The 283,791-nt window shown below is 42.0% G+C and overlaps 5 protein-coding genes and 1 long non-coding RNA gene across 7 annotated transcripts; 1 reads left to right on the top strand and 5 right to left on the bottom strand.

Moving 5' to 3' along the window:
• Positions 1-64,893: 64,893 nt before the first annotated feature.
• On the bottom strand, positions 64,894-113,027 carry LOC149997584 (myosin-13). The gene is made up of 38 exons (XM_090257489.1): positions 112,764-113,027; positions 112,522-112,678; positions 110,931-110,958; positions 110,730-110,844; positions 109,643-109,735; positions 105,704-105,767; positions 105,494-105,592; positions 105,286-105,389; positions 104,394-104,532; positions 101,662-101,780; positions 100,792-100,941; positions 100,505-100,675; positions 99,427-99,736; positions 97,473-97,546; positions 97,290-97,377; positions 92,609-92,726; positions 91,101-91,224; positions 89,883-90,019; positions 88,074-88,329; positions 86,401-86,643; positions 84,609-84,785; positions 83,553-83,698; positions 83,356-83,446; positions 81,750-82,139; positions 79,566-79,692; positions 79,359-79,477; positions 76,840-77,036; positions 76,301-76,484; positions 75,751-75,916; positions 74,850-74,974; positions 73,766-74,074; positions 73,479-73,682; positions 71,565-71,690; positions 71,121-71,291; positions 67,110-67,214; positions 66,930-67,025; positions 65,372-65,506; positions 64,894-64,971 (listed from the first exon to the last, which is right to left on the bottom strand). Exons 1-38 carry the CDS (start codon positions 113,025-113,027, stop codon positions 64,957-64,959), a joined length of 5,736 nt encoding a protein of 1,911 aa, XP_090113615.1. The 3' UTR covers positions 64,894-64,956.
• A 23,271-nt stretch (positions 113,028-136,298) lies between these two features.
• MYH8 (myosin heavy chain 8) lies at positions 136,299-165,852 on the bottom strand. 2 transcript variants are annotated; one of them, XM_090290941.1, is made up of 39 exons: positions 165,821-165,852; positions 164,130-164,363; positions 163,336-163,479; positions 163,094-163,250; positions 160,481-160,508; positions 160,267-160,381; positions 160,084-160,176; positions 159,905-159,968; positions 159,141-159,239; positions 158,945-159,048; positions 158,667-158,805; positions 157,374-157,492; positions 157,109-157,258; positions 155,512-155,682; positions 153,357-153,666; positions 153,174-153,241; positions 151,510-151,597; positions 151,309-151,426; positions 150,816-150,939; positions 150,577-150,713; positions 148,856-149,111; positions 146,662-146,904; positions 146,397-146,573; positions 146,170-146,315; positions 145,996-146,086; positions 145,520-145,909; positions 144,978-145,104; positions 143,854-143,972; positions 143,530-143,726; positions 142,244-142,427; positions 141,996-142,161; positions 141,775-141,899; positions 140,580-140,888; positions 139,727-139,930; positions 138,626-138,751; positions 138,366-138,536; positions 138,075-138,179; positions 137,583-137,678; positions 136,299-136,580 (listed from the first exon to the last, which is right to left on the bottom strand). In XM_090290941.1, exons 2-39 carry the CDS (start codon positions 164,331-164,333, stop codon positions 136,428-136,430), a joined length of 5,817 nt encoding a protein of 1,938 aa, XP_090147067.1. In that variant the 5' UTR covers positions 164,334-164,363; positions 165,821-165,852; the 3' UTR covers positions 136,299-136,427. The 2 variants fall into 2 exon arrangements, with proteins under 2 accessions (XP_090147067.1, XP_090147068.1); XM_090290942.1 differs by having other exon boundaries at positions 164,130-164,359; positions 165,821-165,850.
• A 19,964-nt stretch (positions 165,853-185,816) lies between these two features.
• On the bottom strand, positions 185,817-212,117 carry MYH4 (myosin heavy chain 4). The gene is made up of 39 exons (XM_090291963.1): positions 212,067-212,117; positions 209,394-209,641; positions 209,157-209,300; positions 208,636-208,792; positions 207,892-207,919; positions 207,669-207,786; positions 207,158-207,250; positions 206,959-207,022; positions 206,739-206,837; positions 206,526-206,629; positions 204,635-204,773; positions 203,917-204,035; positions 203,667-203,816; positions 201,518-201,688; positions 199,641-199,950; positions 198,176-198,252; positions 197,537-197,624; positions 197,337-197,454; positions 196,891-197,014; positions 196,660-196,796; positions 196,269-196,524; positions 195,360-195,602; positions 194,873-195,049; positions 194,505-194,650; positions 194,155-194,245; positions 193,681-194,070; positions 193,111-193,237; positions 192,520-192,638; positions 192,196-192,392; positions 190,808-190,991; positions 190,560-190,725; positions 190,334-190,458; positions 189,738-190,046; positions 188,943-189,146; positions 187,485-187,610; positions 187,228-187,398; positions 187,038-187,142; positions 186,840-186,935; positions 185,817-186,089 (listed from the first exon to the last, which is right to left on the bottom strand). Exons 2-39 carry the CDS (start codon positions 209,595-209,597, stop codon positions 185,937-185,939), a joined length of 5,829 nt encoding a protein of 1,942 aa, XP_090148089.1. The 5' UTR covers positions 209,598-209,641; positions 212,067-212,117; the 3' UTR covers positions 185,817-185,936.
• A 705-nt stretch (positions 212,118-212,822) lies between these two features.
• On the top strand, positions 212,823-242,443 carry LOC149997581 (uncharacterized). The gene is made up of 2 exons (XR_016514137.1): positions 212,823-213,129; positions 241,621-242,443. It is a non-coding gene; the product is annotated as an uncharacterized LOC149997581 (long non-coding RNA).
• On the bottom strand, positions 221,250-246,893 carry LOC149997580 (myosin-1). The gene is made up of 40 exons (XM_090291964.1): positions 246,869-246,893; positions 246,590-246,620; positions 244,761-245,004; positions 244,518-244,661; positions 244,250-244,406; positions 243,139-243,166; positions 242,259-242,373; positions 242,075-242,167; positions 241,879-241,942; positions 241,122-241,220; positions 240,926-241,029; positions 240,634-240,772; positions 240,298-240,416; positions 240,059-240,208; positions 238,032-238,202; positions 237,626-237,935; positions 237,455-237,531; positions 235,910-235,997; positions 235,710-235,827; positions 235,306-235,429; positions 235,081-235,217; positions 234,728-234,983; positions 232,438-232,680; positions 232,173-232,349; positions 231,227-231,372; positions 231,057-231,147; positions 230,583-230,972; positions 229,673-229,799; positions 227,990-228,108; positions 227,674-227,870; positions 226,217-226,400; positions 225,790-225,955; positions 225,576-225,700; positions 224,876-225,184; positions 224,588-224,791; positions 224,155-224,280; positions 223,895-224,065; positions 223,524-223,628; positions 223,306-223,401; positions 221,250-221,511 (listed from the first exon to the last, which is right to left on the bottom strand). Exons 3-40 carry the CDS (start codon positions 244,962-244,964, stop codon positions 221,359-221,361), a joined length of 5,826 nt encoding a protein of 1,941 aa, XP_090148090.1. The 5' UTR covers positions 244,965-245,004; positions 246,590-246,620; positions 246,869-246,893; the 3' UTR covers positions 221,250-221,358.
• Positions 246,894-249,463: 2,570 nt separating this feature from the next.
• On the bottom strand, positions 249,464-272,117 carry LOC149997579 (myosin-2). The gene is made up of 38 exons (XM_090291965.1): positions 271,899-272,117; positions 271,668-271,811; positions 270,182-270,338; positions 269,036-269,063; positions 268,820-268,934; positions 268,636-268,728; positions 268,440-268,503; positions 267,683-267,781; positions 267,487-267,590; positions 267,195-267,333; positions 266,859-266,977; positions 266,623-266,772; positions 265,346-265,516; positions 264,940-265,249; positions 264,242-264,312; positions 263,298-263,385; positions 263,086-263,203; positions 261,892-262,015; positions 261,667-261,803; positions 259,983-260,238; positions 257,823-258,065; positions 257,558-257,734; positions 257,333-257,478; positions 257,159-257,249; positions 256,686-257,075; positions 255,923-256,049; positions 255,129-255,247; positions 254,790-254,986; positions 253,907-254,090; positions 253,663-253,828; positions 253,436-253,560; positions 252,963-253,271; positions 252,675-252,878; positions 252,032-252,157; positions 251,775-251,945; positions 251,591-251,695; positions 251,376-251,471; positions 249,464-249,701 (listed from the first exon to the last, which is right to left on the bottom strand). The coding sequence occupies exons 1-38, from the start codon at positions 272,100-272,102 to the stop codon at positions 249,549-249,551; spliced, it is 5,820 nt and encodes a 1,939-aa protein (XP_090148091.1). The 5' UTR covers positions 272,103-272,117; the 3' UTR covers positions 249,464-249,548.
• Positions 272,118-283,791: the final 11,674 nt, after the last annotated feature.

Below are 283,791 nucleotides of genomic sequence, written 5' to 3'. Positions count from 1 at the left end.
ATTTAGGCTCTACACTCCCTGTTCCAAACCTCAGTTCCCACTTTGTAGCTATGTGCCCTTGGGCAATTCACGTAACCTGTCTGAGCCACATGTTCTTCATCATTAGAAGAAAATAATAGCTATACTTGTATCATAAAGTTATTAAGAGGATTAAATGAGTAAAAACGTAAACTATTTAGAACAATGCCAGGCACATTACGTACTCAAGTATTAGCAATTATTATTATCTATCTAGTCCAATGGTCCTGGTTATTTACCATCTAACATTTGTTTTTGAACTAAGATTTCCAGTGCAATGATAGGAGTGGAATGCCAAAAATGTTAAAGGAACACACACTGGGTTTCTGTTTTCTGGCAAGATCTTGAAGGAAAGATGAGTTTCTCCTTTATCTATTTCCCCCTTTGCCATCCTCCTCCATGATCTATCACTACAATATAATGTAAGTTCTGAATGTAGTAATTTATTAAATGTTAAGATAATTTATGTTCATTTTAGAAAATTCAAAAACATGGTAAGAAACAAGGGAAGTAGAAGTAACCAATAATTTTGCCATTCAGAGTATTTTAACATTTTGGTATTTTTTAATTTATGCATATGTGCATACATAATTTGGTAAGATAGTACCAATAATTTTAGCACCTGGAAAGTTTACCCACTACATCTCAGGTGTCCAAAACAAATGTGCTTTTTGTTATCGTTTACTACTGTGAAGCTCCTGTTCTTGATACACAGCAAGTATGGTGTCGGTGGGAATGCTTGTCTTGTTTAAAATGATCTTGCTCATCTCAGCATTCAGCCTTTTTCCCCTTTCAGGATTTCCTGTTGCCTCTTTCATTAGAGACTGACAGTGTAGGAGGATTCTTACACTAACTGCGCTGGGAGGAAAGTTCTTTGGGCTTCGTGTGGCATCTCCCTGCTAGTCCTCCTGTGGGTCTGGTCTGGTTCTTACTTGCCCTGTGCTGATGTCTCCCAAGGCATTCTTGTGGGCTTTGCGCTTGCTGCTGAAAAATTCTGATATGTTTAAAAGATGTAAGTGAAAATACAGCTATCACTTATTCTGTTTTTTACTTCTTCGAGCCCTGGCCAGGTTGCTCAGTGGAGCATCGTCCTGTACCCCAAAAGTGTGCGGGTTCAGTTCTTGTCACGGCACATACCTAGGTTGCAGGTTTGATTCCCAGTTGGGGCATGTATGGGGAGACAAGTGATCTATGATTCTCTCTCACATCGATGTTTCTCTCTCTCTCCTTTCTCTCCCTCTAAAATCAATAAACATATCCTTGGTTGGGAATTTTTTTAAAAGTTGACTTCTTTGATGACTAAGTCTTATTTTACTGATTAGACTCCTAGTAACTCAGGGGAGGAATAACATGTTTGTTTTAAACTTCCATCTATCCTTCTTAAAACTTAACGTTGGGTCTTATAAAAAGTAGGCATTCAATACCTTCTGAATTCATTTTGCGTAGATTGTCTGGACCCCTACTCGTATTCCAGTTTTCCATATTGCCAAGTTACTCTATAAACACATGTGTTAGAACATCCAGATTAGACTGTCAACTCCTAAGAGCAGCCTTTAGTCTCTCCTTCTTAGCTTTCTCTCGACACTGTGCTTTTGACAACTATGTGCTGACAGATGTTTCTTTCCTACCCAATGCGGCCTTATGTGCCCTTCCGTCATCAGGTTCTGGATGGCAGAGACATGGAAGGGTTTCAGTTTCTTAAAAAGTTGCCCCTAAATCTGCCATATGACCCAGCAATTCCTTCCCAGGTATCTACCTAAGACAAATGAAAACAAATGGCTACACAAAAACGTGCAGTGAATATTCACAGCAGCCCTATTTATAAGGGCCAAAAAGTAGAAACACTCCAAATGTCCATCCATTGATGAATGCACAGACAAGATGTTGTATACCTATGCAATGGAATGTTCACTCGGCCATGAAAAGGAACGGAGTACTGGCACATACTTCAACACGGATGAACTTCAAAGACGTTACACTAAGTGAAAGAAGCCAGACACAAAAGCCTACTGACTGTATGACTGTATTCATATGAAATGGCCAGAAAAGGCAAATCTATAAGAGACAGAAAATAAATTAGCAATTGCCTGGGGCTAGAGTTGGTAACAAAGTGTACATAAATGGGCATAAGCTTTCTTTTGGGCGCCATGACAATGTTCTAAAATTGGATTGTGGTGATGGTTGCACAACTCAGGAAATCATTAAATTGTACACTTAAAACAAGTAAAATTTTGGTATGTAAATTATACTTCAGTTAAGCTGTTAACATAAACTAAAAAGTAAACAAAAGTATATAAAGGCCTCATTCATTCCACAAGAAGGCATTTTCCCCTACCATGGATGCTAATTCATTCTGCAACAACCTGAAGAGTTATTAAGCACATGCTATAACATGGACAATGCGCTGGGCCTGGAGAGAAAGAGATGACAGCGGCAGCATATATGAAGAACTTCTGTAGCTCCGTAAGAAAAAGCTGGATAGCACAACAGAGAAGGGGCAAAAGACTTGAACAGGCGTTTCCTGAAGGAAGATCTCCAAATGGCCAATAAATTAAAAGATTAACTTCATTAATCATCAAGAAAAGCAATCAAAATCACAAGGAGGTAGCAATGTAGACTCACCAGATGGATGGCTCTGATGCATCTGGAGCTCTCGCACTGCCGGGGCGGGGGGCGCCCATTGGTTGAGAAACGTGCAATTTAGCACCGCTGAGCATAGCATCCTCTATGACTCATCAGTTCCCCTCCGAGCTGTAGCCCGTCTGAGGTGTGTTCACACGTTCACTGAAGCACATAGCCATGTTCACAGCAGCACTGTTCAGAATAGCCCAAAACCAAAAACAGCCCAAAGCCCATCAGTGAGAGAGCGGATAGAGCATGGCAATTACACAGTGCAGAATGCTTCACTTCGAGCATGAACAAGCTATTGCTGCATGTAAGTGAGTCCTGCATCTGTAATGTTGAGCAAAAGAAGCCAAGCGTGAAAGGACACAGGCAGCATGGTTCCATTTACATGAAATTCCCACAAGTCAGGAAGCAGGGGATTGTGGGGAAGGGTAGTGAGGGCAGAGTGGGGTTTCTGGGCTGCTGGTAATCCTGATCTCGGTGCTGGTTACACTGGACCGTTCTCTGAGCCGTCGACTTATGTGTATACTATTCTGTATGGATATTATATTTTAATATTTTTACACAAATAATATGGTCCCTGACCTCAAAGAACATATAATCTAGATTCTAGAGATGTTCCCTAAGCTTTTTCGACTGTGTACCTCTATCAGTAAAAGTCCCAAATATATGTATTTCTATTGTTTATCAATTAAATGCATGAACCATGAAACTAGTAAGTATCTTATAATATGCAAAATTTAAATTTTAAAGGGATTCTATTAAAACATATTATACACAAATAGAAACTTGCACATTTCTTTTCTTGCTATAGTGGACATTTTGTGCCCTTCTTGGGAATCGGTGACGTTGAGAGTCAGCTTCAAGACCACAGTGGGAAGGAAAAGAAAGTTATTGTGCTGAAAATAAGCATTTTGGAATCGTAACTTTGGAGAGGATAAATGGATCCATTTCTCCCCCTGGAGTCTTGGAGAAACCTGGCCTTGCCTCACCAGGAAGGGGAAGCACAAGGGCCCTTGGTCCTTCCCCTCCCAACTCTCCCTGGAGTCTGAACCTGAGGTCCAGCTGCACAAAGGCCCTAAAATGGAAAAGCGTGTGAGAATCACCTGAGAAGCATGTGGGCAATGATGCCTATTCCTGGTCTCGCCTCCACAGGTTCTGACTGAGTGGAACTGAGATGGGACCCAGGAATGTGTGTTTGTAACAAAACCCCTAGGCTCTTCTGCTGGAGTCCTCAGATTGTATGTTTTCAGAAATTAATTGTGCTGTCAGAGGACATTGTATTTTTTAAATTATTTTCTAAGATTTTATTTATTTATTTTTAGAGAGAGGGGAAGGGAGGGAAAAAGAGAGGGAGAGAAACAGCCATGTATGGTTGCCTGTAGCACCCCCCCCCCCCCCAGCTGAGGACTTGGCCCACAGTCGAGGCATGTGCCCTGACTGGGAATTGAACAGGCGACCCTTTGATTCGCAGGCTGGTACTCAATCCACTGAGCCACACCAGCCAGGGCAAGGATACTGTATCTTATAAGGGAGTGGGGTTTGCATATGCATCCTCTTTGGTCCAGCACAGCACCATTTAAAAAGATGGCACGCAGACAGTGGGAGGCAGAGCCCGCAAGAGGTAAATGAGAGGAGGAAAAGCTGTGGGGAGTGGGACAGACAGAATGTAGAAGAAGAAAAAGGGAATGGGATAAAAGAGAGAGGGGCTGGGGCCAGAGAGCAGAGAGGGAGGAGGGAGGAGAAAGGCAAGCCCCTTTTCCTCCCAGCGGATCCCCGCCCCACATGCACTGCCCAGGCCCAGGATACCCAAGCCCAACCCTCCAGCCCTGCCTCCCAGGGGAAAGCAAGAGGTTTCCTTTGCAAGAGGAGCATGGAGGGGGGGGAAGGAAAGGGGAGGAGGGAAGAAAAGGGAGGCCTCACAGAAATGAAGTGAGTTGTGGGACCAAAAACAACATTTAGAAACCAGATTCCCTCTTTTCATTGGTCTTGCTGTGTGGATGGCCAAAGGAGGTTTTGCCTCTTCCCCGGGAGTCCCCAGCGGCAGCAGAGAAGTATGGAAATGAGGTTGCCCTTTGGGAGTAAATAATAAAATATCCACCTAGGAGCCAAGCAGAGATATGCAAAGTCACATTAAAGAGAAAGCAAGTCTCCAGAGCTGGGACCCATCTCCACCTGGATGGCTGGCCATGTTACCACATCTAAAACATGCACGAATCCACCCGCAGTGGGCTGGGCTCTCTGGAAGCTTAGAAATTAAGTTTAAGGGGTCTATGGGAACTGCTGCTCCTCCTGGGCTCTGTTAGCATTAAGGTTCACACACTCACTCACATGCACGTGCATATGCACGTACGCACACACACATACACACACACATGCGCGCACACACATGACTGCCTTTTGATTAGTATCCTGCTTCTCTTGCCCCAAAGACAAGCCAGGCCCTAATATCTCTCCTCAACAATGTGGCTGAAGCTGGCGTTTTCATTTGTCGGTGGTGTTCCTGTTACCAGGGTGTGAAAACAGTTCTCCAGGGTCCACTCAAAGTAGCTGAGGTTGACCCAAGTCCCTGGGGGCTCTCGAGCTTTGGGAACGTGCACCCGGATGAGCTGGCTGCCAGTCGCTGGATTTCTCATGGGCTGGGGGCAGGCCAAGGAAACTGTCAGGGATGGCACGTTGCTCGCTCAGAACAAAACCTCAGCACACGTCTCCATTCTTTTAAAGACTAAAAATAAATTCAGAATTAATCACAACAGAAAAGGAACAGTCTCTTCAATGATCATAATTAGCTCTCCGTTTATTAATGAAGACTCAAATTATTGGGCTCATTCAAGTCCCCACGTTCTTGCTTACCAATTACATGCCTAGGACAAGTGGCTTTGCCTCTCTACACCTCCATCTCTCCATCAGCAGAACAGGATCCGTGACACCCTTTCCACAAGACCATGGAAGGGATCACAGGAGCCCATCTGGGAGTGCTCCTGGTTGAGGGTCCATCTCCATCCAGTATGGGCAGGGCTGGGTTCAGACCAGGAGAGAACTCACTCTGGGCATTGAGAAGCCAGAGCATGGACTGTGGAAATTTCCAGGCCTGGTATCTATCACAAAGGAGGTGGAAGTAATGATTATTTACTCTCCAGACTAATACAAATTCCTTCCAGAGCCTCCCATAACAACTTCAGAGCACACGTGAGGAAGTTGAGCACAGACAGGTTACATTCCTCCTGACCTACCCAGCAGGACTGGACCTACCCAGCAGGATTGCCCTGTGGGACAAACGGGACAAGTGAGGCTTCCCTTCCTGTCCTCCTCAGGAGGTCAGAGCCCCAGAAGCAGGAGCTACTCTGTGTGGCCCTGGGGGGCAGCCTGGAGACTGGGCCCTGGCCAAGCCCTCGCAACAGGGGTCCTCCTGGGTACCCAGAGTTGGCGATCGCAGCACAGGAACATCTAGACACTTCAGGAATCCAGAAGTCAGGAAAAGAACTTCTGAACAAGCCAAGCAAGAAATGTATACCAAGTTGTTCATTGTTGAAGTTGCCCAACTTATAATGAAGGTTTATTATACTAGTCTGTCAACACTTTAAATAGGTTTTGTCAAAATAAATAAACAGAGCCACTTTATTTAATTAATTATTTATTTATTTTAAGCCTCACCCAAGGATATGTTTTTATTGATTTTGATACAGGATAGTAAGAAGCTAGGAAAACTCTTTGGCAAGTGGAACAGGAAAGCTGAGACAGAGAAACAGAGACAGAGAGCTGAACACAATGGCCGATGCAGGTGGCCAGGGGCAGATGGTCACTGGGGCGAAAGTCCCCAGTGCCCAGGGTAACCTCTTCTCCATGGGCCTCTCCTCCATGGAGCAAACATCTGGGATAGAACATCTAGGGCTTGGTTGTGTTTCAGCTCCAGGCCCCAAAAAGCAGCAAAACCAGGTGGGCAATGGCAGAACCAACTGCAATGACTAAAGACCCCCTGCCCTGTCACTGACCAATCAGTGGAGACCATGGCCCTGAAAGGGCACACCTGGAGGACTGATGAATATGCACTGAGACCTCCCCTAAGAGTCCCACCTGTAAGAGAGAGACAAAAGCCTCCAGACAAAGGACCAGCATGCATTCTCCCTCTGGGGGGCAGCCCACACCACCCCCAATTCTTTCCCCACAGGCATGTCTCTTCTAAACTTTAAGGCAGTGGGCAGCTGGCAGCTTGTCCAGGCTGATCCCCTGAACCTGTCCCCAAGGTCCCCTTTTTACTGACTACCAAGTGAGCTCAGACAGCCCAGCCTGGATCCTCCTGTTGCTTCTTCTATGCTAAGACCTTTCTTGACAACCCAGGTATGTGCCCTGACCCGGGATCAAACCTGCAAATTTTTGGTGCATGTAATAACACTCTGACCCACTGAAACACATGGCCAGGGCTAAGTGAAGCCATAGCTGTGGTCTCAGAGGAGCTGCCTTGCATGTCTTAAACCTCAAACCTTTGGGAGGTTAAAACAGGGTAAGATAACCTTTGGACTGGCTCTAAAGCAACATTGTGCCCCAAAGAACTGTTTGTGGCCATAACAAGAAGTTAGATATCATGCCTACTGGACTGAAAATTGAAAACATTCCTTAGAACATTATTTCAGCTTCTGCCTAAATAGCTGTTCTTTGGTCTCCAATAAATGTCACCTCTCACTTTGAAAGGCCTTTTATTTTTAACAGTTTGAAATTCCCCATAAAAAAGGAAGTATATGCACCTGAATCAACTCTGTATACCTAACTCTTACGAGAGTCTTCAGACTCTGTTAGAACCTATTCACTCACATTTTTCAAAGAATTCTAAAACACTAATTTTTCTGATGACGTTTTTCAATTCATGGTTTATAGAACAAGGTGGTTTGACGGCAGGAGGAAGTACCAGATGACAATCTGACACTGGGTTTGTGAAGAGGGGAGGAGGGATCATGGAGATTCACTACAAAAGACTCAAGAAAGTCCAAAGTATCTTAGCCCAGAGCCATTGGCACACATTAAGAGCCCCTAAGATATTGCTAATGAACTGTCGCTAACATACAGAGTAGCAGTACAGACAGTGGAGACAGAGTTGAGGAAGTAGATTCAGACTAAGCTTAAAGAACCGGTGACGCGGATGCTAGTTTGGACTCTGTGTTTCCTAGGGAGAGCCTCTGGTTCCCCATCTGTGCAACAGGGACACAGCTGTTTGCTCTACAATCTCAAAGGCCCGTCAGAAAAGCCAAAGTAGGCAATGCATTGAAAGGCGGCTTGTAAACTAAAAACATCCTCAAACATGAGGTCCTACAAGTATGGCAATGACCCTGAGTCCTTCCATTTGAAAAGTCAAGGCACTGGGTAACACTTTTTAGAATGATTTTTGTGTGAGTCCATTCTGGCTGCCGTAACAGAATACTATAGACTGGATGGCTTAGAAACAGAAATTTATTTCTCACAGTTCTGGAGGCTAAGGTTCAAGATCAAGATGTTAGCAGGTTTGGTGTCTGGTGAGGACCTGCTTCCAGGTTCCTAGATGTCTGCCTTCTCTCTCTGTCTTCACGTGTCAGAAGGGACATGTTGTGAGCTCTCTGGGGTCGCTTTTATAAGGGTACTAATCCCATTCATGAGGGCTCCACCTTCACGACCTAATCACCTCCCAAAGGCCACACCTCCTGATACTTTCACAGAGGATAGTAAGTTTGAACATATAAATTGTGGGGGACACATTCAGTCTTTGGCAATCTTCATCCACAGTATTTAAACTACTTCAAGTTACTGCAAGTGTTTGCAAGTAAAAACAACAGTTTTCATTAGTGGGCAAATTCATTTCTGTGGAACAACTCACTTCCTAAAAAAAATTGAATGAAGTGACTCTTATCATTAGTCACTCAGGGGAAAAGACCCGGGAATGGAAAGGGCGGGTCGGGGGGTCACCCGTTCTTGATAAATCTTAACATCGTTTCATTCATTACAATGAGCTCATATTACATCTGTAATCTAAATCTTAAAAAGATTAATGAACAAAATTAGATACTCATAATAAGCAAGGGAATAATGAACACAGAGTTTGTACCTGTGGCCCTTCACCAGGTTAGGGAGGGGATCTAGACACTTTAGCCCATGGTGAGCTCCGCCTTCCGCCAATGTCCTTTTCACGGCTCTCCTTATAGGGATGGTACATGCTCACCTCCTGATCTGGGAATTCGGTGATGAAGCTCTGAGCACAAGGCTGTACCTGCTGAGGTGGGGAATCCGGGTCTATACAGGTCATAGGATGAGATCAAGAATTAACGTCAGGAACATAACTTTAGCAAGTGCTATAATTGCATGTATATCACATGCAGTTATTCCTGCAGGGCTACTTACGACCTTGAATTCTGACCTCCAGCCCCCCTGCAATCTCCACCTTGGTGACAATCTTACAGAAGTTTCTTAAAACAAGTGTCTCCTCTGAGATAGTATTAGACTTAAACCAACAAAAATAACAATGCCATATCCTTTTTCATTTATACAACAACAACTTTAACTTCATAGTTTCAGTGTAATATCCTCCACCCAGACCTACCCCCAAGAGATAAGGTGAGGCCTGTGGAAGCCTCCAGTCCATGTCTTTCCAGCCACATTTCTTACTGGCCTTTTGTTATGCTGGATTTGTGATATGCAATGCCAGCAGCTCATCACACTCATTGGGGCTGTGACAAACTCAGATACCTGGGACCAACTCAGGAGACTTGGGTGGAGGAGTTGGGGAGTGTGCATTTTTAAGTTGCCCAGGGGTTTCTTAGGCTCATCCTTGGCTGAGATCCTTGACATAGTGCAGTGCTTTACACCCTGTGTTACACACCAGAAGCACCCAGAGATTTAAAAAATCCTGACGGCCAGGTTGTACTCCATACGCCTGAAATCAGAATGTCTGGGAATGGGACTCAGGCAGCAGCATTTTTTAAAGATTTCCAAGTGATGCCCATGTGCAGTCAAGTTCGGGGCCACTGACATGGTGAACGATGGAGGCTGCTGGCTCGCGTTTCCAGAGGTACCTGTAGGTGCCACCTGCAGCCCATAACTGACATCACCGGGGAGCAGAAATAGTGCAGGAACAGTGAAGATCTGCCCACGTGGGTGACTTTTGTCAGGCCCTGGGTCAAGCTGACCTGTTCTCACATAGTGCTAAACTCGCTGACTCTGTCCACCTGTCCACCTGTCTCTGGAGAGGGGACACCTGCTAGGTCTCGCTGCCTCAGCCTCTTCCGTTTCCTGGGCAGCCTCGCCTCTCTATGCCCACTCTGAGAGGGACACACACTCAGGAGCAGCTTCCCCTGCCTGGGATGCAGCCCAGGACCCACCAGGGAGTGTGTTGCCATGACGATGGTGGCGCACTGTCCCCAGCCCCCTCTGCCACTGCAAAAGGCCCCCGTGAAAAATCAGAATTCAGAATTCGCAGAGCTTTTCAAACTGCTTGGACTTCTCAGCAGGAAGGGGATGTGGGAGATGTTTCTCCCTCTGTGCTTTGGGAAGATGGAGCAAAGGAGAGGACGGCAGCCTCAAACGAAAACCAAAACGTCCCAGTCTGTTGGAATGCATAAATAAATCTACGTTCTCACAGGAAGGGTTATCAGGCACGACTGTTGCCCTGAGGTGCGTCGCGAGGAAAATGACAGGACGTAGGAAGGAAAAAGAACCATTTCTTCAGGTGGAGGAGGAAGGCAGGAGCAGAGAGAACGGAGAGGAAGTGTGGGGGCAGCAACCAAGGGCGATTCTTAGGGAGAAAACTGCAACTGGAAAAAGAGGATGAGGCTGAAGCGCTGCATGGGGCAGGGGGTGGGGAGCCTGTTACGGAAATGGGGGTTCAGCCAGGAGGAAGCGGTGGATCCGGGAAAGGGAGACTGATGAAGAGTGGGCTCGTTACCTATTGTTGTGGAACAGATTACTGCAACATGAAGTGGCTGAAAGCCGTAAATATCTATTACTACTGCTTCTGTGGGTCAGGAATTCGAGCCGCCGCGCGGGGTGCTTCTGGCTGGGAGTCTCTCCTGAGGTGCAGTCCAGGTGTAGGCCGGGGCTGCGTCACCTGAACGGCTGGGCGGGGCCTCGAGGAGCCACTTCCAAGACGCCACCGTCACGCGGCTGGTGAGCTAGTGGCAGCTGCGGGCAGGCGGCCTCAGCTCCTCAACATGGGGAGTGTCCTCCTGACGTGGCAGCTGGCTTCCCAGGAGACTGTAAGACTGAGCTGCAGCATCTTGTATGGCATTAGCTTTAGAAGTTATTCATCTTATTTCCATATCTTACTGGTTAAACAGTCAGCCCTACGCAGCGGGGCTGGGACGGACTATAAAAATGTGAGTTCAAGGTCATTGGAGGCCATCTTGGAGGCTGGCATCACAAGAAAATCCTTTCCGAGTCATGGGATTGCTACTGTGGTTGTGCAAGTTAATACTTGCAGAGGAGACCCAGCAGATGGGGCAGGTGGGGACTGCCGCCCAGGCCGATCTCTGATAGTCTGGCCGTGACCCAGCCGGCGCAAGTGCGCACACCTGTTTGTAACATGCCTCTCCAGGAGAGGTTCATGCACTGTTCCCACAAAGGTGCAGCTTGTGCCTCAGCCTCGGTTTATCAGGATATTTTTATTTTTAAATTTTTTATTTTTATTTTTTAATTTTTTTTTTTTTTTTTTTTTTTTAGTAGGCAGTGGGTTTATTGAGGGGAAAAGGGGAAAGAGGATGGTGGGGAGAGGCAACTCCAGGGCCAACTCGAGGGCCCATAGGAGCAGAGGGAATGGGGCGCTAGAGCACGGGGACTCTCGGTCCTCCTCGTGGGCCCGCAAGAGTGCCCTAACGGGATATTTTTAAATGTAAGTAATAGAAAATCCAACTTAAAAAAATATTAAAATCTCATGTAAATAAAGAGGGGCAGAAGTGTGAAGCTTTAGGCATGGCTTACTCCAGTGTTTCAAACCACGTTGTGACTTCTGTATCTTCTTAACTCCGCTTTCTTTCGATGTGATGTAACTCTGTGTCAGCTTGACTCTCAGAGAGCTCTCTCATGACTGCTGCACCCAGCAGCTCCAGTTGTACTGACTCAGGTTCAGCCCTGGTATGGAGATTCCTTCTGCCAGCACTTGGAATAAAAATTCTGATTTTGTTTCTCTTTGACTTGCTTCCTTAAACATTCACTGTTGCCCAAGGCGATGGGAAATGCTGATTGGCTTAGTCTGCCATAGATGGCCACCTGTAGAAATGAAGGGGGGCTTCTCAGCTCCACCCAACAATGTCAAAGAAGTTTTCCCGAAGGACAGTCCTGGACACTGGTGCAGAAGAAGGAAGAGTACTGCTGGGAAAGTAAAAATCACAACACATGCTGATTCTGGAGGGAGAGTGTTCTTCCCGGAGCCTGGGGTTGATGCTGGCAATCAGCAGACAGGCCAGGTCGGTGCTGAAGCTCAGAGATACAGGAGGGCACCTGCGACCGCTGACTCAGGTGAGGTTAGAGGTTTTGGTTTTCTCCCGACTTGGCAGGTGGAGCTTCTGATCCTAGGCTCGTTATCTAAGCTATACTCCTTTTGGAATTAAAAAGCGTATTTTTTTTTTAATCAAATTACTTTCCTCCACAGTAGGAGCAATGTATAAACTAAAAGAGAGAATCTATTCATTTATCAGTTTTTTTCATCAAATAGGTTTAAAGCACTAGCCGTGTGCCATAATACCATGTGATGAACCACAATGAAAACACGGGCCGCGTGCCTCATGGTGAAAACATTGCTAAAGAAATGGGGAAATACGAGCGCAAATCCAGGACTGGCTGCTTTTAGGACTTAACTGTCAGTACCCATTGCTTGCCAATGTCTATGGCCGGGCTTGAGCAGGGCTACCCGGACTCCTTTCGGGCCTTGAAACCTCCCTGGCTGCACTCATTCTGACAGTTCCAACTTTGGGCATGAAAGTTTGCTGCTTTGCCCATTCCCCTTTACACGTCACCGGAGACCTGTTAGTAATCGTTATATTCTTTGCCAGTTGGGGGTCTTAACAATTCTACTACCTTACCATCGCTCAGCATCAAAAATCCTTGCGCAGCAATTCCTACTTTACCCTCTGTCCTGCATCCCTTCGTCCTGAGGCAGAGGAGAGAGAGAGAAACACAGAGGCCTACGATTCTGGATCAGGCTGCGAAACCAAGACTTCTATTTGCTAGGTTCTGCCCCCTGACCCAGCTTCCTGCTCGAGCTCTCTATGGGTCCCTCCTTCCCTTTTAAGGGTTCTTATCTTGTGTGCTTGTAACTCTACCAGGATGATTGAAGATTCTGCTAAATTCTGCATTTTAAAATCTGGCTCTGTGAAAATTTGCAGAAGAAATGGCTTCTATTTTTAAAGGGGCTGATTCTTTCTTTTTTTTTTCTGATAATTTCCAAGTGAAATTTGAACTTCACAGAGCAGTTTTGAAAGCCCAGCTGCACCACGGATTCTTCCTAAGCTGTGCAGAGCTGGGTTGGTGTTTCTCAAAGTGAGGGCCACTTCCACTGGGGTCAGGTGGTTCATTGGCTAATTGTAGGGGACACAGGGATTAGCATTTAAAATAGTAGATAGCTATGCTAGCTCAGAAGTGATTTACGGGAAAATATCAGTGAGCAGTTGTGGCATTGGCATGCAGGGTTGGCAAAAGTCAGGAAGGAGACTCAACTCGTTTCCTGTGACTGCCATCACAGAAGAAAACACACCTTTATTCTCCTACAGGTGTGATCAGAAGTCCGAAATCGGTTTCCCCGGCTGAAATCAGCGCTGGCTGGCCTCTCCCAGGTCCTCTGGGGCTCTCCGGACGCCCTGGCTACAGCCAAACCACTCACCCTCCGCAGCTCTGGTCACGTGACTTCCTCTCCGCGTGTACTGCAGTCTCCCCCTCCTCCCTTTTATAAGGACACGCGTGAGGGCATTTAGGGCCCACCAGGATACTCTCCTCATCTCAAGATTCTTCATTTGATCACTTTTATTTTTTTGGCCAAATAAGGTAACGTAGTCACAAGGACCAGGGGATTAGGATGTGGATATCTTTGTGGATATCATCTTTGGGGGTGTAGGGGTGCTATTTATTATTCAGCCTATCCCAGCAGCACAAGAAGTTTGGGGAGCACAGAGCCAGTTAGGAATGCCCAGGGGTATCCCCATGCTGTTGTGAATGGATTCCGCTCCCACCTCCCAATCACTGAAGACACTGAGGAGTGTGAGGCACAGGGGGGACAGCTGTCTCCAGGCTCCTGCTGCCTGTGAAGAGGGAACACATGTGGGAGTAACACCAAAGCCATTTATTTATTCACCATAACCTCAGTTTTTTTTGGGGGGGTGCATGTTTATTGATGAAAGAGAGAAAGGGAGAGAGAAAGGGAGAGAGAGAGGAAAACATTGATCAGGTGCCTCCCACATGCACCCAACTGGGAATTGAACCTGCAGCCTAGGTATGTGCCCTGACAGGGAGTCAAAGCTGCAGCCTTTCTGTTTGCGGGATGATGCCTAACCCACTGAGCCACCCCAGCCAGGGCCATCACCTGAGATACTTGAATATGGTTTGACTCATTGGTGTATAAGTTGGCAATAAACAGCCACCTTAGAAAACATGATTGATTTTAAATTTCACAGGTTCCAATGAGCATTGCTTTACTCCATACAGATCACTACCTTGGGGCCCCATCTCAGATTTGCACTGTATTTATTTAAATTGCTTTTGAAATGTTAATCACCAAATGTTAATAAACAAAGTAATTATTTCTGATTTTCAAATGGGTCCCATTTATTAAAGGGAACTGATATTTTTCATGGGTTCATGAGATCTATAAGCAGGCTAACGGGCTTTTATGAAATTACTGAAGACATTTTCTTATTGCATAATCAGTAAATTAGAAATGGATTATCGCGTTTCAGGGAAAGGTGCTGTAACAACTTCTTGCTCACTCTGATTAGTGCATTCACAGCCAGTGCTTGCTCTTGGGAGCTTCTCTGGAAGGAGGGTTTATCAACTGAACTCATGTGATTCAGCGAGTTGCGTTAAAGTGTGCCAGTGAGGCGAGTGGGGGAAAGGGGCTATATTCACACCAGCTTGATCAGACCAGGCCTGCGCCCCACCCCCGTGCCCACCACCCGCCTCCGCACTTCTGCTCTGGCCTGTAGTTGCCCAGATCCCAGTGGCACCAGCAAGCGACGTCTCCTTTGGCCCAGCAAACAAGAGCAGAGCAGAGGGGCCGGGAGGCTCTGGGAGAGGCATGTCAGTCTGCAGCTGGTGAGAAGAGGAAGCCAGAGGAGTATTTAGCCCTTTCTCCATGCAAAGAAAGCCCTTAGAACCTTGGCAAGGAAGGTTGTTCAATGTGCCCCCAAAGGTGTGACCTGACAACCTTTCTTTGACACTGTTCTTCTTAGGGATCACTAGGGTGAATAAGAAATGTCACATATTCACAATAATGGACCCATATTATTTGCACACTTGGGTCCTGCTTCCTACTGATCCTCATTCAAATCCCCCGTAGGGTCTTTTCTCCAAGTAGGTTCCTCTTAAAATAAAAGATGCATGTATTGTTAGAGAAGACAGGAGGACTTCATTCCTTCAACGAGGTCTTTAAAATAATTTTTATTGGTTGATTTTATTGTTCCACTTATTTATGCATTCATTGGTTGATTCTTATATGTACCCTGACCAGGGATCAAACCTGCAACCTTGGCATATAGAGATGATGCTCTAACCAACTGAGCTACCCGGCCAGAGCTGCAATGAGGTCTTTAGTCAAACACAGACAGCACCAAGCTCCTCAAGGAAAGAAGACGAAGTCCTACAAAGGCTGAGCTCACAGGTTTCAGAGAGACAAAGTTCCAATCAGAGCTGGTTTTAGTCACAGGACCTTTCATGACTGACCAATAGAAGCAATAAAGTAACGTGCCAACATATAAAAATTTTTTAAAAAGCTGAAACATGACTCTAAAGGGCCCTCTGGTCTAGCAAGTCTGATTCTTTTTTGATTCAATTATGCATTCCTTGTGGATGGAGCCATGCGGTGGACAGACAGTGGGCTCTGGCATTAGACAACCCTGGTTTGAGGAAAATTCCACCACTAACAGCTGTGTGGCCTTGGGTTTGTCACTTCTCTGTCTCTCGTTCCAGAGACTTTTTTGGTTCATGGGCTGACAATCAAGTGAGCAACACCAGCCAGGGCTTTTTTTTTTTTTTTTTTTTTTTTTTTTTTTTGAGGAGGAGGAGGAGGAGGAGGAGGCTAAGAACATGGTCTTATTTACATTTGACTAGATGGTTCTGGCTGCTGTGTGGACTGATGGAGACAGCAGGGGGTCCCAGTAGGAGACAATTGTTATAATTCAGGTAGAAATGAGGGTACCCTGGACTAGGGTGATGTTAGTCAAGGAGATTGGAAGTGGTTGGTACCACAGAGAATTGAAGTCCCCCGACTGTGTACAGAGGTATCTTCCCTCCCCCATTCCTCCCCATCCCACCCCCGCCCCCGAGGCAGAAGGTGCCCGGTGGCAGCCCCATCAGCTGCAGCCTGAGCTGTTCTCCACTGGAACCGATGAGTTCCCCTCAACTCTCCGCAGAGGGGTAGCCCCACCCCCATTCTTCATGGGCAGCCCAGGAGGTCACGCAGCAGGACCCAGAAGAATGCCAGCTCCGGTCACAGTGTCACTGACGCATCAACAACCACCCAGCCCTACTGAGGATCCAGGCTCTCTCGGGTCTCTGGATTTCCTATATGCTGTTCTCTTTCCTTAGAAGGCTCCTCTCTTCCCTCCACCTGGCCGCCAGCTTAGGCCTCTCTCTCTCCAGAGAGCTCCCTTGACCCAGAGGCCTTTGCTGGGGCTGCGATCCCCAGTCAGCAGGCAGCTCCAAACCCACCTTACGCGGGATGGGCCTGGGGCACAGACTGGGGGGAGGCACTACTCTCAGGGTCTTGCAAGCTCAGGGGCAGCTCGGGGGCGCCGCCCCAATTCTGCGCACTAGGCTCCTCCCTCACCTCACCGCAGTGCAGCCCTGGCCACGGGTGCGACAGGTGGAAACGCTGAGCGAGGGGGGCTCTGCCTGGCCCTTCATGTCCCTGAATCCCCTGCCAGAAGGTGTCAGTGAGAGGCACTGGCTTGAGATTTGGAAGAGAGAACAGAAGCAGAAGCCATCATTACCCAGTGTCACTGGTCTCCTCACACAGGGACATTGCTCGTCCCCACGTTACCTTCCAGAGCTCGCCCTCGGCCACTTGGGTGAGACCATCAGCTGTGACCCCCACACTTGGGCACTTCCTGCAGTGACCTTCCTGACCCTCCCCGTGCTTCTATTCCCCTCCCGTAAACCTTTTGGTCCCCTAAATACCTAGAGCGGCTTCCACCTTTGAGGCCGACCCCTGGCTGGCACACTGCCCCAGACCCCAGGAGGAAGACCCTAACAAGCGGCAGCCCTCCAGCCCTCCAGCCCCCAGCCCTGCGTGTTCCATCCTCCACAGCCACGGCCGCCCCACCCCCCTTCCTTCACAGCTGCCACCTGGCACCTGGCTCTTCTCTCCCTCCTCGAGCAGTTTCCTCAGCAGGCCTTCTCTGGCCACACCTGCCCTGAAACGTGAGCCACACTCTGCCCACGCTTTTTCCCTTCACAGCTTATCCCGCCATATTTCTCTGGTTGTTCAGTAACCGCTGACTTCTTCCCGTGGGTGGTAAGATCCACGAGGGCAGGCATTCTGGCCTACGCTGGTGTCCTGTGCCTCAGCCAGTGCCCGGCGCTAGTGTGCTCAGAGCAGTTTGCAACATGGCTGGAGAGCAGACACTGGACAAATAGTTTGTTGCATGGAATGGCATGAAGCAGGCAGCGTCCATCGAGCCCTTGCGGTAACGTCAGCGCAGTGACAGACCTGCCCAAGAGGCCGAAAATAATCGGCCAGGAGGTACGAAGGGCCAGGTACTGTGAAAGCACTCGCCCCAGTGTGGCCATCAGGTTCTCTCCCATCCCAGGAGCGACACTCCCTTCATCAAAGGTGGCCTTGTGTCCCCTTCTCCTGAACTTGGGACTTGTGTCTGCTTTGACCAATGGGGGACAGCAGAAAGGGGATAACAAACCATGCAGCTGCCACTGGATGGAGAACTCGCTTCTGAAGCTTTCGGACAGAAGCAGCGCCACTGCCCGCAGGCCACCCTGGTGTGGGCATGGCCCCGGCCCAGGCACGGAGAGGCAGGCCCTGGAAGCCAGAGGCGCAGCCAGCCCCGGCGGCCCCGGCCACTGCCTGGTTGCCCTTGCAGGAGACCGAGGCCAGCGCTGTCCAGTGGAAACCTTCCCAGGTTCCTGGCCATGGAAACAATGAGAGATAATAAAATGACAATTTTTATTTTAAGCCTCTGAATTTTGGAGTGATTGGTAATAGAGCAAGAGATCACTAGAATAGCTTTTGCATTCAAGAGACTTAAAATCAAGTTGAACGGCCAAGAAAGGAGGGAACTTAACCAAGTTTATTAGACAGTGCCAATTGTCTTGGGGTAACAAAGGCCCAAACCGCAATGGCCCATCTTCCCTCTCCCCTCCATTCCTATATCTGCTCCCTTCCTCTGCCCATGATCTTGATCAGTCCTCCAAATCCTAGATTCCCATGCTATGTCTGCAATTCTCTGCAGGGCTGACACCTTCTCAAGCTCTCCATCTGCTCGAGGCCTAAATTCACAAGCTACCTGGCTTCCCCAACCTCACTTTGGATGGACTTCACAGAGCAAAGTCAGGGGTGTTTAGACTACAGATCCCTGGTCCTGGCTCCTGGTCCTTGGTAACAGTTATCACATACATTTTCCAACAAGAGACACATCCGTATAATTAGACCAAAGATGTGGCAGACTCAGGCACATGCAGAGAGGGCAGGGCTGGGAGAAGGGCACTATTCATCAAAACCTCATCATACATTCAAGTGGAAGGACTGGAAAGATACAAAATGTGGACACGTCCCATACCCAGCAGCTGGACCTCGTACTGAAATCCTGGAATCACTGCAGCTCAGCCCAACATCTGGGAAAGAATAAAATATAATAAAGATTCAAAAAGAACAGATGCTGGGCAATTACCAATTGAAGTGGGGACTGGGAATATCAATTCTCTGGGAACCTAAAGACAGAAATATACACCGGCACAGGGGTCTTAGGCTGTGAATTTCATCTAGCTCTCGCCCCCATTCCTTTTCATGATGGGTAATATTGAGTCAGCAAATGCACTTCCTAAGCAATGCACATAATTACGTTCAGGTTGACGTAACCTGAGATAGGATTGCTAAATTTTTACTTATTCAACATTGACAATGGACTAAAATGTCCGAAATGGCTTTGGTGCTTACAAATAGCACCAAAGAATGTTGGGAAGGATGCTGGATTTAGATTTGGGAGACCTGGGTTTAAGTTCTGACTCTTCCATTTGTTAATGGTGTCAAATTGGCATCATTTAACCTTCCAACTCGTAAAGAAATCTGTACAGAGAGGTAAAACCTGCCTCACAGAGTTTTTATGAGGGTTGAATTAGGTTAACATACCTTCAAAACTCCTGCCACATTGCTTTCAGTTCTTTCCACCTGTGAAATTGGAACAATACGCTGTCACGGGGCTATGTTATGTTGTAAGGTTTCCTTAGCTCATGGTATTACTTAAGACACTTTTAAGATGTATAAGCTACTTTTTAAACAGAAAGTTAGACATATAGTTGCTTTAAAATGAAAGGTATTGAATGTCCTAGTTAAAGAGAAGGCACGTGGAAGGTCGTTTCAGGGTAAGCTCAATGATATCAGCGATCAGTGGGATTAAGACATTGAGTCTAAGTCTCTGTAATTCACGTGACCCTCCCCTCACGGTGGCAAGATGACTGCTTCAGTTCCAGGCGTCACATCTTTACACCAGAGCACCCAGAGCATGAAAAGAGAAGTTGACCTATCTCTCTTATCAATGAAGAAATGTTTCTTAGGACATCTCACAAATTTCCCTTTACATCTCATTGGCCAGAACTGGCCTGTGGCTATCTCTTGTTGGATGGGAGTCTGGGGAAATGAATTTCTAGCATTTCTAATTATGGGAAACAAGGAAGGAGAGGGGAAAGAATGACTTTGGGATGGGCAACACAGTGGGCCTGCCACTGTGCTGTATGTGAGAGCGTTTACCATGATAGGACCGTGGAGGCAACACTTATGGAGGGTTTACTGTTTGCTAGGCATCATTTTAAGTGTTTTACATGTGATCACCTCATTCTACTCTCTCAATAACCCGATGAGGAGGTACTACTATTATTATCCTCATTTTATCCTGTGAAAATTGAGGCACAGAGAAGTTAATATACTTGTCCAAGGCTACACAACCAGGGGATGTTGGGACCAAGATACGTGATCGAAGTCACAGCCAGTTGAGTCTTCACACGAGGGCGAAGGTGGATGCTCAGTTCACCTCCAAGATCTTGCTGCTTGTCCTGCTTCTCACCATGAGTCCAAGTGGGTTTGAGTTGTCATGTAGTCGTTCAAATATCTACCTATATTTATCTCTCTGTCTTAGTGATGAACATGTTCATGAAGCTTTACCATAAAATAATGAGGTCTTTTAAATTTTCTAGAATTTATATGTTCAAATTGTGGTAGCCGTTGGGGAGGGAGGACTCTTGGTCAGACTCACTGGGACTGTGAGGTCAGTCACCCAGACTCATCCTGGGATTGATGTGCACCCACTACTTTACACGGGGCTGAGAACTTATCTCAACTGGGGTTTAGGTCTGCCCAGGAGAATCTTGTGGATTAGGTGGGCAGGCCACCAGAAGCAAGACCCTCAGCACAGACTACGGGCCCTGGGGAGAGAACGTGCGGCTGGCATGGGGAGCTGGGCTCAGCCACAAGGCCTGAAAGCTCTGGCTGCAGCATGGTGGCTCCTCCCTGAGGGAGAAGGTCAGAGCCAGTGGGGTGGCCCCTGGCAGGGGGAGGGGGTGCTGAGTACAGACTGAGCCTCCCGGAGCCTGGGAGAGAGCTGAAGGCAACCACCCACTGCGGACACAGGCCTTATTTTTACTTCCTTTTCTGTGTCCGGCCTGTGTTGGCTCAGTCCCGTCCACTGTGGGCATACTGACAAATAAAACGGAATTAAGCCCAGCATGCTAATTCCTACGATGGGGAAAGTGCAGGGTGCCAAGAGCACCCCAGGAGGAGCAGGTCGCTAACTGGACTTCTGGAAGCCTTAATAGCTTTTTCCTAACCTATCGTCCCGCTTTCAAATGCTTCTGTGGTCTTGTTCTTCGCTCCAGCACTCCACCCTGCATGGGGCGGCCCGATCTGTCACCCTGACACACTGTTTTCTCAACATACTTTTCATTATCACCCCTTCCCCACCCCAAGAAATTTTAATGTACTTTTACTATCATGTATATCTGTTTATATATTGTACATGTATCTGTGCTTTATACATAAAAAGGATAAGATTTTTTTACTTCCAAGACCCAGTCTTTGCCCTTTTATTGGCAAATTTGCCCCTAGTTGCAAATGTATTCCCTGAAAGAATAAGCCCATTTCCACTGATGGCAATACAGTTGCCCTTGGCTCTCCATCATTCCCCGTGAGCAGTTAGCAGTCTCCTGTAACCTGGTACCAGCAAGTGAAGGCACAGAGGACAGGCGCTCCTGGGTAAGACTGCATGTACTGCTCATAACAATTAATCTGAAATTTAGTGACTTAAGACATACATTATCTTTTAGTTTCTGTGGGTCAGCAATCCCAGTGAGGCTTAGCTGGGTCCTCTGCCTCTAGGTGTCCCCTGGGCTTCAAGCAAAATGTTGGCCAGGGCTGAGGCCATGTCACGTTCAGCTGGGGGAGGATCTGCTTCCAAGCTCATTCACTGATCATTGGCAAGATTCTGGTCTTTATAGGCTATTGCTCAAGGACCTTAGTTCCTCGATGGCTGCTCTTTAGAGGCCCCCTCTCAGTTTCTTGTCATATGGGCCTTTCCATAGGACATCTTTTAACATGGGAGTTTTCTTCATAATTGTGTGTGTGAGGGTGTGTGTGGGTGAGGGGGGGTGGAGCGAGGGAGAGAGAGAGAGAAAGAGAGGAAAGGGGAGGGAGAGGAAGAAGGCAAGAGGGAGAGAGTGTGTGAGCAAGACAGAAGTCACTGTCTCTTGTGACCTGTCTCTGGAGCGCTGTCCTACCACTTCTCAGTGTTCTATTCCTTAGGAGTCACTGCGTGGGTACCAGGGACAGGGTCTTTAGGAGCCATTTCAGAAACTGCCTACTGAAGTGGGAAAGCTGAAATCAGAGAACATACAGGTTACAAAGTCAGGTCATGAGTGGTCGAGGTAAAGCGAATGGTCAACAATCAGGCAGGCAACAGGGGACCTGTGACGAAGGCAAAGCCATGGAGGGTGCGTCAGCATCAGGCATCTGCAGAAATCAGAATCCCAAGCCAGTTATAAGGTCAAGTCTGGAAGGAGGCCTGGACCATGGGGTTCTCCCCTGGCCAAGCAGCCCAGGCAGCAGAAATGACTCAGGGCAGCAGGCAGTTTCTAAAACTCGATATAACTGTCTCAGTCAGGAAGCGTCTTGTACACCGCCTCCCTGACAGACTGACCCCAGGCCTGTGGGTATAGGGCCTGAAAGCGGGAGCTGTGACCCTCTGCATGAAGGAGGGAAATCGGGCAGCCTAGGAGCACAGCTCAGAACAGATGGGGAAGCAGCTCAGGGAAGGTGCAGGAACCGGACAGGTGGGCTTCGCGTCCTAGCCCACCCCAGCCCTGAGTGGTAGTGGGACCTCAAGTAATTCACACCTAAATTTTCTCTTCTCTAAGATAATACTTAACTCACAGGCAGGCTGAGAAGAAACAAGATACTAAATGCCTTTAGTACAGTGCTTGTTGCAGAGTAAATATTCCATACATGGTCATTACTATTTATTATTATTATTATATAAAGTAATACATTTAGAAAGGAAAATGAATTCATTTCTTGAAATCAAGACAACACAACAAAAAGAGCCTAATCTTCTCTGGCTGAGAAGATGTCAATTCGAGATCTAACCTGATTTTGTATTTACTAATAAAACGTGGTATGTAGGGTGGGAACTACAGTTGTTGAATGGCTATTTCATGCCACAGACATTGAGCTCAGTGCCTTATAAATATACTTTTATGTTGCCCTTTCAACCCATGTATAAGATGAGTTACTATCCCCATTTCACAGATAAAGCAACAAAGACCCAGAAAGGCTGAGTGTGCTGCTGAAGGCCAGGCAGTTCACAAGAGTCAGGACTGGGGATTGAACCCCGGCCCCATGGGCCTTGAGCCCAGGGTTCCTAAAGACTATTGATCCCAGTTTATAGTAAAGATCTGGTTGGGTGAAGATGTTAAGCAGAGCCCACCTAGCTTACTCAAGGGACAGGGGGAGCTGATGGTTGAGTCCATTGTAGAGGACATGAGCAGAAGAGGTGATGAGTCAGGCGCCTCCCTAAAGCAGAGGAATGATGCTTTACACCCATGAGCTTCTGTGGAAGGAAGAAGGTTGCTTTTTAGGGAATCAGAGTCTGAATCCAGGAGAGCAGAGAACCATGTTCAACCTCAGTAGTAGGCATCTCTTCTTTATCATTGGGGTTTCCCCTGGGAAGGAATACCCCCCCCTTTCAATCCATCCTCACCTTTAAACAGACTTAAACTTACACATGGTCTCCAGAAGGCTTCTGGGCTTTCCAAGTGGTTTTTGTTAAGGATAAAAAAGTACTCTAGTACTGTTTTTCAGAAACCACAGCTCCATCAAAACACCTCTATGGATGATTAAGCACCAAAGGTCAATGTCGATTGTGGACCCAGCATTTGAGGTTCTTAGCTGCAGAAAAGTTTAAGCAGAAAAAGATTTACTACAGGGTATTACCACATGCCCAGGAAGGCTGGAGAACCCAGTGTGGATGTCACACAGCCAGGACAACGCAGCCAGATAACCAAACCATAGGACTTTTCTGATTTTAAATTCTGTATTAGAAAATGTCTAGAATCTGCATCAAAATAACATGGGGGTGGGGGAAGAGCAAATGGGAATGCAGATAAAAAGGACTGGCCTCACGTTAATAATCGGTGAACGTGGAACAGGTAAATGCAAGTTCTTTTTACTAGTCTGTCTATTTTAAAAACAGCTTTATTGGGGTATAATTTACATACCATTCAATTTGCCCACTTAAACAGTACAATCTAATGATTTTTAAAAAATACTTTACAGAACTGGGTCACCATCGCCACAGTCTAAATTTATAAACGTTTTAATCAACACCTAAAGAAATCCTCTATTCCATTAGCAGTCACTCCTCTTTCTGTCTCTTCCCAGCACCTGGCAACCAGTGATCTCCATTCTGTCTCCATAGATTTGCTTATTCCGGACATTTCATATAAATGGAATCATACAGTATGTGGTCTTTCATGACTGGCTTCTTTCCACTTAATATGTTTTCTAGATTTATCTGTGTTGTATCATGTATTAGTACTTCATTCTTTTTTGTTGTTGAATAATATTCCATTATATGTACATATGTATCACAGTTTGTTTATCCATTTATCTATTGATGGGAACTTGGGTTGCTTCTACCTTTTGGCTATTGTGAATGCTTCTGTGAACATTGATATAAAAGTATCTATTTAAGCATCTGCTTTCAGTTCTACTGGATATACACCTAAGAGTGGAATTGTTGGATCATATGGCAATTCTATGTTTAACTTCTTGAGGAACTGCCAAACTGATTCCCACAGCAGCTGCACCATTTTACATCCCCACCAAGGGTTCCAATTTTTCTACATCCTTGCCAACACTCGTTATTTTTGATTCTAGCCATCCTAGTGGGTGTGAAGTGGTACCTTATTGTGGTTATGATTGGCATTTCCCTGATGGCTAATGACGTTGAGTATCTTTTCATGTACTTATTGGCCATTTGTATATCTTCTTTGGGGAAATGTCTATTCAAATCCTTCGCACATTTTTAAATTGGGTTTTTAAAAAAATATTTTTAATTGGCCCTGGCCATGTAGCTCAGTTGGTTAGAGAATCATCCCCATATGCTCAGGTTGTGGGTTCGATTCTTGGTCAGGGCACATTCAAGAATCAACCAATGAGTGCACAAATAAGTGGAACAACAAATTGCTATATCTTTCCCCTTTATTCCTCTTCCCTTCTTTCTCTAAAAACCAATAAAATAAAAAAATTTTAATTAAAAGTAATAAAAATACTTTCAATTGAGTTGCAATACTTCTTTATATATTTTGGTATAAGTCCTTTAACAGGAAAATGATTTGTAAATATTTCCCCCCATTCTGTATTTTTTTTCACTTTCTTGAGGGTATTGTTTGAAGCACAAAACAATTAATTTTGATGAAGTCCAATTTATTTTTTTCTATTAGTTATGCTTTTTGTGTGATATCAAGGAACCAGCATCCTACTATCTATATCAGCATTCCTTATGTGATCTCCATTCTCAAGGTTGCCTCATGATCACAAGTCATCGCTGGAACACTGGCCAACACCTCTGCATTCTGAGAAGAATAGAAAAAAGGTAAAAAGGGAGTCATCCCTTTTTAAGTAACTTTCCTTGAACCCAATTTAAAATAACTTGGGGTTACAACTCACTGGCTACCTCCATGGTGGAGAGGCTGAGCACAGTAACATTCTTGTCAATGAAAGAACCGTGACAGTAAGCTAAGAGCGTAGGCGTGGATAGCTAGTAGCCGAAGCATCCGGCTGTGGGGGAGAATGGCAATTGCCCGTCGAAGACTCATTCTTTAGTATCCTTAGTGGCAGCTAGTTTTGTGGGATCACAAGCTCAGTATTGCTAGAGCTTCCAAGTTTTAGAAGCTCAAATTCTACATTTTATATGTACCCTCCAGACTTTTCAATGCTAGCAACCAACCAATAAAAATATTTAACCTTGCCGGGGCCAAACACAATAAGTCTGTGGCCTGTATCCCAAGAGGCTGCTGCTTGTTGGTAATCTCTGCTTTCAGGTGAACATCAGAGCCCTTTAAACACCTGAAAGGCATGGGAGGGAAGTTACAATCCCTCTGTGTGGCTCAGAGCCCACGGGTGGAAGTCACGAGGAAGGAGGTTTGGGCTCAACTTGAGGAAGAACTCCATCCGCAGAGCTGTCGAAAACAGAAGGAGCTGCTCGGGGAGGTAGGAAGTTTCCTGTCACTGGAGGTGTGTGAGCAGATGCTGGAGAGCTGTTTGGCAATGACTTCTAAGGTCTCCCCAACCCCAGGAGTCTCCGAGGCTGTAAGAAAATTGCCATGCTGACGTCTGCTGCTGAGATGATTTGCTGAAAGGAGACCCGTAGGAGGTGAGAAGAAGGCAAAACGCTGTGCGTCTGGATTGTTAGGGAGCCAGCAGCCCACCAGCTGCTGTGGCCCCCATCCCCGAATGACAAAGCAATGGGAAATGGGATCTGCCCTCGCCGTCTAGATGAACTCAATTAAATTTAGCCTGTAGGGACAACAAAGATTTACTTCCTAAATATTCACAAGCATGATTTGATTTATCTCTACTCATAGCATAAGAGTATATAACAGATATGTGACTTTCCTTATGGAGTGTGATTCAAGCTATTCAATTTACTTATTCATTCATACTTACAGGGCTGGCCTCATGGGTGTGTGATGCAGGTGCACCTGCACTCAGATGGACCCCATGTTTGGTTTAATGCTCATTTGTCATCTTCTAAAAATTCTTACTTATTTTTGAAAAAGGAGTCCCTCATTTTTATTTTGTATTGGGCCCTGCAAATTAACGAGTTGGCCCTCAAACTGTATTACTCAAACTGTATTCAATGCCTAACAAGTACCAGACATTGAGGATACAGAACCATACCCAACATGCTCAGAGTCTAGCTGGGGGCAGAGAGTGGGATGAAGCTGAGCAGCTACTTTTATAACTGCTATGTAGTGTACTAAATGCCTGCAAGAAGGACAGCTAACCTAGACAGAGAGGTTAGGGGACAGAGAAGGTTATTCAATTGCTTGTTGAAATTCATCCTTCTATTATAAAAGAACTATAAGTGGGCACATAGCTGCTTAACTAGGGACTACATTTCCCAGCATCCTCAGCATTTAGCTGTGATCATGTGACTAAGTTATCACCAATAGAATGAGTGGAAACTATGGACTTCAAAATATACTAGTGTGTGTTCTCCTTTCTGCAGATGGAATCTGCACATGGTAGTGACCCAGCTTCAATCACACAGGTGAGCAGGGCCTGGAGGCTGCAGAGCAATGACTAGAGGGAACTTGAGTTTGTGAATAACCACTAGAGCAGAACTTCCCAGTCATCTGGACTGCTCATTTCAGTTGTCACATGAGCAGAAAGAAGTTATATTGCTTTAAAAAAAATACTTTATTCATTTATTTGTTTGTTTATTTATTTACTTTTAGAGAGAGGGGAAAGGAGAAAGAGAGACAGAGAAACATCACTATGTGGTTGCCTCTCACTTGTGCCCCCAACTGGGGACCTGACATGCAACCTAGTTATGTGCCCTGACTGGGAATCGAACCGGCGACACTTGGCTCACAGGCCGACGCAAGAAGGTTATATTCTTTAAGCTTCTGCATTCTTGGATGCTTTTGCCAGCCTACTCTACCCAATATAATGAGTAAATAGCCTTTGACCAAAGGGGGAAAAGACAGACTCCAAAGAACCCAGTGAGAGAGAAGATGACATTCAGGGCACTGGCAGCAGTTCAAGATGCCTGAAGTGAAGGCTGTGAGAGGCAGGGTGGTGTCTCAGTCAGCTCAGGTAGCTATAATAAAATACCTTGGGCTGGGTGGCTTAACCAGTGGGCACTTATGGCTCACAGTTCTGGGGGATGGAAAGCCTGAGATCTGGGTTCCTGGCGAGAGCTCTCTTACTGGCTTGCAGGGGGCCACAATCTCATTGGGTCCTCTCACGGCAGAGAGGATGCTCTGGTGTCACTCCCTCTTCTGACGGGGACAATAATTCCATCACAGGGGCTCGTAACCTCATTTAACCCTAATCACCTTCCAAAGGCCTACTTCCAGAAATAATCTCATTGGGAATTAGAGCTTCAACATAAAATTGGGGGGAAGGGGTTGGAGGGACACAAATATTCAGTTCTGAACAGGTGAGAGGAAGGAAGGCTGGGTCACATCTTGGGCCTTGTGTGACAGGCAAGGAGCTTGGTGTCATCTGTCAGCTATGGGGAAGCAAGCTGGGGCCTGACATGATCAGATTAGCTTTTTGGTTTGTCAGCGAAGTTGTAACCTGCACATTTTAAAATTTATGAAGTATTTCAGAAGACTAACCAGTAATACAATGAGCAATCATATATCGCCCACCTAGCCTGATAAATACATTACAAAGTCCTCGGTATTTATTCCTTTCTAGATTGCATCTTTAGCTTAGTTTTTTTATTTTTATTCTTTAAATTATTTTTGAAGGTCACTTGGATAGGGTGAGAATGGAAACAAGACTGCATTATTGAAAATCTAGTGTAGGCTCAGCCTGTGCCAGGTACTGCCGTGCACGCATATGGAAGAAACAACCACACTGGGTGGGCAAAAAAAAACACCTTTGCATTTCCAGAATGAGGTGCCCCCCTTCTGAGACCAGGGATGGCATGTTTGGAGGGACACTGTTTCTGGAGCCTGGATACAAGATGCAATGAAATATTTGCACGGAATCACCAGCCTTGTCTGCTTTGACTCATGTGCCAATAACTGGTGCAGTCCAAAGAAATCTGAGATACGTCTCTGGAAGGTTTTAAGGTGCGGAGCGGGACTTTGAAATGTTTGAAGATACAAGGGTGTTCCATAATTTCATCGGGCTAATGGCCGTGACTGTGGCAGAGAAGCGAGAAGATACTGGGAGTCAATGGCGGGTGTTGTTGATGGTGTTGAAGAGGATTTCGTTTCCTGGGCGAGAGCTCAAGAGACTAGGACAGAGACCGCCGCAACGACAGGGAAGAACGTGTTTGGCAGGAGATTTCCCAATGACATCAAAGGGCATTAAAAAGATTGTTATGGGATACGGCGTGGACAGCTGTTGTTTTTGTCTGCTCGGCATCCATTTACTGCCTGCTTTTAACAGCCTCTTTATCTTCGAAGGAAAACCAACCATCTTCTACTCGTAGTCTATGTGACCAAAGATGGTTGATAGGCTTCAGAAAGTCTATCAAAATCTCAGTGACTGATTCAGAGGTGGTGCATGACCCAACCCAATCAGGACCACTGAGAGTTGTGTCTAGGACTGTGTACAAGTGACTGGGAATTAGGTATGTTTGCTTTCTCTACTAGATTATAAACTTGGAGCTGCTGAATGCCACCCTGCTTAATGAGGCTGAGAACGAAGTCAACACAGCAACAATCTGAGCCTAACGAAGGAGAGAGAAAGATTGCCAAAAGCACTAGCACACCTGGATTTAGCATGTCTAAAAGCTAATCCTATGCCTTGGACTTTCTAGTTATGGGAACCAATATCCTTCCTCCCTCCCTCCCTCCTTCCCTGCCTTCCTCCCTTCCTTGCTATCTCTCCAGTTTAGTGTAATTTCAGTTGACTTACTACCACTGAGAGTTAAGGAGAAAATGGAAAAAAAGCCTTTGTGATACACACAGAAACAGGATAATAGAGACAGTGCCATTATCCTTGAGCAAAAATAAAGACAACTGGACCAGAACCTGATTTATGGCCTTAAATGTCTGCCTTCCAATGTAAAGAGTATAAGGAGTGGATAAGGCAAGACTTTCAAGTTACTAAAAAAGGAAAATCTAATTTCATAAGCATCACTGTCATTTGCAGGGGATTCATAACTAGAAAGTGACAACAGAAGGGTATATGTTGTCTAAAGATGTTAATCTAAAAAAAGGGGAAATTGAGTAGTGTCATCTGCCAAATAGGCCTGCTCATCAGTGGACAGTGGAGAGCTTTTTGGTCAGGAATAGTGAGGGGAATCACAGAAACAAAACCCCACTCTACCGCCAGGCCGGAGGAAGCTCCCAGAAGAGGCTTTCCTAATACATATTACAAAGGCCACGAAACTGGGTTTCCAAGGGGAATTCCACTTATCCATACATCAGCTAAAATCCTCCCATTGCTAAATTTGAGAACATCTGGTAGAGTGTTAACTTACTTTGCTAACAGTTTCTCAGGACACCGAAGTAACAATGGGAGAAGCTGTTCTTTTCTTTAAAAAAAAAAAATCACTTTCCTCCTCAAATATAAAAGGAAGACATCACTTTTGTGGAACATTGGATGATACAGTGGTGCAAGAGCAACCACTTAGAAATCTATTGCCCAGATAAAAACTGGGACTTGTTTTGCGTTCCTCATATTGGCTAAGTGTTTCATAAATAGGCTCATTTAAGCTCGGCAGCAATTTTAAGAGGTACATTCTAATATGATCCTCCTTTTATAGAGGAGGAGACTGAGGTTTAGCAAAGCTAAAAAAGAGACCCCCAAGCTAGAGTTAGTGTTACAGCTAGAATGTAAATTCAGTCACCTGGATCCTGACCGCTACATGACATTACATATTTTCTTCCATGCCTATACATTCCTCACCTTGTATATTTATCATTTTGTACCTTGTTTTTTCCCCTTCTACTTGAAATCATAATATGAGCATTTTCCCACTTCGTTAATTTCTCTATTAAAAATTGTATACACATGTAGAGACACTAATCTAAGAGATGTCCATGAACCCATCACATAGCTTCAACAACTATCAACTGATCTCCTCCATCACTCCCCACTCCATTATCTAAAGCAAATTGCAGGCACCATTCTCTCTGTAAATATTTCAGTATGCAATTTTAGTAATTCCTTAATATTATCAGCTATCCAGTCTGTGCTCACATTTTCTCAATGTGAACATTACTGGAAATGCTATTGTACATTTGGTTCTGAGGACACACAGGAAGAACTGGTGGCTGGTGTGGAAGTGTCAGAAACAGAGTGGCCCTGTCATGCTAGACTTCGCAGTAGAAAATGACAGAAGATGCCACCAAATTTAAGAAACCAAGTTTTCAAAGTTTGGTAGAAAGAAATATGTGCAACTCCATCAAAAACCGCATTGTCAAATGCGGTGGCACTAACCACGTGTGCCTGTTTACATTTAAACAAATTAAAATAAAATAAAATGTAGGAGTCATTCCCTCAGTTGCCCTGGCCACCTGTCAAGGGCTCAGTGACAAGTTCAGTGGTAGTGTGTGGTTAGTGGCTATTATATTGGTCGGTGCAGATATAGGACATTTCCATCACCACAGAAAAGTCCATACCTGGTCTAGAGCTTCTAAACAATTAAAAATACCTGCATGTATAATTGTGGAAGGTCTTGAAATAGTGCAGTGTGCGTGCATGAGGGACGACCAGCTTAACATTCAAGAAGAGGGAGGATATACATACCAGGTCTGCTTTGTTTTCCTAAAGTACTTCCTTTTCTCTGAAAAAGAAAAAACCCCATTGATGCTCAGCAGTGGAAAAACTGAAGTTAGCGCAATCTTATCTAAGTCCAGCCACTTCCAGTTTAAGAGACTTTCATTTCTAGGAAACATTCCGTCACATTCAAATGTTGTTATTTTTCATCAGAGGCTGGATCAGAGCCCTTGCCCTGGGTCTGGGAAGCAGAAGACAGCTTTGTCTGTTGGTAGCCCTTCCCCTCCTCCTGGCAGCCCCTTGTGCCCCCTCCAAGGCCCTCTGTGTGGGGAATGGAGAAGGACCTCCGCTTTCTCGGCCAGGCCAGGGCTCTCTGTCTGAGCAGCCTCTATGTCCATCACAGCGGTGCACTTGGCTGGACCCACCCAGGTAGGATTCGGCTGTGATGTCATGCTTGGTGTACAGGTGAGGGCCCAGGCAGTGTGTCTCTGTCCAAGGTCCTAGGCTGGGTGGCCCCTCAAAGGCAGGTGTCAAGCTTTCAGAGCCTCAGCTTCTCCAACCCCAGCAGGATGCTTGGCCAACTGGGATGGCTCTTCTGGGTCAGCCCACCTTCACCCAGGATGGTGGGGCCTTCCCGGGCCTCCTTCTATTAAATCCCAAAGAATAAGCCACCCTCCCATCTGTGCCCAAGTGTGTCACTTCACAGCCGCTTACACCAGCACCTGCTGGGCACCCTGTGAGCTGCAACTGCCAGCAAGTAATTCCAGGAAAGAAGGGGGTACATACCCCAGGTTCTAAAGTCCCTCTTCTACCTCACAGGCATTTCCTTGGAATCCCCCAATTTGGGAGGCAGATCAAGAGTCTCCATATGGCATGGAACGGGGGGAATGGTTAAAAATATAAGTGCAGCTACTTCATAAGGAACTCTGCTCCCCCTCGAAGATGTCCTTGTTCCCTTTTGTCCCCCTTGCCCTTTTCCTTACTCTTCCTGGTGCTGAAAGTCATAACCCAGCTTAGAAAAGTATGTTAGTTACCTATTGCTGCAGATCAAATCACCCCAGAACTTAGCAGCTAAAAATAAACTATTATTATCTCACTTTTCTGAGGTCTGGAATCAAGATGTGGCTTCACTGGGAGGTGCTGGCTGAAGGACTCCCGTGTGGTTCCAGTCAGGATCTCAGAGGGCTGCCTCTTCTGCAGACCTGCACCCAGGGTGGTGTACCCACGTGCCTGTTGGCAAGACACTTTGGTTCCTTGCTACCCGGGTCCCCCCATAGGGCTGCCCACCACATGGCAGCTGGCTCTCCCTGGAGCAACTGATCCGAAAAAGGAAGAACGTAACACATCACCTCTTCTGTCATACAATGTTGGTCTCACAGACTACCTCTTCGGAAGCATGGCAGGGGAGCTACGTGAGGGCAAGAGCACCCGGAGGCCAGGGTCCTGGGTGCTGATGGCGGCTGGCTGGTTGATGGAGGCTCTGGCTGCGAGTCACACTCTCTGTTAACTTAATCTTTTACAATTTAGTGAAGTTGTTTTCTCCATGCATGACATTTTCCGGGAAAGATCCAGGAAGTATCTTTGCTGTGATTACCCTAGTTGTAAAATTACATTTTGTTTTTATTACACAAGGAACATGTATTAATTGCAGAGAAGGAAAAATAAAAACATAGAAAAGCAACAAAGGAGATAAAAATCAACTTTTAGTTCACCATTCAAAAGTAAGGTCTGACTTTACAGAATTTTCTGGCTTTACAGAATTTTTTCTGTAGGAATGTTTATTTTTACAGAATTTTCTCTCTTTGTTCATGCCTTTAACGGTTATTTTTGAACATATATTATGTGTCAGCAATTCTACTTCTAATAATTTACTTAAGGAAACATTCAAGGTCATGAGCAAAGAGTTGGCTACCACAAATTTAACCCAACACATTATTCAATAATCTTGATGTTGTTTTACATTTGTTTGTATTTCAGACTTAGAGATCTTTTTCTTTATGGTTCCTGACTCCAGAAGTTCTTAGCCTCATCTAATATTACATAAATTAATATGTAAGTGGTAGGATTTTAAAAATTGTTTCTGCCTTTTTTGGCATTATAATCAGGAATGGTATCATTAGGGCCATTCCATGTCCTCCATAACTTCGCTTTTCTTCTTCGTTGTTTCTTTGTTTTTTTTCTCTGAATTTTGATCAATTTTCAAATTGATCCCTACACCTAAATCTTTACATTTTATTTCAAAATTATTTTAGACATTTTATTAAATAATTAAAACATATGAAATAATATTCATAACATATGGAAAAGATATAAGCAACCACCACTGGCTTAAGAACTCAAACAATCCCAGTACCTTAGAAGCTACCTTCTCCTCCCTGTTGGCCACCATCCTGAAGTTTGTGGTTCTCATTCCCTGCATTTGTTGATAGTCTTACAACAAACTATGTGCTCTCATACAATGCATTTGTCTAGTTACGCAATTTTTTCCCTTAGGTAAATGCAATTGCGTTGCATTTGCTCTTCTGTGAATTGCTTCCTCTCCCTCCCCAATATTATGTTTGTGAAATTCATTTACATTGATGGGTGTGGCTGCTATTAATTTTCACTGTGCTGTAGTATCGCATTGTGGGAATGTAACACATTGCAATCGGTCCTGGACAATGGGAAATTTCTGGATTCTCACAATTACAATGTGCTGTGAACGTTCTAGCAGATGTCATCCAGAGCACACACCCAAGGATTTCTCCAGAGCAGTTGTTCCCAGACTTGGCTGCAGATTGGAATTGCACAGGGATCTTTAAGAACTACTGATGGGTGGCTCATGCCCTCGAGATATTCTGATTTAATTGGCGCAGGGTCTGACTGGGGCATCTGGACTTTAGAAAGCGGATCATTCTAATGTTCAACAACATTTGGGACCATTGACCTAGAGCATGTGGAGTGGGAGTAGGCATGTATGCCACTGATTGTACTGGATATTGTTCAATTGTTTCCCATTAGGAATGTGCAAGAGGTCCAGCTGCTTGTTGCTTCAGATCTTCACCAATATAAGGCATTGTCTGAGTCAATTATTTTTGTAACATCAATTCTACTGCTTGTGAAGGGAGTTGTGGATCTTAATCTTCTGCTTTTGCTTTTAGTCTCCCTACACTCCTCCTTTATCACCCTTTCAGCACTCTCTTTATTTATCTCAGCTGTTGCTTTTTCTCCTGAGTCTCTTTTTTTCCTTCTGAGTTTGTCTTTTTGAAAGGCCACATCTTCTTGTACCCTACGGCAGATGCAAAAAGTTCCCTGCCCTCTTCCTGTTGATCCGGCAATGGCTGGTATCCGCGGCTTGCTCTTTCTCTAGGCCTCCCAATCACGCATCTGCTTCCCACTTCCGCCCCTGTATTTTTCATAGACTTCATGCTGGTTTTGTTCTCTTAATTTGCTCTTGAAGAAAATACAATCCGATGCTCGTCAACAGGTAGAAGGCAAATGGCCTGTGGTCTCATGGGGGCAGAGTTCTATTTCCTTGCTAGTCCGTAGCTGAACGGAGGTTTCATGAGCACAGATCCTGGTCCACTTATTAAAACAGGCTTTTGCTTAGGATTCCACTGCTCTGTGAGGTGGCAGCTTCCTCTGGCTCCAGCCCAGGCTTTGGCGAGGAGGCGGATTTAACTGATTCAGTACCAGGTCTGCCTGAATTAGTGGTGGGGAAGGAGAACATTAAAGTGTCAGTGGCCTTTTCTGAAAAACAGAGATGATGATAATTTCCGAGGATTAATTGCACAGATAAGACTTAGCATACTGCCTGACAGATGGCAAACATTTCATAAGTGGTAGCTGCCATCATTATAATTTTATTACCGTTTTATTGTTACATACTGTATGTTTGTGTGCGTATGTTGGGGACATGTACTATTATTATTATTCGCCCCACTAAAATGTAAGCTACAATGAAGGTAGAGACTTTGTCTCGTTTGTGCATTCCTTTATCTTTAACAGCTACAACGGCGCATGACACACGGTAAACACTCGAGACATATCTGCTGGGTGAATGAAGTTTTGAGAACTTGGAGAGGCTAGAGTAGGAATTGTTCATCATGTGCCATTTTGAATCAGAAGCTGGCAGTGTTATTTACAATAGCAACCAATTTGAATCAACCTACATGTCAAAGAGCAGGGGTTAATTGAGTAAATGACAGTACAGCATGTGCTGGAATGCTGCTTCCCTCTTTCTTCCTATTGCAAATCACATTGTGCAATACGTTTTGATGGGAGAAGTGTGTACTTATATTTTTGGAATGAAAAAAATGGGTTTACAGGCCTGGCTGGTATGGCTCAGTGGATGGAGTGCTGGCCTGTGAACCAAAACATCACAGGTTCGATTCCTGGTCAGGGCACATGCCTGGGTTGCGGGACAGGTCCCCAGTTGGGGGCATGTGTGAGGCAACCGATTGATGTTTCTCTCCCATATCAATGTTTCTCTCCCTCTCCTTCTCCCTCCCTCCCTATCTCTCTAAAATCAATAAATAAAATCTTTTAAAAAGAAAAAATGGATTTACAAACAGTGTATACAGTATGATCTCAAATATATAGTATGTGTAGAAAAGACCTGAAAGTAATGTAACAGAACATCGTTTTTAAAAAATAGTTTATTTTATATTGTATTTTTCCCGTTACCACTTATCCCCCACACACACCCTCTTCCATTGCCACCCACCCCTCTCCCACACAACGGAACATTCTTAGTGGTTGTCATTGGTGGGGGAATTAAAGATGGCTGTGAATTTGCTTTTTTGAGCTTCTCTCTATTTTCCAGATATGTTTATAATAAGTACATATTGTTAGTGAGACAAGAAAAAAAGTAATACTTTTTAACAGACTCGTACCCAGGATGAATTAAGTGGCAAAATCCCAGGGAGGCAGCGCAAGGGCGCAAATCTATTGTAGAAGAGTAATGCCAGGGAGGCTAAAGCTAAGAATGGTTTAGGGCTCAAAGGGAGTTTTAAAAGGCAGCCAGTGGGTCCTGGATCAGCCTGCATATTTAGCTGCAAGCAACAGAAACTGACAGGCCGATGTAAGGAGCAAGGCAATCTAGTTCATGGACACAGGGTAGCTCACAGAATTGCCAGGTGAGCTGGAGGAGCAATATCGACAGCTACTCAGAGAGGCAGCACTTCACGCCCCATCACAGAATTGGCCCAGCTTCCCCACTGACGCCCAGTGTAGTGCTACCTCTGTGGCCCCAGCACCCGAGCTCGCCCCTGGGAGCCACGATCATCACCAGAGAGGTCGCTCTACACAAAGTGTGGTCCTCAAATCAGCAGCTTCAGCATCACCTGGAAGGTGTTACAAATCCTCACGTCCGCACCCCAGTCCTACAGAATCAGGCTCTGGGGGTGGGACCCAGCCACCTGCATTTCCACAAGACTTCAAGGTGATTCTGAAGGGCATTAAGGTTTGAAAAGCACTGCTCCATAATCGCTGATGATTCTTTGCGTTTGAAGTCCCAGAGGAATGTGTCTGATCGGCAGGTCCTAGGTGATGTGTCCGCATCCTTCGGGCAGGAGAGCTGGGAAAGCGGCGTCAGCCACGAGCAGCTCTGCTCTGTGCCAGGCCTTATGGGGCTGAGGACGCTCCAGACGTAGAGAAAGGATTCAAGCACTAATCCCCTCTCGAGAGTGACCACTGTCTGCAACCTACCCCTGTGACTGTGCCACTTGATGGCCACAGGGACAGCAGCACTGCTTCATAGTTATAAGGCTCTGGGCTTTGTCAGAACCAAGAACCAATTTTCAAACTGAAAAATGTATAATGAATTCTTTAAAAATAAATTATAAGTTATATTAGGAAAGAGCTTTTGGCCAATTTAACAACTGTTTCCAGTCTCATTAAAGAACTAGAAGTCCAAAGATAATTTTTAAAACATTTAAATAAAAATGTAGAAGGCTATCTTTTTTAAAAATCACTGAGGCAGTGAAGAATTTTTAAAAATCAAATACAAAGACCATAAACTGTAATAGAAAAAAACAGTGAATTTGATTATAGTAAATGTTAGACCTTTGTTTTCAGAAAGCACCATAAATAAGGTGAAAAGACAAGCCAGGGGTTGGGAGAAGACATTTATACCCACGTAACTAACAGAAGACAATTGTCTAGATTATTTAAAACAATTTTTACCAATTATTAAGAAAGAGAAAAACAACCCCATAGAAAAATATCCTAAAATGCTTTTTTAAGTTATTCGTTGCTGCATAAAAATTACCCCAAACTTAGCAGTTTAAAACAACAAATACGTATTATATTCAGAGAGTCAGAAATTCAGGAGCATTTTAGCTGGGTGGTTCCAGCATTCTAGATGTCCCTGAGGCTGCTGTCATCTGTATTTACTTCCAAATTCACTCAGGTAGCTGCTCTCTGGAGACCTCGGTTTCTTCCTAGCTGTTGGCAGGAGGCCTCAGTTTGTTGCCACATGGACCCCTCCCTGCCCCATACGGCTGTTCACAGTGTGGCAGCTGGTTTCTCCCAGACTGAGTGATCCAGGAGAAAGAGGGTAACCAAGACAGAAGCTGCAGTGCCTTATAACCTAATCTCAGAGGTGATGATGTACCATCTCTTCTGTATGGGAGGGGCCGACATAAGGGACAAGGACCAGGAGGCAGATTACTGGGTGCCTCAGGGAAGCTGGCTGCCACAGCTAGGAATACACAGCTCATGGAAGAAGAAACCTAAAATAAGAGATGAACTTACGAAAAGATGCCCACTGTCAGAAACATCAGGGAAATGCAAATTAAAATATTGAGGAACTAGTTTATACTCCAAGGTCTGGCAACTGTTAGCCAGTCTGACCATATCAAATGTTGGCGAGAATGTGGGCAAAAGAGACCCCCGTGGCGCTGGCAGGAAGATACACTGGAACTGACTGGTAGTCTGCCTTGTAGGCCAGCGGGGTAGGATGGCGCCGAGGTTGCTCAGACCCCACGACCCAGCAAGTCCCCTACGTGACTGCCTTAGAGGAACTCTCAGGTGTGTGCACAAGGGATTCTGCTCAAGGATATTAATTGCAACGACCTCTGTGGAAATAGTCTAATTGCCATTTAACCAGGGATTTTTTTATTTTTTTGTAAATGGGAGATTATAAAGCAGCTAAAATGAATAAAGTGTATCTTTATATATCAATATGGATACACTTCAAAATACAATATTGAGGACTCTTAGGAAGATACATATATGTAATGCTACTTAAGTAAACTTTTCAAATAAAAATTAGTAATGTGCATTGTTTATCAATACATACAAGCGTACTAAAAGCACAAAAATGCAAAAAATGACATTCTCTTTCTCTGGGGGATGGGAGGAGGATGGGAGTGGGTCTTTAACTGTATTTGATACATCTTATTGCCTCAAAAAAAAAACCCCAAAAGACATCTGAGACAACTATGAAAAACTGCTAACATCTTTTCATCTTGGTAGTGGGTACATGAATGTGAGGATGACATTAATAATCTTACCCTCAGACACACCCTCAGGGCTGACCCGCCAGAACAGACATTGACTACAGTGTTGTAGTCCCAGGCTTCAGGCCAGCCATCACCTCAGCAGTGACTAGACTATGGGGGGTCCTTGAGAAGGACCATGTGAGAGGCAAACCGGCACCAGAGGGCTTAGGTAGGTGCGGAGATGATCACCTCTCAGGCTGGAGCCACACCGAGCGGGGGGCCCTGGTGCCCAGCTCTCGGCTCTGTTCTCAGCAACGTGATCTGTAATTAGAAGACCAACATGGCAGGGCCTTTAGTTAGATATGCAGGTGAGGCAGAAGCAGAATGAATGAGTAATTAATTCCATACTTGACTGAATCTCAAGGCTCGAGCTCAGACTCGACTCTCAAGAGTCAAGACTGAGTCGCTAATGTAATAATCTCAAGAGGTGGAAAACAGACACTAGAACCAATTAAGTAAAATCAAGGGAGTATAACTAAGTATTTCATTTAGCTAAAAATCAATTACTATTATTGGATGGGAGACCCTTGACTAGGTATGCTCTCATGTGAGAATTCCAGGTGTCTCAAAGGCTTCTGCCATCGGGAGTATAAATTGGCTTCCAGAGGGTAATTTGGTGATAGACAATTAAAAGCCTCACACACACACAAAAAAAAAAACCATGTCTTTTGACCCAGCAATTCAACCTGAAGTAATTATTAAGAATTCCTCATATACAGTAAGTGAAATAAATCAGACAGAGAAACATAATACTGTATGATCTCACTTATGTATGGGATCTTAGAAAGCCAAGCTCAGAAAAACAGAGAGTGGAGTGGTTGTTACCAGAGGCTCGGGGGTAGGGTGGAGGAAATGGGGAGATATTGGTCAAAGGGCACAGACTTCCAGTTATAAGATTAACGAGTTCTGGGTCTAACGTATAGCACCATGATCATAACTAATAATACTGTATTACATACCTGGAAGTTGCTAAGACAGTAGATCTTCAATGTTCTCACCATTAAAAAAAAAGAGGTAATTATGTGATGTGATGGTGGTTTTAACTAACATCATGATTGTAATCATTTTGCAAAATATAAATTTACCAAATTAACAAGTTAAACACCTTGAACTTATACAATGTTATATGTCAATTATATCTCAGTAAAGTGGAAAAAAGAGAAATATATGAATATGAATATGTAAGAATACTTACCAAAGCATTGTTTATAATAAAAAAAACTGTAAAGGCTCAATACAGGAGGTACTAGTTTAAATATAAAACATATGGGAACCCTGACTGGTGTGGCTCAGTTGATTAGGCATTGTCCTGCAAACTGAAATGTCACTGGTTTGATCCCTGGTCAGAGCACATGCCTAGGTTGCAGTTTCGGTCCCCGGTCGGGAAGCGTGCAATAGGCAACCAATTGATGCTTTTCTCTCACATCAGTGTTTCTCTCCCTCTCTTTCTCCCTCCCTTCCCCTATCTCTAGAATCAATAAAAAAGAAAAACAAATTTAAACATACATTGGAATGTTACACAACCAATAGAAGAGACAATATAATAAGCATAGAAAATAGTATGGAATATTTTACCAAAACATGTTTTAGTGATTATCGCTGGGTGGTGGGCTCTGAGAGTGTTTAAAAATTTAGTTCTTATTTACTTGTATTTTTTTTTAATTTAAAAACAGTGTTGCTTATATGATGAAGAAGCAATGACTTTAAAATTAGTTTTAGTTGATAATACATATAATCCAACAATGTAATGTTGCTGCTAAAGTGGCCATTTATATAATTAGGGAGGAGGTTGGGAAAAATAATGAGCCTGTTCTACCCTTCATGTTCCCCTGGGGAACACATTTTAAGGGTTCAGAGAACCCATGCTGACCAATGGGGAAATTATGTTCTACAAGTATTTGTTGAGACATCACAGCTATTTATCCCAGAAAACAGATGACTAAGGGAAAATATATTGTCCTCGAATGTTTGAATGTCCATCATATGGAGAACATCGGCTCAAAGTTGCACCAGAAAACAGTTGCTGTAGACATCAGTAAAGGAGAAGTTAGTTACATGGAAGAAGAGTTGAGTTCACTATATGGAAGAACTTTCTAACAACTAGGGGTTGCTACTAAGGCCATGATGAGTATGATCAGTTGGGGTTCTTTGGTTGCAAACTATAGAATCAGACTCCACTTACTGTAAGCAGGAAAAAATTACTGGAAGCTTGGTTGGGGGGGTTCTCATAGAGATAAGGCTGGGGAAGCAGGGTTGGAAAATGAAGGAAGCAGGAGATGCCTGGGATCCTAAATAGAAGGTACAAGTTAATAGGGTGCTGCTGTTGGAATAAATCATACCCACTTCCTTTTAAAGGTCTCGGCACCACTACACCCAGGATTTAAAGTTCATGGAGTGAGAGTTGGATGAGCCTGGCTTGGCCAAGGGAACGCAGAGCATCTTTAGTAACAGTCCTTCTAAAATCTCATACAATGGATAAGAGATCATTGGAGAGAGCATGAGAGCAAGAGCAGGAAAGGAAGAGAGAGAGATGCTTCCATAATAAGGGAGAATGAGTCCTAGGGACAAAAACAACCAATGCCAGTACACCATTGTGCTGGGCCAACCATCTGCTTCACCACCGAAGGTCTTTAAGCAGATGCTGAATGGCCAATGACTGATAACTACCTGCATAGGCTGCTGGCGGGGGGCGGGGGGGGGGTCCCTTCGTTGGGTTTGGATCAGGATGGGGTTGTGGACTAAATGAGTTCTGTGGTCTCTCAGTAACCCAGTCAGCCCAATAGTCTATCTCCAAGTCTTATGTAGGGTGTTTTGCAGCAGCCAGTGGCAATTTTTACCCAAGAATATTAAGGATGTACTTCTTAAAACTCCTCCGGGTCCTCTTCACCATCTGATATGGTTTCATTACCCATCAATTAAGCAAACCTTTCATGAACCCATATATCTTATTATACTCTGCCTCTTCTGGGTACTTAATTAGGTCCATCCACTTAAGAAATCAAAAAGATCATTACCATGTAAATGAGCACTTCTACTTCTTAGTCCCTCGAATTCTGCTTCTAAGCATTCACAGATGTTCCCCATCATCACATTTTGGGGTTTGGTGAACAAGCCTGCATTTGTACTCAAAACTCCTTTTGTTTTAAAAATTGAGGTCAATTAAAAAAATTGCTCTGCTGCTCCCTCCCTCCCCACCCCACCCCCCACCCCCAGGCTTGCTATCTTGTGGAATGGCCTTTCATGGGCAATAGGGGAGCAAACGGTTATGACACGGAGTGACTTCATGTTTCCTTTGCAGGGGAGAGGTTTCCTCCCACTGATCATATAGTTAGCACAAGACTTGGGTGGGTAGAACGACACTGAGAATAAGGAGCCAAACGGGGGGAAACACCAAGATGAAAATCCCACTCTGAGCCGGGCATCCCGCAAGGCACGTGTGCAGTCAGGACTCCTAGTTACAATCACAGAAAATTACTGAGGCAGATGAAAGCAGAAAAAACTTGAGGCGATTAGGTAGTCTGCAGAATTCTCAGACAGATTCGCAAATCAGACGGAGCACATAGGCCGGAACAAAATGGGGCTTTGCAGTCACAGAAAAACACACAGCATGCCATAGAGCTAGTTCGGTAAAAAAACAAAACTAAACTAAACGGAAGTCTTGTTGCCAGCACCATTCAGCTCCAGAGGCCAGACCCCAACACCAGACTCGGAGGCTGGCACCACACTTGCTCCTTACTGTCACCCCTGCCCCCACCTGACCCTCTTTCCTAGCTTCCATTCCCCTCACCACCCTCACTCCAAGCTTGGGAGTGTGAGCGTCTGCCTGGCTGGGTCTGAGTCACTGGCCAGACCGGAGCTTCACTGAACTCAGGGAGGAGGCTCGGGATTTTCTATCCCTCATTACAAGTGGACTCTTCCTCTCAGTGGGGCAGTCAACAGATACCAAAGCTCCATGTTGGCACTAGACGCCTTTCCCTAATCTAATTCTTTTTACAGTCCCATGAGCTAGGATTCCCCTCATCTCACCGTTGACTGAAAGGCACGCAGCAAGTGAGTGAACCTTAGTCTCCCTCCTTAGCTATCATACCATGATGTCCCTTATGTGCCAGGCACTAAATTTAGCCCTTGACATAACAACCCTGTGAGCTAGGCGTTATTGTACCCATTTCACAAGTAAGGCCACAGAAGTTTACTCAAGGTTCTCAGCTTCTAAGTGATGGGAAGCGGGCAGCATGACATCAGGGTCAGCCTTTCAACTGATGCCCTGTGCTGATTCCTGGGGAGCGAGCGGAGTTGGGCGAATCCTCCCTCAGGCACGCTTTCAGTCTTTGACAGGCAGGTTTTGGGAGGGCAGGCCAAGTCACTGTGCAGACGCCCATTGCAGGCAGCAAGACGCTAACCATACTGTCACCTCAGATGAAAAGCTTGGAGCATTCTCAGCTCCTAGTTTCTCCGTCGACAGAGGATGGGTTGCCAAGTCCTTCTTACATGCAAGATGTGTCTCCAAGTTTTCCTCCTCCTTCATGCCCTCAACCACATCTCTGATCCAGTTTGATTACTTTATGCCAGTAATCTTGCACTATCTTCTCAACTTGTGTCCTCGTCTTCTGTCTCCCCTGGGGCCTCTGTGCCTGCCAGCAGCCAGGGTCCTTGTGGTAGACATCATGGTCGACTCTCCAATATCATTCCACTGCAGAGGACTGCTCTAAGCCAGCCGTGGTCAATGCCCCTAGCCTCTGACAGGGCCATGTGACTCAATGAAACAGGGGAAGGGGTATCTACTGGGAGGATGCTTTAGGATTTGATTGTGTCTGAATGTATTCCTGGAACTGCCATTTTGTAACCACCCCAATAATAAAGCAATTTGAGTTTGCAGAACAGAGACATGAAAAGATTACAGGGCTCTGGGGGGATAATTATACTACGCCTGCAACCTGCCTACCTCTGAATTTCCAGCCAGGTGAGACAATAAATGTCCTCATTGTTTAAGCCAGGTTTATTTGGTTTTCTATTATTTGCAGTGGAAAGCATCATCACTACTGGTCATTTAGCTGAAATACAAATCTGATCATCTCCCTCCTCTGTGGTTTTGCATTGCCTTTGGAACCAAGTCTATATCCTTAAACAGGGCTCACAAAATCCTTAGGTTGCATCAATAATCCTGCCTCTTCTTCCCAAATACACCCTGCATTTCTCTGCTGTTTCTTCCTTAAAATAGTCTTTTCCTCTTTCTCTATCTACTGGACTTTCATTCACCTTTCAGGGTCAGCAAAAGTGACAATTCTTCTTTAAAATTATTCCTAACCCCTAGGCAGAATGAAGGAATTCCGTAAGTGTCTCTGAGCACCTTGTGTCTGTAGTATGGTGCTTTCTGCAGCCTGACACACAATCACAGGCACTTATGTGTCTGTGTCTTTGCTAAAATAAGAACTCTTTAAAGGCAGGGACAATGTTCCATCCACCTTGTAGCTCTGGTACCTTGCACGGGACCTAATCATTCTGTAAGTACTAATGAGATGTTTATTGATTATAGTCCTGTTCATTCAGACAACCTAGCCTATGGCTATTCCTTTTCTTAAAAATAAGGTAATATTATCATCAATAATAATGCCTTTAAGACTTTGCAGGTTAAGAAGCTTTTTAATATATACCATCTCAATTAATCCGCATGATATTTTTATAACACTAATATTATCCCTGCTTCACGGACTAGGAAACTATGCACCCAATCAAAGTATGTTTGTTAAGTGCCTACAATTTGCATAACATTATACAAAAGGACAGCTGTGGAGAGATGTTGCAAAGAAGTAAAAATCGTAATCTCTCTCCTCACAAAGTTTACAATTTATTTGGGGAGATCAGAAGTAATGCAGAAATTTCAATCACAAGAGGCAAAAGCACTGCAATACAACAGTAAAGAGATGTTGAAGACACTAATTTATTACATAATAAAAGGGGGATACAAAACATAGGTACCATAACAATTAAGATGGAAGATAATATTGTGTGTTTACAGTGGCGGTCCATAAAAAATCTTCCAAAAGAGAATTACACCTGGCTTCTGAGAATCTGTGGGAATTCGCAAGATGGAGAAGGAAGAAAGTCATTCCCTGAGAAGAGCAGAGGCTGAACGGTGTGAAAGTGCATCTCTGCTGGGCAAGGAAGAAGGGAGTGTGGTGAAAGCTCCAGGGACAGGAGTGGTCTCAGGTGAGTGGGTGGATGGATGGGAGGGAGGAAGGAAGGAAGGAAGGAAGGAAGGAAGGAAGGAAGGAAGGAAGAAAGGAAGGGAGGGAGGAGGGAAGGAAGGAACGAACGAAGGAAGGAAGGAAGGAAAGAAGGAAGGAAGGAAGGGAGGAGGGAAGGAAGGAAGGAAGGAAAGAAGGAAGGGAGGAAGGAAGGGAGGAAGGAAGGAAGGAAGGAAGGAAGGGAGGAAGGAAGGAAGGAAAGAAGGAAGGGAGGAAGGAAGGGAGGGTGAGTAAAGGACGGGTGGATGGTGGGTAAACAGAGGGTCTGGAAAGACAGATGGATGGGTGGGTGGGTGGGTAGATGAATGGATGGGTGAATCTGCAAGATGCAGAAGCTGGGGCTCATTTTACTGTCTCCAAACATAGCAGCAGGAGGATGAATTGTATTCCCATCACAAAGCGAGTTGGTTTAACTGGTCCAGCTGGGAGAAGGGCACTGTGGATATCCCAAATTGCTTGTGGAATGAAAGCGTTTGACTGTGGTCAGAAACACAGGGATAGGCCTGGGCTTTGGATGTAACCAGGCCAGTGTGGTCTTTTAACACTGGGTGGGTGTGCTTTCTCACAAACACATGTGCAGAGACACACCCAAAACTTGGTTTGGGGCTTTTATTTTCTTTATTCTTGTGTCGTGCCAAACTTCCGTTCCAACTGAACCGGCACTTTCCAGCTTCCCGCGGGTGGGACCCCAGAGCCCCTTAAGTTGGCATAAGTGAGGCACTTGGACCTAAAATAGCAGTGCTAGCAAGTGTTTACATAACTCGGGTAAAGGATACAATTCAGTTGATTAGGGAAAAGGATATGCCTGATGGGAACGTGGGCTTGATTTCTTAGTTCCATTCTTATTCCTGACAAAATCGTGTCCTAATTTGATGTGCTTATGTGATCAACCTGAGTTGGAAATTGCTCCCTCCTTTAGCCTTTAATCCCTAATAACTGATGAAGCCACATTATTAACATAATATCTTCGGTTTCTGCCCGCTCCACAGTATAACCCACCATTTGGGTTCCTGGTATGGAGTCTTCGGCTGCACGTCTGGACACAGGGCTTTTCCTCCTCAGACGGGCTTTCCGGCCTGGGCTTGTTCCTCAGGGGGACTTCGCTCTGGTCTGACTCACAGTGTTTGGGCTCAGACTGAAATGTGCCCCTTTTTCCTCAGTTTTCAAAAATTTCCCAGACTAGAATGGTTTGAGCAACCATCAGTCTGATGCCTTGTGGTTTCTCTGTGAAGGCTTTTCTGGCAGACACTATTGTTGGCCTACAAAAGCCATTCCTGGACTCCTTTCTCTTGTTGCCTCCAATTATGGAAGCTGAAAGTCAAATACAGAATATCTTAGTCTCCCTTGGGCTAGATGTGGCCATGTGGCCTGGTTTGGGCCAATGATAAGAAGAGGAAGTTTACCTGGGGGTTCTGGGAATTTTTTCTTCTTCTTTTTTTTTTTATTTGTAAGAGACAAGTTGAGAACTCACTGATATCGCCTCTCACTCCCTTTCCCATCTGGAGTGCAGAAGTGCCATCCAGAGCTGGGGCAGCCATCCTGGGACTAAGATGGTACAAGCATGTGGGAAAAAAGCCACCGCACAAGGACAGAAGAGCAGAACGATAAAGAGAGCCAGGGTAACACAGTTGCGCTGCCAGGCAGTGAGGCCACTTCCCCAAATGGTGTGTTGTTTAAACCTTTGTTGTGGAGTTTTCTCATAGTTGCAGCAAAACACATTTCTAACTGGTATTCCTTCTGCCAGGGCTTGGCTGAGGGAGGGTGGTGAGGAACAAGAGTGTGGGAATATAGATCTCAGAGACTGATCCTGGAAAGAACCAAGGGTGTGGGAAGCCAGAAACCTGGGGAATGGGTTGATGAAAGCGCTTCTCTGGCCATCTTCCTACTTGGGTTTTCCCTATTTTTCCTACCCCAAATACCTCTTGACTTGTTTTAATGCATTAAATCTCTTTATAAGGAATCCAATATGTTGTTGCAAAACCCCACATATACTTATATCAGCAGCAAGTTCAAGTTTAACTTCTCCTAGAGCCAAGCTCCACAACAGTATGGAGGTCTGGCTCTGTGGCCAGAGTTTTATTCCCAGGGTGCAGAACCATGCTTACCCCACAGTAGGTGCTCTTTCAACATTTTGTGACTGAGTATATTATGGAGACTTTGCCTTAAAAGGCTATTGTTAGTTTGAAAGGAAGAAGGTTTAAAACATTGAAAATGATGAGGCTTATGATCTGATCATATGGTTTGATCATAGACTTCACTCTGCTTCCTCTCTGGCCTATTTTTATAACAGCCTTAAGGTCTTTCATGTCAACATATACCTTGAAAATAGTTGAAAAGGCACCAGTTTTGGAGAACAGGCTCAGAAAAAAGGACTATTCTCTTTGACCTTCCAGCTATGGTTTTGAAAAGAGAAAATTCTACTGGGCCTTGAGAGTAGTCTAAGAAAGGGAAAGTCTGATTTAGGCTATTTTGAGAACAGAGTTCTGAATAGCACATGTAGAAGGCTTATTTTATTTTATTTTATTTTAATTGTACACTAAGTATAATGTACTTGGTCTTGAACAGTTTGGTCCTAAACTACCCTTCCAATCTTACCTCTGCCTGCCCTCCCCACACCTCAGTCACATGGCACAAGACCCTTTCCCACCTTTCTTCTGACCATCCCCTAGTCCGCCCGCAAGGCCCAACATGGCCTTTCCTGATTCCTCCTAGAAGGGATAACCACTCTGATCCCAGGGATCTTACAGCCTCTCATTCCTGCCTCTTGGACAGTGGCTTGTCCGGCTGCCTCGTGTGCTGGGATTATGTCCTTCCCATCTTTTTGCCCTTCGTACACACTGGGCTTATAGAATGACTAATGATGGTCACAGACAATGTTTGCTTAAACTCACTTCATGCCAGACGCAGTTCTAGGTGTTTTACATGTATTGACTCGTTTACTCTTCCCAATAACCTTGAGGTAGGTACACTGATAACCGCACTTCATAGTTGGGAAAATTAAGGCTGAATGTCCCACCTGGGGTTGTCTAGCTAGTGGTGGCAGGGCCAGCATTCAGAGCCTGCTCTCTTCGTCGTTCCATCGCACTTTCCCTTGTGAATGCGTTTGTGGTGGGATGTGACTTGAATTGTTAAGAATGTTCGATTGGTGAATTTAACCAATTCTGCAGATATTTACTGAGCCACTACTGTATGCTTGGTGCTGTCCTAGGTACCAGGGATAGAGTATTGAACATGACAGGAAGGGTACCTGTCCTCACGGAGTTGGCAGTCTGGTTCCAGGGAGGGGAAAGTCAACAAATAAATAACTAAATAAATGGACCTATATTCATAGAAATTGGGCAGGACTGGTGCATCAGAAAAGGACTTTCTTGGCCTGGAGAGTGAGAAGAGGATCCTACCACAGCGCGCTGCTATTAAAATACCACAGGTGAGGCAAGCTGAAGGTGGAAGAATCACAGCAGGAAATTTCACAAAAGCACGAGGCAGAGACCTGTCCTAACCATGAAAGGAAGAGCAAAAGAGGGGAGAGCAAAGCAGGAGAGAGTGACAGGGGTCTGAGGAGCTCGCACACTGGCTGCAGGGAGAGAAACGGGTGGTGAAAGAAAAGCCGTAAAACGCCATCAGGACAGAGAGAGCCAGCGGTAATGAAAGGGATCCTTACAAGTGCCTGGAAATAGGCTGGCAATGATTGTGCAGGTGAAGGCTTAAAAAGGCTTTGTTCTTCTGTCGGATAAGGAAAGGCATTGTGGTCTGCAGGAAATGAAGGAGCTCTCGCGCGTGTGAATGTGTGTTCATGCGTGTGTGTGATGGGGGGGTTGGGGAGGCAGTCTCCAACTCCCCAAATGCAGAATGATTGTCACTGTCTATTCTGTACCTGGCACCTGCCTGAGTAGAGGGGCTGGATCTGCCCCCGTGGGACATCCTTGATGAAGCGAGGCCTGGGGGAAGAAGGTTCAGAGGTCATTGTGTGCCTCACTCACAGGACATGGCTTTCTGTGAGCCATGGATCAGCACTGGGGCAGCAGGCCCTTGCCTCCCTAGTGGGGGGTGGGTATGACAGGGAGGAGCAGGGACCGACTGCAGCCTTGAGAACCTGCCCCACGGCCTCTGGGTAAGACAGAGAACTAGTGAGTGCAGGATCCCAGCTTCCCTAAGGGGGCCCCAAAGGCTGTGTGGGTCCTATGTTCTGGCTCAAGTGAAGCCTGAGGAGTAGAGAGAACACCAGCTGGGATCCTCTGCCTTCCTTGCCATCTGCTGCTATTGGAGAGGCAGTGTAATGAGGTGCCGAACAGCGTGGGCTCCAGAGTCACCCTCATGGTCACATCCAGGCCCCCTCCCTTTCTGCAGGGTGGCTTTGGGCAAATTTTAACCCCATTTCCGCATCTACAAAATGGGTACAGTAGGATCTTTCTCATGGGATTCTAGGGGAAGTGAAAAGCTTACGGGGTATGTAGAATATATGAGTAGTAGAAATAATAGTTATTATTATTGCCCTCCAGGGTTGTTTGGCAAGGAAAGGGCACACAGTCTTTGGAATACATCATTTCCCTTTGTTCCTTAGTTTCAAGGGCAGCCAAAAATTTTCAGTACAGGATGAAGTCTAAGGACAAACCTTAAAATGAAGTCTCAGACCTCTCAGCTGTCACTTCCTGCCTCCTTTGCCTAGGTCGTGGTGTGTCCCTGCGTTAATAAGTGCCGGGAGACATGCCTGGAAACAAACAAGCCCAAACTGTCACTCCTCTTTCAGGATTCTAACAGCTGAGTGACATTAGTTGAGTGATCTGTGCTACAGCCACACCCCTTGCCCCCTGCACCTCACCCAAGGTTGTAGTTTATCATGAGGAGACACTGTATAGTTTCCCAAGCCCCTGCCACTGTGACCGTGACACCCTGCCTTCTAGGCTCTGCCCAGCCAGGGCAGCCCTCCTCTTTGTCTGCTCACTGCTTAGTTTCTCCCTGGTCCTACAGTGGAGGCAGGAGCAGGGGGGTTGATTTGCATAACACTTGAAAATTATATTTTGGCACCTTTTGTTAGATGCCAGCGATCTTTGGAAGGGCGCGGATGTTAAAGAGGAAAAAACAAAAGGAATGTTCTGGTAATTCCCAGTTTGTTCCTGGCATCAGTAGGAATCCTAACGCACTAGAAGTTGCTGCACCCCCACTGCCTCCACCCTCCCTCCCACTTCCTAGCACTTCCCGAATTTTGCCAGGCTTGGGCTGATTTTAGCTCAGGACAAGCCCTGAGAGGTCCCAGTGGTTTCCTTGGGTCGGCCTCAAGAGATAACATTTGTAGAGCCGGTGAGCTCATTGGGGAGCTCAGAGTGTATCTGAATCTATCTGGGGTGTGTTGGCAGTCAGAGACCTTGAGGACTGGGGACTCCACTGTGGGCTTTGGCCTTGGCCTTATTCTCATTCATATTCCTTGGCTTTGCCTGCTGCTCTCTGAAGTGGTTAATCGGGGCAATAATAGTAGCTACTTCTTTGAAATGTTGATAGGATTGAATAAGTATATACTCGAATATCCTGGATGAGGTTGGGTTTATTCCAGGATTGATTAGAAAATCAGTGCTCTACATAAACAAATTAAAGGAGAAAGATTATATGATTAACTCAATGAGTACAAAAAACAGCTGGGGGGGGAGGTGAGGGGGTGGAGGGGTTGAGCAAAAAAGGAAAAAGGACTCGTGGACACGAGCAACAACGTGGTGATTGCTGCAGGGAGGGGGCTATAAGGGGACTAAATGGGAATGGAAAAATACAATAAAAATTGAACTTAAAAAAAACAAACAGCTAAAGTCAGGGAGATAAAAAAACAGAAAAGAGTGTTTGATAAATTTCAATATCCATTTCTCATTTTTAAGAGTGTGCCTTCTTAAACTAGGAATCAAAGGGAATTTCCATGATCTGATAAAAATTATTTACAAAAAGGTTTACCAAAACATCAGACTTAATGTTGAAAGCTTTTCCTCAGAGATTGGGTATAAGACACACATACCTACCATCCTTATCTCTACTAATGAGAGTCCTGCCTAATATAATACAGCAGGAAAAAAAGTAAAAATACAAGGACTGGAAAGGAGGAAACAAAACTGATCTTATTTATTGATTGTATACATAAAATTATCCAAGGAATCGACATAAATATTAGAATTAATGAGAGGGTTTATCAAGGTAGCAATTTTAAAAAATCTGTCCAGAAAAAGTCCAGCCATGGTCAGTATAATGAGAACGGTTTGCACGACATCATTGTAGCCTGGCAGCCGAGGCGAGCGGACTGGAACGCACCTGTGTGAGCCATGACGACTTCTCTCCACTAGGCAGTGGGGGAAGCAGACACCACGGAGTGAGCATGTGTACTGTGTGGCTGTCGCATTGAAAATGGCTGAGTCGAGCAACAAACGTGCTGTAGCTATGGGCAACTGGTGATTGGCATCTTCAGCACAATGTACCCACTCATGCATCACCCTTTGTGCAGAATCTTTTAGCGAAACATCAGACAGCCCAGGTGACTCAGTCCCTCTAGCCCAGATTTGGTGCCCTGAGGCTTCTGGCTTTCCTTAAAATAAAATCACCTTCGAAAGGGAAGAGATTTCAGACCATCAAGAGATTCAGGAAAATATGACGGGGCAGCTGATGGCGATTGGGAGAACTGTGTGAGGTTCCAAAGTGCCTACTTTGAAGGGGACTGAGGCATCATTGTCCTGTGTACCATGTTACCTGCATCTTGTATCTTCTTCAATAAATGTCTCTATTTTTCATACCGCGTGGCTGAATGCCTTCTAGACAGACCTCATATACAAAACAGACTTAGAACCAGTGCCTGGCATATATAAGCACTTAGAAAGTATTAGTTATTTTCTATAGTGTATTATTATTTATAAGGAAAGAAAGTTTCTTCTTAAAAAACACATTTTTCCCAATGCCCCATGGGTCTCTTTTGGAAGAACAAATCTTTCTACCATGTTCTTCTTCAAAAATGCCTTAGTTATTTGTGATCTTTTGCATTTCCTTACGAAATTTAGAATTAACTTAACTTCAGAGAGAGAGAGAAGGAGGGAGAGAGAAAGGTGGGAGGAAGAAAATTTAAAAGGTTGTAAAAGTTTTTAACTTGGATTGTACTGAATCTATAATCAATTTAGGAGAAATTGATACCTTCATAGTACTGAGTCTTATGATCAAAAAGCATGCTATATCTTTGTTTTAAATCTTTTAAAATAGCTTTAATGATAAAGGTCTTTCTTTTCTCTTATATATATTTTGTTTTATTTGCTGCTAGAAACTTGATTTTAATATTCAGTTTTAAGTAATGTAGTTTTAAAAATCAGTTTCTACCTGCATGATGCTGGTATACACAAACACAATTGGCTTTAGTACTTTGATTTTTAAAAACTTTAAAAAATAAACTTTTTAGTGTGGATTAATTAAACAAAAGAGCTGCAAAGATAATACAGAGGGTTCCCCTCATCCAGTTTTCCTTAATGTTAACGTCTTATATAACGGATCATCTAAAACTAAGAAATCACACTGACACATTATTAATAAATAAACTCCAGATTTTATTTGGATTTCACCAGTTCTCCCAGCTGTCTTTTTGCTGTTGTTGTTGTTCCAGGATACACTCAAGTGTAGCTCATTGTATCTATCTTTCTTATACTGTATATTGCTAGATTCTGTTTCCTAATAAAATTTTTAGGAGTTTTTCATTTATAAAATTGACCTATATATATTTTTTATATCAAAAGTTACCTTGGTCCTCATAAAATGAGCTGGGGAGGGGAGTACTTTCTTTTTTAGTTTATTTGTTTTTCTGGAAGAGTTTGGGTAGCTTTGGGATTATTTCTTCCGTACGTGTTTCACTCCCATAGCGTCTACAGCCAAGACACAAGGGGTCCTGACTCGAGTGTCTCCCTGCCATCTTTGCCGCACTATTCCTCCTCGGAGCCTCAGAGCGCCCCTCCTGGGTCACACCGACCGTGCCCGGTAACCGCGGGGCCCACCTGGCACGTCCTCTCGAGGCTCCATGATGCCGGGAGCGCGGGCCCGACGACGGGTGGTTTGCAGCAGCCTTTCCTTCCGCGGCGTGGAAAAGCAGTTCTCGTGAGCTGCGGGCTACGTGGTGGCCGGGGAGGGGCGCGTGAGGTCCTTTCCACGGGGTGGGCGGGAGACGGGCCGCAGCCCCGCCCGGTGCGGCCGCGGAATCTACGCTCACGGCAGGGTTCCCCACCCGAGCGGCGGCTGGCGGGGACGCGGCACTGCGTGCGGGTGGCAGGCGGCAGTTGTCCTGTTTCCCAGCCCCGTGGCCTGCCGCCACCGCTCTGTCCTCCCCGCCGGCTGGCCGGCACAGACAGTGTCAGCATTTTCCGTGGTGGGAAAACCTGCCCCGCCGTCTGCTGGGGAGGACAGGGTGGGACGCTGGAAGGGGGGCCGGTCGGGCACGCCCCAGGACAGGACGTGAGAGGAGGGTTCCCCTCCCCTTTTCCTGCGCTGCGCCCCAGGGGCCGCCTCCCCGCGGGCAGGCCGAGGGGCGCTGCGCAGGGGCTGGAAGGGGGTCCGCCTCCTCCCCACAGCTCTGGCCGCGGCGGGTCCCTTCAAGGCGAGTCCTGCGGGAGTGGGCCTCAGAGGTTTTGTCCCCCAGACCCCTTTACACTTTAAAAAGGTACTGAAGCCCGCAGAGGACTTTTGGCTACGTGGAGCCTGCCTACTTATACTTACTGTACCGGGAAACAGAACTGAAAATGTTTTAATATTTAATTTATTTTAAAAAATAATTAATTCACTAAAATTAACAGACGCTTTTGTGAAAATAACTGTATGCCCCCCCCCCCAAAAAAAATCATTGGGGAGAGTGGCGCTGTTCTTCAATTTTGCAAATCTCTTTAATTTCTGGCTTGATGGAAGATAGTTGATTGTGCTCTCTGCTTCTGTATTAAATCTATCGCAATAAGCTTAATTTTTTTTTTCTAAAGTACGTGAAGAAAATTTAGGCTTATATGTGGTTGGAAGAGAAGGAATATTTTAATACCTTTCCAAATAATTGTGGACATTCCTTTTTGATTGTTTACCAAAACCGGACAATTGGTAATTTCCTAAAAAATAGTTGCAATGTAAAATGTAAAATTATATCATTCAATTTTTCATACTCTGCTACATTAGAGTCCACAGGTCTGTCTTGCACTTAGAATGGACCTTTTTCTCGTGGGTGACTTTTTATCATCAGGCATTGGTCATTGGGAAAATATTGGTTCACTGAGCTATGCAGATGTTCCAAGTGTTAACACATTTTACTGTACAGTACATTATAACAATCCTGTTTATTAATATCACCATTCTCATCAGAAATGCCTTTAAGTATTGGAAAGCTATCAAGCTCACATTTTCAAAAATTCTAATTTTTCATTTGAAAGCTCAAATTTTACCATTGGGCACAAATATTATCCTTATTATTATTTTGGTCAAATATCATGCCACTTTTCCTTAAGTGATAAACACACTTCATATACTTGAAAGACATTGTGTCCCAAATACCCACAGTTTGTGAAACCCTGCCTCTGGCTAACACAGTTGTAAGTCAGTTGCACGAGTGCTTTTCTTCAAGACAATCATCATACTTCAGTTTGCCTAAGTGCTTTTGTTTTCTTTCCATTTCACCACACAGAACATTTTTAAAAATGTATTCAAGGGTTGCGGTTCAATGAATTTAATTACTCGCACTGCTTCATTAAGAATGTACTTAAGTAGAGCTGGATTTTGTGTTTTCCGAGAGTGGCTGGCAGGGAGGAATGCCATGTGGGCGAGCACAGTTTGGTGCCACTGCCTTGATTTGGGCTAAGGCACCAATAGTTTAACTCTGTCCCCTACCCTCAATGCCAGTGTCAGCACAGTGAAAAACGGAAGTGGCATCTTGGAATCGTAGTAAAAGGGGTCTTGACCTCGCAGACCCTCTGAGAGGGACTTTAAGACTTCCAGAGGTCCACGGACCACACTCTGAGAGCTGAGGCACTGTGACAGCTACTCAACTGTACCTATATGTATTTGACAATTCTGAGGGAACAATAAACCTTCAAGATGATGACAGTGGTGGCGATGATGATGATGATGATGATATCTGCCATTTTTTAAGTGCTGACTGTGTGCCTGGGCTTGTTCAATCACTTTACATGAATGGTCTCTTTTAACACCCACAACAATCCTATGGGGTGGACTTTATTATTTTCATTTCACAAATGGGAAAACAGGTCTGCTCTGCTCACTTTCCATAGAACCAGTGAGCTGGGGACCTGTGAGCTCTACCTCCTTGGTTCTCCTGACCAACCTGTTGGGGAAGGAAGGCGGCAGGATTGGTCATGGGAGAAGTGAACTGAGATGCAGTCACAACAGAGGCCTCAGTCGATTCCATGGAGGTGGGGGATAGGGGTGGGACTCTGGGGTTGCTATGGCTCTTCAGCTTTGAGCAAAGGGGTTGTCCTTTACCCTCTCTCTGCCCAGTCATTGCTTGCAGGCTGCCCTGGGTAAGGGAGTATGATTCTGGGTGAGGTAGCTTTCTTAGGTTAAGGGCAATTTATGGGGAGGGACTTAGCTGAGAGCTGTCAGCCACCAACAACTCCAAGAGTGGTAGTGATGGGGGCCTGGGTATCTGAAGGTGGGTTTGGGAAGAGCACCACAGTGCCCCCCACTATAGCATCTGAGGCCCCAGGTTGTTGGATACTTTAGTCAAGAAGCTGGCTTTCAGGGAAGAGAGTGCTTCAGCTCTGGGGAGAAAAGGTAACTAGGATGATAGATCTGTGTGTATCCAGGGAAGCCAGCTGGCTGGAGTTCACGGAAGAAGAGACTCCAATTATTAAAGGCTGGAAGGGGCTCAACACCGTCAGTCCCAAACCCCACCTCCAAACATCCTTCAGGAAACGGTGAAGGGAAGCCCCTCAGATTCCATCTTAACCACCAGGTGAAGTGGAACTGCTTTCCACTTGACCTTGGGCACGTCAGTTTCCTCATCTGTAAAATAGAAATGATAATGAAATAACTTGCCTCACAGGACTATGGGGAGGTCTAAGGGATATAGGGAGAGTTAGGGCATTTTGTAAACAGTGAAGTTCACCTGTTTCAGTGCGAGACAACGTTAGAACATCTTTCTATACATTAAGCAGGAATCTGGGTTCTGTGACTCTTACCCACTGGCCGGGACCTGTCTTCTAGTCTATAGCAGTGGTTCTCACCGTGTCATTCCAAGACCAGCATCGTCAGCATCATCTGGGGGCTGTTTGGAAATCCAGATTCTCTGGCCCCTCCCCAGAATGAGTGAATCAGAAACTCTGGGGGTGGTGCTCACAGTCTTTACTTTAACAAGCCCCCCTGGTGATTCCAGGACTCGCTAAATTTGAGGCCCGCTGATCTGGAACACAGCTCCTCAAACTATGACGAAGCATTTTTTCTTCCAATTCACGTGGACCTGCCAGGCATGACGAGCACCCACACACCAGACTCACACCACCAGACCTGCAGCGCGGAAGACGTGCCCAATTCAGTGGCATCAGTCCGCTGACCACGCATCTGGATTCACAGCAGTGCCAATTGCTTAGAAAGCTTCCAAACACTCTTCGTTTCTGTCCTTATCCCTTGGGGGACCATTAACAAACAGTTCAGAAGTGGGCACTGGTCCCTGGACCACAACATGAGTAGAATTGCTCCAGATCTTTGCATCTCAAATGTAACGTGCTCACAGATCACCTGGAGATCTTGTGACTCACAGTGTCAATGAGGGGCCTGAGATTCGACCCAGGGGATCCCGCTGCTGCTGAGCAGGCACACTGTTTCTTTTCTCCTGAGTGTCTACCTAGCTATTTGAAGCTAGTCATTGTATTCCCATTCCCAGGCTTCTTCTCAAGGCTAAACATGACCAGTTCCCTCAACTGTTCTGTAGGCAGCATGTCTCCACACCCCTCCCCCCAAGCCCAGCCTGCCCCTGTGCATACCATCCACTGCCCGCCACTTCTCACTTCACCCTCTTTCATCTCCTCCTGCCTCTTGGAGCTATTTCTTTCAGTATTTCCTGAGCTGGCTCCAGTCCCTGGGGGATTTTCAGTTCACTCAAGCTTCTGGGAAGCTCTTCAGGCTGAAGGAAGGAAATCACAGCAGAGCTGGACAGTGCCACGTGCATCTGCCCAACCTGGCCCCATGCCCGGGTGAGCCTCCTGCTCTCTCCCAGCGCCCTTCCCCAAACACTCCTGCCCTCCTGCCTGTAGTCACCTCAGTTCAACCCAGTAACCTGGACTTTCCTATCTCCATCCCCCCATCAAGCCGCCCTGGGGCATTTGAGGGGCTGTGAGGGTGTCACAGTGCAGAGGGGTTCTTCCTTGGCTAGGAAGAAGGATTTCTCTGAGCAGGCCAAGACAAAGTACTTTTATGACAAAGTTGACACGTTTGTGACACTCTTCCCCAGGATCCCCCACCCTCACCACCCCAAAGTTTCCTCCTCAATCTCTCAGGGCTTCCCAGAGTCCATCCGTCCCCCTCCCCCAAAGCCAGCCATCAGCCAGGGGCTTGTTGCAGAGTCCCTATAAGATGCACTTGCTGGGAAGCGGCAAAAGGGAGCCAGTCATACACCCTCACATCTCAGTGAGGATTCATCTATCAAATTAGTGACTAGTTCGTCCCGCCCCAAGGGCATAAAACTCAGGTGTAGATAACTTTAAAAAATTGTACAGAGCTTTACAGGGAAATGAAGACTCAAAAAGATTAGAAACTCCATTTTGTTACCTGGATCATGGGCTTGCCTGACACTTCCATGCATTTTCGCATGGCCATGATCAGGATGTATATATTAACTGAAGCATCTTTCATTTAACTTCTTTTAGTAAATACATTAATGAATATATCTCAATGTAGCCGAATGTTGTTTATACTTTTGCCTTTTGAATTATGCGTAACCCACCAAGCATACAAATCCTTCAAGTAATCCTAGACCAGCACGGTGGTTGCAAGCTCAGGCCCCAGAAATTACTGGCTGTGTGACTTTAGGCAAATTCTTAACCTCTCTGAGCCACACCTGTAAAATGAGGATAATGTCAGACCTTATAGCATAGGGGTTTTGTGAGAATTAAATGAGATAATCATGCAAAGTTTGTAAAACAGCACCTAGCACATAAGACATGCTCAGTCAATGTTAGCTGCTATTATTACAGTTATTACCATAGGGTATTCAGGCAATCTTTTATTACTAAGCATTTTTTGGTTGTTTGCAATTATTTTATTATGAAAATTCTGTTATGAACACTGATCCTTTCCAGAAACCTCTAAGAACTGCCTCGTCTATGCCTCGTCTACGATGGTAAGAGAGCGGCCCTTCATGGGGCTGTAGTTTGGTGGCGGAGAGAAGTCAGGAGATGAGTGATTACTATGATCACAGGGCCTGCAGAGGAAGCGCTGCGTGTTCGCATAGGGATGGGAGAGAACAAGCGGGGCAGGTGAGAACCAGGAACCACTCAGAAGAGCAGTTGACATTTAAATGAATTTGGAATATCTTATTTTCTTTAACCTTACCTGAAGATATTGATTTTAGAGTGAGACAAAGTGGGGGCGGTGGGGAAGACATCTCTGTGAGATACATCAGTCAGTTGCGTCCTGTACATACCCTGACTTGGGATCAAACCTGCAACCTTTTTTGGTGCACAGGATGGTGCTCCAACACAGTGAGCCACCCGGCCAGGGCTGGAGTGCCTTTGACAGGAAGGAACTGCTAAGGTTCATTATCTGTTTCCCTACTGTGTCCCCAGAGCTTAGAACTGCCCTGGCATGTCACAGGCCCTCAGTCACTCACTGTTCAGTGGTTGAGTTGCCTGCTTGCTCCCCAGAAGGAGCAATGCCTGCGTTCAGGTCCCAGCCTTGTCCCCATCTGGGATCTGGGTCCAGATGTTTTGTCCGGCCCCACCCAGACTCTCCTTCCTGACTCATGGGACAGGAAACTCCTGACTGCAGGGCAGCGCCTCTGAGCAATGGTCTCTCTCTGCTCCGGTCAGCAGTGAGAGGCCCTGCATGGAATTTGGGTCACTGTAAGTGTCAAGTAAGACACTTAGGGAGTGTTGACGGACGTGGGGTTTCTGCCGGGGCTGAGTGCCAGCTGGGCCAGCAATGAGTGAAGATAAACATCCCACACTTACCTATATCTCAGAATCTTTTATTCGCAGCGCTGTCTCTTTGGGGGGACAGAGACCAGTGAGGATAAGTACAGAGGAAAGGGAAGTGCCGCTGGCATTCCTAGGCGGCCCACTGTGGGCCGGGGGTTTACAGACAGTGCACGGACTTGACCACACGGCGACCTTGTGGGGAGGCGCGGCCAGCCCAGTTCCTAAGTGAGAGGCCGACTCAGCGAGCCCACAGTAAGCAGCCGTCCGCCCCCACCCACCCTGCTGCTTCTGGGAATAGGAAGTTGGCTTAGCAGGAGGAAGAGAAAACAGTCCTCCTAACTCTTAGTCCATGGCGTGTGGGTGGTGTTGGTCCCCCATGACTCAGACATGACCTATCAGAGCTCCAAGTGCTCCTGCCACATCCTCACCAGGGACCCCACCATCCCGGGCAGTCAGAACCGATGAGGACCAGCCCTGGAGCTCTGCTGGAGCTCCTAGGAGAGAGAAGCTCTTTTGCTTGGGCTGCTGGCCTAAGATTTTCAGACACAGGATGGAAACTGGCTGTTTTATAATTGCAAAGGGACAGGTTTCCTGGGAAGGAAGTTAATTTAGAGGAAAGCAGAGCTGAGAAGTGGAAAGAAGTCATTTGAACACCTAGATCAAACCATATATCTGTGGGTCTATTCTGTCTGGAGACTGACTAACCACCCTGAGAATTTTCATTTGGGTGAACCGATACATCGTCTCTTATGTCTAGACACTTGAAGCTGACTTTCTGCTACAGCTAAATGAGTTCCTATGACCAGGGAATAGCTGTGGAATTGGGACTTTGATGGCACTTTCCTGCCCATCCTCCCCATGTGCCAGCACTCTGCAAGGTGTAAATCCCCAGCCCTGAGCAGTCCTCTTAACTTGCTGCCTGAAATAGCCATGTAGTAGGGCTGGTGGGGGGTTGCAGGTTGGGCTTCATCCTGCATGCCCCAATATCTCCATATACAGAATTTCAGATTTGTTTAATTTGTTGTTGTTGTTCTTAATTCTCACGGGAGAATGTGCTTTCATTGATTTGAGAGAGAGAGAGAGAGAGAGAGAGAGAGAAAGAGAGAGAGAGAGGCATCAATCAGTTGCTTCCTGTATGTGCCCCAACCAGGAATTGAACCTGCAACCCAGGTACACACCCTGACTGCGAATCAAACCCACAGCTTTTTGGTGTATCGGATGATGCTCCAACCAATTGAGCCACCTGGCCAGGGCAGCAGATCTGTTTTTATTTGGATTTCATTGGTTCCACTTAGTGGCATGCTGGTAAAATGTTTAACAGGCAAACAAATAAAAAGCCCTGTTTGATAGTGTTTGCCAGTTTCTGTGGTGACTGTCTCAAGCTGCCAACATGACATCACTGAGTGCAGAGAGGGGACAACATGAGAGTGACACTCCATTGGATGGTATTTCACCATGCAGATTTATTAGCTGTAAATAACCTCGGAGCATAGATAATAATAAAATGTAAATAATTAGTCAACACCGGCAACTCCTGCGGCGCACCTGAAGCCAAGCTGTATTGACTCCGTCTTTCCCTTGGACCCTTCAGCTGTGAAGAGAGGGGGGGTCTGCTGCATGGGCAACAGCAGACCCTCCATATCACCCTGCCCAGGCTCTGTAGCTTCAGCTTCACTGGAGAGGACACTCCAGCGTCATCATAAGATGTCGATTCAACACGGGAGGAGACAGATACCGTGTCACTCCCGAGTTGGACTGCACAGCCATTCTCGGCGGTGCAGATAGACTCTTAAGAAGCTACACCATCGTCTCTCAAGACGGACGGCTGCCGACGAATTAGGCACTTACGAGTTTTGAATTTTTATTGCCTTTGTTTTTAATACACTTGATCTTCTTGTCAGTTTATATAATTTAGCTTTTAATAATGTGTGTGCATCGGTCAGTGGTTCAGGGCTCTGTCACCTTTGCTAGGCCTGAAGGTCAAGGGGACCAGTTACTGGAGATGGAGACAAAGAGGGTGGGAAAGTGGGAGGGACCCGACAGGTAATGGGACCTTCATCTGCAGGGAGGGACACGGGGAATCAACATCCCTGAGCTCTCCTCCCCTCTGCTCTCCTATCCCCGCTCCCCATTAGCTGGACCCACCCCAAAAGCCAGAGGGCAGGGAACCCCACAGTGTCAGTCATGGGCCACTGGAAGAAGGTGGAAGTGGTCTGAAGCGTCAAATGACATAGATCCAAATCTTGGGTACCTCACTGTAGATACGCTGATCCTTTGTCTCGGGCCTTTTGAAACTACTATGGGCCAACTGCCCCCAAGACACATTCCTGCCTGACCACCTCCCTCTGACAGGGACAGGGCGTTATTTGTGGAGGCGCACTGCCTTCTCTTCCAGCTGGCCGGGAGCTCCTGGGATCAGGAGAGGGAGGTCTGGGAGCAGACCCTTGGTCATGGTTCCTCCCTCACTGCCAGGGCCATTGCCGGGGGGTGGGGGGGCACTCTCTGCTGGGCCATCTGAGCCCCCCATCTCCTGCAGGGTCCTCCCCTCTGGAAACTGAGTTGCAGGAGCCCTGCCCTGGGAGCCCGGAGACCCAGTTGTCTCATCCCTACTACATCCTGAGGGGCTACCCGACCCTATCACTACTCCAAATATTCTCATCTACAAAACCAGGGGCCTGGGCCGGATGGTCATGATTTCCCAGGATACCTCCGACTAATTTCAAGACTTTAGGAACTTCACCTCTAGGTCATTTGCATAATGAAAATCCTGACTTTCCACAGCCAGGAGGTGGCAGCAAAGCTCTGCTTTGGAGGGGCCTGCAGGCCAGGGAAGGCCCCAGGGCTCCAAGTCCAGGTTTGGTGGCTAGGTTTCACTGCTGAATAATAATCTCAACATCATTATTGCTACTGTTAGTAAAACAACCACAGTGCCATCTCCAGTTTGGGCAGTACTGTATAGCAGAGGAAACCTGCATAGCCTCACTCAGGAACCTTTCAATACCATCCAGAGGACAGGAGGTGCCCAGGCTTCAGCCCCATGTAGAGGCTGAGAGACATTCTCAGACCTACCCAAGATCTCCTGGGAAGTATGACATGCCAGGACGGAAGCCTGGGCTTTGCCCTGGGCACTCTCTCTCTCACTGTGTGCAAGTCCCCTCAACTTCTCTATCCATTTCAGAGGGGCTAGGGGTACCAAACCAAAGAGCCCAAGGCCTTGAACTTGGCTTCCTGCTGCCAGCTGGAATGTGCCTGAGGATGCTGGGGAAGGACACCCAGCACAGGCATCTCACGTTCATTCCCTTCTCTGTCGTCCAGATCTCAGAAGAATTTTTTTTTTAATTCCTAATTTTACTGTTGTCAGGGAATACTTGGTGTTAGGCATGAAAGATTCTCATTTATTCATTCATTCATCTCTACATTCAATAATCGGGATTCTGATGTAGTATAAGACATTGTTATGTGCTATGTAGCATGTAGGAATGTTCTTTCTCTTCGAACTCAGAGATCAGGAGACCCCGGGCTGGGATGTTGGGGGCCAGGTAAGTGCAGAGATACTTGGGGGTGGCTCCTTCCTAGGGAGCCCCATGTGAACTGGGGAGTGCTTGAGCAGGCGGAATTCAGATCTGCTTTGGTTGGTGTGTCAGGGAGGAGTGTGGTATTTCTTTTGATGACCTCCAATTGCAAGGCATATTTACTCAAACCAGAGGAAGCTCCTTAGAGACACAGCCCCAGCTGCAGACCATTGCTGATTCGAACCTGTCACACAGGCCACCTCTGTCTTGAGGCTGTCTCTACCTCACCTCCCCATCATGGTCACAGGTCACAGGAATGCTAACTCTATGCCAGGCTCCAGACCAAGGGTGCTTCTTGAATATTCTTATTTACCTCTCAAAACAACCCTAGAAAGTACATTGTTATAGCTCATTTTACATGTGAGGAAGCTGAGACTTAAAGTCATAAAGTTAATTTGCTCCAAGTCACAAAGCTGGTGAGGGGTGGGGCAGGACTGGGACCCAGGCAGGTTTTGCCCTTCCCCCTTCCGCTGCAGCACACAACACAGGGGGCGGGGGGGGGGGGGGGGATCCCCATGGAGAGACCGCACTCTGTGGCAAGTCTGAGAAGCTGCCCTCTCATTTCCGTCCACACACTGGGCAAGCCGTGGCCTATCTGCAGCAGCGCTGGGAAACCAGGGCACTCGTGCTTCCCTGATCCCCCAACGGGCTCATTGGGAGACAAGCATGGAAGGGAAAATGGGCACATGAGCACCTGGCAGCATGCAAAGTAGTCCTGTGCATCTGAAATGGTATTGTCACTCCGACTGGGAGGGCGAAGGGGTGCGTGGCAAGAGGGCTGACCTGGTGACTGGCATCTGGACTTTGAGAATGGCCTCAATTTCCTTGCCTGCAAAATTGAGGAGAATAGAGAGGTCATTGTGAATGGACTCTTCCTTTCCTAAATTTCTACAGTGACGATAAGGATGGTGGCGGTGGGGACCATGGTGGTGACAGTGGTGACGATGGTGAAGACAGAAACGATGGTAGTGATAGTAGATAGTGATGAGGAGGAGGAGACGATAGGATGGTGGTGACAGTGATAACGGTGACGTCAGACATCTAAGGTCATCAACCTCAGAATCACTTCCTGTCACCCTCCCGCTGCCAGCCCTGCTCACTCCCAGCCCCACGGTGGGGGTGGGCTGGTGATGAAATGGGCAGGAGGACTAGAGGCCGGGGAGATGGGATGACCTGAGATGCTAGAGGAGAGTGTCCTTGTCTCATTGCCTGGGACCTAGTAAACTGGTACTTACTACCAGGTCGTGGTTTTACTGAGATACAGTTCACATACCACACAGTTTGATGGCTTTTAGCTTATTCACATGGTTATACCTCCACCACCACAGCCAATTTTAGAGCATTCTCATTGCTGCCAAAAGAAGTCCTGCACCCTTGTCGCCCAAGGGCCCCGTTTGTCCCAGTGAAGCTGTAATTTATCTCTGCCTTGCACAATAAGAAAATTGGGGCTCAGAGAGGAGACTAAGTTGTTCAGGACCACACCGTTGGTGTGTGACATCGGGATCCCATCCAGGTTTTCAGGAACCCCAGACCCAGGCTCCTGACCACACAGTTTGGCCAACGAGGCACCTCAGGTTCAGAGAAGACATGTAACCAACCCAAGGCCACACAGCTACAGCTATTAAGTGGTCAGGCTGGGACTGAAATGTCTTCTTGGCCCCTAATCCCGTCCTTATGCCATCCTGCTGCATTTCCACCCCTTCAGGGGAAGCAAACACACAGTCAGAATCAGTGGGAACGTGGGGTCTGGAAGCGAGCCCAAAGCGAGCAGTAGCTCTTTCATTGGTGCCTGGTCCCAGCCTCTGCCCTGACTTTGGGAGTCAGTGGCTCCTGGGGCTCACCTGCTGCCTTCACCTCCTGGCCCTGAGCCCTGTGAGGAGGATCCACGCAGGTAGAGAGGAGTGACCCCAGCCAGAAGGAGGAGCAAAGCCTGCAAGGCGGGGCTTACCCAGTTCTCCAAAGCATCTGCCTTCCCAGGAGTGCATGCATTTGGGAGCACCTGGTGCCTCTCAGACGTTATGGGGGCTGTGGGTGGGTCTGAGGGGTGCAGATGTGATTCTAAGAGGGATGGAGCGGGGGCCCGAGTTGCTTGACAGAAAGAGCCCTGTCTGGGGGTCTGTGACTTTTGGTTCTATTCTCCACTCTGCCCTGGACAGAGCACTATAGTCAGAGCACTTAATCAATGTGGGCCCAGTTTCCCCACCTGTAAATTTAGGGAGAAAACGGGGAACTGAATTAGAAAGAGTCATGAGTTCCTAGGAAGAACAGAATCTATTGTTATCTGAAAGGGTCTTCATTTTTAAATGCTATGGAAGCCAGTGATTTATCTGGCAGTGGGGCAAGGAGGCTCTACTTCCACATTCTCTCCTTTCTTTATATGAAGAAGAGACCAGGCAAGGATCTAAAAACCACCCCATGGAAGAGGAATAGGCTGCAATAATAAACACAGTACAGCTGAGTATCTGAGTAGTTAGGAGAATTTATTTCTCACATCTTCCTTCTGCTCTCCCGGAGGTGCCTGTGGTAACAGGCATCAGGAGGGCCTCATTCTTCCATCTTCTGTGAGAGATAAAGTAAAAAATTATACACAGGATATGAGTCAAACCGAAGGCAAGGCTGAGTATCATCTTCAAGTGGGGCAGCTGGAAAAGCTGGAACTCCACGAAAAATATTCAGGAATGGTGTTATAAAAACAAAGCTGTCAGCCCCAGGAGAAGGGACACATTCCCTGGCAAGCAGGGCCTCTTGCAACAGGGAGCACAGGGAATGGTCAGCTGTGTGGCCCCCGGTCCCTCGCTGATGTTCTCCTGTGAGCCAGGAACCATGGAGTTCTGGCTAAAGCAGTGGCATCTGTAACAACCAGCAGCAGGGAAGAGGCACCCACGGGTACCCACTGAACTCTCCCTGGCACTTCCTTGGTCCTGGCCTCAGGACTTAAAGGGAAGAAGCTGGCTCTCACCTGGCCCCCAACCTCGCGGCTCTTGGCCCGCAGCTTGTTGACCTGGGACTCGGCGATGTCCGCCCGCTCCTCGGCCTCCTCCAGCTCGTGCTGGGCCCTCCGGCACCTGGACAGCTGCGTGTTGGCCTGCTCCTCCTGAATGGAAGGCGGGGGTTGGGGGTGGGGGTAGGCTGAGGAAGCCCCTTACTCTGGCTCTGAGGCCCTCAGGCCCTGCATGCCTCTGAGAAACTGGGGAGCCAGGAGAGCTTGGGTCCTGGATTCACCAACGGCAAAGGAGAGACGGACTGCACCTGTCTCCCCGCACCCCTCCTCTATGCCATCTCTCCCACTGGAGCTCTTTGAAAGAGACCCAAGTCCAGAGTCCTCCCAAGGCACCTGGAAGTGTTAGAGGCCAATGGCCCATGTCCCTCTTGCCCTCTTCCTGCTCCCAGCATCATCTGCCTCTGGCCAGGCCATGGTGCATGTTTATTTTAGCACAAGCCAAGGGTTCCCGGCAGAGGGGGCCCTCCAGACTGGCCGGTCCTTATGCCACTATACTAATGCAATGGGCATGAAGCTCCCCTCCTGTGTGGCCAGTCCAGGTCTGCCTCCCTGATGTCAAGAAGGAACCAACCAGCCTGCTGGGCAGGGAAGAAAAAGGACAAGGAGAGAAGCCACACATTCAGTCATTTATCGAGGGCAGGGCCCTCAAAGTTGGTTCCTCAGGACACTTGTCCTGTGGGATGCTCTGTGAATAATGGAAGGTTTCCCAGGCACATGAAGGGTGGGAAATGCTACATTCCAGGATGTCTCTCCCACTTGTAAGAGTCAGTTACATATCCTACTAAATCAGAGTACGCCTTGAGTAAAGCCACCAGTTCTACTTTGTTCAGCCCAGCATTTCCCAACTTATTTTTTTTTTCTATAAAAGAAAACATCCCTCCCCCCGCCAACCCCCAGTTTCCTGTTATTAACATCCTTAGACCTAATGTCTCCAGAAGATACTTTGGGAAATGCCCGTTTCAGCCCATTCTATTTGTTCCCTGTTGGTTTTCCCTGTTTGATGAGGGGAAGATCCAAAAGGAAGGACTGGAGCTGTGAGCATCAGGGAGGGCCGGGGAAGGAAAAGGTTGTGGGGACCAGGGAGTGCAGTGAGGTGAGAAGGTGGAGGGTGTCGGGATGACCTGAACCAGGATAAGGTGTCCAAGGTGAGGTCACAGCAGCGGGGAGGGCTGGTGGGGTGGACTGAGGTGGTAAGGGAGCCAAAGTGAAGAGTGGCTGGCAGGTGGGCTAAGGTGCTCTGGGGCGGGTGGGATGGGATAGGGTGAGGTGGGCTGAGGCCGGTGAAGGGATGGAGGGGGCTAGGTCACATGGGGTGAGACAAGGGCACAGAGGAGGGAGAGAGGGGCAGGATTGTGCCACCCAGACCAGGGGAAGGAGGAGTACAAGCATCCCTGTTTTTACAGCCTGTGAAAACTTAGGCTTCAAGCTTCGTAGATTGAGGAAAGAGGAACCCCCCTCCCAACTCTGGGCCAGGGACACTGAGGCCGGCCTGGGCTCCTGAGATCCCCCCACTTACAGACTCCTCAGCCTGCCTCTTGTATGCCTTCACTTTGGCCTGCAGCTTGTCCACCAGGTCCTGGAGTCGGAGGATATTCTTGCGGTCCTCCTCAGCCTGCACACAGAGCATCGTGCCAGGGTCCCCAACCCACCACTGCTTCTGCTCAACAGAGCATCACTCAGGGCTTGGGAGCTCTACCTGGTAAGTCATTTCCTTGACTTTTCGCTCGTATCTGTGGGCCCCCTTCAGAGCTTCGGCTCCCCTCTTCTGCTCAGCATCTAGCTCATTTTCCAACTCCCTCACCTGTGGTTGGTGAAGAGAATGCAGAATTCAAGTCAGATCTCCCAGGCTTCTCTCATGGACCCATACGTCTGTCATTTTAGGGAGAACTCAAGATCCTCTAATTATTTTTGCAAAAGCGTCTCCTCTGAGGACCCAGAAACCACATTTTATTCACAAGGCCACCTCTCGTGTATGTGGTAGCTTTCTGCAAATGAGAACAAGGCACCCTCTTTAGTCAGGGACAGTCTCAGGTGCACACAGCTTGGCTACTGGGTCTGGCTTTGCAAAGATGTCCCTTCCTCTGGGGCTGTGCAGCCCGGTGAGAGCTGTGCTTCAGCCCAACTTGTCCCCACAGGTGAAAACTGCATGACTGTCAGTGGCGGCCCTGATTCCTGGTCGGGAAGGCCCGCAGGCTGTGGAGAGAACCTGAGCCAGGAGTCCGAGGCGTGCTCAAGTTCCAGGTCCAGCTGAGTGATCCGAAACAAGGCCGCTGCCCTCACTGCAGATGCGTTTTTGTATATTTAGGATGGAGATTGTGATTCCTGCCCAAGCTACCTCTAATGTGGGGATCAAATTAGTCAAGAGGTGTGGAAGTATTTTTTAAATGATAGAGCATGACACAGGTGTTAATTTCATAGCTGTTTCCATCTTTCCTGGAGTCTTGATGGCAGAGGTCAGCCATCGAGAACTCAGGTCACCAACTGTGGCCCCGACTCTATAATCCAGGGAGAGCCTAGGAGTGGGGATGGCGGCCAGCCATTGGGAATCGTGGCCGCCACAGATGGGGGCTGGCTCTGGGCTGGCAGACTCACTGAATCACCTTTGAAATCTACCAGTGGAACAGGCTAACTCTGGGATCTCTTCCAAACAAAATCTATACCCCTCAGCCCCCTACCCTGTGGGTCCTGGGAAGCTGCCTTCCATCAGGTTCTACAAAATATGATTTCTCTGGGAGTGCTCTCTAGGCCTCTGTAAGTTTATGAAATGAAGATAGCTGGGCAGTTGGTGATTGGTGGACTTTGAAGGGTCCTCCTCGTGCCAGGGGGAGCCTGGCTGAGGGCACCCTGCCAACTGGGAATCAAAGAATCCTAGAGGGTGGTCAGGGATCCAGTCCCTCCCTTGAGGGGGGATCCACAAGAAGGACAGGCCAAAGCTCATTTTAATAGAATAGTGCTGGGAATAATTAAAAATAAACATTTAAAGGTTTGTTTTTTGTTTTTGTTTTTGCTTTTGTTTTGGAATCCCTAATTTTTCTGGTGTTTACTTTGTTACTCATGCCTTGTAGATTTTAGCACACACACACACACACACAAACCCAAAAAACAAAAAACTTCCACATTTAAAGCGTGCAAGTGCTGATGACCACCTCCTCAGGAGGCTGGCATAAAGAATGACTGTATTTGGGTCTTTCCTGCTGGGAGAAGTGGTTTCCTTCTCCTTCTCCCACCGCGTCCTCCTCCTCTCCTCCCACTCTTCCATTTCCTCTCTCCTGGGACAACAGACATTCTGACAACCTCCTCTGCACAGCCCTCCTTCAAAATGGGAGCTGGTAGTGGAGCCCACTTTAAAAAACAAATTAAGTAAACCATCACAGGCCTAAGGGGAAGAAAGCAAGGGAAACATGAAACAAAGAAAACAGTCTGCAAAGAAACTATAAACAGGTACCAAATACACTCCCAGATGCAGAAGAAGCAGGACTGTCCAGTGTGGCTCATTGATGTTCCTGGTGCACTAGCCTGGAGGAAGTGCTGGGCACCCTCCGTACAGGACACAGCGAAAGAGGTACCAGAGCTGCAGGTCGCACTTAGAGGTCAGGAATCAGGGCAGGGAATGAGACCTGGGAGTAGGAGGTAGAGGGAGACTCCAGGTTTTACACAGTGAACTGCTGTCGCCTTGTTTATCAACGTGGAGGTGGGTTCACATTTTAAATTCCACTAAAATGTATAATTTTATAATTGTAACGTATCTTTTGCCCCATTGATGTGCACCTGAAACTGTGTAAAACCAGATCGTGCGCATTTAAAAATGTCATTACACACTGAGGAAAGAAATTGAAGAAGATGCAAATCTGTGGAAGCACATACTATGCTCATGGATAGGAAGACTTAACACTATTAAAATGTCCACACTACCGAAAGCAATCTATAGAGTCGATGCGATTCCTATCAAGATTCCAATGACATATTTCACAGAACTAGAACAAATATTTCAAAAATTTATATTGAACCACAAAAGGCCCTGCATCACAACAGTGATCCTGAGAAAGAAGAATAAAGTTGGAGGAATCACACGACGTAATATCAAATTATACGATCAGGCCATGGTAATCAAACCAGCATGACACTGGCATAAAAACAAATGCATAGATCAATGGGATAGAACAGAGAGCCCAGAAATAAACCCAGAGGAAGCAAGCACATACAATAAATGGTATTGGGAAAATTGGACAGATACCTGCAGAAAAATGAAACCAGACCACCTTCTTATAAATTCAAAATGGATCAAAGACTTAAATGTAAGACCTGAAACCATAAAAATCTTAGACAATAACATAGACAGCAAAATCTCAGACATTGCCCATAGCAATTTTTTAATCAGATATATCTCCCCAGGCAAGGGAAAGAAAAGAAAAAAACAAAACAAAACAAATGGGACTGCATCAAATTAAAAAGTTTTTGCACAGCAAAGGAAAACATCAACAAAATAAAAAGACGATTCACAGAATAGGAGAACATATTTGTCAATACCTCTGATAAGGGACTCATGTTCAAAATTTATAAAGTACTTATAAAATTCAACACCAAGAAAACAACACAATAAAAAAAAAAAGGGCAAAGGACCTGAACAGACACTTCTCCAAAGAGGACATACAGATGGTCAACAGATATATGAAAACATCCTCAAAGTCACTACTCATCAGAGTAATGCAAATCAAACCACAATGAGGTACCATCTCACACTTGTCAGAATGGCCATCATCATTAAATCAACAAACAACAAGCATTGGAGAGGATGTGGAGAAAGGAGAACCCTCAGGCACTGTTGGTGGGAATGCAGATTGGCGCAACCACTGTGGAAAGCAGTATGGAGATACCTCAAAAAATTAGAAATGGATCTGCCTTTTGACCCAGCGATCCCACTTCTGGGAATATATATGAAGGAACCCAAAACCCTAATTTGAAAGAATGCAAGCATCCCTATGGTCATTCCAGTGTTATTTACAATCACCAAGATATGGAAGGAGCCCAAGTGTCTATTAGTAGATGAGTAGATAAAACAACTACGGGACATTTACATAATGGAATACTACTCAGCCATGAAAAAGAAAGTTTTACCCTTTGCAATAATATGGATGGATCTGGAGAGCATTATGCTGAGTGAAATAAGCCAGTCAGAGAAAGACAAATACCATGTGATTTCACTTATATGTGGAATCTAATGAACAAAATAAACTAAGAAGCAAAATAGAGACCGACTCATAGATGGTGAGCAGGCTGACAGCTATGATGGGGGGCGGGAGGTTAGGGGGTGGAGGGATTGAGGAAAAAGGACAAAGGACTCATGGACATGGAGAACAGTGTGGTGATTGCTGTGGGGGAGGGAGTATAAGGAGACTAAATGGTATTGGGGAAAAATACAATAAAGATTAAATAAATAAAATAATAATAATAATGTTGTTACACTACAGTTATTGAGGCATAGGCATTCCAAAGTGGATCTGCATGTGTTGCGGTGTAGGGTACAGCGAAAAAGAAATGGGTTGGAATTTGGCTCACAGGGAGTTTTGCAAGGAACCCTCAAACTAAGTCTGCAGTCTACTCAGTCAGTGGCCCCTTTCCCAGCACCTAAATTTCTGGATTGTGGCTTTGCCTGAGGCAGCGGAACTGGTGTCCCTTTGACAGTGAGTCCTCTCTCAGGACACTCTACCCGGTTCTCCAGTTTCTGGATCTGCTTCTTCCCGCCCTTCAGGGCCAGCTGCTCAGCCTCATCCAGACGGTGCTGCAGGTCCTTCACCGTCTGCTCCAGGTTCTTCTTCATCCGCTCCAGGTGGGCGCTGGTGTCCTGCTCCTTCTTCAGCTCCTCAGCCATCATGGCCGCCTGGTGAAGTTCACACAAAATATCAGTGGGCCATCTGCCCATCCCTACCTGGAACGTGTGGGTGGTGCTGCTAAGGTTGATACTGTGGGTGCTGACGCACGCCTCCCTCACTGAGTGTGCAAAGCACTCCTCCCCACACTGCCTCTGATCATTCCATCTCTCCAGGAAGCCACCACTGACTGACCTTGGTCTTAAGGAGATGAACCTACTTGTCATTAGAGGCCCTAGCCTTATCTCCCAACGGCATCTCTGGAAAGGAGGAAAGGAGCTCACATCCGTGATGGCTTTCTTGGCCTTCTCCTCTGCATTTCTGGACTCCTGGATGGAGTTCTCCACCTCTGCCTGGCACTGAGCTATGTCAGCTTCCAGTTTTTTCTTGATATTTATCAGGCTTGTGTTCTACAAGAAAAATTAGGTTCCAGAGTGTAGGTTATATATATTTGGACACTTGAAACAATGGAAAGGAAGAGAGTTGTGTAGGGAAGAAAATAAATCATGATCATGTTCCATTTCTTTTTTTAAACATTAAAAAAAATTTAAAGATTATTATTATTTTTTTTTTTTATTTTATTGGAGAGAGGGGAAGGTAGGGAAAAAGAGAGGGAGAGAAACATCAATGCATAAGAGATACATCGATCGGTTGCCTCTCATAAACCACATCTGGGAACCTGGCCTGCAAGCCAGGCATGTGGCCTCCCATTTCTTATTTTCACGTGGGGATTTGCTAAACACTGTTTCATTTTTGACCAAATGTAAACTCTTCACACAGACCCCAGAATTGCACATAAAATAACTGAACAAATTATAAAAGTTGACTTTCAAATATTTGAAGAACAGATTATTAAAAAAAAAAAAAAGTGTTGGAAAAAGGAAATAATTTGTAGATGTAACTATATAAAATGAAAAATAATTCTAGTGATCAAACTGTACCATAAACAGACTTGTAAAAGTGAGGACAAACTGGAGTACATTTACAATGTAACTGAAAATTTCCTTCTTTAACGTATAAGACGCATCCAAAAGAAAAAAGGGCAAAAAGCACGAATAAGTAAGACACAACAGAAGAAATCCAAGTGGCAGAAAATATGATGATGAAAAGAAAAAAATAATGATGAAATATTTTGCCTTAGTAGTAATTAAAGGAATAAGAATTTTTAAAAAGAGGTATTTTTAGCAATAAAATTAGTAAAGCTTAAAAATTAATGGCTAGGGTCTTTCTGAGAATTTATTGGAAAGAGCTTTCATATATTTCCCCAATGGGTAATAAAAATTAGGACAACTTAAGATCAGTTTATGATATATTATAAATGTCTTTTCTGTTTGGATTGTGAAGTTTTACTTCTAGAAATTTATTTACTTCTAGGAATATTGGGAAAATAATAATAATGGATATATGTGAAAACTCATCATAGCAGTCTTTTCTTATAGTAAATTTTGGGGGGGAACAATCTAAAACATCCAATCATGAAGAATTGGTTAAATAAAAATGTTCCAATACACAACTATAATGGACTACTTTTCTGCCATTAAAAATGGTCATAGTCCTGGCTGCTGTAGCTCAGTGGACTGAGTGCCAGCCTGCGAATCAAAGGGTCGCTGGTTCAATTCCCAGTCAGGGCACATGGCCAGGTTGTGGGCCAGGTCCCCAGTTGGGGGTGTGTGAGAGGCAACCACACATTGATGTTTCCCTGTCTTCCTCCCTCCCTTCCCCTCTCTCTCTAAAAAAGAAAAAAAGAAAAAGAAAAAAAAAGTCATAGAACACAATCTAAAGGTGTAGAAATATGTTCATGACACATTGTTAAATGAAAATAAATTGCACAAAGTTTGATCATATTTTTACAAAAAATATAATATTTTTGTACATAAATAAGGGCTTAGAATGAAAGGTTTCAAAATGTTAACGATATGGTTGGTATTTTTCTTCTATTTGTTTGCTTGTATTCTCTACTTTTTATTTAAAAATTTATTTAAAAGTTTGAAAACTTTTCTAAAAATAACAAAAACAATTACTTTGAAAGACAAGCCTAACTTCCTAAGACTGGCTTCAATGCTACTTCTTCAGTGAAGCCTTCTCCAACCCTTTTATGCAATAATTCCTCCTTTGCTTCGACTGCCCCACAACATGCATGACCTTTAGCTCCAGATGGAAGGACGCGTGGCCCCCTCGTGGAGGACAGATGGACACACCTGGGAGTGCAGAAGCTGCACCCGGTCGCTGGCGTCCTGTAGCTCCTGCTCCGACAGCCTGCGGGTCCGCTCTGTCTGCTCCACAGCCACCTTCATCTCCTCCAGCTCCTCCAGCAAGAGGCCGTTCCTGCGCTCCGTGATGCCCAGCTGCTCCTTGAGGTCCTCGTTGCTCCTCAGGGTGTCATCCAGTTGCAGCTGGGAGTCCTTCAGGGGAAACCAGGGGTGAGGCCAGAGCCAGCCGGGGCAGGCTGAGGGCCCAGCCAGGCCCGCCAGCGGCCACGCCTCACCTTGAGCTGGCCCTGGACGGCGCGCAGGTGTTTCTGGGTCTCGGCCAGCTGGCGGTTGGCATGGCCCAGCTGAATCTCTATCTCATTGAGGTCTCCCTCCATCTTCTTCTTGAGCCGCAGGGCGTCGTTGCGGCTCCGGATCTCGGCGTCCAGCATGCTCTGCATGGCCTCTGCTGCCCGCTGGCTGTTTCTCTTCAGCTGCTCGATTTCTTCATCCTTCTCAGCAACCTTGCGGTCAAGCTCAGATTTTACCTGGCTCAGCTCTAGCTGGACACGCAAAATCTTGCTCTCTTCATGTTCCAAGGAGCCCTGGTAAAAGCAAAGGAGCGATTGGAAGGGCTGTGGGCAACTGAACAGGTATTTTCATCCCCATTATCAGAGAATGGGTATGATATATAATACCCATTTTACAGATGACTAGAATAATGCTACTCAGAAAGGTCAAATGATTTGCTGCCAAATGTCCCTGCTAGTAATGAAACTGGAACTAAAACTTCATTATGAACAATCGGGTCTTGAGGAAGACAGAGCATCTTTTTGAATTAGTGAACATTTTATTGAGTGTGTCAATTTTAATAAGGTTGTAAGTCAGGAGCCAATATATTCTCTAAAATGACAGGGCAGTTGCTCTCCTGTTATCCAGTGTTATGCAAATTTCCTGAGAAGCATCTCAATCACCTGCCCTGCACGGGCCACAGCTGATTGTGACATGAGGACCCTGCAGGGCACTGTTGTAACTGCAGAATTCTCAGTAGCCAGAGATGACAGTGGGCAACTCTGTGAAAACCCAGGGATTGGGAGCAGCTCTTGGATGTTTGGTGAAAGATTTCTTGCTTCCCGAGAGGAAAACACTGAGGACCTAATAAACACATTTATTTATTCTCACAAGGGGAAATATGGATGAGAGGACAGCAGGAGACAAGACAGCAGAGCACAGCTGTGTGCCCGGCGCGGCTGGATATTCTTCCCGGTGAAGCCTCAGGGCCTCCTGGCAGGAAGGGCCTCGAAGCGGGGAGCCAGTCCCCATCCGTCTTTCAGTGTCCTGCCCTCCTGAGCTTCCACGTGTCACATCCCAGACACTTGCCTCCACCTCCTCTAAGGCGGCCTGGAGGTCTGACTTTTCTCGCTCCACTTGCTTCTTGGTCTTTTCCACTTCCTGGAGATTCTTGCCAGTTTCTGCAATCTGCTCGGTCAGGTCAGAGATCTCTTCTGCAAAGGACAGGCTTGATTTAGGCATTGCAACAGGCTCTGTTCGACAGCACAGGCATTTGCCAGACAGTGTAGGGGCTGGCGATTAGTTCACAACATTTATATGGGAGAGAATACATGAGCCCTTGGGGTGAGGTGTCAGAAAACCTTGGGGGGCTTCCTCACCTGAACTAAGCAGGAAGAGGAGCAACAAGAGCAGTGGAAGGCCCTAGAATGTCACAGAGCACACAGAGTGATCCAGGGGACCAGAGAAGAGACGTGTGCAGAAAATGCATAGAATCATCGTTTCTCGGAACTTTTGGGTCTAGTGTAATTTTTAAAAATCATTACACAACAACATTTTTTCCCCTTGCTTTTAGAAAGAGAGGAAGGGAGAGAGAAAAACACCAGCTGGTTGCCTCCTGTACACGCCCGGATTGAAGAGCAGACCTACAACCCTTCGTTTATGGGACGATGCTCCAGCCAACGGAGCTGCACGGGCCAGGGCTGGTTGAATTTTGTAGGTCAGGAGTCTGAGGTCCTAAGGGACTTAGTGACATAGCCAAGGACACAAGGCCACGCAGAGAGAATCCAGGGAAATGTTCTCTAACCCACTGTGACCTCTGTTTCTGAGTGTGTGGCTTTGCTGCGACTGTGCCTTCCATTAGGAGGGTGCCGGCCTCCAGGTAAACGGAGCAGACGTGAGGGTTTTGTGGGGCAGTGGGAGGAAGGAGGAGGCATTGGGGTGGCTGGACAGAAGGGGAATATTACACACCCGTGGTGGGGAGAGCACTTACCTTGCAGATTTTTGTTCTCCCGCCTCAGCGTCTCTGACTGATCCACCACCTCCTCGTAGGCGTTCCGCATCTTGAAGATTTCAGTACTAAGTGACCTGGACTCCTTCTGAGCCGCTTCCAGCTCAGCTTGACTCTCATCCAGCTTTTGCTTCCACTCTGCCAGGACCTAGGAGAGGACAAAGGGACGTGTGAGTGACAGAAAGGGCCAGGGGACCATCAGCAACACCAAGGTTTTATTTACCCTCCCATCCTTAGGACTAGAGAAATGGAGGCCCCCATTCTAGATTAGGGACTCCCCGCTCTGAGAGCCCTCCGATGGCCTGCATCTCAGAGTAAATTGGATTAGCTTTAAGTAAATATAAAGTCCCCTTTGGAGAAACTGTCAAAAAAATAAAGAGATGCTTCAAATCCTCAAACCTGCCCAAACCTCCCCAAACTGGGACTCGGTGCTGGGACTGAGGCCTCCCAGGTGTGTGTGCATCTCACACGCGTGGGCATGGGGGGCTGTCATGTTCGTTGCCGCTACTGTCAAGTGGTGGGAGGGAGGGACCTTATCGAAGCTCCTCTGTTTCTTGTCCAGGGTGGCGCAGGCGCCGTTGGCTCGCTCCAAACCCAGCATCAGGTCGTCCACCTCTCCCTGCAGCCGCTGCTTGGTTTTCTCCAGGGAGGCGCACTTGGAGCTCACTGCCTCCGTGTTTTCCTCGGCTTCCTGGAGCCTCTGGGCCAGCTTTTTCCTAAGAGAACCAGATTTTTTTCCTCTGGCAAAGGTGGACTATTTCAGAAGTGTTATTTCAGAAGAGAAACAAGCCATCTGGAGGGACTGGAACTCGATAAGAGCCAGACCTAGAGTTTGATGAATGGAGAGGATTTAAGTTACATCTGAAGAATCCCCGTGTGCCGGGCGACAAAGCAGGTCACCGAGGACACACCAAGGGGCCATGTGGAATGGTCAGGACCCCACAGGAAGGACAGGAACACCCTATGTAAGTGCTTAAGTAAACCCCAAGGCCTGGGAAGAGAGATGCTCTGTTCCTTCACTTGTGCCTTAGGGTCTCTCTCTCTCCTACTGTACAACCTGGGAGCCCGTACTTGGCCTCCTCCAGCTCCTCCGTGCGCTGGATGGCGTCTGTCTCATACTTGGTCCTCCACTGGGCAACCTCGCTGTTGGCCTTGGACATTGCCCTCTGCAGCTCGGCCTTGGCTTCCTGCTCCTCCTCATACTGCTCCCGCAGCAGGTCACAGTCGTGGCGGGAGGACTGCAGGGCGTGGGCCAGGGCGTTCTTGGCCTGGGAATTACCATGGTGACAGATTGCAAAAATATTTAGCCCTGTTCCCAGGGAAGGCATTTTCATTTAAACCAGCATTTCCTAAGCTGAGTCACTGCCACCATGCTGCCTGCACAAACTTTGCTGTAACAGCATGTCACCTGTTTTATTTGATTTTTTTAACAGTTGACTCCTTTATTATATGTAAGTATATTTATTTTAAAGTAAACAGTTACACGACAGTAAATAGAACACCATTAACATTTGTCATAATCAGAATGTAACCATAAGAATAGATGCCATTTCCTGGCCCGGTGGCTCAGTTGGTTGGCGCGTCGTCCTGTACACCAAAAGGTTGCAGATTCGACCCCCGAATGGGGCACATATGAGAAACAACTGATCGATGTTTCTCTCCCCCCCGCCCCCACCTTTGATAAATACATCCTCAGATGAGGATAAGAAGAAAAAGAATAAATGCAACAAGAATAATGTCATCACCTTCTGCCTAGGCACTTTGCCATCGCGGCTCTGTGCCTGAGGCCTGCTCTCTGTGTCTTAATACGGAAAATGAGCAAGTGCTGAAGAGACGCCATCTCAGCTGAGACGACTTCCTTATGTCATCAGAAGAAATGAAACAAAATTGGAAAGGGGACACTTTCCTTCTCACTACGTGATGCCATGTTATGGGACGCTGTGATCATGAAAAGCCTGAACGCGTCTTTCGGTGTCCACAGCGGGCTGTTTCCCCGCAACTGTGAGCCCCACATGGTCTGTGCCGTCCCCACGGCCCGGCCCCCTCCTCCGGAACAGGGAGCACGTGCCCAGAGGCCCCCACACTCATCCCTACGTGGTCAGGAGGAAGGACAATTTAGCTCTCATCATCACAGTCACGAAGCACGTTCTGGTGCCACCAAGTGCAGTCAGTCATACACTGACATCCTTTTATTGTCTTTATTGATTGATTGCTTGATTGATTTCAGTAATAAATATGAGCATTTATTTGGCACTCGATGTCAATACAACGTCCCGGGAGTGAGAAGCAGAAAGATTTTGTCACCCAAATCCATCCATACGATACTGACCCAAGGGCAGGTAGGACTTGGCCACAAGCCCACCTGGCTCACAGAGGACCTGAACTGTCACACAGGCTGAGCGCCGTGCCGGACACCAAAACTGGGCCTGAGAAGGAAAGCTGAGCTGCTACGGTATCCTGGTTCCTGAAGCGGACCTCCTCACTGCTCGGTCAGGCTCTGGTTCTCACCGCTCCCCCGCCCACAGCTCACCGAAGACCCTTACCATGCGCACACAGAAAGATGGCAGACAAATAGAGCACTTGCTTTCTTTTAGATAGAGCTTGAGAGGATTCCAGAGGATTGCTCTCTCAGTCTTAACTGGTGCATGGAGACATCAGAATTACAATGATACACTTTTGCGGACTGCTGGATTCTCATTCTAGTGCTTGGACACACACTGACATCATTGGCTAAGCACCTACTGTATGTTCTGTTCTGCGGTGCGCTGTACCTACTGTTAACAACTACAATGGGGAACATTATTCTTGTCCTCTAGGAGTTGACGGATCAGTGGGAGACATACAGTTATAGACATAAATACCTAGACATTGACACCAAGACCATGATGACGCTGGTCATGTTTATGCAGATGTCCCAAGGGTGCCTCTTAAACCAGGCAGTCTTTAGGCAGGAGGGCACCTTAAGATTGAGTATTATAGCAGGGGACAGACAAAGTGTGACAAAGAAGAAAGACAACCTGGCTGGTGTGGCTCAGTGGATTGGGCGCCAGCCTGCGAACCAAAAGGTCACAAGTTCAATTCCCAGTCAGGGCACATGCCTGGGTTGCAGGCCTGGTCCCCAGTTGGGGGCATGTGAGAGGCAACTGATCCATGTTTCTCTCACACATTGATGTTTCTCTCCCTCTGTCTCTCTCCCTTTCCCTCTCTCTACAACTAAATAAATAAAATCTAAAAGAAGGAGGAGGAGGAGGAGAGAAAGATGAGGACATTTCAAGGGGCCATGGTGAATTGCTGGGCAATGTGAAAGAATACGCAGAGGCAGTGATGGGGAGGGTGTCCTGGGTGCAGAGGGGAGTTTATCATACCACCCCGTGGAGGACAGAGGAACCCAGAGGACGGAGTGCCCTGAAGGAGTTCCCCAGCTCTGAGGACGGAGGTCCAATGCCAAGGTCCCCTCGCCTGGAAGATCAGGCTCAAGGCAGACAGGAGAAGCTCTGCTCTGTCACTCAGCCTTGCTCCAGCCAGCTCTGTGGCTTCTCTGCTTCCCTGGTTCTGTCTGACACTGCCACACCAAGAAGAGTGGTCCTTACCTTGGTTTCCTCCTCCAGCTGCCTCTTCAGCTCATCCAGCTGCTGCGTGAGCGCCTGCTTGCTTCTAGTCAGCTGTGAAACCAGAGCCTCCTTCTCTTCCACCTGGTGGCTCAGCTCCCCTGACAAACAGAAGGGGCCCCTGTGTCGGCCCTGCTGCCCCACCTCGCCCCACTGCCCAGCCCGGCCCCAGCACCCCGCCGTCCTCACCGTGTTGGGTCTGCAGTCTTGCCTTCTGCATGTTCAGATCATGGATTAACTGTGTCTGCTGCTCATCCTTGACTTTGAGTTCATTCAGTTGGTCTTCCACAGTCCGGCACATTCTTTCCATGTTACTCTTTAAGAAAAGAAAATATGAATGGGAAAATGAGTTCCCGGTGTCCGGTATTGAACTGGACAGTGATGGTTTAGCTTCTTGTCAGGTCAGTTAACAATAAAGAGGACATAGAGGTAAGTTAAAAAAAAATCCTTTCATATTTGCTTTATTTTTGTTTGTGATTGCAGTTTTATCGCCAATAGCTGGGAACAGCAGTGTTTGGCAGATAAGCGTTAATGATTTGTAAACAAGGCTTTGAGAAGATGCCACTCAAAGGAGCCCCGGGGTCTTCTTACAGCATAAGTAGTTCTACTGCGTGTACAAAATAATGCCTTCTGGTGTGTCTGTTTGCAAGCAATACATTCAGGCGGCGGTGGGGAGCATTTCATTAAATGATACTAAAAGTTCCCTACAGTGGAGACAGCATGGAGAGACTTGCCCCCACAGCCTCTTGTCATCGTCCTGTGTTTTTGTGAAGTTTGTTTAAAAACCTTGTGTATTCTGTAGACCTCTCCCCTCCTCCCACCTCATATAACATAAAATAAATATATTGAGCCTGTATTTGTCCTTAGACTGCAAAGCATGAGAAGCCAGCCGAAGGCAGGGATACCAGATTCAAAGGAAGACCCCAAGGAGCTTAGGACATCTTTGAGAAGAGGACTACAGGCAGGAAATAATTAAATCAGGGGTCGTTGAAAACGGGATGGGGACTCCCCAAAAGAAAAATCAAAGGAATCAACAACTTAACCATTTCAGACGATATAAAGTACTTCTTCCACTGGATTTTAAAAGTGAGAACTAGAGCAGGAAGCATGATGGAGACAGGGCGGTGGGAGGGAGGTCTGGTTAAGGGCACAGTGCGGGGGGGGGTCCTGCTTGGCTTGGCTTGATAGAGGGGAGAGGGGTGGAGGGAAGGGAAACTGGGAGGGAGGGAGGGAGGGAAGGAGAGAGAGAGAGAGAGAGAGAGAGAGAGAGAGAGAGAGAGAGAGAGGACACCCAGATTCACTTCTTAGGGAAGGAAGATGACGAGGCAGGCAGAATAACGGCTGAGCTAGAGAGAGAGCGAAAGGAGTTGCAGTGAGGAAGAAACTGAAAGAATGAATGAGCTGTGTGAACCCAGACACCAAATAAAGACAGCAAGAGGCACCATGGAGGCCACCTAAATGCTCTGATCCTTATCTGCATTCTCCCACCCCACCCCCTGGACACTGGGGCAGCCCTCTGTAGGAGGTCCTTGGCCCCACACCTGTGGTCACCCCTACTAGTCCAGCCACAGCCCCAAGTACAACCTGGAGCTACCCGGCTGAGGGCACCCCGTGAATTTAGGAGCACATGGTTACTCTCAGAGGAAATCTCTGCTTTAAAGTCATACGCAGAGGCCAGTTTGCCAGGAAGCTGGCGACATTTAGGCTTCAGTGCCCTCATTGGCAGGGGCCCCCGGCTGCAGGAAGCTGAGGTCCCAGGTGGGGCAGGGAAGCCATTCGCAAGCAAGAATTTATTTCTAGGTAGGCATTTCTGACCAATGGCTTAAAGGGGTCTGAGAAGGCAGGGACCTCAGTCTCCATGGTGCCAGTCACTTGTGACTTAATTTTCTCACTCTAAATAAATATTTACATACATGTTTAATTTTGTACTCACATTTTATGTATATTTTCTTACAAAGCTCCTCCCCCTCCTGAGTTTTAAATGCTTCCGGTGCCACAAAGCCCGGATCCATCCCTGATCTCATGTGTGATTTCACACCGACTACGCTTCCCAGGGACTAAGGTTGTGGCCGAAGAAGGTGGCCACACTGAGCAAGGCCCCTTGGTGCAATCCATTCTGTAGGTTTAGTTCTAGAAAATGGCAGACGGATTGGAAGCTTTCTGGAAAACTCTGGAAGGATGATGAGGCCCTGAGTTATAGTTGGTCATTGGCTCAAGCTTGACTGATTTGAATTAGTTTGGGGAACTGGGAGCAGGCAGAGTGGGGAGAGGGATTCAGGCAAGAATCTGCAGTGAGTGTGGGTGTTGAACGACACACGCCCCCTGGGCCGGTGGATGTGGCAGCCTCACATTTGCCCGGAGCAGAGTCGGTACCTTGGACTTGGAGATGGTCTCCATGTTACTAGCGAGGTCATCGATCTCCATCTTCAGCTCACTCTTCTCCTTCTCCAGCTTCTGCTTGACCCTCTGCAGGTTGTCTATCTGCTCCCCAAGTTCAGCCATACTGTCTGCATGCTTCTTCCTCAGGGCGGCCCCTGTGGCTTCGTGCTGCAGGGTGGCCTCCTCCAGGTCCCTGCGCATTTTCTGGAACTCAGCCTCCCTCTTCTTGTTCATCTCAATCTGGACCGAAGTGGCCCCGCTGGCTTCTTCCAGCCTCTCGCTGATCTCCTCCAGTTCCCGGGCCAGATCTGCGCGCTGCTTCTCGATCTTGGCTCTGAGTGTGTGTTCTGCTTCCACCTCTTCCTCCAGCTCTTCTGTGTGGGCCTGCAAGGGTCTGTGTGTCAGAGGTGCTGTGGGGCCGCAGCCCGCTGGGGGAGGGCAGGCAGGTGAGGGGTGGAGGGCAGGCATCATCATCTAAAGGATATACCCTAAGATTAAATTAGTGAAAAAAGTTGGCAAAAATCCACATGGCCCCCAGCAGGGACATGGTCAGATCATCAGGGACAGAGTCACGCTCCAGGAGTCCGTCAGCAGCCAGCCCAGGCCTGCCACGGAGGCTCTGCAGGGCGAATCGCTGCTCAGAGGGAACAAGCTGCGGAGTAATTGTCTCAGCATGACAATATTTTTAATGCATATTTTATGTGTATATTTTATATATTATGTACACACACATACGTTAACGTTCTTATTCCTTTATATATCGTCGGCAGCCGTCCGTCTCAAGAGACGATGGTGTAGCTTCTTAAGAGTCTATCTGCACCGCCGAGAATGGCTGTGCAGTCCAACTCGGGAGTGACACAGTATCTGTCTCCTCCCGTGTTGAATCGACATCTTGTGATGACGCTGGAGTGTCCTCTCCAGTGAAGCTGAAGCTACAGAGCCTGGGCAGGGTGATATGGAGGGTCTGCTGTTGCCCATGCAGCAGACCCCCCCTCTCTTCGCAGCTGAAGGGTCCAAGGGAAAGACGGAGTCAATACAGCTTGGCTTCAGGTGCGCCGCAGGAGTTGCCGGTGTTGACTACAACGTCAAACCGCCTTAGGGACTCCGGCTCCGGATTTTCTGTCGGGGTTTACTCCCTTAGCCTTTCCCCTGAAGAGGTATGCCGCAAGGCAGCGGAGGTTTTTTGGAGTCAGAGTTTTCCTTCTCTGATCCTTTATAAACATATATGTGGGTTATATACACAACATCTCACATATTTTGGGGGGCCTTATGTGCACATAAGTCCTTGGCAAACCATCCAGAAGGATGCATGCCCAGCTGCAGTGGGGAGGGGGGGGTGACTTCTGAGAAGACCACGAGGCACTGGACTCAGAGGCAGTGATCAAAACACCCTTATCAGTAATGTTCAGCCTTATGGGCAACAGGTTAATTATGTCCGAGGAAATTAATGTACGTGTTACTTAGAAACTTAAAATATTAATTTGGAAAATTAAAGGAAAGGGCAGGCCATTCTCGCCAGCTCCAAGGGGAGGGAGAAGGAAGCAGCTACAGAAACAAGGGGACCGGCAGGGGGGCGCCGGCGGGGGCCCCACACCCGCACCTGCAGTTCTTTAATCTTCTTTTGTAACTGCAGACTGTGAACTTGTTCATCATCAATTTTGGTTTGTAGCTGACTGATTTCAAACTCCTTCCTGCAAACAGGTATATATGCAGTTAAAGGAACATGCAATACAAGCCTTTGAAAGCGGAACGCTGGCATTCATGCACAAACGCAGAGGTTGAAAATGAAATATCTACTTTTTCAGTTTCTCCTCTGCTTGCTGCCTGTCATTCTCTAGATCCATAATGGATTCCTGGGACATTTTCAGGTCTCCTTCCAGCTTCCTCTTCACTCTCTCCAAGTCGGCCCGCAGCTTCTTCTCCTGCTCCAAGCAGCACTCAAGCTGGGAAGACACAGGCGGGAAAGTTGAGCCCCTGTAGGAGAATGAGCTTGCCCTTTTAGGCAGTCCCACCACGCACATGCCCACGCTTCCATGGGCTCGCTTCGGGTGTGACGGCATGCCCCTGGCCCCAGGAGGGGGCAAGTTTCCCCCTTCCAGCAAAGGCTACCCCTGGGGGCTGGAGCCCTCAGAGGCTTTGTGGTGCCTCTCTGGGCCGATTCCCACATGGCATGTCTGGGCCAGGACTCCTAGAGAAACATGTCATGCTGTTGCCCAGACAGGAACAAATAGTTTCTGGGGTGGACACTGCTCTCGACTGTACACCGTCACCCTCCCCACCATTTACACCATGTACCTGCGGCTGCATTATGCTGACAGTTTGTGTGTGTGTGTGTGTGTGTGTGTGTGCGCACGCGCGCACATGTGGGTGTGTGGGGGAAAGGGGTGCAGGGGTGGAGCACACCAGCTGTGGCCTTAGGAAAATGAAGGTAAAGCCGCCATTGTGAGTGAAGCCTGAAGACGCTGAACCTCAAGAACAAAATGTAACATGATGGGTGGAAAATGACAGTTTTCATGGTCACAAATAGAACTCATTTTTAGCAATGCTGGAACATGATTGAAGCTTTTGGAATCTAAAAGACCTAGAAACGGATGCTAGTGATGGTGATGATGATGACAATGATGATGATATTAGCAGCTAATGATTCACTAACGCTCTCTATGGGCTGAGTTTCCATGGAAACCCTCTGAGGGGCAGCTCATTGCGCCCCCGGTTCACAGGTGGGTTTAGAGTTTAAGCGGCCCGCTCAGTGTTCCAGGTATGTGTGATCCCGGAGTCTAATGCTCAAGACCCTGTCTTTCCTGAGCTCCTGCAAGCAAGAAACATTAGCGCCCAGCAGTAAAATACGCTCACATCATCTGCTTGCTGCTCCAGCTTGCCATTTATTTTGATGAGACCATTGACCTTGTCTTCTTCAACCTGAAGATCATCCAGTGTTTGCTGATGGGCCTCCTGCAGAGACTTCTTCTCCTTGGTCAGTTTGGAAATGTTTTCTTCAAGGGCTGTCATTTCTTCAGAAAGATTCTTGACCTAGGAAAATACCAACACCAAGCGAATGTTCAAACAATTAAACCAGAAGCTTCTGGCAAAGGCTATTGATTCTTTCATTGGAGGACATTGTTAAATGTTGTCCTTTTATTGAAGGACACTGTTAAATGCAAATATGCTGCCTCTGAAAGGTCACACGTCAATCTATAGTCACCATGGCACATTCATGGGACTTTGTTTATTAGGTTGGCTGACTGGGGTTTAAAATGAGGCAGGAAGGGAAAGGAGAAGCCTGAGGGGCTCTCAAGAAAATCCAGAGTGGAAGTCCCAGGGGTCAGGACACAGGACAAGGATGCCGAACATGGAGCTCCAAAGCATTCAGTTGAACTTCTCCCCATGTACCACATTCTTCCAGATCAGAGACTGCTGATTCCTGACCCATAAGCTGAATCTGGCCACAGACATCTTTCCTTTAGACCTCATAGTAGTTTACAATTTTGGAATAAGTTATTAACTTTGAAAAACTTGAGATTTCACATAAAATTGGGATTTCTGGCTTTTTACTGAAAGTTGGGAGCTCTGGCAATGCTGGATTCCCATTCTCACCTGGGAACTGCTGGCTGGAGCTGAGTCATGGCTGCCACTCATGGAGAGGGTAAATGCTCTCCAGTTTGCCACAGTCTCCACCCCTCCTTATTGTTCCTTTCCATTACTCCCAATTGTCCACCCAACACTGACTGAGTCATCTCACACCTGGCCAGCCTGATCCTTTGTTCTACCTCATTGGCAGCCATTATGAAATGAGTCCTGTATTATGTTCTTCATTTATTTTTGTAACCTATTTAGTATTTTGTGTTCATATAATTTTAGTCTACATAATGATATCCTTCTGTGTGCTGTGTCTTTCGTTTTATTACTTTTCCTCCATTTAGCACTAGTTCTTTTCTACCCATCTTGTTGCCTTATGTGCACAAGTCTGTTGCTCTGGATGGCTGTGCATTAGTCCCTAGGGTGCATCCTCTCCCTAGGGAGTACTCACCTCTCCATTCCCCAGCATGGACCCTGATACTGCCTCCAGCCCTCCCCTGACAGGCAATGCTGCCACAAACATCCTTGCACATACCCCTGTAGCAAATAGAGGGAAAACTCCCTGCTCTATATACCAAGGACCAAAAATGCTAGGTTGAAGGCTTTGTGGGTTCCTAATTCAACTGATTCCCGATGGCTTTCTTGAACACTCATCAGTCTATACTCTACCAATGGCTCATAAGGGTCCCTGTACCCCACCTCCCTGCCGATCCTTGCCATTACATAGTTTTCTGTGCACCCCCCCCATTATCTCCCTGGCCCCTGCCACTCTTGTCTGCTCTTCCTGTGTCAAGCGGGGTGACAAACAAAGACAGATAGGACTCAAGAGCTCCTGCTTTGTGGGGGAAGTGTTGGGGATGGAAGTGTGTGGTACAGCCAGGCAGGCAGCGGGAGGGTGGAGAATAAGGCAGAGGACAGAATTGGTGGGACATAACCACCCGTCTGCTCGCCCCTGCCTCTCGCTTCCAGGCAATGTTAGGTCCATGGGGGTCCTGCCCGCCTGCCTCCTCCATGCAGAGAGGGACTGAGGATCATTCTAGGAACTGTGGGCAGTCCCTGGGTTGCCCACCTTGTTCTCTGTGGCGTGCTTCTCCTTTTCCACTTTCGTCAGGGTCAGCTCCAGGTCGTCGATATCTCTCTTGAGAGAGGAGCATTTATCTTCCAGGTTCCTCTTCTTGGCAACCAGCTCAGAATTTACTTCCTCTTCCTCTTCCAATCTCTCATTCAACTCCTTGACTTTGGCTTCCAGTTGGATCTTGCATTTGATCAGCCCTTCACACCGCTCCTCGGCGTCCATCAGGTTTTCCATTTCCTGAAAGGACCAGAGCCCTGTGCTTTCACCAGCCTCTTGATAAACCCTAGAACGAAAGGGCTGTGTGCTCCAAAAGCCCATTAACTAGGCCTGAGGACTGGGTCACACTCACACACACACGCACACACACGTGTCACCCACATACTTTCCTTTTAAACCACTAAGGGCATCAATCAGTTAATAAACACTCGCCTAAAATAATTTCAAGCAAAGGCATTCATGAAATTTGTAAAGCATCTGCAAACCTGCCAGTTTGGGACACGTGACTGTCTCACTCTTCCTACCACCGCCGGCTATAAAGTGACCCCTCTCCTCTGTGTGGTCACAAGCTAACGAATACTTTCAAAACATCACAACCCTTTTTCTTGAGCCACAGAACAGAAAATCCAAAATAGACAGGAACAAGTGATTTAATAAAAACACGTCCCAGAACGCTCTGTAATGAGTCTCTGGGACAGAGCAAGATTAGTTCTTAAACTTAATCAGGCTATAGCTTCTCACATAAGAGCATTGTAAGGACTGGACACACCTTTCAAGGTTATGAATGAAAGAGACCGGCAAGAGCAAGAGTCTGTGTTTCCTGAACATGTGCTATGTGCTAGGCATTTTACATGTGTGGACTCACGCAGTCCTCCTGGCAACCTTATGAAGTGGCTATAATTACTATGCCCACTTGACAGATAAGAATACTGAGGCCCAAGGAGGATGAGTATATTCACAAGGCCACACAGTTAACAAATGAAGCACCTTGGGCCTAAACCCAGCAGTCTGGTCCTAAAACGTGTCCTCTTGTGCACTCTGCTTGGCAGAGTGCTCCTAATAACCGCACCATGCTGACTGGGGATGTGAATGGGGAGGAGAAAATGCTTTTCACATCAGGCAAAAGGTAAAAGTACTTGTGAGTTTAAAAAAGGGCGAACGATAAATGCCTTAACTCTGTGAAATGATACAATTACACGCTCAGAGTGTTACACACTGTATATATGGCCTTGTTTCCCTTATTTCCCTGATAAAAATGCATATCTTTGAAGCATGTTTGACTATAACCGTGTTATCGGAAATCATGTATAGAAAATTACTACTTCTAACTTTGAATTATTTAATTCGTGTTCTATTTTTATTTACAAAAATCTTAAATGCCTGGTACATTCCCGACAGCTTTTATTATCGACACTTACCCACAGCAAACTAGGTCTAACGCCACTATGAAAGATGGGGAGGAGAAGTCAGGGCGAGCAGAACTCACGTGCGGACGTGTTTTCCAGTGTTCTCTGCTTCCGTGAAGCCAGGCCCAGGCCCTCCCTTCACTGGCCGTGTGGTGCTGCCATACCCTGTGTGACCACTAGGTGGCACCAATGTCCCTTGAGTAGACACCTGCTGGGGCCTCCAGGTTGCTCCTCCTTTTCTAGTCTTAAGAAGAAGGTACTTACAGATTGGACCTGCAACTGGAGGTCATTCTTTTCCTGCAGCAGGGACACCATTTTCTCCTCCAGCTCCTTCCGGCGAGCCTCAGACCTGGCCAGTTCTTCCTTGGCCTTCTCAAAGTCTTCCTTCATGGTGGCTATCTCCTTCTCTGCCTCCGCGCTCTTCAGCAGGGGCTTGATCTTGAAGAACAGATTCATCCAGGGCCAGTGCTTGACGTTCATAAAAGAGCGGATGTTGTACTGGATGCAGAAGATGGATTCCCTGTACATCCATTAGGACTGGCATTAACAAACCACAGCCGGACCCCTTTCCCTCCCCACGCACCCCATGGGCTCCAGGACCTGCACAATTCCCCTAGGGGGGAAGGCAGCACAGCCAAGCTGTGCAGATCCTACGGACTCCAGAGTAGGTTCTGCAAATGCGGGCAGAGGAAACAGCATGTGCAAAAGTTGGGAGGCAGGGAGGGCGCGGGCCATTTGTGGATCGCCCATCAGGAACTTCCGCTCTGCCTGAGCAGGCCCAAGCCTCCCAATGACCCATGCGAGGGGCATCTTTTATTCCTATTTTACTGGGTCTTTCTCCCACATTTGAAATGTTAACCCTCACCGTTTTGAAACTCCCCTCTGCCTTTGAGTTCATGACAGAACAGCTTTCCTGTTTCACAGTGTTGTGCATAAGTGGTGGTGTACACCCAGGACCTGCCTTCAGTCTGTGGGTCTCCCAGACTCCTGCTCTCATTGAATTGACCTGTTTTCCTCATTTTGACCATTGCTTACATCTCAGTGACACCAACACTGTCACCTATTTGTCATTCTCTGCAGCTCGCTATCACACAGCTCACGTGTACCTGAGGACTTACTTTACTTTCCTTTTAAACTGACCCCTGCTTTGGGATATTTTAAATTTCTGCACTGGCTTCCATTCACTTCGCCCCACTGCATGCCGGGGAGATGTTCTTGACTGACACGTTTGGTGGCCCATGTGGCAACGGCTGTGTCGGAGCCATGTAGGGTGTCGGAGCGTCTGGAAGAATGGGTTTCCACCCAAATTCCTGAAATTCCCCCACAGACCGGCCACCAATGCTGCTCTTCCTTCTACTGAAATCTGGAAGGAATACAACTTATATATTTCTTCAGCCCACCCTCTCCTCTCTTACCTGCTGACTACTGTATTTCCTGATTTAGGGCCTTATCATTTATTGCTTGGACTTCTGCCGCAGCTTGGTCTTGGCCCCTCTTGTCCTATTGGCTCTACTCTCCTTATGGCTGCCAGAGTGACCTCTCTGAGCTGCACACCGAGCCTCTCCTGTCTCCTTAACACACCTTCCATGGCTCCCTGTCAACCAGATGATCCAATGTGGGCTCATTCACGTGGGGACCTTCACTCTCTGCATCTTGTTCCTTGCTTTCGATATTGTGATCCACTTGCTGGTCTCCTTCCCAGGCCGCACTCTCTCAGGCCATGAAAAACTTATTTCAGAAAGTTCTTTCTTCTCATTGAGCCTTTCATGCCAACCCCAACCCCAGCAAGGTCGGAGACTGATCGTCCGCCGTCTCCCGTTGTCCTGAATGGAACTCTGACATTGACACTGGCCACGCACGTGTGTGCTTCTCACTAGCTACAAGCCCCTGGAAGGCGGGGCTTCTTTCTATGCCCCCAGTGCTAAGCAGAGACCCCAGCACAGAATTCCTGCTCAGGAAAGGTTGGTTAAGTGGATGAACAAGTACATTAACACCCCAAGACTAAAAGCAGAAAGTGATCATCAGCACTGGAGCAGAAAGCCAGGGTAAGGGGAAGTGGAGGGTCTATGTCACCTCCTCTCCATCATCTTCTTGAACTCCACCCGCATCAGGTACCCCCGGCACAGGGCCTGCGTGCGCGTCATCAGGGCCACCAGCTTCTCATCCCTCATCTCCTCCAACAGTCCCAGGAGCCCAGCTTTGAAAAACACCTGTATTAAAGGAGAGACAGCCCAGCTCTGTCTTCAAAGAAGACAACCTATCTCTGTCCAATCAGCCCTTGACATTCGAGCCCTGGGTGGGGATTGGCAGTCATCTGGCTCCAAGGGCTCAATGCTCAGGGGGGCTATGGGGTCCTCAGAACCCCTTCCTGTATCTTGTTTCTGAGCAGCTTCCAGACCCCACCAACCCATGTGGACAGATTCTGACAGAGCTCACGTATAGGGAGCAGCAGTGAGTCCAGGTAACCTCAGAGCTCCACTGTGCCCAGATTAGGAGAGACTCAGACTCTACCTCCCCTTCCTCCTCTCTGTCTGCCCATCTGAGATGGCTGGTGCCACCTCAGGCCCATCCACCCACTGTCCATAAAGGTGGGGCTTCCTCAGCCTGCATGATGTTCCAAAGGAGCAGGGTACACTTGTGGGCAGCAGGCTCCTCCCTGGTAGGGTGGGTGCTTCTGGTCCTAGTCTGTCCCTTTCCAAGGCATGGAGCGTTGTGGCCAGGCCAGGATCAGAAACTGGCCTTTGTCACTCAGCATCCATGTGATCGTGAGCAAGTTTCTCACCTCCTGGGAGCCTCCATCTTCTCACCACCACCACCCCCCCAACAAGCCCATGAGGTCAGTACCACCTTGGCCACCATCAGGTCATGGAGGATCAATAAGGCGTGTGCAGAGGGTGTGTCGCTGGGCTCGACGCACATGTGCTCAATAAATAGTGGCCATTTCATAAGTTATAACTCTTCTTCTCAGGTGCTCGCTGTCCCTGGGTTTCTTTCTGTTTTCTCTCTCTTGGGCTCCTTCATGTCCTTTAGCATCTTTACTCTACTCCCGCCAGGACACCAAGCTCCCATTGCTTTCCTGTGACTGGTGGGGCTCCGGCTGCCAGATAAGCCTCTAGACTCTTAAAAACCATCATGGAGATGGAGCATCTGCACCCAGTGATAGGGCTCCCTCTACCTGGGCTATGGGGTTGAGACCCCTTTCTCCCACTCAGCTAACGAGCAACCCTGGGCTGCGGTTACACCGGAGGTGGGGGGCGGGGGGGCAGGTGTCCCAGCTCTGCTTGTTCTCACCTTGGTATGACCAAACCTGAACTGCTCCCGGTCCACATCGATGGAGTTCAGAAGCTTCTCAGAAGCATTTTTACTGTCAATAAATTGCCCTTCTGGGATGGCGCTGGCATTGAGGATCCGGTACCTGAGGAGGGAGCATGGCAGGGGAGGCCGGTGAGCGAGGCCTCAGAGGAGAAGAGCTGCACCTGCTCCTCACGGCCCAGCCCAGGGGCCACAGGTAAGGCTGGAACAGGAGGAGGTGGTCATTCATACCTGGGATGGGCATGGGAGGCTGAAGGAACACAGACTGCAGAAAGCCACCGTGCCGTGGGTGACAAGAGTCTGCCAGTTGTCAGCCAGGCACATGAGAGGTTGAGGCGACACCTGACCCTCACGGGAGCCCTGCCCTCAGGGGTGCATCAGAACTCACACCTACTAGGTCCCCTCAGCAGCCTGGTGGTGTAGGCTAGGGTGGTGGTGTCAGTGGAGAGATGAAATTACCGGAATGGATTCACCCCTTAAGAAAGGTCCCATACCTGAGACCAGGCCTTCTAGAACCTTCTCTTGCTCCAGCCTTAGGAGGAAATAGAATATTGTGCAGCTGGTCTGGCAGAAGGGGAATCTAGAGATGATTCTAGACAAGCGGGCTGTGGTGGGAGGGAGAAACATAATAAAAGGGAATCCAGCCTAGTGCATGGCAGGAATTTTGTTTTCAGGGAATATATTTTTGTTTTGTTTTGTTTTTAAGATTGTATTTACTTATTTTTAGAGAGAGAGGGAGAGAAACATCGATGTGAGAGAGGGAAATTGAAAGGTTGCCTCTCGTACACACCCCAACGAGGGACTGAACTTACAGCCTAGGAATGTGCCCTGACCGAGAATTGAACTGCCAACATTTTGCTTTGCGGAATGGCACCCAACCAACTGAGCCACACCAGCCATGGCTTTTTTTTTTTTTTTTTTTTTTTTAACTTAACAGAGCCTGAAATCAACTGTGACCTGCAGGCCTCTGGAAGGTTGTCCTCCCTCTTCCACTCTGGATGAAGTCTGGACTGGTGGGCCCAGATGGTAGCTAGAAGGAGTTGGTCTAGACCAGTGGGTCTCAGCGGGCTTAGGGGCGCCATCTGTCTCTCCGAGGGACATTTGACAGTGTCTGAAGACATTTTTGATTTTCACAGCTTTTTGGTTTAATACTGGCATCTGTGGGTAGAGACTAGGGATGCTGCCCACATGCTGTAATACATAGGGCAGCCCCAGAGGAAAGGATACCTAGCCCCAAATACCTGTAGTGTAGAAGGTGCGAAACTTTGGTCTGGAGTCTCAGTCAGGCTACACGGTCTGGGCTCTGACCTTGGAGCCAAGTCAGGCCAGCTTGGCATTCACTCTGGGCAGAGGATCATCCCCCCCTCCCCCAGCCAAAGACAAAACCCTTGGACACCCTAGGGTGAGGCTTGTGAGCTCACCACACACCTTCAAGGAAGTCGGGAGGTGCCTTCAAAAGAGAGAAATGTGAAGATGAGGCTACCTACCGCTGTTTGAAGTCAGCATAGAGGATGCGGCTGGGGAACCCTTTTCTGCAAATCCGGATGCCCTCAAGGACCCCGTTACAGCGCAGTTGGTGCATGACCAAGTGGTGGTCCATCACACCTGGGGAGAGAGCATCGGGAGGCAGATCAGTGGCTTTCGCATTGTTTTCCTTGATGGTCTGGGCATGATGAGACCCTCGGACACAGCCAGACTTGAGTGGACAGGGCTGGTGCCAGCTGCGGTGCTGGCAGTGGCGGGAGCCTGCTTACAGTCTCTGTAGAAATATTCCCAGCCTCTTGGGGAGACTCCAGCATCCCATCACCACGAGAAAAAGAGCCAATGACCAAACATTGATCTTTACCTTGTTCCCAGTCCTTGACTCTGTAGCTAGGCTCCAAGGGAGGACAGAATGAGGGTGGAGTACCCTTTAGGCTTCCCATTAGAAACTTGAGATGCCCTCCTGCCTTTACTCAAGGACAAGGACATAAAATCTGTAGGCTGTGCCTTTAGCGGGAGAGGAGAAACAGAGAGAACAAGGAGGGCTGTGGTAGGGGGTGTGGGGGGTTCAGTGCAGGGCAGTCATCTGTTGACCATGGAGCACCTGCTCTGGAAAGCAAAGGGGAGCGCCAAGGCAGGGGCTCAAGGAGAGGAGACAGGGGACAAGACCCTGTGGGGAGCAACAGGATCACTCCTGGTACCCAGCCTGGGTTGGGCACAAGTCAAACGGGGACCCAGAAAGTTCTGTCTCGGGACTACGTGAGGGCTTAGAAGAGAGGTTCTATGGCTACATAATGGCTTTTTAGTGTGAGTGCCCTAAGTTTCTGGGGAGCGGCTAAAGCTGGTTTTGATTTAACCTTATGGAAACTTCTAGAATGCTCACAAGCTTCCCTGGCTGCTGTGAGGAGAAATGATTATATGTTTACACAAATTTCAAGATTCTGCTAGAGCTGCATTCCTGTCTGATCCAGAAATTTGGGGCCACATGTGGCTATTGAAATTGAGAGTCATTAAAATGAAAGATGTCATGTGACTAGTGGCTGTCTCTCTGGACAGCTCAGATGTAGAACATCTTCTTCATCCCTGCACATCCTAGTGGACGGTGATTCTCTAGAGGAAGAAGTGAGAAAGAGCAAGGAGAAAATGTACCAGAAATTCAGAGAATCTCTGATGTGCGAGAACTTTAGAAATCATCTAGTCCAACCCCCGTTATTTCTCAGATGAGGCTTCCGAGGGGTTCAGACCCCAGCTGTGCTGTTCACTAGCCATGGGAACTTGTACAGTTTATGCCACAATTTTCTCATTTGTAAAATAAGGATAATGATGGTATCCACTTCCTAAGGCTGTTGTGAGGGTTGAGGTCGTGTGTGAAGAGCTTAGAGTAGCCCCTGGCACACAGCAAGGGGCGCCGTTGGGCACTAGCTGCTGCTCTTTGCGGCGTGCCGGGCTGGGCCAAAGATGCGGTGAGGCCTCCATCTGCACGAGAGCCGGGAGCGGCCATTGTGCGGAGGACAGCTGACCCTTTTAGAGACAGAAGAAAACACAGACTATCATTTTATGTCGGGGAGACCAGACTGCCATTCTGCTTGCCAAATGTGTCCACTCAGAGGGGCCATTCTGTCAGGTAGAAGGGTGTGGGGGAGACTGAGCCCAGAGCGGTGAAGGGGCTCCCAGGGTCATCACAGAGCTGAGACTGAACTCCCGTCCCTCCCGGGCCCCCTCCTATGTGGGCATGCTCAGAATTCTCTCCCTTTGTCCCTCTCAACCCAGGCTGAGACGGTTCACAGAAGGCCCCTAAGAAAAACCCTCCTTTGCCTCTGTAGCAACATGCAAAGCTTCTACAAAGTCCCCCAAGCGATTGCCTCTCATGTTACATTTGCTGCAGGATTTTCTTCCTCTTTGTTCTCCCTCCATTATCACTCCCAGCCCTGTCCTCCGCCAGCCCTTTCAGCCTTCATAGCCAGTTGTCCTCATCATGCTTTTTATTCTCTGTATTTTATGATGCTTTGACATCTGGGGGCCTTGCTGGCTCGGGAGAGACCGCCCTTCCCAGAGCTAGACCATTCCTAGACATAGCAAATTCCTCCCCTGCGGACACATCATTCACACGCAACCCAGCCAATCCTGAGCCCATCATCCCCAGACACCACCTTATCAGGCCCTCCCGCTCAGGGCCAAGATTCCCAAGCCCTGATCCCCCAAGGGCCAGGTGCTAGACCAGTGGGCACAGCCGCTACCACTGAGGACAGCCTCTTCCACCCAGAGCTCATGGAAATTATTCAAACTAGTCAATCCTAAACCTGCTCACCCTGCCTCACCCATCCCTTCCCACGGAAACCACAGCAAAGGCTCTTGTCCATGGTTCTGCCCAACCCCCCTTGCCCCTGGACTCACGCTGGGGGTTCCCCAAGTGGCCCTACGTGGTGAGGGGCCCCTTTTCCTCTTGGGCACTATAACTATCTTTTGAATGGCAGTCATCTGCTGATCTGTTGGCCTTACAATGATCATAATAAAAGCTACATTTTGAAGCAGCAATTGGCCAACCATTGGTCACTCAAGAGCATACATTTAGCAGGACCCAGGTCTGCCACAGAGGAGGGTGGGAGGACTGGGGACTGGAGGCCTGTCCTGAGGGGCTTGTGCTCCAGCTGTGCACGTGAACCCTGGAGAACAGCTGGAGGACAGCTACAGAGCTGTCCCAAATGTGCCCCACGGCTCTTGTTCCAGCCCCAGCTCTGGGCGCCCTGGGGCGAGGCACTGAAGCTGCCCAGTCCCAGTTCCCTCTTCTAGAAAGTGAGCAGTCACCCCAGGTGCTCTCCGAAGGGCTGCCCAGGCTCCTGTGTCAGCACGTTAGTCTGTCGCCGGAAATGGGAAAGAAAACGGAGAGTGTGAGAGCAGAGCAGACGGGAAATGGCGAGGGAGGGGCAGAGAGTTCACCAAAATTTACCTTCCAAAAGAGTTTGCAACCGATGGATTATCAGAACCTCTGGGGCCCCAGAGGCACAGTGTGAACCCACAGAGTTCAGTCCGTCCTCCTGTCACCTGGTACCTGCAGGCCACGAGTCTTATAGAAGAGTCATGCCACATGTATGTTTGACTTGTACAAATACATGTTCAACAGCAATGATGGAAATCGATGTTCTTTATGACAAAACACCTCCATCCCAGCCAACGCTTTCACCTGGTGCTTCATGAAGGAAACAGCTGTGTTCCTGCACTTGAGGAGACGTTGGCTGCGCTGGGCTCCCTGCCAGGGGTGCAGCCTGCCCAGACATTGTGCATCCAGACAGTGCAGCATGTTTTTGCCTTTAACTTAGACTTTAGAATTTAACTTCCATGTAAAATAAACTCCACTAAATATGGTAGGCCAGGTAGTTTGGGGAATTAAAGTTCCTGGTTTTAAGTAATAGAAATAATAATAATTCCCATATTCTTATTATTATACATATTATTCTCATAATTATTATTCTCATAATTACTCATAATTTTTATAATAATAATAATTGACAGCCGATATCTACTGAGTGTTCACAATGCGTTCAGCCCTGTTTTAAATAGCTGACTTACACTCATTCAATGATCTCCACAATCCTCTATAGAGGGTAAAATGAGTTAATATTTACAAAGTAAGTAAACATTTTATAAGCGCTCATTAAATATATACATGAATGAATAACTAAATGAATGAATAAATGAATACAAATTTTCTGCTTGCTTTTATAGAGCAGAAAGTGAAAGTACTTGGCTCAGGGTCCCAAGGGCAGTGGTAGGTGGAGCTGGGACTTCTTTCCTCCACCCTTTAACTCCTCTGCTGCCTTGTAACGTTGCCAAAGCAGGGCATTTACCTGCGGGCCTGAAACCCACATTTGGGATAGAACAGCCTGCCTGGCGTGAGCTCCCTTGTACCCACAGCTCTATGTGACAGCTTGTGTTTCTCTTTGTGACAAGCAACACTGAAGTACAGAGCATTTGTGAATCCAGGCCAGGGCGGCGGGGAAAGGCCTACTGCACTGCACAGTGTTCCCGATATATGTGGTTTCACTTTCAGTTTCCTCATCTGCAAAATGGGGATCATTATACTTGCCTCCCAGAGAACTGTTGTCAACAGTAGGGACACTATAATCAGGGCGACTGACGTGCAGTATAGGCTTAGAAAACAGTTAGTGTTGATACTGTTCTTATTATGGAATACTTAAAATAATCATTTGCCAATTCTAGTGGTTCTTCACGTTGGGGGGAAGAGAAGCACAGGGCCCTTTTGGGACCATATGGAAGTGATGGGTTGACGCGTCTGTGTATGTACACACAATACTTCGGATGCAATCTCGTAGTAAGAGTGCTAGGTGAACTGCACAAGGCACCCAGTTGAATTTGAATTTCAGTTAAGCAGTGAACACCTTTTTAGTATAAGTATATCTCCCAGTATTGCATAAGCCATGCTTATACTAAGATGCTTTTCATTGTTTGTCTGAATTCAAATTTAATGGCATGCCTGGTGTTTTTACTTGCCGAACCTGGCACTGTTTCATAGACTACCTAGAGAGGTGACAAGGACCAGGCATCTCTCCTCAGGGAGACACGTATGTGTGTGAACACACACACACACATCAATGCATGTGCGCATGCACACACACACAAAATCTTGTGAACGTTTCAGGAGTTCTGTTCGGATGGATTCTCACTCACCGGGAGTCTTGGTTTCATTGGGAATCAGACATCGTACAAAGTGAGGGTGTGTGCTCCTTAGGTTGGTCATCAATTTGTTTAAGTTTTCCTGGGACACAAACCAGAACAAGCATGTTTACCTTAGCAAATGTTCCTTCATTGGGCAAAAGGGCAACTGAAGGCGGAAGGGGCCAGAACACGCACCCTGAACACAGCTGACACCGTCTGGAAGGAGGAGCCCTTCTTCTTCGTGCCCTTCTTGCTTCCCCCGGAGTCGCCTGAAGACAGACACAGACTGTGTCAGATGCAGCTCTGAGGACATCGCCTCTTCGCAGCCCTGGAGGTTCTGGTTTTCTTTTCTCTTCCTGTTTATTTTATTGTTTATGCTATTACAGTTGTTCCTACCCCCCCCCCCACTTTGCCCACCCCCAGCCACCCCCACCCCACCAGGTAATCCCCATACCTTGTCTGTGGCCATGGCTCATGCATATATGCTCTTTGGCTGTGGGATTTTATTTGTTTTATTTTTTAATGTGCCTCCAAACTACTTAGATTTGGGAATGTGCATCTTTATCACTGTGGGAATGGGGTAGGGTGAGATGTGGGTGACATTTAACTGGGGGAACAAATTTGATTCTCAATATCCAAGGAGAATCTTTTCCTTTAGAAATCAGACATGAAGTTCAAGCAAGTATTTGCTAATATTGAGACATTCTTCTTGATGAGAAAGTAACTAAAAGTAACAGAACTGAAGATTCTGAAGAATAGTCTATAACTCGTTTCTTTTTCTCTTTTAAAGAAAAGCTTAACTTAATTTGGAGTCAGTGACATTGGGTCTACTTTTTCCGACTGTCTCATTTTCATATTTAGTCTCTGATACATAATCAAGATTCAATCCTGTGGGAAATGTCATGCCTTGGTTTCCCCCGTACTCCTCTCCAATTCCCTCTTCTGTCCCCAGGGTCCAGCATGGCTTCATTCTTGGGAAGGGGGAAGAAAGGCAGGAAAGCCACTTCCCCAGATGCACACCCATACAGAGCCTTGTGTTTAGAGTCTTGGGTTATCGTTAAGTGAGGTTATGCAATATAGTTACAGAGAACTCTGATTATATTAAAAGAAGATGGTGTTAATTGCTCAGGTTTAAACTTATGTCCATGTTTATGTTCCACTACTCAAAGTATAGTAGACATTAATTTTTAAGAATGGTCTAATTATAGAGTGAATGATTATATTGCATATATTTTCAAAATAAAAGCATAAATCTGTCAAGTTTGTGCATTTAAGATCATCCATTATTTTTAAACCCTATTTTGATAAATCCTATATATATATATATATATATATCCTTAAAAAGTATACCAGCTTGGACAGCCACTTTGGAACAGCCTAGAAGTTCTTCAGAAAGGTTATACATAGAATTTTCACAACTCAGTGATCCCACTCCTAGGTGTATACCCAGGAGAACTGACAACACATTTACACATAGAAATTTGTATACAGATGGTTAAAGCAGCACTATTCACAATAGCCAAGAAGTGGAGACAACCCAAATGTCCACCAATTAATGAGGAGATGGACAAAATATGTAATCTACATACAATGGAATATTATTCATCTATAAAAAGAAGTGAAGTACTGCCATGTACCACAATATCAACCTTGAAAACATCAGGCTAAGTGAAAGAAGCCAGACACAAAAGACTATCCAGTGCATGATTTCATGTATGTAAAATGTCCAGAGTAGACAAGTCTATTGAGATAGAAAGTAGACTAGTCGTTGTTAGGGCTGGGCAAAGAGCGACTGAGAAGTGATGGCTGATGGGCTACAAAGGTGATGGAAGTGCTCTTGAATTAGATCATGGTGATGGTAAATGTATTAAAGCCACCAAATTGTTTAAAGGATGAATTTTATGGTGTATGAATGATATTTCAATTAAAAACTATTAGAGAATATGATATGACCTATAATGTCCACTGAGAGGTTTTGTTTAGCTTCATAGAATGCAGAGGACGAGTAGGAGAAAGGAAAATGGGCATCAGAGACAGACAGATAAAGCCAGCTCAGCCTGAAGCTTTGTTGACTACTGATTTTTTATAAGCAACGTTGGATTATGAATACTCAGAGATTTCCATGGGTTAAGAAAAAAAAGAATGTCACCTGCTTCTGCACCAGCATAGTTGGAAAAAAGGAAGGACAACAGCTTCAGTGACGACTTCTGGTACAGCCCAACCACGGTCTCATTCAGGGGGTCCTTGTTCTTGTCCAGCCAGCCGGCAATGTTGTAGTCCACGGTGCCCGCGTAGTGCACCAGCGAGAAGTGGGCCTCGGCCTTGCCTTTGACAACCTTGGGCTTCTGGAAGTTGCTGGACTTGCCCAGGTGCTGGTCATACAGCTTGTTCTTGAAGGAAGTGTCCGTGGCCTTGGGGAACATGCACTCCTCTTCCAGGATGGAGAAGATGCCCATGGGCTAGAAGGAGCATAACAGGCTGTACCTCAGTATTTAATGCTAGTGTGTTCCAATGGCTCCACTGTCTGCAGCAGCCAAAGATGACCTCTTTGGTGCCATTGCTCTGTTACTAGGAGCCCTGAACTACAAGTGCTGAGCGGGCAAGGCTCTTGCTCTGCTTGCTGCAATGATGGAACAGTGTTAGACATACAGTAGGTGCTTAATATTTGCTGAACAAAAGTACATGGAATGAAATTATGTGTATATAAATGTAGCTCACTTTTAGCAATAGGCTCACAAAAATGTGGTTATGTACATGGACATAAAGTAATGAGTAATATTTTAAACAGTCATATTCGGATTTCTTATTGGTCACTGCCTTCCAACACAACCAGTGTTCAAAACACTATGAATTCCTTTTTTACAGTTAATGTTATCTGCTGTTTTCATAGTGACATTCCAAGAGCCCCACTGCTCCACGGTCCCGCCTCCACGGGTCATTGGACAAGCCAGAAAGCTATGAAATGCCACAGTCCCGCTGGGCTCCCCATCACATTCCTGGGGATAACTGAGCCCTGGGATCTTAATCACCCATGTTGGGTGTCTGAATGGGTTCTGGGTGCTTTCCAAACACTTAGACTTTGTGTCTGAGGGGATTGACTCTCTGAGGGCTCACAGCCTGGGAGCGTGCAGTCAGGGGCAGCAGCGCATGAGCAGGAAAGAGGGCAAAGAGGTGATGATCCCAAGTAAAGAGGAGCTGTCCCTGTGGAGCAGCAGTTGCTCCTTTACCTTCTCGATGAGCTCGATGCAGGCTGCCAGGTCCATCCCGAAGTCGATGAACTCCCACTCGATGCCTTCCTTCTTGTACTCCTCCTGCTCCAGCACGAACATGTGGTGGTTGAAAAACTGCTGCAGCTTCTCATTGGTGAAGTTGATGCAGAGCTGCTCCAGGCTGTTGAACTGGGTGTTTCAAAGAAAAATGTTTGAGTGAGTCTGGAAAATTCGGTGGGGATTCAGCAAAGCAGACAGAAAGTAGAAGGGCCTTTTTAGGCCAGTTGTTCACCCAAACAACTCACATCAAAGATCTCAAAGCCAGCGATGTCCAGGACCCCGATGAAGTACTGCCTGGGCTGCTTGGTGTCCAGCTGCTGGTTGATGCGGGTGACCATCCACAGGAACATCTTCTCATAGACGGCTTTGGCCAGAGCACCCACGGCATTGATCACCTTGAGGAAGGATCACACACTCAACCCTCAAATTAGTGTTTTTATGGTTGTATTAAGGTGAGACATATTAAGTTGATGTCTTGAAGATTAAAAGCAGTTGGAAATTAACATTTCATAGAGTTCAACTTAGTATTAAATATTTCTTGAGTCTCATCATGTTTCCCATTTTCTGAGAACTATCCCATTTATAAGAATAATTTTCTAGCAACCGTGGTTATAACACATGACTCTAGCCCCTGGCCACACTTAATTGAACCAGAGGTTCATATTTGACCGAAAAAGAAGGTGGCTCCTGAGAATTTGGAATTGAGATCAGAAGACGCTGTTCTCAGTCTCAGGGTGAGGCTGGAACCAGAGAGGTATAAAGTTGGGAGCTAGGGGGTGGCCATGGGCAGGAGAGGTGGAGAAAAATTATCTGCCCAGTGAGGACATGACAGAAAAGAAGGGCAATGACATCCCCTGGAGCCCCAGAGAAGAAGCTGGAGAGAAGGCGCCTGGTTCCAGAGGGCTCTTCAGTTCTTGGCTCCAGCACCTCATGACACCCAATGGGCACCCCTGACTTGCATCCCTTCATTTACCCCTGAGGCCTAAGGATGAATTCCCCCTTCATGTTGAAGCCAGTTTCATAGGTATTTTTGATACCAGCAACCAAAACAACTTTAAGATGATGGTTAAAATATCAAAACACCCTAGTCAACTAGATTCAAGCACCTCCATTACCTGCTGGACATTTTGCCCTTTGGTGACATATTCATTTCCAACCTTCACCCTGGGGCAGCACAGGCCTTTCAGCATTTCTGCAGAATTCAGACCCATTAGGTATCCAACTTTGTCAGCCACTGGAGGAAGAGAGAAAAGGCATCACACAGGAACAGCAGCTGCTAAAGTGTCCAGTCAGGCCCTGGATCCTCGCAGAAATGTTTCCTATAACCCTCCTTGACATTTTTGTGTTCTGTTACATGCACCAGGCCTGGACTTGTCCAATGAAGCCTAAATTCCATAGTCCAGGAATCTAGGTTTTTAAAAGTTTTCCATTTGCCTTCTGGATGCAATCTTTAATGATAGGTTGATCTAGATCTACTAATATTTACATTTTACTTAAAAATACAGTGATCTAGTAATATTGGAGTCTGATAATACAACAAAATGTTAATTACCTTTCTACTTTGTTCAAGACTGTACTAATAGCTGAGAGAAGCATAAAACCTGGACCCAATCTTTAAGTGTTTGGAGATGGTCCAAAGTAGTTGACTATTGGCAACCTATAGTTCATTGGGAGTGAAGTTAACTCCAGGATGAACCTGGCTCCTGACATCACACTCATCGAGAAGGCAGAGAAATGCTGCTCCCCAGGGACAGCTCGTCCTTGGCTGACACCATCACCTCATTGTTGGTTAGGGACACACATTAATAAAAACCCAGGGCAGTATTGGCTAATACTTAATAAGAGGCCAAATGCATGCTTTCCTCCTTGCTCAAACTACCCTTTTTTACTGCTGTGTGCATTTTGGCAGACGCTAACATTATTCTTCTAGTCACCTAAAGTTGAAAGCGTGGGGTGATTATATCCTTTCTTCTCACTTATGGCATGTCTGTGCCAGGCACCAAAATCCTGCTTGTTTCACTTTAAAAATAGCTGGTGTTGCCATTGTTTCCAGGAACTGGGGAACAGGATGGTGACATGGAGCCTGGGCTGTGGAGTCAGGATGCTGGGGTTCAGATTTTGTCGGTGCTTCCTTATGCCTCAGTTTTGTCATTTGCGCATTGGGGGATGGTGAGAGCACCCCATTGGTCGGGCAGTTGTGAAGGGGCCTGGTGCAGAACGAGCACTCAATGAATGTTCACTGGGGCAGGGTCATCAGCAGCAGAACTCAGGCGTAGTTGCAGCCCCCAATTTCCCCTTTTCCAGGCTCTTCCTGGTCTTGAACACGGAGCACACGGCCCCCGGAGCTGGAAAGGGCCAGGGCCCCTGCTGCGATATATGTCAATGTGGTCTGCTCTTGCTGAGAGCCTGATACAAGTTTTTTCAAGGTCCCACACTCTCGGTGAGTCTGACTGCTTACAGATTAATTCCAGGATGTCACACATATGTCTCCTACTACTTGGAGCATCCATGGTTTCTGGTGCCCGCCATATATATTATAAACCACTTATCCTGGCACTCAATGCCTTCCCAAATGGATGCCAAAATAGTCATTTTTAAATTCTCATCTCTTATAGATCTGGTACACATACCCTTTTCTGTAGCCAAAGTGACCACTGTCTGCTCCTCAGTCGCCATCACATTCCTTCCTCTGCCCCCTTGCTCACCGCATTTCTTCTGACTAGAGGGCCCTCTCACCCTCCCCTTTCAGAGCCCTACCCATCCTTCAAAGTCCATGTCAGCACCCCATTCCCTCAGGAGGCCTTTCCTGACTACCCCAATCAGAAGTGCTTCCTGCTCTTACACTAAGTTTCTCTCCTGGTACATAGCTCATGCGCCATTGTGATAGGCAGGATTCCAAGATGGTGCCCAAGATTTGCACCCCCTGATGTATGGTCCCCATATAAGCCCCTCTCTTTGCATGTGGATGAAACCTGTGAACATGATAATAGTATATTTTTCCTGGGATGAGGTTACTAATCAGCTGACTTTGAGTAAATAACAAGAGAGATTTATCTTGGGCAAACCTAACCTAATCCGGTGGGCCTTTATGGGCAGTGATAAAGTCATACCTATATTTTTGGTCTTTAATTCAAGGCTATTGTTCCCTTCTGTCACCTGGGGTTCAATACCCACTGCTTTACACAGAGTGCAGTGTGAGAGACATGAGCCATGTGAACAGGGGCATATGGTTGATGGGTTCTGCTGCCATCAGCCCCACCCACTGCCCTCTGCTCTGTTTCCAGGCCCCTTGGAGATAAGGCAGAGGGGAATGGTGAGATCATCCATATGAGCGTCATGGGCAGGAAGATTTGTACACCGGTCCTTTGCTCAGGGTCAAGCTCAACAGATGTCAGAGTGGAAGAGAAACAGATGGGAGGATGAGACCTAGCTGCCACCTTACTAAAGGCTTCATCTTTGATCTGTCCAGGTGATTAGGAAAGTATTCTGGGTATTGATCATGACATGCACAGAGAGCAAATGAAGTTCCTTTAACCATAACCTCTCTTAAGCACCCACCTTAAAATAACAGGTAAACTGTGATGGTGAGAGACAGGGTGGATGGTGATTATTCATTTATGAGAATTACACTTTTTTTTTTTTCAAATATTCACCACTACACGATTTCTTGACTAAGTGAATAAACTAATAAACTTCCCCAGAGCATGTACAGTGAACTTTGGACAACTCAAATTCAGTTTGTACAATTTTCGAAGAGCAGCTCTTGAGATGAACACCAAGTTTATCACTCATGTGAACACAGGTGGAGAGTCAAATCCCCGTCCCCTTCCCAGGTGCAGGTGGCTACCTTCAGTGCCATCTGGCTCTGCCTGCTCCTCCCGCTGCTTCTGCTTGAACTTCATGTTCCCGTAGTGCATCACAGCGCCTGTGAGCTTATAGATCCCAACCTTCTCCTCTGAGCTGAAGCCCAGGATGTCAATGGCATTCTGGGAATTAAAAAAAGACAGCATCACAGCAGGATTCAGGGATCCAAATGCAGCTTTTCCCTAGCAAAGCCCCCACCCTTTCGTATAGCACATGACTTGCCCAAATAAGTGGATGACAGGTGGGGTATTGTTGCTTCGGAGTTAAAACTATTTCTTTAATTTAACATGTTTGTGTGGGCGGGTGAATATTATGTGAGTAACTGTTTTCTTTTATTGAATGAGAACTGATTTTAATCTTTTTCCAGTATGCATAGATTTGAGAAATATTTTTTTGGATGAGGCGCTAGGAGCCATTGTGTGTGATACAGGGAAAAAGAAGTCTTACGGACATTGTCTGAGAAATAGTGTCCAATAGCTTCAGAGCTTGTCATTGTAATCCGGGAATTCCACTATTGTTCAGAATCAAGACAGTGTGGCATCCTGGGTTGTTAGGACTGGAAGGGGAGACTGTCAGAGAGAACACCCGTATTCTCCAAATGAGAAAGAACCAACTTTGGCAGAGCCCTCTATGTATTAGCACGGAGTCAGGCACCATGCATGTGTTAGCTCATTAAGTCCCTATGAAAGCCTTGTAGGTACACAGGTTTTTCTAAATTCCCAGTTGAAGAACAGAGGTTCTAAGAAGGGTAAGTAATCTGTCCCAAGTCATATAGACAGGAAGTGATGAGACTGGGACTGGAGGCAGCACTGGGTCACTTAAAAGCTTATAGCAATAATTCTATGCTTAGATAAATAAGTAAATGCAATGCTTACATCCGTCGCCAACAGTTCTTCACTGTCATCAATGCTGGCCACCGTGACCTCTCCTTGGCTCACAAAGGGGAAGTCAAAGGGATTGGTTGTGATCAGAAGCAGGTCTGTGGAACATGAAGATCCCTTTAGCATCTTAGGCACAGCTTACTCTGGGGTGTTTTCCAATGTGACTGATTTGGAAGATGAGAACAGTATTCTAAGAACTTACCAATTAGTTCTGGTTTCTGGTTTGACATGATTTGGTAAAAAATATGATAGCTTCTCTCACTGGATAACTGAAATGTCACTCTGGATTTTTCTAAGAGATCTAAGGTAACAAAAAAAAAAAAAAAAAGAAAAAGAAAAAAAGGGATTTCTGGTTCCTGAGAGATGGCTTTGTGCCAAATACCAAAATACCAAATAGTGTATTCAGACTCACAGGTTTCAATGTCTGCCGATGCCAGTTTTCCTGAGGCTCCAAAATGAATCCGAATAAACTTCCCCTGTCGAACGGCAGGTGACAAACACTACGGTTATTTTTTTTCGATGGTATTGTGGCTGGCCTCCGCTAGGTGCTACCACAGAGGGGTGGGGAGTATAGGGTAAGGGAAGAAGTAATGCTGGAAGCATGAGGGCTACCTTTCACTCTGTTTGCCAGCCAAGACTCAGGTAGCTCCACCCAAAGTGCCCGGCCCTGTACCTATCGCTCTGGGGATCCCAAAGCCCCCCTCTCCAACTCTCTGCTTGGGACCACCTCACTTGAGCCTTCTCCTTGGATTATCCTGCTCTCCTGCACCTGGATTCTCAAACTTTTAAAAATTTACTTTTCATTACATTTATTGGGGTGACATTGATTAATAAAATTAGGTTTCTGGTGTATATTTCTACAATACACCATCTGTATATTGTACTGTGGGTTCGTCACCTCAAGTCAAGTCTCCTTCCATCACCATGTATCCCCCTTTACCCTCTGCTACCTCCCCCACCCCCTTTCCTTCTAGTAACCACCATCATCTGTGTCTGTGAGTTTTTTTTCTTAACCCATTCACTTTTTTACCCAGCCCCCACCAAACACCTCCTCTCTGACAGCAGTCAGTCTGTTCTCTGCCTCTAGGAGTCTGCTTCTGTTTTGTTTGTTTGCTTATTTTGTGATTAAATTCCACATATAAGTGAAGTCGTGTGGCATTAGTCTTTCCCTGACTGGCTTATTTCATTTACAACAATACCCTCTAGGTCCACCCATGCTGGCACGAAAGCTTTTTTAACCACTCATCTACTGATGGGCACTTGGGCTGCTTCCACATCCTTGCAATTGTAAATAATACTGCAGTGACCACAGGGGTGCATATATTCTTTTGAATTAATGTTTCAGGTTTCTTTGAATATATTCCCAGAGATGAAGTTGCTAAATCATAAGGCAGTTCCATTTTAAATTTTTTGAGGAAACTCCATACTCTTCTACAGTAGCTGTACCAGTATTTATTCCCACCAACAGTGTGCTAGGGTTCCCTTCTCTTCACATCCTCGCAGTATTTGCTGTTTGTTGATTTATTGATGATAGTTATTCTGACAGGTGTGAGGTGATATCTCATTGTGGTTTTAGTTCATATTTCTCTGATGATTAATGATGTTGAGAATCTTTTAATGTCTACTGGCCATCTGTGTGTCCTCTTTGGAGAAGTGTTTATTCAGGTCCTTTGTCTACTTTTTAATTGAATTGCTTGTTTTTTTTGGTATTGAGTTGTAGAGGTTCTTTATAAATTTTGGATATGAACCCCTTACCAGATGTATCATTGGCGAATATGTTCCCCCATTCAGGTGGTTGTCTTTTCATTTTGTTGATGGTTTCCTTTGCTGTGCAAAACTTTTTCATTTGATGTAGTCCCATTTGTTTATTTTTTTCTTTTGGAGATATATCAGAAAAAAATATTGCTATGAAAAATATCTGAGATTTCATTGCCTATGTTTTGTTCTAGGGTATTTATGTTATTGAGTTTCATATTTAAGTCTTTAATGCATTTTTAGTTTATTCTTGAGTCTGTTGTAAGAAAGTAGTTCTAGTTTCATTTTTTGCATATTATCTGCCCAACTTTCCCAAGATCATTTATTGAAAAAAAAAAACGAAAAAACAAAACTGTCTTTAGCCCATTGTATATTCTTGCCTCCTTTGTCAAATATTAATTGACCATAAAAGTGTAAGTTGATTTTTGGGCTCTCTATTTGGTTCCATTGATCTGTATGTCTGGTTTTATGCCAGTACCATGCTGCTTTGATTACTATGGCCTTATAGAATAGTTTTGATATCAGGTAGCATGATACCTCCAACTTTGTTCTCCTTTCTAAAGATTGCTGAGGCTATTTTGGGTCTTTTTGTGGTTTTATGTAAATTTTTTGGAATATTCATTCTAGTTCTGTGAAATACACCATTGGTAACTTTATAAGACTTGTACTGAATCTATAGATTGCTTTGGGTAGTATGAACATTTTAATGACGTTAATTCTTTTTACCCATGAATACAATATATGCTTCCACTTATTTGTATCTTCTTTAATTTCTTCCTTCAGTGTATTATCATTTTCTGAGTACAGGTCTTTTACATTCTACTTAAAGTTTCAAACTCTTCATAACACCTTTGATAGCCTGGCTGGACCATCTATCTGACTTCTTCTTTGGATCAGGGTGTTAATTCTGAGATTCTTTGCCTCAGTTTCCCTTACCGCTTACTATAGCCAAACCTGTCTCCTAGGATCAGGCCAGGCTCCCTAGCTCCCAAAAGACCCACTCAGAGTCTGAATTCTTTCCTTTTTGGAGAGCAAGAGGTAAAACTGTGTGTGTGTGTGTGTGTGCATATTCCTTGCTTACCTTATTTGCTTAAATAATCTCTACCACACTGTGAGTGAATTTGAGGGCAAAATGTTGCTTTCCTTGTTTACTCACAGTCTGGCATGCAGTTGGTATTCAAGGATATTCTCAATAAAACTTAAGAAGATTTAGTGAGGCCCTGGCTGGTAGCTCAGTGGTTAGAGCATCATTTTTTCTCTCTCTGTCTCTCTCTCTCTCTCTTTCTCTCTCTCTCTCTCTCTCTCTCTCTCTCTCTCTCTCTCTCTCTCTCTCTCTCTCTCTTTCTCTCTCTCTCTCTCTCTGCCCTTCCATTCTCTCAAATGAATAAATAAAGAAGAGTTAGTGAAGTGTCAGTGGAGGTATTGTCTGAATTATAAGTGTTTGGTCTTTAGTATTTTTATCTGCTTAATGGAGGATGATGGAAATTTTTGCCTGCACATGTTTACTTGGAGGGTGAGAGGTGGATGGAATAACCAGAACCAGTGTGACTTCTGGGTCAGGGCCAAGAGGAGAGGCCTATGGACAAAATGAATGGAAGTGAGACTGGGGAGTAACTGAAAGCAGTGTCTTCCACTTTAAGCTGGTGCCAGATTAGTGCAATAACTAACTTAGTCCATGCATGTTTAACACACCTCTGCTGTGTAACATATACCCAGATCCCGTACAAGGAAGAGTTTAGTTGTGCATCGGGAAGACAAACATGCAAACGGGCAAAGCACAGAGGACCAAGGGAAAGAAAGAAGGGTCAGGGCTTTCAGCCAGTTTTCAATTCATGCACCTACTTTTTCATCAAATATGATTTTATCTTGGAGAACTAGCAATAAAATGCAAGCTTGATATCATCCAGCTACTGACATGGATAAACTTTTGATGTACTTTTGCAACTATAGGCATAAATGGAGATTTTACCTTCGGGTTCTTGCTCCACTAGCCAGTGAAATTAGATAGAGGGCTGAAGTTCTGTGTTTTTCTTTTTCTTTTCTTTTTTTCTAATGTGCAAGGGAATACCTCATTGGTTGAGCTAATCCTAAGTGAAATATTGATGGATGAACAGAGCCTTCAAGATCTTGAATATCAACTTATTCCCAATTTTTGGGCTCTTACACCTTCAACAGGTTTTCCCTACTCTCAATGCCTCCTGACTTGGAGGAGTTTAGATCCACTAACTTACTTCACACTATGGTTTCTGTGGCTAATAACTCAATGGCTATTTCTCAGTGGGCTTCTGCAATTTTAAATGTTTCCATTGAGAGAAACCAATTTTAGCATAAAGGAATTGCTCTCTGCTTGTGACCTCAGGATGCTCTGAGGTGATGTTGACTAGTTAGGGAAAGCTGTTAAATCCTCCCTCTGCCATAAACAAGCCAATACTGTCTTCAACATGTTTGAGAATATCTCAGTTGGATAGGTTGATCTGATCATTTGGGGGAGAGAATAAGGCCAGGTATATTCTAGTTTATGTGACAATGTTCGTATCCAGCATTGGAAGAAAGTGCTTGGTTTTGGGGGAGAGTAGAAAATTGGACTGGGTCTTACAAATCTCGAGGAGTTGTCATTCCTCACGGTCTTGGCATTTCCAAAGGCCTCCAGCAGGGGGTTGGCCTGGATAATCTGATCCTCCAGGGTCCCCTAATAATAAAAAACAAGAAGAAAAGAGAGGACATTGAATGTCTTCTGAAGTATCCCCTTGGTGAGACTCAGAAGTGTGGATGCTCTGGGCAAGGTCCAGGGAGAGATGTCGACCAGCCCAGACTGCTGGCCAGTGAAGATGTTCAAAGTTACCCACAGTCCCATCCCACCCAAGGAGTCTACAAGGTCCCACCCCAGGGAGGGCTTTGTTTGCACAGCATCAGAGTGACTTCTGCCACACCAGACTCCAAGCTCCATCTTGATTTCTCTGGCTGCCTTTCTTCTCTGATAACGTTTCATCAAACCTTGGGTTTTTAGAATATATACCCCTATTACTGCATGCATCATGACTCATCTAATACAGACATTTGGGTTCAGAAGTACACATATAAATAGAATGTGAGCCATGAGAGGGACCCAACAGGTCATATGACAGAAACACCGATTCTCAAAAAGATGTTTAAGTAGCAAAAAATATTTCATGAGAATGATTCCTCAGAAACCCACTTATGAAAAATAGAGGTTTTACCCTCACCCCCTCCATAATTGCTTATCATCCTGGCTCTGAAGTGGTTTGAAAAATACTGTCCAGCACAGTGGTTCTCCAAGTGTGACCCCGGACCCACAGCAAGAATGGTGGGAATATGTTAGAAATGCAAAATATCAGGATTGTGAATGCGAGGTAGAAATTTCAATCAGAAATTCTGGGCCTGGGCCTCAGCCATTGGTTGTTAACAAGCGCCCTTGGTGATTCTGATGCGTGCTCCAGTTTGAGAACCGCTGGCCCAAACCACCCCTTCTCCAGAGGAGGATGTGCAGTTGCTCAGGGTCACTCGGCTGTTACTGATGGAGCTGGTGCAAGAGCCTGAGCCCACAAGGTGGAACCCCGTAAGCACTGCTGGAGCGAGACCTTGTGCTGTGCATCTGCTGAGCACAAAGCCCTGCGGGCACTTGGCACCCACCCAGCCAGCCTCCGGGTGCAGGCATTGCTCACCTGCATTTTGCCTGGCTGCTGTTGCTCCTTCTTCTTGTCCCCAGTAACTGCAATTGTTGCAAAGTACTGGATGACACGCTTGGTGTTTACTGTCTTCCCCGCACCGGATTCTCCGCTGTTGATTGAAAAGTAAGTGAAATAAAGGGGAGTGGAAGGGGTGGCACTGACTTCCAAGTCATGGTACACACACAGGATACTCACGTGATGAGAATGGACTGGTTGTCTCGATCTAGAAATGCACAGGGAAGCAAAACAAAATAAATAAGCAATAAAAACAGAGAACATCAAAACTGGGCAATGTTGGGGGTGGTTAGAGGCCAGGAGTTCTAGTCCTAGAAGTGTGATGATTTGGGCACATCTAATTTTCTTTGAGATAATTTGTGCAGATTTCCCGAATGTGCAATGTGGGGTGTGCAGTATGGACAGCATGGGGGGTGAACAGGGAACCCCACAGTGTGATGTTATCAGTGTTCACAGGAGCACTCTCTCATCTCCCTTCTTAACAAAGAAAGTAAGTGTCAGACTCAGAGGCTTAGGAGAAGCCACGTTTTCTAACTAGACTCTGTGGACACTGATGGATTGTCATTGCAGTTTTCTTTTGCCTTTACCTTCTACTTGTGAAAAGCGATGGTTTTCCATTTTGTTATGGGTTGAATTGTGTCTGTCCCCCACCACTCCAACTCATATGTTGAAGTGTAACCCCCAGGACCTCAGAATGTGGAGCTTATTTGGTAATAGGGTCATTGTAGATGTAATTAGTTAAGATTAGGTCATATGGAGTAGGTGGATGTCTAATCCAACATGACAGGTGTCCTTATACAAAGAGGAAACTTGGAGACAGATGCATACAGGGAGAACACCATGTGAACATGAAGGCAGAGATTGAGATGATGCTTCTCCAAGCCAAGGAATACCAAAGACGGCCAGCAAACCCCCAGAAGCTATAAGAGAGGCATGGAACAGATCCTCCCTCTCAGCCCTCAGAAGGAACTGACTCTGCTAACACCTGGATCTCAGACTTCCGGCCTCCAGCACTGGGAGACAATATATTTCTGTCGCTTAAGCCACCCACCAGCGGTGCTTTGTTACAGAGCCCTAGGAAACTGCTGCAGGTAGCGATACTGATCTGCCTTTTAAAGCTGATGTAGCTTTAGCCCATTTGAAGGCAAATATGAAGTATGCAGAAATAGTGGGGATTGTGAATGTGAGACAGGAGTGACTGAAGTTGGACGACATTTAGTAGATGACATTTAAGTGTCGCCAGATCCCAGATGCTTGCTTCTACTTATGTCTGTGCCAAGTCATGTCAGGTAAAAGCTGAAGAGACAGAAGTGATAGTAGGAATGATGGAGCGGTGGTATTCCCACCTCTCTATTCCTTGGGCCCTTCTGGAAAGTTAGTGAACAGAAAGAGAAGCATGAGTCTGGAGAGGAAGACAGGTGAAGGGACAGCACTGTGTGCCTTTTTCCAGCTTTATATTCCTAAGTGTCTGCTATCATAGTCTCTCTTTCACGTGTGCCCATGTTGGGGGGTGGGGGTCCCTTGGGGGTGAGAGCAGGGCGCTTCCTTGAGTTCCACATTCCCCCAGATAAGCCTGTGTTCAGTGTGGCTTCAGTCTATGCACCATGACTGGGAATGGGAGACATGGCACCCCTGGTTTTCCATCATGAAGTCATCTGAGTCTCCTAAGGTCACTTTGATCATTGAACCATTCACATAGCCGAGTCCTCTGAAGGGCTTGAATAATTAATTATAAACTATTTTTTAAATGTGGATTGAAGAAATTACTCACCAGTTAGCATGAACTGATAGGCGTTGTCCGAGATGGAGAAGATGTGGGGCGGGGCCTCCTGGCGCTTCTTGCCTCGGTAGGCCGTCACCACCTCGGGGTTGTACACCGGCAGCCACTTGTAGGGGTTGACGGTGACACAGAAGAGGCCCGAGTAGGTCTGAGAAAGTCAGAAAATGCAGCATGTGGATGTTGTTTTTACTCAGAGAGAGAAATGGAATTAACAGGCATAGAAGAGCACTCACGTAGATCATCCAGGCTGCATAACGCTCTTTGAGGTTGTACAGCACTCCAGGCTCGTGCAGATGAGTCATCATGGCCATGTCCTCGATCTTGTCAAATTTGGGAGGGTTCATGGGAAACACCTGGTCACTCTTCAGAGTGAGCGTCTGGGTATTGAGAGGAAGAACACATGATGAGTATGGGGCCGATGATTCATACCCCACTCTGCTGGTGTGGAGGAAGCAGCGTGAAACTGCTTGAGACTGACGGATAGCTTTACACACCATTTCCACGCCCAGAGATGATCCACAACTAACTGTCTTTGAGGAACCTAATTCTGGTCAAACTGTGTAACCAATTCAGGTGTGATGCCCCTAGTTAGCAGACCATTCTGTGTGCCAGGAGTGGGTTAGAGGTGTGCAGAGCGATAGAGCCTTTCAGCCCTCAAGGTCCAGGTGGGAGTCAGGATGGCCAAGACCAGGGCAGCTTGCCTCTGTTTACCCCATTTGCTGTGAGCACTTGGATGAGACAAAGGCTGGAAGGTTGGAAGGATGATTCCAATGTATTCTGTGCACCTCCACCTCGATACCTCTGCTTACATGGGTTCTTGTGTCTGACATGTCTTCATTGAAATGATGTCTAGAAAATCTCAAATTTCAGCTCAAGGGCCGTCTCTTCCATGACATTTTTCCTCTCTCCACAGTCTTTTCAAGGTTTTCACAACTATTTTTGCATCACAGGCCATGGCTGAACAACATTTTGAGACTATTACTTAAATTTCTCCACTCCGTGTTTTCTCCACCTTTCTCCCTGAGCCAAGCACACCACTGACTCTGCACCCCGTTACAAGGGAGAAGTAAACAATAGGGCCCAAGAGAGAAAGAGCCTGTAAGGTGTTCCCGCTTTTGTTTTCCAAAAGCCTAAATCATTACAAAAACACTGAGGGTCTTACTGAAAAGATAAAAGAAAGGGGATTTGTTGGTGTAGATCAAATCTCTTGAGGAAAGAAGACTCTCCCGCCACACTGCCCTGCACTAGAAAGCCATACCCAAGGGAATGTCTGTGAATCCTGAAGTTTCAGACTCTGGAACTCGTTTCTTAGCAGATCCTTCAGGGATGCAGTGAGACCCCAGAATGATTTTTTATAAGGTTCTGAAAATGTGACACAATCCTGGGGGAACCCCAAGAATGATTGAAGAAAATTTAATTTCTAAATTCACAATTTCCCAGTGAAAATAGTCTGAAATCAGAGTTTAAATGCAATATTAAAAAAAAAAAAAGGATCTGGCTACTACGTCCAAGTTTGTGACCTGGGGTTCATATTGGCCATGCATATTTTGATTTCCACACTAGATGATAAATTTTGGGAAGGCAGGTGCTAAATTTGCTTATATTTGGAAAGTGACAGATGCTGAGACCTGACGTGGTGGGTGTCCAGTAAATATTGAATTGAATGGTACACTGTAATTTTCTACACTAAACTAGGCATTGCCTCTGGAGCTTCCTCTGTAAGTCACTCTGATGCCTCGAGAGGTATATTTGGTCGGTCTACCCAGTAACAATCAGCATCAATCTCTTCCTTAAATAGCCCACACTCTTCCACCCTCACCCTCCCTTTTCTCCAAAGCAAATATCACAAAAACTCTCAAAGCCCAAGTCCTTAGAGAAGAGAAGTAGGAGCAAAGGTGTGTGTAACAGCGGTTTGCACCTGCTACTTCACTGCAGAATAGGCAAATGTCAGACTCCTGTGGGCCAGCCTGCAATTTCTAATATTCCACCCCAAAGGAAAATGAGATGCCTTTATTATCAAAGACATGTGAGATCAACACTTACCCGGTCATCGAGGGTCTTGACTATGACTTTGTCATCTTCCCTGCTCTGAATCATACCTTTCACGTATAATTCCTTATCATCCACTGCAAAGCAGGCTTTCTTAGAATCAAATGGGCGATTTTGCGCTTCAATTCTCTCCTTCTCTGGTTTCCGCAGATAGGGAGCTGCTTCTCCAAAAACGGCCATTTCTGCATCTGAGCTCATGACTGCAGGGGGCTGGGAAGGCCAGACAAGGACTGCTGAGTCTGGGGTCCGGGGCACAACTGAATCTGAAGGGTCTCACCCTGTCATTTCCATTTAAAAGTTCCTGGGATTAATCTAGGACCAAGTCTAGAGGGGTAGAGTGGGCAAGCAGGAATGAGCTGACGAGGATATTTTACCCCCAAAAAAGTTTGAGTTGTTTTCATTTCTGAGTGTTGATTCTGGGAATCTCTCTTAGTTCAGCCCAATGCCTGGAAGTCTGAACCAATTAGAGGAAGTCAAGGTGAACCCAATAAAAGAAGCCTTTCTTAATTATGCATTATGTTTGAGCCCCGTAATCTCAGTGCCATCACCAAATCTTAAAGATGTCTGAAAAGAACGATAGAAATGTTGATAATTCCTAGTAGAAATTTCAGACAGCCCAGTGAAAAGTAATGAGCTGACTTAAAACATTGCCACACTTATTTAGCTAATTACAGGTAACAAGGTGATGGGAGGCATTATGGGTTCCAAACTTTCACATGCACCAGAATTACCTGGAGGTCTTTTTAAAACATGGATTTCTAGGTTTCAACCCCAGGGTTTTTGATTCATCAGGTCTAGTGGAAGCCTGAATTTGCATTTCCAGTGAGTTCCTAGGCAGTGCTGATGCCGTTCTTCCAGGGACCACTCTCTGAGACCTGCTGGCATACAGCCTTCCTGTTGTAAGTGTGGTCCTTCAACCTGTCGCGTGAGCATCGCCCAGAAGCTTGTTAGAAATTCAGAAGCTCAGACTCACCCCAGATTACAAGATCAGAACCTACATTTTAACAAGATCTCCAGGTGATTTCCATGAAGAGCAGAGTATTGGGCCTGGTACAGTGGTCTCCAAACTTTCACTGCGTGTTGCAGCGTTAGGGTATGACAGGTGGTGTTTAAGTAGATTAATACCTGCCTTGGGACTCACCGCTTGGTGTGTGTGCATGTGTGTGTATAAGTGTCTATCCTCCCTGCCCTTCCGCTCATCCCTCCTGTCACTCTCTCCACAAAGCAAACCCCTTTCATTGGGCCTTCTCTTTACCTATTTCCCTGCTTCACAGTAAAAAAAATCTGGCTTCAAGTCAGAGTACTGAACTTGGTCAAACCACTTAACTTGTCAGGGCCCCCGTCTACTTCCACCTAAAATGAAGAAGAAAGCCTAGCATGGTCCCTGCAGGTTGTGTGGCTTCATGACTCCTTTTCCTCATCTGCATACTGGCCATCAGATGGAGTTAAGTTTAACACACACACACAGACACACACACACACACACACACAGACACACACACCTCTCCTAAGAAAAGTTCACATTCTTTAAAAAAGGCCTTTTATGTTGCCTATTAAAAGTGGGAAAATTGAACATTTCTTAGCTCTCTCCTGGATGTCACCTGCCCCCATTTGACCCTTTACAGAACAGCTCTTCATTGGTAACTGCTGTTTCCATATCTCTTGCTGCAATTCTGCAGGGTTACGTTCCTACTGAACGAGAAGCACATGCTTCTCTCTGGGTTTTATCAGACAAATTATGTTTCAGTTTTACTTTCACCCGTAGCTCTGCTGAACCATCTGTGACTTGTGGTTTTCATAATAAGGGACTAGAATTCAATATAGTGCCCACAAAGAGGTCCCTGGCCTGCTGCCTTTATGCTGGCTTAAGATTACCCCATTACTACCCAGGGGGTGAGGAAGAATTCATCCAGATTGCTTTCCCCTCCTCTGAACTGGTAATAGTGTCGTGGTTTAGGTGGGTTTTACTATAGCAGCAGTTCTCAGACTTTATGTTCTCAGAACCCCTTCACACTCTTAAAAATGAGAACACAACAGGCTTCGGTTTTTGTAGGTCTTATCTGCTGATATTTACTACATTAGAAATTAAAATGGAGAAAATTTAAAAATAGTTATTAATTCATTTAAAATTACTATATAATCTATTACATGTTAACATAAATAACATTTTAATGAAAATTAATGAGAACAGCATTGTTTTCCATTTCTGCGGCTTTCTTTAACATCTACTGTACAGAAGACAGCTAGATTTTCATGTCTGCTTCTGTATTCAGTATGTTGCTGTTTTTGTTGTTAAAGTAACTATAGATAATTGGTCTTATACAGTTATATATATATTTGAAAAAAGAAAGAGTATTTTAGGTAATTGTGGGTATTCTTCTTAGATATTATGCCAAAACTTGAAAAGTGGTAGTCTTACAATGTGGAATCTGAAACTATATCCACAATATTTTGTACTCTATTACAGTAAGATTCATTGGTCTGTATTTGAACTTTGAATGGCTCTTTTTTCCCATATAGGAATATCATAATTAGTCATTTGAAAAATATTGGTTCGCTGTAGGACTTTTCAATGTTGACATATTTCATTATAGAATATAAAACAATCATAATCATTATATCATCACGGACCTCATTAGAAAATTATTCAAGCATCAGGAAGTTGTTAAGCTAGTGGTGGCAGAGACAAGTTTTGCAAAATTCAAATTTTTGCTTGAAAGCTCAATAAATCATTAGTATCAAAAACTGTTAGTTATTGTTCTTGAAATGACAAAGCACACTTCAGTTCATTTTGAGAAAATGTCTGCTAAATATTAAAGTCTGAATAACCATAGTTTGTCCACTAGTCACTTTTTCAGGTAAAATGTGTGCTTCATAAATAAAGTGGCTATTTCATCTTGCAACTCAAACAACTGTGCGTGTGCTTCACCTCGAGACAACCAGCCAACTCTGGCTTGCAGCAGGAGTACCTATGCGAACTTCTCATTGCATTACGTAGAGCATGATAAAGATGGATTGAAATATAGAGCTGACCCTTGAACAATGAAAGGGTTATAGGTACTGACTCGCATGAGGAAAAATCCCCACGTGTAACTTTTTACTTTCCCAAAACTTAACTACTAATAGCCTATTGTTGACTGGAAGCCTTACTTATAACATACATAGTTGATTAATACATATTTTATATATTATACTCTGAAGTCCTACAATAAAGTAAAGAAAATGTTATTAAGAAAAATATAAGGAAGAGAAAATACATTATAATATTTATTTTTTTAAATCTGTGTATAAGTGGACCCATGGAGTTCAAACCGTTTTGTTCAAATTGTAATAAAATTAACAACTTTTACTGCTTGCTGCACATTTTAAATCATTTTTAAATAAAGCTAACTTTTAAACTAATTTTTTTCCAGTGCCAGTACATGGCATGAAGAATACAATGACTACTAGTTCAATTTGGTGCCATGTCTTAATTTCTAATAAAGCACCAGGCATCTACCCATCCTTGCTTTTGCATTATTAGGTCAACACAGTGAAAAATGTGATTAGTGTCTTGGTATTATTATGAGCATTGTTTTGGCCACATGTACTCAGTGCTCTCGAAGGACCCACGGGCCACACTTTGAGAACAGTTGCACTAAAGCATGAGGGGATCTTGTTAGGTTACAGGCTATAACCTTATATTATTTCACTTGACTTAGTGTTTAGCATGGTACCCAAAGTTTGGAACATTATCTGGTGACCCGTATCAAAATGATCTGCAGTTGAATCTCTGTGGTCAGGACTGGCAAATCTAAATGTTTCCCAGGGACCCCAAGCACAGCAATGTCTGGGAGTCACTGGTCTAAAGCATTATTTCCCTTTTCCAAAGCCACTCTTTTCAAAACCATGGTATGGTCCTATTGGTCATACGTAAAATAATTTTAGGCAAATATTTCATAATTTTAATAATTATGTGTTTATTTCTAAGTCTATTACCTATTTTATCTAAATCTAAGATGACATCAATTATGAGATGGACAATTTTGTGTTCTAGAAGTAAAAAATAAAAATACAACTGATTACAGTATCCGTTTCATTGATTGCAAGATGCATCTCAAGTTCAGAAATAATTTTTTCAAAATGTGAAGAAAATTAAAATAGATAAAATAGATAATATATGTTTCCCATTTAGAGGGCATGCTATATCTGTTTAATGCTATTGCTATAAGACAATGTTTTCAAACTTTAATATGCATATGCATACAACTGGGGGTCTTGCTGAAATATATTTTCTACCAGCAAGTCTGGGGTAGAGTTTAAAATTCTGAATATCTAACAAGTATGTAGCAGATGGTCCACACTTACATAGCAAGCATAGAAAGTAACTTTAAAAAGACAAGTTAGGAAACAACAAGATTCAGTGTAAATAAAAATATTAAATGAATTAATGGCACCGCTGTTAAATGGATATTGTAAAGTTTGCAGTGGCAGTATAAGAAGCCTGAAGTTGGGGAAAGACTGCAACAGCTTATGGTCAAACGATATACTTAGGCATCCCAGGAAAACTAGACTTTCCACCTGGATTTCAAGTCGCCACCAGTTTTGAGGTGGACATTCCTCTCCTTTCACCATTACTCTAACAATGACCCAGAACCCTGTATCTTTTAATTTTACTGCTTAGATGGTGCAAGAGCTGTCTCAGCAATATACTTGCAAAGATATTGTCCAGCCTGCTTGACAGCTTCAGGGACAAATTTTTCCCCCTATTTTGAGCAGGTTTCACGGGCCAAATATTCGCCCTGCTTTAAACTGAAATCTGGCTTTCTGTACCTTCAGGGTGACCGACTCTTTCCAGCTGTTGGTAACTGCAGGAAGAGTTCAAACCTACTTCCCATGAAACTCCTCTTCACCCATTGGGTGGCTGCTCTGCGTGCTCCTTCCTTTTATCTTCTCTGAGCTAAACAGCCCCAGCTCTGTCCCATCTGCTTCTTCTGGGATGAGCTTCTGAATCTTTACTATCCCGGTGAACCCACTCCTGCTAATCTGTTGAAGTGTGACCTCCAAACCTCATATCGTCTTCCACGCACGTTCGCCCTCACCTCCCCTGACCCAGGCGCAATGCTGAGGCGGCGACAGCCTTCTGGCGGCCCCAGCACACTCCTGACTCACCGCTCACTGTTCAGTAAAGCCCCTCAGTCCTCCGCGCGAGTGCGGTTGCTAAGTCAGATCTTCTCCCCGTATTTGTGCAACTGTGTCTGGGACTCAAGGGTAAAACCGTTTATTCTTGGCTGATAAACTTCACCTTGTTAGGTCTGATCCAAGTCTCTAGGTGTGACTCATGATGCCCCTGTATCCCACCCCCAGCAGGTCCCCTAATTAGCCTCTTCTCTGTGCTAAGACCTTGACCTGCTTCCAACCCTATATAGTTGTGTTTCTTCAACCACCAACTCTGCTCCTGCCTTTACAGACCTTCTAATGGAGATGGCCGCACCAGTGCACCTAATCTCCATGGCTACCTTCTGAGTGCCCACCCCCCTCACCATGTCACTCACCATGTCAGTGAGCCATGACACTGTTCTTGACTCTCATCCCTCCTCTGGGAATTTCTCAGCCACTGTATCTTGTCAACACTGGTGTGGTCATAACTCAATTATAATTTTTGTCTTAGTCTTAATTGATCTAGAATTGCCTCTAATAAACAGATTTTGTAGGAGGCAGGGTGGTGGGAGGAAAGGGTTGTTATTACCACACTAGGAATGGGTTTGATTGGATTTCTCTTCATTCTCTCAGCATTCATGTGAGTAAAGGCAGAGCTGCGTGGATTCAGGGGTGCAGACTAAGCTCGAGGAAGAGCGAAGTTAACCTGTCTGTGGAGACTGAATCTTGACCTTATGAATGTCCTATCCTGAACTACATTAACCTGGAGCTTGCATGTCAACATTCTGCCCTATATTTTATACTTATTAGTGTAATGAGCAAAGTCGGGGAATCATTTTTCTTTTGGTAAAACCTGCATATTTTTGTAATGCGCCCTCGAGAATACTGAAGTCATCAGTTTCAGCTTCTTATGAGAGCAGTATGAGTGAGAATGTGCAAAACAACACTTGCAAATTTCGAATATTGTACTCCCGATCAAGCTCAAAGTAACTCTTACCTCTTTACTTCCCCAAGTGATGATCAGTGTTCTTCAAGAACGAAGTGTCTTCTTGGGCTTTATTTCAGAATCAAAAACAAACAAAAGCAAAGAACAAATGAACTACAAAAAGTTTAAATAAATATAGAAACTGTTTGTTCCAAGTTTAGCTACATTTAAGTAGATATACAGTAGATGGTGTGGGATGGAAATAAATTTGCCATTTTTTCCTTTAGTTAAATCAGTACTCTTTAAACGCTTGATCAATTTACAACATTTGATTAATGCTTTTTAAAAAATATCTCCTGTGTGTGCAAAATAGCATGCCAGCTTCTTAAAGGGGTACAAAGTGGGGGAAAAACAGCCTCTGCCCTAGAGAAATAAAAAATGTAATGAGGGTTCAGAAAAATGCTTGAACAAGAAAGAGTAAGACAGTTCTGTAAGAGTCTAAATGAAGTGCTATGGGGACCCAGAGAGACTATACTTCTCACCCAGAGTAGGGGCCAAGAAAAGAGGAAAGGAAGGAGGGGAATGATTGAGATTGTAACCTCGATGCTCAGAGTCAACAGTTAAATTCTTTTGGCAACAGGAGAAAAGTTGTGAATTGCAGATAAATTTCTTTAAGAGGTCTAGGAAAAGCACCCTCTTAAGTACCCTAAATTCTCCTGGAGAAGATGAAGGTAAGTAGGGCACCTGAAAACTCACCTAGGACCAAGGGATCTTAGGTCTCAGAGTTTATAACCTATGTGGTAATCTCAAGGGTCCACGAGAGTCTGAAATTTTTTAAATATCAAATTTAATTCAGACAAACTTCCCATTTACTATGCCGTACTTTTTATGAAACCTGGGGAACACTGCATAGCATACCATTTAGAAGGGAGGACACATTTCAACACCCGGTTTACTGTTTTCATCACCTCCTTCCATCTCCTTCCCAAGTCTCTAATGAGTCTCCAGCTAAACCCGAAAATTCTCCCAGATTTCTCAGGAAAAAAAAAAAGAAAGAAATGATTATACATTCTATTCTGAATCCTTAGTTCAGAAGAAATGAGACTTGAAGGCACAACCTCAGTTTCCCAACACCAGTTTTGTTAGGTAACTGTTGTGATTTCTTTGGGCTGTGGTTTCCTTCTGTGAAATGAGACCAATGGACCAGAAAACTCTCCGAGATTCCTCCCAACCCTGTAAGGCTATGACAGGAAGTACTCTGGTGGAGATGAAGCCCTGGAATCAAAGCATCGCAGGTCTCCCAAAGCTGGAGTCCCTCTGAGGGGCATTACTGCAGTATCAGACGTGACCCAGCCCAAGGTCCCCAGGGCCTGCCATGCAAGAGTAGTCTGGAATAACCAGACTATGATGGATAGGGCAGATAAAAGGCTTGGGACAATGTCTTCCTGCAGTCATCTTTGAAAAAACTGGACATGGGGCAAAAACTTAACCATAAAACTTCCGACAATAGTTTAAGATAATCGCAGAAGAGACATCAGCAATTCATGTTTATTTGCTAACAGCGTGGTTTAACACCAACCTAGATAATTAGAGGGGGGATTAGGCATCATATTCAGTTTCATACTATAGGTTAAAAAAAATTTTTGTCTCCTAACTGCTTATATTCTTGTCCTTTTACTCCTTGTAAAAAATTTCTTGAGAGACAATTATCTTTCTTGCCATAACACAGGACCGACCTTGTACTTAGAAGGCCTTCAAGTAAAGGCCACTGTGTTGCCTTCCTTTCTTGACTGATAACTTGATCAGGTTTAATAACTACATGGAACAAAGCAGTGAGCACTTGTGGGCACTTACCGTAAGATGCTGCTGTCGGAGCAGTTTCAAGAGCGTGTCCCCCCAGCTCTCTTTATACTTCCGAATCTGCCAGCCCAGCGCTCCGACTTGGCTATATTTGGGGGATCACCATTTATTCCTTAGATGTAAATGCGTCGTTGCCCTGATCTTTCACTCTTGTTAAGTTACTTGGATAAATGACCAGCGGAGGCTGCATCATGCCAAGTCAGCTGCATAGGGATTTTGACGTTGGACACAGATCTTTGAGACTTAGAGAGTCCTAGGGGCTGAGTGGAACTGGGGCAGAGTGTGCTAAGAAGGTCAGTAAAGGGCAGAACCAGAAGATGGCTTGCCAAACAATGGGTGGTCAATAGCACGGACAGAAACTACACCTCACCTACGCAGCACTGATCTGGGCTATGGGATGGTGTGTGCCTCCTCTCAGAAATTTCAGAAAAATTAAAGATTGACCATTTAACACATCCAGTGTTACTGATTTAAAAATCCATTGGTGAAGAAAATCTTTCTAAAATGTGTTCCATATTATCTTGCTTATTTAATCTAGTATCTTGAGTAGAATTTAACTTTTTTTTTTTTTTTATCATCCCGGAGTCTGGGAGGTGACATAATAAAGTTGTCAAGGACATTAGTTTTCTTAGTGGGTTTTGCCCTGCACCAATTGTTCCTAGATTGCTATGAATTTTTGTGTCTACTGTTTAGTTTTTATATCTTCATCTTCATGGCCAGCCTCTCAGGTGTGATTCTTTCTGTGGTTAGTACGTTTGCCTCTAGTAGCCTGATTTTGCTTTTTCTAACCTGCTGTACACAGTGAAACAGATTATAAAGTTAAGATCAGGCTTAAGTAGGAGCCAAGAAGTTCCAAGTGATGCTCTAGAGGGTTCTAATGAAAATACATGGTCTTTTTGGTTAAACCTAAGTGATGTTTGACTATGTAGGAACAACCATACATGTAGAAGTAGACCCATTTATAGCAACACAGTCTGACATGTTTCCCTAGCCAGTCCTCCAGGGGATAGCCTCGTGTAGGTGGGGCATTTTCAAAGGACAATTTGCATTAGTCACAATTAAATGTGGGCAGAGGAGGAATGTATAGGAATAGGACTTGCACCTAGCATTTTCCAAAGTACATCTGACAAACTGCTGATGGTTAAAGATAACTGTGAAATACACGGTGCTGTGGCTGAATGAGTTTAGGAAAGTGGCAAACTCTATCCCTTGCTGTTAAGGATTCACCATAACATTAACATATTAAGTGATCTGAGAAGATACGTTTCTTTCAGTAAAGTATGAAGAACTTTGTTGTACCTGGTGATTTGATGTTGGAACAATATCTTATTCTCTGCTTTAGTAGACAAGAGGGGAGGCCAAAGGCTGGAATCTGCCTAGACGGTGTGTCTGTTTCTTTGCATTGTTTGGCACAGAAGAAAGCAGCAGAGAGATATCAGGCATAAACATTGCTGCTTTTATTTGACAGCTTTTGCACATAGCAGATACTTGGTAAACATTTGTTCAGTGAATAAATGAATCAAGAAGATTCATGCGAAATCGGTGTTCAAAGAGAACTGAGGGATAAGGCAGAAAAGAAAGGAGAGTCAGTTTCACTTAACAGTAATAGTTTACTTTTATTAAGAACTCACCACATGCCATGCTTTATCCATATTAGTTCAATGAAATTGCAAGGTAGGTGCTAATATTCTCATTTTACCGTCGATGAAATTGAGTCACTGAGAGTTTATGTAACCTGTCCAAGACCACAAAACTAGTACGTGGCAGAAGTGACAAACCCTCTGTGGTTCTAGATCCCATGCCTATAATCTTTTACTTTTGCAAGCACATCCCTTTTGAGCACCTACTTGGTGTAGGGCTCTGTGCTGAAAGTAGGGAATGGGTATATGAAACAGGATTACTGCCCCAAAGGAACCGATAATGGATTTGGCAAGAGAGCACATAGACAAGAAAAGGATAAGTCACTTTTTCAAGGTTAAACTAAGAGCCAGGATGAGTGGGATGCACAGCAGATTATATGTATGTGCATGGAATTTGAAATCCAGGAAGTACACTATGTAAAATATCAAAATTGCTCCTTCTCTTCCTCCTTCCTTCCCCCCGCCTCCTGCTAAATAAATAAATAACAGCTTTAAAAAAAAGCCCCGACTGGTGTGGCTTAGTTGGTTGAGTGTCATCCCGCCAAGCGAAAGGATGCCAGTTTGATTCCCGGTTGGGGCACATGCCTGGGTTGTGGGTTAGTCCCTGGTTGGGGTGTGTGTGAGAGGCCACCAATTGATGCTACTCTGACACATTGATGTGTCTCTCCCTTTCTTTCTCCTTCACTTCCCCTCAAAATAAATAAATAAATGAATAAATAATTAAATAAAATCTTCAAAAAAATACTATCAGAATTGTTATTAATCATAGTTATATTGCTTTGGAGGAAGAAAGTGATTTTTCCAGTTTATACAGCATGTTTGCATATTTTATTATGTTTATACAAGCCTGAGGGGTTTATACTATTTATGTTACTATTGTTCTTATTGTTCATATGGGGAAACTGAGGCCTAAGGGGGTTAAGTGAGTGGCCAAGGGACCCCACAGCTAGTAGGCAATAAAGCCAGAATTGAAATCCAGAGTTTCTGACTCCAAAGCCTTGCTTTTCCCTCTGGACTCTGCTCTCTCTTAAAGGGGGCAGACGTCACGTGGGTGAGAGATACAGGGAGGAGGTTCTGAGGCACGTGGCTTAGAAACAAGGCTTTCCAGGAGGTGTTGTCAGGAAGGTGGACTGGGCAAGCCTGAAGTGAAGGCTGGGAGGTTGTACACAGGGGAAGGCTGGATAAGTGGGCCAAGTCTGTTTGTGAGGGGCTTCCGGTGCCCAGTGCAGGAGTCAGGGCATTACTCTAAGATCATTGAGGAATCTTTGAGGTTTTTATAAAAATTTATGATAAGATACAATGGAGAATGGAGAACCTAAGGGCCCAGAACCACTTAGCAACTGTATAAAAATTCTTGGGATAAAACTTTCTAAGATGATCACTACAGGCTCTGATGACTTATGGGGCAGGCAGGCAGTTAGACAGTTAGAATTAACCCGTAGATGCTCCTATAAATTCAGATCTGTGTTAAAACTCTCCATAGCACCAGAGAGCTGGCTTCCACAGTGGTTGTGCCCAGGTGTCTCTCAGTCCACCCTGCAGACTCAAAGAGAAGAGTGTTGTGTGGACTCCAAGTTTCCTGCCTCTCTGTCTCATTTAGGCACAGCAAGAAAAGAGAACTTTTAAATCCAAGGAGGTGAAAAGACCTCTGTGAGCTGTAGCCTTATTTTTTGAGGTCCTACCCCACGTTATATCAATATATTAAAGTCCATTTAATATATATTAAAATATACTTGCATTGAGTATAAAAAATAACCATGGTGTAAGCCAAAGATGAAGAGAGCCTTGATTAAGTAGGATATAATGGGATTTAGAAGGAAAGAGAAAAGGTGTACCTGAGCGTAGGGTCCACCGGACGTGGATGACTTACTGCTGGGTTTGAGGGGGAGCAGGAAGCAGAGAACACTGCCTTTCATCCAGCTTGTATTTCAGCCTGGGAATCTAGGGGCATGGGCATGCTGAAAAAAGAAGGACAAGTTTAGAGCTAGACTATTAAGGCTGAGAGGACGGTGATGTCCACCTACCAGGGAGAGACAAAGGTTCAAAACTTAAAGCAGAGGTCAAGGCTGGAGATGTAGGTCTGTGTGTGCACGTGTATGAAGGTAACACAAACTCATTAAGGAAGTTGAGTTCTCAGAGGAAGACTGCATGTTTAGGAAGTGAAAAAGAGAAAATGAAAATACAAAGAGTGAAAAAAAAAATGTCATTCTGCAGGCAACCAAATACCTGTGTGAGATCTTATTGGAGTCAGTGGAGCCAAATAGGTTCATATTTTACTGCGGCCGTATATTAGCTCTGGCAGATCACATCGCCTCTCTCAGCAACTGTGGTGTTTTCCCTTCAACTGAAAAATGAGAAAAGTAATTGTTTCTGCCCAAGTCATGAGAATGGTGTGGGGATCCATGGAGATACTAGCTTCAACCTCCAGGTGTCACTGTCTTTGCCTGCAGTCTGTTTCCAGATGCCAAAGAGTATGTTTTAATCTGTATCAACCTTGACAAAGACCTCAGAAAATAATCCATTAGCACCGAAAATATAAGTGAGGTATATGGACTTAACTGAAGATTTTGTGGGCAAGGCATGGAAGGAGGAAATATTATATACCTTAGAGTAAAGAATGCAAAGTTTCCATCAGAAATGTCAGTTCTACAAAGTCTATTTTCCTTCACATTGATGTTGGTGATTCATTTCCTTTCTTTCCCTGTGCTAATTGTCTCACCCCTACTGGTCCTCAGTTGTTTGTATATTACAGGGAGCCATTTTGCTCTGTGGTAGACCTGCATTCCACTCATCTGGTTACGAACAAAATAAAAGTTCTCAAGTGAAGAAGACCACCTGCATCTTTAGTAAGTCTGATAACCACTTATATTTTTCTCATATATGCCCTTTATGGGGCCTCATCTTTTACCCACCACTATGCCCCACAGTCTGTAGCTCACAGCCCACATCATCATTCCATCTTTCCCAAACCTGAAAGGAGTTCTGTGAATGAAGGTTCCCCCTTTCTTGTTACAAAATCATTTGTTGACCCTAAAGTTAAGAGAACTTTATTAACAGTGTCCAAAGAATCAAGGGAGGTAATATTTTCAAGCAAGAGGATATAATGAAGAGCACTACACAGAAGAGGAAGAAAAAGAGGACCAAGAACAGGGTGCTGATTCATTAGAGACATGATCCTGACATTAATGTCAGCAGGGTGGTGGGGGTGGAAGCTCTGAAGGTAAGGAATTAAGGCGTGAGCAGGTGGTAAAGGGGAAGAGAAAGTTTTTCTGATTGTCCTAGGAACAATTTTTTCCATCAATGACTTTATAAGATGCATTAGAGGAAATGTAGATTTGGATGGTTCAAGAAAGAGAAGGCAGTAGTAGCAGAGCCAAATAGAGGACTAGGAAACAAATGTGATCAAGGCCGTTCCTCAGAGGGCTACTTGAGAAGAAAGGGCCCTTAATTGTACTGATAGCAGGATCATACCTCACCCTGCACAACTATCTAAGAGCTTATGTAACAGATGAAATTTGAAAAAGCAGCAGGAAGTTCCCTAGCCAGCAACAGAAACTTCTGGGTGAAAGTTACAGGACAGGTACATTAGTGTGAATGACACAAATTCATATTTGAATTGATTTCTTTAAGACTTAAATAAGAATATTAGATTCTGGAACTAAAAGAGACCTTGAATATTGTCTCATCTAACCCTAGCCACACAGAACCAGAAATTGAGTTTCTGGAAAGGCAACCTAATTGATGCTAAAGGTAGAAACAGATCCCTTCCTATTTTATTCTCAAACCCAAGGGAGCTAGTTCAGAACTCTTTCAAATGCAATACATAATCTTCTTCACTACTGGCATTTATACACTGAAATTTTGCAAAGCAAAAGTTGATAGGGGATTATCAAGAGAATTATTTAAATTGATTCTCCTTGAATCTCAATGAGGAGAAAGATTTATCAGTTTTACATGTGGAAGAACCGAGGCTGGCAAGGGTAAGTGACTAGTCATACAGCTAGTAAGTGGCAGAGTGGGAACTAGAACAAACATCTTTGACTCCAAGTCCGGTTTGTCTTTTCACTTTAAGACAGCTGCTTCTGGCTTTGCAAGATCCCGTAAGACACTAATGCTCTCTGAATTATACACGCTTCTCAGAATTACACATAAACCAGGCATCCTTCTCGAAAACAACATGGAGAGGTTGGGTGGCCTAGGAACATTGTGTTCAGAGAAGAAATCCTATCAGCAGGGCTGCTTGGTAAACTGGATATTTCCCTGCTTGGCCTCATAACCTTGACTGATTCCTGTGAGACTTAGGACCTCTGTAGTTTGCTTTTTTTTTTTTTTTTTTTGGTCTATTAACTGTGTTTTGGTTACTTTGGTTGCTTAAAGCCTCATTAAAACTAAGAAAAGCATGAGCAATTACTTTTAATTATTATTACTGGGGTCCTAAATGAGGTATCTTAAATATGTATAGGGTGGGGCAAAAGTAGGTTTATAGTTGGGAGTATGTAAAACAGAGTTTATTCTTGTATTGTTATTCATTAATTATTGTAGTATTTTCCATATGAACACACACACACACACATACACATACACACACACACATATTCTTTACTGGACAGCTAAATTACATACATTGTTAAATGTAAATGATAATGTAGTAACTAAGAATGGACCTTGAGAGAATACTGGAGTTCAAACCCTGACTTCACCATTTATACAATGTGAATTTGGGAAAGTTATGTAATTTTTCTGAGCCTAGGTTTCTTCATCAGATATTGTATATAACAATACCTAGCTCATGAGTTCTTGTGACAACTGAGTTTGTGAATTCATGACAGGGTTCCATTTGGAAGTGACATGATGGCTCGGGAGAAGGGAATGTTGGTGGGGCTATGTTTATAGGAGAGCCTGAAATTTGGCGATAAGGAGCAACCACTGCCAGTGCCAAAGGGTCTGGAAGCCAGGACAGCATCTTCTATGTGTTTTATGCTGCTGTTTGGTGAGGCCGGCCAGGTGACACAGCTTGACCATCGTCCATCCAGTCCTCCCATTCTACTCACTGCATATAACCAATTTCTCTTCAGATGGCTCAGAACAGTCCACTCTTCAGTCAACTCCTCAACCCTCACCCTGACCACCACACAGACTCACACACACACCAATTAAAGAAAATAAGGAAGATGCAGTATGGATCCTGAAGCAGGTTGACCAACCACCCTAGCTTGCCTATTATTGAAGAAGTTCTTGTGGCTTTTGGCTTTCAGTTTTAAAATCAGGAGAGTAACCTAGATAAGTTCAGCACCTCACCTGAAAGGTTGTTGGGGTATAATGGCAAAATCCTCCAACCTGACCAAGATGGAACCATCTTGAGATCTCTCCCTAAGCCAGAATGATGACAAAAATTCACGCCTACTGCTAATTTTAAAGCTGTAATGCACAAAGCCAGCAACAGAGTGAGCATGCACTCATGCAACTGTTCATTCATCAAACATACATCAAGCATCTACTATGTGCTGGGAGGATTTTAAGTGCTGGGGAACAAAATAAGCAACATCTCTGCCCTCATGGAAATTCTATTCCAGTGTGTGTGTATCTGAGACAGACCACAAACGAATATCTCGGGCCAATAAGTGATAAATGCTCTGAAGGAAAGAAAAAGTGGGATAAGGAAATATTGGCTGTGTGGCTCTAAGTGGATTGATCAGGGAAAGTTTCTCTGAAGAGGTGGTATTTAAACAGACACTCAGTGAAGTGAAGGAGCAAGCCATGAGCATGTCAACAGTGTCCTAGGCAGAGGAAGCCGAAGCAAAGGCTTCGGGAGGTGAGTGTGCCTGCATGGGAACAACAAGGACGACGATGACGACGACAAAAACAAGACCAGTAGGGCAGGGCTGCGGGGAGTGAGGGAAACAGGAGCAGGGAATGAAGTGGCAGAGGTGGCCAGGGGCCAGTTGATTAGAGCCTGGCAAACTAAGAAAAGGATTTGGGGGTTTAAATGCCAGCCGTTATTATAAAGGCAGCTTTATTTTTCATTGTGTGCTAAGTGTTGGTCCTATTATCAGCTCTTTTTCTATTTATCTCTGCTTCATTCTTTCAAACAAAAATAATTTGTGTCTGCTTTCCATGTAACAAATGGCTTACAAAGATACTTACCCGGACATTGGGGATAAAATGTTGGTTCTCGCAGAGTTTCGGATTTAGTTGGGGGTGGCTGGATCGCGTAGGAAAAGACAGTTGTGGGCTTAGACTACGGGAGAGAAACAAGCTTTCAATTCCCCCGAGCGGCGCGGAGTCACTTCCGGCGCGCCCCGGAGCATCACGGGAGGAGCGAGACCGCGGGAAGGGAAGGCGGGGGACTGCGCCATGTCGGGGCCGGCCTGGAGGTGGCGGTGCGGGCTGGCCGGTAAGTGTGCATTTGCTAGTTTGTAAGGAAGACCTTGCTCTTCCTCGCAATTTTCCGGGGCCGTGTGATTCCAGAGAGTCACCGTGAGAGACTCTGGTGGGGAGAATGAAACTGGACATGGAGACGGAACTGGAATGCAGGGCTATTGACGTGACTGGGCTGAAGAAATTTTAAAAATAATCCTCACAGGATATGTTTATTGATTTTAGGGAGAGAGGTAGAGAGAGTGAGAGGGAGGGTCATGGGGGCAGAGAGAGGGACACACTGACGTGAGAGAAACGTCCATGTGAGGGAGAAACATCCACCAGTGGCCCGCGTGCCTGGTGACGGGTGATGGAACCTCAGCCTCGGACGTGCCCCGGCAGAGAATCCCGGGCGCAGCCTGTCTGTGCAGAGAGGACGCTGCAGCCAGCTGAACCACCCCGCCAGGGTGCACAGGAAATTTTTGAAAAAATTTTAACTTGCTGAATTCCACTTGAAGTTTTTCAATGTATATGTAGGCACGTTATTCCATTACATATACAGTGTTCCCTCACTTATCGCGGGTATCACGTTCTAGACCCCCTGCGATAGGTGAAAACCCGCAAAGTAGGAACCTTACATGTATTTTAGTATTTGTATATATTTTAAGGCTTTATAAACCCTCCCCACACACTTATAAACCGTTCCCAGTCCCTTATTAACCTTTCCCACTCCCTTATTAGCCTTTTCCACACTTATATAAACACTACTTATGTTCTTAAACATATTCTACACTCAAACCTACATAACTTTAACAACATACGTATACAGTACCGCAAAATCCTGCGATGTAGCGAAAGATCCGCAATAAATAATTAAATATAATATTTTTTAAAAGTCCCGCGATACAGTGAGGCCGTGATAAGTGAACCACGATATAGAGAGGGACTACTGTACATAGATAATATATCATGCTAAATTCATCTTGGGTACTAAAATCTGTAGGTATCATCTGAATTATTTTTCAGAATACAGGAAAAAAAATAGATTCTTGCGCCAATGGTACTACGTTTTCTATCCATGTTCTTAACAAAATATCTTGTAATTTGAGCCCTCGCACTGCACAGTACCTTGGTTTCCCCAAGAGAGAGCTATGAGCCATAGTTTGTGTGAGGAGCTGAGAAAATAGTTGGCCCTCTTGTGAAGGTCAAGCTCTTGGAATCTAAGAGAAGCCCCATTTTGGGTGTGTTCCCTGAAGGGAATGTTTTTCTCCTTCATCACCGGAGAGGATTTGTTTTTCCTTGTGGGCTCCGGAAGCGACATCTTGGTGGCCCTGGGAGCAAGGAGGGAAGAATCAAGCTGGCGAATTCCATCCTTAAGTACAGTTCTTTCCATCTGCCCACAGCTGATTCTTCTGCTTCCCACTTAGGAAAATATGACCTATGAAGTCTTCAGTGTAGGGGCCTGGAGGCCCTGGTATGTGTAACATGGGCCCAAACCTTTGCCGCAGCCAGGAGGCAGAATGTAAGTTTGCTCACTGACAGCTGCTCTGCTAGCCCTGGAATGTTAATCCTTACTGAAAGCCTGGATGAAAGGCAGCAGCTTTTAGCAGCTGTGCTAATGGTCTCGTCCATCAAATGGCCCTCTCCTCTTCGCCTCTCTGTTGTCAGTTATTTCCTTGTCTTTGATGAGACGTGGATAGAATTCTCAAGAAGCAGCTTACTTTTATTTATTTATTGAACAAATATGAGCCTTTTAAAAAGTTCCAAAAGTAATATACACATTGTAGAAAGATTAAGATATAACCAGACATACTGAAGGAAAATTTAAAATTACTCCTAAACTTTTGACAAAGAGGTAATCTATCTAAATTTGGGTTAAGTCCTTTCACGCCTTCTCTCCCATGTTTCCATAAACATGCACAATTTTTAAAAAACACATGTCTTCAAACACACTATCGGGGTATCATCCTGTAGTCATGGTTTTGCGTTTGAAACTTAACAAATTATGAAAATTTTCTCATGGACTTAACTCTTCTTCTACATCATGATTTTTAATAGTTACATAGTGTTCCTTCTTATGAACATACCATAACTTCCTTAACCAGTTTCCTATTGTTGGACATTTAGGGTGCTCAATTTTTTTGTTCTTTTAAATATTCTAGTAACTATCTGCATATAAACATTTATGCATATCTTTATTTGTGGCATTCATAGAATAGACTTTCTGGTGTAGGATTTCCAATAGTAGAGTCCCTGTTATTGGAGTCCTCACAGTAATAATACTGCACAGGAAAACAAAAAAGAATTCATTAACGATAGTCAGATGTTGCAAATATACAATAATCAATGCAACATGACTGCAAAATAAAATGAGAAATCTTATAAATTTGCAGAATATAATGAAATTGATGAAAGTGGTATTAGAAATCTACTTGAATTTTGCAAAGTCATTGACCACTATGGATGCAGCAGCATTGAACTAGTGTTCCAAGAGAATGAGTTCAGGATCAAAGGATTAGGAAGGCACTTAAAAATATCAGTGAGGCCATCATCCATTTTCTGCCACGAACGACATTCTTTATGATTGCATTGCAAAAATTTAATATAAAGGATGCCATGTTATATAAGATTGTAGGAACTATGCCCTTTTCCTCCAACTCTAGTATTGATTTGTCCTTTGTTCTTAGACTTAGGAGGGAGTTATAACCTAAATCTTGTGAAATGTAATAGAAAATAAACTTATTTCAATGTTTTTGGCTTTATTTTTAAGATAAAATCCCAGTCAGATCCTCTCCCCCATTATTTACTATGTAATTTGGACCTCATTTTAATTTCAATTCACTTTAACTGGTTGTTTCCCCAGACAACATGATTGTCTGTGTAGAAAATCCCAAAGAATTTACAAGAAGACTGAAAATTACTGAGTTTAGTAGGGTTTTAGTATATAAGACAAACATACAGAAATCACTTGTATTTCTGTATACTGTATGCTAGCAATGAATATCTGGACACCAAAGTTAGAAATAAAATACCGTTTACAATGGCTTAAAAACAAAAAGAAAGAAAGAAAAATACATGTAAATCTAACAAAGCTTATAGGACTTAAATGCTGAAAACTGCAAAACATGATGAAAGAAACCAAAGAAAATTGAAATGGAGAAACATACTGTATTAGTGAATTGGAAGAATCAACATAGTAAATATCTTAATTCTCCCCAAATTGATAGATTTAATGTAATTCTATAGAAGATTATAACTTCACCTTTAAAGTTTGACATACAGTATTCTAATTGCTATTTCCTAAAGCACTGTAATTGTAATATTTCTCCCATTAAAAAATTTTAAACAGCATTATGGAGGTATAAGTGACGTACAATAAACTGTACATGTTTAAAATGTGTTGATGTGCATACACTGCGATACCATCATCTGAATCAAGGTAATGAATATGTCCGTCGTACCCCAAAGTTTCCTTGTGCTCTTTAATATCTCCTACTGTCCCTCTGTGCCGCCTCTAAATTCTACCTCCCATCTCTGGGCAACCACTGGTCAACTTGTGGTTACTATAGATTATTTTTTATTTTCTGGGATTTTATATAAATGCAATAATAGAGTCTATACTTTGTTTTTTGGTCTGGCTGCTTTCACTGCGCACAATTCTTTTGAGATTCATCCATGTTTTTGTGTGTGCTAATAGCTTGTTTCTTTTTTTTCACTGAGTAGTATTCTATTATATGGATATACCACACTGTGTTTATTTATTCACTTGTTGAAGGGCGTTTGGATTGTTTCCAGTTTTTGCTATTACAAGTAAATATGCTGTGAATATTCGTTTACAAGTCTTTGTAATGTTTTTATTTCTCTTGGGTAGTTATCTATGAATAGAATGACTGGAATAAATGGGCAATTTTCTTAACTTTTAAGAAGCTGCCAAACTGTTTTCTAAGGTGGTTGTGCCATTTTGCATGATTCCTATCAGATATGAGAGGTCCAGTTCCTCCCCCTCTTGGCCAGCACTTGGACTTGTTAGCCATTGTAACAGGTGTGTAGTGATAGCTCATTATGTTTTAATTATTATTTTCCTAATGACTCACGAGGTTTTCATTTGCCTGTTTGCTATCTGTACATTTTCTTTGGTGAAATGTTTGTTTAAATCTTTTGTCTCTTTTAAAATTGAGTGATTTGTTTTCTTTTTTGAATTTTTAGGTTTCTTTGTATATTCTGGAAACACATCCTTTCTCAGGGATATAATTTGGAAATGTTTTCCTTTGGTCTGTGGCTTGTCCTTTCATTCTCTTTAACAGTGTTTTTCAAAGAGTAGAGACTTAAAATTTTGATGAAGTCCAATTTATCAATTTTCTCTTTCATGGCTTGTGCTTTTGGTGTTGTATTTAAGAAATCTTTCCATAAGCCAAGGTCACAAAGATTTACTCTTATGTATACTTGTACAAGTTTTTGTGATTATAGTTTTTGTTTCCTTCTTAGTCCAAAAAATTTTTAGGAGAATATTTTGAATTTTTTTGTTTTGTTTTAAACATCGTTATTCATCTTAGACATATTTGAGAATGTGGCCTGTACAATTTATAATGTCAAAGATTAAGACTGAAGGGGTCAGGAGGTGGGGGAGAGTAGATGCTAGAAGGTGGAAGAGGGACATGAATGCATAACATACACATGTTGTCAGATTGCATTTTTGGTCTACCACCTCTCTTTCTGGAGATCAAACTCCTCATGTTTATACTCTACCAGATCTTTCTTGTCTTATCCTTCTTCTTCTCCTAAGTTCTCTTTCTCTCTTTTTCTCTGAGCACTCATTTGTCCAATCTATCAGAAAATTCTACGTGCACTATCTTCACAATACGTCTAGAATCCATCCACTTCTTATCATCTCCCAATGCGCATTCTCTGGTCTAAGCCACTGTCATTTTTTAAATCTTTTATTTTATAGTAAGCTCCTAACTGGTCACCCAGTTTCTACCTTTCCCCTTTAAGTCTATTATCATTACAACAACCAGAGTGATTCTTTTAAAACGTATGTTAATTTTCCTCCTGTGCTCAAAACTCTCCAAAGCGTTCCTGTCTCACTCTGAGTAGAGACCAAAGTCCTCCTTAGGCAGTTCTTGGGCCCTCCATGATCTCTGGGCCCCTGGCTCCTCTCTATGTCATAACTCTATCTTGCTCATTCTCCAGCCCTACTGGCCTTCTCTCTGACTCTGCCTCAGGGCCTTTGCATTTTCTGTTGTTCCCTCTGCCCTCATATACTTACTTGGCTTACTCTCTTGCTTCCTTCAGGTCTCTGCTCAGATGTAGTCGTATTAGAGAGACCTCCCTTGACTACTCTACAAAGTACAGTTTTCCCCCATACTTTTTAATTTCCCATTAACACTTATCATTTGACTTATTACATAGCTTCTTATTTGTTGATTGCGTTTCTCTCCTTGTAGAATATAAGCACCCAGAGGACAGGAACCATGTTCACTACTATACCCTCAGAATTTAGAGCAGTGCCTGGCACATAGTAGATGCTCAATAACTATTGTGGAGTGAATAAATCAATGGGTCTTGTCTGAATAGGCAGGCTCATCAGGTGTGTAGTAATTTTTAACAATTTAGAGATTTAATAAAATCAAGACCAGCAAAAGATAATTATATGGTAGGAGGGGTGGGAAAGGGGATGCTGGATGTTGATGGAGATACAGAATAGTGAATGCTCTGCAAAGCCATGTATAATATTCAAGATAATAGCTAGGTAAGGACTGTATTTAAGAGTAATTTTAGAAATAAAAGGGACAGCCTGGTTTAATTGATAAGTTTACTGTAGTTTTTATTTACTCAACATTAAGAGAAGAATAAACATCAAAAAGTAAGTGACCAAATATAGCACATTTTGTGCCTCTCTTCAGTCATCCCATGGCATCAGGGCACAGTCACTCTTCACTTATGACTTTTGTGTGCACCTCGCGGCTCTTCACCCGCAGCTTGTTGACCTGGGACTCGGCGATGTCCGCCCGCTCCTCGGCCTCCTCCAGCTCGTGCTGCAGCTTGCGGAACTTGGACAGGTTGACATTGGATTGCTCCTCCTGAGAATAGAAATAAAAATGTGAAAATTAGACTTTATGTTTCTCATTGCATTTGTCATCAAACAGGATTATTTCTTCCAACTCAGATATTTCCTTCTATGGTCATTGGCCATATCTGACTTCAAATCTGGACAGAACTTGAAACTTCAGTTACATTTTTCACTTTAAAGAATGAGAGAAGATATCATTTAAAATGAAAGGGGAAATCTTATTATGTCGAACCCATACAAACATTAAATTTACTTATGATATATGGGCTAGGTGGAAAGAAGGAAGAGACCCAGGTACCCTCCATTACAGTTTAGTAAGTAAATGTAAGGTCAAATTATAACTGGGGAAATCCCACTTTAAATATTTTTGCCATATATTCTGACTCTGGTATATGAGAAAAGGAAAAAGTGGGGCTAGGAAGAAAGTATGCCTCTGTTGGTTGAACTTACTATTTGTGCCTCTCCCTTTCTTCTCTTCTTTCCCTACTTCCTACCTACTCCTGCCCACTCCATTGTGTCGGGAAGATTGGAAACAAGTCAGAAAAGGGAAGACGGAGAATCTTACAGCGTGCCCTTAATGCTCCGTAGCAATGTGGAGAGAGGAGTCCCTGATAATGATACTGGTAGTGAGCGGCTAAGTTGGTTGGGGTAAAAGATTTAAGTTTGGCTTTTGAAAACACTTGAGTTTGTGCATTCCTAGAAGGAGAGGAGCACTTACCGTGGTATTAGTTAGAGTTTCTACTGTGCATTCTTCACAGCTATCAAGTAAGGTGGGTTAGTTAGAACTTCCCTTTCTTCATCCCCCAAACCTTACAAATTGTTTAATAATAAAAATATCTCCTCTTGAAGTCTTACTGTGTAATTGGGGTTTGGGGGTAAATTTGTGTTTATAAAATCATCTCTCTTAAAATATGAATTGTATATTCTTATCTTATCTTCTTTTTCATTAACATATTCTTTTTGTACACTTTCTACCCCCCCCCCACAAAGTTTTCTTCTTCTAGATACTTACAGCCTCCTCAGCTTGTCTCTTATATGATTTCACCTTTGCCTGTAATTTATCTACCAAGTCCTGCAGCCGGAGAACATTCTTGCGGTCCTCCTCAGTCTGAAAATTTGAAAAAAATGATCTGCATTCACCTCAATGAAATAAGACTTTGTACACATCTTTTCCAGCCATTCCTATTCTGAAGAGATGTTGTTATTTTATAGGTAATGAAACTAAGGTTTAGAATGTTAAGCAATCTACCCAAGTTTAAAAAACAGGAGAGATACCCATTTATCTGGCTTTATATTATTTCCTCTCTTAACGCTTTTATCTAAAGGCCTTCCTGATTTTCCAAGCTTAGTATAATATAGGTCTGTGAGAAGCAGCTGTGTCATTTGCCCTTACATGTACCAAGTTAATGTGTATCTTATTTGTGAGTGACACATAAATCATCACCAGACTTCCCATTTCCCAGTGGGCAGGAAGCCTGAATATTCTAGAAAACTATTACCTTACCTGATAGGAAAGTTCCTTTACTCTCCTCTCATGTTTCCGCAAACTTTTAACAGCTTCCGCATTGCGTTTCTGTTCATTTTCCACCTCTCCTTCAAGCTCACGTACCTGCACCCAAGAAAGATAGTTATAGAGTCAGTCTTGGAGGATGTTAATTAGCTCAAGACCTACTGAAGGTATTAGGTAGATGTCCACAGCCCCAGGACAATGATGGGAGTCAATAGGTAGGAAGAGAGAAGAGGAGAGGGAGGGCCCTTTTTCCCTTCTCAGATTTGGAGATATTGAGACACGCACTCTGGCCTCCAGTTTCTGGATCTGCTTCTTCCCGCCCTTCAGGGCCAGCTGCTCAGCCTCATCCAGACGGTGCTGCAGGTCCTTCACCGTCTGTTCCAGGTTCTTCTTCATCCGCTCCAGGTGGGCGCTGGTGTCCTGCTCCTTCTTCAGCTCCTCAGCCATCATGGCCGCCTAATTAGCAGCAAATGAAAACCATTCAGAGATCTGAGATAGCACATCAAGATTCAAATCTGACCACCACTACGCTGCCCTCAGCTCACATCAGTGATGGCCTTCTTGGCCTTCTCTTCTGCGTTGCGTGACTCTTGAATTACTTCTTCCACTTCACTCTGGAGTTGTGAAACATCGTTTTCTAATTTCTTCTTGGTGTTGATCAGGCTGGTGTTCTGTTAAAAATAGTGGGAATTAGTAAGATTCGCATTTTGCCCTCTTGGGATTTTATAAATGTCTCACTGTTGGCTCATGCAAGAGACTAATGGCAACATTTCACTAAGCTTTAAATATTTTTTCAGTGCAAAATAATTATTTGCAAGGTTGGAACCACTCTCCCCTTCCACCATTGCCCCAAGGTCCATCTGATTTATGCATAAGGACTTATGAGATTTAAAAATGTCTAGATTAATTAATTGCTCTTTCAGTTATATTTAAACTAGACATCACTGGTATTCTATCCTTAAAATGTTGGAAATATTAGAAAAGAAGAGATTCTTTTTGTGAGTGCCTGGCACTGGGAGTTTCTTAGTTGGAGGAATCTCTTCTCTGTGAACATTCATGCTTTGGCCCCTCGGGGAATGCTGGATTAGTCTTATGAAAACATTTTCTTAAAATTTTAACCCAGTCGTTCTCAAAGGGAAGCACTGCTGCCACAGTGAGTGTTTGGAAGTGTTTGGGCATAGATGCATTTGGTTGTCAGAATGAGTAGAGGGTACTAGTGTATTTAATGTCTGGGCAAGTCCGGGATGCTGAGTGTTCTGCCAGGCACAGGGGCAATAAACACCACAGCACTGAATGTCGAAGGGCCCCTGATGGGAAACATGTTCAGATTTTGAAGTCAACAGATATCTTTATTCATATGTAGTCCAAATCATGGTTTTCAAAATAAAGAACAAAGCCTTATATTTTAAATAAAAAAGTAATACCCTCTTTTTGAGGGGATAGAAAACCTAAAAAAAGACACATAGGAACTGACACATAAAAACATGTATAAACCCACACCCCAAGATAACGGCAATTAATATTTTAGAGCATATCGCCCATCCTTCTAAACATACATATATTTATAAAAGTGGAGTACTTGAACACAATAATTCTGATCCATCACTTAACAACACACTGACATTTGTGTGATGTGAGCGTCCCACCTGGGTGTGCAGGAGCTGGACACGCTCACTGGCGTCCAGCAGCTCCTGTTCTGCAATTTTCCTGCTCCTCTCCGTCTGCTCCAGAGATGCCCGCAGCTCCTCCACCTCAGTCTGCAGCAGGTTGGCTCTGCGCTCCACCATCATCAGCTGCTCCTTCAGGTCCTCCTGGCCCCGGAGAGCGTCATCCAGGTGTAGCTGGGTATCCTGTTCAGTAAAAAAAAAACAATGCTGTAGACACTCTGAGGAGGATATGAACATCCTTGCAGATGAACTGGAAGAATGTACTGGTGCCGGGAACAGGAAATGACAGGTGATAGTAGGGATATGGTGATGCCACTAACTCAGATAAGAAAAACTTGTCAGGAGACAGATTCTTGTTTTATTTATGACATTAACGTTATTTTTTCATGTGCGAGTCCTAATGTGTATCATTTATGGAGCATTTTCCATATGCTATACCCAGTCCTTGATATCTCTTGTCTCATTGGGTCCTATGAGGTGGGTAGTTTCACTCTTATTTTGTAGTCGGAGAAACAGAGGTTTTGAGAGGTTAAATGACTTGCCTAAAACCAGACAGCTAGTAAGTGACAAAACTGAGACTCAGCATCAGGCCCATTGGTGCCAAAGTCTTTCACTTACTCTCATATCATTCTTTATCTCTGGGCTTCTATTTGTTCTTTTATATAAAATTCTTTAAAAATATTATATTCTGTATGTACTTAACTTACCTCCATATTATGAGCTGTATAATTTTCTTAAAAAAAAGAAAGGATGGTTTAACAAGGTGTTTAAAGGAATGGAAGACCAGTAACTTGCCCGACTTATCTGAATTATTAACTGTGGACTCATGTACCTTCAGGATCCCTTGGGTGTTCCTGTAGTTTCTCAAGCTCTCTGCAGCCAAACGGTTGGCGTGGTTCAGCTGGATTTCCATTTCATTCAGATCTCCTTCCATCTTCTTCTTGATCCGGATGGCATCGTTCCTGCTCCTGATCTCAGCATCCAGCATGCTCTGCATCGACTCCACAACTCTAACGTGGTTTCTCTTAAGCTGGTCAATTTCCTCATCCTTTTCAGCAATTTTCCTGTCAATTTCAGACTTGACTTGGTTCAACTCCAGCTGGATGCGCAGGATCTTTCCTTCTTCATGTTCAAGAGATGCCTTGCCAAAACAGTGATCAATTAATAATAGAAAATAACTTGAATATTTGGAATATATTGTGAGCCAAACTTATTAACATTAGTTTATGTAATTTTACAAAGTACAATACAGTAGTTCCAGGACCCTGCTAGGTAAATTGTTCTTTTGTTTATTCAATCATGGGTTATGCAGGGCAGTTTTGTAATAAAGGTGCTCTGTAAAGTCTAAAGTGCTATACAAATATTATTCATGTAAGTACTGACAAAAATTATATGATTAAACATATGTGAACTCTTAATCTGTTTTATAAATTAAAATGTTCATGTGTGATCTTACAGAAATTCTCAATTTTAAAACATGTTATTTTCTGATTACATAATACATGTTCACTATAGAACAACATGGGGCAATATATAAAAACAAAGGAAAAAAACCCTCATGTTGTGCCCCCACTCAGAGATAACCATTTTAATGTGGTACATTTTTCCTATTTATATATAGTTCTACATAATAAAATTATATTGTATGTGCAAACATGCATATTGCTTTAAAAATTATCTACCATAAATAAATATTCCTCCATATTACAATAATTATATTCAATCTCTGTATAGAATTGCATTGTATGATGTTCCATAATTTTCTTAATCTTGTTCATGGATTGGACACTTTTGTGTCCACTTAAGATTATTTTCTTAGAAATAGAATTGATGGGTCATAGTATTTACATTTTTAAGACTTTTGATTACTACTGCCAAATTGTCCTTCATAAAGATCATACAAGTTCAGCTTATCACTGGCTCGGTGATAAGATATATATTTTACAGTATCACTGCCTACTTTGAGTGTTTTCACTGATGTTTGTCTTTGATTTTTTTCCCCTTACAATGTAGCAAAATGTACATACCTCTGCTTCCTCTAAGGCAGCCTGAATGTCACATTTCTCTTGTTCCACTTGCTTCTTTATTTTTTCCAATTCATGGATTTGCTTCCCACCTGCAGCAATTTGCTCAGTGAGGTCAGAAATCTCCTCTGTGGGTGAACAGACAAGAGAGAAGTGATGATTTGGTGGTCACAAGGAAAGGTCCAGTCGGGCTCCGTGGGGTAGGTAAGTTCAGGAGTACTCACGCTGCAAGTTCTTATTTTCTCTCTTTAGGGTTTCAAGTTGATCTAGGGATTCCTCGTAGGCATTCTTGATCTTGAACAGCTCAGTGCTGAGAGAACGGGACTCCTTCTGGGAGGCCTCAAGTTCAGCCTGAGTTTCCTCATGCTTCTGTTTCCATTCTGATAGGACCTGAAAAGCAGTGTCATCAGCCAATGCAAGGAGAAAGGGAGACCTAATGGAACATGGGTAAAGTTTAAGCAGGCTGGGCCACCTTGTCAAAGTTCCTTTGCTTCTTATCCAGAGCTGCACAGGCAGCGTTAGATCTCTCCACATCCAGCATGAGGTCCTCCACCTCATTCTGGAGCCGCTGCTTCGTTTTCTCAAGGGAAACACACTTTGCATTCACGGCTTCTACATGTTCCTCAGCTTCCTGCAGCCGCTGGGCCAGCTTCTTCCTGAAAAGTTAGCCAGGCATTTAAGAAGAGTAAGCAAGTAGTAACTTTCTTGGCCTCCAATTACAGTCCTGTTTCCATGGCAAATAACATGGTTTTCAAACCTGGTAGCCAGAACTCCGTTCTAGACTGATAAACTATATGAAAAGGTCCAAAATGGTGAACAGTTGGGTTCAAGTCTTTGGTACGCTATAGAATTTTTAGAGACTGCTGTTAGTGCTCCATGTATCTTACTGCATAAGTAATTCAGAATTTTCAGGCCTTCTGAATTAATATGACTGTGGAGAATGTATGGCCAGGACAATTTTATTGATTGATTTATAGATCTCATCTCCAAAAACTATTTGAGGCTAACCAGATATTTTATTGGACAAAAATATAGTGAGCATATTTGCTTTCTCAAAGTTTCCATTTCACTTTAGGTATTTTTTCCCTAAAGAAAAATAGCCAGTTTCTTCTAATCATATTTGAACAATCTCACCAAGGAAAGAAGTTGATGGAAAGGTCAGAACAACTCATCAGTTTAAGCGAAGACAGTCTTGTTTCCCCTTCTGAATCACCTACATTTTTAATTCCCAATTGTGTGCCAACTATACATTCTTAAGATTGAGGTAAGTCTTTAGCCCTGATGCCCAAGAAGATCTGTGTGAAGGTCCCCTTTGACCTGTACACAGACTAAGGCTTTACTTTATTTAAACCAATCCTGGACATTATGAATTGTTTGATGGCCTCTAACATGAGATTTAAGGCCTATCCCTTTCTACTACAGTGCTTAAGGTGGGCTCTTGAGTCAGAACATCTGGTTCTAATCCCAGCTATACCATTTATCATATGCCCTTGGTTAGTTGGTTAACCTCTCACAGTCTCAACTTCTTCATCTGTAAATAGGACTAAGAATAATAATACCAACAAATGTCGCTATGAAAACTAAATGAGCTAATGTATACATGGCATGTGACATACAGTATGCACTCAGAAAATGTTACCTTCTGCTTTTGTTATGTTACCACCATCGTCAATATCATCACAACTGTTTCTGGGAGTTGCTGAGTTGGGCAGTTAAGAAACCATGTCATTTTCCTCCCCCAGAGTTCACAGCACGTACTTGGCCTCCTCTAGCTCCTCTGTGCGCTGGATGGCGTCCGTCTCATACTTGGTCCTCCACTGGGCAACCTCGCTGTTGGCCTTGGACATTGCCCTCTGCAGCTCGGCCTTGGCTTCCTGCTCCTCCTCATACTGCTCCCGCAGCAGGTCACAGTCGTGGCGGGAGGACTGCAGAGCGTGGGCCAGGGCGTTCTTGGCCTGGGGAAGTTCCAGTTTAGTGACTTACATTATTTTATTCAGTGATGTTTAATTTACACATTCAAAGTAGAACCTAACTGGACATGTTTAGATTCGATTAGCCAAGAATATCTTAGATAAAACTCACTTTAGTTTCTTCTTCTAGTTGACGTTTCATGTCCTCAATCTGCTGAGTAGATACTTGTTTGCTCCTTGAAAGCTGAGAGACTAAAGCATCTTTCTCATCTAATTGTCGGGAATATTCACCTAAGAATAATAGAAGTAAAGAAGTTTGTAATGGTATTAAAAATTAGCCTAAAGCTTTTTCATATTTATATATATGAGGTCTGTCTAGAAGGTATACAGCCATGTAATATGAAAAAGACATTTATTGAAGAAGATAAAAGATATAAGAAACATTGTGCATAGGACAATGATGCCTCGGTCCCCTGCAAAGTAGGCACCTTGGGACCTCACACAGTTCTCCCAGTTGCCATCAGTTGCCCTATCATATTTTCCTAAACCTCATCGGTAATCTGAAATCTCTTCCCTTTCAAAGATTTTATTTTCTGGAGAAGTCAGAAGTCACGGGGTGCTAAATCTGGGCTGTAGGGAGACTGAGTCACCTGGGTGATTTGTTATTTCACCAAAATACTCAGCACAAGAAATGATACATGAGTGGGTGCATTGTCGTGATGAAGCTGCCAGTCACCAGTTGCCCATAGCTGTGGCCTTCTGAATTATCCAGATGATTTCCACAGAGGGATGTTGAAGCTTAATGCGAAATTTGATGTAGATTTGTTGCTCTCCTTGCTCATTTTGAATATGATGACCACACAGTACACGTGCTCACCCAATGGTATCTATCCCCCCCGCCCCCCGCAAACTAGTACAGTGAAGTCATCGTTGTTCACACATGTGCATTCCAGTCCACTCTCCTTGGCTGCCAGGTTACACCGATGTTGAACACTATTCTTGTTATATTAACAATGGTTGGACTTTTTCTGAACAGACCTCGCATGTGTATATATCGAATCTATACTTCTGGGTATCATAGAACTACTTAGAACTGGACATTAAAGAGCAGAGTTCCATAGGAGTGTAACAAGTAAACTAGCTTGCTGATTCTTGCTTATTTTTTTCTTTCTGACCTGCTCAGCAAATTCTGATAGTTTGTTTATTTCTCCTCTAAAACGGCATTATTGAGATTAAGAACCTCTGGAATCGGTTCTGTCTCATACAGGGTTTCAGGATTCAAAGAAAGGTCTTTACCTGCTTCCGTCTGCAGGCGAGCTCTCTGAGCCGTCAGGTCGCTGATCAGCCGCTGCTGCTCTTCTTCCTTTGATCTCAGTTCACTCACTTGGTCCTCTAGTGTGCGGCACATCTTTTCAAGGTTTCCCTAGGGGATATGTGGCAGCGAGGGATGAGGCATTGTATGTAGTAAAAAAGTTAAAATTTGATTCTTAAAATATTTTTAGAGTGAATAAATTTATGTTGTATGAATAGAAGGTTATGGCACCAACTCTATGGAACATGCTGGGATTCAAGCTTGGTGAGTGCATAGTGTCCCTAAAGAGGTCATTGTTGGAGCCCATTCATCAACCCTAATAAGACTGACACTTGCTTAAAATGGATTGTGAAATAATCTTAGTGGGTCATATCCAGCATTTAAAAAATGAAATAGAATGGAATATATTAGAACAGAGAATATTAGATTAGTGCTATAAACTACCTGCAAACAATGTTTAATGGCAGAGAACATGGGTGTTCTTATAAGTTTTCATTTAACCTCATTTAGAGACAGTATTGGGTACCTTGGCTTTGGAAATGGACTCTGAATTACTGCTCAGGTCATCGATTTCCATCTTCAGCTCACTTTTCTCCTTCTCCAGCTTCTGCTTGACCCTCTGCAGGTTGTCTATCTGCTCCCCAAGTTCAGCCACACTGTCCGCGTGCTTCTTCCTCAGGGTGGCCGCCATGGTTTCGTGCTGCAGGGTGGCCTCCTCCAGGTCCCGGCGCATTTTCTGGAACTCAGCCTCCCTCTTCTTGTTCATCTCAACCTGGGCCGAAGTGGCGCCCCCAGCCTCTTCCAGCCGCTCGCTGATCTCCTCCAGTTCCCGGGAGAGGTCAGAGCGCTGCTTCTCGGCTTTGGCCCGAGAGGCCCGCTCTGCCTCTATTTCCTCCTCCAGCTCCTCAGTGCGTGCCTGGGAGGGACACAAGCACATTAACATTAATTCATCTCAATCTCAGGTTTTTTAGGGCACAGGAAAATGGAGGTGAGATGACTCACCTGCAACTCTTTGATCTTCTTCTGTAGTTGAGTTTCTACTGCTTGCTCATCTTCAATTTTGCTTAGCAGGTGGCTAATTTCAAATTCTTTCCTTTAGAAAGAAGAACAAGACATATTAGTACCCATATGAATGTAAAGATGATATCACATAGAATTATTTTCTGGAGTTCCTACTTTTTAAGTTTTTCATCAAGTTGCTGTCTGTCATTTTCTACATCCATTGTAGATTCTTGGGCTAATTTTAAGTCACCCTCCAGTTTCCTCTTTGCTCTTTCTAGATCCATTCGAACTTTCTTTTCTTGCTCTAGAGACCCTTCAAGCTAGTAAGAAGGTAAAATTTTGTTAAAAGTTGAAAGAATGTTTTAAAAAATCTTTCAAAGGATTATTAAAAATACACTTACATCATCTACTTGCTGCTCTAGCTTGATTTTGGCTTTGGCCAGGGTGTTGACTTTGTCCTCTTCTGCCTGCAGGTCATCCAGGGTCTGCTGATGGGCCTCTTGCAGGGCCTTCTTCTCCTTGGTCAGCTTAGCTATGGTTTCATCCAGGCCTGCCATCTCTTCCGTGAGGTTTTTCACCTAGAAAGTTAAAGAAGAGAATGTCTCTACTTTAAAGCAGCTTGTTGGAGTAGAACCCCTATAGAGTATAACAGAATATGTTCCACACCTTGTTCTCTGTGGCATGCTTCTCCTTTTCAACCTTGGCCAGTGTCAGCTCAAGGTCATCTATGTCTTTCTTCAGCTCTGAACATTCATCCTCCAGTTTCCTCTTCTTGGCCGTCAGCTCAGCATTGATCTCTTCCTCGTCCTCCGCTCTCTCGGTCACCTCTTTGATTTTGGCCTCCAGCTGGATTTTGTTTTTAATCAGCTGGTCACATCTTTCCTCTGCATCAGTCAAGCTATCTGCTTCCTGTGGGGAGATTCCGTGAGATAGTTAATGTATTTGTTACTTATTTTGAACTTGTTCTTGCTCAAAATTGTAGTGTTCATTGAATTTTGATGAATTTTTCAGTATGAATATATCAAATGTAATTGAATATTATTACATGTTCTGGAGAAATGCAGGTTATTAGAAGTAAGACTAATTTAAAAGCAAATTAGTCTGAAAAATAATGTTTTAAAGTTTTATCTTCTCATTTTTTAAAAAGATTATATAAATATATAAATATATATGTATATATATATATATTTTTTTTTTTTTTTGAGAGAGTGAGAGAGAGGAGAAGGAAGGGAGAAAAAGGGGGGGAGAAACATTGATTGGTTGCCTCTCGCATGGCCTGCAACCCAGGTATGTGTCCTGACTGGGAATCAAACAAGCGACCTTTTGGTTTGCAGGCCAGGGCTCAATCCAGTGAGCCACACCAGCCAGGGTTGAAAAATAATTAGACTGAAACAATTGACTATTTTAAGACGTAGTGCATGTAAGAGTGAAAGGACCAAAGGAAGCTTGGGTTTTTGTCCCAAACTTGTCTCCATATGTATGATCTTTATTGCTTTATTCCTCTTACATTCAGTTATCTCATATGTAAGTAAGGTGGTTAGAATAAATTATTTCTAAGAGCATTTCAGCTGTAATATACCCATGTAAAGATTTTGACTTAGTCAAATTGATTAGTTTTGTTTTAGAGCATTTGCTACTCAATTCAAGCAACTAATTATATACTAGGTTGAATTTTAAAAAGAAAAGAAAAAGAACTTATGCCTATGAATACATTTCCATGCAGCATTTTATACTTACAAAACCTTCCTGATAGTTCAAAACAGTGCTATAATTATCTGAAATTTTCATTTCCATTTTAAGAATTAACTTAGTCTCAAAATGAATTTTAGAATATATAAGAATATGTAATTTTGAGAAACCATATAGCTCAATAACATTTTTACAAGGTACTAAACGACTCACAAATTAGTTCAGCCACTAACTTATTAGATTACACTGGCCTGGGGAATTTCTTTAACTTTTCAGTGTCTGTTTTATTCATTTGTTAAGGTTTTTAAATGCTTAGATGGGTGATAATGGGGACTTTCCAGGGTTCTCTTGCATCTGTTTTTAACAGCGATACACTCAATAAATATTTGCTCACTGACTGATGATAATGCCTACCAAAGAAGTTAAGATGAAGAGACTGTGATCCTATGCTTTTGGGAAACTGTAACTTTCATATAAGTAAAGTTATCAAAAGGAAAAGTTGAAAATAGCTTAAAATTTTTAGGAAAGCTATTCTTTCCACAGGTTTCTTCATAACATTGATGGGCTTGTTGGACCAAGTAAAGTTGTGTTTAGCCAGAGTGTAGCTGCCAAACCTACTCTCCACTGTAATTACAACTTCCTCCTGACCCAATAAACAGAGGCTTTAAGAACTTGGCATCTGTATGGAAGGAAAAATCATAGAATACACTTAGCTCTACCTTATACCCTGGTATTTCAGTTCAGGAACTGCATATAAATTTATGGAGCTAAATCTTGGGGGCTGAGAAAAAGATACAGAGAGGAATAAGAATAACTGTCTTTCTTGAATTTAAATATAATCTTATATACTTGTATTCAAAAATAGGAATATATTTTATGTCTGGGATGAAGCAGGCAAGGCAAATAGATAAAATGAGATTGGGAGCTTGTGTTTAAACTACTTTCTTCATGTTAAATTTGTGATATGTTACATACATTCTTCGGTTTTTCCTTTTGCATTTTAATTTGGAAGTAATTATGCCTTCCTCATAGAAATATTGTTAAGTGAAATACTAAAAAAATAACTTGAGATTTTCTTTTTCATGTCAAGGTCATTTGTAAATCCAAACTATGTGTGAATTCCAGAAAAGCTTCTCAGTAACATGGTACATTCAGAATATAGAGTACTCACAGATTGAACCTGGAGTTGCAGGTCATTTTTCTCTTTTAAGAGTGTGACCATTTTTTCCTCCAGTTCCTTCCTTTTTGCCTCTGACTTGGCAAGTTCATCTTTGGTTTTCTGAAACTCTTCCTTCATGGTGGCCATCTCCTTCTCGGTCTCCGCGCTCTTCAGCAGGGGCTTGATCTTGAAGAACAGTTTCATCCACGGCCAGTGCTTGACGTTCATGAAGGCACGTACATTATACTGGATGCAGAAAAGGGCTTCTCTGGAATGACACAGAAATATCAGTGTAGATTGACAGTTAGAGACAATGTTATTATTTTTTATACACAAACTCCCCTTTTAATTGCCCCCATATATAAATGATACATCAAACTATGTATATGTTATATGCAGGCTTCACACATGCACACATGCATGCACACACAGCTTCTCACTCACACTCAGTGTAATCACTTTGCTAATGTGTGCTGATCATATTGAACAGTTCTAGGTTTTCAAGTTCCTATCAAATTAGCAAAGAAACTGACTTTAGAAGGGGAATACTTCACATGTATGAGCATCATGTACCATTTTAAGATCATTTGAGATATTACAATATTAGTGATTTGGGAGTGGATGTGGCAGTTGTGAATTGATTGTGCTGTTTGGCCGTTGGCATATAGATGTGAACTATGAAATGGCATAGGTTGCTTTCTGAATTGCCTCACCTGAGTTAAGCTTATTGTGTATTATATTATGTCATCCTTGAGGCCTTTCCCCTTATTTAACTCACCACTGAATTACCCAGTTTATAAACTTCTTTTGTTAGCTTCTTCAGATAATACACTGGTTTTTTTCAAATGCCTCATTCTTACTTGCTTAGTTGTTAGTAACTGTAGGGCATTTAGCACAGGTTGAGCTCCAAAATTTGTTTTATTTAAATAAAATTATAAAATAGTAATAAAAGATACCCCATCTGCAAACTGTAGTAATAGATTGGCAAGGTTTGACTCCTTGTAGTAATGTGTATGTTTCTTCAGGCTTTCTAAAATGGAAATTCTATTTTTGTAAGTCCAATTTATAAGAACCATAACTCTGAAAAGGCAGATACTGTGACATAGATCTTAATGTAGACACATGTAAAGCACTTGGGGCCACTTGTAATGCAGACCTAAATAAGTACTTAGGAACAAAATGAATGCAAAATGTGTGGGTAAGGACAGGGAATGCAGTAGTGTGTATAGATAGAGCTGAATGAGGTTAATTAGAGAAAGGAAGAATGGAAGTTTTGAATTCATAAATAGATAAGTTAGGATGAGGGGAGAGGGCTTATGCAAACCTGAACATAATAAGCAAATTGTTCAGCTTGGCTGCAAAGGCTGTGTGGTCGGCAATGATAGATGAGGTGGGGAGTAGAGAGGGCTTGACAGCCACGCAAGGTAACTTGGATTTGATGTGTGAGACCTTGGGGAACCACAAACTGAGATATGATGTGATGAAAATAGTGCTTACTACACGTTATTCCTGCAGCTGTATGTGAGATGGGTGGGAAGGGAGAAAGTGGAGGGAGGGGAGAAATTCTGGAGCAAATCCAAGTGTGAGAGGATAAACAAAAGCTGATGTGTTGTAAGAGTGAGTTCAGAACTGGGTGAAGAGCACAATTTAGCCACAAAATAAAAGTCATTGACTGAGGAAGGCTGATGGTCCTTAAGGGATCTTACAAATCTGATATGCTGCATAGTTGTTACCTCCTTTGCAACATCTTCTGATATTCTACCCTCATTAGGAATCCCCTACAGACAGCTTGAGTTCTTGTTATAATCTGAGCCAATTTGTCATCTCTCATTTCTTCCAGAAGACCTAGAAGGCCAGCTTTGAAGAAAACCTTTGAAGAGAAAAGGACAGTCACAAAGCATGCCGCATACTACAGGGGACACAGAGATGGTAGAAGGTACTTGGATCAGCTGTAAATAAATAACAGCTATACCTTTGTATGTCCAAATTTATACTGGGTGTGATCAATATCAATAGACCCTAGAAGTTTCTCAGAAGCCTTCTTGCTGTCAATGAACTGTCCCTCTGGGATAGCACTTGCATTTAGAACTTTGTATCTGTTCAGTCAAAGAAGAAAGGGTTAGGAATGTGTGATCATAAATGAACATCAAGTTATATAAAAAAGAAATGTCAAAAAATACTCAGAGAAAAAGTAAAATTAGAAAATCAGCTGTGCTTTAAGTTCAGATGGTAAAACAATATCATTTTCTTGTTGTCTGGTGCATGCATGCCTCCTTTCTACTTTTAAGAAGCGCCACCTCTTATAACCTGCTGTTCTGTCCTACCACCACAAAACTATTTTATTTGGCTCCTTAATTTTATAATACTTACAAATCAGGATACATGAAATATAATAAACAAAGGATAACAATTAAGATGATTAAATATTCACAGCATTCAGTGAAATACAACAGAGAGAGACTGGCCTTTGTTTAAAGTCCCCATATAAGATTCTGCTCGGGAATCCCTTCCTGCAGATGCGGATGCCTTCCAGCACGCCATTGCACCTCAGCTGGTGCAGGACAAGTTCATGCTCCATCGCCCCTAAAAATATATCAGTGCTTACTACTGGGCATGGAATTTTCAAACTTGCGCCTGTTTGATTACTTCATGCTCATAGATCTTACCAGGAGTTTTGGTTTCATTGGGAATGATACATCGTACGAAGTGAGGGTGTGTGCTTCTCAGATTGGTCATCAGCTTATTTAAATTTTCCTAGAAAACCAGATAGAAGAGATTTAATGAAAAAGTTCTATCTCAGATTTCTCTTTTGTAATTATATGGAACTAAGCTATGTACTCTCTTAACTATTAGATATAAATTTGTGAGGTTTTGTTGCTCTGTATTTTAAAGGTATTAAGATTCTAGCCTGCCAAATAACCAGAAGGCCAAAATACTGGGAAACAGCACAGCTCTGCAAGACATTAAGTTATAACACTTCAGAGCTATCATATAAACAAACTGAAGATTCAGTAGCCTTGATGCACAGGAAGTGTTCTCGGCTGGGAATTAAGAGACAAAAGACTGGCTTGGCTTTGCCACAAGTGAACTGCTTGACTCTACAAAATTCTTTTTGTCTTTCCAGACTTCATCTGAAAATAATTGAGATTAGTTCTGAGGTCTCTTTCAACTCTCTCTCTGCTAATAATTGTCACAGTAGTGAGTTAGCAATTGCTCCAACTTTTGCCATTCCTTCCCTGAGTTTATTATTCCCTGGTACCCGTAACATCTTTTTTTCCCTGTATTTTTTTGAGGAGTCTAAAATCATGAGACTATATAACCTTGTGTGGGTGGATCTTAGGTACCTGCAAATGATCCACAGTCTGAAGCATAGATGGGGGACTTTTTCCAGAATTAGAATAATTGGTATTGACAGATGGTGGTTTACTCAACCATAGAAAACTCACATGTAAATATTTCTCAGTGTTTCTTAGATATACTTTTCGAGTAGGCAGAGTTACTGCCCCCATCTCAGTTAACCATTAGGAAATAAACAAAAGTAATGAGTTTCTAATCTTGAAAACATGTATAAGGATAAGGTGAAACCAAAATCTGTTGGGTGAGATAATGCAGATTGGTATTTAGAAAAAGAACGGGACACTTTTCCTGTTTAGTTCATGGGTTAGATCTGCATTTTAGTTTTAAAAGGAATGACGCTTAGCCATACAAATTCTTACAAAGCAGCCATTAGACCAGATATTTAATACAATCCTGTTTAGAAGAGCCAGCTTTTAAGCCACCTAAGAAAGCTACATTATTTATAGTAAAATTATTGTTATGTTAACCTCAAGAGATATTTTCTAGCTCAGTCATCCATCTAAGTCACTAGGCTTGGCTTTAGGTTTTCATTTATTACAAAAATTTAAATCCACCTCACAGGACAAAGATGTGTTTTGGTGGAAGGATGTTTTAAAGTGTATCTCAGGCTTATTCTCAAAGAGGAACTCAGGAACATTCTCAAGGGCAATGTTAGTGGAATAAAGATACAGCCTTCCACAGGGATAGCTTTGAAGTTCAGCTATGCTTCTTTCAAAATCAGCCTGATTATATAATGTGAAAGTTTCTAAGGACTTTTTGACATTCTTGAATACATCAGATGATCATAATGAGGAGTAATGGGTAAAGCACTGACCCTATAGGAGTATTGCTTTAGCTGTATCCTGACAAGAGTGAATATTTGATGTGATTTCTATTAACATTCCATTCCCTCCTGATTTATTCTGAGTGATATAATTGTGATAATTCATAGAAACTTAATAGGATTTTTTTAAAAATTTAATTTGTACTTTACCCTGAAAAGAGCTGATACGGTCTGGAAAGAAGAGCCCTTCTTCTTAGCACCTTTCTTTGCACCACCCTCTGAGGTAAAAACAAACAAACAAACCATCAATTAAAGTAGAATTCCATAGGCTGGAATGGTATGTGAGCATTCTGTGGGAATAGGCTTAAGTGAAATTAAGGGCACAGAAAGTACCTGATTCAACACCAGAGTATGTGGAAAAGAGACTGGCTAGAGTCTTCATTGAAGACTTCTGGTACAGCCCGACCACGGTCTCGTTCAGGGGGTCCTTGTTCTTGTCCAGCCAGCCGGCAATGTTGTAGTCCACGGTGCCCGCGTAGTGCACCAGCGAGAAGTGGGCCTCGGCCTTGCCTTTGACAACCTTGGGCTTCTGGAAGTTGCTGGACTTGCCCAGGTGCTGGTCATACAGCTTGTTCTTGAAGGAGGTGTCCGTGGCCTTGGGGAACATGCACTCCTCTTCCAGGATGGAAAAGATGCCCAGTGGCTGAATTCAGAAAAGCAGACATTGGTGTCATCCTATCTAGTCTCAAAAGATATAGACATAGTGGCTATCACTTGATCAAATTATGATCATTCCCTAATTAATTTTATTTATAAAGTAAAACAGAGTCATCGCTCAAGTCCTTTAGTTATCACTAGAGTAACTTTTCCATCATTTTTCACATTCAATGCACAGCATCATATTTTTACTTTAAATAATTTTTATTTTTTAACTATAATTAATATGCAATATTATATTAGGTTCAGGTGTCTACCCCAGGCATTAGACATTATATAACTAAGTGATCATCCCAGTAAATCTCATACCCATCTGACACCATATATAGTTTTTACAATATTATTGAGTATATTTCCTATGCCATACTTTACATCCCCGTAAACTACTGATTTGTACTGATTAATCCCTTCACCTTTTTCACCCGTTCCCCCAACAGCCCTCTTGTCTGGCAACTGTCAAAATGTTCTCTGTATCTGAGTCTGTTTCTGTTCTGCTTATTCATTTGTTTTGTTTTGTTTTAGATTTGATTGTTGATAGATATGTATTTATTGCCATGTTATTCATATTTTTTTATTTTTTTATTTTTAAAGTAGACCCTTGAACATTTTATATAATACTGACTTGGTGGTGATGAAATCCTTTAGCTTTTTCTCTTCTGGGAAGCTCTTTATCTGTCCTTTAATTTTAAATGATAGCTTTGCTAGGTAGAGTAATCTTGGTTGTAGGTCCTTGCTTTTCACCACTTTAAATATTTTTTGCCAGTCCCTTCTGGCCCGCAAAGTTTCTGTTGAAAAGTCAGGGGACAGTCTTATGAGAGCTCCCTTGTACATCACTAACTGTTTTTCTCTTGCTGCTTTTAAGATTCTCTTTTTGTATACAACCTTTGGCATTTTAATTATGATGTGTCTTGGTGTGGCCCTCTTTGGATTTATCTTGTTTGGGATTCTCCATGCTTCCTAGATTGTGTGTGTATTTCCTTCACCAGGTTAAAGAAGTTTTCTGTCATTTTTTCACATAAGTTTTCCATTTCTTGCTCTCTTCTCCTTTTGGCACTTCATGATGTGAATGTTGATATGTTTGTGGTTGTCCCAGAGGCTCCTTATACAACCCTCATTATTGGGTCCTTCTTTCTTTTTACACAGCATCGTTTTTATTAAAAGAAGAGCTAAATACAAACTCCAGATGTCAGCACAGCATGTGGGAAGGGGGGATCTGTTATAAGGTTCTGGTTTTTTCATACTTTTTTTCCTATTGAGTGAATTAACCTATTGTCAAAGTTTTATTTTGCTATGAAAAGCACTTACTTAGAATGATGTTTATTTATATGCATAATTAAACAGAATAAATAACCCAAACCTTATTTAAGACATTTTGTGTATCTAATCTCCTTAAAATAGATTATGAAGAAGCATAAGCCATCTGACTTCTTGACTTCCAAACAGATTAACTTCCATATAAGCCCTAGCTGTGTTACCTGTGCATTAATTTTTATTTAGGAAAAAGGACTTATTTCTATTAGATCATGGTGGAGAGAGAGTTAGAACAAGTAGGGTAGTTCTGGTGAAGCACATCATCAATAAGGTCTTCAGTGCTGCTTTAAAATTGGATTTGCGTAAGTAATAGAACAAAATTGGTTGAAACAAAATGAAACTAAACATTCTGATCCCTCTCATGTAAAAGTTAAAAACAGAAAGTTATTTTTGAATAGTAATTTTCTAATTGGTTCTAAAATCAGTCTATTTAAGATTAAAACAATACTTTCTAGAGTCACTACAGACACTTGGAAAAGTTATCCTTATAGTTCAGTCTTTCTTTAGAAATCAAACAGACCTTCTCGATGAGCTCGATGCAGGCAGCCAGGTCCATCCCAAAGTCAATGAATGTCCACTCGATGCCTTCCTTCTTGTACTCCTCCTGCTCCAGCACGAACATGTGGTGGTTGAAAAACTGCTGCAGCTTCTCGTTGGTGAAGTTGATGCACAGCTGCTCCAGGCTGTTATACTGCACAAAACAAAATTTCCAACATTAAATAGATTTTATAGCAGTAAAATTAATCACTGAAAAACATATTTTATTGAAAACATGTAGAATATAATAATGAAATAAAATCCAAACTAATTGTTTTGTCTTTAAAAATCCCAGGGAAAAATTATTATTTTTGACATGAACCCTTTTTGTGATTTCTGGGCATTTCTTAAAGGCATAGCTATTAGTCACACAGTGGGAGTTCTGGTAGATATATCTCCTTCTCTCTCTAAGATTGCATGGACAATAATATCCATTAAAAGTACAACCATGATCCTATGAGTTATGGCTTACATTTAAGGGTGAAAGTAATTTATTGGAAAACCTCACTTCTTTTACCACCCCCTCTCTCCAATTCAAGATAAAGTTCACATTTTTACTTTTGACTATCACATTATTAAGGAAAGCTTATCTAATTTCTGTTTTAGTCATATCAAAAATTTGGCAAATCTTCCTTGACAAGTCTGTGAAAGTAGGGATCTGATCTGGTATAGCAATTGAAGATCTGAGTCTTTGTTACAATTTATATCCCTTTATAGATGATGAAGCTGATGCCCCAGAGGGGAAATGTTACTTGTTACCTCAGCCTGGAAGAGAAAACTATGAACATTCTCTATGCTTCTACTGTAGACCCTCTCTCTTTCATGGGAGATGCCTTGTGTATGGACCGAATACTGCAGAGCTGGTTCCTGTCCCGGCTTTGCCTGACATGGCTGTATGGTCTTTAGCAAGCGTTTTGACTTTCTCGATCTCAATTTCTCCACATGTATTAATAATTAGCAGTAATATTTATTACTTCTTGGTAAGTTGTTTAGAAGGTTAACTGAGGTAATTTTTTTCATTACACTTTGTTTTAATGGGTCTCAAAATTCTGTGACAGATTTTTGGTCAAGTTGTTTTCATTAAAAAGTACTATTTAAAATCTAATAATTTAAAAACTCCCGCATACAAAAAGGCCAAATGGTCCACAAAACATTCTCTGTTCCATTCTGAAGGTTTTATTATTCATCATAATCATTAACCAGTCTTTTTCTATTATACTTAAATGGCCAATTGAGACAAACAGTTCCGTCACTGTTCTTCCACCCTGATTAAGACTGGGGTGGCAGATATTGGTGATAATGTTTATTTAGCCTTCTGAGCTTTCTGGGCAGACTTTGTGACTTTACCAGCTCCTTGAAGTGCTTAGTATAGTACCAGAAATACACTGACTTCTCAGCAAATGCTAGCTATTATTACTATTATATACTGTCACCTCCTAGATATTTTGGAGGTAAGTCTAGGAGCAGTGTTGGAGAAAGCAAAGTGAAGACCACAAATGTAAATGAATAATGATAATATCTAGCATATCAAAGTCCAAATTACCTTCCTCCCACTTTTTATTAGTATGGAGATAACTCACATCAAAGATCTCAAAGCCAGCGATGTCCAAGACCCCAATGAAGTACTGCCTGGGCTGCTTGGTGTCCAGCTGCTGGTTGATGCGGGTGACCATCCACAGGAACATCTTCTCATAGACGGCTTTGGCGAGAGCACCCACTGAATTGTACACCTTCATGGACAGAGTAATGTTTTCGGTGTTATTAAAGGCATTATTAAAGGAATAATGTTTATTGGCATTATTAAAGGCCTGGGATGTGCGTGATTCATTGGGGTCATTCACTAACCTGCTGTACGGTCTGGCCTTTGGTGACATACTCATTACCGACCTTGACCCTGGGGTAGCAGAGGGCTTTGAGCAGGTCAGCAGAGTTCAGATTCTGGAGATAGGCTGCCTTGTCAGCAACTGCAGATACAATTCAAGGAATGTTTAATGGTAGATATCCTCTTTAATCTATCTTTCTATTTTTCTACAATCCATTTTTTATTACTTAAATATAACCTAGAAATAAACCTATAGAAGATCAGATGAGGTTCTCTATACATTAGAGGATGTACTTGCTAATAAGTGGTCAATCAGTTACCCTGGTCTTTGGTAATTTATTTCAAGCAGTTTTTTGAGAAATTCAACTTTAAACATGTGCTCAGTATTTATGGAAATATTTTTATGTAAGGCACAAGCCTTAATCCTGGCTCTTAAGACACATCAGGGGTAGTTGGAGGGATAATGATAAGGTAAATACATCTTAATATTTACTGTTAGGGATGGTTAACAGAAAATTTGGATCCTTATCTTAGTTTTGCTCCTCCCAATGTCACCTTATTGGATCAGCTTATTTATCTGAAAATGTGGGAATTAAATTTTACTACAGAATCTCTAAAATTCTGTCAATGACTATCATATAAATACCATATGTTGGGTACAAAATAACTGCTGAAAAGTTTAGGGGACGGAGAGGGCACGTCAAGCTGAAGGTCAGGAAGGGCTTCAAGGAGCAGATAACTTTAGCTTTCGCAATAGGTCCTATATGTTCTGTATCCTATACATATGTAGAGTATATGATTTTTTTCTCAGTTCCTTTTTCATTTTATTTGCTGCCTAGACTATCTACAGGTTAATATATAGACAACATCCACATGCACACAGATGTCTAGGAACATCCTTCACCTGAGCTGTATTTGGGTAGATCCCTAATTCCCAGTGACTAGGTTTACCTAGTTAGTGCTGAAACAGACCAGAAGATCGAGTTATCTTATATACCTACACACCATTGCCAAGGTAAAGCAGAAGCACTATTCCATCTCGTTCTCCTTCTAAAGATCTGACCCCCCAGGTTGTGGTTTTTAAGATATCTCCTTATAAGTGGCTTATCAGGGTTCACTTTAACTTATTTGGGCTAGATAGAAATGATGGAGGTACAGACATGTGAAGAAGGAAGGGGGTCGAGGAAAGCATGCAATGTGTATAAATATGTATATGCCCTTCAGAAGTCCAGCTACAAAGGAGATTTGAGTTTAGAATAAGCTTTTTTTCTTGCCATATCCTCTAATTTGAACCCAGATGGAGCCTCATTTGGTACCTTCCGTGCCATCTGGCTCAGCTTGCTCCTCACGCTGCTTTTGCTTGAATTTCATGTTCCCATAATGCATTACTGCCCCTGTGAGCTTATAAATGGATACTTTCTCTTCAGGACTAAAACCCAGGATGTCAATCGCGCTCTGCCAGGACAAATGAGAGAACAAAGATTAGGACAGAAGAGACTAACTTATTTAGGAGAATTTATACTGCATACTAAGGCAACCACATACATAATGGATTTTTTAAATAAGTGTGTGTGTGTTTTTGTATATAACTTACATCAGTGGCCATCAGCTCTTCCTGGTCATCAATGCTTGGGACTGTGATCTCCCCTTGACTGACAAAGGCATAGTCATATGGGTTGGTGGTGATCAGGAGCATTTCTGGGTACATAGAATTCAGGGCATACATTTTACATTAGAAGATATTAATAAAGTGAATAACTCCTAGCTAATAAATATAAATTCTTTCTTACCAATTAGCTCTGGCTTCTTGTTAGACATGATCTGATAAAAAATATGGTAACTTCTTTCCGCCTTTAGCTGGAAAGTAACTCTAGACTTTTCTAGAAGATCTGGAAAGAAAGAAAGGGGAATAGATATTGAATTAGGAGAAAATATAAATGCTGCTGAGGTATTAAATGAACCTCTGAGTCTTGACTACAACTGGGAGCATTATAAAGGCTCCACTGAGATTTCAGTTTGGTGAATGGTCCTTTTGGTGCTGCATATATGAATTTCAAACATGTATGGCAACTGCCCAAGGTTCTTACCATCTAAGATCAGAGACTGAATCATATCTGCTCTAGGAAAAATAAACTTTTCCTCTGGGGACCTGTGACCTCTGTATTATAATTAACCCTTAACATCCCTTCCTTCCTTAGATCACCTCAGACTCTGTGGTCATGGGGCTTCCTTGGAAAACCAAAGCTCAGATCAAGAGCAAATCACAGAAATTTATTGTAAACCTACAGGTAACTTGTAGGAACCCATAAATAGCCCTAGTGTTTGCCCTGGAAAAAATGTGTCATAGTTGCTTCAGAGACAGGAATTCCCAAATGTGCTACAGAACCATCAATCTGAGATTGATGTAAATGGAGCACACTGGATTATGGGTAAGCCCGGCATTGACTCATTGGCAACACTGGCAGCAGAGTCAATGCATACTAACTGTTGCAAAATATTCCTGCAAATGAAATCACTTGCCTCTCTTTTGATTGTCAATGGTCCTGTTACTCACATGTTTCAATATCTGCAGAAGCCAACTTCCCCGTAGTGCCGAAGTGGATTCTAATGAATTTACCCTTTAAAATAGAAAGATTATTTAGTATTAAAAATTTGAATCACACAGTGGTGTAACTGAAATGATAATTCTGGCATTTAGAGCTGAGAAAACCTTTCTGTGACCAAGAGACTTACAAAGCGAGAGGAATTGTCATTCCTCACGGTCTTGGCGTTGCCAAAGGCCTCCAGCAGGGGGTTGGCACTGATGATTTGATCTTCCAGAGTCCCCTGCAAAGACAGGAGCAGTGCTCACACCTGAGGCTTATGCTTCCCGAGCACCCCACGAGTCTTGATTCTGTCTCTGACTATCAGACTCACCTTCATTTTGCCAGAAGTAGCCTCGTCCTTCTTCTTGTCCCCAGTAACTGCAATTGTTGCAAAGTACTGGATGACACGCTTGGTGTTCACAGTCTTCCCTGCACCGGATTCTCCGCTGTCAAATAGAAACCAGAGAAGGGATCAGAACTACAATTGACATTGTCAACATCTAAGATGATCACACAAACCAGAGAAGAAGAAAAGTATCACGTACGTGATCAGGATGGACTGGTTTTCACGATCTGTGAAAGAGAAATGAAGACCATTACTTTAAATTAAAAAAGTCAATATGAAGATTTTTGAATCAGTTTAGATCAAGTACAGCTTGTCCTTTTTAACATTTTGAAGATGTTGTTTATAACTTTTGTGTTGTGTTTGGTCCCCCTCCCAATACCACTTGCCTTTTGGAGTAGAAATGAGAGGCAAAGAATCATCTATTTCTTTTTATATTTTATTAATCTTTATAACTTTTGTTATGGGAAAATTCAAACATAAACAAAGGTAAAGACAATAAAAATAGAGAAAATAAAGAACCCCCATATACCCATCATACAGCTCAATTATCATTTGGTCAATTTTATGTGATCTAAACCCCCATTCCAATCTCACTGGATTGTTTTAGAGAAAATACCAGGCTCATATAAGTTCATTTGTAAATATTATACTTCAGTAAAAACCATAGGTTTTGAAGTTTCAACAGATAAAGAAGCTGAGACCTAGAGAGGAATAAGTGACTTTTCTGATAATTATATAACTTGTTAAGGTCAAAGATATTCAGGCTTTTGACTCCAGTTTATATATTTTTTTGCTAGCTGCCTCCCTCCCAGTTCTTAATATCATTAATTTGACTGCTGGTGATATTAAATAAGGACGGGTTCTGGGATTATAAATGTTTGTGTTCATTAATTCTTTTTTGAAGGCTTTTTTTTTTTTAAGAGATTCACTTTCATTATGAATAAATACCATCTCAGATCAGTACAACTAGTTTCAGAGCTGATATTAGTAGAAATTACTCCAAAATTATTCTTAGGTCATAAATAACTAGTTTCTCACATAAAAGGAAAAATCCCACCCAATAAAGGAAAAAATATTCTATATGTGTTTCTATGGCAATGAGTTTACACATTCTCAAATTTTGTCTGGTTAATTATCCACCATTTATCTGATGGATTCAGTCAGTCTCTTGGAGAGAACTATATAGACTAATGATAGTATCTGGGACATGTGGGCATATCAAGTGTATACTGCTACTCTAAAAATACTCAGGATGTAAGAGAATTCCTCTGTGAAAGGATTCCAAAATGCTTTATAAAAACCATTATCATTTACTTTTGTCTTCCTTTTTATTTCATATATATTTTTAAATAACAAAACCAACAATTTTCACTAGTTATAAAACTATGTTGATATGTTAATCTTCTGGTATGTTAAAACTCTTAATTCTATACTGATAGATTATAGATTTTAGAGAATTCTCAATTCTAAAAATATATTCAGAGAAATGGATACAAATCTGGGTATTATTTAGGTGTAGATACAGATTTTAGAGAACTTTAAAGTTCTATTCAGGGAAGTACATACAGATTTTGGAACATATTCAGATTGATTCCTTTTCCAGTAGAAGAAAAATCATGAAAGATCATTATCACATCTAGTGGAAGCCCAGATAAGAAAACAATGTTCTAGTCTCTTTTGGCAATGCTGAAATAACATCAACCAGGTCCATTGCCACAGTTTTGCATGGTTTTATATGTAAACCATGTTTGGAAACCACAAGTAATTTTGAATTTGGAGCAGTTCCGAAGCTTGGGGAGGTCTTGGTCATGGTGGTGGCAGTATTAGTGCAGCTGCTGAGTATTAAAGGCTTTGAAATGAGCCAGCATTTGGCTAAGTTCTGGAAGGCAGTTAGCTTCTATTGACAACCAAAGAACACTTTACGGGCATGAAATTCTTATAGAACTTCTGGTTGCTTTGTAATAGAAGATTCCTATGTAATTCCTTTCTCTTCTCTCTCCTCCTTTAAAGGACAATTTAAAAACAAGTGCAACAAAGCAAACAAAAGAACAAAACCCTATCAGTTACCTAAACCCCATGGACCAACAGGAAACACAAGAATTTAAAATACTTCCAAAGGCAATGCATTTGCTGTGTGAAGATAAAAGCCTGTAATGCTGCATTGGGCCTATAATGTGTATTAAAGCTTTTTGTTCCTACTTCAGTAAGGCAGGAGTAACAGACTTTGAAATAATTTTTAAAAAACATTTTCAAAGAAAAAGGGATTTTTATTTTCTTCCACTCTCATAGAAAAGTACTTCAAAATCTTTGGGAGGAAGGTCATAGCTTTTTTTTTTTTTTTAACTCTTGTATTACTCCAAAGGTTAGCAATATTAGCTGTGTCATTTAAAGATGAAGGTAAGAATTCACAAAGCTTTCCAGCTATAGCTGGTCACTATTTTCCTTGATTGCTGTGGATGTGAATATTGAAAAAGAATCTATTTGAACACTTTTCTATCCAGGTCACAAAGTAAAAATTATGGGAAAACCACAGACATGTTCACAGAGTTCTGTCAGTTGTTTCCACTAAGCTCCCAGCTGCTGGCTGGGTGAGCTTGGGCGAGTCAGTGAGCTCAGGGAGCTTCACTGCGTTCATCTGTCAAATGGCGACGGCTGGCTGCTGTTAAGGATATGTGGCATTACGGCTCTGAAAGTTTTTGAAATCAGTGAAGCCCATGTGGCTGCAATGTATTATTATAATCAAGTCCCAGGCAAACTCTGTTCGTCAAAGATTCTGTTGCCGCGTTTCTGTCAACAGGAATCACTCACTCACCAGTCAGCATGAACTGATAGGCGTTGTCCGAGATGGAGAAGATGTGGGGCGGGGCCTCCTGGCGCTTCTTGCCTCGGTAGGCAGACACCACCTCGGGGTTGTACACCGGCAGCCACTTGTAGGGGTTGACGGTGACACAGAAGAGGCCCGAGTAGGTCTGAGAAAGTCAGAAAATGCAGCATGTGGATGTTGTTTTTACTCAGAGAGAGAAATGGAATTAACAGGCATAGAAGAGCACTCACGTAGATCATCCAGGCTGCATAACGCTCTTTGAGGTTGTACAGCACTCCAGGCTCGTGCAGATGAGTCATCATGGCCATGTCCTCGATCTTGTCATATTTGGGAGGGTTCATGGGGAAGACCTGGTCATCTTTGACAGTTAGAGTCTGGCAAGTAAAGTAAGAGACCAGTTTGTATTAATGGTTGGAGGTAAGGTTTATATTTATCTCTTTGTTTTGGTTATAACCTACACTTGCAGACACTGTCCCTTAAATAAAGTCATGAAAAGATACTCATTTCAGAGTTTGATGCTAAAAAAAATTTGGATCCTACATTTTTAAAAAGATTTTTCCCCTCCACATCCCTCATCCCAGGTTTATAAGTTTCTGTCCTTAGGCTAAATTTTTTATTTTCCCTTCTTATTCGTTACAAGAAACTTCAGTTGGGCGGGAGGTGGGGGGGGTGCAGGAGGGAGGGTAGTGGGGATATTAATGCATTATTTAACTTAGTAAATAATACTTCTTCTGATAGGAGAAGTTAGTTTTTATTTCTCTCAAGTGTCGGACTTAGGCTGGGAGTTGGGGAATTGAAGGGAAATGGTAGAGGCCAATACTAAGGGGTTCAAGTCCTGTGGGAAGTTGGGAAGGCAAGAAATGAGGTCACTTCTGAGAAATCCTTTTGCCTTCCATCTGATACTCATACATGGACTAGAAAGGTGCTTGTATTGGCAATAGGCTTTATGATTCCCACCAAGGACGGCTTCAACTGGAAGCAAGGAGATAGAGAAATAAAATGGGAAGTCTCTGTTTTTACTTACTGCTCCACTTTCTGTCTTTACAGTTACTTTTCCTCCTTCTTTGCTTTGTATGATGCCCTTCACATAGGCTTCCTTGGGCTCCATGGCAAAGACTGATGTTTTAGCATCAAAAGGCTTGTTTTGGGCCTCAATCCGCTCCTTTTCTGATTTTCGAAGGTAGGGAGCGGCTTCGCCAAAAACAGCCATCTCAGCATCCGAACTCATGGCTGCCTTTTATTTAGCAGGGGATTCTGCCTTGGGGAAGAGACAGGAAAGCAGGAAAAATAGAAACCAGAAGTCAAACATGTGGGTTAGGATTTCAAATGAAAGAAATGCTAAACCTCTATTGTCTAGGTTATAACTATTCTTTCAAACTGTCGTTACCAGTGTTCTAACACAGAAACACTAACACAGGACTGGTTTGGAATGAGATTGTCATTTGAGTCTTCATTTTTGGGACTTTGACGATTCCCTTCGCAGATTGTATGTATTTTGATCCTTTGAGCTAGGGTTCCTACAATTGCATGAGAATGGAATCCTTGCATGTTTTAATCTCCCAACTGTAAGAATATCTGTAGCTAAAACTGTTGGTAGATTGTTATATAGTAACTGTCATTCTTTAATCCCCACTTTTACTTCTGCATAATGTTTTCATCTGCCATTTGCTAGGGCAATCACAGTTAGGGAGGAAAGTTTGTGTGGTGCAGATGAAGGTTGATGTTTTCCAAGGTATCAAAAACATCCTTACCTATTTAGATGGCCCTTTGTTAACTCGTAAGCCAAAAATTTATTTTTAACATCTACTTTATGTTAATATTTGCTGTTGCATCTCTCAGTAGGTCGTTAAAAGACCTCGTAATAAGTTCTCAGTTCTCTGGATCTGTTGTCATTTGGTTTGTTACCAAGAGACAGCATTGCCTTAACTCCAAAGTCTTTGACACTCTCTTTTTGGCATGAGAGATTTCAACTGCTAGTTAACAGATCTAATCACAGAGAAAGGAGAGCTTCAGCATGAAGTTCTCTTCTTCCCACGTATTGCACAGCTGCTATTCTTTCCATCCGGAAAAAGAAAGGAAACAAATATTTAAGAGTTCATCCATGCCTGTAAGCCATTGTCCTCTGATTGATAGATATGCCCCTACAACGGTGGTATGCTAGATTGATTGAGCCTCTCCTTTACTTTTGGGTACACATTACTTGGGGAAGGGCCAGGAGCTCTTCCATTTTAGGTACAATATTTAAGCATTCTGTGAATGTAATACTTGTGACTTTTTGATGAACAATAATATTTTTAAAAACAAGTAACCATGAATCTTGAGAAAGTAGCTGAAATGTGGTTTTAACAAGACATTTGGTTGTTAACATTTTTAGATAAGAATTTTTCTGGGGTGTTTAAAAAATCTTGGTAAAATGTTTAAGTGTTCAACATTTTGCAGTAGAAGGAGGTCTAATTGCAGCTGAGAATTCACTGTCAAAATTCATTCTGACCTAAATGTCCCTTTAATCTTGGAACTCAGATGAGGGTAATCTCTGAGAATAAAATGTCCTGAAAAAAAAAATGACTTGCTAGCATTTATAAGCAGTCGTTTATTCAGAAGCAACATCTAACATAATTGCAAAAGCATAGAAATGGCATATAATTAAGAGTTGTTCCCAGCTTCATTAGACTAAATTCCCTATGTCATCAATAAATGAATAAAGCTGAGTCTTACCTCCAGAATTCCAGATGAAAACGCAGGTTCAGAAGTGTCTAACACTGTAAAACAACAAGTTTTTTAGAAAAAAATTTTATTAGCTAGGTTCTGAAATTCTAGTAAGGTAGTTACAGAATTAAAATTTCCCTTGTCTAAAGCTTAGCTCTATGCAAATAAAAGGCAAAGTTGGGAGGAACATTTTCATGCTGAGAGATGGGTCATGGGGTAAGCTCTTCCCGCCCCGCTGGGGTACTTCAGGTCCCAAGTCCCCCATCTCTTACCTCTGGGCTCTTGGAGATAAGGCAGTAGGGATCTGTTGTGCTTATATAGGAACTAATGTGCTGGTGCTGCAGCTATCTTCTCTTTGTTAGGGCAAAATATTTGGCAACATGAACCCTCCGTATAATTCGTACTGACATTTGTCATGTTTGGATATAATTAGAAGTATTCATATCATTTTGAGTATGTGAACCAATCTCCTATAAATAATTTGACAGGGGCCAATCTGCTGGCAGAGAATGCTTTCTAGTATGCCGGGAAGGTAATCTTTAACAGTGCCTGGTGGGGCCTCAAAGTAAGTTTCTAAGAGCTATATTCATTTGGCAAATTCTTTCATGCATGCCTGCGGTAACTCAATGATCAGACACTCAGCGACACATTGCTGTCACGGCCCAACCACTATTCCTTATTTGATACAACAGGAACCCTCCAATTCATTCCATTGGGTCACTGCCAAGGCTCACCCTTGGAGTCTGGACTTGGGCAGCAAAGCCAGTGTGAGAGGAGATTATACATTAAGTTTCCACAATTGGGCCAGTGCCCATCCACTCAACATTGAAAAAGAATTATTATTTCATGATAAAATAATATATATTCATTTTTTAAAAAGATAAAGAGAAAAAATGTCTATAATCTCAATATGCAGCAATATTATAACATATAGACATGCAAGTAGGGTCATACTGTATACACATATATAGTATATATATTCATATGTCTTATAATCTTTTAAAATTAATATATCATTTATGTAAGTTATACTCCATTTTTTAAACAAATTGTATGAGGTCTGTCCAATAGAAGTCCAGCCATTGTTAATATAATGAGAACGGTTTGCACCTACATTGATGTAACCTGGCAGCCAAGGAGAGTGGACTGGAATGCACATGTATGAACAATGATGACTTCACTGTACTAGTCATGGGGTGGGGGAGTTAGATGCCACTGAGTGAGCATGTGTACTGTGTGGCTGTCACATTCAAAATGACTGAGCTAGTAAAGCAACCAATCTGCATCAAATTTTGTGTTAAGCTTGAACATTCCTCCACAGAAGCTATTAGGATGATTCAGAAGGCTGCATCTATGGGCAACTGGTGATGGGCAGCTTCATCATGACAATGCCCCCACTCGTGCATCATGTCTCATCCATGCAGAGTTTTTTTGGCAAAACATCTAATTACCCCAGTGACTCAGCCCCCTGATAGCCCAGATTTGGCGCCCCGTGACTTCTGGCTTTTCCCAAAACTCAAATCACCTTTGAAATGGAAGAGATTTCAGACCGTTGATGAGATTCAGGAAAATATGACAGGGGAGCTGATGGCAATTGGGAGAACTGTGTGAGGCCCCAAGGTGCCTACTTTGAAGGGGACTGAAGCATCATTGTCCTCTGTATGATGTTTCTTGTAACTTGTATCTTCTTCAATAATGTCTCTATTTTTCATATTCTATGGCTGGATACTTTCTGGACATGCCTTGTATCATAATCATAATTTTTTTAATTAAAATATTTTTAAATTTGAATTTATTGAGGTTACATTGGTCAAGAAATTATATATGTTTCAAGTGTACAATTCTGCAGTACATCATCTGCACATTACATGGTGTGCTCACTATCCAAGTCAAGTCTCCTTCTGTCACCATTTATTTCCTGTTTACCTTCTTCCACCTACGCCCAAGCCCCCTTCCCTGTGGTCATCACCATACTGTTGTTTGTATCCATGATTTTATTTATTTTTTTGCTTACTCCCTTCACCTATTTCACCCAGCCACCAGGCCACAGTTCCCTCTGACAGCTGTCAGTCCGTTCTCTGTATATGTGAGTGTGTTTCTATTTGTTTATTTTATTAGATTCCACATGTAAGTGGAATCATAAATTTGTCTTTCTCTAACTGGCTTATTTTATTTAGTGTGACACTCTCTACGTCCATTCACACTGTCATGAAAGGTCAGGTTTCCCTCTTTGTTTTTAGGACTGAGTAGTATTTCATTGCATAAATGTACCACAGCTTTTTTATCTACTTATCTGCTGATGGACACTTGGGCTGCTTCCAGTATTGGTTATTGTAAATGCAGTTGCAGTGAACATAGGGGTGCATATATTCTTTCAAATCAGTGTTTCGGGTTTCTTCAGATACATTCCCAGAAGTGGAATCGCTGGGTCATAAGGCAGTTCCACATTTAATTTTTTGAGGAAACTACTGTTTTCTACAGTGGCCGCACCAGTCCGCATTCCCACCAACACTGTACGAGGGTTCCCTTTTTTCTACATCCTCACCAGCACTTGTCTTTTGTGAATTTAAAGATGATAGCCGTTTTGACAGATGTGAAGTGTTCTCTCATGATGGTTTTAATTTGCCTTTCTTTAATGATTAGTGATGTTGAGCATATTTTCACATATCTGTTGGCCATCTGTATGTTCTCTTGGGAGAAGTGTCTATTAAGGTCCTTTGCCTATTTTTAAATTGGATTTTTATTGGTTTTGAGTTGTTGGCATTCTTTAAAATTTTGGATATGTATCATTGGTGAATATGTTTTCTCAACATTTTCATTTTGTTGATGGTTTCCTTTGCTGTGCAAAAATCTTTTTAGTTTGGTGTAGTCCCATTTGTTTGTCTTTTCTTTAGATTCCCTTGCCCAAGGAGATATATCAGGGAAAATATTGCTATGAGAAGTGTCTGAGATTTAACTACCTATGTTTTGTTATAGAATTTTTATGGTTTCAAATTTTACATTTAAGTCTTTAATGTTTTTGAGTTTATTTTTGTGTGTGGTGTAAGGAGGTGGTCCAATTTCTTTTTTTTTTTTCTTTCTTTCCTTCCTTCCTTCCTTCCTTCCTTCCTTCCTTCCTTCCTTCCTTCCTTCTTTCTTTCTTGCACATATCTGCCCACTTATCCCAACATTGTTTATTGAATAAACTATTTTTATCCCATTGTATGTTTCTGCCTCCTTTGTCAAATATTAATTGACTATAAAAGCATGGATTTATTTCTGGGCTCTTTATTCTGTTTTGTTGATCTGTATGTCTGTTTTTATGCTGGTACCATGCTGTTTTGATTACTATGGCCTCGTAGTATAGTTTGATATCAGGTAGCATGAAACTTCCAACTTTCTTCTACTTTCTTAAGATTGCTGAGGCTATTCAGAGTCTTTGTGGTCCCATATAAACTTTTGGAATATTTGTACTTGTTCTGTGAAATATACCATCGATATTTTGACAAAAATTGCATTGAATCTATAGATTGCTTGCTAGCCTATGATTATTTTACTGATGTTCATTCTTTTTGTACATGAATACAGTATATGCTTTCACTTATTTTATCTTCCTTAATTTCTTTCTTAAGTATCTTATAATTTTCCAAGTACAGGTCTTTTACCTCCTTGGTTAAATTTATTTCTAGATACCTTATACAATCTTTTTTTTTAAGGACAGGTATATTGAGCTATAATTTATACACAGTAAAAATCACCTTTTTCAGGTGACAGTTGTATGCAGTTTATTTGAAATAAAATTTAAACTTTGCAATAAAATTTACCCTTTTTCTTGTATAGTTCTATGAGTTTTTATATGTACATCAATTATTGTAACAACCACCACCACATACAGGATGCAGAACAATGATATATCCATGAGTTTTGATAAATATATGTAATTGTGTAACCTATTATATTTTAATTATGTGAAAAATCAAAGCATTATAGATTAGGCTAAAATTCCCTCTTGATGAGCTCTCACAATGCAGGTACCTCCCTTCTTTCTAGAGGTAACCACCAACCTCAGTTTGGTTTGTAGTATTCCAGACCTTTTCTGGGCATTTTTTTCTGAGAAGTGGCCTAAGAAAAATGGTCAGCTAGAAAATATATAACACATATATTTAAAATATTATAAATAGCATTATAGTTTACATATTTACTAACTTTCATCTACTATTCTATACTCTAGGATCACTTTTCTTTATTAGCACATAAAGAAAAATAAGGAAAAAATTTAAAATATACAGAAGTAGAGAGACTGGTATAATGAACCCATTGTACACATCATCCAGCACTAGTAATTAAAAGTTCATGGTCAGTCTTGTTTCATATATACTCCTACCCATTATCTTCATTCCTGAAGTATTTTGATATTACTCATTTAAAAGGTTTCTGTGTAGAATTCTATATGTTCTAGATTGTAATAATTTTTAAAATATAATTTGTAAAAGGTTTCGCTTGTTCTTAAATTTGCACATCAGTCATATAGAAGTTTAAAAATTTTATCTAGTCAAGGTTATAAAAACTTTTTCTTTGTATTTTTGCTTTTTTTGGGTATTGTGTAAAAGGGCTTTCCCTAATGCAGGGTCGTAAATATTTTCTAGAGTTTCAGATAAATGTTTTTGAAGAAAATACTCTGATTTGCAATCTAGTTTAAAGAGGGAAAGGGAAGGAGGTAGAGTGAGGGAGAAAAGAGAGAATGTCATCTGTTTCTGGGTTCCATAATTTGTACCATATATTTGTGCCAATAGCACATATGTGTTGATATCTGATAGAGCAGATTCCCCCTAATTATTCATTTACTTCAAAGTTGTCTTGACAATTCCTATAATCTACTGTATAAAATTTAGAATCAGATTATATTGAAAATCCTGTTGGGATTTTTATTTCAATTAAACTGAATTAATTTGATGAGAGTTGATAGATACCTTTATGATAGTGAGTCTTTCAATCTATGACATATATTTTTTTATTCCAAGTCTTAAAAAAATGTTCTTCAGACATTTTTTTAATTTTTAAAATTTATTACATTTTGGGGTAACATTGGTTGATAAAATGTAAATTTCAGGTGTACAACTTGATAATATGACATCTGTATATTCTGTTGTATGCTCACCACCTGAGGTCAAGCCTCCTCCATCCCCTTGTATTTCAAATAATTTACCCTCTTCGTTCTCCCCCACGTTCTCTCCCCTCTGGTAGCCACAATGTAGTTGTCTGCATCTATGAGTTTTTTTCTTTGTTTTGTTTGTTACTTTTGTCTTATATCCCACATATAAGTGGAATCATATGATTCTTATCCTTTTTCTGTCTGACTTATTTCATTTAGCATAATACTCTTAAGATCCTAGTTGTTTTTTTTTTTAAATGAAGGTCTTGCATATTTCTTATTAGGCTTATTCCTAAGAATTTATAGTTTTTTGTTATAATGGTGAACAGGTTTATTTTTTAAATTATACTTTCTACTTACTGTTACTGGCATGTGGCAGATGAGTTCATGTAGTCAGAACCTCAGTTTCGTTTGTGGCAGCAGTATACCCACTAAACTTCATTTCCCAGGTTTCTTTGCGTAGAGTAACCATGTGACACTGTTTTGGCTAATGAAATGCAAGAAGGAGTTGCTAGGCTGGGAATCCAGAGAAGCTCTTTTATCAGAGAGAGCCGACTCCTCTGGTACTGCCTTTCCCTTTTCCCTCTCACCCTCTTTCCCGTGTAGAGTACAGATGCATTGGTTGGAGCCATAGCCTTGAAGGGAAGATTGAGAGAATTTCAGACCTTAGCTTTGAATTTATTATATGAAGAAATATAAACCACTAATATTTATAAAGTACTGTTCACTCAAATTTTCTGGTATGTACAAATGGTGTTTTTGAAAGTTATTGGTTTTTCTATGTCATCTTATATCTGACCCCCCCTTGATGAACTTCCTAATCACTTCTAATAATTTATTTGATTCTGTTGGGTTTTTGATGTATTATGCACAAATAATCACAATTTTGTATATTCCTTTTTGATAATTTATATATTATTTTTACTTCTCTTTCTGCATTGTCTGAGACATTTGGGACAATATGAACAGTATTAATTTATTATTGGCACTAGGATCTTCTATACATATTCTATGCAAGATAAGTAATTATTATCTTGTTCCTGAACTTAATTGGGCTATCTCTAATGTTTTATCAAGTATAATATTTTCTATACACTTTATATCTAGTTTTCCAGTGACTTTGATCATAAAAATGAATTAAAGTGTTCCAATCCTAGGTATATGCCCAAGAAAATTGAAAACATATGCTTATACAAAAACTTGTACACAGATATTTATAGCAGCATTATGCATAATAGTCAAAAAGTGGAAACAACCCAAATATCCATCAATGACAAATGGATAAAGAAAATGTGATATATTCATACAATGAAATATTATTCATCCATAAAAGAAATGAAGTAGTAATACACGATAGACCATGGATTAACCTTTAAAACACAATGCTAAGTGAAAGAAGCCAGGCATAACGTGCCCATATTTGATTATTTTATTTATGTAAAATGTTAAGAGTAGGCAAATTCATATAGACACAAAGTAGATGGGTGGTAGTTAGAGAGTGTGAGGGGAGAATGGGTAGTGACTGCTAGTGGATTTCTTTCTGAGGTGATGAAATGTTCTGGAATTAGGTAGTGGGGTATGGTTGGACCACTTCGTGAATCTACTAAAACCACTGAACTGTACATTTAAATGGTGAATTTTATGGTATATGAAGTACAGTATTCCCTCACTTATTGTGGGAATTACGTTCTAGATGCCCCCTCCCCCTGCGATAAGTGAAAATCCGCGAAGTAGGAACCTTACATTTATTTTAGTATTTATATATATTTTAAGCCTTTATAAACCCTTCCCGCACACTTATAAACCGTTCCCAGTCCCTTATTAACCTTTCCCACTCCCTTATTAACCTTTTCCACACTGTTATAAACACTAGTTAAACATATTCTACACTCTTAAACCTGCGTAACTTTAACAACATACGTATACAGTACTGCAAAATCCCGTGATATAGTGAAAAATCCTTGATAAATAATTAAATATAATATTTTTAAAATCCCACGATACAGTGAGACCGCGATAAGTGAACCACGATATAGAGAGGGGCTACTGAATATCTAAAAATGCATCGGACTTTATCAGTCTTTTTCTGCATCTAATGAGATTACTTTTCTTTTTTCTCCTCTAATTTGTTAATGTGAATTTTGTGGTAGGTTCTCTCACTTTTATCATTCTGGAGTTCATGTGATAAAACCTATTGATATAATATTGTTTACTTTATTACTGCTTTAAGTTTACTAAGTTTATGTGAAATTTCTACATCTGAATTCATATGTGACTAAGCCATCATTTTCTTCCTTCTGATCTCAGGATCATGCTACCCTTGTAAAATGAGTAGCTTCCCATTTGTCTCTATTTTCTGCAACAGTGTGTTTAGGATGTGAATAATCTGTTCCATGACAGTTTGGTAGAGTTCCTTTAGGAAATTTTTTGGCCTCTTGCATCTTTGGAGGATAAACTTCTTAACTGTTACTTTTTTTCATGACCATTGATTAGTCTGTTCAGAGTTTCTGCCTTTTCTGGTGGCCCATTTGGAAAATTTCTATATTCCTAGAAAATTGCTCATTTCGTGTAAGATTTTCGATTTCTTGACATTTTTGTGCATAGCTTTTACAATTCGAAACTTTTATGTAGTCATCTACTCCTTATTATTCTTTATATAATTTAATACTTATTATATTCTGCTTTTAATTTTATTCATTTCTTTCTTTTTTTTTTAGGTTTATTTCATTGGCCTGCATCTGGTATCCTGAATTGAAATCTTCATTTCTTTTCATTGTTACTTATGGTCTTACAAGATTATTTATGGTTATAAATTTTTTTTTTTTTTTTTTTTTGGATACTACTTTGGTGAAATCCCACAGGTTGATGTATAATACTCTGAGATTCCTTCAATTTTAACTATTTTACAATTAGTTTAAAATTTCTATTTTAAAAAAGGGTTCTCTTTTAGCTGTTAATTTTTTTAATTGTGTGTGTTTGTATGTTTGTGTGTGTGATTTGTTTTCTAGCAGTCCCAATAGGAATAAGAAATGTGGTTTATGTGTCTGTTTGTATGTATACGTGTTAGTAAAACAATTTAATAGCATCCAAATATGAATACTATCGGCACCCCATAAACTTCTCATGATCTCCCTCATTATAACTCTTTATTATCCTCCCTTAAAGATAACTATGATTTTTACTTCATGATAATTTCTCAGCTTTTCTTTATAGTTTTATTATTTGTGTATATATCCATAAACAATGCATATCATTTTTGCCTGTTTTTGTGCTTCATAGGAATACAACTTTATTTATTCTTCAGCATCTGACTTTTTTTTGCCCAACATTAGTATTGTGAGATTTTTCCATGAACTTGTATATAACTTTATTTTCATTACTATACAATATTGTATTGTTTAGTAACGTGACAAATAGTTCTATAGACAAAATTTGGGGTTGTTTCTAGTTTTTTTTGCTGTAGCTTAAAATTTTATGTATTTATTTTTCAACATGGACAGTAGCTTTCACCTCTGTGATATCCTGTTCTAGAAATAGTTGATATTTCTTTTGAGGCTTTGTCCATGGATTGGTGGTGGTTTTTCTTCTTCCTGTCCCCCCACCCCAACTTCTTCTTCTTTTATTCAGCTTTATTCAGGTAGAATTCTACATACCTTAAAAGCTGTACATTTTAAGGATGCAGTTCAATGAGTTTTTAAAATCTGTAGCAGTTGTACACCATCTCAATCCAGTTTTATAACACTTCCATCAATCCCAGAAGATCCCTGTGCTCATTTGCCATCAATTCCAATTCCAAGGCCCAAACCCTATGCAAACACTAACTGCTTTCTTTCTATATAGTGTTGTCTTTTGTAGAAATTTCATTTAAATGAAATCTTACTGTACCATGTGCAGTTTTTTGTATCTGCCTTCTCTCCCTTAGCCTGTTTGGGAGTTCATCAATGTTGTTGCATGTAACAGTAGTCCATTTATTTATTTTTTAAAGATTTTATTTACTTATTTCTATAGAGAAGGGAAGAGAGGGGGAAAGAGAGGGAGAGAAACATCAATGTGTGGTTGTCTCTTTCCTGTCCCCAACTGGGGACCTGGCCTACAACCCAGCATGTGCCCTGACTGGGAATTGAACTGGTGACCCTCTGGTTCACAGGCCAGCACTCAGTCCACTGAGCCACACCAGCCAGGGCTGTTCATTGATTTTTATTGCTTAGTAGTGAAGTCCATTATATAGATGTGCCACATTTTGTTTACCCATTCACCAGTTGAAGGACATTTGAATTGTTTTTAGTTTTTGGCTATTATGAATAATGCTGTTAATAATATTCTATACAAGTCATTGTGTGGACATTTGTTTTTATTTCTCATGGATATATAAGTAGGAATTGAAGTGCTAGGTTATATATGTTTAACTTTTTCAGAAATTGCCAAGCTCTTTTCCATGGTGGCTGTACCATTTTACATTTTCACTAATAATAGAGGAGGGTTCCAGTGTCTTTACATCCTCATAATTGTATTGTCCTTATTTTTGGTTATAGCCTTCCTATTGGTATAAAAGTGGTATTTCATTATGGTTTTAATTTATATTTCATTAAGGAATAATGATTTTGATTACTTTTTCATGTGCTTATTTGTCATTTATATATTTTCTCTAGGTGAAATACCTTTCCAAACTTCAGCCTTTAAAAAAATTAGATCATTTTGTTTTACTTACTTGTTAGAGTTCTAAATATATATATTCTTCATACAAGACCTTTATCAGATATATGATTAACAAATATTTTCCTCTGGTCTGTGCTTATTTCATTTTCTTAACTGTGTCTTTTGAAGAGCAGAAGTTTTAAATTTTGATCGACTCCAACTTATCATTGTATTCTTCATACAGTATGCTTTTGGTGTCATCTTGCAGATATTTTCTAACGTAAAGTAACATTTTTCCTTTATATCTTTGTATTTATAGATTTTACATTTAGGTCTGTATTCCATTTCAAGTTAATTTTTATGTGTGGTCTGAAGTAAGTGTTTAGATTCATTTGTTTTTAAATGTGAATATCCAGTTGTTTCAGTGCCATTTGTTGAAAAGACTATCCTTTCTCTACTAAATTATCTTGGCACCTTTATTGAATATTTTTAATGGTTTTACTTATTTTAAAATTGAATCTGCTTTCTATGTAGTTTAAGAGGTCTGTCCAGAAGGTATCTAGCCATTTACTATGTAAAATAGAGACATTTATTGAACGAGATACAAGAAACATTGTACATGAAACAGTGATGCCTCAGTCCCCTTCAAAGTAGGCACCATGGGACCTCACACGGTTCTTCCAATCGCCATGAACTGCCCCATTGTATTTTCCTGAATTTCATCAATGGTCTGAAATCTCTTCCCTTTCAAAGGTGATTTGAGTTGTTGGAAAAGTCAGAAGTCACAGGGTGCCAAATCTGGGCTTAGGGCGGGGGGCTGGGTCACCTGGGTGATTTGATGTTTTGCCAAAAAAATCTGCATGGATGAGACATGATGCATGAGTGGGGGCATTGTCGTGATGAAGCTGCCCATCACCAGTTGCCCATAGATGCGGCCTTCTGTATCAGTTGAATGGTTTTCACAGAGAAATATTCAAGCTTAACCCAAAATTTGATGCAGATTGGTTGCTTTACTAGCCCAGTCATTTTGAATGTGGTGGCTACACAGTACCCATGCTCACTCAATGGCGTCTATCACATCTCCCTGTGTGACTAGTACAGTGAAGTCATCATTGTTCATACATGTGCCTTCTAGTCCACTCTCCTTGGCTGCCCGATTACTGCAATGTAGGTGCAAACCGTTCTCATTATATTAACAATGGCTGGACTTTCTCCGGACAGAAACATATGCACCAAAGAATATATAATGAAAACCTTTTCTCACACTTCTGTCCCCCACCTATTTAGTTTTTCTTCCTGGAGTCAACAATGGTTGCGTGTCCTTAGAGGTATTTTTTTATGCATGTGTAAGCAAAATACCTATATTCTCTCCCCAACATGGCTTATTTTTTTGTGAATGTTTTAGATAATTTTTTAAACTTTTTTTCATTACTGTCCACTAAGGAGAAAAAATTACTTAAATTCATTAGTTAAGTTCAATTTCTCCCTACTATTATACTTAGTGAAATAAGCCAGTTGATGAAAGATAAATACCATATGATTCCACTTATAAGAGAACTCTAATGAACAAAACAAACAACTAGCAAAATAGAACCAGAGACATGGAAACATGAAACAGACTGACAGCTCCCAGAGGGGAGGGGGAGGGGAGAGAATAGTGGAAAGAACGAGACGGGATTAGTAAAAAAAACATGTTTGAATGACCTGTGGACATAGACAATGGTTTTGGGATGGTCTGTGGGAGTAGGGGTGGGCTGGGTGGAGGAGGGCAAAGGGGGAAAATTGGGACAACTGTAATAGAATATTATTTCTGCAAGCCTCAGTTTATTCTTATGTTAAAGAAAAATAATAATTTTTTACCAACTCACAGAATTAATGTGAATATTTGAAATATATGTAAAGCATCTAACATAGTTATCTGGCAATATAGAAACATTTGTTAAATATTGGCTATTATCACTGTATTTAAAATTATGCAAAAGATAGGGTTCTATCACTGTGAGTCATAGGATACCACTGGAGCCTTTTAAACAAGGAACTGATATCACAACTATGGTAGCAGCATGGAAGGTGAATTGAAGGAGTGAGACAGAGATAAAGAACTCACTTAAGCAGTTGCTGTACTATATTAGGAAAGAGCTGAGGGCCTGAACCAAGCCAACAGCTCTTGGAAAAGAAAAGAAAAGGAGAGGATGAAATCAAGAGTTATTTAGGTTGTAGACTTGACTGTGCTTGCTTTTGATGAAACAGAAATAATTTTAGATGTTCAAGAATTACTTAAATTTATTGTACCCCAAGACAGCTAAAAATAAACTGAATTTCTTGAGTTTGGGGTAATTTTTTTTCGTGGACAGGGAACAGACTTGGAAGTAATAGAAAGGTTAGAGACATAACTTGGTGGAAAATTACAATATTAGAATTTGTAGTAAAAGAATGCAAGTTTCCAGGAATATAAGCTTTTACCAGACAATGAAGTAAAAAACCACCATACTTGACATCAAACATTTTAGAAATATGGTGATTAAAACACCATAAAATTAGTGTAGGTGAAGACAGGAAGATCAAAATGGGTTCTTGCAGGGATAGCAGTTTAATATATTATAAAGGTGGCATTTCAAATCATTGGGGTTGAGACTTATCAATAGGCAATATAAATAGCCAATAAATTTGAAAACATACTCACCTTCAGGAGGTGCAAGATCAACTGCCAGCTAATATATTTCACCCATCAGGGTGACAAAAATTAAAAAAAAAAAATTCAATAGTAGCAAATGGTGGTGTGGGAGAGTAGATGCTCTCCTATGCTATGGATAAGGGTGTAAAATTCCAGGGAAACTTGTTGGATCTTTGAAATTTAAAATTTCAGTAATTTCCCTTCTTACTGTCTTGACTACAGAAGCACAGGAGAACAAGAAGGCATGCCAGGGTTCTGTATTTAGCACTCACGCTAATAGCAAAACTTTGGAAACAAATGTCTATTCAGTTACTTTGCCGGCATTAAGCGGCCACCTGTTAAGTGGTGGTGATCTGATTATGGGTCAGTGTTGAAACCTGACACTTACTTTAATCTGAGATTTGGATCAACATCATGCCTTTTCCACTTGTTTTCTTTGAGGTATAGCCCTGTAAGTGAATAACCTTATTTAAAATAATAAACAATGAAGTACAGAGTTTTAATAGACAATATACACATAAAGAAACCAAACGGTGAGATATATTTTGCTAATGCTTATTTATTGGTATATCCCAACCTTTTTCCAATGTGCAGATATCTCTTACACAATTCTTGAGTGACAACTCATTTCTTCTAACTTAGAGTAAAGTTCTTCCAAGGTCTGGCTCATATCCCTTGTCCATGCTCTTCTCGCTAGTATCTACTTACAAGTAAGCTCAGGGACCGCATTAAGTTACTGTTTCTAAGGATCCTTTTGCTCTGTGAGTACTTGCCAAAAATTAGCTTACAATTCCTAAGATTCCCTTGACCGTAACAATTTCTCTATTTTCTCTCTTCAGTGAGGAAAATCAGGGGAATAACAGCCACTTAAAGCTTTTCTAATATGAAACTCTGTAATCATCTTATTTTCAGCCAAAGGAAACAACTTGCCTTTCATAAGATGCCACAGAGAAATGTTATTTAGATTCATATGTTATTGCGCATAGTTCATTTCTTCTTATTGTTGGCGAGTAGTGTTCCATTGTGAGGATATACCATTTTGTGTTCATCTGTTCTTTTGCTGATGGATATTCTTCATTTTGTGGACATATCTTTTATTTATTTTGGTTAAATTCCAAAGGAGTGGAGTTGCTGTATCAAAAGATGTATAGGTGTGTAATTTATAAGAAATGGTTAAACAACTTAAAAATAAAAGTTGAACCATTTTGTATCTTTACTAGCAATATGTGTGAGGTGTAGTTGCTCAGACAATATTTGTCATTGTCAGTTTTTATGATTTTAGCCATTATTATGGATGTGTAGTGAAATCTCCTTCTGGTTTTAATCTGAATCCTTTAGACCAGGGTTATTTCTGTTGTTCTGTATTCCAGTTCACCGAGTCTTTCCTCTGTCCTGTCCATTTTCCTATTGAGCTTATGCACTGAGCTTTTTATTTGTTATATTTTTCATTTCTAAAATTTTAACTTGTTATTTTTTATATCTTCTATTTTTGTTGACTATATTTTTACATTTGTTGAATATGTTCTCAAGTATATTTTTAAAAATTAAATGTATTGAGGTGATATTGGTTAATAAAATTAGATAGGTTCTAATATCATCAGACATCTTAATACGTGTTCCTTGAGGCATTTTTATATCAGATGCTTTAAAATTGTTTTTAGATCATTCTAACATCTCTATCATCATGGTCTTGACTTTTTTCATTTACATATTCTTTTTCATTCAGTGTGAGATCTTGTTATGATGAGCGATTTTTCACTTGAAGACTGGACATTTTTGTGTTATGCTCTGAGACTCTATCTTATTTAAACATTTTAGCTGGCTTCTTGTGACAACTCTTTGTCATGGGAAATGGGGCAGTGCCACTTTATTACTGCCACATGGAGGTACAAGGCTAGGTTTCCTTCTGTTGACACCTGAGAGGGAAATCCCCTTACTTCTCTTAGGTAGGGATAGGAGTGATGGCACCTCCATATGATCTCCTCTGACAGCAGTTTTGGGGAGGTAGCCTCATTACCACGGGGTGTCTGTGAACCTACTGACTTTCCATTAGGCCTGCTCTGATAGTGAGAAGGCCAAGAAGCTCCTTGTTACTGCCAGGTGGTTGGGAGTCAAGGATCCCTATAATGCCTCTTCCACACCGTTTGTGGGGTCCCATTGCCGGCTGGCAGACCTGAAAGCCTCGTCTTCCTACTTGCTCTCTTCTGACACCACCCCAGTGGGGATGTCGGGCACCTGACTACCGCCTCATTAGGGTAGAAACATAAGCTTCCCACTTAGCTTAAGCTGATGATGGGGTGAAACCATAGTTTTTTCTGTCATTTGGCTGGTATAGAGCAGTTATTATCTAAAAGTTTTCAGTCTTGCTAGGCTGCCCATTACTTTGTCCTTTGGCTGGGGAGAAAAGGCTTTGGTGGAGCTTTTTTGTCTCAACCCATGGGTGTTTCTGTGTTGTCTGCTTCTTCAGCTCCACGACTGAAACATATGAGACAAAAAGAAAACTAAGGGAACTTACCTTACCTGTCTGGTCTATCTTCTTCTCTCCAGCTCCCGAATCTCTTCTGTTAGGTTTATGTGTAATGTCCAGGGGTTTTAGTTGTACTGAGTGGGGAGAATAGGAAAACGTGATCTTCCTGGAAATGGAAGTCTACTTGCTGAAAATGTTTAAGCTCTGTCAATTACTCAATATCCTCTGCTGTAGGATTTATTTTTGGGTAATACATGTAAAATGCCTAGCACTGTGCATGGCACATATTAAGTTCTCATTAAATTATTATGCATTCCACAGATATTTCTTGAGTACTTGTTACATGACAGGCAATGTTCAGCTCACTGGACATTCAACAGTGAACAAAACAATGCCCTACCCTTGTGGACCTTATATTTTATAAGAGGGAGACAAATATTAAATAAATTAATGGTCATTTGGTGATCAGTTGCCTGGACAGATGTAAAGTAAATCAAGGGGATAGATAGGAAGTATATTTGTCAGGGCAGAGATAAAGAGTTGCCTGTTGATATTGAGTAGCCAGGGAATGCCTCTCTCTAGGGTCTAATATAACCCAAACCCTGCAGATATGAAAGAGTAAGCCAGATGGACATCCAGTGAAGGCTAGGGACCTTTCCTCTCTTCTACTAAAATGACAGATTACTGACCATGAGAACCTTCTACTGGTCAGGCCAGGCTGGAAATCCAGGACAGCACATTACTCCCAGATGATGAGTTAGAAGGTCCTGGTCTGGGCCTTAGATTATCATGTACTAGTTCACAACTTTTGACGAACCACTGTCGTCTCTGTACCTCAGTTTCCAAAAGGGTTGTGTTTAGCTCACGTGCTGGTTGAGTGTCCTGCAACTGGGAAGTTGTACATGGAAGCATTTTGCAAATAAAACGAAGGATCCTAGAGTTGTAAAATGTTAAATTATATCATAATTATTGACAGTGCTGACCAACTTCATTTGATGGATGGAGAAACTGAGGCCCTGAGAGGTTTGGCTGAATTTATAGGTGTAAAGATGGAACAATAGAATATCACATGTAATAACTTTGTGAAAGATTTTGTGATAATATAGAGCTCTGGTTTTCAGAATGTAGGGCTTGGAATAGTGGCATCATTATCACCTGGGAGTTTGTTAGAAATGCAGATCCTTGGGCCTTAACTTAGGCCTACTAAATTCAGGAACTCTAGAGGTGGGGCCCAACAATCGGTGTTTTAACAAGCCCTCCACATGTTTCTGATGCATGCTCAATTTGAGGACCACAGATGTGGAGGTTCATAATCCCGGGACTCATGAGGAAAGATGCTGGATGTCTTAATACGAGAATCAGCCCTCAGTAAAACTGTGAGTAAATGGCTTTGTAGATGCATTTTCTTATCTCTCCCCCTTTCCCTCCGTCAGGGATGCCTCCCATTTAGGCACACCTTAAGAGACTTCTTTATTTAGATGCTTTCTTAGTTGGTTAGCCAATAATTCTAGCTAGCGCATTACTTGAAATTAGTATATTTTAATTTAATAAAAGATTAAATAAAGTGAACATCCTCCAGGATGTCAGGGATTTAGTCTGTAGTATAGAATATTTATATATAAGGTAGACAGAAGGGGAAATAAGATTTTGGAATAGAGAGATCTTGAGATTTATTCTTTTCTTAATATACGTTTGGTTATTGAACACATAAATTGAGTTGAAGGAAAAGATTCATGATATCAGTATCAGTATGTCAGTGGTCCCAGAATATACTTTCAGTAACCATGGTCTTTGAGACTTCAGAATATGGAAAAGTAAAGAAACTGGCCTTACTACAAATTCTTAGGGGCTTTTATTAGTGTAATGATGCCTGGCTGGGTGCCAAAAACACCAGGCCATGGTCCTCTCTGCCTAGTTCCCTGTGCATACATTTTAAATAGGTTTATCTATAAGTTAGAAAAAACTAATTAACATTTCACAATCTTCTTTCAGTATCATTTTTTTTTCCATCACAGTAAGCCATAGTGCTACTTATCAGGGAGGAATAAGACTTAAACTGCCTCCATTATTCCCGGTGCAGAGTTGTTCTTGGAGACAGCCCGCTACCTTCTCCTTGCCTGTGTCCTCTTTGGGTTCTCATATCCAGCATCAATAGGTTAGAAATAGTTCCCAGATCTCAGTGATCCCTCATATAAATTAAAGAAAACGTAAAGAATATTACAAGTATTTCTAGGTTATCATGAATGATTTTGTTGTAAGAGCTAAGGAAGTAAGTCTATAAATCACCTAATCTTGAGGAAGAATATTAATGAAAGTAACTGTGACTCTAAATCCCTTCTGCTTTAATCAAGGACCCCAGAATAATTAACCTATATAAAATTAAATCTACTCTCAACTGTCTAAGCAATTATTTAAATAGTTAGGCGGCAGAATAATAAAGCAATTGCCCAGTGCTTTTGAGGTCAACGGGTTAACTCTACAGAGTTTAATTAAAACCTGACAATATATGCCTACTCTAGGCAGGATATTTCCTTAATCTTTATCATGGCCTGGGTGGAATATTCCTTACAATTATTTTCCACCCCCTTTAAATCCTCTTCTCATGAAGCAGGCTTCTTATTACTAATTAGGATTCCCACACTGAGGAAGGAGATTCCCTCGAGCAGCCTCCTCGTTAGAAAGGTACACCCACCACTGTAAAAAATAAATTGGTAGTCTACTATCTATTTTTTAAATGTCCACACAATGAAGCCCAATTATAAGCTTTAAAAATATATCAAACACACACACACACACACACACACGCACACACACTCACTCTGGCAATGGCTGTGATAAAATGCAGTCACATTCTTTTATCTATTAAGAAATAAATTCTGTTTCTGGTTCCACCCTAAAATACTCGTCGGCAGCCGTCCGTCTCGAGAGACGATGGTGTAGCTTCTTAAGAGTCTATCTGCACCGCCGAGAATGGCTGTGCAGTCCGACTCGGGAGTGACACGGTATCTGTCTCCTCCCGTGTTGAATCGACTTCTTGCGATGACGCTGGAGTGTCCTCTCCAGTGAAACTGAAGCTACAGAGCCTGGGCAGGGTGATATGGAGGGTCTGCTGTTGCCCATGCAGCAGACCCCCCCTCTCTTCGCAGCTGAAGGATCCAAGGGAAAGAGGGAGTCAATACAGCTTGGCTTCAGGTGCGCCGCAGGAGTTGCCGGTGTTGACTACAACGTCAAACCGCCTTAGGGACTCCGGCTCCGGATTTTCTGTCGGGGTTTACTCCCTTAGCCTTTCCCCTAAAGAGGTATGCCGCAAGGCAGCGGAGGTTTTTTGGAGTCAGAGTTTTCCTTCTCTGATGTGCCCTGACTGGAAGATCGAACCAGCGACACTTAGCTCGCAGGCCGACGCTCAATCCACTGAGCCAAACCAGCCAGGGGGTTTGGCTGGTTTTTTTGCTGCAAAAAAGGTTCTGAGACTTGGAGAACAGGAAGTATTGAAGTCTAAAGAGCTTGGAGTTGCAACTAATTAACTATTGTGTGTGTCTTCTGTGTCATGAATAGTACTCTAAGCTAGTTCAAGAGGCAAAATAGGCCAATAGAAATGCAGTATATTTTATTTATTCTACTGACATGGTTTTCAATGGTGCTTTGTATTTATTGAAAGTTTAAATTAAATGGTGGGTGTTTGCACACAGAAGTCTTCAGTACTTTACCAGGGAGCGCCCATTATCATGCTGGGTCATGTGGTCTAGCCACAAGAGAAGCCATTAACCTGGTGATTACTGTGGGGGACATTGTCACTTTGAGAATGGCTGCTTAACTTGGTCAGACCACTTGAGTTACAATATGCCTTTTCTAGCACTGCATTTCCCAAGTGCTGTTCCAACAAAAGTTGGTACTCTAGGTTCCAAACCTTTTAAGTTCAACTGGTCAAACCAAAGGAAAAATATTGCTAGAGAAAATTAGGAAAAAGGTAAGAAGAAAGAAATGATAGTAATTGAGTAGAAAAAATTCTCCCTAATTTTATACATATTGACTGATAACCCTAAAATACTAATGGTTAAGAAAAACGTGATTCCTTGGTAAGCAAAATTATATGTAAAAATTAGAAGGTTAATAAGGATATTTTAAAAGTTTTTTTAATTTATATTTTTTTTGAGAGGGAGGCAGTTCAGAGGAAACCAGTTTCCCCCAAGAGGAAGTAAAATCTATAACCACAAAGTACCTGGGAGGTTTGAATGCTATGAATCTGTGTACCTTCTTCAGTGCTCTCCCGGTCTTTTCTTTGTTCTAGTATTAGAACCCTGCTTTCACTCAGCATTCTTAAGTTCATTTCCATTGCTGTCATATCTAATCTGTCCATTTTATAGCCTTCCTAAAGTCATGCCAGGCTCTGGTCTTCCCTGCCCCACTCCATCCTCCATATCACTGCCAGAGTTGTGGCAACTGACCTCCTCATGGAATGTGACCAGTTTGATGCTTGCCCTAATTTCCCAGCACTGCATCTGGGGCAGTGAGGTTTAACTCCCCAGCCAGGTTTTAACTTCCATCTCTGGCCTCATCTGATGCCCTTTGCTCATGGAGCCTATGTTTAAACCACTCTGAAGTCTTATGGTCATTTTCTCTTTTCCAGATGACCATCTCCATTTCTCTTTCACCTAATAACTTTTCACTCATCTTTTAGGAGCTCGCTCAAGTCTTCTTTGAGAAGCCTTTCTGAATTCCCTGGGTTAACAGCTTGCTTTATGTCACTCCACACTACATATACTTCAGTCAAAGTAAATATGTTATACTGTAATCTATTTGAATTGCTGTCTCACTAGGTCAAGCTCCTCAAAGGAAGGGATCCTGTCATAGCTGGGGCCCACTTCTGTATGCCCACATCCTCGGTACTCATGAACATTGGTTGAATGGAATTGAGGGGGCATTAACCTGCCCTACATCCTCTCAGAGCACCCCATGCCATTCGCCTTCTATTACAGTTCACTCATGGGCCCACATTCATTTTTCTCACCATCTCTGATTGGACCCATAGGAGCTTAACAGATGTTGGATAAATAAACTAGTTCTAGACACACTATAGAGCTTATAATTGAGACACATATTGTTATATTGCAAAATTCTCTGCAGAATTTATTTTTTTGATATTACAGTGACGTGTGGCAGTAACAAAGAACTTCACATTTTGTGCATTTCTTTGGTCACCTTTCAGCATTTGGATGAATTACTCTTCACTTATGACTTTTGTGTGCACCTCGCGGCTCTTCACCCGCAGCTTGTTGACCTGGGACTCGGCGATGTCCGCCCGCTCCTCGGCCTCCTCCAGCTCGTGCTGCAGCTTGCGGAACTTGGACAGGTTGACATTGGATTGCTCCTCCTGAGAATGAATGGAAATGCATTTGAGTGTACAGGAAAATTTGATTTTTCCGATTCTTACTGCCTTTGTTACTAGAAGCAGCTACAGGATTTGCTTCATGAATGAGAAAGCAAAAGGGTCTGTCATTTGGTGATGTACTCATTTGGGGACAGGGCATCCCATGTACTCGCCTCAATGGATGAGTGGGTTTACAACTCCACTGTTCCATCTTTCTTACTTAACTCTCTTCCTGGCAAACTTAAGTTGCTACAGTGACCACAAGGAGATCAACATAGCAAGGACCTGAATCAATCTTGTTTCTGTGAAACAAACTTTTAAAAGTAGGCACAGTGGTAGCATTGGGTGCAGAAAAACTTCAGGAACATTTCAGAATTAACAGGAGAAGAAGGATAACTTCAGCCAAATTAAAAAGAAATGTCCTGAGATGGATTTATCATGAAGTTAAATAACGCTTAAACTTCAGAGCCCGCATCTGCATAGTCCCTGTGAGTGCTGGGATTACCGGACTTCCAGATGGGCGCTGTAGAGTATTCTAGACAGTGACTGACGTCTCAGAAAACTGAGGTCTCAGAAGAAGTGAACCTGAATCTCAAAGGCTCAAGCAATTTGTGGTAAAATAAATGCTCGTTTTCAAACCTAATCCTATATTTCCAATTTTATGTTCTTTGCCTTCAATCTATAAATTTCAGGCTCAGCAAAACCTGGACCTGCTCCCTAAAACTTTCTCTCTCTCTCTGAAGAGATACTCACAGCCTCTTCAGCTTGTCTCTTATAAGCTTTAACTTTGGCTTGTAATTTGTCCACCAAGTCCTGCAGGCGGAGGACGTTCTTGCGATCCTCCTCAGTCTGAAATGAAAACGGTACCAAATAGATAGTGTCATTATTTGAAAACAACTCATTTTTATTTTCTTGAAAATAAAATTTGGAAAATATGGAAAGGTTGGTCACCTGGTAAGTGAGTTCCTTCACTCTTCTCTCATGTTTGCGAAGACTCTTGACTGACTCAACATTGCGCTTCTGTTCATTTTCAACCTCGTTTTCAAGCTCCCTCACCTAGAAAGCAACAAAGATGTTTAACAATTGGCTGTAACTAGCTGCATGAACAGGCTGAGAATTGAATGAAGTGGTGGAAACCCACCCTGGCCTCCAGTTTCTGGATCTGCTTCTTCCCACCCTTCAGGGCCAGCTGCTCAGCCTCATCCAGACGGTGCTGCAGGTCCTTCACCGTCTGCTCCAGGTTCTTCTTCATCCGCTCCAGGTGGGCGCTGGTGTCCTGCTCCTTCTTCAGCTCCTCAGCCATCATGGCCGCCTGATTAGCAAATAAATCAAGAAAATAAGGAAACCTGGTAATGGCAGGTAGCACACGTGTGTCGGTAAAACAAATGCTCATCTCACATCAGTGATGGCCTTCTTGGCCTTCTCTTCTGCGTTGCGAGCTTCCTGAACAATCTCCTCCATCTCTCCCTGGATTTGGGAAATGTCTGTCTCCAGCTTCTTCTTGGTGTTGATCAGGCTGGTGTTCTATTTTAAATTAGTTAAAAAGAAGAAAAACATTTAATTATAAATATTTACATTGTCAGTTTTATTAATGTAAATAGGCATAAATTATTGACATAAATGTTCACAATAAAAACCAAATCAAAAGTTTATCCTGAGTTTATGCCTTCTTTTCTATTCATATTTTCTATTAATAAAAAATTATTGTGAATTCTTCCAGGTAAAATTTAATTTTTGATATCAAAGATATTTGACAATTTATTAGTGGCTGCTTGTATGGATAAAGCACTATCTTTATCCCAAGGAAAAATTCAAACTGCTGTCTGTACCATGTAACACTATACAGTTCATGAAAAATTGATTGTTAATTTTTAGGTGTTCATTCATGTTTGTTGGCTCTATATTTTAAGTGCATAAAAAGCATCATTTAGTATTGGCTCCAAAAATGATCCAAGAATATCTTATGTTTTGGAAACTATAGTATTTGAAATATTCAACCACTTCCAGAATACTAATAATGAGTAAGTAAAATGTCTTTTAATTTGCATTTAAAGTTATTTGTAGCATGTGATTTTAACATTTATGTGGTGGTTATTTCCTTATATTATACCTTTTAAAAATTTACAATAATATATGTTTACTATAAAAATAGTAGAATATACAAATTAGCAAAAACGGAGACAAAGAATAATTATTGTACTTTCACATTTATAACACTTTCATTTATCCTTCTGGATGTTTCCTGTATATTTTTTAACAAAAAAGATCATGCTTGTATGTTTTTTTAAAGTTGCTTTTTTCACTTACTATATTGTGAACATCTTTCTATAGCAATAAATGCATACTACAATGGCTGCTTATTTATTAGCTTGTGAGGATAGATCACCATTTATGTAACAAATCCATACAAATGCTGACTAGCAGTTACAATTACTTCCATGAGTTTGAACTTAAGAGCCTTTTTTATATCCCATGAAATTAGCTTTATATGCACACATAATATGTAAATATTGCAGTGGTTTGTCCTTTCTCTATTTTATTTACTTATCTATTTGCTGTTTAGAGTTGCAAAAGACAAGATGGCCTCCAGTGTTGTATATGGTTATTAGTAAGGGGGTCTTCTGTGGTTGTTTTACTAAAGTTTCTAGAACGTGAAATTATTTCAAATGAACATGATTATGCCATCCCATAAATATACTTGTGAACCAGCTAGGCCCCAGTATGTTCTTATTGATGTACATTTTCCAAAATTCCAAAACCTTGCCAAGACTAATCCTGACTTTATGAACAAACATTCTCTCAAATTGTCTTCAGCTTCAGGGAGTGCATCTGCTCATCCATACTCTTGAGGCTCACCTGGGTGTGCAAGAGTTGCACACGCTCACTAGCATCCAGAAGCTCTTGCTCTGCCACTCTTCTGCTCCTTTCAGTCTGTTCCAGGGATGCCCTTAACTCTTCAATCTCAGCCTGCATCAGATTAGCTCTCCGCTCAACCATGGCCAATTGTTCTTTAAGGTCATCTTGGCCTCTGATGGCATCATCCAAATGTAGCTGAGTGTCCTACACAGAAAGAGAAAATGATTCTTACTCATGCTCTAATTAAAGCAATTACAAATTTAGGGTCATGTACACATGTTGACCTTAATAATTTAGAGTATGATTGGATAGGAAAATTCTACAATTCCTTTTAATGACAAATTCTTGTAGCCTAGGGTAGCAGTTCTACTCAAAAGAATGTGATACTATATTATTTTTGATCCTGAGTCATAGAAGAATACTGTGATGTAAGCTACAAAATTTTGGATCAGGAAAGTATTAGAGATCAGCTAGTCTCATGGCATTATCTTATGTATATTGAACAAATTAAGTCCAGATAAATATAGTGATTTATGCAGTGGCTTGAACTAAACTCTCTCATCCTTTCTCTCTGTCCTCACCCTTTGCCACTTTGTCGTCCCTTCAGATGACAAAGTAAACCCTGTCCTGGGCTTTCCAGAATTAAGCTGTTTTTAAGCTGTGTACATAAAAATTTCAGCTAATCACCACGTCACTTGGATGACTTACAGCATAGAATCCTCATACAATATTAAAATTTGAGTTACACAGTGACACCCAGACCATATGAGACCATGTGTGTTTATGGCAATGTACCTTCAGTATTCCTTGTGTGTTTCTCAGATTCTTTATTGCCTCAGCTGCCTGGCGGTTGGCATGGTTCAGCTGAATTTCCATTTCATTCAGGTCTCCCTCCATTTTCTTCTTGATCCTCAGGGCATCATTTCTGCTCCTGATCTCAGCATCCAGGGTGCTCTGCATCGACTCCACAACTCTGAGATGGTTCCTCTTTAGCTGATCAATTTCTTCATCTTTTTCAGCAATTTTCCGGTCAATCTCAGATTTCACCTGATTTAACTCAAGTTGGATGCGAAGGATTTTGCCTTCTTCATGTTCAAGAGATGCCTTTTGAAAAAGCAACATTTAGGTTACCTAAATGTAAAGTTCCAAGGGCTTTTTTTTTTTTTTTTTTTTTTTTTTTTGGTTACATTATGATGATTTCTTCAAGAATGCATTTAAAAAACTCACTAATTTCCATAATCTTAACCTATTAGTTGTGCATTCCCAAGGTATTATTCAGTATTTCGCAATGAATTATATGAGTTATCCCCTAAAAGTGTGCAAGATGATTGATCTCAGTTGCTATTAATTTTTCAACTTATAATGCATAGGTGACCAAACAAAACATGTACCTCTGCTTCCTCTAGGGAAGCCTGTAGTTCACTCTTCTCTTGCTCTATTTGTTTTTTTATTTTCTCCAATTCATGGATATGCTTCCCTCCTTCTGCAATTTGCTCAGTCAGGTCAGAAATCTCCTCTATAGTTTAATAATAAAATACAGAATTCAATTGAGAAAAATGAAAAATTGGGACGATACCTCCCTACCATTTTTGGAATAGAATAATTATAAAGACTCACGTTGTAAGTTCTTATTCTCTCGCTTTAGAGTTTCAAGTTGATCTAGGGATTCCTCGTAGGCATTCTTGATCTTGAATAGCTCAGTGCTGAGAGAACGGGACTCCTTCTGGGAGGCCTCAAGTTCAGCCTGAGTTTCCTCATGCTTCTGTTTCCATTCTGATAGGACCTGAAAAGCAGTGTCATCAGCCAATGCAAGGAGAAAGGGAGACCTAGTGAAACATGGGTAAAGTTTAAGCAGGCTGGGCCACCTTGTCAAAGTTCCTTTGCTTCTTATCCAGAGCTGCACAGGCAGCGTTAGATCTCTCCACATCCAGCATGAGGTCCTCCACCTCATTCTGGAGCCGCTGCTTCGTCTTTTCTAGAGAAGCACATTTGGAATTCACAGCTTCTACATGTTCCTCAGCTTCCTGCAGCCGCTGGGCCAACTTCTTCCTGAGAAATTGGTCAGTGTGAGTGACTAAGAACAGAGTCAAAGTCGTCAACTTTATAAAACTGCTAGCTAAGAAAGCATCTTCTTACGATTTTTTTGTTCCTATGTCTACAAGTCATTAAGGTTTTCTAAAAATATATTCTCAGTGTCCATTTTATCTCTTCTAGAATTTTGTTTTGCCTAGTGAATACTTATCTTTATCTCAGGGGTTGTCAGACATTTGTATGAGGCCATTTGTGTGTGTGTGGGTGTGTGTGTGTGTGTGTAAGAAGTGGGGAGGGAGAGAGAGCGTGCTTGAGAGAGGGCAAGAGAGAGAAAAACCACTTTAGCTGATTGAGCAATGGGAGGATGTGAGGGAGGGTGAGGAAGAAGTGACAACCATGAACAAGAGTCATGTCATTAAAGAATACTAGTATTGAATAGGATCCTTAAATGTTTTCTTGTATGGCACTCTTTACAAATGAGGGAACTGGTCCGAAGTGACATGTTCAAGGTCATACAATTAACGAGTAACTTTTTGGTTTGTTCAGCCCAGGAAATAAATACTATTCCATTATTACTTCCCAAATATCCTCTCCTCCTACTGCTCCCTTCACCACCCCACACTCTTATCTATAATACTCTCTGCAAATGTTTGCCGAACCAACAACTACTGAGATGAAGCTACTGAGAAAAGCTTCCTTCACTGGGAATGTAATGGTTATTTTTCTTCCATGTGTAATTCCATTGAGTTTTATTCCACGAATAGTGTATGTTATTAGTGAACAGACTGATTAATATTGGTTTTTAGTTAAATAATGAAAGAGTATCATAGCCTTATTCTGAATTTGCAATACTCCAGGTAGAGATAAATTGATGAGTGTGAATTATAACATTTATAAAAATTCCCCAGATGCCCCACTGTCACTATTTTTCCTTATATTGAAGGAAATCAGTTCTACTTAATTCATAAAGGATATACTGATAATTATTAATTCATTTTGGTGGGAAGAAATTTACAGTATTTTTATTATAGACCAGAATTGGTCTGGTCTTGGCCCGTTCTCCAAGAAGGAGAATATGGTGGAACCCATAACTCTGCAATAAAAAGAACTGAAATCCTTTACCTATCTCTATGCCTGGAATATTCTCTCTTATTTTTCTTTTGCTGTATTATAATTTTTATTTCTTTCTGTTGTCTTCCCCCTCTTCCCCAAGAGCCCGTACTTGGCTTCCTCCAGCTCCTCTGTGCGCTGGATGGCGTCCGTCTCATACTTGGTCCTCCACTGGGCAACCTCGCTATTGGCCTTGGACATTGCCCTCTGCAGCTCGGCCTTGGCTTCCTGCTCCTCCTCATACTGTTCCCGCAGCAGGTCACAGTCATGGCGGGCTGACTGCAGGGCATGGGCCAGAGCACTCTTGGCCTGAATCAACCAAAAAGTGTGTAATGTAAGTTTATATTCTCATCATTGATATTCTCTATGTGAAGTTCAATAGTGTCGCATGCTGCAAAGTTCAACTTATTGAAAGTATCAACTGGAGAAGTCTCACCTTAGACTCTTCTTCTAGCTGCCTCTTTAATTCCTCAATCTGTTGTGTAAATGCTTGTTTGCCTCGGGATAGCTGAGAAACCAGAGCATCTTTCTCATCTAGCTGTCGGGAAAATTCACCTATAAAAGACAATACATAAGTGATTTAGTTCTGTTGTCTAGATGAAGAATAATTTAAAGAATGAAACAACATTAGAACTCTCTTATTTCATATGATGGAAAGAAAAACTCAAGAGCTTTGATGCTGTTGAGAAGACTATTTCTTGCCCTTTCAAAAATGTATGAGCTTTCTTTGATATTTTAGGATTTTTTTAATTGTGTTTTTTCCATTACCATTTAGTTCCCTTATACCCCCCTCCCAATGCTGAAACAACAAAAATTTTCACAGCCAATGAGCTTAAGTTTTTTCCAATTATAGCTTATAAATCACTTTTTTACCATCTCACAATAAAAAGATGAAGGAATAACAAGTCAATAGTAAATGGGTGTACATGGCCCAAGAAATGATTTGTGTCTGAGAGTATGCATACACTAGCCGAGGCTTACCTTTCCTTCTCAGCTCTCCACAGGATGGTCATGTTTATTTACTGACCTGATTCTGTATGTAAACGTGCTCTCTGGGCTGACAATTCATTTATCAAGCGTTGTTGCTCCTCCTCCTTTGTTTTCACTTCACTAAGCTGGTCCTCCAGTGTGCGGCACATTTTCTCAAAGCTTCCCTGTGGTGGGAAGTACGAAGTAGTAAGATGATGAGTTTTATTTACTTATCTGTCTACCTCAAAGCCCTGAGTGGTGCCTTGCATGTGGAGGCACTTAATTTTGCCTGAACGAACGAATAAGTGATTGTAAAAAGGATATTGGGATGATTGGAAAACATAAGCTTTATTTAGATTCTGCATCATGTTGTAGAGTATGAATTCTAGATTTTTTTCTTTAAAAATTGTTTTTCTATAGTTGCATTCTTTCACAGTGTTAGTGACAAAGTTTAAAGTGATTTCTACATATAAATCAAGTAATTCAATATAGTGATGCCTAATGGGAATACTTTTAATATTTGAGATAAGATATGAAGTTTGTACAGTTAGATAAGATTGTAATAGATAAACTTGATCATTTTGAATTGTTGAAAACAAGGATGAAAGGGGAACAAGTTAATAAAGACCTTGGCTTTGGAGATGGTCTCCATGTTACTAGCGAGGTCATCGATCTCCATCTTCATCTCGCTCTTCTCCTTCTCCAGCTTCTGCTTGACCCTCTGCAGGTTGTCTATCTGCTCCCCAAGTTCAGCCACACTGTCTGCGTGCTTCTTCCTCAGGGCGGCCGCCGTGGCTTCGTGCTGCAGGGTGGCCTCCTCCAGGTCCCTGCGCATTTTCTGGAACTCAGCCTCCCTCTTCTTGTTCATCTCAATCTGGGCCGAAGTGGCACCCCCAGCCTCTTCCAGCCGCTCGCTGATCTCCTCCAGTTCCCGGGAGAGGTCGGAGCGCTGCTTCTCGGCTTTGGCCCGAGAGGCCCGCTCTGCCTCGATTTCTTCCTCCAGCTCCTCTATGCGCGCCTGGGAGGGACAAACCAACATTAATGTGAATTCATGGCAGTTTGGGTCCTGTAATGCCTAGAAAAGATGGACTTAATGACTTACCTGTAACTCCTTGATCTTCTTCTGCAGCTGCATCCCAAGGGCCTGTTCATCTTCAATCTTGCTTTGCAGGTTGCTCATTTCAAACTCTTTCCTGTTAGAAAAGCATCACATTAGCTTGCAGTTCTTTTACCATTCTTCTGGTCTATGTATAATTGAACATTTTTATACTGTTGGTGGTGAGGAAGTGAATAATACGTCTTTTATAAATCAATAATCTGTTTCCATTAACTAAAAAGTGAAAGATGTCTTTTTTTCATATGCAACAAAATTATATTTTAGAGATTTTTAAAGCATGTATTTCATCTGAACTGACAGACAATAAGGTTACAGTTGAATTATAGCATACTCACTTTTTGAGTTTCTCATCAAGTTGCTGTTTGTCATTTTCTACATCCATTGTGGATTCTTGGGCCAATTTTAGGTCTCCCTCTAGTTTTCTCTTGGCTCTTTCTAAGTCCATGCGAATTTTCTTTTCTTGTTCCAGAGATCCTTCAAGCTAAATTTTTAGTGGAATTTATTTATTTTTGTTCCTAAGCACTGATTACTGTATTAATAGCCTTTAAAGATGCAGGGGCGAATTTTAAAAGATACACCAAATAGCCTGAACTTTAATTATTAATTCCAAAACCAGTAGTTAAAAGTTTATGAGCATCATTTATGGTTACATGTTATAATTATTTATTTCATCTTAGGAGATAGCTGCGTTTTTCACACTTACATCATCCACTTGCTGCTCTAGCTTGGTTTTGGCTTTGGTCAGGGTGTTGACTTTGTCCTCTTCTGCCTGCAGGTCATCCAGGGTCTGCTGATGGGCCTCTTGGAGGGCCTTCTTCTCCTTGGTCAGCTTAGCTATGGATTCATCCAGGCCTGCCATCTCTTCTGTGAGGTTTTTCACCTTTACATTTGAAAAAAGAATTTTAGGAATGTTGATGACATCCTGTCATCTTGATGAAAAACATGGTCATATTTTAGGACCACATCAGCCTGATGCCAAAGGGAAACTACAAGCTAACCCAGGCCTTTGTAGTTGAAAAATATGGGAGATAAAGGTCAAGATAAATAGATAGAAATGGTAAAGACTAAATAGATGGCATAATTATGACAGTATTTTCCTTTCATATTTAATGATAAACTTTTTATGATAAACCTTTAATTGAAATACAAGCTAATATTTATAATATTCTGAAATGGATCATGATTTGTACCTTGTTCTCTGTGGCATGTTTCTCCTTTTCAACCTTGGCCAGTGTCAGCTCAAGGTCATCTATGTCTTTCTTAAGCTCTGAACATTCATCCTCCAGTTTCCTCTTCTTGGCCGTTAGCTCAGCATTGATCTCTTCCTCGTCCTCAGCTCTCTCGGTCACCTCTTTGATTTTGGCCTCCAGCTGGATTTTGGTTTTGATCAACTGGTCACATCTTTCCTCTGCATCAGCCAAGCCTTCGGCTTCCTAAACAGAAAAATGAAATATTTTCATTTGCCTAAGCTATATCTGCAAACTCACACTAATTTATTAAAAGGTAGAAACTTCAATCACTCAACCAGTTTGGCCAACACATATGCCAACTAAGTTGCCAAGTTTTAAAAATCAAAAGGACAAAATGTCAGTAATTTCAAATATACTGATTAAATATAATAACAAATTTCCTCCAGATATTCTTTCCAATACGTGGAAGATTGAAACAGGATAGTGAGATTTTTGGCAAAATCTGTACCTCTGCTACTTTGGAAAATTCGCTTATTCATTCTAGGACTTAGTTCCCCTACATTTGAGGGTGATTGATTTAACCTCTATTTTATTCATAAAAATATTAACTAAGGAAAGAATATTCTAAATCAAGAGAAGGTTCAATAAAGAAAGGAAATTGTCTATGGATATTTTTGTGGCTTTGCTCACTGATCATCAACCTATGTGAATGCACACATGAACACAGGCAGCATAATTTGTGACTTTGCATCTATTGCTTCTTTCTGTCTGAGTCTTGGTATTTTTGAAAGGCAAACAATACAACAAATGTTTCAGTGGAAAGCATTTATTTATAAAACAAAAAATTCTCATGTCAGATAGTGATAGGATGATAAGATGTATCTGAACTGTGCAATATGTGATACTCACAGATTGAACTTGGAGTTGTAGGTCATTTTTTTCTTGCATCAGAGTTACCATTTTCTCTTCAAGTTCTTTCCTTTTTGCCTCTGATTTAGCCAGGTCTTCTTTCGTCTTCTCAAATTCTTCCTTCATGTTGGCCATCTCCTTCTCTGTCTCTGCACTCTTGAGGAGGGGCTTGATCTTGAAATACAGCTTCATCCAGGGCCAGTGCTTCACATTCATGAAAGCACGGACGTTGTACTGGATGCAGAAGATGGACTCTCTGTAGAAAAGAAACAAAATGATGCAAGTGAAAAAGAATGTGGAATGTGAGCATTCCTCAACAAAAGTACTGACTGCATTGTATTCAACTATTAAAATGTGGAGAAGGAGGACTGACTTGTACTTGGTCCCTCACCTCCTCTCCATCATCTTCTTGAACTCCACCCTCATCAGGTACCCTCTGCACATGGCTTGAGTGCGTGTGATGAGTTGAGCCAACTTATCATCTCGCATCTCCTCTAGAGTTCCCAACAGGCCAGCTTTAAAGAAAACCTTGCCAAAGAACAAGTTAAATATGTTATTTTTATTCATGAGAAATTCAGTAGAAGATGAATTTATGATAGATAGAAATTTGCATTGGTGGTACCTTGGTATGGCCAAATTTGTACTGGGTGTGGTCAATGTCAATAGACCCTAGAAGTTTCTCAGAAGCCTTCTTGCTGTCAATGAACTGTCCCTCTGGGATGGCACTTGCATTTAGAACCTTGTATCTGTCACAATAAAAAGAATATTAAAATGTGGTTTTCTTCACTGAAATAAAAGTAGAACTCTTAGTAGCTGTCATTGACAAAATTATAGATTGATTTCTGGAGAAAAAAAAATGCATTCAAATAATCAAACAGTGCTTTAGGTAAAACTTGAAAAGATAAAATGAAAAATTTATGATCATATTAACCAAGACTTCTTTCTTTTATGATCACCTTTCAAATAATTGCATTTCAGTGTTCAAGGAAAAGTTAAAAACTGTTTGAAATTTGTGGCAGTTTTGATATAGACTAGCACATTGAAAGGAATAAATAATGAGATACAAACCTCTGTTTGAAGTCTGCATAAAGGATTCTGCTCGGGAATCCCTTCCTGCAGATGCGGATGCCTTCCAGCACCCCATTGCACCTCAGCTGGTGCAGGACAAGTTCATGCTCCATGGCCCCTAAAAGGAAGATATTATTTCCATCTAAAAGTCTCATGAAAAGTCACACCAGAATCTTATTTGGATAACAGAAATATCTTACCAGGAGTTTTAGTTTCATTGGGAATGAGACAGCGTACAAAGTGGGGGTGGGTACTCTTCAAGTTAGTCATCAGCTTATTTAAATTCTCCTATAAAACCATAGGAAAAGTTTTAAAAATAATTTCTAGTGGTATTTTCATTAGAGTCCCTCTCAATTATCTGTAGTTAATGTGCTTCTGTTTCATATTTTAATGAGCTGCCTCGATGAAGAACAAATCATAATAGCAAAGAGAAATCATGTATATGGAATATAGATAGAAATTTTAGTATGTTTTTCCCAATCACTGCTGATCAGAGAAAATTTATATTGAGACTTTGGTCGTATGAAATACATGTAACTGAATACAGTGGTTGCTTTTAAGAGAGGGTTGGAGTTCATGTGAAATTTGTTTAAAACCAAATATTTTAGATTTGAGGCTTAAAGAGGATGTGCTTCATTTAGCATAAGATTTGATATGAACAGACACACCGTGGGTCCTCTTCTTGTTAAGTTTTCCCTAAGGCATTTTTTAGATTATTTTTAGTACATCACTACTTTTTTCTATTTCGCCATAGATTTCTTTAAAAAAAATTTTTTTAAGTTATAATAATTTAATTTCTTTATAAGAATAATCATTTGGGATTCAAGATTATACTGTACCCTGAAAAGAGCTGACACCGTCTGGAAGGAAGACCCCTTCTTCTTACCACCTTTCTTTCCACCACCACCACCACCCTCTGAAAAATAAAATAGAGAAATTAGTTATTTACAGCAGCCTTTTTAGTACTTGCTATTCATAGACATCAGGACTGCCAAAATATTCTTTGGAATTTAAATTTGCACTCATTCATTTGTATAATTCCTATTCTTTTCATATCTCTCCTCCTTCAACTCTAGATTTGGAAAATACAAGCATTAGCTCACATCATAATTGTTCAGGGAAACACCACCAACAACAACAACAGAAGCAGCAACAGCAGCAGCAACAACAGAAGAACTGTGTATGTAAGGTGTAGATTTGGGAAAGGGATGGGATTCCTCTAATTCAGATCAGCCAAGTGTACCTGTCCCTTGGAAGAGTTCCCAGGAGAAAGAGTAAGGCCTTCTTAGTGCACACGTCCCCCAGAAAACAGGCAGAGTTGCATGCTTAGTCCCCAGTTAGGTGAGCCTCTGCTAACCTGCTGGGAAGTCCTATTTTCTGTTTCCTTGTGTTTTCATACTGTTACTTGTACAACTGGTCTTAGGTGAATTGAAAGAACAGAACTTTAATTCCTCAAGCACTGGTGCCCCTCATCTCCAGCGTAGCTGGATCCTTGAAGGAATCAATACTATTAAAATAGTAGAAATGAACAAGTCACGTAACTCTCTGAGTCTGTTTTCTTATTGGTGAAAGGAGTCCATACTAAATAATCCATTCTGTCAATTTCAGTTCTGAAAGTCTATGATTATAAGACTGTACCACACTTATTAAGCATACTTCATTTCATTAGATTCATATTGGTTAGTATTTTCATGTTAGGTTTTGCTATAACTATATCAGTCCCTGATAAATAGTATATTTCTGATTTGTGGCTCTAGGAACATATTGATGATATTAAAAGTACCTATCAGTAAATGAGTGGATAAAAAAGGTGTGGTACATTTACACAATGAGATACTTACTACCTGGCCATGAAAAAGAAGAAAGTCTGACCTTTGGGTTACAGCATGGATAGAGTTGGAGAATTTTATGCTAAGCGAAACAATCCAGTCAGAGAAAGACAAATACCATATTATTTCACCTATAAGTGGACTCTAATGAATGAAATTAACAAAATAGAAACAGACTCATAGATAGAGAACAGACAGCTATTAGAGGGGAGAGGAGTTAGGGACTAGGGGAAAAGGTGAAGAGATTGAGCAAAAATTCTCCAAAACTCATAGACACCAACAGCAGTATGGTGCTCACCAGAGGGGAGGGGGTGGGGGAGGTAGAACAGGGTAAAGGGGGGATAAATGGTGACAGAAGAAGACTTGGGGTGGTGAACACACAGTACAATACACAGGTGACATATAGAATTGTACACCTGAAAACTATATAATTTTATTAACCAATGTCACTCCAATAAATTCAATGAAAAATTACCTGCTTCAGCAGCTGATGCCCCAGAAAAGAGGAGAGATAGAGTCTTCATTCCAGACTTCTGGTACAGCCCAACCACAGTCTCGTTCAGGGGGTCCTTGTTCTTGTCCAGCCAGCCGGCAATGTTGTAGTCCACGGTGCCCGCGTAGTGCACCAGCGAGAAGTGGGCCTCGGCCTTGCCCTTGGCAGGCTTGGGCTTCTGGAAGTTGTTGGACTTGCCCAGGTGCTGTTCATACAGCTTGTTCTTGAAGGAGGTGTCCGTGGCCTTGGGGAACATGCACTCCTCTTCCAGGATGGAGAAGATGCCCATGGGCTAAGAGTAGAAGAAAGGGTATAGCAATGACACATCTCTCAGAAAAGAAACAAACAAAAAAATGCTCCAGTAATTTATGTATTTGGTGAAAACCTGAAAGCGTAATGTTCCAAAAGAAGACTTGGAATGATAAGAAATTAAATAGTCATGATATGACTTCATTGCCTCTATTCTATAGCTGAAACATGAAACAGTCATGTACCAAGGACATGTGGGAAATACGTTTGCTAGAGAGACTCCATTGAAAAACAAAAAGAAGCTCATCTGTTCATCTGTGCCACTTGATAAACTTTATGTTCAGAGTATAAAATTAAATTTTGAAACTGCCATTTAGTGCTGAATTCTTTCTTTCATAAGTATATGTAAATACTTTCTTCCCTACTAACAGTATTTTTTCCTTCACCTCAAATTTAGACATGCCAAAGATATGATGGGAAGAGAGATTATGGATACTGACTAGAAATGATCCATTTCCAGGAGAAAAGTGCATCTCATGTTGTATCATAAAACTCTTTGTGTTCTAAGCTCTGTTCCCCACTGCTGTGGATTAACTGATGCTAATTTGGTTTTCCCTTGTAAACATATTGACTTTTTCCAGTGGCAAATTTGGTATGAAAGCCTAATATAAAATTCAGTGTTGATGATTTTGCTTTAGCCACAAATTGTCTCCCAAAAGTTATTTTGGGTGTTGCAGAAACCGAAATATTACAGAAGAAAAAATGCCTTTCCTGAGGACTATACAGTTGTGAGGAATAGTAGAGATATTATATCACCAAATTAAAATATTTTTCCCTAAATTGGGCAGACCTAGTCTGCTTTGACACTCTAATCTCATATTTTTGTGATTTTTGACATTAGGATTTGAAATTTTTCTACACAGCAGTTGCATTTACTCTTCCCACAGATTAGGGAAGGATTCACAAATAACAATATGCCTTGTTGTTATCAGCAGGTACAGGATGAGTTCCCACTATACTTTTGAAAGTGTCTCATGATTGCTTGATGAGTGTTGACATCTTCTGAACTGATAGAATTATTGCTCCACCCCTTTGATAATGGGGAACTCAGGGTTCATATTCCAGGTTAGGCTATAGAAAGGTTTACTTATTAGTCATCATCAGTTTAATCAGTAGTCATCATAGTCTTAATGACTGCAACAACTCAAGAGTTAACCTTCCAACCTTTAAGACATCTTGACGTATCCTGCCTAGATACACATGAAGGATGACAAATGCACAATATACCTTCATTACGATACTCAAGGACTAGCTGTCATTTCATTCATTTCTTCCACATGTGTGAAATCACATAGGAAGAACAGAAAGGGAAAATGAAGTGATTAGAGGCATAAACATGACTGTATCTATGTGTGTTGTAATCATTTTTCTACAAGTGACTCTTTTCATTAATAACAGATCATGTGTGACACACCTCACAACTGACCAGAGTGAACACGCATGCTATAAAATAACCACTGCTTGTTTTTTAAAATTTGGGATTGTGGTTCAGTGCAGGAAGGTGAACTATTTGTTCTCCATGTTTTAAAGGCTTGAAAAGTCATGCAAACCTTCTCGATGAGCTCAATGCAGGCAGCCAGGTCCATCCCGAAGTCGATGAACTCCCAGTCAATGCCTTCCTTCTTGTACTCTTCCTGCTCCAGCACGAACATGTGGTGGTTGAAAAACTGTTGCAGCTTCTCATTGGTGAAGTTGATACACAGCTGCTCCAGGCTGTTGAACTACAGGAAACAATAAATACAGGAAATTATTAATAATTTAAGTATTTGTATCTACGGAGCTGCTACTAATATTTCCTTCTAAATTTAAGGCATTTGATTTATTAAATTACAAAGGTTCAGATTGTTTTCTTAATTTATGACATAATTCTAAACAAAGGAGAATTGACTCCTCTGTACTTTGCTCTCCAGATAATTATATATGAGGCAAAATGCTGCTAAATGAAGACGTCTTTTAGTATTTCCTTAGAGTAATTTGACAGAGTATTTCTGTACTTATCTGCCTGGATCCAAGATTGATTTTGACTATTTTAACCATTCATGGACCATTTTTGAGACTTATAGATTTTTTTTTTTTATAATTTATTTGTTTGTTTATTTTTAGAGAGAGGGGAAAGGAGAAAGAGAGGGAGAGAAATATCATTGTGTGGTTGCCTCTCACTCGTGCCCCCAGCTGGGGACCTGACGTGCAACCTAGTCATGTGCCCTGACTGGGAATCGAACCAGGAGACTTATAGATTTGAAAGACTAAAACTCTCTCTTTTATTTATACCTATTTACTAGTTTCTATATCTCTTCAAAGACTGTTCTTTAGCACAAATTCCATTTTGTACTTTTGTTGATAGTTTATTTAAAAAGTAGGCAGAAAATCAGGAAAGATATAGTAGACTGAAATGACAGATCAACTCACCTGACTGATATTTATAGAATACTCCACTGAACAATTTGTAATAGAGCACATTTTTTCTTTTTTTTTATCATATAAAATTTTAAATCTTTAATATAACAAAGTACTTTATAATCTAACCAGCCAGCCCATAATTTTAAAGCCTTATCTCTTAAAACCCACCACCTTCTTACATCATGCATCTCTTTTTTAAAGCGATTTATATTTATTGGCATGACATTGGTTAATAAAATTACATGTTTCAAGTGTAAAATTCCATGATACATTGTCCGTATACTGTATTTTGGGTTCACCACCCCAAATAAAATCTTCTGTCACCATTTATCCCCCCTGTACCCTCTCCTACCTTCCCCAGCCCCTCTCTCTCTGGCACACCAAACTGTTGTCTGTGTCTATGAGATTTATGGGATTTTTTTTTGCTCAATCCCATCCCCTTTCTCATCAGCTCCCCAATCCTCCTCCCCTCTGACAGTTGTCAGTCTGTTCTCTGTATATGAGTCTGTTTCTATTTTGTTTGCTATTAGAGTCCACTTATAAGTGAAACATACGGTATTTGTCTTTATCTGACTGGCTGATTTCACTCAGCATAATTCTCCCCAGGTCCATCCATGCCAAGTATAAATGTACCACAACTTTTTTATCCACTTATCTACTGATGGGCACTTGGGCTGCTTCCAGATCTTGGCTATTGTAAATAATGCTACAGTGAACATTAGGGGTGCATGTTTCTTTGAATTGGTGTTTTGGCTTTCTTTGGATATGTTCCCAGAAGTGGGATTGCTGGATCATAAGGCAGTTCCAGTTTTAATTTTTTGAGGTAACTACACACTGCTTTCCACAGTGGCTGCACCATCTGCATTACCACCAATAGTGTGTGAGGGTTCCCTTTTCTCCACAACCTTGCCAACACTTGTTTATTTTATTTTTTATTTTTTAAATTGAATTTATTGGAGTGACATTGGTTAATAAAATTACATAGCTTTCAGGTGTACAGCTCTAAAATACAGCATCTGTATACTGTATTGTTTGTTCACCACCTAAGTCTCCTTCCATCACCATTTCTTCCCCATATACTTCCTTTTACCTCCCCCCAAGCCCCTTCCTCTCTGTTAGTCACCACATTGCTGTCTGTGTCTCTGAGGCTTTCTGTTTGTTTGCTCATTTTTTGCTTACTCCCTTCGCCCTTTGCACCCATCCCCACAGCCCCCCTAGCACTTGTTGTCTGTTGATTTCTGTGTGCTTTAAATGGCCAGGCATTTGCATTTGCTAATTTTCTGTCAGTTCATTACTCACGTCAAAGATCTCAAAGCCAGCGATGTCCAAGACCCCGATGAAGTACTGCCTGGGCTGCTTGGTGTCCAGCTGCTGGTTGATGCGGGTGACCATCCACAGGAACATCTTCTCATAGATGGACTTGGCCAGAGCACCCACTGAGTTGTATACCTTTAAAAACAATGGTAGTTTAGTTTTTGAATTGAAAACAATGATGGGCCATTGAGTCTTCTTTGGTTCAAATGAGTCAGGGGATTTAAGTCATGTTTACCTGCTGCACAGTCTGGCCTTTGGTGACATACTCGTTGCCAACCTTGACCCTGGGGTAGCAGAGGGCTTTGAGCAGGTCAGCAGAGTTCAGATTCTGGAGATAGGCTGCCTTGTCAGCAACTGCATGAACAAAGTGAGGATGGTGAAAGAGATCAAGGCTTATACAATTTAAGGTGTAAATGACAGTGACACAGGAAAAATTTTTGCTTGAAGAGTAGTATGTGCAAATACAGCAAAACCTATTCATTTGCTAATATTGCTTCAAAATTATTGTCATCTTTTATGCTAATTTTAGTCATTTTTTAGATGATAATTTGGAACTTGAGGAATCAATGCTCTGTGTGATATTCAAAACACAGCTAACGTGGGCCACAGGGAAAAAATAATTTGAGAAACTCTATAACCTAGAGGGGTAGTGACAACAAAATTTAGTTGTTTTTTTTCCAGTACATGTGGGCACACAAAATATTCACTGAAATGAAAAATGTTTTAATCAAATTGCAAATACTAGCTTGCAATAAATCAATGAAGAATGGAATGGGCAGAACTCATATCACCACAAATCTGCTCAGTCATGTAAAACACCAGATAGTGTGTCATTTCTTTTCCCTAATACTTTTTCCCATCATCAGGTAAGTCAAAGTAAAAACATGGTCTGTGCTATGAGAAGCTAATGGGGTCAGTTCTCTCAACTGAAATAAATCAACAGGAAGTGGTACCTTCAGTGCCATCTGGCTCAGCTTGCTCTTCCCTTTGCTTTTGCTTGAATTTCATGTTCCCATAATGCATCACAGCTCCTGTGAGCTTGTAAATGGCCACCTTTTCATCAGCACTGAAACCCAGGATGTCCACAGCGCTCTGTGAAGAGTTGAATGTAATTCACCTCACAGTTATCACCATGGCAAACTCAGGGTACTCCTCCCCCTTTTTTTCTTAGCACACCTTGTCTTATATTTGACCAATACTTCCTTTTTTCCTAAAGGCACCCGTATTCATTACTATTTGTTCCACATAGCAACACCAAGGGGTATGGATCAGTCTTCCCAGCGAGTCATGTGGACAGTAGAGATGCTGTATGATTTGTCCACACTCGCTCAGTCAGGACTCCGAGCCCTTGCTTTGGATACCAAAGCCAGTGATTTGCCCTTTCTCCACATCATTCATCTGGCCTTTCTGCACATACTTCTTATAGTCGCATGGATTTTCTTGCTCTTTTCTCTAGCCTCACAAATCTCTGTTTGCTCCTTTTTCTCCTACATTGTCCTAATCTAATGCATAATCAAAGTCGACTTCCACCTTAATGGGCATGAAGGGTGCTGTTGGGAAGAGGATCTGACGGCAACAGCAATGGCTTGAGCTTTTCTTTACATTCCTCTCTCATACCAGGTCACAGCTTAGCTGACCATGAGGGACCTGGCAGTGAACTTCACCTGATCATTATTCGTGTGGGGAACAGATATTTATGGAAAGAACTTTCTCCTTTTATTGAAATATTTTTGTGTCTATTTTCTTTGTCAGATTTTGATTACTATCTTAGTTGCCCATGCCAGGCTTTTAAAAGGCTTATACAATGGGGGCAGAAACTGGGGAGGAAAGAATGTTTATTTACCACTCTTGTCTCCTAAGACTCTTTCCTCAGATTATTGCTTTCCAATTTCAGCTCACTGACTCTACCTATTTACAGAACTTAGACATTATTATGGAAGTTCTGGAGCAAGACTGCTACATTTTTTAACCTCTTAAACCAGGGGGTATTTCTCAATTCCATATTATGTTTAGACATATGAATACAATAATAAGTTATAGAGAGTAAGGGCTGATATTTATAAGATAAAGGCACACAAATGGTTCATATACTATTTGGAAAGTATATTTGCAAGCGACTTTAAATTCTACCTTGGGAATGTTGGGATATTCCCATTGCTATTAAAGTTATTCAAAGAAGATTAATCAGAATTTCAAAATAAAATAAAATATGTACATATAAAGAAAATAAGGCAGAGTAGTAATTTTTTTTTTTTAAAGCATGGAGGAAAAAACTGTAGTTGCAAAAATAAATGTAAAAGCTTCATGGAGTCCCAAAAAGAATACTATTGTGCTAGACAATTCATTTCTTCCTACACTACATAGGGAAGTGAGGCTTGTTTTTATAGCCGATAGAGGTATATTCAAAACAGATTTTGTGTTTACATCTGAGTATAGAGGAACTGTGGGGATTTCATATTCTGTTGTAAAAAATTTTAAACATTATATTCCTTTCTCAGATTCTTGGGTATAGGGTCTGGCATAAAATTGAAGAGAAATGTCACTAATGGAATACAAAAATTGACCAAAAATGACTGATAAGAGAAAAATAAAAAGAGTCAATTAGCCAAGGAATGACAAACATCTAACATTTATTATAGACATTTAAATTTTCTAATGCATATTGGTAGGCAGGAGCATTGAAATATCTTATAATTTTATTCCAGGGGTAGGAAAGCCTAAAAGGTAGTATTGCCTATTTATACTCTTTCTGCTAATGCTATCTACTCTAATAGAGAAGAGTGTTGTGTACTGGAAAATAATTTGCCTTTTACTGCTTTTTCCTACGTTGTGTGTATCACTTACATCTGTGGCCAGCAGCTCTTCCTGATCATCAATGCTGGGCACTGTAATTTCACCTTGACTGACAAAGGCAAAGTCATAGGGGTTGGTGGTGATCAAAAGCATTTCTAAAGACATGGAAAAGAATAAATACAGACAGAGTTACTTTGGTCATCAAAAACGTTTCAGAGGGACTTCTTAAAAGGGCTGTTATTATCAATCAAAGATATTTCTTACCAATGAGCTCCGGTTTCTTGTTGGACATGATTTGATAAAATATGTGGTAGCTTCTTTCAGCCTTTAGCTGAAAAGTAACTCGGGACTTCTCTAGCAGATCTAGAAAGTGAGAGTAAGCACATTTAAAAGAAAAAACCACTGTGGAAAATAGGTAAAAACAAGATTTTAATTATGTACCTCAAAGAAAAAGATACTCATTAACTAATATTTATTAACTTACATGTTTCAATATCTGCAGAAGCCAGTTTGCCTGTGGCCCCAAAATGGATCCTGATGAATTTACCCTGCAAGAGATAAAGGAGAAGTTATTGTACATATGAAGGCAGACACTAGTTCTTTAGCTATGGAATAAATAGATGGACAATGTATAAAAGAGGCAGTGCTGATTCTCACATGAAGAGGAAGACCAAGAGACTTACAAAGCGAGAAGAGTTGTCATTCCTCACGGTCTTGGCGTTACCAAAGGCTTCCAGTAGTGGGTTGGCACTGATGATTTGATCTTCCAGAGTCCCCTTAAGAGAATTGAGTAAAATAGGTAAAGAAAGGAACCCTACAAAAGCTGAGTTGCTATCTGATAAAATAACTTTTCATTGATCTCTCCCCTTCTCCTTTTCCCCTTTCCAGTAGTCTATAAGTTTTGGGTAAAACTTTCTAAAGTGAGTGTGGAGGACAAATTGTGGGAAGGGGGACATTCCATTTACATGGTCTTGATTTCTGTGTCCTTCAGGCCCACTTTTTCTTCCTAATGAAACAGTTGTGAGAACTTTCGCATATTGAATCTGCCAATAAATTTCATCCTCACAAGTCCTTCTAAGAGTTATTTTCCAAATCTGGCATTGCATGAAGTTAGATGCTATGATTCTAAAGTGCCATGGTCACATTTTTAAAAGTCTTTTAGTTCTTCCACCCTCGAATGAACATCATACCCACCTTCAGTTTGCCACCAGCAGCAGGTTCCTCTTTTTTCTTCTCTCCGGTAACTGCAATTGTTGCAAAGTACTGGATGACACGCTTGGTGTTCACAGTCTTCCCTGCACCGGATTCTCCGCTGTCAAGTTGAGAGAGAAGAAAAGTAAGAATCTAAGGCTATCGTAGTAACTATTACAAGAATCAAAACTCAACAGAAAAAGGAAAAGACATGAAATGTGCATACGTAATCAGGATCGACTGGTTCTCCCGATCTGTGAAAGAGAAACCAAAAACCAAGGTGTTAAAAAAAAAAAAAAAAAAAATTGGCACATAGATTAACACAGTACTTGCAAATTCAAAATTGTCTTTTAAAACTCCCCACTCACACAAGAATAGTAACTATATGAATTGGTGCTTTGCTTTTTACACAAGATACTTTTAAAAAATAAGTAGCAAAAGATGTGGTAATTAAGCAATGTTAAACTTTCATTACCTTTAATGTAATAAAACATATAACGCACTATTTTACCATATTGGCTATGAGAATAAACTATCAATATTAGGTGAATGAATAATAGTTTCATGTCCCATTAATCACTTAGGTCATAGTTCAAAATCCTCTTGTGATATTAATGTCCAATCCAAAGTTTAATATGTAATTGTGATGACTTCTCAGAATGAAATTCCAAAGTTTACTTTTTAGAAGAGATGATATATTAGCTATAATTAAAATGCTATTTGACACCTAAATTTAATTAATTTTGAGCTGGAATTTGCATTAATTAATTTGGATTTTAGCATAGAAATAGAAGCAAAACTGATTTTTGAAGCTGGTACATTTTGTTCTAACATGTTAATTTCATTAGTGCTGTTACTATGTTTGTGCTAAACTTTTTATTCTCAAAGTACTGGGCCTTCTCCTTCTGTCTTACCCATATACAAGTATTTTATTAGTGGCTGTAGAAATTGTAATTATGGACTCGCTCACCAGTCAGCATGAACTGATAGGCGTTGTCGGAGATGGAGAAGATGTGGGGCGGGGCCTCCTGGCGCTTCTTGCCTCGGTAGGCAGACACCACCTCGGGGTTGTACACCGGCAGCCACTTGTAGGGGTTGACGGTGACACAGAAGAGGCCTGAGTAGGTCTGTGGGAAACGACAAGATTGCTCAATCAGTAGTCACCTCATTAATCTGCCTGGGAAATATATAGTGAGGGACCTAAGTGCTGCATTTAAGGGACCTAAGCCTTAAGTTCTCATAAGGTTTTATTCATTTGCTGCCTCCTTCTAACACCCTCCGCTGCACAAAATGCTTCCATTTTTCGATTAACTCAGTATTGAATAGATGGCTTTCTACATGCATATTTTCAAATACACCAGGATTTAGAGCACTAACCAAGTGATTGGCTTTAAAATAATATTGCAGTAGGAAGGTCTGAAAATAAAGTCTTTGTTTTAGCTAACATGGTACATGGAGTTATTTAAAAGTAATGTCATTGGGGGCACTCACGTAGATCATCCAGGCTGCATAACGCTCTTTGAGGTTGTACAGCACAGCGGGCTCGTGCAGGTGAGTCATCATGGCCATGTCCTCGATCTTGTCATATTTGGGAGGGTTCATAGAGAAGACTTGATCCTCCTTAACTGTAACAGTCTTAAGAAAAGAAGGAGCCAGTGTATATCAACTAAGTAGTAGGAAAATACCAGTTATGACTCTCCCTCCTTTTATTTATTTATTGTTACTCACCGCTCCACCTTCGGTCTTGACTGTCACCTTCCCCGATTCCCTGCTCTGCACTGTCGATTTCACATAGGACTCCTTAGGGTCCACCACGAAGACAGAATTCTTGGCATCAAAGGGCTTGTTTTGAGCTTCTATTCGCTCCTTTTCAGACTTTCGGAGGTAAGGAGCAGCCTCCCCAAAAACTGCCATCTCGGCGTCGGAACTCATGGCTGCGGGTTATGGATGGCAGCCCAGCACAGCACCAGGTGTACCTAGAGGGAGGAAACAGAATCGGACGGTGACCCGGGGTGCAGGTGGGCATGGCCCTGTGGTGCTGGTGTTTGGTTGTCGGGCTTCACTGGCCATGCGTATTGCCTCACCCCTGCTTAGGGGTCACCCCTGTGTGCTATGTATGGCTTTGGAAAGATTAGATCCTCGATTTGAAAGTCTGATATTGGTAGCTTTATCTTTGTGAAATGTTAAGCCTCCATTGTGTCTTGTATCAAGTGAGAAATATGGAGGAATGGACATTTCAATCACAACATTTGTAATGCCCCCAAGTGTGTTCAGAATCTTTTCTTTTTCTGTTTGCTTTTCTTTCCCTTTTCTACACATCCCCTGTATAACATTGTGATATTACAAAGAAATGGAAAATAACTGTTACCAATGGCTTTACGATCTAAATTAACCTATTTAAAATACTCAATTATTTAAGCAAATTTCCTTGCACAAATTATTAAAGATGAATTTATAAACCGGATGTAAAAAGATATTAAAATTGGGTATGTGAACGGTACCTCTGTTCTTTGATAACATAGTCCAGGTTGAAAACACCTAATAAACACAAATAAACTCCTAGTTAACTGACAAGTGTTAGGTAACTAAAGGGAAAAGTAAGTGCAATGAGACCTGAAAATACAATGGATGATATTATCCTAATTCAAAATTATATTTTATCAGTTCTTAAATTGTATAAAAGCCAGAAAGATTATCTAAAGAAAAGATAACTTTAAAAGTTTCTTGAAGAAAAACATCTGAATTTTTAATAAACTTTTTGTAGCAATTGCATACTTTTACTCTATACTTTTCTTTGTTTTAGCTGGATTTTAGCATATGTAGCCTTTTTATTTGATTCGTATTATTTTAGGTCTCTCTCTCTCTCTTTCTCTCTCTCTTCCTCCTTATTTAAAAAATACCAGTCCTCTAAATACCTCTTCTTAAATAAATAGCCAGTACAAGGTTTCAAGCCAAAATAAACTTAAATTTTTCTCACTGTCAAATTAATTGTGAGAAAATAAGTCCTCTTGCCCTTGTGGCAAGGACAAGATGAGTGGCCAGAGTTAAAGGAGGTGACCTCTGTGGTGCAGAAGAGGGGCTGGTTTGCCAAAAGCAGAGTCGTGGTTGTCAGCAATGACACAGTCAACCTTTTATAAGCTTTCCAGGGGTCTTGGTCAAAACTTCCTCCCAACTTACAGCGTTAGATATGGAATTTGCTACCTACTATACCTCTGAAATCAACATAGTTCATACTTGTAAAAGTCTCTTGATAATACAGTGAGATATAGACATTTTCAGGGGATGGATACTGGAACATTTAATATTAGGGTTTTTTTTTTTCTTCAAAGAAGAAATGTCATTGTGTTACTTTATTTTTTATTTCTGTGCTTGTTTTTACACCAGGCAATTTTGAATTAACCACCATGTAGAGATTGCCATGTACAGTGTATCCACGAACACAGAAAGGGTTTTACCCTTCCCACCTCATGTCTGAAATCAGTCATTTCCCAGCTTGTGGGCCACAAGCCTTCAAGGATTCTCAGGCTCGTTGAAGCAAGTTCTTGAATTCGCTTGCACAGTGATAACTGCCTCAAGTTCAACAAGCAATATTCCCACACAAACAACATGTTCTCTGTTCTTTTCTAAGTGAATATATTTGCTGTATTTAATATAAATGCATTTAAAGTAATTATTAAATGTATAGCAGGCTTTCATCGTTATGTATGTTCCTAACATAATGCAAAAAGTACAGGTCTTGGCACTTAGAGTTGGGAGAGGTTCATCAAATGTTTTCAGTTCTATGAGAGGAATCCTTAGAAACTACTGACTTAGACCATAGATGGCAAGAAATGGAGGGACCTTAGTGGCCACCTAGAATCCAGTCTCGTCATTTTACTGATGAGGAAACTAAGGCTCAGAAAGGGGAAGGGTCATTCAGTGAAACAGGGGTGTAAGTGGTGTTGCTTGGACATGAGTCCTGTTCTCCTAAGTTCACGGCAGGACTTGTTAGCGCTAATTCCAGTACGACACACTATTTAAAGATATATAAATACCAACTGGCTTGAGCAGGCCACTAACGTTAGTGAAAAACCTGGACTGGCACCTAGAAATTTTGATTTCTAGAGCAACCCATTCCATCTCTGGTATATCCTTACTATTTAAGATGCAATAGTAGTTCACATTAAGTGTTACATGTGATTGCTGAATACTGTCTGAAGTTCTAACAACATGTAAAAGAGAAGAGTCACTAAATTTTGTGTAATTAAATGGTCTGAACAGTCAAAATTTTATGAGAAGCCATTCTTAGCACGGCTTGTATCCTATTCCTAATAGTAAACTAACATATAAAATGGTAGCTCTAAGACACAGTAATATAAAGATCCTTTTGTTCTTTAGAGTACAATAGTAGATTACTCTTACCTCTTGTGTTACCAGGTGGAGAAGGTGGCAGGCTCAAAGCAGACAACTACTGTTGAAAGAAAAAACAAGAGAATGTGGATGCTTTTATTTTACTTTTGTCAATTTAATTACAAAATACTAGTAATTATTGTGCAGCACAGTGTCATCCTTAGGGATGTTAGAAAGAACAATTAAAACTTGGGAGACAGTAGCCATCTCCCTTAAGTGAAGATAATTCAGGAATGGAAACCTAGCCAAGTGTCCTTCCACGTACATACCTTAAAGAATTTTGACGAAGGACAGGACACAGGCATCCCGGTTCCACTTTTATAGAGACCATTCTGCAAACACAGCAGCCACCTCAGCTGTCCTCCCTGGGAACCTACTTGGCAAAACCATTTTTTGGCAATCTCTTTGCACAATATTCACTGACTGTAGCTGTGAATGGATATAATTAGAAATATTTGGTGTCAACTATAAATGATTTGACAGAGGATAGTCTAGGGCTTTTCAAATAGGCATTTGATAGGGGATGGGGATTCGGGGCTTCTAAGGCTGCTTCTCCAGCCTTGCTGTTGCGTCATTCATCACAGAACTCAAAGCCAGGTTCCCACTTACTCTCCTGCGTGTAAAGAAGGTCTGGCAGAATGAGCCTGATGTGAGGAGTTTCAGACTCATTGATCTGTTAGCAGTTAGAGCCACTGAGAAGCTGGGATGAGTGTTAGATCTGACACTATGGTTGGATGCAGCAAGTCATGGCTATTAAGGCAGCATTCCTAGCCCAGGCTGGATTTTAGAAACATTGGTGATAGATTCTTTTAAAGTCTGAAAGTCTGAACATGAAGGAGTAAATGAGCTCTTAGATTAGGCAGGGGTAATGGGACCAGTGGGAGAGCCATAGGCATTTGGAGTAGATATAAACACCCTGTTCCTTTTCTGGAGGACTCGCCATGGATATCTCCAGCTCCTATGCTTTCACCGAGGGACAACAGAATGCTGTGTTCCCACCGCATAGTGGAAGGAGACACAAACATGCTTTCTAGTTCTTGGGCAAATCCTCATGACTAGCAGTAGCTCTAATGAGGTGGGTACTACATATTTTAATTTAAGGTGGGAGGAAAGACAATACTCTCTTTGTGAGTGGGCCATCACATATGAGCATGATACTTTTAAATTGGATTCTGGTGGTTTTGCCCCATACACAGCTGTTGCTGAATATGACAGGAATTCTATCTACTGTAAATGTGTCCCTAAGATCTGGTGTGATATTTTCAACTGTCATCTGGTAGCTTAAATTACTGATTAATGGTTTTTATGCATTCTATTGACTTAGAATTTCTCTTTAACACATACCAGATTGAATCTTTTCTACATTTTATTTCTTTTGATATAATACTATGGAATAGTTGGCCAGACATTTTTTTTAAATCTCCATGGAAATGATTCTTAGAAGTCTAAGCACTTACCCAAAATACTAGACTCTAAGCCAGAAAGAAAAAACATCTGATTTGTCTCTAATTTAGGATTTTCATGACTCACTTATTTTTACTTCTTTTGCAACTTAATATCTAAGTTATAGACATAAATATTATCAAACACATGTGCTACTTTTGGAACTAAAAGATAATAAACTTTAAATGAGACCAAGACACACAGGCTAAGTTATACAGCTCTGGCCAAAGTGGACTCTGCCTGAAAGTCAGAACTTTGACCAATCACAGATAGACTGATCATTCAGATATTGAGCACTCTAAAGTAAAATGGTGATATTTTAGTGGAGGCTGGCATGGACCCCTAGGAGTGGCTCAGAGAACCTTGCAGAGAGCTTGGATAAGGGAGAGGAGAACCAACACTGAATGAGGGAGGAGACATTTCCCTTACAATGGCTTTTCTAAGGAAATACAGGAAATTAACATTAAGCCTTCTCGTATTTGTGTGGTTCTTTATGATTAGGGATGGGTGGGAAGGAGAGTGATTTTGGATGCTATATTTCAGCAGTCTGGAAAAAAGCTTCTCTAGCATTTCTCCTTCATTCCTTAAGATCTGGAAATATTATAGTCTTCTGTGATCTTGTACTTCTTCACCTATTAAAAACATAAATCTGGTGAAAACCTAATATTCATTTCACCTAATAGTTGTATGAAGTAAATTAGATTATGTAAGTAATTGATGATATAATACTTATATAAATAATATATGTAGTATAGATCATTTTACTATAAGTGGAAATTACACCTAATTTATATATAATTTCATTTAATATATACACAGACACACATGTGTAAAATGCTTAGAATAATGTCCACCAGGGGCTGCTGAAGTGTAATTTCTTAATTAGAGGTAAAGGTTACAATGGCATGCTGATATGTCTCCTAAATGTACCCTCCCAAATATACCCAGGGAGTCAAAGTGGTAGTAAAGGGCTGAAGATAGGTGGTGGTTAGGAAGTGTCAATGGAAAGGATTATTTTGTTGTTGTTCTGTTTTTTTAAATATAAATTGTTTTAAAAATACAGTTGGGAACTAGGTTGGAGAAGATGTTTATGTCCTAGCTTCTGTGATGTCCAGCATGACAGTATGACTGTAATAAAACCTGTTGGTATTTGGCAAATCAGATTGCTGTTTGTCTTCTTTTAAATTCCTCTGGGGCTCCAGTGGGTCATCACTATTGAAAAGAAGGTGCATATTCATTTTTAAGTCAACTGCTTATTACACTTTATAAAGTTCTCATTCTGGCATGTGGGTACAGTCATTTACTCATTTGCCTCAATACATATTTGTTGAATGTCCACTATGTGTCAGCCACGGTTTTAGCACAGGGTGTTACTAAAAAAATTGACAAAGCCCATCCCTCATGGAAATTTCAGTGAATCGGGGTGGACATACACAAACAAATAAACAAGACGATACATCGTGTGCCAGATAGTAGTAAGTGCTAAAAACAAGGCAGAACGAAGGGGAAAGAGAGTGCCGTACCGAAGCTGGGGATCCAGAAAGGCTTCTATGATATGGTGAAATTTGGGTAGAAGTTTGAGGGAAGTGAAACAGCAAGCAGTGTGGATATCAGAAAAAGGGAACAGAAAGTGCAAAGTCCCTGAGGCAGGCGAGCACTTGTTCCAGAAGCAACAAGGAAATCTGTAATCAGCAAAACGGGCAAGGGGGAGAGTGGCAGGAGATAAGGTAGGGAGGGCCAGGTAATGTGGGATCTTGTGGGGACTTTGGCTTTTAATCTGACTGAAATAAACCAGGAAAGAAATTTAGGAAGTGGAGCAATGTAATCTGAAGATTCTGAATGTAGATTGTAGGCAGCAAGGGGAGGCCAAGGATAGGCGGCAGGCTACTGCCACAATGTAGATGGAATATAATGGTGTTTTGGACCATGTTGCAAGTACAGTAACTGCATGACAAATTACCCCCAAACATAAGGGCTTAAAACAACCTTTTTGTTATGCTCATGAGTTCTATGGGCCAGGAATTTGGAATGTGGGATGGACAGAGCAATCTCTGTTCTATAATATCTGGGATCTCTGAGAACCCCAAGCCTGGGGGTGATTCAACAGGTGGAGCAAGTAGTATGTCTCATGGAAAAGGTTAGAGAAGAAAAGCATTGTTCAGAAGGGTAGCTAACAAAGGAAGTGGTATTTGGAAGTAGACACAGGGCCAAGGATGTCTTGTTAAAAGGCTGGAGAGGTCAAGCACACTTGTGTTGAAATGAAGGATCCTGTAGAGTTAGACAAACTGATGATGCAAGAGAGGGAACAGATGACTGTGGGATACAGGCAAGAGGGGCTGGAGTCCAGAGGCCAGGTGGAAGGGACACATGTCAGAACAATGAAAAAGTGGAATGGGTCAATGGATAGGTGATCTTGATAATGCTAAAGAGCTGCAGGGATGGACTACTTGGAGTAGGTGAACTGGAAGAAGAGGAGATAATGGATAGAGCTTGAATAGAATAAATGTCTCCTGGTCAGGGTGTGTAATTCTTTTTAATATACTGTTGGATTCAATTTGCTAATATTTTGTTGGGGGTTTTTGCATCTATATTCATAAGATGTACTGGTCTGTAGTTTTTCTGTCTTGTGATGTTTTTTTCTGTTTTTGTTATTTGGGTCATGCTGGTCTTACAGAATGAGTTAGAAAAATGTTCCTTTTGCTTTTATTTTTTTGAAGACATTGTGGTGAATTGGCATTATTTCTCCTAAATGTTTGATGGAATTCACTAATAAAAGCATCTGGGCCTGGTGTTTATTGGGGGGGCAAGATTATTAATTATTGATTCAATTTCTTTAATAGACATATGCCTATGCAGATGATCCATTTCTTCTTGTATGCTTTGGTAATTTGTGCAGAGACTGAATGGTATGCTTGAAATTGGGATTTTTGTGAAAGTACAGATATTCATAATGACAGAGTCAGTGGTGACTATATGATTTATCACTCTAAAATTTGAACTTGCTTTGAATAACAGGAGCGATAAGCCAGATGCAGTAACTGAAGAGGAGGGATAAGGCAGGGTGCATTAACTGAGTAGGAGACATAAGACAGGGTGGAAAAACTGAACAGAAGAAATAAGATATGCAGTAATTGAAGAAGAGAGATAAGAAAGGATGCAATAAAAGAGAGGGAGGGAGAGAGTGAATGAGAGAACAAGATGTAATAACTGGACAGGATGGAATAACTGAAAAAGAGAGATAAGAAATGATGCAACAAATGAGAGAGGATGTGGGAAGGACAAAGAGGGGGAGAGAGAGAGAATAAGATGTAATTAATGCAAATGACAGATAACGCAGGGAGGAATAAGTGAACTGCAGAGGACATAATAAATGAGCAGATAAGATAATACAAGGTGCAAAATGATGAAAGAGAAAACAGAATGGAATAACTGGAAGAGATGAGACAGGTTGCAAAAAATGAAACTGAGAGTTAAGATAGGATACTATAAATGTACAGGGAGATACGAAAGGCTGCAGCGGCAGGACAGGAGCGTTATGACAAGGTGCAATAACGGAGCAGGAGACATGGACGGGTTGCAAGAACTAAACATAAGAAATTAGACAAAATAGAATAACTCAATGGGACCGATAGGACATGAGAGGGTAACTGAACAGGAGAAAGTATTAGGTAACTGTTCTAGGGAGAATCTTCTTCCTGCTAGGAAAGGCTTCTTAGAGCTGTTGCTTTGAAAGGATTAGTAGGGTGAACCTACAAAGGGGGAAGGAGCATTATGGTCAGAGGCACAAGGAGCAAGAAGAACATGACAGTGAAAATGAAGGTTTAGGTCCATGTGAGTGTCATACAACATGTAAGAGTGGGTGCCTTGACTTCTAAAGAAAGTATTAAAGGGAGAAACATTTAAATTGAGACAAAAAATAGGTAAACATTTGCCAAATGGAAAGATTTGGAGGGCATATGAAAGAAAATTCTTTCAAAATATAATTTTTGAATATGTACTCAAGCATGATGCCAAGTGAAGGGATACAGAGATGAATGAGCCCCTTATCTACACTCATGTAACTTACACTTTAATGAGTGAGAAAGACATTTACAGTTTAGTAAATGATAAGGGAAGAGACATAAAACAGGGAAATCTGACCTATTCTGGAGGTCTAGGAAGGTTTTCCTAAAGAAATGAAACTTAAGCTGTGGTTTAGAGTATGAGGAGGCCTGTAGATTCCTGGAAGCTGAGGGAATGCCGTGTGTTAAGTACCTGATGTGAAAAGGCACACAGTATGTCCTGGAACTGGGAGGAGGTCAGTACAGCTGAAACCTAAGGATGGAGAAGGAGAGTACCTCAAGGTGAAGCTTGCTAGGTCAGCGGGGCCACCTTCCGGATTTTAGTCTTGATAATAAAAGGAATGGTTTTAAGCGAGAAAGTGATGTGATCAGGTTATTGTTTTTAAAACTATCTCTCTGGCTGTAGTTTAGATTTTGCCAATGGTTTAGACTTGGGAAAGAATAGATGTGTGAGAGACCAGGTAGTAGATGATGACAGTCTGGATGAGGACTATGGCAGAAAAAGAGAGAGAAGTTGGTGGTTTTGAAAGATATTTAAGAGTAGTGAAGAAAAAAAAAAACATAATTATTGATTGGATATGGGTGAATGAGGACAGGTAGATGTCAAGACTGACTCCTAAATATTTAGCTTGAGCAACTGAGTGATTAACATTGCTCTCTACTCAGAGGCGCAGTATAGGAAATCAAGAGAGGTTTGAAAGAGAGGAGATCGTGAATTCAATTTGAATGTGTTGAGTTTGAAGTGCTTATTTGCAGAGATATCAAGTCTGGAGCTCGGAATATAGAACTAGAGTTGGGACATAGTTGGTAAAGAAGCTGAGGGAGCACATGTGATCATCTAGGGAGAAAATGTAAAGTGAAAAGGGAGGAGCCTAAGACGGAAACTTGAGCAATGTCACGTTGAGCTCACTAAAGCATCTGATGGTTAGACAGAGGCACACAAGCTGGGAAAAGAGAAGAAAAGAGAAGCTGGAAAGCCAGAACTATAAAGAAAACCAGGGCGGGGCCGAGTTTTAGAAATCAAGGAAGAGAACATTTCCAATAAGAGAGAATGACCAGATGTGTAATACGCTGTTAGAAGGTCAGTGTAATTAAGGATTGACATGTGTTCATTTGATTTAGCAAAAAAGACGTCCCAGGATCATAGTGAAATTCACTTAGGTAGAGTAGAGGAAGCAAAAGGCAGGCTGCAGTGAGGAGAAAAGTAGGTGGGGGGTGAGGAAATAGACAGCATACCCACAACTCTTGAGAAATTTTGTTGTAAAATGGGGAAATGAGACAATAACTTGAGAAAACATTGGATCAGGGGGATCTTGCGAAAGGATCCAGCAGAGTAGGAGGGATTGGAATAAAAATAAGTGAAAAGGATGGTCCATTTTATATTTTGAGAAGGAGGGAGGGGATGAGATTCAGAGCCAGGCAGGAGAAGTGGCTCTAAATTGGAGGAGAGACCCCCACTGGGAAAGAAAGAACATGGCTTGGTAGTAGAAATGTAAGGCAAATTTCATCCAATGGCATCTGCTTTTTTTCTTTCAAGCAGAATGTGAGATTATTTTCCAGGGCCAAAAGGGAAAATGGAAATGTGGGGAGAGTGGGGACTATTTCAAGTAGAGAGAAGTAGAGTGATTGAGCAAGCTGACCATGTAACTCCAGCACTGAAGGCCCAGCGAGTTTGATGGTTGAGAATTTATAGCGGTATCCTTTTCTCTTAAGTGTGAAATAGTAAATTACCAGGTTCGTTCAGTTTAGTGTTTTTACACTCAAGTATAATAGAGGGATAGGAGATGGCAAAGGGATTTTAGGGTGTTGTCACGAGAGTAGACAGAAAGATGATGAGTTTTGCTTAGTTGGGAGAGAAATAAAAAGTAAAATGGGCTGATGAAAACGAAAGAAGTGAAAGGGCAGAACACTGGAAGCGTCAACGGTGTGGAAGACCTGCTCTGTTGGGAGTAGTTCAACAAGCAAGCTGGTAAATCAGGGAGCAGTCGCTCAGCCTGGTGACTCTGAAGATCGGGCGTTTTCTGCAGTGAGGCTGTGGAAGTGCTGGAATGGAGGACAAGGCAGTGGAGGGTGGGGGTCAGGGGATCAGATGAATGACGCATGTGGACATTGCCATCTCCCAGAAGTGTCATAAGACTTGGGTGGAGAAGAGGTGCCAAAATCTTTAATGAATAAAAAGTCAGTGGATGATAGCAATAGGTATGGGGAATAGTACGATTCTCAAAGAAGAAAGAGCTTTTTACCAGAGTACAAGCAGCAATGGGCATGGAAGGCGAGGGGGGGATTTTGTGTCTGGCTCAGGACTAAGGAGTTCTGAAAGCATGAGAGAAAAATGGTTACCACTTAGGAGAGCTTCCAGGGAAACATGGTTTTCAGGAAGAGGCGGATTATAGTTTAAGCCAAGCCGTGGGGGGAAGGTTCCAAGGGACATAAGAAATCTAGTGCTTTTCAGGAGGGCTAGTGTTAGCGGAGGGTACAGCTAAGATTGTTATCAGACCCTGCCTTCATTTCCTGTGTCTTTGCTTAGCATTTGTCTGTTTATCTATTCATTTCCTTGTTCAGTGAATTAAGCAAATGAAATGGCAATGTGGAATTGGACTAAACTTTAGCAGAAAGTTGGATAATATATTGAGGACTATTAACTGTTTTATAAATTACTTTAAAGTGAGCTCAAGATGTAGTGTTAATCAATCCAATAATCAATACAAAATAAGTGAAGGCACATAACAACCCAGCGGGAAACGTCTCCAGGAGCCGAAGTCTGGAAGTGTGTAGCTGAATAATTTAACCTGCTGTATAGCAACTATTTAATTTTGTATGGTTTCTCTTAAATAGATTGTATACTGTTCTTGTAAGGTCTTTGTTATATTCCTAATAGACAAGATACTTGCTTGCTCCCCGTCTGTAAAAAATTAGATAAGACACAATGTAGCAACCTAAAGACAGAATCATGAGAGTAGGAAACTGACTTAAAAAATATTAGTTAGCCTTCTCTTGCTATCAGAAGTACTGTGAGGAAGCATTATAAAAGATGCAGAAGCTTCCAAAGAGAGAAAAAAGAACAAATACGGAAAATATGTTTATTCTTACCTCCTGTTTACCATTCTAACGTGGTAACAAGGGAGGAGGCTCAGTAAAACAACTCAACGTCTGTAGGTAACAAAAAGCTAAGAATCTCATATTTAAAAAGGACCAAAAAGCTAAGAATCTCATATTTAAAAAGAACATAGTTCCCCCTCCAGGGATCCTAATCGCAAATTAATAGTTCATATCATTATAGGGGAGAGTTTGCAGTTTAAATATTTTTAAGTGTCTCATCTAAATTGTTTACTTTCTCTTTTATGTTGCCAATTAATGTTTTACCATATTTTTACTCAGCCTTGGGATCAAGGCCGTTAACTTCATTAACAGAAATCTGCTGTCCTGATAACTAGCTAGTGTTTCGCTGAGAGAGGTTTAACAGATCCTCTGCGCTCTGTAGGGCTAAGGCCCGTGTCCAGGTCTCCCCGGCTCCCCACAGGGACGTGTGTGGTTTAGAGCCCTGGCTAACTGGGATTGACCTGGCTGCTCCTCTCACCTTTTAGTTTTTGCTGACTAAATCCTTCTCCATAAGATAATAAGCAAAATGTTTTTTCTTTATTTGATGCATGAAAAGGTAGATGGACCCAGTGTGGGGGGAAAGAGACACAAATTCTTTGCAAATAAATTTTTTATCTGCAAAAACTGTAAGTACAAAACAGAGTGACAAAGAACTTCACATTTTGTGCATTTCTTTGGTCACCTTTCAGCATTTGGATGAATTACTCTTCGCTTATGATTTTTGTGTGCACCTCGCGGCTCTTCACCCGCAGCTTGTTGACCTGGGACTCAGCAATGTCCGCCCGCTCCTCGGCCTCCTCCAGCTCGTGCTGCAGCTTGCGGAACTTGGACAGGTTGACATTGGATTGCTCCTCCTGAGAATGAATGGAAATGCATTTAGGAGCGAATAAAATTCAGAATTTCTAGTTTCTTAAGTCAATGGGTCTTGATTTTTTTTTAACTTAAAAATGTATTCAGTCTAGCAAACCTATTTTAAAAACCTAGAGAAATGCTCTCGAACTTTTTCTTGTATTAACTCTTCTCATGCATCTTGAACTCCTGGATAACATGTAGGGACTAGTGACATTCACCTCCAAGATGTTTTAAAAGATCTCCTTTCAGAACTTCTGAACATCTTAGAGCTACTCCTGATAGGCCAGCTTTCCAGGCTCCTCTCCTTTCAGAATCCTCAGAATGGAATGAGGCCTTTTTAAAAGGCATATCTGCAATCTATATTATGCCAAACCGATAGCCTTGAGTATAAATTATTGCCATTTAAGGAAGTTTAGAAACTAAGCAAGAAGTTGATTATTTTCTAAAATAGTCTGAGTGGTCTCTGATTATGTTTGAATATACAGCAGTGAATTTGAGAAGACCAGTTCTGGTTTAGTCTCTCATAATCATTCTTTTTTAGAAGGCTCATTCAGAATCATCCCAAATATGGCATTCAAATTTAGGACATTAATAAAACTTGAAAAACTAAATAACAGAGTTTGAAAAAACCTCAGGTCTTCCTGTTATAAATAAAGTAGGAGCTAGAGGAATATTAACTAAGCCATCTCTCTCTCCCTCCCTCTCTCTCTCTCTCTCTCTCTCTCTCTCTCTCTCTCTCTCTCTCTCTTTCTCTCGCGCGCACACTCTATCAAACCTTAAAGGTTTAGAGGTCAGGGGAAAAATAAAAACCATATATGAACAGAACAACTGATTTATCATATGTAGATCTGCCTAGCCATACTTTTATACCTAGGAAATTGGTGTTACTTGAACATTGTTTCCAATGAATCACAGGCTGGTGGAATGAGATAAAGTGGAATGCTAAGGATCCATGGTTTGAACAAAACTCAGACCTTCTGAGCCCCAGGTTTAATATTTAACTGCTTACTTGACACCTTCATTTGTGTGTATAATTGTATTTTTCAAACAATGTTTCCAAAACAGAACTCCTGTTTTCTTCTTGCCCTGCAGACCTGTTCTTTCCTTAGTTCTTCATTTTAGTTATATGCTACCCACCTGTTTACTCAAACCACAACTTGACAAATTACCTTTGATTTTCTTTCTCTCATCTCCCAAGTGCAACCCTTTAGCATATCTTGTAGCTTCTACCTCCAAAACATCTCCACTTCATTCTGTATGCTCCGCTACTATCCTAATCCAGGCCATGGGACCACCTGAAAAGCCTCCTAAAATGTTTTGCTGTACCAACCTATGTTACCCAATAGTCATTCTCCACATAGTAGCCAGAATACTATTTAAAAATATATACCTAAGTCAGGGCATGACTGACCCAATGGAAAACCATTCTGTGGCTTCCCAGTGTCCTATTGCACTTAGAATAAAAGCCAGACTTCTTATCATGACCTAGAAGACCCTGTGATACTCCTGCCCAGCTCTTCAGCTCCATCTCTACTACAGTCTCCCTTGTTCTGCTTCTCAAACCAGACTCCTTTCTGCTCAAACGCTTTGCATTTGCTTTCCACCACCCCTAGAACATTTTTTCATGGCTCATCAAGTGGTTGGTTTCTTCTCATTCTTCAGACCTTCATTGACCCATTTCCCTTTAATCTTTCCTCATTTTACCCTTTTCATTCTTTCAACCCTTTAAGCAAATTGACTTGGACATATCTGAGAACGGGAGGCTGCCCAATCACCCCAAGGGATTCTGTACTCACCGCTTCCTCAGCTTGTCTCTTGTAAGCTTTCACCTTCGCTTGCAGTTTATCTACCAGATCCTGGAGCCTCAGGACATTCTTGCGGTCTTCCTCAGTCTGAAATAATATTTTAAAGAGTGAGATTCTTGAAAGTACAAATACCATCATATTTTGTTGTACATTTGGTTTTCGATCCTTTGCAGACTGGAATGAAAACCTAGACAAGCCATTTTTCTCACCTGATAAGTGAGTTCCTTCACTCTTCTTTCATGTTTACGTAGACCCTTGACAGTTTCAACATTGCGCTTCTGTTCACTTTCAACTTCTGCTTCCAGCTCACGCACCTGTAAGAAAATGGGCATTTTAAAGACATATATTGTAATCTATTCACTGGATTTCTGCTTTTCATATGGCCTTTAGTACTTGTTTTACTCTGCTTTATATGTAGTTTTTGATGCCCTAGCCTAATGTATCCCCTTATAAGCACTCTGCAGCAAGGCATATCTCTCATTCGTGTCTGTATGCCATGCGTTATCTAGTAGTGTGAAGTAGTCAAAAATCATGCGTTCCGTTGGAACGAGATGGGAAATACGCTGATCAGAAGACCCACCCTGGCTTCCAGTTTCTGGATCTGCTTCTTCCCGCCCTTCAGGGCCAGCTGCTCAGCCTCATCCAGACGGTGCTGCAGGTCCTTCACCGTCTGCTCCAGGTTCTTCTTCATCCGCTCCAGGTGGGCGCTGGTGTCCTGCTCCTTCTTCAGCTCCTCAGCCATCATGGCCGCCTAATTAGCAGCAAATGAAAACCATTCAGAGATCTGAGATAGCACATCAAGATTCAAATCTGACCACCACTACGCTGCCCTCAGCTCACATCAGTGATGGCCTTCTTGGCCTTCTCTTCTGCGTTGCGAGCTTCCTGGACAATGTCCTCCATCTCTCCCTGGATCTGGGAAATGTCTGTCTCCAGCTTCTTCTTGGTGTTGATCAGGCTGGTGTTCTGGTTAAAATATTTAGAAATATTAAGTACATGAGAACAAAATTAAGATGCCTGCAGTTCTAATGAAATCACAAACTAATTAATTAAATTAACTGATCAGTCTCTGAGTTGACAATGTATTTTTAAAAGACAATTCTGGATGTCAAAATTCAGATAAGCAAAAATATTGTTAATACAAATATTAAGTATTTTAAGCTTTACCCTCCATGAAACATTATGAATACATTTTTAGATAGTACTAAGACATGAACAAGAATTTGATTTTTCTTCCTCTATTTTTTACTATTCTCTTATTCTGCCTACTCACTTGGGTGTGCAGGAGCTGGACACGCTCACTGGCGTCCAGCAGCTCCTGCTCGGCGACTTTCCTGCTCCTCTCCGTCTGCTCCAGGGTGGCCCGCAGCTCCTCGATCTCCGCCTGCAGCAGGTTGGCTCTGCGCTCCACCATGGCCAGCTGCTCTTTCAGGTCCTCCTGGCCCCGGAGAGCGTCATCCAGGTGGATCTGCGTGTCCTGTGCAATGAACCGTCATTGAGACATCTTGTTCTCAGGCCTCAGTCACCCCGACGCCTGGGACCATCTCCTGAACCCCTTTACCTTGAGAATGCCTTGGGTGTTCCTGTAGTTCCTCAGGGCCTCAGCAGCCATGCGGTTGGCGTGGTTCAGCTGGATTTCCATTTCATTCAGATCTCCTTCCATCTTCTTCTTGATCCTAATCGCATCGTTCCTGCTCCTGATCTCAGCATCCAGTGTGCTCTGCATCGACTCCACAACTCTAATGTGGTTTCTCTTCAGCTGGTCAATTTCCTCATCCTTTTCAGCAATTTTCCTGTCAATTTCAGACTTGACTTGGTTCAACTCCAGCTGGATGCGCAGGATCTTTCCCTCTTCGTGTTCAAGTGACGCCTTAATGTGAGCAAGAGGGGACATAAGCAGGGAATGGAAGTGTTGGTATTCTAGGAATAGGAATTAGTTTCTAGTTTTGTGCTGCCATAACACATCTTTATTCCACTGTTATAGAAATTTCTACAGTGTGTTATTATTGGTTTTATATACTTCCATCTCCCCAGCTAGATAGTGCCCTTGAGAGCAATGTCTTTAACTTCATCTTTGCTTTCCCAGTGTCTAGCAGTTTATCTGACATAGAATTCTGTTAGTTGTATATATGGTCAATTCTCCATCCCCATACTTGTATGTAGTGTAAAAATTATTTGTCTTTTCTCTTGATTCACCAATCTTGCATGCAGTAGACCCTAATTTTTCTCAAAATTGTTGTTGGATGTACAGTAATGTTTACCTCTGCCTCCTCTAAAGCAGCCTGAAGTTCAGACTTTTCTTGCTCAATTTGCTTCTTTATTTTTTCCAATTCATGAATACGTTTCCCTCCTTCTGCAATCTGCTCAGTGAGATCAGAAATCTCCTCTGTTGGTGAACAAGAATATACAAATTGGTTCAGTGAAGGAAAACATTCTTTTAACTCTTTTGTTAAAGAAAATGTAAACTATACTCACGTTGCAAATTCTTATTTTCCCGCTTCAAGGTTTCAAGGTGGTCTAAGGATTCCTCATAAGCGTTCTTAATCTTGAACAGCTCTGTGCTGAGGGAGCGAGACTCTTTTTGGGAAGCTTCAAGTTCAGCATGAGTTTCTTCATACTTCTGTTTCCATTCTGCAAGGACCTGAGGGGCAAGGAATAGTCAAGAAATTTAGTGGAGAGAGTTTGATGTAACGAAGCCATTTATTCTAGCAACTCTCAAATAAAGTTGAGACTGAAAAATTATTATGAATGAGAACAGTAAAAACCACAGGAATTCCCCACCCACCCACGAGACAGGAGCTCCTGAGAATAGCCCTCAGATGGTTGGAATAAGGCACATTGAATAGCAGGTTATCTTTAATCCTGTGTTGGGTGCTGAGGCAGAAACTTCTTCAGAAATTACCTTATCGAAGTTCCTCTGCTTTTTGTCCAGGGCTGCGCAGGCAGCGTTAGATCTCTCCACATCCAGCATGAGGTCCTCCACCTCATTCTGGAGCCGCTGCTTCGTCTTCTCAAGGGAGGCACACTTGGCGTTCACAGCTTCCACGTGCTCCTCAGCATCCTGCAGCCGCTGGGCCAGCTTCTTCCTGAGAGGTGAAATAGGGACAATAGAAGTAAATGGTCATCAGTGGAACTGGGTGTTTGAGGTGGGTACGAGAGAGTGATTTCCACAGTCAGACTCCTAATACCTTGCTTTTCAAACTTGTTTTGTAGGTCCAGTTCAGTATTAACTCATTCCCACTCTCCTACCAACCAAATACTGAAAGCAACCCAAATTTCAGTATCTCTGTACTTCACGGTCTGGCTTTCAGGCAATCATAATCAGCCCAGGCCACCATTCTACCCTTCAAGGTAGCTGGTTCAGTCCTCCTTGAGGGAATATTAATATCCACCTTGAATAACTGTTATTTATGCCTTTTCCCCACTGAATTTTGATCTCCAGAGAGTAGAGTCTGTATTTTGCTAATCTTTGTGTATTCTTGTACGCTGTCATGCACATTAAGTACTCAGATGTCATATTAATTGAATTCAAATAAAGTTATACTTGATTTTGTCTAATTACCTAATTATACCCCTTATTTTCCTAGCTTTTCATAAATCCTTTAATAAAAGGCTCTCTTAAATATATATCAATTTTCTTTTAAGAGCTCTACTAAGAATTTATTCTAAAGCATCCACTAAAATACTAAAATTCCAATGATATGGATGTACATTAGCCATAGACTAAATGAAGAGATCTCTCCTTAAACTTTCTGTTGAATAAGTAGGTCCTTTCTGTACAGATTCTCTCTCTCTCTCTAACAGTTAAGTCTTGAACGTTTGATTGCATTGTATATGTAGTCCTTCATAAAACAATTTTATTTCTTTTACAGAATTTTATGTCTACTTTTTACTTTATTGTCTTTAACAATATATTTGTCCCCCCCTTTTAAAATATAGCCACATTTTCATATCTCGAAAGTAGGGACTAGACTTTAAAACCTAATTATTTTTCTCTCACATACCTATCATCTTGGACCAATATTTTTGTTAGTTGCTGGGAGAGAGGGAAGACACAAGAAAGTATAATAATTCTTATTCTATCTACACTTGTATAGATAGAATGATGGCACATGTTCCCCCTTTTAAAAACAGTCATTCAGTTTCCTTTTGCCTTATGTCCTTTCTCTTTCTACTGTCCAGCTTAATTTCTTTCTTTAGACAGTCTACAGCATTTTTCTTCCTTAGTTTTATGTTCATGTATGTTTTTTTCCTAGTTTTTTATTGTTATGGGAGCAATGGACATTTGCCCATTTAATAGTGGTAACAGAAGCACTTTGTTAACAGAGGTACTTCATTTTAACTAAGTCTAGAACATACTTGGCTTCCTCCAGCTCCTCCGTGCGCTGGATGGCGTCCGTCTCATACTTGGTCCTCCACTGGGCAACCTCGCTGTTGGCCTTGGACATTGCCCTCTGCAGCTCGGCCTTGGCTTCCTGCTCCTCCTCATACTGCTCCCGCAGCAGGTCACAGTCGTGGCGGGAGGACTGCAGGGCGTGGGCCAGAGCACTCTTGGCCTGAGAACATAGAGATTGGTGATTTAATTTTATATATTTAAAGTAATATTGAGTACCTAAGCTCCTATAGGTTACTGGGAGAAAATCCGCAGAAGTAAGCAGAAACAAGCAGGGCTTACCTTGATCTCCTCCTCAAGCTGTCTTTTCAGTTCCTCAATCTGTTGTGTGAATGCTTGTTTGCCCCTTGAGAGCTGAGAAACTAAAGAGTCCTTTTCATCTACTTGGCGTGAATATTCACCTATAAGGATCAAGATCCAGAAAATTCAACTTTACTTTGAAATCAAAGCTCTAAATTAAAAACTAGAGCATAGAAAGGAAACTGGATCAAAATATGATCAAGGTTCATGGATTACAACAAACCACCAACATCCACTTTAACGATGAGAAGAAAATCTATGTAAAACTGAGAAGTATAAAAAATGTTGAGGCAGATTATATGCTTATGAACAATACAAAGATTTGGGAGGTATTTAAGATTATTTGATTACCATAGAAATTGTTAAGAAACATGAAAAGAAATATGTCAAACCAACAGAACACTGTTTAAAACAATAGTGTTGTACTAGTTTACCCTCCATTGAAAGTTGATTTAAACAAATAGTTATTCTGTAGAAAATAGGAGACTTTGAGCAATTCCCTCTGTAATCAGAAGTGATGTTCAAAAGAAAATTGTGGAATCATTTTTATATTAAGAAATGATCAAGTATTCTTCCAGTCTCAGAGGAGATGATTTATGGGGTAGCTAATCAGTTCCTAAACTAAATGGCATTTAAATCGATCTCCAATTCTTTAAGCATCATAATTCAGAAGATACATTATATTATATTAAATATAGAGAAAAACTTTTCAACACCATTTTTCAGCTGGTTACCTGGAAATTTTCTCTCTTACATTTAATAAGAATCACAACTTGCATTTTTCTGTACCACTAAATTACTAGGTGCAAACATGTATTGAGGAAAAGAAACTACAAGGAGCATTTTGATTCTTTTAGAATACAGTTTTTCTTTTTCATAAAGTATACTTACCATTTTTATAACAGTAATAAAAACCTCACTTTGTGCTTTGTTCTAGAAAGAACAATATTTGAATGAACGTGAAAGAATAAAGTGGTTCCAACACCTTGATTTGCCTATTGGTTTAATAGTTCAGATGGTCTATAAATAATTTCCATTATGCTCCTTCTCCCTAGGAGATGTAGAACTGTGATAGAAAGGTGGACTAGTTGATAGGGGGAGGAATGAATGCGGAGATTCCCCAATTTGGATAGTCAAAATGCTATGAATCTCACTTAAGTGTTCCTAGGGTTGTGGTCCTGAATACTTCCCTCTTTCACTGTGGTAGCTACCAGCAATTGGAAAAGCTTCAGGAAAATGACTGCAGTAACCATTCTTGAACAAGTCACTTTGTCACTACCATAATTTGTCATCTTAAATATGGGGATAACATTATACAGTCTACTGAGAACAATAAAGTAATAAATAACTCATGGAAGCATTTTGAAAAGTGAAAATAAATAATGTGAGGATATACTTTTTACTTAATAACTTTTTGATTAGAGTCAAATCTGCTGTAAAGTGTTTTTAAAAAACCCAGTTCTCTTTATTATTAAAAAACAAACAAAAATAAAACAAAGTAAAAAGAAAGAAGGCTGTTCCTGTCAGTGGGCAATAATGTGTTTGTATGAGTGGGCACCTCCAGAAGGTAATATATGATCTCAAATAAGTCAGAGCAGAGTCTTTCAACAAATTGACCATCCAAAGCAAATTTGTCATTCAAGGTCAACACTGTAAGTGGCCCACCTGCTTCCGTCTGCAGGCGAGCTCTCTGAGCCGTCAGGTCATTGATCAGCCGCTGCTGCTCTTCTTCCTTCGATTTCAGTTCACTCAGTTGATCTTCTAGAGTGCGGCACATCTTTTCAAGGTTTCCCTGCATTCAAAAGGTGATAGAAGACACCTCAAGCATGTATTTGGATCATAGAAAGTGTTATTAATGCCAAGTATTCCACAGGAGCTTCAGTACTCATTTATTCTTGAGAATCAACTATTTTTACAAACAAAAATAACTGAAGCCTTAGACTATGATGGGAAGAGTAATGAGATATATAGCCTATTTGTGAATTTGTCTTTACTCAATTGGCTTATCTTAATATGAGAATAATTCTATTTGATTCAGTTCATGAGATTTTATTGAGAAGCAAATTATGTATTTGTGCTTAAAGAAAAACAAGAAGCGCCCTGACTGGTGTGGCTCAGTGGATTGAGCACTGGCCTGAGAACCAAAGGGTCATCAGTTCAATTCCCAGTCAGGGCACATGCCTGGGTTGCAGGCCAGGTCCCCAGTTGGGGGCGCATAAGAAGCAACCACACACTGATGCTTCTCTCCCTTCCTTCACCCATCTCTAAAAATAAATAAATAAAATATTTTTTAAAAAAAGAAAAGAAAAACAAGAAGCTTAATCAAGGTGAGTTGTTTTAAAAATCTCAAAACGTATACTTGAATTGTGTTTTTTATTTGAAAGATCTGAAGTTTTCACGATGCGTATTCTTTGGATATGGTTCTTCCATAACGAGTGAGCACTTTACCCCATCACACCCAAGTTGCCCCTCCTTCTGACCAGTCTCTTGCCTTGTCCTTACATAGTCTCCTGCCAGTTACTAATGATTCCTGAACGGCTGACTCACACCTGTGGTACAGAAACCACGACTATACCTTGGCTTTGGAGACAGTCTCCATGTTACTGCTCAGGTCATCGATCTCCATCTTCATCTCGCTCTTCTCCTTCTCCAGCTTCTGCTTGACCCTCTGCAGGTTGTCTATCTGCTCCCCAAGTTCAGCCACACTGTCCGCGTGCTTCTTCCTCAGGGTGGCCGCCGTGGCTTCGTGCTGCAGGGTGGCCTCCTCCAGGTCCCGGCGCATTTTCTGGAACTCAGCCTCCCTCTTCTTGTTCATCTCAATCTGGGCCGAAGTGGCGCCCCCAGCCTCTTCCAGCCGCTCACTGATCTCCTCCAGTTCCCGGGAGAGGTCAGAGCGTTGCTTCTCGGCTTTGGCCCGAGAGGCCCGCTCTGCCTCGATTTCCTCCTCCAGCTCCTCTATGCGCGCCTGGGAGAGACAAACCAACATTAATGTGAATTCATGGCAGTTTGGGTCCTGTAATGCCTAGAAAAGGTGGACTTAATGACTTACCTGTAACTCCTTGATCTTCTTCTGCAGCTGCATCCCAAGGGCCTGTTCATCTTCAATCTTGCTTTGCAGGTTGCTCATTTCAAACTCTTTCCTGTTAGAAAAGCACTTTATGTAGGTCACAGAGATATTAATAGTAATTTCCCCACGAAACTATCGTCCTTGCTGCTTACTTTTTAAGCTTTTCATCAAGTTGCTGTTTGTCATTTTCTACATCCATTGTGGATTCTTGGGCCAATTTTAGGTCTCCCTCCAGTTTCCTCTTTGCTCTTTCTAGATCCATCCGGATTTTCTTTTCTTGCTCCAGAGACCCTTCAAGCTAAATGTTAATGATCCATGAGTACAGTTTCTTGCATGTTACCACCTTTGTCCCAGCTTGAACTTGTAAACATTAACTCACATGTTATCCACAAATTATTTTAATTTTTCGTTTAATTACACAAATTTGTTCCATCTATTTCATTTTAATTACTATTTATTTAGTCCAAGGATTCATTATTTAAAGGGTGAAATGCACCTCACTGACACATTTTTTTTACAGTAAACTCCCAGGGAGACATCATGTCTTCTCTATGTTCCCACTGGACTTAATTGTGATCTGTGCTTCACCACATGGACTGAACACCACAGCAGTCTATTCCCAAACCATGACCTTTGTCAAGTCCTCCCTTATTCAGACATTTGCTGTGGGTTCTCTATTCGATATCAGAACATGTTTAAAGCCAAATTTATTTTTCACATTTTTTATTTGAAACCCTCTTAGTCCTTGTGAGAGGAAACCTTATGGATCATTATTGCTTCTTTGCTCTAGTTATGCTTCCCACTTAGAAAGGCCTCTCTCTTCTGTATCTTTCTATAGTCTCTCTCCATTCAAGCCCAGCAAAAGACCCACCTTGTTTGTACAGCTTTTCCTCCCATTCTTCCCCCTAATTCTTCTTACCCATGTTATCTGCTACAACTAACTTTCTTTATTGATTTGTTTGACTTATGTGTCCATCTTGGTTCTTGTAGAAAGGATAATGTCCTATACCATTTATTTATTGGAAGCTCTTAATGCAAACTCATGCTTACTTAGTTACAAAATTAAAAAATAATTTTTTTACATTATGTTAGGCTTACATCATCTACTTGCTGCTCTAGCTTGATTTTAGCTTTGGTCAGGGTGTTGACTTTGTCCTCTTCTGCCTGCAGGTCATCCAGGGTCTGCTGATGGGCCTCTTGGAGGGCCTTCTTCTCCTTGGTCAGCTTAGCTATGGTTTCATCCAGGCCTGCCATCTCTTCCGTGAGGTTTTTCACCTAGAAAGTTAAGGAAGAGAATGTCTCTACTATGAAGCAGCTTGTTGGAGTAGAACCCCTATAGAGTATAACAGAATATGTTCCACACCTTGTTCTCTGTGGCATGCTTCTCCTTTTCAACCTTGGCCAGTGTCAGCTCAAGGTCATCTATGTCTTTCTTCAGCTCTGAACATTCATCCTCCAGTTTCCTCTTCTTGGCCGTCAGCTCAGCATTGATCTCTTCCTCGTCCTCAGCTCTCTCGGTCACCTCTTTGATTTTGGCCTCCAGCTGGATTTTGGTTTTGATCAGCTGGTCGCATCTTTCCTCTGCATCAGCCAAGCTATCTGCTTCCTGAGAAAGAAAAATAGACACTTATACTGTAGTTCTCTGGATTTTTTCAGATTTTATTAATATTTTGAAGTCAAACAATTAAATTGTGTTTTAAAGCTTTAGGTTAATTTTTATTAGCTTTCCATCATTTAGGAATATTTATTGGACACTTATGACACTGAAGATAAAATAAAGGAGTTTAAGTCATGGTTCCTGGTGAAATTATGACACAATTATATTTTAGACGATGGGGTTTAGGGTATGCTGTCTCAAAATATGGCACTTTGGCATATTGAAAATCTTAAGCTGAAGGAGTTTGAGAAAATAGCAGAATAAGGAAGGTCACGCTGACCTCATCCCCTCGCCCTTCTTCCTGAAACAGGTCATGAAACTCCCATGTGAACTGCATCCTCTCTGTACTAGGAGGAAAGGAGACATTCTTATCACCAGTGATGGGGAATTGGGGATTGAGAAGGCTGTAGAAGCAAACCTTATTACACTAACCCTTATCTTTCTAGTTACTTCTTCACTATTAACTAACCCTGGCACAAACCCCTGTGTCTTGTCAATTCTTTCCAAATTTATTCTTTCTTTGTCTGAAAGGTATCAAAGCTTCCTGCTTCAGTCACTTCTTCTGGTCTTCTTGTGAAGACTCCCAAGTTTATGGAAAAATTTAATAAAATTTGTATGCTTTTCTCCTGTTAATCTGTCTTTGTTGGTTTAATCTTCAGACCCAGCCAGGGTTAAGGAAAACTTTTTTATCCTCTACATGATAACTTATATTTAATGTGTTGGCATATAATTTTATATCAGTCAGTATTATTTAATATTTATTTCCAGAAAAATTTAGTATATGAAAAACAAAATTGTTGGGTATCTCTCAGGTTGCTGGAAGGGAGGGGTAATATCGGAAAAGTGACTTAAAAGGAAGACATGTCCCACAGTGACAGAGTAGATGAGAACTAAAAGGAGCACCTGGAAGAACTAAGGGGAACTGAACATGGTAAAGTTGGTTCTCAGAGAAGCAGCAAGCAGGCCTTTCATGAGAAGAGACAGCAGTTGGACTATAATCTTTCTGAGAGCAGAGACTATGTCTCTTGCTCAGAGTTGTATACCTTGTGTTTGGAAGTTCATCAAATATTTGTTAAATGAATAGTTGACAGAATAATGTTGGAAAGAGGCCATTCTATACTCAAAGGAGAGGAGTATGTTTGGATACAGCACGATACCCCCTACAATTATCCTTTGATTTTTGAAGATATAAGGAACCTCCCCTCAATTTAGGAAACCCTGATGTATGTAAACTATGAGGAAAGTCACAGTGCCAACTTAGGTACTTACAATTCATTTTCCTTTAAATTTTTTAGTTTTGTGTCCAAGACCTATAGGTCCAATATAGTTCCCTTCTGAATTCAGAAGGCTAGAAGATAAGCTTTATTGTTTCTGTTGTTGATTTCAGTGGTAGCAACTGAAATTCTCATGCCATTTGGGTTACAGAAATGGGTTAGGCTGTGACGTTTGATCAAATTTTTCTTCCCAAGTCTTGAATATTTATTGGGACATCAGAACAAGAATATCAACACTATCTGTCATGCTTTGCATAGAAAATTGATACTACTCATAGAAAGTATTGTCATGATCCTTGCAATGATCCTGTCCTTTCAGGTACCAGAGAGTTTCTAAACATAGAGTTCAGAGGGAAGTTGCCAGAACACCATAGATATAAAAATTCAGAATATTGGTTTCGATGTTCTTTTTTCACTGCTCCTTTTTGCATTTTCAGTAGAGAGAATGTTAGGCAGCAAAGATCACCTTATCTCTTGCCCGTATTCTGCTAGGAGAAACAATAGATGGAAAGAAAAACCCTTGTGTTTCCCTTCTCAATGGCAAGGAATCCTATCACAGTTCTTTTTAGTAATACTGCATGTGAAATTTTATAGAACATTTTCAGAAGTTGTGAATTAGGAAAGACTGATAATCAATCCCTTAGGTGGAATCTAGACTCTCCCCTAGAATTACTTGAATAAAATTTAACATCAGATGACAAGAAATGGGTTCTGACACTCACAGATTGAACCTGGAGTTGTAGGTCATTTTTCTCTTGCATCAGAACAACCATTTTTTCTTCTAGCTCTTTTCTTTTGGCCTCAGCCTTTGCCAGGTTTTCTTTGGTCTTCTCAAATTCTTCCTTCATGTTGGCCATCTCCTTCTCGGTCTCCGCGCTCTTGAGGAGGGGCTTGATCTTGAAATACAGCTTCATCCAGGGCCAGTGCTTCACATTCATGAAAGCACGGACGTTGTACTGGATGCAGAAGATGGACTCTCTGTGATAGGAACAGAAATGTTCAAAGTCTGCTTATAACAGGAATCAGAGTATAAAACCCTGGCCGATGAGATTTAGTAAAGTACCCCTGTTAATACCTCCTCTCCACCATCTTCTGGTACTCCACTCTGGCCAGGAACCCCCGGCACCTGGCCTGCGTCCGGGTGATCAGCTGGGCCAGCTTGTCGTCTCGCATCTCCTCCAGGAGCCCCAGGAGGCCGGCCTTGAAAAAGACCTGCGCATGGCCAGAGTTGTGGGTCAGAGACTTCGTATCAACTTCAGAGGGACAGGAATAGCGTCAGGTAGACTTCAGAGACCATTACCTTGGTGTGACCAAATTTGTACTGAGTGTGGTCAATGTCAATGGACCCAAGGAGCTTCTCAGAAGCCTTCTTGCTGTCAATGAACTGTCCTTCAGGGATGGCACTTGCATTTAGTACCTTGTATCTGTTTAACAAATAAATGATATAGCTGGTGTCATGAACAAGAAGTCTTTCTGCCATACTGTAGAAACAACATAGTTGTTGGCTAGTCTAACAAACATAAGAAATCATATCTACCTCTTTATTCTCCATATATTCAAAGGGTGTCAAACTTTTGGTATGTCAACACAGAGTCAGTTAAATTTGTTTCTCTCCAATTTTAATAGAAGGTGGAAATGTTTTCTATTGAAAAATTAAAGTAAATAAAAAGAATCTCAAAATAATTTGTGGAGAAAAAGTCTGACCTCTGTTTGAAGTCTGCATAAATGATTCTGCTCGGGAATCCCTTCCTGCAGATGCGGATGCCTTCCAGCACGCCATTGCACCTCAGCTGGTGCAGGACAAGTTCGTGCTCCATGGCCCCTAAAAGGAAGAATACACATGCCTCATTTCCTGGTCTAAAGCAAACGCGCTGGAGCTTGTCTGGATAGCAGAACTGTCTTACCAGGTGTTTTGGTTTCATTGGGGATGATGCACCGTACAAAGTGAGGGTGAGTGCTCCTCAGGTTAGTCATCAGCTTGTTCAGATTTTCCTGTGGAACCATATGAATATTTGGTTTAAAATGTATACTATTTTCATACATTCATATATGTATGAATTATGTGATCCATGACATTTATTTAATTCTTTTTTACTTTTTTAATTATTAATTTTTACATTTTATTTGTCAAGTACAGTTTAATTCAATATTATTTTATGTTATTTTCAGGTGCACAGCTTAATGGTTAGACAATCATGTACTTTACAAAGTGTCCCATCCGATGCTTCCAGACCCATCCAGATTTGAACTTGTAAAGAGCTAGCTCTGGAATTTCCACATGCCTAAAATGATCTTCTATTTCCTATTTTTTGCTACACACAAACACACACACACACACACACACACACACACACACACACAGTGTTGTTCACTGTCATTGAATAGGATAGCATATATCATATGGAAATACTCTACCCAACTATTTTGCCTAGATATGTGGTCTGGTTTACAAATAATTCAATGTGTTTCTCCAAATCTCCATTTCTTTCTTTTTAAAAAACATACTTATTTATTTTAGAGCAAGAGGAAGGAGAGAGAGAGAGAGAAACAATGATGTGAGAGAGAAACAATTGGTTGCCTCCCACATGCACCTTGACCAGGGACCAAACCCGCCACCTAGTATGTGCCCTGACCAGGAATCAAACCCTCAGCCCTTTGGTGTATGGGATGATGCTCCAACCAACTGAACCACACTGGCCAGGGCTCTATTTATTTCTTTACCCAACTTTCAATTGTATCTGCTTCCCTATCACAAGCTTATTCTTTATCATAGTTAGACAGCTGTGTCCTCCTTCTGGTTCCATAGAAAGTAGCCTCATAATGCCTTACTCTGGGAATTGGCAGAAAATTGGCAGCTACGTAACCAAGTGTGAGATGTTTTCCAAGGAAATCCTGGTTTTTCAGAATAACTAGAGCTTTAATATTTTACAGATTAGATTGTCAAAAGTAAATTTTCCTTTAAGGACTATCTCTTATCACATCTGGTTCTTACTTTTTTAGGTCAGCTTCCAATCCCTACCGTTATTCTATGCTCAGCCTTTGAAACCTGCTCATTTCAGTTCTATACCAATATACACCTAAGCTTGCATCATTTGGAGGTTCCCAAAATCTCAAGCAAATCTCATGTTTTGGTTAATCCTATCCCAACAGAAACTTTTAAGTGTCAAGTGACCTAATTCCTTGGCCCACAAATTGAATTTCACAATCTCATACCGCTTTCTGCAATTCACTCTCATCCCTCCTGAGACGTGTATCTCCTATACTACACCAAGTATTGCTTCCAGACTACCACCGCGCTCCCTGAGACTGACTTCTACCACTACCTGCTGGCCTTTCTCCTTGAGTCATATCCAGCTCTAGAATCTTTGCAACATTGCTTCCTCTTCCACACACACAAAAGTGAAACTTTTTAATTTCCTGCATCTAATTAGAGAGAATAAAGTTTGTACCCTGAAGAGAGCAGACACCGTCTGGAAGGAAGAACCCTTCTTCTTGCCGCCTTTCTTTCCACCACCACCACCAGCCTCTGAGGAGGACAGAGAAAGCACACAGTCATAGTGCAGCTTTTCTCAGTTTATGTTTTATACATTCCGTAAAAGATGCGTTCTATTGAAAATTACCTGCTTCAGCAGCAGCTGCCCCAGAGAAGAGGTAAGCTAAAGTTTTCAGTGACGACTTCTGGTACAGCCCAACCACGGTCTCGTTCAGGGGGTCCTTGTTCTTGTCCAGCCAGCCGGCAATGTTGTAGTCCACGGTGCCCGCGTAGTGCACCAGCGAGAAGTGGGCCTCGGCCTTGCCCTTGGCAGGCTTGGGCTTCTGGAAGTTGTTGGACTTGCCCAGGTGCTGTTCATACAGCTTGTTCTTGAAGGAGGTGTCCGTGGCCTTGGGGAACATGCACTCCTCTTCCAGGATGGAGAAGATGCCCATGGGCTAGATTTAGGCAAAATGCACACGGGGTAACTAAGAGCTGCAGTGTGAACAGCAGAGTATACGAGGAGAGGGCACCGAGCTGGTAGAATAGGATACCTTCTCGATGAGCTCAATGCAGGCAGCCAGGTCCATCCCGAAGTCGATGAACTCCCACTCGATGCCTTCCTTCTTGTACTCCTCCTGCTCCAGCACGAACATGTGGTGGTTGAAAAACTGCTGCAGCTTCTCGTTGGTGAAGTTGATGCACAGCTGCTCCAGGCTGTTGAACTAAATAAGTGGAAAATACAAATGAACATTAATTTTATAATAAAAGCTTCTACTTGATAGGGGGCTTTCTTAGTTGGCTAGTCTAACTGCCTCTTAGGATGGTGTGGCTTCTTCCTGCCTGTAGCGAGCCCCTCTCCCCCTCCTGCCTGGTTCGCTGCTGCGGGCTGAAAAGTGTCACCTCCCTTGTGGGAAGCGTCTCCTAAACAGGAATAAACAGAGTCTGGATGATGCTTCCCTATGCAGTAAAACAATTATTGGGTTTTTACAATATCTACTTTTGCTAGTTAGAGGTTTCTTAGTAATTTATCTCTTTATGATTATGTTGTATAACTAGCTAAGAATGAGACATGTGAGTCACTGTGGTCTCTATGTTGTTATTAATAATAAGAGTGAAAATTCAACAACTAACATTTGTTGAACATTTACTATAAGCACTGTGCTAAGTGCTTATATAAATTATTACATTTAATCCTCATAGCTGCCTATTCAAAGTGGTACAATTTACTCATTTCATGGATGAGGAAACACTATTAAAGAGGTTGTGCAACCTGAGCAGGATGCTGCCAGTCAGGGGCAGGGCAGGTGCTCCAGTGCTTTCACAGCAGAGCCAGCTTTTGCTCAGTGCTAGAACGCGGGGTCTGCTCTGCTCTGCTGTTCAGGATGCCTAGGTCTAAACTCAATTGTGAATGCTCGTGTCTAGGAACTGTGTCACCATACACAGAAGCCAAAGAGGTTTTACCACACGGATGAACCTGGCAAGCATTACGCTAAGTGAAAGATGCCAGTCATGAAGGACCATGTATTATATGGTTCCATTTCTATGAAATGTCCAGAAGAGGCAAACCCATGGAGGCAAAGATTAGTGGTTATCAGGGGTTGGAGGACAGGGAAGTCAGGAATGACTTAATAGGGGTGGGGTTTCTTGTTGGGGTGATGAAACTCGTCTAAAATCGTTTGTCGTGATGTTTGGACATATCTGCAAATACACTAAAAACCATTGAGTTAAATGGGTAAAATTTATGGTATGTGAATTACATCTCAATAAGTCTGCTATTAAATAATTCGAAGACATTGCAAGTATGCACTGTTAGTTTTCTGATTTGAAAAAAATGAGAATTGCTCTTCTTCTTGCTTGATGCCAGACTATTCCTTTCTTCCCACATGGGCTTAGGAATTTCTGGAAATGCCCTTTCCCCTAAAACTCAGAAAGATTCCTCCAGTGTCTATCTGTCAACTCATTGGATAAGGTATAGAAATGCTACTTGTGGATCAGACACATCTGTCAGGTAGGACTTTGGTACCCTTGTTTTCTAAGCTGTATGGGAGGTGTTCTTTCTCAGACAGATGAATTTGTGTTATGTTACAATGCCATATCCATCCTCTACAGCTGGATATTTCAGGGCAGATAGGAATCTTGAAATCTTTCTTTGAATTTGTTATTGTTTTTTCCACTGTCATCTTTGTGACCCTCATCACCTTCTTTATCATTTACTGAGTACTGTGTGCTTGGGGTTTGTGCTTAGGACTTTAAATACAGAAATCTTGTAACTGGCAGAACAGCCCAGAAGTAAGTGTGTTATTTGGAGGTCTAGGTGACATACTTATAAGTCCCAGTTGAATTTCCTTGTGATTTTGGTCGGACACCATTCCCATTATCCAAGTTTATATAGATAGGAATTGTCAGAGGTGGAGTTTGAGTGCAGATCTGTCTCACACCAAAGTTCATGCCCTTTTATGGGCTTCTGGTCTTCTTTCACATGTCAATTTTGGAGGACAGCTATTTTTCATAGACCTTTTCCAATATTGATTGAAGCAGTATTAGTAAACTTCCCTGCCACAAAGTTCTGTTAACTCACATCAAAGATCTCAAAGCCAGCGATGTCCAAGACCCCGATGAAGTACTGCCTGGGCTGCTTGGTGTCCAGCTGCTGGTTGATGCGGGTGACCATCCACAGGAACATCTTCTCATAGACGGCTTTGGCCAGAGCACCCACTGAGTTGTACACCTTCACGAGAACAGAAACAACCGTTGGTGTCCTTAAAGACATGTTTTGAAGTTTAGGATGTGTGTCATTCCTTGGAGTAATGCACTTACCTGTTGTACAGTCTGACCTTTGGTGACATACTCATTGCCGACCTTGACCCTGGGGTAGCAGAGGGCTTTGAGCAGGTCGGCAGAGTTCAGACCCTGGAGATAGGCTGCCTTGTCAGCAACTGTAGAGACAAAATTCAGGCACCCAGCATGACCTACTGTGCACCACACATTTCACAGGCACAGAGTAATCAGTGAGTCACTTTATAGAGTGTCTATGTGGGGATGAACTTGGGTATGTTCATGAGAAGCTCCGTTCTAAAGGAGGCATGAGTTTGGAATGGGCTTTTGTTGCCTGGGTTCTCTTATTAAAAACAGGAATGGAGCTTCATTTGGTACCTTCCGTGCCATCTGGCTCAGCTTGCTCCTCACGCTGCTTTTGCTTGAATTTCATATTCCCATAATGCATAACTCCCCCTGTGAGCTTATAGATGGACCCTCTTTCATCAGCAGTGAAGCCCAAGATGTCAATGGCGCTCTGCCAGGACAAATGAGAGAAGACTTAGGGCAGAAGACACTAAATTCTTTAGGAGAATGTATACTATAGCCTTACATACACACACCTACAGCAGGTCACTGTTGTCATTCCCATACATAATGGATTTGAAAAACAACTGCATGTGTGACTTACATCAGTGGCCATCAGCTCTTCCTGGTCATCAATGCTGGGCACTGTGATCTCCCCTTGACTGACAAAGGCATAGTCGTATGGGTTGGTGGTGATCAGGAGCATTTCTGGTTACATAGAATTCAGGCAATACATTTTACATTAGAAGATATTAATAAAACGGTTATCCCCTAGCTTATACATGAAAATTCTTTCTTACCAATTAGCTCTGGCTTCTTGTTAGACATGATCTGATAAAAAATATGGTAACTTCTTTCTGCCTTTAGCTGGAAAGTGACTCTAGACTTCTCCAGGAGATCTGCAATGCAAAGTAGACATTGGATTATGGGGAAATTGTAACGTTTCTGGAGTGGTTTTGGCACTTGGGGTCATCACTAAATCTCATTGGCCCCTTGAGATTTCAGCTGAATGTTCCCATGAGGTGCCACATATTACATCTCTACAATGACAGTTGCTCTTCCCATCTCTAGAAAGAAACTAAAGCATGCTGGCCCAAAGCATATTTATTTCTCATACAGAAAACCCTTCATGTATGAAATATAGTTCATTCTTGATAACCTGTCTCTGCCCAGGGTCTCTTCTCACTTCATAATAGAGGGAATACAAAAAGCAAAGTTTATCAAGGCTCAGACTAGGAAGTAATTGCACTGACTCAACTCAGAGGCAACTCATTTAACCCCAATGTTCTTTTTCCTTAGAAAACTTTGAAATTAATTCTGAGGCTGGAATAATTCATACAAGCCCGACGGCTCCTGGCAGTTCCTACAGAATCGTTAGCTCATGACTGACATGGGTAAAGCAGGCTGTGGACTCTGGGTAAGGCTGGCATTGAGCGCGGGCACGTCTGGCAGCAGACCGGCGCTTCACAGGCTCCAGGCTCAGCAGGAGCTGCAAGATGTTCCTCCAAACCATCGTTTGTCGTCTTTGGATTCTGTTCAGGCGGTCCTGTTACTCACATGTTTCAATATCAGCAGAAGCCAGTTTCCCCGTGGTACCAAAGTGGATCCTGATGAATTTACCCTGCAAGTAAAAGAGATGATGTTATGTACAAAGCCCGGAGCACACAAGAAAGATGAGATTGAAATAATAATTCAGACATGCTTTCTCTGGCAGTTAGGGCTGAGAAAACCCTTCTGCGACCAAGAGACTTACAAAGCGAGAGGAATTGTCATTCCTCACGGTCTTGGCGTTGCCAAAGGCCTCCAGCAGGGGGTTGGCACTGATGATTTGATCTTCCAGAGTCCCCTGCAAAGACAGGAGCAGTGCTCACACCTGAGGCTCCATGCTTCCCGAGCACCCCACGAGTCTTGATTCTGTCTCTGACTATCAGACTCACCTGCATTTTGCCAGAAGTAGCCTCCTCCTTCTTCTTGTCCCCAGTAACTGCAATTGTTGCAAAGTACTGGATGACACGCTTGGTGTTCACAGTCTTCCCTGCACCGGATTCTCCGCTGTCAAACAGTATCAAACATATGTCAGAAATTAAATTATGTGACAAATGAAACTACTTTCATCAGCACACTTACTACCTATGCCTCTGTTTTTATATGTCTTTGTCAGTCTCCTAGATCTTTTTCTTCAGCCTGCATATCGTTTATTACTTCTGTTGCTTATCACTGACAAGATATAGGGAAATTCATTCGTTTTTTATGTAACACATATTTCTTCAGTGCTTCAAATATGCCAGGATTTCTTCTAGGTGCTGTGTCCTAGGCTTGAGAGGACCAAAATGTAGCCATTCAACAACTAAGTAGGAAATTAAACAATTAGTAAAACACTATGAAACAATGCTAGGATTCTTCAGTTTCTTTAGACCAAAGACATGGCTCCAGTTAGGTCTTTGAAGAAATTCACATTCCTCAGGTAGGTCTTAAAAATGAACCATGGTAGCATTCCCACCCTGCTTCACCTCCAGAAGGCTGGGTGTTGCTCTCTGCCCTGTACCAGGTTGGGCCTGTGTCCCAGAATGGGTTTTATAGCTCCTACTCCCACGTAAGTCCTATGGAACTTTCAAGACTGGACTAACAAATGATATAATTTGCAGCATTATTATTTTACATTCTGATGCAATCTAAACCCTACAATAAATTGAAAACAATATCTAGTTTAAGTTGATTATGCCATTAGTATGTGAACATTAACTAATTTCTCCTTTTGTTTTTTTATTTTCCCAGTGAGAATAAAATAATAATAAGACTCAGAATAGTAATACATACGTGATTAGGATAGACTGATTCTCCCGATCTGAAAAACAAAAACAAAAAAAAAACAATGGCCAGTCAGCATATATACCAGTTATACAAACAAAGCTTTCTATAAGGAAACACTTAGGGCATTGCATATAAATACCATATTCAATGGAGTTTTTTAACATATTATTATAAAGTTACATATGATGTTATTCTTAGGCCTCTTAAGTTAGAGAAGAGGAAAATAAAATGTCATATCTTAAAATCCTTAAGCCCCCACAGGAAGTGTGTCCTTCTGACTTAAAACAAAGAACAGTATTTTCCAAAGGCAGACACATTCCCTAGTTGTCATGTGTAGATTTCAATGTCATGCGAAGTGCTGATTAATACATATAACTGAAAAATGCACAATGTTCTAAGGTTTTGGACTATAGTTTAATAGGTTGAAATAGTATTAATCAAGCCAAGGTTGAGATTTACGTTCTAAATTGATCAGTTGGCCACACACACGTGCGCGCGCATGTCTCAGGGCCATAGACTGCAACCTTAACTCTGATCGGTCTTCCCAGAGGTATGACACTGAGTCAGGAAAGGCAGGTGGAAGAAGGTGCTTTAACCAGAAACAGTCCTTTTAAAGGGGGAAATGACAACTTCTGTTTATATGACTGTAGTCTCTATATACCTCTTCATTCAAAGAGAGGGTATTGTCTGAAATGAGCTCTGATGGCTTAAGAGATTAAAAGTATCTCTAGAAGTAGCCAATTCATAATCAAGAAATTTAGGCACTAAAACGATTGAACACATTTATTATTTCTACTCAGACAATATGATTCAGTTATATCTTAATTATAGTATTGTTACTTAAACATATAAACCAAATTACATCTTTCCAAGTAGGGAGACTAAACAAACAATAAGGATGGAACAGGAGATGCTCTGGTAAAGTCACGGAGTTGGTATCAGGAGAACGAGGTTTTAGTTCCTGCTCGGACAGCATGTACCTTGCTGTGTTTTAGTCACTTCTGTTGCACAACTAGGAGGTTGGATTAGATTATGTCTAAAGGTCTGTCTGGCGTTCACATTTTGTGGTTATATAACTGGTGGACTAATTCATATGAAAAACAGTTGAGCCGCTCACCAGTCAGCATGAACTGATAGGCGTTGTCAGAGATGGAGAAGATGTGGGGCGGGGCCTCCTGGCGCTTCTTGCCTCGGTAGGCCGTCACCACCTCTGCATTATACACTGGCAGCCACTTGTAGGGGTTGACAGTGACACAGAACAGGCCTGAGTAGGTCTATACCAAAAAGAAAAAACATATAATTAATTTATAGGGGCCTTAATAATCTACTACTTTTCAAAAATATTAACTACCTATATGAGCAGAATGCCATGAGAAAGAACTCACGTAGATCATCCAGGCTGCATAACGCTCTTTGAGGTTGTACAGCACAGCGGGCTCGTGCAGGTGAGTCATCATGGCCATGTCCTCGATCTTGTCATATTTGGGAGGGTTCATGGGGTAGACTTGGTCATCTTTTACAGTTACAGTCTGTACAATCAAATAAAAGAGGCCAGGTGAAAAAGATGTAGTGTCAGCTCACCTGACCCAAAATGAGGCGGTCTAATCATGTGCAGAGGTGTTACTCACCGCTCCACCTTCGGTCTTGACTGTCACCTTCCCCGATTCCCTGCTCTGCACTGTCGCCTTCACAAAGGACTCCTTAGGGTCCACCACAAAGACTGATGACTTGGCATCAAAGGGCTTATTCTGGGCCTCGATTCGCTCCTTTTCAGACTTTCGGAGGTAAGGAGCAGCATCCCCAAAAATTGCCATCTCAGAGTCGGAACTCATGGCTGCGGGTTATGGATGGCAGCCCAGTTGAAGACTCTGCCTGGCAGAAGAAGAAAAGATATTATACAAATTCAGAAACTGGACCGTCATATTACCATTGAAAAAAATAAAACATTACATGATTTTCTAATTACTTTGTTGTACATCTGAAACTAATCTAGAATAATATTGAATGTAAACTGTAATTGAATAATTAAAAAATAATAAAATTAAAATTAAAAAAGAAAAAGGAAAGAAAAAAATTCTTTATTTACTGACCAGTTCAGTGCTTAGCATTGCATGGAGTGGGACCACCTCCCTGGCTTGGCTAGAGGTGAAAGGTCAGTGTCCACACTCGGTGCCAGTGCTCACAGGCCCTTCATCATGCATTTGGAAAGAGACTATTGTAATCTGGCTTACCTTCTGTAGGATATTGTAGTTGCTTTCTGAGTTTCTCCTGTTATGTATGCTAATTTTTAGAACTACCTACTATGGGCTCATATAGAACACAAAGCTAAGACAATCGTGGGAGTTCTCCCTCTCTTTCACTTATTGTTCTTGTCTTCCGGTAGGACCATGAATGCCTTGCAGGCAGAGGGCACTTTTCCCTCTATGGCATCCTTCACACCTCTTAGGCCACATGTCAGATACCACCAATAGCTCAAAGCTGACTTTGTGAGTAAAAATAACAGTAGAAATACGTTGCTAACATTGTAGGAACTATTTTGTATGTGGTGAAAATCTTTTCATCATAGATGTGGATTTTCAAAGACTACTCAATAAAGGAAAGCAAAAATGTAGGGGCTTTGTTTTGCATTGTTTTATTAAAATATATTCTATTATTCATCAATTTCTCTAGTTCTTGTATCATAATTTTAATAAACTCAACTTTTTAACCTGTTTTCAGTATTTCTTAAGACTTAATATAAAATGTTATTACCTATATTTTATTGCTGTATTATTAATATTTTTAAAATTTCACAAAATTTGTTTTCAAGATTCACCTTTTGCCACTTTAAAATTAATTAATCCTGTCAGTTATGATCATAGGTACTAATAAACATATCTCTTCTAGGAAAACTTAAAGCACGCAGGCAAACTTCCACATTTTCCCACCCACACTACAGTGATTAGTGACACAAACAAAGTGCTTTGTCTTGCTGAAAATGCTCATAATCATTTTCCATATGATACTTTTTTAAATTTCTATTTTACAGATTGTGAAACGACATTCATATTTAAGTCATTTTTCAAAGCAAGTATTCAGTCCATTCAGACAGCTCCTCAAGGTTATGTTATATATTGCTGAGTAAAAGCTGTATAGTATAGGAAATTTACATTTTCTCTATAAATTAATAACACTGAAATGTTTACTATGTATTATAATTTAATTACTTAAAAGACAAATTGCAATGTTGCAAATAGAAAAATTATGTATGAAACTCCTGAAGACTCTGAGAAAGCATTTCCATATGTGACGAAGGACATAAATGCGTAAGAACCAGTTTCTAACATCCCCCTCAGAACTGTTCAAGGGAAGCTGTGAAATTGAAATGCTTTTATTTTCTAACCCCCTGAGTGCTCTCCAAGCCACTGCGGAAGATTTCTCACACCTTGCAAGGAATGAGAAAAAGTCAGTTTCTTACCTTGGAGCTGCAACCTTGAAGTGTGTCAGAACTGTAAGAAAAAGAACAAATTTCTTCTGAATTAAAGTCTAACAATTCCCAGTAATAGTGTGCATAACCCTTAACCGAGAACCAGGAAATGACTGGGAACACTAAAACATCTAATTAAAATTGCTCTGGAGTAAGTTGGTGCCTCATGGCAGGGCTGCCAGGGCGATGGGAGCCAGGATGTGTGTCATGCGTGAAGGCAGCCAGACATCCCTTACCGTCCCTCAGACAGAGCCCTGTCCTCACACTTACCTTGAAGCGTTATGAGGAAAGACAAGTCATACTCATTCCAAGGGTACTTTTATAGGATCAAATATGGAAAACACGTAGCCGCCTCCTCTTTCTTAAAACATATTTGGCAAAACATGTTTTTGGCAATGAAGGTCTCCAAGCATTAATTCCCTTCATATTAAAGATGTTTGGATATAATTAGAAATATTTCCTCTCACATTGGGTTAAGTATATGAATCAATCTCCTATAAATAATTTGAGTCGTTGGCAATCTGAAAGTGATCTGCCTTTGGAATAATGCAAGGTGATTTTTCAAAGGCAGCTCTGTTCTGGAATCCCTGGACTTTGTTGCCTGCTGTTCTTCTGTTTCACTGAGTTGACTGCGAAGTCTTGTCAGCTGCCTGCACAATTGCAGATATTATTCCAGGGAAGGAAGTTTCTGCTTTATACCAGAATTGTGAAAATATTGCTTGCTCCTCCCAAGAAGGCATTTTTTTTTTTTTGCAATTTATTGTGATTTTTCAAGAATGCTTGGAAATTCAATTTTTAAATTTGTTTCATGAAGAGCAACCAAAGAGAACTTCTTTCATTTTCCCTAGTCAGTCGCCTCTGATTCATTGTCACAAAATACCACTCCCACTTGAGACTTGCTCCAAGACTGGGTGGCCTCTGAGCAGAGATGTCCTTCTGCTTCTCTCATATTTTTTTGTTTTTGTTTTTAATGCAAGGTTCTTGTGAAATCGTGTTTCCTCTATGCAAGTCATCATAGGAAAATATTAGAAAACACAGCTTTTCTCTGTCAAAAAATGCAGCAACTATGACTTTTCTTCCCATCAGCTACCCATGGTATATATTTCACATTTTGCTTACAAACAATATCTGAAAATTGTTTTCTATTCTAATTTTTAATTTAAAAATATTTGTTGTATTGCCTCTGTGGCCTTGCATCTTTCTATGTCAGCATTGTCCGTTTGGAACTGAGACTAACTTTGCTTAACATACCCTGTTACACAATTGTTCCTGCATGATTGTACTTGTATTTCAATTGATTTAATGGAAATAGGCTGTCTTACGAAAGTAGATGTCTGGAGAGACTTGTGGTAATGGTCACGTGATAATATTACTGTGAGACTCTCTAGTTCATATTCCTCATCTTACTAATAATGCAACTGAGATCTAAAGATTAGAAGAGAATCTTCACAAATCACACAGTAATCTAGATCCTGCTCACATGGAGTAGATTAAAGCCATCAGAAAGGGTCTTGAAGTAGGCATTCTTCTGAGAGGGACTTCCCGAGTCAGCTCTTAATCTACTTTGTTACCGCAGGTACATCATTTTATTTTCTTACACATCTATTTTCTTTATTGGGCGTCTGGAAAATGTGGGCGATGATTCTCTGGAAGAGAAAGCATTTTAATAATGCGATCAATAGGATTTGATGGGAATTTTATGAGCCTTTTGACCTGCTCTGGAGAGATTTTTCAAAAAGTAGAAAAACACCATTTTTGGTCATTATTGCCATGTTATGAGGTACATAATCATTTACAGATGATGTGGGAACAAAATTAAAGAGAAGCCAATGCAGTGCAAAGGGCAGTTCCACACCCTTCCTAAGGCCACTGTGATAATGTGAAACAAAATTACCTGTTAAACTGCTTCTACACATCCAATTTAAGTTATGTCGAACAGTGCCATCTAAACCAATATAACCTTGCTTCCCATTCAGATGGTTAGTTACCCATTAGCTTTTCCTTTATGCTGTGCAGGAAAGCTTTATTTTGGGCTGTGGATCTTAACTGAGTCCAGTTGAAAAAATCAGTCCTCTAGGAAAACTCTGAGTAATTAAGAATGCTACCATATCTGGTTTTTGCACCAAACTCATACTCATTATGTGTGCTGAATATATATTTAAATAATTATTTATTCATATTTTATTGATTAATAGGAGGCCACAAAGTCTAGAAACATAGGCTAATAAACAGCATATTGATATTATAATATATAGGATAATATTCTCTTTGTATCCAAACTTTATAGCCACCCTGTAACTTTCAAAGGGAAGTCATATCTGCTCTTTCATGTCATAGCCATTTCCTGATGCACATGCTGTGAATATACAGTATATTGGTATTGATGATGAAAACCTCATGTGCTAATAATCATACTTGGGATTTGTATTCTTGATAACAGTTATTAAGCAAGAAGGGTTAATGATCTATTTCATTCTGAATACCCTATGCAAAAATGTAGCTAGTGCCATCCTTTGCATAGAGCTGGAAAATTAGGTTCATGTCACAGAAAGCAGGAGCTTTCTGAGATACTACTATACCCCAGTATTAGGGAAAGGTTAGAAAAAAATACAAAATGACTTTCAGGTTTCCATTCATCAGAACTGGCTTCTCTAATAAGTGACAACTTTCTAGTATTAAAGTATTACTATAGATATAAAAGTGAGTACGTAACTGTTTCTTAGTGGTAGGTTGACTGTGATAGTTTGGCAGCCTGGTGACTCAAGCTTTGACATTTTGACGCTTATTTCAGAGAGAGAGAAAAAACCAGTCTAAGGATACTGTTTGCAAAGTACCCTATGCTTTTATTTCCTTTGCAATAGGGTGGCATAGACAATAATTACAGATAGACATGACCAAAGACTTCACATTTTGTGCCTCTCTTCAGTCATCCCATGGCATCAGGGCACGGTCACTCTTCACTTATGACTTTTGTGTGCACCTCGCGGCTCTTCACCCGCAGCTTGTTGACCTGGGACTCGGCGATGTCCGCCCGCTCCTCGGCCTCCTCCAGCTCGTGCTGCAGCTTGCGGAATTTCGATAGATTTGTGTTGGATTGTTCCTCCTGAGAATAAAAATGGAATTGTAAGGAACCCATACTGTGTGCGCATCTTCCTAGACTCTGTAGACCTAAAGGAAGAAAGGACTTGGCATCTACAGAGAAGTTAAAATACTCCACAGGAAACATGATCATCTTACCTTCTGTTGGATTATGTTTATCATTCAAATTATGATATATTTGGGGCTTGATGTTTCATAGAAATCACATTCACATTTTTAAACCAAAATGTATTAAAAGATACATACCACAAGGAGAACAAGGGAAAAATATAAGAGCAGAGAAGAAGGCAAGAATATTAAAGTCATGCTTGTTAATTTTTGCTATAAGATGACTGCTCAAGTTAGATATTCTTTATCATATTAAGGATGAATTTACTAACAGTTTATTTAATTTAAAAAATGTTGAACTTCATAACATTATCATTTTGTCACATTTTAATACAATTTTTTTCTCCTTCTTTGGATGTAATGGTTCTATTGACAGATTCCCTAATATGAAGTAGTCCTTCCATTGTAGGAGTTGAGCCTATTTAACCGTGATGGATAATCCCCTGAATAAAGTAAGGATTTCAGCAGCTTACTAATTTTTTTTACTATACTTACACTCATAAGTAAAATAGCCTTTAGTTTTTTCCCCCCTTTCTCTCTTGGACATGTTTTGATATGAGGGTTATGCGAGCTTCTTAAAATAATTGGGAAATCTTTTCATCTTTCTCCACACTATGCAATTGCTTACATAGCTTGGGGATTATCTGTTAATTGAAGTTTTGAAAGAGCTACCTGGACATGAGTTTACTTTCAGAAGTAATTCTGAAATAACTTATTCATCCAACTTACTAATTTATATTCTGTAAAAATCACCAACTTCTAGATTTCAACTTTGTTGACAGGTCTATAGTTTACATTTAAAAAATGTAAACCTATTTGTATGGCTTGTCTACTTTCTCATTTCTAATGCTGAAAATTTGTATCTTCTTTCTCTTTTTCCTCATTTAAGCTAGATATAAGTATTTATTTCATTACTATTATTTTATTAACTTCCTAGATATTATCAGATATTACTGACATTAGCAAGTTAGGATATAGTACACTGTAATTCATCAGTTTCTACCTTTACCAGTACTTCTTACTTTCATTATTATTATTTATAATTTATTTATTGGAATGTCAATTCATTTATTTTTAATTTTTATTTATAACAAAAGCATATGAAGCAATGAATTGTCCCCCAAGGACAGTTTTGATTATGTAAGTTTGTAAGAATAGCATCTCCCTTGAAATTTTATTTATAATTGATAATTATTCATTAATTACGTTTTAATTTCAAATTTAACTCAAACATACTTAGGAAAGTTAGTTTCTTAGTGTTTAGGCATTTGGGAACTTTAAAAATATTTTTCATAACTTTGCAATTTTGTCACATCATGGCTAGAAAATCTGGCCTGTATTATTCCTGTTTTGAAATTTTTTGAGATTTGTGGCTTGAAAATTTACCTTTAAAATTATGGTATTAATATTACAAATAATGAGCAATGAAGATAAAAAGGCACAAAAGTTTTTAAGAAGTGCATAGTCTCTATAAAGCAAGTAACTTATTTATTACAAGGAGTAGTAAATATAATTATTTATTAGCTTTTCTTAACAGGGGACTTTTCTTTTCTATCTTGAGGATACTTACGGCCTCCTCAGCTTGCCTCTTGTAAGATTTCACCTTTGCCTGAAGTTTATCTACCAAATCTTGAAGCCTGAGAATATTTTTCCGATCTTCTTCTGTCTGAAAGATTATAAAAACCATAAAACTTTACTTCTAAAGTACATGACCACTGTATCATTGCAATGAGTATTTCACATACATATAAAGAAGACCTTAGCTGATAAGAGTTAGTGCTATACCTGGTAAGTGAGTTCCTTCACTCTCCTCTCATGTTTGCGCAGACCTTTGACAGCTTCAACATTACGCTTCTGTTCACTCTCAACCTCGCCTTCCAGCTCACGCACCTGTGAATAAATGGGCCCTTGAGAACTTTGATCCAATGAGGCATTGAGAACAAATGGAAATAGATATCGAGATACCCACTCTGGCCTCCAGTTTCTGGATCTGCTTCTTCCCGCCCTTCAGGGCCAGCTGCTCAGCCTCATCCAGACGGTGCTGCAGGTCCTTCACCGTCTGCTCCAGGTTCTTCTTCATCCGCTCCAGGTGGGCGCTGGTGTCTTGCTCCTTCTTCAGCTCCTCAGCCATCATGGCCGCCTGATTAGCAAATAAATCAAGAAAATAAGGAAACCTGATAATGGCAGGTAGCACACGTGTGTCGGTAAAACAATTGCTCGTCTCACATCAGTGATGGCCTTCTTGGCCTTCTCTTCTGCGTTGCGAGCTTCCTGGACAATGTCCTCCATCTCTCCCTGGATCTGGGAAATGTCTGCCTCCAGCTTCTTCTTGGTGTTGATCAGGCTGGTATTCTATTTAAAAATGAGTTATAACTCTTTTATCATTTTACCTAAGAACTTAATGGTAGCTATTTTTTGAAAAATTTTAAACAAAAATTTATAAATCAAATGATCTTCAATATTATTTTGTTATGTAGTACAATTAAATAAAAGAGAAATCTTATAGAATATTCAGCATCTTCAAGTACATAATTCATAATTAGGCCAAATAGCTATAATTTTATAACTGCCATTTACCACTGAAACCATTGAAAGTAATAAAATAACAAATATTCAAACATTCCATTTCTTCACAACTGTCAATATTGATAACTAGAGTCAATAAAGATATTAACACAAAATAATATGGATATCCTTAGAATATTATAAGAAGTATATTAATAACCTATGCAAAATAAAAGAGCAAAAGATTTCTCAAAACAGTGAAAATTTGATAGAAATATAAAACCTCTCAAATATAAATTTAAGCTTACATATTCTGGGACATATAAACATTTATTAAAGGTGAGTTTTTTGTGCTAAATCCCACCTGGGTGTGCAGGAGCTGGACACGCTCACTGGCATCCAGCAGCTCCTGCTCGGCGACTTTCCTGCTCCTCTCCGTCTGCTCCAGGGTGGCCCGCAGCTCCTCGATCTCCGCCTGCAGCAGGTTGGCTCTGCGCTCCACCATGGCCAGCTGCTCTTTCAGGTCCTCCTGGCCCCGGAGAGCGTCATCCAGGTGGATCTGCGTGTCCTGTGCAATGAACCGTCATTGAGACATCTTGTTCTCAGGCCTCAGTCACCCCGACGCCTGGGACCATCTCCTGAACCCCTTTACCTTGAGAATGCCTTGGGTGTTCCTGTAGTTCCTCAGGGCCTCAGCAGCCATGCGGTTGGCGTGGTTCAGCTGGATTTCCATTTCATTCAGATCTCCTTCCATCTTCTTCTTGATCCTAATCGCATCGTTCCTGCTCCTGATCTCAGCATCCAGCATGCTCTGCATCGACTCCACAACTCTAACGTGGTTTCTCTTAAGCTGGTCAATTTCCTCATCCTTTTCAGCAATTTTCCTGTCAATTTCAGACTTGACTTGGTTCAACTCCAGCTGGATGCGCAGGATCTTTCCCTCTTCGTGTTCAAGTGACGCCTTAATGAGAGCAAGAGGGGACATTAGCAGGGAATGGAAACATTTGGAAGTGTTTCTGCACACCGTTTCTTTCACAGATAATGTGCTTTTTATCTTCTTAGTGAATCTGTGTGGATGGGCCTAATTCCTTTCTGAATTTGTTTATAACACAACTTGACCTGTACCTCTGCTTCCTCTAAAGCAGCCTGAAGTTCACATTTTTCTTGTTCCACTTGTTTCTTTATTTTCTCCAATTCGTGGATACGTTTCCCTCCTTCTGCAATCTGCTCCGTGAGGTCAGAAATCTCCTCTGTCGTTGGGGTAAAAGACAGGTGGAGAGTTGGTCAGACAGAGGACGCAGGAGACAGGTTCTTTGAAGGCGTCAGTACTACTGAAAGCAAAAGGAACTCACGCTGCAAGTTTTTGTTTTCCCGTTTCAAAGTTTCTAGCTGATCCAAGGATTCCTCGTAGGCGTTCTTCATCTTGAACAGCTCAGTGCCGAGAGAGCGGGCCTCCTTCTGGGAGGCCTCGAGCTCAGCATGGGTTTCCTCATACTTCTGTTTCCATTCTGACAGGACCTGAAAAACCGAGAGAGGGTTACCTGCTAGAAAGGGTGGAGAAAAATAGTGGAGAGCAGAGGCTGCTGCAGAAGTTACCTTATCGAAGTTCCTCTGCTTTTTGTCCAGGGCTGCGCAGGCAGCGTTAGTTCTCTCCACGTCGAGCATGAGGTCCTCGACCTCATTCTGTAACCGCTGCTTGGTCTTCTCAAGGGAGGCACACTTGGCGTTCACGGCTTCTACATGCTCCTCAGCTTCCTGCAGCCGCTGGGCCAGCTTCTTCCTAGAAAATTGTACATATTTGTAGAGAGAAGTGAACCAAAACAAGAATCCTGAACTATTACCACACTGAAAGGTATTGGAAAGTTTATACTAAAAATATCCATTCATTCATTTGACAAATATGATGTACTCCGTTTATGAACCAGACACTCGGTACATAGTAGTGAACTAGACAGAAAAGGTCCTTATCACATGAAGCTTCCAAACAAGTGAGAGATAAACAATAAGCAAGTGAGAAAATGCATAACATATTGCTGATGTAAGTGCAATGAAGAAAAAAAATTTTTAAAGGGGTGAGCAACTATTCTAGATAGTCGGGAAGGGCCCTCCAAGGAGATAACATTGAGTCAAGATCTAATAGAAGTCAGAAAGTGAACTAGTGGGAGACCTGGGGAAGAATATTCCAGACAGAGGGACTGGCAAGTGCAAAATCCTGAAGCAGCAATGGGCTTGGTGCATTTGACCAACAGCAATAAGGCCCAATTAGCTGAGTAATTATTTGTTGTTTTCTCTTTCCTTAACTAGATTTTAGGTGAAGAAGGCAGTGATCATGTTTGCTTTATTCATGTCTTCTCAGAAGGTTTGAAGTGCCTGTCAAATAGGGGCTAATGTGGGCTCATTCATGGAATCCTCAAAGGTTGTAGCTTTCTGATTCAATATGCAAAGTTTTCTGCACGTTCTCTCCTATCTGTGCACGTACTTGGCCTCCTCCAGCTCCTCTGTGCGCTGGATGGCATCCGTCTCATACTTGGTCCTCCACTGGGCAACCTCGCTGTTGGCCTTGGACATTGCCCTCTGCAGCTCGGCCTTGGATTCCTGCTCCTCCTCATACTGCTCCCGCAGCAGGTCACAGTCGTGGCGGGAGGACTGCAGGGCGTGGGCCAGGGCGTTCTTGGCCTGTGGAAATAATTACACCTTAATTTTACTGGATGTTTTAATGTTTTTAGTTATTAAGTTTCAAACTCTTTGAAAAGTTGATGTAATGGACTCCAATTAGGGTCAGATCATGGGGGAAAATGAGTCTTACAATACCAGTTACCTTTATCTCCTCTTCAAGTTGCCTCTTTAATTCCTCAATCTGTTGTGTAAATGCTTGTTTGCCCCTTGATAACTGAGACACCAGAGCTTCTTTTTCATCTAGCTGACGTGAAAATTCACCTGATAGGTGAAAGAAATGGCACAATTTTGTTACAGTGAATAAAAATTTTGCCAGCCCCTATTAGAAATAAATTTTAACTTTTAACTCTTCCCTAGTCAGGTGCTCAGATGATTGAATTATTTATTGGCATCTTCATGCTTAATGTTCATTTTCTGATTTTTATGATGATAATTATTTGAACAAATAACTACAGCTTAAATTATTTTTGTTTTCTCCATAATTTATTATGTCTGGGTTATATGATACTGTGTAAAACCTGGTGATAACTGTCCAAGAAGGGAGCTAAAATGTATATTTCTACACAGTCCCAATTTTATAAGACTTGTTAGAGTCTAGGTTACCCACTGTCCTGCTCAGGAATTTGGTTCACAGTGATACAGATCAAGAGAAGCTTGGACTGAAACAGAAGCCCTGCACCCATGTGGAAGGGATTCCTAACCCCAAGCCTCCTCTCACTGTGGCCAAAACTCAAGGCCTTTCTGGAGCAGAGGTTGTTGCAGTCCTTTATCTCCAACATTGTCCCCAAGTGACCTTGCAAGTAGGTTGAGCGTCTGAACTGTTCAGTGAATCACCCATGTTCTCAGTTGCTTTTATTAGGCTTTCACATCACCGAATCTGCTGTTTTGAACCACATCACCCCCACTTTTAGGCACCACAGAAGAGGAGGGACTTACCAGATTCAGTCTGCAAGCGGCCCCTCTGGGTTGTCAGGTCGTTGATGAGCCGCAGATGCTCTTCTTCCTTCGATTTCAGTTCACTCACTTGGTCCTCTAGTGTGCGGCACATCTTTTCAAGGTTTCCCTAGGGGAGGAAAAGAAAACATTTTAACAGAATTTTGCTCTAGCTGCAATTTTTTTCTAAAACAGAAAAATATTTATTTTGACACATGAAATAAACCAAAAAATTTTATATGTAATATGATAGACAAAATTTTTTCTTTATACCTTATGATTGCAGTGCTAAGTTGAAAGTATACATTGGAATTTTTAAAAAGCTAATCATGACACTCTGTTCAATGTTATAAAAAATTTAAAGATTACGATCTGAATTTAAGGTTTTGTAAGAATTTTATGACGTATTTTCTAAAGCATGTTTATAAATATTTTACTGCCTTTATGTAGAGACACTTTGCTTATTGGTTACCTGAGAATATTGGAGAACTGTGTTCTTCAATTGGAGACCTAGGGAATACAGCTGGCCTACGTTCAAAGTTGGTGCTTTTATTTGTTAATGGTATGATAGAGCCAATGTGATTAACTTCTTTGATCTCAGATTCTTTATATGTTCAGTAGAAATAATACAAATACTAATGTCTTTCTTACTAACCTCATGGATTACTGCACAGAACAAATGGCATAATGTGTTAACTGCCCTGTGCAAACAATGATGTGTACACAAAGTATTATGGTTAATGAAAAATTTCCCAGACTGTCGTACCTTGGCTTTAGAGACTATTTCTACATTACTAGCGAGGTCATCGATCTCCATCTTCATCTCGCTCTTCTCCTTCTCCAGCTTCTGCTTGACCCTCTGCAGGTTGTCTATCTGCTCCCCAAGTTCAGCCACACTGTCCGCGTGCTTCTTCCTCAGGGTGGCCGCCGTGGCTTCGTGCTGCAGGGTGGCCTCCTCCAGGTCCCGGCGCATTTTCTGGAACTCAGCCTCCCTCTTCTTGTTCATCTCAATCTGGGCCGAAGTGGCCCCCCCAGCCTCTTCCAGCCGCTCGCTGATCTCCTCCAGTTCCCGGGAGAGGTCGGAGCGCTGCTTCTCGGCTTTGGCCCGAGAGGCCCGCTCTGCCTCGATTTCCTCCTCCAGCTCCTCAATGCGCGCCTGGGAGTGATGGAAAACACAAACTTAGTTTGTGTTAGTAATTTCGTCATGTTTAATTACACTGATGGAAACTATGTGCTTACCTGTAACTCCTTGATCTTCTTCTGCAGCTGCATTCCAAGAGCTTGTTCATCTTCAATCTTGTTCTGCAGATTGCTAATTTCAAACTCTTTCCTTTATGAAAAGTAGCAAAAGGTAACAATTGAACCCATAGCCACCACTGAAAGCAAGTTCATAAGTAATTCTATTATACTCACTTTTTGAACTTTTCATCAAGTTGTTGTTTTTCATTCTCAATGTCCATTATGGACTCTTGGGCCAACTTGAGGTCACCTTCAAGTTTCCTCTTAGCCCTTTCTAAGTCCATGCGAATTTTCTTCTCTTGCTCTAAGGACCCTTCAAGCTAAATATAAATAATGTTCAGTCAAAAGGTTTGCTTATCCTCCTTTCAAAAAATTTTTTCTTGATAATCCTAGACTTACATCATCTACTTGCTGCTCTAGCTTGGTTTTGGCTTTGGTCAGGGTGTTGACTTTGTCCTCTTCTGCCTGCAGGTCATCCAGGGTCTGCTGATGGGCCTCTTGCAGGGCCTTCTTCTCCTTGGTCAGCTTAGCTATGGTTTCATCCAGGCCTGCCATCTCTTCCGTGAGGTTTTTCACCTAGAAAGTTAAGGAAGAGAATGTCTCTACTATGAAGCAGCTTGTTGGAGTAGAACCTCTATAGAGTATAACAGAATATGTTCCACACCTTGTTCTCTGTGGCATGCTTCTCCTTTTCAACCTTGGCCAGTGTCAGCTCAAGGTCATCTATGTCTTTCTTCAGCTCTGAACATTCATCCTCCAGTTTCCTCTTCTTGGCCGTCAGCTCAGCATTGATCTCTTCCTCGTCCTCCGCTCTCTCGGTCACCTCTTTGATTTTGGCCTCCAGCTGGATTTTGGTTTTGATCAACTGGTCGCATCTTTCCTCTGCATCAGCCAAGCCTTCAGCTTCCTTGATTTGGAAACAAAATCAAAATTGGGAAGGAAGAATTAAAATTTCCAGTGATAACAGTGTAAATTTCTGCTGTTTCTTCTTTGAATTTAAACTTCTATGAACCATGTGCTGTGTGCAATGCCAAATACTCCATGTTATGGGAAAAACAAAATGTGTCACATATTGTTCTGTTCCTTCAGAAGAGTATATGCACTTATCCTTTAGTACCCTTGGGGGAGTGGTTCCAGGATCTCCACAGATGCTCAAGTCCCTTATATAAAATGCCATAGAATTTGTGTGTAAGCTATGTACATCTTCCCGTAGACTTCACATCATTTCTAGATCACTTATAATGCCTAATACAATGTAAATGTTATATAACTAGTTGTTATACTATATTATTTAGGCAATAATGACAAAAAGTCTGTACATGTTTAGTACAGACACAACCATGATAGATGTGTCAGTATAGTACATGTCAGCAATATCATAACATTTTTTTCTATTTTTTTTTTCAACTTATGGTTGGTTAAATTCACAGATGAGGAACCAAGGGATACAAAGGGCCAACTGTATTCTACAATAGATTAGAAAGTCTAGCCCCTCAAATCTACCATTAATTCAGAAAGCAATTAGTGACATTAAGACTTCAGAGAAGGTATATCAGAGGTGGTTTTGTGAATGAAATGACCTTTGAGTTGAGCCTTGACAGATGGGTAAAATTTGGTTTTAAGAAATCAGTTTATGGGGGGAGGAAGATAGAAGGCATCCCAGCAGGGAAATTCAGGAGGCAGCTACTACTGAACTATTTCTCTTTGTGATACTGTAGGATGGTCCTGGTAATGCTCTAAATTCAAGTTGAAGCATAAAGTAATCAAGAAATTCCTAGAAACCTGCTATGCTTCCAATTAAGAAGGTTGAGAGCATAAAGGAAATGAGAGCAAGATCAATATATACATTTATCAGTGAGCCTCCATATCAGCCTGTGAATACATAAAAAGAAATAAAATGTGCTGCATACAGCCATGGGTGGATATAGTGGTGTAGGGCGAATCTAAGTAATTCTACAGGGATAATAGAAAAAATTCAGGATGGATTTTAAGAGGGTAGAGGAAGGAAAAAACATCTCTTTTTCCTTTTTCTATCTAGAAGAAGGAGTTGTTGCACAGCCCAAACTTCATAGAAGGAAACAATCTTAGTCAACAGGAAAAAACATGTGATTTTGTGATGAGTAAATTATGCCAGACCAATTCAGTTCAAACCAAATGAAAGACAGTCTTAAATATTACACATTGGAGTTGATGGAAGCAGTTCTAAAAGGCCTGGTTCAGGGGTGAGCAGTGAACAGGCTGGATGGAGGGTGAGTGGGGGGCGGGCAGGCAGAGCGACTCAGCGGTGCTGTAGCCATCTGGCTATGAGGTTGACAGAGCGCTGATGTGCAAGTGGGCTGGAATGAGGAAGTCTGAGCTTTGGAGATCAATAACAAGCAATAATTCAATAAAATTTGATGTGGCATACTGCCATTTGTCAGCTGTACCTCTTGTAATTTAAGATGCATGGACATCTAGAAGTTGAAGGAAGTTTCAGAGAAAAAAATCAGTCTCTCCATGCTACCCTCCCCTTAATGTTCTATTTGGGATCGTTTCATACTCAGATCACTTTCAAGGACTGTCTTCCAAGGGAAAATAGGTCAGATCCTGTAGTTTGGTGAAATTGTGTAAAATGGAAGACAACATCCTACCTCACTTGTACCTCCTTACCCTGTTGCTGGTTTGGGGGTGTTTGTTAGGCAGTGAAGGAATATAGGGACTTTATTAGTACAATCAGAATGCTTTCACTTTCTCTCACACTGACTACCCAACTTAATGTCACTAGTGACCAGGGTTCCGCACGTGCATCCTGATGAGCAGTACCCAGGATAATACCACTACGTACGGCCTGAACTTGGAGCTGCAGGTCATTTTTCTCTTTCAAGAGTGACACCATCTTCTCTTCAAGTTCCTTCCTTTTTGCCTCTGACTTGGCCAGTTCTTCTTTGGTTTTCTGAAACTCTTCCTTCATGGTGGCCATCTCCTTCTCGGTCTCCGCGCTCCTGAGGAGGGGCTTGATCTTGAAGAACAGTTTCATCCACGGCCAGTGCTTGACGTTCATGAAGGCACGTACATTATACTGGATGCAGAAAATGGATTCTCTGGAATGACACAGAAATATCAGTGTAGATTGATGCAAATTAGGGATAGTGTGGATGATGAAATGAGATGAAGTCTTGGCAGCGAGAGTTGGAGGTGCCCCCACTGTGTTTCTCCTACTTTCAAAAGCATGGGTAAGAGAAATTGATTTTGTTGTGATGGCCGAAGATTTGTCAATCACTCATTTCCCTAATTCAGTGCTTTTCAAACTTTGCTGTACCTAAGAATCATTTGAAGGGCTTGTTAAAATGTTGGTTCTTGGACCCTATCCTCAGAGATTCAGGTTCAGAAGATCTGAAATGGGGCCTAAATTTGGCATTTTTATTAAGTTTGCAAGAGACACTGATGATGCAAGTCCAAGGACCACGCTTGAGAAGTGCTGCTCTTTGTCAGTGCTTCTCAGAGTTTCCTACGAGAACACACACCACGGAGAGCATGAAGGGAAACTAACCCCTGAGGGATGTGAGACATGGGATATAGAAACTCATTAAAAACTTAACATTTCTTTGAAAAACTCTGGTTTTATATTTTCATATTATATGAATATTGCATTCTACTTTATACTATCACCACATTTGTTTAAATTATTTAAAAAATTAATTACCCTCATATTTAGGCAATTAACTGTCCAAATATATATCTAGTGGGTCATGACCACACTTATTATTTTTAATTAAATAGAATACACTACAAAATATTAGCATAACTACAGGTGACAGAATAAAAGTTGTTTTATGTAAATTATTTACATAATTACACATACATACATATATATATATGAATGTACAGGTGACAAATAGAAAATTCATTTCTCACTATGGGTCCCATTTCTCACTATGGGTCCTGCAGTTTGAGACACCTGGCTCTTTAGTCTCAGAACTTGGTCCCTGCATTATATCAGATCACTAGAAAGCTATGTACCTTGGGGACATTGTACTAACTTACTGAAAGAAATCTTTCACAGATTAATGCCCTTAATATTTTAAATCATGATAGTTTGGTAATGGAAATGATCAGATTGAAGAAGTTGTTTCTGTGTCTTGTATAAGACCACTATTGAAAATACTGTCTGCCATGCAGTTCAGTGTATCTTATTTAATGACCCACCGAATAAATTCACATTAGAATCAAGTGCTAGGGCAAACTTTATCTCTGCTTACCCACTGGTAGGTTTTCTCTTGTTAGATGAGAACTACACACACCCGATGCTTCTCTCTCTATATGTATTCACTTACCCCAACACTCAAGATGTATTCTATGGAGATGATCTCTACCTAAAGTTTCTGGTACATGTGTGTCTCCACTTCAATGCAGGACTCATATTCATTCCTCATTACTTTGGTGACCTCACATGTCTGAGTCTTAACCCTGGGCCACCTCAGATGTGTTTCTGAAGAAGGAAGACACGAATTAACAGTATGTTTATCTACCTCCTTTCCACCATCTTCTGGTACTCCACTCTGGCCAGGAACCCCCGGCACCTGGCCTGCGTCCGGGTGATCAGCTGGGCCAGCTTGTCGTCTCGCATCTCCTCCAGGAGCCCCAGGAGGCCGGCCTTGAAAAAGACCTGCGCATGGCCAGAGTTGTGGGTCAGAGACTTCGTATCAACTTCAGAGGGACAGGAATAGCGTCAGGTAGACTTCAGAGACCATTACCTTGGTGTGACCAAATTTGTACTGAGTGTGGTCAATGTCAATGGACCCAAGGAGCTTCTCAGAAGCCTTCTTGCTGTCAATGAACTGTCCTTCAGGGATGGCACTTGCATTTAGTACCTTGTATCTGTTAAAGTAAATACAGGTTTTTAAAAACTTGGTTTACTGATGACACTAATAGTAGCTAAACATTAGATGATCCATTAAAAATCAGAGTTTTTAAAAAACTCATTTTTTCACAGGAAGGACACTATATATATGGATAGCCACTCTATCCATATAGCACTGACTTTTTTTTTTTTTTTACCTTCCTGCATAGTTGTAACTTTTTGCCTCATCAGACCTTGTTCTCTGGCAAAGATGCTATAATCTTGTTCACATTAAGGTATTGGTGATCAATAAAATATACCATGCTATCCTTGTTAGAAGCTTTGCTTTTTAAGATCCTGAGTCCAAGAAAGTAAATTTTAATGAGGAATTTGGTAGAAAGTACTCTTTAGGTTTGAGGAATTGTTTTAATCACCTAACAGCAAATGTAAGAGTGCTTCAGGTCTTGGACACTGGGGTCCTCTGTCAGTTCTCCCAGGCCCAGACGAAAAGAGACCAACTGCCTGTGGCCCTTTGCCTCTTACTTAATTTTCAAGATGGACTTGTCTAGGGAGGAGAAAAAGATGCTGAGGAGCTGCTACAGTGACATGCTTCAGGGAGACGCTGGGAAACTAGTGTGTGAGAGAAAAAGATGAAGTGACTTATTGATAGCTGTACATGTGTGAGAGTTCCTAACTCAGCCACTTACTACCCATGTGACTTCTGGTAAGTAAGTTAATTTATTTTAGTCTCAACTTATTCAACTATAAAATGAGGTATTGGTAGTACTTGCCTCTGCTGAGTTTTTGTAAGGATTAAATGAGATAATCCTAGTATATTAAGCTCTCAAAAATGGTAGCATTCATAATATTCAAGGCTGATGTATACATCTACGAGCTAAACCAGAAGCTTTGTAAATTCAGTGAAAAGCCTGCAGAGTGCTTAATATGTGGTATACCTATATTTTAAAGGTGTTTTGAGACTTTTTTTTTTTTTTACCTTTTGTGGAAAATTAAGATAACAAATAGAGGTATATTTTCTCCAAATTCTTTTGCTTGCATTAATTTTAATGCTAAACTTTAAAGTACACCTTAATTAGGAGAGTCTGACCTCTGTTTGAAGTCTGCATAAAGGATTCTGCTCGGGAATCCCTTCCTGCAGATGCGGATGCCTTCCAGCACGCCATTGCACCTCAGCTGGTGCAGGACAAGTTCATGCTCCATGGCCCCTAAAAAAAAAAATACATGTTTATTTCATCACAGAGTTTGTTAAAAAGGAGGTATGGCTGTCATGCATTGTGCTTTCACTCTAGAACTTCTTACCAGGAGTTTTTGTTTCATTGGGGATGATACACCGCACAAAATGTGGATGGGTGCTTCTGAGGTTGGTCATCAGCTTATTCAAATTCTCCTGTAAAATCAGGAAAAAGCCATTATCTCAGACTTCAGTCATGGTTATTAGCATTCTGGTGATGTCTGTAAAATCAGTGTCTATGGTGGAGTTGAATGGCCAGTATGGAGCATTTTCACTTAAGGTAACATCTTGATGTTTCTCCTGAGTTGCAGCTTCTGCCTCAGTACTGCTTCCCCCACATAAGTGGGCAGGAGTTATACATATCAAGCAGCCTGACACATGACTCTTACTACACACAGGTACCATCTTTCTTCCTATCCCCTGACCACCCATACACATTTATTTACAAGGCCCTTGCCTTCCCATGCTAGATGGTCACACCTTCTGCTATACTCCATGGTTTTTCAAATAAGAAAATACAAGCCTGCATCGCAGTTGGACTTCTTTCTCATAAATATGGTCCCTCTTTTCCAACTATAACAGTGTTTATGGCATAAATATTGTCTACAAAGGAAATAATTCTACCAATTATAATTGAGAATTGCCTGGATTAAGAACAAGGATACCATGTTATGTTCCTTATAGACTAGCTGTTAGATTTTCATTAGTCTTACTGGTTATTTTGTCTCTCTGAGTGCATGTTGTTGCTTATTTTTGTGACTCAACCAAATTATGAATGGCAGAGAATTAAGTTTTATAAAATTTCCTATAAAATATTGTTTATTATTTGGCTTAACATGAAAGATGAGCTAATAATTCCCGAGTAATTTAAGGCTCTTCTCTCCAAAACTAGATTAAGTGATGTCACTAGTTAATGTCAGCCCTTATCTAAATGACTTGTGAAAAGAAGACCCTATGATTAAAAAGAAATCCCAAAGTAACTTGGGAGTGTCAAGAACAGTTTCTTCCTTACTCTGAAAAGAGCAGACACCGTCTGGAAAGAAGAGCCCTTCTTCTTACCACCTTTCTTGCCACCACTTGCCTCTGGAGAAAAAATGAGAAAAGATGTCATTCAAATACAGTTTTCAATCAACAGGGCTATTTTTTGCCTGTTTGCTGGTTTCTGTGTTGAAGTGAGCAGTTTCTGACACCACTGGCCTCTCTGATCCTGAATGAATCCTATATGTCAACTAAGTTTGCATCCACCTTCTGTGATTTTTTTACTCCCCTAGGAAATGAAGTAAAAGGCATTCATCTCACTGTGTAGAAATGGACTCCACAATATTAGGACATTTGGGAACATTATAATTTCAAAAATCATCAATAAAATCTAGAGTCGAGAGGCAGAACTTTGTTATTATATTGCCTTAAATAACCCCAGATACTAAATAGCCAGCGACTGTGGAGGGAGAAGCAGGAGAGAATCAGAAGCTGGGGCATTTCTTTAGTCGAGAACCTGACAGTTCCGATCTGACCCTTGGCTGTAGGGTCTCTGTCAGTGCTGGGGTAAGCCACAGACGTGCAGTGATTATAGTGCAGCCTACCTGCTCAAAACCTGGAGATACAATGGGTTTGGCCCAGCGATCCTTGTGCCAGGACTATGAGATCACCAGCCTGAATCTAACACCACATTTTATAATATCCAGGAGTGTTGGGTTTTTTGATCACTACCTGCTTCAGCAGTTTGAGCCCCAGAGAAGAGGAAAGCTAAAGTTTTCATTGACGACTTCTGGTACAGCCCAACCACGGTCTCGTTCAGGGGGTCCTTGTTCTTGTCCAGCCAGCCGGCAATGTTGTAGTCCACGGTGCCCGCGTAGTGCACCAGCGAGAAGTGGGCCTCGGCCTTGCCTTTGACAACCTTGGGCTTCTGGAAGTTGGCAGACTTTCCAAGGTGCTGTTCATACAGCTTGTTCTTGAAGGAGGTGTCCGTGGCCTTGGGGAACATGCACTCCTCTTCCAGGATGGAGAAGATGCCCATGGGCTAGATTTAGGCAAAATGCACACGGGGTAACTAAGAGCTGCAGTGTGAACAGCAGAGTATACGAGGAGAGGGCACCAAGCTGGTAGAATAGGATACCTTCTCGATGAGCTCGATGCAGGCAGCCAGGTCCATCCCGAAGTCGATGAACTCCCACTCGATGCCTTCCTTCTTGTACTCCTCCTGCTCCAGCACGAACATGTGGTGGTTGAAAAACTGCTGCAGCTTCTCGTTGGTGAAGTTGATGCACAGCTGCTCCAGGCTGTTGAACTAAATAAGTAGATGTGTTTACTTTTCTCTTTAGCAAATTGAGCATTCTTAAATATAGGACTTTTAAATTTAAAAATATGTCAAGTAGCATTTAGATATCAAAATCATTGGGGGCTTGGGAAATCTAATGTTTTCTCTGCTGCCACTTACCCTAAATCATTGTTAATACACTTTTTCTCCACTTGCATAAGTTTACTCAGGTATTTTTCTGAGTTCCTACTTGATCATATCATGTTTATACCCAGTAACTTTTGCATTTTCTTTTGATTCATTTAAAAGCTAATCTGTGACCCATTAGAAGCTGGCAGAGAGGAGCTTCTGTTATATAGAAAGCATCATCATCAGCATGACAAGTGGGCAATAATTGCCACCCACGTTTTTCTTTAATTTGAAATGATAAACTAATCAAGATACCAAATATTAAGTACAATATGTTAACACATGCTTGTATTTTTTTTAAATACCAAAATGTTAACATTAGCTAGATTAGTTAGATACAAGTAGAAGAATTAATGTGGAATTTTTTCCCTAGATTTTCCATATTATCTGTAATGTCCAAGTTTTACTTCTAGAATTTGAAAGAAAAGGATAAATGTCTTCAAAACTATAAGCAGGAAAAATGTATTTCATATTCAAATATGAATTTTTGTCCATGATAATACATTACTGAGAATTAAGAGTTGATTGCACTGTTTCTTAATGCTGACTCTAAGATACTAACATTTTCTCACCTCTTACTATCTGCCTACATATTTCTGAATGATTTTCCCCCAATATTTGTAGAGCATATTATGCGCTACACAGGTTTACTTTGATTTCTGTATGTTAGCTTCATTTTGCATTGTGGGATTTTTAGAGCCTCGCCCACACTACTCCACGCTGATTACTAACTCCTTGCAGGACATGTAGCAAGTTAAAGAGTCCCCATCGAGTGCATTATTTTCAATAGAAGTAAAATCGCCACAATAAATGAAACAATCATACTCTTAAGTCTTAGCATAATTTTTGACAGTATTAAGAAAAGGTCATAATATTTACAATTTCTTCTCATCAAAATTTCCATTGCCTTAAGATAAAATCCCATAACCAACCAGCTTCTTACTCACATCAAAAATCTCAAAGCCAGCGATGTCCAGGACCCCGATGAAGTACTGCCTGGGCTGCTTGGTGTCCAGCTGCTGGTTGATGCGGGTGACCATCCACAGGAACATCTTCTCATAGACGGCTTTGGCCAGAGCACCCACTGAATTGATCACCTTGAAAGACAGATATATCTCTTGAGGTTTTTAAAGGATGGTAAAATGCTTGCATCCCTGGCAGTGAATATGAATTATGTACCTACCTGCTCTACAGTCTGGCCTTTGGTGACATACTCGTTGCCAACCTTGACCCTGGGGTAGCAGAGGGCTTTGAGCAGGTCAGCAGAGTTCAGACCCTGGAGATAGGCTGCCTTGTCAGCAACTGTAGAGACAAAATTCAGGCACCCAGCATGACCTACTGTGCACCACACATTTCACAGGCACAGAGTAATCAGTGAGTCACTTTATAGAGTGTCTATGTGGGGATGAACTTGGGTATGTTCATGAGAAGCTCCGTTCTAAAGGAGGCATGAGTTTGGAATGGGCTTTTGTTGCCTGGGTTCTCTTATTAAAAACAGGAATGGAGCTTCATTTGGTACCTTCAGTGCCATCTGGCTCAGCTTGCTCCTCACGCTGCTTTTGCTTGAATTTCATGTTCCCATAATGCATAACTCCCCCTGTGAGCTTATAGATGGACACTCTTTCATCAGCAGTGAAGCCCAAGATGTCAATGGCGCTCTGCCAGGACAAATGAGAGAAGACTTAGGGCAGAAGACACTAAATTCTTTAGGAGAATGTATACTATAGCCTTACATACACACACCTACAGCAGGTCACTGTTGTCATTCCCATACATAATGGATTTGAAAAACAACTGCATGCGTGACTTACATCAGTGGCCATCAGCTCTTCCTGGTCATCAATGCTGGGCACTGTGATCTCCCCTTGACTGACAAAGGCATAGTCGTATGGGTTGGTGGTGATCAGGAGCATTTCTGGTTACATAGAATTCAGGCAATACATTTTACATTAGAAGATATTAATAAAACGGTTATCCCCTAGCTTATACATGAAAATTCTTTCTTACCAATTAGCTCTGGCTTCTTGTTAGACATGATCTGATAAAAAATATGGTAACTTCTTTCTGCCTTTAGCTGGAAAGTGACTCTAGACTTCTCCAGGAGATCTGCAATGCAAAGTAGACATTGGATTATGGGGAAATTGTAACGTTTCTGGAGTGGTTTTGGCACTTGGGGTCATCACTAAATCTCATTGGCCCCTTGAGATTTCAGCTGAATGTTCCCATGAGGTGCCACATATTACATCTCTACAATGACAGTTGCTCTTCCCATCTCTAGAAAGAAACTAAAGCATGCTGGCCCAAAGCATATTTATTTCTCATACAGAAAACCCTTCATGTATGAAATATAGTTCATTCTTGATAACCTGTCTCTGCCCAGGGTCTCTTCTCACTTCATAATAGAGGGAATACAAAAAGCAAAGTTTATCAAGGCTCAGACTAGGAAGTAATTGCACTGACTCAACTCAGAGGCAACTCATTTAACCCCAATGTTCTTTTTCCTTAGAAAACTTTGAAATTAATTCTGAGGCTGGAATAATTCATACAAGCCCGACGGCTCCTGGCAGTTCCTACAGAATCGTTAGCTCATGACTGACATGGGTAAAGCAGGCTGTGGACTCTGGGTAAGGCTGGCATTGAGCGCGGGCACGTCTGGCAGCAGACCGGCGCTTCACAGGCTCCAGGCTCAGCAGGAGCTGCAAGATGTTCCTCCAAACCATCGTTTGTCGTCTTTGGATTCTGTTCAGGCGGTCCTGTTACTCACATGTTTCAATATCAGCAGAAGCCAGTTTCCCCGTGGTACCAAAGTGGATCCTGATGAATTTACCCTGCAAGTAAAAGAGATGATGTTATGTACAAAGCCCGGAGCACACAAGAAAGATGAGATTGAAATAATAATTCAGACATGCTTTCTCTGGCAGTTAGGGCTGAGAAAACCCTTCTGCGACCAAGAGACTTACAAAGCGAGAGGAATTGTCATTCCTCACGGTCTTGGCGTTGCCAAAGGCCTCCAGCAGGGGGTTGGCACTGATGATTTGATCTTCCAGAGTCCCCTGCAAAGACAGGAGCAGTGCTCACACCTGAGGCTCCATGCTTCCCGAGCACCCCACCAGTCTTGATTCTGACTCTGACTATCAGACTCACCTGCATTTTGCCAGAAGTAGCCTCCTCCTTCTTCTTGTCCCCAGTAACTGCAATTGTTGCAAAGTACTGGATGACACGCTTGGTGTTCACAGTCTTCCCTGCACCGGATTCTCCGCTGTCAAATAGAAATTCAGTCAAATAGAAACTCAGTCAAATGAGATCCCAAAGCTGGCAGCTATCACAGTCATGAAAAAAAAAAGCATAAAACCTACTTACGTGATCAGGATTGACTGATTCTCTCGGTCTACGAAAAACAGAAATTAGAGACATTTAATACTGTTTTTTTGTATATTTATAACTGGTAAGTCAAGTAAAATGGAAAGAACTTAGTATTTTTATGACTCAGTATCTTTCAGCAGTCCCTCGGGCATGATGGGCCCTAGGCCTACTACTGTTTTCTGAACCCCTCTCTGCTGCCCCCTGAGCCCCTCTCATTCCCCACCTATTTAACATACATGCAGCCATTAAGCAGAACACTGCAAGGAAGCACCTGATTTTTCTTTTTATATCCTCCCACTAAATAAATATCAAAAATGGGTTTGGTCTTCTGTTGGATTTTGATGACAAGTTAGTGACATATTTACAAGTATAAGGAATGATGAAAATAGGCATTGGAGATCATGTTAGTGTGTGAAAAGGGGTAGATATAGTAAAGGAGGTAACTTTGGCAGTAGTCATGACTTTTAGTCATTTTTTTAGGGAAAGGGAAAGGTTTGTTTTGCTGTTTTTCTCTACTTGAAGAGGAATTCTGTAAGCTCTTTCCCCGAGGTACATAGTACCTCAGATTGGTCTAGCTGAGACAATATTCTAGGAAGAAGATTCATGGTATAAGTGTTCTTATACTAGAAACACCTTAAGATCTGGAGTGTATTCAGATTGGTTCTGGGAAAAAGGTAATAACATTTATGCCATGCTTAATGTAAAGAGACTGTTCATTAGTCATAACATTGGATATGAAGATAAGACCAGAGTGGCAAATTTTACTCTTCTGTGTTTTGGCTCTTGGTAATAGAGACACAGTTTGTATGTGTGATTGTGTGTGAGAGTGTGTGTGTGTGCATGTATGTAGGTATGTTTCTATTTTTGCTCCAGCTTATTTAGTTTCTGAGTTATTCAAAAGTAAATTATGGAGCTATGGCTAACCTCTATTGATTTTGAAAAGTTTAAGAGATCATTACCAATTAAAAAACAGTACTGTTTGCTAGCCTTCTTTTACACTCTCTCCTTCCTGGACTGCCTCCCTCACAGGTACATCAGCCTCAGCTGAAGGTAACCATCTCAAAGGGAGTATTGAGATGGTTAAAGGCTCTTTCTCATCTGGTTCTTCTCTGAAAAGATGCACACACAGAGCATTCCACTCACCAGTCAGCATGAACTGATAGGCGTTGTCCGAGATGGAGAAGATGTGGGGCGGGGCCTCCTGGCGCTTCTTGCCTCGGTAGGCCGTCACCACCTCGGGGTTGTACACCGGCAGCCACTTGTAGGGGTTGACGGTGACACAGAAGAGGCCCGAGTAGGTCTATTCAAGGAAATAAGAAATAATAACTACTCAAAGTCTTTCTCCACGATTTGTACAATTCACTGACTAAGTGAGTTATAACTTAAAGAGGCACATTGAGTAAGTAAAGTGCTGAGGCCTTGCTTCTTCAAGGCCTCAGCGGGAAAACTAGTTGGAAGGTACAACGACAAGATAGCAAAATGTTTGAGGGAAGGGGCCACAATTTAAATGTATTTCCATTCAGATTTGTCAGTGATCTTTACGTAGCAGAAGCTCCAGAAAGATTTTTTATGTGTAATGTGAGACAGTTTTACTGTATTTTAGGAAATAGTCGTATTTCTTTTATAATGTTAAGAGAGCTCAAATTCATAAAAACATAAATTTGAACACAACCTAAATGCTTAACAATACAGGAATAGTTAGATGAACTATGGTAAATCTTCTTAGGAAATATGATACAAGCATTTAAAAAGGTAAGTGCTTTGCAAAATACTATTACAGTATAAGGAACAGAACACAAAATGTTGTAAATACATTATGATTGCAATAGGATGATTTTCAAATCTTTGACAGCTGATCTAGGACAGGCAGTAACCAATAAGAAGAGGTGCTGACTCCAAACACCAGATCGGTGTAGGTGCAGTCCAGCCAAATACCAGCTATGGCTCAACTATTCAGAATATCAGTGTAACATAATAACTTCAATTAGAAAATATGTACTGAGTGTGTGTTGTGTTCCAGGCCTCTGTGAGGCACCAGGAGTGAAACCTAAATGAGGTGATGTTCCTTTAGGAACTCAGTCTTCCTAGGAGATGGACCTATAAACGAATGATGGTCCAAACACATGGTCAGTGTTATTGCAGAGCCAGAAACAATAGAAGAGAAAATGCGATGCTGCCGGGGGAAGACATTCCACATAGAAGGGGCAAGAACACACAGATACAAATTGCTGTTATTTTGGAGGAGTGAAAATGAGTGACATTTGGTCTTTAAAAACATTATGTTTAAGTGCTGCCACATAAGTTTATCATCAGTCTCTGGATGATTCTGCTGCTGGAATGAGGGGGTAGGGTTGAAATGTTGTCATGTGGCCAAGACATAAGTCGTAGCTGCTCCGAGATTCTGTGGTAAACACAGTATGTGGACAATGGCCTTGCTCGGCTTTGGATGAGAAGACAGGATCAAGTGCCAGCTGCTGGGTTGTGCCTTATGATGGCAATAGGCAAACTTTTAACTAGCTACGCTACTAGTGAAAGCAAAGTGGGTCACTATCTGTTACCCAGTTACATGCCGTGGAGGCAGTGGGCTGGAGGGGGCCAGGTCATGGTCACTCTGGAAGGGGGCACTCACGTAGATCATCCAGGCCGCATAACGCTCTTTGAGGTTGTACAGCACAGCGGGCTCGTGCAGGTGAGTCATCATGGCCATGTCCTCGATCTTGTCATATTTGGGAGGGTTCATGGGGTAGATTTGGTCATCTTTCACTGTCAGAGTCTGGTGAACAGAAAAGACAGCTGTTTATATTGATTAAGTGACCAAGCAAAAAAATCAATTCAATGTCCCTCCTGGGACTTGACTCACTGCTCCCGCTTCAGTCTTCACGGTCACTTTCCCTGCTTCTCTGCTCTGGATAGTCCCTTTGACAAAGGACTCCTTGGGCTCCACCACGAAGACAGATGTCTTGGCATCAAAGGGCCTATTCTGGGCCTCAATGCGCTCCTTCTCAGACTTTCGAAGATAAGGAGCAGCCTCCCCAAAAACGGCCATTTCCTGGTCTGAACTCATGGCTGCTGAGCTCAGAGATCCTAACAGAAAAGATGAAACATTTCACACTAGAGATTCTGGACTGTTGTGTGTATCAGTACATTTCTATATTGATGATATCTCAGGGGCCTTGTTAGAAACTCCACCAGGCAGGCCCACTGCACACTATGCTAACGTTACTGAAACAGACATAATCACAAAGACTCCAACACATCAGGGGTCCCTGGGTACCCAGCACTGAGCTGGGGGCTCCACGCCTGTTATCTGCTTTTCCCCGTCAAGACTGGCATTCTAATCAGGGAGCTGGGTGGTCGTCTCAGCATGCTGCTAAGGAGCTTGTGACCTTGGGGTAGGTACAGCCTGGGAAATAATAGTGTGGACACTTGAGAAATAAAGTTAAAGTGATGAGAGAGCAATCTGAAATAGTTCAGGCTACCATTTAGATATAAAATGTTATTTATTATAATGTAACAATAGTTCATTTCTTGCCAGGTGACGTAAGAGCACTTTCTTTCCTCCTCTCGATGTTCATCCAGAACTGCTCACGGTCAGTGGATTTGGGGGGATGGTGATCTTCTTTACCTTTTTTACTTGGGTGCTTAGTAGAATTTCTCTAACATAATTCTTTGCATATTAAATTCAATTAATCAGTTTAACCCAGTTAAACTAGTTGAGGATAAAGCCATAGCAAACGTTATCCTCCTGCTTCCCCAAATTCCCTCCTGAAGGATGCGGGCCCAGGCTGCACCATCTGCGTTATCTGCAGGTGGCCAGTGGCTCAGCAGAGGGAACGACTGGGCAAAGGATGCTGCTGTAGTCATGACATGATCCAATTACTTGAAATTCATTTTAATCAACTGGCCACTGGTCTTTCTCTTTAGAAATGCAGTCCGCAGCAGCAGGCCAGATGAATGCCTTTACTGCAGATGTAAGAAACATTTCACACATAAACTAATTACTAATATTCTGCAGTGCACCAAAAAACGCATATTTTTTCCGATCTGACCAAAAAAAGATATAATTTTGATTTATTCACACCAGAAAGCTATTGCGTTGGCTGTTGTCATTTTTTTGTTTTGTTTTGTTTTGTTTTGTTTTTTTACAATCTCAGGGAAAAGAGGTCAGTGTCCTTCACTAAATAGTCAGGTACTGCATGTTTTAAAAATACGCGTGACACACTGGTTGAAAATCACTGGGGTAAGGTAACATTTTTAAAAAGTTTTAAAGAAGTTTAAAGGATTCATTTTCTTAGGTACTTCCTTATTTATGAGATATCATGTTTACTAAGTGAATTCTAATGACAGGATACATTTTTATCAGATTTGATACTTCTAGCAAAGGAATGTCAGTGCACACTTTTTTTTTTCCTACAGAAACAGAATTATATTCTATTAACGACTCTCTTCTTGCTAAAATGTCACCCATCAGTGCTTAAGTCCTCAGTAAGGATATGTGCATTGTTCTCCCTCTCTCCCTCCCCGGCACCTTCCTGAAGCGCAGTTGGTAAGGTATCTGCTGAGTCAGGCAGTTTTTCAAAGGTTGCTGAGTGACGCAAGCCCATCCCGCAGCCTCTTGCATTCTCCTCCAGGTACCGTTAGTCTAAATCTTACCTCGTTAGCAGGCGAGAAGATGGAGCCTAGCAGTGAGAGACAGTCCTGTAAAAGAAAAGGGAGAAGTACTTGATGAGCTAACCCAAATCAAAGCAAAACAAAATCCCACTTGTGACATTATTTGCAACAAAAGTCATGGGTGGAAATCATGCAGTATCTGAAGGAGCAGCGAGTACCAGAGCTGGCAGCTGCGGCCGACACTGCGCAGCGTGGCCAGTGTCCCTCTTGAAAGCCCTGTCCCGTTCCCACTTACCTTGGAGCTTTTTAAAGCAGGACAAGTCAGCCTCATTCCAAGGGCTCTTTTATATGGATAGCTATGGGAACAATGTCCTTTCTTAAGTCAAAAGAAATTGTTTGGCAAAAAAGTCTTGGCACTCTTGCGTCTGTGCATAATTCTATTCATATTAAGAATGGTTGGATATAATTAGAAATATTTTTCTTATTGAGTATGTGGATAAATCTCCTATGGATAATTTGAGAAGATGATGTGAATGGAAGGTTCATGCTGATAGATAAAGAGAGTGAGCAACCAGTACCTGGCTTCTCTCATAAATTCTTTCTGGCCCTGCTGAGCATGCCATTCGCTCTTGCCTTGCATTGCTTCTCATATTTAACATAGTAAATGGTAAAAGTAAAATGCAAATATTTATTTTCATTTTGTGAGGGTTAATCTCTACCTGTTGATTTGTCCTTCCCTGCCCTGCAAAACTAAGCTATGTGGCTTTAACAGTGTAAACAGAAAGAAGGTTTTCTCTGTATAATGTTCCGACATTGTTGTAATTTGGGGAAATGTCTTTACTTCCTCGCTGTTTTGCTTTTGCCCAGCTGATTCTCTGCGTAGCAGTTTCTTGTTCACCGGTTTGCTTGACTTACCTGCAATAAGAAAGGCTTAATAATTTCTAATAGTAAAAGGTGCAGTTAGGGAGTACTTCCCAACATTTTTTCATGTCAGCACACCTAGGGAAAAAATGATATATTTGAGTAGTATGCTAGAGGAATGTGCAAGCGATTTGGCTATATCTGTAAAGGGCTTGGTGAGAGCGTTTCTTTATGTGATATAAATATAATAACTATAGCCGACGTTGAGGAAAATATTAAATACTGAATGTATCTAAATTCCAGCTAACACCACTTTTGAACTTTCAAGGAGCATTTTTAGCTAGATTGAAAGAACAAACTCATTTATATCTGTTTTTATACTTGAAATAATTTCACACATTTCCTAATTTTAAAAAAATTTAAGGGACCACAAAGAACATATGCATTCTTGATAATTACCATCATGGGGAAATTTTGCACAGGAAGGCAGTAAAAATATAAAATCATGTTTTTTACAACTGTTGAAATTATATTTAAAAAATTCACCAGCCCTTCTTTTGCTGTCTTTGATAAATATGTCAAAATTTCCTGGATAATGAGAATAAATTTTAAATCTACTTGAACTCTTTTTTATATCAGCTATTTCAAAAGATGGTGACGCTCTGATCTTCAAAAAGTCCATGTGTTAGAGTCACCCCACTGCTAGGTTGGTCACCACTAAAAGGGCACATCAGCACAAATACACAGAAGTGGCTGATATGTTCGAAGTCCAAGATTTGGCGCTCCCCCTCGGAGCTTCCGGGCTTCCCATGCTGGCTGGTGGCACCCTGGCTGCATGCTGTGCTTCAGGCATCCTGAAATACCAGTCCTCCCAGCAACCCCAGGGGTCTCTGGCCTGCAGCCGGCAGCATCACACTCTCAGCTGACTGCTGAAATAAATGCTCTCCTCGGTTCCACTCAGCATGTGGTAAAGGCCACTGCTTTTGCTTGCCTCCTTTAGGGACTGTAGGGTACACTGTGAAACTCTAACTCAGCCCTGGCCACCCTCTGAGGAACCCCTGGCTAGGCTTCTCACAGCTGGAGGCCACCCCCAAAGGCTGGCTTCCCCTGCCCAAGACAGAAAGGATGAACATTTCATGGCACATCTATAACCTTTTTGATGCCAAGACACACTGGCTGGGCAGCTCTGCTTTAAGGTGAGCCATAGCTCTATTTCCCTACACTAGTTCACTGAAAATGAAGCCATTTTTAGTGCACAAACTAAACTCTTGTTCCTTCTGCACATGGGCACTTCCTTTGTACTTTATTTAAATATTGTTTATGTTCTTTATAAAATGTCCTTCACTTATAAGTCATGTCGTGTTTATACGTTTTTTCTCAGTTTTTAAATTCCTTCAGTGAATACCAAAGCAGAAGCTGTCCAATATGTTATTTTTCTATTGTAAATAAGAAAATACAAAGCCTTATTCCCAGTGGTTGAGAATTACACCTTCATTGTTCCCCATGCCACTTGGCTCATGACTTGTGATTGGTAAATGTTATTGAAGAATTTGCTCATGGTATGCAAATGTTTCAGATAATTTGCTTTTCTACTCTGCAAACAAGACAAAGTTATATGAGTACACTCACTTCCAGCATCTCTCTTGATTTCACTAATATTTTGATCACTGCTCTAATGAGTCAGGGCCTTTCTACTTTCCACTGCTTACTCCTTGGGTTATCTGTCACATTTAGGTTTAATGACAACTCAGGAAAAAGGGGAATTCAAGAATAAATACTTGTCTGTGCAGTACAAGGAGGCTCAAAGGGAATAGAAGCCACTGGCCCTCTCTTCAGGAGCTTGTAATCTAACCAAAACACCGAGGGAACGCTAATGAAGTAGCTCCAGTTACCTCCAAAACAATGTCATATCAGGTTTTAAAATATACAGTGTACAAGTCTTTGCAGGAAAGGAGCCACACTTTATGCATATATTAAATACTTGTCAATAGCTAGAATGACGTGAACATATAGAAAGTGTCCCCTAAATCCCAGTTTGCAAATTCCAGATGCTCCAGGTTTCTTTTTCCTCATCATTCATGTTCCTGACAACTGAAATTGGACCCTGGATTTGACTTTTGACTACACATCAGCTGAGTATCCTTGGAAATTTACTAAACCTTTCCAAGGCATTTTCTTGGTCTATAAAGTGGTCAGTAAGGTACTGCATCATAAAGGTTTTTGAGAAGTAAATAGCAGAATGCTTAGAAGCTGAGGACACTCATTACTAATTCAATAGATATTAACAATTGTGAACGCTATAGCCCGCATCTTCTGTTAGTTCTTATTCTGAACTCTCCGTTGCCATGACGCAGTTTCCTTTCTGATTCCTATAACATGACGTGCTTGTTTCATTATCATTTCAATTATCCAGTAAACATTTATAGAGAATCACTATATGCAAGGACCTTAGGTGAGCTCCCCACTGCCACTGTCACTCCTGACTTCTGTGTCATTTGTATGTCTTATGTATATCAAACTCCAGATCAGGTCTTACCCAGGCATTTTTTGCAGTTATTGTACCTGATGGAAGAAGGGTAGTTTGGCTTGGAAAGAGAATTACATGACGATAAGCATGAAGACATGAAAGTTGGTTGTGGAAATGAAAAAGAAAGGTGTTCAAGAAATTGGTGGACTGATGATCTCCAGAGACAGGAAGTGAATGTTTAGGAACAAGGCCCCAGGGAGACTGACGTTTCACACTAGACTCTTGTAGCTTTTGCATTTTCTTTCTTACTCTGCTTTAAAAACAAAGAGTAATCATTTGTCAAATGAGGATCCCTCTAAAAATTAAATAAAGAAGGGATGGAATTGAAAGAGATAAGACCACAGAATTAAAGAGAAGAAATATGGAACCCTAGAGGAGTCGGGATGGAAGTTTTTTAGTGGCCACTTCCCTGTCTGTTCCATGGGGTAGATGCCAGGTCCACCAACCTGCATATTGAAAACTACGGCAGTTGATATTGTTTTCTAGGAATGTGTTGATTTTCTGGTCCAAACCTGGTACCTCTGCACCAGCAACTTATACGTATGAAGTCCCATCAGTAGAAATCTACACTTCTAAATGTCCAGACATAGAATGTCCTGAGAATTTGCCTTAGAGAGAATAAAGAGAATGGCTAGCAAGAGGCTTATGACAGTGCCCAGAGTTTAAAATAATTGAGAGAGATGATGAGAATTTTTCAAAAGCTATTATATAATTTGGTTTTGTCATGTATTACATGGCTCATTTTTAGTAGTTGCAGATTGAGCTTTTAATAAAACATTATTTAGTTCTAATTTGAAATAGGTGTCGGGTGAGAGGAGCGGGGCTTGGATCTGTGAGCACTCATGGACAGAATTGTTCAGTAAGTTTCTGGAACTGGGCTGTACTGAAATACAAGAATCTAAGTCTTGTTGCCTATAAAGCATCCCGTTAAGCACTTAGGAGAGAAGAAGATGGACTATACTTCATACCTACCATTCACAGTTCTGCCAGCATGAAGCGCATAGTCTGTATATAAATAAGGAAGTTTTGTGACCCTTCATGGAGAAATTTGGGAGAAGCAAAACTACCGTACCACTAAACCAATGTTTGTTTTCCTAACTATGAAAGCAATATAGGTATATAGGTATCCTAGAAACTTGGAAAAAGAACAATAAGAAAATGAAAGTCAAGTGAAATTATTTCTTAATGGTGAATATAGAAAAAATGCATTTATTTCTGCACATCTCAACATTCATTTACCAATTTGTATCGGGTTCATTTGATTATACAATTAAGAAGTGTAATCAGTAAGTACAAGAAGTCCTCACTTCATGTCGTTGATAGGCTCTGTAACATTAAGTGAGGTGATGTGTAACCAATTTCACCACAGGCTGACAGGCATAAGGAAGAACTAAGTTCCTACCGTGTGCCATCAACGTTTTAACAGAATAATGCTGAACGAAATAGTGATATTCAAGGATCTACTGTATATGGTCACTGTTATCCTCCCGCTTATTAAGTAGTTGTCACCAATACATATTAGTTGAGCGACTAAAGAATCAATGAACATTATCCTTATAATTCCACTATTTACATAGCATTTTATAGCTTGTAAATAGCATATGGGCTTTATCTCACTGTTTTTCAAAAACTGTGGTATATGAATGGGGCAGATAAACTCTTCATTCCATATTTGAAGAAACCATGATTCAGAGGTGTGATATGACTTGCTGAATCAGAGTGGAACACAAATAAATATGTCCTGCCCCACTCTCCATTGCTTTAATGACTAATATATGTAACTCTGACTGTGTTCATTCTAAAGTTGCTCTACTCCTTAGGTTGACTTTAAGTTAGTAAACTGCTAGCCTTAACTAGCCATCTTCCATTATTGTGGGGAAAGTAAGATAATACACCAATATAACTATACTAAAGGTTATACCAGAATGCAGAACATTTTAAGTGTAGAACCCCAGAGGAGATGGGATGAAATAGCTGCTTCCTCTTAATCTTTTGCTGCACCATTGCCTCAGAATTAGCACACTGGCTGTAACAGCACATTCAAGTTTCTTTAATGAAGAGATATGGTTGAGGGATCAAGGAATGTTTCCTAGAAGTGACATCTGAGATGGCTCCTGAAGGAACAGGTAGGATTTGAAAGGTGGCAATCCAGGAAGAAAGAAGTTCTAGGTGCAAGAATGGAAACAAAAAGAACAAAAGTAGGAAGAGGGAAAGCTTGAAGCCTGTCTGAGGAAGAGAGAGCTGTATTGTCTGACTAGAGTCTGACACATGTGTGAGGGAGACAGATGGAGACCAGACATGTCAGAAGCTTTTGCTGTGACTAACTCACTAAGAATGACATGTCCTGTCCCTAAGCAGCAATGAGGCTGACCAGAACACACCCTGCAGTCTTCTGCCTTTGTCTCCAGGCCATTGACCCAGTTTCCTTGCTTTGCACTCAGTTCCGCACTCCGATTTTCCATCTCCCGCATCCGCCCTCACCATAGTCTCCACTGCGGGACTCCCCTGCTACCATCCACCTCTTCCTCCCTTGAACACATTTGATCGTACTTTCGGGTAACCTAACCCTTCGCCCTCTTCCTTGACCATGATCCTTACTCCCACTGATGCTTCTTGAAGGTGGAAACAGCTGTAACCTCGCCCAGCTCCTACACTATCCTCTCAAGCCCACTCACAGCATGTGACAGCGAACAGCCTTGAATGCTAGACACAAGAGCTTGACTTGAATAAAGTGAATATTTAGTCCTTTAAACATGGGGCTACTAACCAAAACAACACTGCCACGAATTTAGAATGCTATACTACTGAGAATTAAAGAAATTTCATGGTTTAAAATAAAAACTACCTAACGTCTGTCTGAAAAAAATATATTTTACTTGACTGTGATGAGATTTGTAAAGTCAATTTTTAAGAATAGAAATATTCAATTAACACAATCTGTTTTTTTAAATCCTAGCTGCAAGAATAAAATTCAGTCAAAACAATTTATTTTGTTTTGCCAAGATCATCCCCCATTTTCTCCCTCCCAAAAAGGAAAATCCAAAAAAAGAAAAGGAAAAGAGGAGTGTGAATTGGAGGTGGGAATGGGATTCTCTTGGTTGAAAAAAAGGAAATATTTTTGCTATTTCTGTGAGCTGGATATTTCAAGGAGACCCAAATGTGGATCAGCTCCTTCAAACAAATGGTCTAGGGAACAGGCGTTGATGAAAGCAAGAAGGCTGCCCTCCAAGGCTGAGGAGTATTTTTAGATCATGAGGAAGAAGGGCTTTATTTTTTTTTTGAAGGAAAGGATGGTAATGTCATCCAAAGCCCTGGTCTGGTGCAGAAGCCGGGACTTGGCATGACTCGAGAGGCATACTTCAAAAAGAATGCAGCCAAAGGCCAAGCTTCCAGACACCAAAGGCTATGGAGACCCAGTTGTTCTGCTCGTCTGTCTGAAAAACCTGACAGCAAAAGTCTGAGTGGATTTCTCATTCTTTCTTCCTTTTATAAACTGTCAATGAACACAGGCATGTACTCTGTCTTGATTGCCCCATGGGAGACTCAAGCCTCTATTCTTTCTCCTTTGAGCAATAAAAACAAAAACTATCATTGAAATCCCCAAGGTATATCATATCCTCATGGGAAAATGTTAGCTGGCCCATCTTAAACAGCCCTCAAAGTACAAGTTATATGAAGAAATAATGGATTGAAGATCAGATGCTTCTTTGTGTACATACGTGGTGTGGTGTGGGTTTAGGTGTGCCCAGCACACATGTCTGTGCTTAGGAAAAAGCACCCCATGCAGTTAGGAGAACGGCAGGAATGAGTAAACAATCCATTTTTCTCGGGTGCTTTACACTCATCATGGGGTAGCTGGGTATTGAGATCTGTCCTCCCCACTCAGGTCTTACTAGAAAAAAAAGGTTCTAAGTTGGCATTCAGGAAAATCGGTAATTTAGATGAAATAAGGAAATGACACTTCTAGAAACTGTCTTCAGTTGAATCTTGTGATGTTGTTTGAGCTACTCAGGACCTGTGAGCAAAGGCTTACAAAGGCATCTTCTTTAAGAAACTGCTTTTAATCATCTCTGGTATTTGCTTTCTGGGGGAGGTCTTTCAAAGTTACTATAGACCAGCTTTGCTCAAAATGTGCCCTTTACACTATTAGTTCTACACAACCAATGATAAATAATTTTTTTTGTCACCTAAGCTTAGGACACACCACATGCTATGTCCCCCTGAAGAGTGACTGTGCACTTTGGCATGTTCTAGGGTCTTAGCATGTCTGACTTTATTATTCTAAGTTTTTCACATACTTACTTAGTCATGGGACTTTTTCTTTCCCTTTTTGTACTTGCACCATAATAACAAATGCAGGAAGGTGTTCACACAATGTATAGCTGTCTGTGAACTGTGTTTTTCTCTGTGTGTTTCATCAAGTACATTATTGGTAATCGATGTGAAGTCTGTGTGGACAGGAGCTTATTAAAAATGCAGATTTGGGGGCTCCGTCTGAGATTTACTGTATTGGAATCTCTGCATGTGGGGCCCAGGAATCTGTGTTTTCAGAGACTCACCACGTGATTTTTATTCATACTAAAGAGAAATCCTGGTGTAGCTGTTTAGTCAGAACTGAGACCAACAATTACATTTCTTAGATGATAACCAATCCATCAAAATTTACAGGTTGTCTCCTTGGTTTTTAAGTCCCCACCCAACCAATCTAAACTTAATTTACTTTTTTACCCAGCCCTATACACTTCTTACTTTCTTCCATGCATAATCCATTTCACTGCCACTATGCCTTGGGAGGCCTTGTGGCACAGAGCCTTCTCAGAATTTTGTTTTTAATTGCGTACAATGAAACACGTAGCATTTCAAAAGAATCTGAAATGCAGCTATTAAAATATTTTAAAAGTTATCTTAATAGAAAAGTAAACATATTACATTTCACGGAAGACCTGGGGGCAGATCTGTGACTGTTATACTTTCAAAGTGGTGATGCTTGTGAGTAATATTTTAAAATATCTACACGTATTGAGGTACAATTTGAAAATACCTAAATTTCCTTTGGTGAAAAGTCAGTTCCTGGTACAGTACTGGGGCTTCTCACCCATGTCACATTTGAAGGAAATGGACTGGCTTCAGGTGAATTTTTTCTGAATAATTTCTCAGTTTCCAACTACCAATGTGAACACCTCCTTTTTCAGGACCTAGCAGATCTCTCCACCTAATCCAGCCTCCATTGAGATCCCACATTTTTGGAGACTTTGTGTCCATATGATAATAACACCCAGCAAAGCATTTCAATCATTTATAAAATTTTGACTTTATATTTTCTGTCTCCTATCTCAGAGTGGGTTTCTTGGAAGTAGAGACTGGACTTGTGTTTGTTTTGAAACTCCCTGATCAGTGCAGCTAATTCAGAGACTCTCAACCCTGGACAGACACCAGAGTCACTGGCAGATGCCCAGTGCCCGTGATTGTCAAAATGTGGTCCCAGACCAGCAGCATCAGCATCACCTGGAAGTCGCAACAAATGCAGATTGTTAAACCCTGCCCCAAACCTGCCTCGGAAACTCTGGGGCTGGAGGTGACAGCAGTCTATGAATTTGATATGCACTAAACTTTGAGTAGCCCTGCCTTAGGGATTCTGACTCAGAAGGCACAGGGTGGAATTCAGAGAACTATATGGAAAAAGTACTGTTATTTAGTAAACTCCATCAGGGCAGGGGTACCGTCCAATTTTGCTCACCTTTGTGTCTCCAATGCCTGTCTCAGTGCCTGACATGTGGGCAGGATTCAAAAATATTTGTCAAATAAAAAAAGAAATGAGGCTTTTGAGGCCCACTTTTTCAGTAGTGCCTCATCACCTGCTGACTTTTATAGGGATTAGGCACACAAGCCCTTTGGAAGGTGGATATTCCCTTTAAAGGTGCCATTTATTACAGGGCATCAGTTATTTAACTATGTGCCGTGGCTCAGCTGCGGGATCATTTTCGAAAACCAGCCAAAAGGTCAGATTTTTAAAACCTAAAAGTCTTCACCGAATTAAATTAAATTCTGCATTTCTTTTTAAATCAGGAGAACTTAAGCTCACATTATGATGTGAGCTCTTGTGCCCTACAGAATAAAAAAGGAAAATCCTTTGGTGTTTTACCTTCTAATATGGTAGAATAAACAGAAGCTACAGAGGACTATAATTTCCAGAAGATCGTGGTTTACATTCAAATAAAAGGCTGTCAGGAGAGCATACGTTGCTCTATAAATAGTGTGTCACTGATTCAGTGATCCTACTATGTGCAAACAGTTGTTTGAGATCAATCAGGGATACTGAAAAGGACACCTCCTCTCTAGGAGCTCACAACCCAAGAGAAAAAGCAGAGCAGGAAGGAAAAAACAGGCATACCTCATTTTATTGTGCTTCGCAGATATAGATTTTTTTTTTTTAACAAGTTGAAGATCCGTGACAACCCTTCATCAAGCAAGTCTATGGGCACCATTTTTTTCACCAGGCTCAGATGATGGTTAGCAATAAATTATTTTTAATTAAGGTATGTACATTATTGAGACACAATGCTATTGCACACTTAATAGACTCCAGTATAATGTAAACATAATTTCTATATGTACCAGGAAACCAAAAATTTGGTGGGGCTCGCTTTATTGCAATACGTATTCTCTTTATTGTGGAGGTCTGGAACGGAACCCACATCCCCGAGGTCTGCCTCTAACTAGAATCCCTCCTCATCCTCTCTAGGGCCCAACAGAG

The sequence above is a fragment of the Furipterus horrens genome, unplaced genomic scaffold, assembly GCF_987537825.1.
Source record: "Furipterus horrens unplaced genomic scaffold, mFurHor1.1.pri manual_scaffold_11, whole genome shotgun sequence".
NCBI lineage: Eukaryota > Metazoa > Chordata > Mammalia > Chiroptera > Furipteridae > Furipterus > Furipterus horrens.
This window is presented reverse-complemented; position numbering and strand designations above follow the sequence as displayed.

What these genes read in the sequence shown, in the direction of transcription:
- LOC149997584 (XM_090257489.1), bottom strand. Translation starts at nt 113,027, where the DNA reads ATGGTGTGTAAAGCTATCCGTCAGTCTCAAGCAGTTTCACGCTGCTTC. An exon ending in CGGTGTCAGCTGTGTTCAGG is followed by an intron (nt 97,378 to 97,472) that starts GTGCGTGTTCTG and finishes TTTGTGTCCCAG; the next exon opens with GAAAACTTAAACAAATTGAT. An exon ending in CCGCCTTAGAGGAGGTGGAG is followed by an intron (nt 74,075 to 74,849) that starts GCAAGTGTCTGG and finishes TGCTTTTACCAG; the next exon opens with GGCTCCTTGGAACATGAAGA.
- MYH8 (XM_090290941.1), bottom strand. Translation starts at nt 164,333, where the DNA reads ATGAGTTCGGATGCTGAGATGGCTGTTTTTGGCGAAGCCGCTCCCTAC. An exon ending in CAAGAAGCCAGAGCTAATTG is followed by an intron (nt 159,049 to 159,140) that starts GTAAGAAAGAAT and finishes CTATGTACCCAG; the next exon opens with AAATGCTCCTGATCACCACC. An exon ending in CAATGAAACCAAAACTCCTG is followed by an intron (nt 151,427 to 151,509) that starts GTAAGATCTATG and finishes ATATATTTTTAG; the next exon opens with GGGCGATGGAGCATGAACTT.
- MYH4 (XM_090291963.1), bottom strand. Translation starts at nt 209,597, where the DNA reads ATGAGTTCCGACGCCGAGATGGCAGTTTTTGGGGAGGCTGCTCCTTAC. An exon ending in TTCTGCAGATATTGAAACAT is followed by an intron (nt 206,838 to 206,958) that starts GTAAGTTAATAA and finishes CTCACTTTCTAG; the next exon opens with ATCTGCTAGAGAAGTCCCGA. An exon ending in ACAAATTTGGCCATACCAAG is followed by an intron (nt 196,797 to 196,890) that starts GTACCACCAATG and finishes TTCTTTGGCAAG; the next exon opens with GTTTTCTTTAAAGCTGGCCT.
- LOC149997580 (XM_090291964.1), bottom strand. Translation starts at nt 244,964, where the DNA reads ATGAGTTCCGACTCTGAGATGGCAATTTTTGGGGATGCTGCTCCTTAC. An exon ending in TTCTGCTGATATTGAAACAT is followed by an intron (nt 241,221 to 241,878) that starts GTGAGTAACAGG and finishes TTTGCATTGCAG; the next exon opens with ATCTCCTGGAGAAGTCTAGA. An exon ending in ACACCCAAGGCATTCTCAAG is followed by an intron (nt 224,792 to 224,875) that starts GTAAAGGGGTTC and finishes TTCATTGCACAG; the next exon opens with GACACGCAGATCCACCTGGA.
- LOC149997579 (XM_090291965.1), bottom strand. Translation starts at nt 272,102, where the DNA reads ATGAGTTCAGACCAGGAAATGGCCGTTTTTGGGGAGGCTGCTCCTTAT. An exon ending in ATGACAATTCCTCTCGCTTT is followed by an intron (nt 268,504 to 268,635) that starts GTAAGTCTCTTG and finishes TTTTACTTGCAG; the next exon opens with GGTAAATTCATCAGGATCCA. An exon ending in TCCAGAAACTGGAGGCCAGA is followed by an intron (nt 251,696 to 251,774) that starts GTGGGTATCTCG and finishes ATTTATTCACAG; the next exon opens with GTGCGTGAGCTGGAAGGCGA.